The sequence below is a fragment of the Epinephelus lanceolatus genome, chromosome 5 (assembly GCF_041903045.1).
Source record: "Epinephelus lanceolatus isolate andai-2023 chromosome 5, ASM4190304v1, whole genome shotgun sequence".
Taxonomy (NCBI): domain Eukaryota; kingdom Metazoa; phylum Chordata; class Actinopteri; order Perciformes; family Serranidae; genus Epinephelus; species Epinephelus lanceolatus.
The window spans coordinates 39222744-39495081 of NC_135738.1; the positions used below are offsets into that span (position 1 = coordinate 39222744).

The 272338-nt window shown below is 41.5% G+C and overlaps 12 protein-coding genes, 2 long non-coding RNA genes and 3 pseudogenes across 19 annotated transcripts; 8 read left to right on the plus strand and 9 right to left on the minus strand.

Moving 5' to 3' along the window:
• Nucleotides 1-833: 833 nt before the first annotated feature.
• On the minus strand, nt 834-1470 carry LOC117262894 (histone H2B 1/2-like). The gene has a single exon (XM_033636083.2). It carries the CDS (start codon nt 1445-1447, stop codon nt 1073-1075), a length of 375 nt encoding a protein of 124 aa, XP_033491974.2. The 5' UTR covers nt 1448-1470; the 3' UTR covers nt 834-1072.
• Nucleotides 1471-4023: 2553 nt separating this feature from the next.
• On the minus strand, nt 4024-4824 carry LOC144463618 (histone H3-like). Its single transcript, XM_078168388.1, has one exon. The coding sequence runs from the start codon at nt 4737-4739 to the stop codon at nt 4329-4331; it is 411 nt and encodes a 136-aa protein (XP_078024514.1). The 5' UTR covers nt 4740-4824; the 3' UTR covers nt 4024-4328.
• Nucleotides 4825-5085: 261 nt separating this feature from the next.
• Nucleotides 5086-5550, plus strand: LOC144463530 (histone H2A). Its single transcript, XM_078168219.1, has one exon. It carries the CDS (start codon nt 5110-5112, stop codon nt 5494-5496), a length of 387 nt encoding a protein of 128 aa, XP_078024345.1. The 5' UTR covers nt 5086-5109; the 3' UTR covers nt 5497-5550.
• Nucleotides 5551-8531: 2981 nt separating this feature from the next.
• On the plus strand, nt 8532-9943 carry LOC144463619 (histone H1 pseudogene; annotated as a pseudogene).
• Nucleotides 9944-10323: 380 nt separating this feature from the next.
• LOC117262900 (histone H4) lies at nt 10324-10816 on the minus strand. The gene has a single exon (XM_033636088.2). It carries the CDS (start codon nt 10674-10676, stop codon nt 10365-10367), a length of 312 nt encoding a protein of 103 aa, XP_033491979.1. The 5' UTR covers nt 10677-10816; the 3' UTR covers nt 10324-10364.
• Nucleotides 10817-12320: 1504 nt separating this feature from the next.
• Nucleotides 12321-13400, minus strand: LOC117262902 (histone H1 pseudogene; annotated as a pseudogene).
• A 3078-nt stretch (nt 13401-16478) lies between these two features.
• On the minus strand, nt 16479-16913 carry LOC117262888 (histone H2A). Its single transcript, XM_033636076.2, has one exon. The coding sequence runs from the start codon at nt 16890-16892 to the stop codon at nt 16506-16508; it is 387 nt and encodes a 128-aa protein (XP_033491967.2). The 5' UTR covers nt 16893-16913; the 3' UTR covers nt 16479-16505.
• Nucleotides 16914-17517: 604 nt separating this feature from the next.
• LOC117262896 (histone H2B 1/2-like) lies at nt 17518-18069 on the plus strand. Its single transcript, XM_033636085.2, has one exon. It carries the CDS (start codon nt 17533-17535, stop codon nt 17905-17907), a length of 375 nt encoding a protein of 124 aa, XP_033491976.1. The 5' UTR covers nt 17518-17532; the 3' UTR covers nt 17908-18069.
• Nucleotides 18070-33309: 15240 nt separating this feature from the next.
• Nucleotides 33310-33774, minus strand: LOC144463621 (histone H3-like). The gene has a single exon (XM_078168390.1). The coding sequence runs from the start codon at nt 33765-33767 to the stop codon at nt 33357-33359; it is 411 nt and encodes a 136-aa protein (XP_078024516.1). The 5' UTR covers nt 33768-33774; the 3' UTR covers nt 33310-33356.
• Nucleotides 33775-34121: 347 nt separating this feature from the next.
• Nucleotides 34122-34676, plus strand: LOC144463532 (histone H2A-like). The gene has a single exon (XM_078168221.1). The coding sequence runs from the start codon at nt 34139-34141 to the stop codon at nt 34523-34525; it is 387 nt and encodes a 128-aa protein (XP_078024347.1). The 5' UTR covers nt 34122-34138; the 3' UTR covers nt 34526-34676.
• A 3981-nt stretch (nt 34677-38657) lies between these two features.
• On the plus strand, nt 38658-112689 carry cpne2 (copine II). The gene is made up of 16 exons (XM_033636047.2): nt 38658-38893; nt 45641-45841; nt 62721-62900; nt 63231-63305; nt 63645-63716; nt 64332-64415; nt 64645-64734; nt 65152-65250; nt 67655-67741; nt 70505-70564; nt 85666-85799; nt 86903-86957; nt 87377-87428; nt 91296-91429; nt 109085-109321; nt 112476-112689. The coding sequence occupies exons 2-16, from the start codon at nt 45665-45667 to the stop codon at nt 112581-112583; spliced, it is 1644 nt and encodes a 547-aa protein (XP_033491938.1). The 5' UTR covers nt 38658-38893; nt 45641-45664; the 3' UTR covers nt 112584-112689.
• A 9965-nt stretch (nt 112690-122654) lies between these two features.
• psme3ip1 (proteasome activator subunit 3 interacting protein 1) lies at nt 122655-138725 on the minus strand. 4 transcript variants are annotated; one of them, XM_078168232.1, is made up of 8 exons: nt 138617-138722; nt 135836-135972; nt 135637-135735; nt 133263-133385; nt 127607-127745; nt 126770-126855; nt 123710-123916; nt 122655-123101 (listed from the first exon to the last, which is right to left on the minus strand). In XM_078168232.1, exons 1-8 carry the CDS (start codon nt 138667-138669, stop codon nt 123097-123099), a joined length of 849 nt encoding a protein of 282 aa, XP_078024358.1. In that variant the 5' UTR covers nt 138670-138722; the 3' UTR covers nt 122655-123096. The 4 variants fall into 4 exon arrangements, with proteins under 4 accessions (XP_078024358.1, XP_078024357.1, XP_078024359.1 ...); XM_078168231.1 differs by having other exon boundaries at nt 122655-123916; nt 138617-138725; XM_078168233.1 differs by lacking the exon at nt 138617-138722 and adding an exon at nt 138247-138378 and having other exon boundaries at nt 122655-123916.
• On the plus strand, nt 138580-175055 carry LOC144463543 (uncharacterized). The gene is made up of 4 exons (XR_013491649.1): nt 138580-138697; nt 172219-172286; nt 172998-173064; nt 174684-175055. It is a non-coding gene; the product is annotated as an uncharacterized LOC144463543 (long non-coding RNA).
• Nucleotides 146439-151232, minus strand: LOC117262879 (uncharacterized). Its single transcript, XM_033636065.2, has 4 exons — nt 150696-151232; nt 149660-149806; nt 149307-149408; nt 146439-147629 (listed from the first exon to the last, which is right to left on the minus strand). Exons 1-4 carry the CDS (start codon nt 150855-150857, stop codon nt 147321-147323), a joined length of 720 nt encoding a protein of 239 aa, XP_033491956.2. The 5' UTR covers nt 150858-151232; the 3' UTR covers nt 146439-147320.
• A 6680-nt stretch (nt 175056-181735) lies between the features above and the next one.
• On the minus strand, nt 181736-185422 carry LOC144463542 (uncharacterized). 2 transcript variants are annotated; one of them, XR_013491647.1, is made up of 3 exons: nt 184951-185422; nt 184228-184290; nt 181736-182998 (listed from the first exon to the last, which is right to left on the minus strand). It is a non-coding gene; the product is annotated as an uncharacterized LOC144463542 (long non-coding RNA). The 2 variants fall into 2 exon arrangements; XR_013491648.1 differs by having other exon boundaries at nt 181736-183012.
• A 6636-nt stretch (nt 185423-192058) lies between these two features.
• Nucleotides 192059-217295, plus strand: LOC117262877 (cytochrome P450 2B4-like). The gene is made up of 12 exons (XM_033636059.2): nt 192059-192358; nt 193411-193588; nt 200777-200939; nt 202726-202878; nt 203117-203277; nt 208771-208839; nt 209041-209145; nt 209305-209443; nt 210026-210111; nt 210421-210522; nt 215611-215752; nt 215882-217295. Exons 2-12 carry the CDS (start codon nt 193427-193429, stop codon nt 216067-216069), a joined length of 1470 nt encoding a protein of 489 aa, XP_033491950.1. The 5' UTR covers nt 192059-192358; nt 193411-193426; the 3' UTR covers nt 216070-217295.
• A 37129-nt stretch (nt 217296-254424) lies between these two features.
• On the plus strand, nt 254425-269749 carry LOC117262525 (cytochrome P450 2B5-like; annotated as a pseudogene). The gene is made up of 3 exons (XR_013491650.1): nt 254425-254732; nt 263376-263538; nt 266720-269749. The product of XR_013491650.1 is annotated as a cytochrome P450 2B5-like (transcript).
• Nucleotides 269750-272338: the final 2589 nt, after the last annotated feature.

The following is a 272338-nucleotide window of genomic DNA, read 5'->3' on the forward strand; positions in this document are numbered from 1 at the left end:
TCCATCACTTATTAAATCTTCTATCAACTAAGTTATAGTAGACTAAATAGATGCTAAATTTAACAGAGTCGTCTGTATATCTCATACCTGACAATCACCAACAGTTTCTGATGTACAAATGTAAACTATAGTGTTATTCACCAACTCTAAAACTGAGCCTTTAATTGTGGCAAAATTCTCCAGAAACAGTAGCTATGTTTCCATCCAAAAGTGATTCGAATCACTGGGAAATTCGCATTAAAAGAAATACGAATCCTGTGTGTTTCCATTAAATGTACCGACTTTGGTGAAAACTACAAACTCACGTGAGTTTTCTGCTTAACCGGAAACAAAACAAGCAACCAGCTTGTAAATGCATTACTGCCTCCCCGACCCGGAGTGCGGATAACACCATGGAGAGAGGTGCGCTATGTAAGACTTAATTCGAACTTAACTGTTTCCATCCCCGTTTTACGAATCAGCATTTTTTCGAATCAACCAAAACCCGGTTAAAGCGAGCGTATTTTAGTATGTGCAAATCAGGGGATTTTAATTCGAATTTTGGCGTTTCCATCATAATTTTCCGATGCAATAGTTCTAAATGCGCCTCTAAACAGGCTGATGGAAACATGGCTAGTGAGATGTTAACAGTTGGTAAATTAAAGTATAATCAGGAGGAAAACAAATTGTGTTGTATGATTTGGGAGAGGTGGATAATGAGGACTGAACTCTCCATTAGATGATTCAACGAAACCCTGAAATATTCTGATGTTGACATAATGAGAAACTAGAATGGGTGTTCTATTTTTATGTGTTTAAGTTTGTAGATTTCTCTTTATATGAAAAGACACAATATGGAACATTATAGTTTTAATTTTATTAATGCTGCATTGATCACAGGCAATATTGGATCAGTAACAATTCACAGAATAGTTACAATGGATATACATAGAAAATGCTGCTTATTGTAGTCCCTTAATTATATGGTGTTCAATGATCTTCAGCAAATGCATATTACTCATCTTTGGAAAGTCTTCAGATAAAGTGGGTGGCTCTTAAAAGAGCCGTTGTTTTGGATTAAGAGCAGGACTGTCTACTTGGAGCTGGTGTACTTGGTGACGGCCTTGGTGCCCTCAGACACAGCGTGCTTTGCCAGCTCACCGGGCAGCAGCAGGCGGACGGCGGTCTGGATCTCCCTGGAAGTGATGGTGGAGCGCTTGTTGTAGTGAGCCAGACGAGAGGCCTCACCGGCGATGCGCTCAAAGATGTCGCTCACAAACGAATTCATGATGCCCATGGCCTTGGACGAGATGCCGGTGTTGGGGTGGACCTGCTTCAGCACCTTGTACACGTAGATGGCGTAGCTCTCCTTCCTGGTCCTCCTCTTTTTCTTGCCGCTCTTGCTAACGCTCTTAGACACGGCTTTCTTTGAGCCCTTCTTGGGCGCTTTGACGGTGGTTTCAGGCATGATCAAGACGGTATGTTTCTTCCAAAACCAATGAAATTTACTCCCGCAGAGTGGTGCATTTGTATCCACCTGATGCAAATAATACTGTGCTGTTGCTCGCACTGGATTGGTCAGCTTCTGAAGCTGGGGAACAATACAGTGGGTGGGTGAGGGGAGAAAGAAGAAAGAAAATCAAGTTATTTAAAAAGTAAAAAGAAATAGTCGGCGTTGGGTTAAATACAAAATTATTCAGGTATTTAAATAATAAATGATATACCTGGTATAAATGATATAGTTAATGCCACTCCTTTTCAAATAAAACACAAAGGAATACATTAGTTAAAATCTGTTCAAAAGCTTCTCTTTCTGTACAGGATTTTAAATCCTCACATAATCCACCTAAGCTGTTTGGACTCTAGAACAAAAACTAGAATAAACATATCTTCTCACCTTTGATAGCTTGAATATGTTACAGTAGTGACTGATTATTCTGATCATTTAGTAGTAAAAAGCCTCTGTCCTGTGTGGGGGTAATAATAAAAAAGAGACTTTTGGAAACTTAATGTTAAATATCTAAATAAGGTTTAGGCACAAATGCCACTTGTTACACTGAGGTTCAGGTCAGCCTAGCCTGAGGTTTGATGGTGGGAAATGCTGTGATGTGTCAGTAAAACAACTATGACTGCTCCCACAAACACTGGTGGATGTCGCTACGTGTCACCAAAAAAGACAACTGGTGTTGTTTTTTAGGTTTGTTGGTGGACAGTGGTCTGTAGCTGAAGTGTCATGCCATCCACCATCCCCTACACCTCCGGATAACAACATCTGCTTATAGTCAAGCGGCTTAGAGACATATGTGAAAAGAATGGGGACGTGCCGGACAAAAGCACCACATTTTTTTATGTGTTCTCCATAGCTTTCAATTTAGAAGGGGAGCCGCTTCATCACAATGGTGAGTGGCAGCCATCTTGAATTTCCAAGATGGCCGCCATGTAAAATCTGTGTGCCCATATCTCAGCTTCCAAGCTACTTAGAAGGTCAATTCTGGTGACAAAATATACATTTTCTGGGTCAAGGAATGCATTAAAGCTATTAGGAATATCACTAAATGATTATTCATTAAGATCAAATAAAAATATTAATTCTGGGAATGTATTCACATGATTTTCAACAAAAGCGGCTGGAATGGATGACATGAATGATTTGAATTCAATTGAACTTTATTAGCTTCCCTTTTAAACAGTATAATCCAATTATCTATCACATTTGTAACTGCAAAGCTCTGTGCATTCCCATTGTGCCTTCTTGCATGAGCCCTTTGTACCAAGCTGCAACCTGTTAGCAAACACATGATTCCACTGACTATTAGCATGCAAGTGATTATCATTATCATGTAATATAAGTTAACCACCTACCGTAGCTACCTAGTACCTTAGTAACAACCTAACTAGTAAGTTATTATTTGATTAGATATTATTCATTTGAAACAAGCACTGGCTAATAACTAGACTACCTAGCTAGGCTGACTAGCTATTTTGTGATTTCAGCCGCTGAAACTAGCTAGCTAGGTAGCCTAGTTATTAACCTGTACTTGCTAGCTAAAAGCATTGCATGGCTGCATGCTTTTGTGAATACATGAAGATTAAATGTGTGACGTGTTAACACCATGAAACAGTTTTTAACATACTATGAAAACCCATTTCCACCACTGTGATTTCTTTATAGAAGTTATGAAAATTTCCTTTTTTTATTTATTAATATGTTTTAGTATCTTAAAATAATAAGCTGGTATCTTTAAACAAAAAAAAAAAAAAAAAAAATCTGAAACATTCAATGAATGACTGTCTACCAGGGTGGACACTTATTACGGCTCACCAAATATAATAAACCTGAAAAGCTGAAAAAGCTCATAATAACCCCCCAAAAAACAGACCTCAATGTCTGTCTGTGATTCAAAGATGAATCTGTTAATTTACACAAATCACAAAAACGAAAGAAATAGCACATAACTGATTTCACCACACTCTTTAAATACACTCACTAACAGTATATAATCAAATATAATCATAGCTGACAGGAGAAGAAACAATTGGAATATCCACAATTATCGTGAACTATATAAATATTTCCCTTCTCCTGATCCAGTAAATGTTCTGTCTTCTATAATGTAATGAAGATATTTCAACTTTATCTACACAATCCCATATTCTATTTTATAAAGGTGAGTCATGTCAGTGCCTTCTGCACATGTATTTCCTTACATACAATATTATTTCCTAATAATACAGGACTTACAATAAGTACATTCAAGCATGTAGTTACACAATAATAAATACACAAATTATTGAGTACATTAGACTTAGCAAAGATACTGAAGTGTTACATCATGTTTTGACAGTCTGGATATTTCCTAAATTTAAAAAAAAACAAAAGTTGACTGAAATTCTGACCATGTCATCAAGAATTATTGTGTCACAAATACTAAATCGAATGTGTGAAGTGCTGATATCAGCGAGAAGTGGGGTCAATATACACTGATTAACTCTATCACTATACTTAGGTGGTGTCTTACTTCAATTTATTTTAAGAGGATGATGACGATTAAGTAAATCAGTGATGTTTCCCTCCTGGTCTCAATTGATTATAGGGACAGAAAATTATGCATGAAATAAAAACATTTAATAAAAGTAAATATGTTGGATTACATTAACTGATTAATGGAAGAGACTTGCAAAATGTTATCATTTAGGCTGTAGAGGAAGATCCACTATATAGTTGATTATTATTGATGTGTTGTGATTGATATTAAACGTGTGTTGTGAGTAGAGGAGTGAGCTCCTGAGTGAGGAGTGAGGTGGCTCTTAAAAGAGCCGTTGTGGTTTGTGGAGCAGCAGCAGAGAGTTTAAGCTCTCTCTCCGCGGATGCGACGGGCCAGCTGGATGTCTTTGGGCATGATGGTGACTCTCTTGGCGTGGATGGCGCACAGGTTGGTGTCCTCAAACAGGCCCACCAGGTAAGCCTCACTGGACTCCTGCAGAGCCATGACAGCGGAGCTCTGGAAGCGCAGGTCGGTCTTGAAATCCTGAGCGATTTCTCGGACCAGGCGCTGGAAGGGCAGCTTGCGGATCAGCAACTCCGTGGATTTCTGGTAGCGACGGATCTCTCTGAGAGCCACGGTACCGGGCCTGTAACGGTGAGGCTTCTTCACGCCGCCGGTGGCCGGGGCGCTCTTACGGGCAGCCTTGGTGGCCAGCTGCTTCCTCGGGGCTTTGCCTCCGGTGGATTTACGCGCGGTCTGCTTAGTTCTTGCCATGACTTCTTCTTTCTCTGTGAGGATAATAACAGAGTGTTATGGGAAGACCCGCTGCTCTTAAACTTTGAGAGCGGCTGTGAGATGGTGACGCTGCTTCAAACCTCCGGCTCCTGATTGGTGAGGGGCTCCTACGGAGCTCAGCACCGCCTGAAGGAGCGACCCACCGCCCACATCTCCGCTGCTTATTGGCTGGAAATCCTTTCAAAAGGTCCGCCAAAATACAGGCTGGGCCGCCCTCTGCTGCTCTGCTGAAGCCTCTTTTCTGGTTGGTCTGGCAGGAACCGTCCCGCGCTCCGTGGATATATAGAGGAGGGTTTCAGCTGCTGAGAGAACACTTCTCTTTGTCCCGACTTTAGAGAGCATCTGAAAAATGAGTGGCCGCGGAAAAACCGGTGGAAAAGCCAGAGCCAAGGCAAAGACCCGCTCCTCCCGTGCTGGGCTCCAGTTCCCAGTCGGCCGTGTCCACAGGCTGCTGCGCAAAGGAAACTATGCGGAGCGTGTCGGTGCCGGCGCCCCCGTCTACCTGGCGGCTGTGCTGGAGTACCTGACCGCTGAGATCCTGGAGTTGGCTGGAAACGCTGCCCGCGACAACAAGAAGACCCGTATCATCCCTCGTCACCTGCAGCTGGCTGTCCGCAACGACGAGGAGCTCAACAAGCTGCTGGGCGGAGTGACCATCGCTCAGGGCGGCGTGCTGCCCAACATCCAGGCTGTTCTGCTGCCCAAGAAGACCGAGAAGGCCGTCAAGTCCAAGTAAACCTGGACACTCTTTGACCGCTGGAAACTGGCCCCCAAAAAGGCTCTTTTAAGAGCCACACACTCCCCTCATAAAGAGCTCTGATTCTCATATCGCAAATGTAAGTAATCAGTTACGATTAGGATTTTTTTAAATCTAATTTTCTGCTATAATCTTTAACAATAGAAAAACACAATTATCCTAAATATACATGTGATGAAAAAGCAGTCCCGTGGTAACAGTGTTAAAGTAAGAATAAACTAACTAAAAGAGATCATAAAGGGGCATAAAATGCTTCAAAAGTAATTAACCTTTCTGAAATAATCCCCAGAGGATCTGAACAATATAAGTAATTCAAAGTGACTAGAAAGACAGGAGGCAAAGGTACAGAGTCAGAGAGAGATGCTACCAGATACAAGATGGAGGCAGCTAATGACCAAATAGCCTACTGAAGGAACCTCAAAGAACATAAAGCACAACAGTGTACAAACAGTAAGCTGTGGGTGGCCTGGCAAAAACTATGCACAGGGCATATTAATTTTAATTGATAATATTAAGCTGAACCCATCAGCAGAGGCTGAGCCACTGTTTGTTCTTTGTTCAGTGTAGTCCTATTTCTCAAACGTGGACAGACTTGGCCTAACCTGTCATTTTCACAGGTATCCTCTCAGATGAAAGTTCTCATGGATTGTTTAGTGATAAGGTGACTCATCCAGCTGAAGATTGGGTCTCATTTGGTTTTTTTTCCCACTTTTTTTTCCAATAATCATCACTTGGATTTGTTTGTTTATATCTTCATTGACACATGAGGTTGACCAATTATCGGGCCAGCTGATGAGTGGATGTTCTAAGCTTGCAGGGAAGGTTACATGTTTTGCGCATGCTCAGTCTCGCTCAGAAGAAACCGAGGTGAGCAGGCTAAGCAAGTAATTTGGTTACTAAGATAAAGGAGATAAACGCTTGCTTCAGGGACTTCTACACGGAATTGTATTCCAGTAGAGTAAATGCCTCTGAAGCTGATTTTTCAAACGTTTTGCCAATCTAAAGCTTCCTCAATTAGACAGTGCATCACGAGATGATGGATGCTCCAATTTCTAAAAGTGACGTCTTGAATGCCATTCAGGCCTTCCCCTCTGGAAAAGCAGCTGGCCCAGAAGGCTTTGGCTGTGAATTTTACAAAGCATTTCATGAAAAACTTGTCCCTTTCATGCTTAGGATGGTGAATGACTCCATGAGAAATAAGAGGCACTCAGCTCATTGTGTGGCTAAAAGATTGGTTAATCATATTTCAACAATTGGTGAAATACTTCACAGTGTGAAGTTTGGTGATCTTGAATATATACACGGATGATTTACTGATCTGTTTATCAGACCCAGTAGTCTCTGTTCCCGACCTCCTGACCTACATTAAATCATTAAGCAGACTGTCAGGATTACAATCAACTGGGAAACATGTGAGTTTATGCCTTTGAAGAATAATTTGTCCTGTAGTCTTGAAATCTTTGCCATTTAAATTACTCACTACCCACATTAACTATCTTGGACTTAAGGTTCCTACAAACCCCAAATTTTAATTCAAATTAAAAATTGATTTTTTGGATATGATGGACAAGCTAACAGCTAATATGAGGAACTGGAGGTTGCTTCCCCTTTCATTAAAGTACCAAAGAGCAGCTCAGTCGCTGTCCAAGGTCCTGTTTCATGACATCATCACTGAGTGTTTGTTTCTCATCATGGTTGTTTGAGTTGACAGTGAGCTGTGATGCTGCCACCAGGCTGCAGTCTTTGTATTGGACCACAGACACTGACACATAACATGTGGAGCAAAGGGAAATAAGAAACAGAGATGTCTTCACCTCAGGATGATCAGTAACATGCGCACAACATGTGCTCTGGATTTAATCTTTTTCCAGAAAAGAGCAAACGCTGTGACAGGCTGTGACAAATTCAGGGTAGAAACAGTCAGACTGAAGGACAGGGAGTCAGAAATGAGAGGACAGGTGAGTGTATAAAGGTTTCTTGTGCTTGTGCACACTGACTGACAGCATTCCTGCTACCACTAATGTATTTATTATTTATATGAAATATAAACGTTTATGTTTCTGTTACGTAACATAGGTAAATAATGTAAAGTATACCTTTCCACATCAGAGCCTCTTATGAATCCACTCAACATGTGTGTCCTTCTTGAATTTTGGGTCAAACTGGTTTCTATTCAGAACAATGACATAAAGTTTATCTGAGCTGCTGTTACTTTGAAAGTTTTGAAGGAAGTCCAAATCTAAATTTCAGTCAGTCCTCACCTTGAACCTCAGCAGAAAACACCGAATAGGCTAACTGTTGTGTGACACTTGATTAAGTCTTTTAATAATATTTAGGAATGTATCAGTGAAACTGTGTGTAACATTTAAAGTCACGTACTACTTCCACAGACAGCTGACATGTATTTGTTCGTGTGTTTGATCATTAATAGTAGGCTACAACTACTAACTATTTAAATCTAAAGGAGTCACAGCAGCAGCTCTGATGGTCAGTCTGGCTGAACTGCACCATGAGCCTCGGCCATCATCAGTGTGTTTGCTGACACCAGAATAACTTCAGTTTATTCCAAAGTCATCATCAGCTGGTGGTTGTTTTTACACCGAGTCCCTGAACAAACATGTGGGCTGCTGGAAAACGGCTTTGGTGGAGCTGTGGTGCATTTGAAGTCATTTTAGGAGAGAAATGAGTGGGAAATGCCGCTGAGCAGTGCTGGCCACGGCGGTGAATAGGTGAGGTTTGGAGGCTCCACAGACAAAATGCAGAGAGCATCAGAGCTCTACATGACTTGAATATGAAGAGACACAAGTCCGCTATCGGCTCCCTTCACTGTCAGCCTTCAGCACTTGTCCCACATTTAGTTTTTCACCTTTTCTCAGTCAAGAGAAAACACAAGTGCTCCAGTTTTCACACTGCACAGAGGAGCCACGGGCTGGGTTGAGTCTCCACGGTTCTCACGGTGTGTTTAAGGACAGCCTCCTGCTCGGAGCTTTCAACAGTCCAGTCAGACACTCTCGTGTGTTACTAGGCAAGAATAACGTTAGTGCAGAGTATGGCAGAAGTAGCTCCGGCTCCAGCCGCCGCGCCGGCCAAAGCCGCCAAGAAGAAGGCGCCTAGACCGAAGAAGGCCGGTCCCAGCGTCAGCGAGCTCATCCTGAAAACTGTGGCCGCATCCAAGGAGCGGAGCGGCGTGTCTGCGGCCGCCCTCAAGAAGGCTCTGGCTGCCGGAGGCTACGATGTGGACAAAAACAAGTCCCGCGTCAAGACCGCCATCAAGGCCCTGGTGGCTAAGGGCTCTCTGGTCCAGACCAAAGGGACCGGGGCCTCCGGCTCCTTCAAGATGAGCAAGAAGGCTGCCGAACCTAAGAAGGTCAAGAAGCCGGCCAAGAAAGCCGCTCCTAAAGCCAAGAAGCCTGCAGCGCCCAAAAAGCCCAAGACAGCGGCAGCTAAGAAGCCAACAGCCGCTAAGAAGTCTCCCAAGAAGGCCAAGAAACCCGCAGCGGCCAAGAAAGCAGCCAAGAGCCCCAAGAAGGCTGCAAAGAGCCCGAAAAAGGCCACCAAGAGCCCCAAGAAGGTGGCCAAAAAGGCCCCTGCAGCCAAGAAAGCCCCTGCAAAGAAGGCAGCCAAGCCCAAAGTCAAGAAAGCAGCAGCCAAGAAGAAGTGAGCTGTCATCAGTCTCATCAACAAACTACTCACTAAATGGCTCTTTTAAGAGCCACCCACACTATTCTTAAAGAGCAGCCTGTCATTAATTAAAAGGGTTGTTTTCTTATGATTTTAAACTTAGCCCTTACAATAAATCATCATGGGAAAGTTTGATTTAAAAAAGCATAATTGATCACTCATTGTCACTTGCTTCTGATTGGCTAACGTGCTGAAGCAAGGGAGCGCTGAGAGCCCGCCCACCAATGAAACGAAATATGGAGTGGTAAATTTGTTTTTTGAAGTAGGATCAGAACACAAGAAATTGAGTTGAGTTTTTTTTGCCAAAAACAAAAAAAAAAACAAAAAAAAAAAAACAACAAAACGAAAAAACGACTTGTTTCTGGTTTCTGATTGTGTCAGTTATTCCAGGAAAACAAACGGTTAAAAGGTACCTTGGTCGATATGCTCTCTTTAATCCATTGCTCATTATGATCCACTTATGATTATTATTTTTATCAATTGCTGTTTCTTATTCGTATTTTTGTACTTTCTTTTGCATGTCTTGTTGCCAAAGTTTTTAATGTTTGACATTTTCTTTCTGACTCTTTCTCCTTGACCGCTGTTACACTGGAATTTCTCAGTTGTGGCATCAGTAAAGGTCTATCTTATCTTATTGTTACCTACAGCAGATAAAATGATTAACATTAATGCAATGATAATTACAAGCTAATAGAATTTTAGAATTGGTCATTCTGCAACATGAGAGGGGTAACTTTACTTTTTGTTCTGTAATTAGTGACGCTAATAAATGAAAAAGAAAATATGAATGTAGGACTTTGACTTGAAACTATTTTCACAATGTTGTTACGTTTCAATAAAAAAAAAAACAAAAAGATCTGAGTGTTACTTCTTCCACCTCTGTAGTTCATTGTAACATTAAATGGTTTTACTGTAAGTTATACTTTTCCGTCTGTGACAGTGAATGTTTCAGATATACCCGACGGCCAGTCCAGGCCTGCTCTCAGATAATCTGTTAATCTGTAACTAAGCATTCGCAATGTTGTCATGATTGCGTCACATAGATGGTACTCTATACACTTCAAATGGGAACATACAGCTGTATTAAATCAACAGAAAGCAGCTCTTGAGATGTTGTGGGTGGCTCTTAAAAGAGCCGTTGTGTTGCAGTGAGATGAGACGGTGATTTAACCTCCGAAGCCGTACAGAGTGCGACCCTGCCTCTTCAGAGCATACACCACATCCATGGCGGTCACAGTCTTCCTCTTGGCGTGCTCGGTGTAGGTGACGGCATCACGGATCACATTCTCCAGAAACACCTTCAACACACCGCGGGTCTCCTCGTAGATCAGACCGGAAATACGCTTCACTCCACCACGGCGAGCCAGACGGCGGATAGCGGGTTTGGTGATTCCCTGGATGTTATCACGGAGAACTTTGCGATGACGCTTGGCGCCTCCTTTACCGAGTCCTTTTCCTCCTTTGCCGCGACCACTCATTTCGTCAGAGTCTCGTTTGAACCGAAGCAAAAACTGAAGGTGGGACGTTGTGAACGTGGGTAAATAAATCCTTGCTGCGGACGTAGTTGAGCTCAGCTGGGCGGAGACGTTTGTTCTAACAATAGAAACTAGGACACTGATGAACCCTTCACCTTCACAGTAGAGGCGGGAAATTACTATTCTACTGTGAATCACTCATCTTTAAACCGCCTTTTTTTGTCTCGCTTTTTTTCTGAGAATAAGAACAAAACATCAGGTAGTTCATGAAAACCATATGAAACAAAAAAGTGTTACATAAGTATATTTAAAATATATGAACAAAAGTATTTCAAGACAATTGCACAAAATAAACAAAACAAACAGAAGAGACAAAAAAAAGATACAAGGATGTTTTTTAGGAACTAAAAAGAATAACTGGGTGACTTGAGAAGAGGCTTGAATTTATAAGAAAAGGTAAAAATTCACGAAAATTCATTGACTTACATAATGTGTGCTTGAAAGTAAAAAGTTGAGCATTTAGAAAAAGAAAATTAATGAGCTTCAAGAACAATTTGATATCTGAGGTTAAAGGAGAAATATTTTTTATATTATTTTTTACAAAAAGAGCAGGAGGCATTATAGCCTGTAAATTTAGCAATATGATAACACTATATATCCGAGACAAAGAAATTGATTCTCTGAAAGGAACTGAAATTAATGTACGAGCATGAACTGCTCACAGGAAAGCATATTGCCAGATATATCAACAAGGTAACAATTTTTGTCTTATCCTACTGCCTGATGTAAGAATTGTGTCACAGCAGACAGACAGCGGTCTGGATCTCCCTGGAAGTGATGGTGGAGCGCTTGTTGTAGTGAGCCAGACGGGAGGCCTCACCAGCGATGCGCTCAAAGATGTTGATCACAAACGAGTTCATGATGCCCTTCAGCACCTTGTACACATAGATGGCGTAACTTGCTGACACTCTTAGACACGGCTTTCTTTGAGCCCTTCTTGGACGCTTTCACGGTGGCTTCGGGCATGGCTTCAGCCAGATGTTTCTCTCAAGTCCAGTGACGTGTTCAAGAGCAGAGGGGTATATTTATAGCCAGTTCATGTAAATATTAGCATCCACTTCTTGATGGATGGGGGAAAATGAGGTTTAAAACTAGTAAAATGAAAGAAGTTTAAAAATGAGCGAAGAAAGATACGTGGCACTCCTAAATTATTATTTTTTATCGGTTTATACCTCCCAAAACAATCATGACTTTTGGAAAAGTATGCATTAAACTTATTTGCTGATTGTAAGGTCACAAACAGATTTTTAATGTGAGAAAGCAAACATCATCAATTATTAGTTTAAGATGAAGCAGCTGTCAGATAAATGTAGTGCAGGAAAGAGTTGCAGAAATAACCTATAAACCAACATAAAATGAAAATATTATTGGACACTTCAAAACAGTGCTCAAGCCTACTTAGATACATTCCACCACTGTTAATACAACTGTAAGAAAAAACATGTTTATTTATATCAGTTGTGATAAGATGTGAAAAGAACATTTAGCTCTTGGAGGTTTGTTTTTACTTTTGTAATTAGGCCATATAAAAATTAATATTCAGTAGCTATACATAATAAATATTAAATCTAACACTAGTTTTTTTTTCTTCTTCTTTTATTGTATTGAAATAATAAATGGGAAAATGCTCTTTAAGAATAGTGTGGGTGGCTCTTAAAAGAGCCTTTTAGTGAGTAGTTTGTTGATGAGACTGATGACAGCTCACTTCTTCTTGGCTGCTGCTTTCTTGACTTTGGGCTTGGCTGCCTTCTTTGCAGGGGCTTTCTTGGCTGCAGGGGCCTTTTTGGCCACCTTCTTGGGGCTCTTGGCGGCCTTTTTCGGGCTCTTTGCAGCCTTCTTGGGGCTCTTGGCTGCTTTCTTGGCCGCTGCGGGTTTCTTGGCCTTCTTGGGAGACTTCTTAGCGGCTGTTGGCTTCTTAGCTGCCGCTGTCTTGGGCTTTTTGGGCGCTGCGGGCTTCTTGACTTTAGGAGCGGCTTTCTTGGCCGGCTTCTTGACCTTCTTAGGTTCGGCAGCCTTCTTGCTCATCTTGAAGGAGCCGGAGGCCCCGGTCCCTTTGGTCTGGACCAGAGAGCCCTTAGCCACCAGGGCCTTGATGGCGGTCCTGACGCGGGACTTGTTCTTGTCCACATCGTAGCCTCCGGCAGCCAGAGCCTTCTTGAGGGCGGCCGCAGACACGCCGCTCCGCTCCTTGGATGCGGCCACAGTTTTCAGGATGAGCTCGCTGACGCTGGGACCGGTCTTCTTCGGTCTAGGCGCCTTCTTCTTGGCGGCTTTGGCCGGCGCGGCGGCTGGAGCCGGAGCTACTTCTGCCATACTCTGCACTAACGTTATTCTTGCCTAGTAACACACGAGAGTGTCTGACTGGACTGTTGAAAGCTCCGAGCAGGAGGCTGTCCTTAAACACACCGTGAGAACCGTGGAGACTCAACCCAGCCCGTGGCTCCTCTGTGCAGTGTGAAAGCTGGAGCACTTGTGTTTTCTCTTGACTGAGAAAAGGTGAAAAACTAAATGTGGGACAAGTGCTGAAGGCTGACAGTGAAGGGAGCCGATAGCGGACTTGTGTCTCTTCATATTCAAGTCATGTAGAGCTCTGATGCTCTCTGCATTTTGTCTGTGGAGCCTCCAAACCTCACCTATTCACCGCCGTGGCCAGCACTGCTCAGCGGCTTTTCCCACTCATTTCTCTCCTAAAATGACTTCAAATGCACCACAGCTCCACCAAAGCCGTTTTCCAGCAGCCCACATGTTTGTTCAGGGACTCGGTGTAAAAACAACCACCAGCTGATGATGACTTTGGAATAAACTGAAGTTATTCTGGTGTCAGCAAACACACTGATGATGGCCGAGGCTCATGGTGCAGTTCAGCCAGACTGACCATCAGAGCTGCTGCTGTGACTCCTTTAGATTTAAATAGTTAGTAGTTGTAGCCTACTATTAATGATCAAACACACGAACAAATACATGTCAGCTGTCTGTGGAAGTAGTACGTGACTTTAAATGTTACACACAGTTTCACTGATACATTCCTAAATATTATTAAAAGACTTAATCAAGTGTCACACAACAGTTAGCCTATTCGGTGTTTTCTGCTGAGGTTCAAGGTGAGGACTGACTGAAATTTAGATTTGGACTTCCTTCAAAACTTTCAAAGTAACAGCAGCTCAGATAAACTTTATGTCATTGTTCTGAATAGAAACCAGTTTGACCCAAAATTCAAGAAGGACACACATGTTGAGTGGATTCATAAGAGGCTCTGATGTGGAAAGGTATACTTTACATTATTTACCTATGTTACGTAACAGAAACATAAACGTTTATATTTCATATAAATAATAAATACATTAGTGGTAGCAGGAATGCTGTCAGTCAGTGTGCACAAGCACAAGAAACCTTTATACACTCACCTGTCCTCTCATTTCTGACTCCCTGTCCTTCAGTCTGACTGTTTCTACCCTGAATTTGTCACAGCCTGTCACAGCGTTTGCTCTTTTCTGGAAAAAGATTAAATCCAGAGCACATGTTGTGCGCATGTTACTGATCATCCTGAGGTGAAGACATCTCTGTTTCTTATTTCCCTTTGCTCCACATGTTATGTGTCAGTGTCTGTGGTCCAATACAAAGACTGCAGCCTGGTGGCAGCATCACAGCTCACTGTCAACTCAAACAACCATGATGAGAAACAAACACTCAGTGATGATGTCATGAAACAGGACCTTGGACAGCGACTGAGCTGCTCTTTGGTGCTTTAAAAACAGATCTGTGCTTCACACTCTAAAGCTCTGTGTGGGATGTCCCACATATACAGCCCATTTTTTAATAGCAGCATAATTCGTGCATCATAGCTTCATCACAGAACTCTACTGTATTTGTACAAATGACCCGATGAGGCACTGACGTATCTTTAGTGCCCAAATGTGTTTCCCTGATCTCTTCCTGAATTACAATACTGTGCTGGTATTCCTCTGAGGTGACTCAGAAAAGCAGGTCTTATTATAAACAGCCTGTCGTGAATTAACCAAACAGACTGAATCAGAATCTGTGTCACAAAGCTGCTTGGAGTTACTGCGAGCGAACAACATCAAGTCTGGTTGATTTCATGACTTTGAAATAGACCTGGGTCATCAATCAATGATCACATGGATTTACAGGGAAGAAAATGGATTGAGACAAAGTCACCATGTTCACACCCACAGACAAAACACATATTAATCAATCAGTGTATTTATTTATTTGCATTCTTCTATAACTGGGCTTTATTTAATGTGGGTAATGAGTAATTTAAATGGCAAAGATTTCAAGACTACAGGACACAAATTATTCTTCAAAGGCATAAACTCACATGTTTCCCAGTTGATTGTAATCCTGACAGTCTGCTTAATGATTTAATGTAGGTCAGGAGGTCGGGAACAGAGACTACTGGGTCCGATAAACAGATCAGTAAATCATCCGTGTATATATTCAAGATCACCAAACTTCACACCGTGAAGTATTTCACCAATTGTTGAAATATGATTAACCAATCTTTTAGCCACACAATGAGCTGAGTGCCTCTTATTTCTCATGGAGTCATTCACCATCCTAAGCATGAAAGGGACAAGTTTTTCATGAAATGCTTTGTAAAATTCACAGCCAAAGCCTTCTGGGCCAGCTGCTTTTCCAGAGGGGAAGGCCTGAATAGCATTCAAGACGTCACTTTTAGAAAATGGAGCATCCATCATCTCGTGATGCATTTTCTAATTGAGGAAGCTTTAGATTGGCAAAACGTTTGAAAAATCAGCTTCAGAGGCATTTACTCTACTGGAATACAATTTCTTGTAGAAGTCCCTGAAGCAAGCGTTTATCTCCTTTATCTTAGTAACCAAATTACTTGCTTAGCCTGCTCACCTCGGTTTCTTCTGAGCGAGACTGAGCATGCGCAAAACATGTAACCTTCCCTGCAAGCTTAGAACATCCACTCATCAGCTGGCCCGATAATTGGTCAACCTCATGTGTCAATGAAGATATAAACAAACAAATCCAAGTGATGATTATTGGAAAAAAAAGTGGGAAAAAAAACCAAATGAGACCCAATCTTCAGCTGGATGAGTCACCTTATCACTAAACAATCCATGAGAACTTTCATCTGAGAGGATACCTGTGAAAATGACAGGTTAGGCCAAGTCTGTCCACGTTTGAGAAATAGGACTACACTGAACAAAGAACAAACAGTGGCTCAGCCTCTGCTGATGGGTTCAGCTTAATATTATCAATTAAAATTAATATGCCCTGTGCATAGTTTTTGCCAGGCCACCCACAGCTTACTGTTTGTACACTGTTGTGCTTTATGTTCTTTGAGGTTCCTTCAGTAGGCTATTTGGTCATTAGCTGCCTCCATCTTGTATCTGGTAGCATCTCTCTCTGACTCTGTACCTTTGCCTCCTGTCTTTCTAGTCACTTTGAATTACTTATATTGTTCAGATCCTCTGGGGATTATTTCAGAAAGGTTAATTACTTTTGAAGCATTTTATGCCCCTTTATGATCTCTTTTAGTTAGTTTATTCTTACTTTAACACTGTTACCACGGGACTGCTTTTTCAACACATGTATATTTAGGATAATTGTGTTTTTCTATTGTTAAAGATTATAGCAGAAAATTAGATTTAAAAAAATCCTAATCGTAACTGATTACTTACATTTGCGACATGAGAATCAGAGCTCTTTATGAGGGGAGTGTGTGGCTCTTAAAAGAGCCTTTTTGGGGGCCAGTTTCCAGCGGTCAAAGAGTGTCCAGGTTTACTTGGACTTGACGGCCTTCTCGGTCTTCTTGGGCAGCAGAACAGCCTGGATGTTGGGCAGCACACCGCCCTGAGCGATGGTCACTCCGCCCAGCAGCTTGTTGAGCTCCTCGTCGTTGCGGACAGCCAGCTGCAGGTGACGAGGGATGATACGGGTCTTCTTGTTGTCGCGGGCAGCGTTTCCAGCCAACTCCAGGATCTCAGCGGTCAGGTACTCCAGCACAGCCGCCAGGTAGACGGGGGCGCCGGCACCGACACGCTCCGCATAGTTTCCTTTGCGCAGCAGCCTGTGGACACGGCCGACTGGGAACTGGAGCCCAGCACGGGAGGAGCGGGTCTTTGCCTTGGCTCTGGCTTTTCCACCGGTTTTTCCGCGGCCACTCATTTTTCAGATGCTCTCTAAAGTCGGGACAAAGAGAAGTGTTCTCTCAGCAGCTGAAACCCTCCTCTATATATCCACGGAGCGCGGGACGGTTCCTGCCAGACCAACCAGAAAAGAGGCTGCAGCAGCGCAGCAGAGGGCGGCCCAGCCTGAATTTTGGCGGACCTTTTGAAAGGATTTTCAGCCAATAAGCAGCGGAGTCTCGGGCGGTGCGTCGCTCCTTCAGGCGGTGCTGAGCTCCGTAGGAGCCCCTCACCAATCAGGAGCCGGAGTTCTGTAAAATCCTGTATAGATCAGAGAGAGAAGCTTTTGAACAGATTTGATTTAATAATTTCTTTTGTATATAATTTGAAAAGGAATGGCATCAATTATATCATTTATAACAGGGTATGTATCATTTACTATCTAAATAGCTTAATAATTGTATTTAACTCAACGCCGACTATTTCTTTTAACTTTTTAAATAACCTGATTTTCTTTCTTCTTTCTCCCCTCACCCACCCACTGTATTGTTCCCCAGCTTCAGAAGCCGACCAATCCAGTGCGAGCAACAGCACAGTGTTTTTTGCATCAGGTGGATACAAATAGACTCCTCTGCGGACGATGACGCCATTCCTTAAAGGAGAAATCGGCTGTTCATATCATGCCTGAAACCACTGTAAAAGCGCCCAAGAAGGGCTCAAAGAAAGCCGTGTCAAAGAGCGTTAGTAAGACCGGCAAAAAGAAGAGAAAAACCAGAAGGGAGAGCTACGCCATCTACGTGTACAAGGTGCTGAAGCAGGTCCATCCCGACACCGGCATTTCGTCCAAAGCTATGGGCATCATGAACTCGTTTGTGAGCGATATCTTTGAGCGCATCGCCGGTGAGGCCTCTCGTCTGGCTCACTACAACAAGCGCTCCACCATCACTTCCAGGGAGATCCAGACCGCCGTCCGCCTGCTGCTGCCCGGTGAGCTGGCCAAGCACGCTGTGTCTGAGGGCACCAAGGCCGTCACCAAGTACACCAGCTCCAAATAAACCTGTTGACAAAAAACCATCAATACAAAGGCTCTTTTAAGAGCCACCCACTTTCTCTGAAGATAATTCCTGATGTCGCTTCGGTCTGAATTGTTCCGTCACTGTTTAATTAAGCATTCCGAAAGACGTGATTTCTCACAAAGCAGAATAAATGAAATTTTAATGTGCGCCTGTCTCATGTGACTGTATTATAAAGTGAAGACACCCTGCCTTTTACATCTGTAGAGCAATACGTTGTTAATCGCAGGGGTTAAAGTTCTCCGGCACAGCGCCGAATTTCCGGCGTGGCGAAGTTTCTGTCCGGCACGGGCAGTACTCTGCAGTGCGAGCATTTCACTCGCATTGGCCACTATATGTGCGAACTGGGAAAATGATTTAGGCGCACAGTGTGCCAGTAAACACAATCTACTGTTTACCGTAATCAGCATCGGACTTTTTTTCATCGATAACTGATCAAATAAATGTATTTTAAAACTTGCTCCTTCGGCTCTGATACAGCCGTCTCGCTCCCTGCACTGGGCTTTGTAACAATGTCCCGCCTACAATCCCTTCTGGTTACACAGCACAAGTGATAGCCAATCAACACTGACGCCTGTGCATGCTTTCACATCATGTCATAACAGAATATCATAACAGAAACCAGACAGAAACGAAAGTTGCAATAAAAGTCCTCTATGCTGAAGTTTTAAAGTCACCACCACAACATTATATGATCCATTTCAATGATGACATGCTTGCCCAGAGGCAATTTCGACGTAACTGCCTGTTTAATTCACATCAAGCGCATTTTGCAAACAGCCTAAATGATTTAGCTTCTAAAAATAAATAGCACCAAGGCAAAAAAGAGATGTAGGAGTTATAAGTCAATAAGTCTGGTAACCACTGAAAGTTTAATCTTTATTTATAAACTCATTATGCTATAAAAGTTTAATCTGAAAAGTAACTACTAAAGCTATCATCTTTTTGTTCGTTTTGATAATAAACACGTTCCTTTGCAATACATACATTTCTATTTCTTCATTTTGTGACCGCAACACCAAGCCCCCCCGCCCCCCGCTCCGGAAAAGATTTCAGATTTCAGGCACACAAATCTTCCGTGCTCGACACATCAGGCACAAATTTTTTTCTTGCTTTAACCCCTGTAGTCGTTTTTGATGGGTGAGATACAGATAAAATTAAGTTAACCGTAACTGGCCAAATAAACATCTAATCTCTTTTTTTTTCGCTTTGTATATAAGTTAACTATTTAAAGAGATATAATTAATAATAGAATTTACATAGAGTTGTCTCTATATTTAGCTTCTTCTTGGCTGCTGCTTTAATACCTCATACCTTGTTGATATGTTGTAGAAGTCAAGTAACTAAAGCTGTCAGATGCACCTAAGTTTACATTCTACCACTGTATGTCAATACATATTTAATGATAGCAGTTGTGAAAAGACCCTGTTTATTATCATTATTTCTTCTAAAACTCAATCATCACTCTTTCCAAAAACATGAGCACACCTTTGTCTTAGTATACAGATAAGATGACTATTCATTTTACAATATGCAATGAATTCAGAATTAATAGATCAGAGATGTGTCTCTATTTTGTATTACCCACTATAGCTCGAACAAAGCACGAGTGATACAGTCAAAAAAACAAAAAAAAACTTATTAATTAATTAACGAATTAATGACAGAGTGCTCTTTAAGAATAGTGTGGGTGGTTCTTAAAAGAGCCTTTTAGTGAGTAGTTTGTTGATGAGACTGATGACAGCTCACTTCTTCTTGGCTGCTGCTTTCTTGACTTTGGGCTTGGCTGCCTTCTTTGCGGGGGCTTTCTTGGCTGCAGGGGCCTTTTTGGCCACCTTCTTGGGGCTCTTGGTGGCCTTTTTCGGGCTCTTTGCAGCCTTCTTGGGGCTCTTGGCTGCTTTCTTGGCCGCTGCCGGTTTCTTAGCCTTCTTGGGAGATTTCTTAGCAGCTGCTGGCTTCTAGCATCTTCTCTCATCCTGGTAGGAATCCATTTCTGTTGTTTACCTTATTTAGTATTTCACAGATTATACCGTTTTTAACATTGTAATTCATATTTTTTCTCATCTTATTCAGACAAAATCAACTGTCAACACACCAAGGAGAGGGTGGCATCTTTAGGCGCCCTGTATCACCAGTGACATCCATGACAGTAACACCACAGAGACCTGTGACTGCTCCAAAGAGGTCATGTGTACCACCAGTGGATGTGCCTTAGGACATGATTGCACATTTCCCAGTGAAGACAAAGAGAGGACGCTGCAATAAAGGCTACTCCAAGACGCTCTGCAGGAATTGTAGTGTCCGTCTCTGCTTTTCAGAGGAAAGGAACTGCTTTTTGGAGTACCACTGTACATGAACACCGGGCACTGGTTTTTAAACAAAGTTGTCATCACTGTCTTCTCCCACTAATTTAAGTTCCGCCAGCATGTTCTGGGTCTGCCCCGAAGTTTTCATCCTGTATTTTTTTCTTTTTAGCCCAATAAATTATGATTCATAAAACTGTGACTGTTGTGTGGTTATTATTCATGATGTTTACCGTTACAGAGCTTTGTAAGAAATCCACACTGCAAATGAACCCTTAGTTGTTCAGTAGATTTGTTGTGACAGTGTGAGTGCAAATACACAAATTCTGCTCCCATCCAGGCCCAATGTTGCAATATTACAATTTTTCTGTAAAAACTTACTAAACCGTAAGTGCAGACTGACTGAAATTTAGATTTCCTTCAAAAACCTCAAAATAACACACCAGTTCTACAGAGAAAGGGTAAACTATTTGGCAGCTTAATGAAACTAGTTTGATCCAAAATGACAAACAATATTATAATAACAATAATAATAATAATAATAATAATAACAGTGGTGGTCCAGTATTTTACCTTTATCTGTTTTTCTGTATATTCGAAGACTGCGACAGATTTTTACTTATAGCAATAACTTAATACTATGCATAAGCACCTTGGACAGCTCCTTAATCTGAAACCAATTTTGCAAAAAAAAAGCTCAACACTTCTCCTTAGGTAGTGAAAATCTGAGTTATATCATCTGACAAATAGTATAGCAATGGGAAGAAAAAAAAAAATCCAATTTTAATTTCATTCCTGTACCTTGTGTTAGCTGATTATGTTGGTACAGCCTCTATGTAGCCTGCACTTTCCTGTAGGGATATGTACACGGTTATGATATATAAAAGCACACGGAACTCATCCCTGCCATGAAAGCTGCCAGAGAATGCGGCGACATAGCCTACATCCGATATGATAGGCCTATTGGCCATCCCCCCTCCCAAAAGTAAGGGATGGGAGCTAGAGCCTAGCTCTCTGGTCTTCTTCAACTTCAGCTCCTATTCAGCATCACCATGGACTGAACTGAACTACTGACAAGGAATCAACTCACTATGAACTTACCCAAGGGCTTAATTTTCGCACACTTAAATATCTGTAGTTTGAGGAACAAAATACATGAACTTGAAACACTTTTAAAAAACAATGATATTATGGTTATAACTGAAACACATTTAGATGGTTCATTTGATGACTCATTAATATCTATTAATGGTTTTTTTATATATCGTAGGGACAGAAACAATTTTGGTGGTGGCATAGCAATTTACATACAAGATCACATGCCAGTAAAACTACGATCTGATTTAATGAAGGATAATATTGAAGCTCTGTGGATACAAGTGCATTTACCTTTTACTAAGCCGATAGTTGTTGGCTGCTGCTATAAACCTCCTAACACTAATAAGATAAGATAAGATAAGATAAGATAAGATACACCTTTATTGATCCCACAGTTGAGAAATTCCAGTGTTACAGCAGTCAAGGGGAAAGAGTCAGATTAAAGATTTCAAAATTTAAAAACGTAAAACAAACTAGGCATGCAAAAAGAGTACAAAAAATACAAGAAACAGCAATAAATAATAATAATAATAATAATAATAATAATGAGCAGTGAATAAAAAGTGAGCAATGGATTAAAGTGAACATATTTAGTGCAAAGTGAATATTGTATGTGCAAATAAACAACAACAACATGGGGGACAGTTATGCTTATTATGGTGTCCATAAAGTGTCCATAGTGTCCCTAAAGTGTCCATGGTGCAGTTTACTGTGAGCAGTGCTGGTTAGTAGTCTGACAGCAGCAGGCAGGAAGGACCTGTGATAACGTTCCTTCACACACTTTGGGTGAATCAGTCTATCGCTGAAGGAACTCTCCAGAGCTTTTATCTCCTCCTGCAGAGGATGGGAGTCGTTAGTCCTCAGAGATGACAGCTTGGCTGTCGTCCTCCTTTCTCCCACCACCTGCACAGAGTCCAGAGAGCATCCCAGGACAGAGCTGGCCTTTTTGATCAGCTTGTGCAGTCTCTTCCTATCTGCAGCCGAGATGCTGCTGCCCCAGCAGACTACTCCGTAAAAGATGGCTGATGCCACCACAGTGTCAAAGAAGGTCTTCAGGAGCGCCCCCTGCACTCCAAAAGACCTGAGCCGCTTCAGCAGGTAGTCTGCTTTGGCCTTTCCTGTATAGTGCTGTTATGTGATCAGTCCAGTCCAGTTTATTGTTAAGATGAACACCCAGGTACTTATAAGATGTCACCATCTCAATGTCCTTTCCCTGGATGTTCACCGTTGTTGGGGGGAGGAGTCTGCGCCTGCGGAAATCCACCACCAACTCTTTGGTTTTCCCTGCGTTGATCTGAAGGTGGTTCCTCAGGCACCAGTCCACAAAGTCCTGGTTCAGTTCTCTGTACTCCCTGTCGTCCCCATCTGTGATGAGGCCGACGATGGCAGCGCTGAAAGCACTGGAGAAATCAAAGAACATGATTCTCACAGAGCTTCCAGGCTTCTCCAGGTGGGAAAGAGCTCTATGCAGGAGGAAGATGACGGCGTCATCCACCCCAATGCCAGGCTGGTAGGCAAACTGCAGCGGGTCCATTGAAGGGCCTACTGCAGGGCGGAGACGAGACAGGACCAGGCGCTCCAGAGTCTTCATGAGGTGCGATGTTAATGCCACCAGTCTGAAGCTGCTGAAGTCCTTGGGATGCAGAGTCTTGGGCACAGGTACCACGCAGGATGTCTTCCACAGCTGTGGTACTCTCCCCAGCCTCAGGCTCAGGTTGAAGATGGTTTCAACTATCCCGCACAGTTGGTCTGCGCAGGACTTCAGGAGCCTGGAGCTGATGCCGTCTGGACCCACAGCCTTCCTCATCTTTATCCTCAGCTGATCTCTCACCTGACCGGCAGTGAAGGACAAGCTGGAGCAGGGGGGCTGTGTGCTGGGGGGTGGAGGTGATGAGGTGAGGGGAGGTGTGGGGGGTGATGAGATGTCCGGGGGAGCGGGGGTGGGGGAGGTGTCGAAGCAGCGTGCCAGGAGTGTAGGTGGGGGGCGAAGGTGAAGGTGAGGATGAGGGGGGTTGCAGCCATGATCTCTGGGCCAGGGGAGGGGCAGACTGATCAAATCTATTGAAGAACAGATTCAGATCATTCACCCACTGCTGGTCACCTCTGGCCTGGGAGTCTGGTTGTTTGTGTCCTGAGATGGTTTTCAGACCTCTCCAGACTCCGCTGACATCACTCTGCTGCAGCTGTTCCTCCATCTTATTTTTATATTCTCCCTTTCCCCGCCTGATGTTTCTCCTTAGCTCCTTCTGCACGGCCTTCAGCTCCTCCTTGTTTCCAGAGTTAAAAGCTCTCCACTTCTCCTTCAGGAGAGCTTTTAACTCTGGAGTAATCCAGGGTTTGGTGTTGGAGAAGCAGCGTACAGTCCTGGTGGGTACGGTGCTTTCCACACAGAAGTTAATATAATCCGTAATGCATGATGTCATACTGTCAATGTCCTCCCCATGGGAATAGCTGAGTACCTCCCACACAGTGGCCTCGAAGCAGTCTTTCAGGGCCTCCTTGGCCTCCTCAGACCATCTTTTCACAGTGCGGGTGGTTGCTGGTTCTCTCTGCACCAGAGGTTTGTAGACAGGCAGAAGATGAACCAGGTTGTGATCAGCTCTTCCCAGGGGGGGCAGGGGGGATGAGTGGTATGCCTCCTTGGTGTTAGCATAAAATAAATCCAGTGTTTTATTGTCTCTGATGTGGCAGGAAACATACTGGGTGAAGGTGGGCAGGGTGGTGGATGGACAGGCGTGGTTGAAGTCCCCAGAGATCAGAAGGAGGGCCTGAGGGTGCTGTGTTTGCAGCGTACACGTAACAGAGTGGAGAATGTCACAAGCAGACTCAGCCTTTGCAGACGGGGGGACATACACTGCTACCATAATGACATGAGAAAACTCCCTGGGTAGATAATATGGTCTCATGCCAACAGCCAGCAGCTCAATGTCCCTGCAGCAATGTTGTTCCTTGATAGTGATGTGCCCAGAGTTACACCATCTATCATTCACAAACACAGCCAGCCCCCCCTCCTTTCCTCTTACCGCTGTCCTGTCGTGCCTGATGAGCTGGAATCCGTCCAGCGCGGCGATCGTGTCCGGTACTTCCGCGTTCAGCTATGTCTCGGTAAATCGCGAGTCAGCGCCGACAGCTCGTCCATCTTGTTGGGGAGCATTACGTTCCCCATGACGACGGACGGGAGGACGGGTTTGTACCGTCTCCTCCGGTGTCGGCGCTGCACTCCGGCGCGACATCCCCGTTTCCTTCTTCGCAGCTCGCTGGGAATATCGTGCCTCTCCTCGGGCCGCACCGCGGTGTGTTGTAGAGCTAACAGCTGGTCCCGGGTGTAAACAATGGAGGCATGGCTGGGCACCGGATCCCCGCACACGATCATATCCAATGAAAAATGGGAGAAAGACCGCTATAAAGAGAGCGGTCTTCGCCTCTATACCAAAGCAAAACATAAGTGCTAGCTATAGCTAAACTGAAAAAACTCAAAGTAAGAAAGTTAAAAAGAAAAAATAGAGAAAAAGCTTGGCGGTGAGCAGGAGCTGCTGTAACAGGCGTCCGCACTGGGGGCGCCATCTTGCCTGCGATATGGAGTATCTGAATGATATTTGACAGAGTGACTGATGAAAATAGAGAAATGTATCTGCTTGGTGATTTTAATGTGAATTGGCTTGCAGACAACTACCACATGAAGAATAGATTATTGTTAATTTCTGGTACCTGCAATTTAACTCAGATAGGGCCGGGTCTACTAAAGGTTTGCATGTATAAAAACATGTGCAAACTCATTACACATGCAAAAAAATGTACAAACTGATTTACTAACAGTGCGCATTAAGGGTTGCGTCTTTCAAAGGTGCAAAATAGCATGTCTGCATCCAGTTAGTATGTTTGCTGCAATGAATATGCAATATGGGGCGTTTACACGCAATTGTGTGTGTGCTGGGAGGAGAAAATGTAAATATAGGCTATTAATTTAGCATACACAAAGTGATTTATCAAACCTGAAAGCAATTTTGCAAATAGAAACTGCGTCTATATTTAACACGTGTCAAAGGGAGGTGCAAACGGCTTGTATGCGTAATTGCGCACACATGGCTGCAGTTATTGTTGCAAGAAGGAAACATCAAAACGATGAAAGAAGACACCGAGAATGTATTTTTCACTCTCGTGTGAACATTTTTGGAATGAATGAGGAAAAAATCGCCTATCCAGGCACAAAATTTTTTCTTGCTTTAACCCCTGCAACAGTACAGTCAACATTTTGAGTTCCACAGTAATCTTGTTTTATTGTGTTATGTATATGTGTTAGGCGATTCATTGTTTTTAAAATAGGCTAGTTATCCTTTTCCTTAAAAAGACACATATACAGCTTAATTTAAAGGTGTACATTTATTGTAATCAAATGTGATGGAAGGTCAAGAGCGGCTTCCTGGGCCTGGCTGGCTGGCTGTGCATTTGGGATGAAACGCATAACTGACGATAGAATCTAGGTGACTGGCGAGGGGTGCGTGGTGCCGACCACCCAATGGTTGGACTACCCATTAGTCCAACTACCCAAAGGTCCGACCTAGTATTTGAATCCCATTAGTCTGACCTCCCAAAAATCCGACCGCAGTAAAGTTACATTTCAGGGAGGACCAGGCAACTTTCCCCTTTCAGTTAACACAGAGCAGCTGTACCACTAAACAGCTGTAATGTCTCTATGCGCGGACTGTGAGGACAGTTGTGTTTATCTCATCGACGGGAAATCACATCATCTGCTATATGTGACGTATATGCCCTTATTTGGATAACACATCCTGGTATTCCCCACACACAGGAAGATGTTTAAAGTAGGGGGGACTGCCAACTGAATGAATGAATGAATGAGTGACATCATTGTATTTGTTTTCCTGCTGTATAGCGCGTCGCACATCGCCACTCACTAGACTGCTGACTGGCTGCCATAAGCTACGCACAAATAAAACATTAAGAAGTTCTAACAAATGCAAATTTTATTACATTTTTTCCATAAGGAGGCCAACAGTAGAATTCACCACATGACAAAAGCAGACAAGAACTACCGTAGTTTGAGCGCTGTCCTTGGTGCTGAAGATGCAAAAACAAACAAATGTCTATACTCAAAAACTCACTACCAAGACAGTGTACATAGATAAAAAAAACAACATCAGCAGAAAAACACAAGTCCTGCAAATCAACAGCAAGCAGCGATCACCATGGCCAAATAACGTTGCATATCTGTAATAAAGAAATAAAAACAAGACAGCTGTTGGCAACTAACGCTGTTGCTGCTGCAAAACATGACTGGAATTAATAAACAAGCAGTAAATGCACGGTGGGGGTTATTTGTTTTCTGTATCGGCGTGACGCGCTGTGTTAATTGAGTGAATCGTCCGAGCCGGACACGTGTTAATTTGAGTTTTATTTAATTTAATTACACTAAAGTTGTTGAGTTAAACTAACCATACGAGTCCTTTTCGTTTTTATACAATTTATTGCTGCATTTTGAAAGCAAAAAGAGTTAAGTTTTTTGGGGTTTCATGTTAAATCAGGGGTTTCAGCTTGGCACCGTGAACCTGTGCCTCCTGTGACCTGTAAAAGGAGCGTTGTGACATAAGCCTCAGTTTCTGTTGTTGGCAAATTGTTACAAGTTGATGAATTTGCTGGTCAAGGCTAGGCAAAACATTAGTACAGGTGAGATGACAGACAGATGGATGGTTTGTCTCTAACAAAATACTTTCTGTAGATGTGCTGCAAGAACGGATTCATGCTTAATATACATCTGCAGCCAGAGCGCATTACGCTGTCAATAGGCTTTATGTGTGCGGAATACCAGGGTGTGTTATCCAAATAAGGCCATGTACATCACATATAGCAGATGGATGTGATTTCCCGTCAATGAGATAAACGCAACTGTCCTCACAGTCCGTGCCGGCACAGTGAGGGAGAAATGCACAGACTGCTTCATGTTGGAAGTGCTGTGGTTGGACTAACAGGCGGTCAGTCAACTGGGTATGAAATCCAACGGTCGGAATAATGGCATTGAAATGGTCGGATTAATGGGCGGTCGATATTATGGGACTAAAACGATAAAACTCATCGTAGACCTGCATGGTCGGATTAGCGGGTAGTCAGAGTTATGGGTAGTCGGACCTATGGGAGGTCGCACTAACGCCTGGTCCCCACTGGCGAGTGGGGTGGTCAGCAAATTTATAGGGGGGGCCATGGCCACCCCTGGCCACCCCCTGGTGCCATTGGTTGTATCGGAATATAGGCTACAGTTTCATTTACCTCTGCCGAATCGTCATTTTATTGAGCTGGCCTTGAACACACCATAATGTATCTCTGTGGCACCTCGTGTATTTAGCCTATTCTGCCAATTTTACCATGGCTTTCAATTTAATAATAATCAAATTTAATTTGAAGACAATTGCGCACGAAAACATTGGAAACAGATTTGAAGACAGGCCAACATTGTTGATCAATGGCTGTGCTATTGGATAAATGGATAGATAGCACACACTGTAAAAGTAACGCGTGGTCTGAATCTGACCACTCCCTACTCCCGGCAACATGCTCAAAGAGGGAGAAAAAGGTGTCTGGATCCCCAAACAGGAGAAATCCACACAGCTCTACACAGCTTCTCAGCAGACAGACTGATCAGACTTCACACTGTGGATATGTTATGAACTAAACTCTAGGGGCTTTCCTACACCGCTCACAAAACTGAGGAACTAGGCGCAGATTACTGGCAACATCAAAAGAACCAGACGATCTACTAGAAGAAGCAACAGAAGCATGGCCCGCACCAGAGCCATCTGAGCTCAGCCTACATTCCTCCACCTCCACTTCAAGCCTTTTAAGTTCTGCCTCACGCCTCACTTTCTCCACAGCCAACTTCCCCATCTCAGTCTGCAGCAGAAGCAGTTCCCGCCTCTGTTCAAAAGTTAATCCAGCATCAACAGACACATCAACAGTCTCCAGCACAGGACCGACAGCATGCAGTTTACCAGGTTTGACAACACCCAGCTCAGTCAGATTAGCTTTAACAATAGCTTTAATGCTATCTTTACGCTTATCACCAACATCCAATTTGAAATGCTCAGTGATTTTAAGCAACTGATCACGCGTACACCACTCCAAAACCTCCTCGGACGGTGCTCTCAAAAAATCCTCTGAAGCCTTACATGGACAGAACAACAGCGACTTACTACGGCCGTGCACAGGACCAAACAAACTCAGCGCACAAAAAAAAACAAAACCAAAAAAAACCAACACAGCCTGGCGACAAAACACTCTCCTCAGAACAAACAGACATCTTAAGGCTGCTTAAAGAAGCAACAGACAGCATTTTTGCCTATATATATCATTATGAAAATAATGTGGGTTGCACAGGGTAGTATATACAGTAAAATCAGACTATCAGCGTTTACATAGGTTACTTAGTGACTTTGCAATAAGCTTCTGCCACCGGGGACGAATTTTTGCGGAAAAAATCTGCTTTATGGCAGGAAATGCGTCATGTATTGCCAAACTGGTCGGTCAGCCAATCAGGGACTGGAGCTGGTCCTTATGAGGAACTGGCAGTGGCATGAGGTAGCTGAGTCAGGAGCACAATGGCAGACGGACAAAGTTTGGAGATAAGTGAAAAACGGCCTCCCAAAAGAAAACAAGCTCCTCTGTCTGAGGAGGCGAGGATGCACAAAAAGGAGAGTGATAAAAGAAGAGGAAAAACAAGAGTAAACCTCAGTCAGGCGTTCAAGAGATGGAGGGAGCTCCGTGACCAAAGAGGCTCCAAAACCGGTGTCCAGCTAGCTTTCTTTCTAATGGATCAGTAAGTAACACGGCTAAATGTTAGCTGAGAGAGGACTGTACTGTACTGGCTGCTAGTTAATTCCTAGCTGGCCAGCATCGCAAATTGCCGCAACCAGGGACCGGGTAGTGAGTGTTGGTCGGCTGACATCCTCATTGCCATTCTACGGCAGACCTCGGACAGTGATTACCCCCACCCCCCCGCCGCTGCCGCAGCTACTGGGCACCCAGTATCTCCGACCGGGAGAAGTGGAGTAAAATCCTCTCCTCCGCTCCCGTTTGTCTGGTGAACGCCTCTCCTCTGTCAATACACTCTGCCAGCAGTTTAATAATATTGATGTCAGTTGTAACATTTGAATGTTTTAGTAGTGAGTGTGTGTGTGTGAGAATCCCCTGTTGGGAGTTATTTTTCAACAGTCACCGGCTCACTATACATTATCCCTTACGTGTCTACTGTTGTTTCAGCTGATACTGTGTATATTGGTATAATTTACTGTGAGCTGTTTGTACTGGTACTGTGCATTCTGCTATAATTATTTGCATTACTTTTTTTTTTTTTTTCCTTCAGATAAATCTGATAATTGTTGCTTGGTCTCTTGACTCATTTATTTAGTAGAGTGTCCACACACTTTCTCATTCTACATACACATAGAGGTATACTGGTGGCTTTACAGCCTAGATTTTATTGATTATCTCTGATTCCCACGGTCAATTTGGTCTTTGCGACAGTGCGAGCAACGCTGCTGACGCTAGGTGGCGCCAAGCTAAAAAAAAAACTCCTATCTGTTGCCTCTTTAACCAAAATGACAAACAGACTTACCACGCTCGTCAAACGTCTGCCAAACAAAACACAGACTGCGCAACTCATTCACAAAAACGAGGCGCATCACTTACTACAGCTACAGCTGATCTCTGATGTCACCGAGTTTGGACGAGCCCCCATTTGTCACAGCCCGGCTCTGAGGCAGCGACAAAGATGGGAGACAAGACGAGTTTTACCGTGCAAAAAAATAATGTATTTATTTACAAAAGATAATCAAACTAAGGTAAACGTGAAAGTCAGTAATCAGTAGTGCCAGCATGTGTGGATGTGTGGAAATGTATGGAGAGAGCAACAAAACAAACAACAGCAGCAGCAACAGCAGCAGCAGCACCAGCAGCAGCACCAGCAGCAGCACCAGCAGCAGCAGCAGCAGCAGCACCAGCAGCAGCACCAGCAGCAGCAGCAGCAGCAGCAGCAGCCCGCTCCTCCGACCAGACCAGTGAGAGAGAGATGACAGGCAGGAGGGGAGCTTTTAAGAGCCCACACAGGTGTGGCTCATCAGGCTGATGAGCCCATCAGCTGATCAAGCTGGCGACACCCTCCACCCTGCTTCCTGCAAGAGAAAAAACACAGCAGAAAAGGGCAGGGACAACTAGTGGAGCGGAGGGGTTGTCACACAGCTAACAGCAGCAGCAAAGCTAACATCAGGACGTCATCTGTTAAAAGCCTCCCGTTGTTGGATATGACATGAAACTACTCCAGTTAGCTCAATCATGTTGTAACTAAGACATCCACTGGAAAAAAATATTTTTTTCACGGACCGTTTATTTATTTAGCTTACAGCCAGTAAGGGTACACACATGTTGACATAAGCGAGGGTGGGGATACTCGTCTTTGATTGGCGGTACTCCATCATCTTTGATTGGGGTATGGGGGACAACGCCTACTTAGGAGACCGGAAATGTATACCATTTCATACAATGGGAGTATACTGTAGGTGGGCCATCTTGTAGTAATCCAGTATCTTTGATGATAGGTAGACTTTAATAACTGTTGAGGGTGATGCGCCGTGTTTTCCACAGAGGGCTTTGAGATGATTGAGTCTATTGTTTGCTTTTTGTTCCAGGTTATTGATGTGTTTGGTCCAGGTCATGTTGTTTTGGAAGGTGACTTCGAGGAAGGTTGCTTCTTTACTGAGGTGGATTGGTTGGTTGTTTAGTGACAGGTTGATGTTGGGCTGTAGGTGTTGGTTTTTGGTAAAGAGGATGCATTGAGTTTTGGCGGGGTTTAGTTTGATTCTTGAGATTTGACCAGTTTTCTATTTCAGCAGTGCGTGTGTTGAGTTTTTTGGCTGCTAGTTGTGGGTTTTTTGAGCTTGACCAGTAACAGAGATCGTCAGCGAACTGTGAGACTTTGGCTATGGTGGCTGGGGGGTAGTAGATATCGGAAATGTATAGAAGGAATAGGAGGGGACTTAAAACTGCACCTTGTGGAACTCCTGCTTGGGGGGTGAAAGGTGATGAGAGGGTGGAGGCAAATTTGACTTTGATTTGTCTGTTAAATTGACTCGCACTGTGGGATTCATGTGTACTTAAATCCTGTCTGAAGACGTAATAGAAGACAGAGTCTGGCCTGTTGTCACATAAGCGCCACCTACTGAACAACAGCAACAGCACACACAAGTCTTCTCTCTCATCTTTTCTCTCTTTCTTTTCTTCTGTCTTCCTCCACTTCCTCGTGCCTTGGTCCACACGTGTCCTCTAACGTCTAAGGTCCTTTTGTCTCTGCCATTAACCATTTCTCTAAGAACTATCGCTAGTGGTTTTTCCCATGTGCTCAAAGGCCTCACTGCTGTTTGCTCTTAAAGTGTGACTTGGACGGTTCGTGTCTGAAACTTGCAGCCTCACTGTTGATGGAATTCCCTCCTCTTTTCTCTCTGTTATCCACTCACATGCTTTTCCTACTATAGCTATGGGAATGAATCAACTGATCCTGTCTTTTCTCAGTCTAAAACCCAGATGAAAACACATCTCTCAGCAGATGTCTGCACAGCACCTAAAGCTAAACCTTGACAAGACTGAGCTGCTCTTCCTTCGAGGGAAATCATCTCTTGTCTGTGACCTCTCTATCATCCTTCAGAACTCTATGGTATCCCTGACTGGGTGTGACACTGGATAAACAGCTGTCTTTCAGCAACAATCTGATGTAAGCCGCGAAGCTGTGAACTGATTCGCTCAATACCTCCATTCCTCACAGTAGGTTCTGGTTCAGGCTTCTGTCATCTCATACCCAGACTACTGCAACTCCTTCCTGACTGCATGTGCCAACCTACCCATGTTCTCCTGCACCACCCCACTCCTCTGTACTCTGCAGTAGCTACAGGTGGCTGCTCCCGTCTGATTCAAGACACCGGCACTTGCCTGTCTGCTAATGCTATACATGGATTTCCAGTTTCTCTAAATAGTTACATATTATATTTTGTAAACACAAGTGATGTAATTGATGCTTTTTGCACATGTATTTCCTGCACTGTACATGCATGGTGCTGGTTTTAATGTTATGAGTTGGGCAGACTCTGGAATTAGACTTCTGCAGTAACATTAAGATGCCTGTTATGGCTGCATATAGGTTGCAGAGGCTCACAGGATGATATGTTACAACTGGCTAAGTCAAATTTAACACCATAAGCCAATGAATATGACATGACATATAATATAAAAATGTCAGTCAGATGGGATTCTGCATGAGAAATAAAGAGAAAGAAAATAATGGTTATCATGATCATTAGAATATTGATTTCAGTTTTGTTTGTTTTGCCGTACATAATCATGAATCAAAATACTCTAAATGAACACTGAATAGACTGCGAGATTACTGTAAGCAAAAAATGTAAACAGCATTTGTATCGCAGTAATTATCTCCCAAGCGTTTTGATACATAAAAGGGTTTTATCACTGTAACCGTGATCATGACAAGCAATTTCTGCTAAATACAAAGTACTGTGCAGCTGAGACTGATGGAAATGTCCTAATTGTTTGATTAAATTGTTGCAAATTGTTTAAATGTATTTAGTTACAAACTAAAATACTGGACAGGCTGAAATTTTGGCCATGATGATAGCACTGGAGTTTTGTTGAAGTTAAGACAATGGATTTATGCACCAATTTTTAAATTGATCCATTTCATAGTTTCGAAGATGTTTAGCACAAGTTAGTGGGGTTCACCCTCTGAGTCTGAACTAGACAGTGTGTCCACATTTACACATACACTATTCTCATAACCCAAAATGAGGAATTAAAATTATCATCAACCAGTTTAGTTACAGATGATTAACATGTTGTCAGTGCTATTCTATAGCCTAGTTAATTATTGATGTGTTATTGAGTAGAGGAGTGAGCTCCTGAGTGAGGAGTGAGGTGGCTCTTAAAAGAGCCGTTGTGGTTTGTGGAGCAGCAGCAGAGAGTTTAAGCTCTCTCTCCGCGGATGCGACGGGCCAGCTGGATGTCTTTGGGCATGATGGTGACTCTCTTGGCGTGGATGGCGCACAGGTTGGTGTCCTCAAACAGGCCCACCAGGTAAGCCTCACTGGACTCCTGCAGAGCCATGACAGCGGAGCTCTGGAAGCGCAGGTCGGTCTTGAAGTCCTGAGCAATTTCCCTGACCAGACGCTGGAAGGGCAGCTTGCGGATCAGCAGCTCCGTGGATTTCTGGTAGCGACGGATCTCTCTGAGAGCCACGGTACCGGGCCTGTAACGGTGAGGCTTCTTCACGCCGCCGGTGGCCGGGGCGCTCTTACGGGCAGCCTTGGTGGCCAGCTGCTTCCTCGGGGCTTTGCCTCCGGTGGATTTACGAGCGGTCTGCTTAGTTCTTGCCATGACTTCTTCTTTCTCTGTGAGGGAGAATAATAACGTGTTGATGGGAGACACGCTGCTTTTCAACTCTGAGAGCGGCTGTGAGATGGTGACGTTGCTTCAAACCTCCGGCTCCTGATTGGTGAGGGGCTCCTACGGAGCTCAGCACCGCCTGAAGGAGCGACCCACCGCCCACATCTCCGCTGCTTATTGGCTGGAAATCCTTTCAAAAGGTCCGCCAAAATTCAGGCTGGGCCGCCCTCTGCTGCGCTGCTGAAGCCTCTTTTCTGGTTGGTCTGGCAGGAACCGTCCCGCGCTCCGTGGATATATAGAGGAGGGTTTCAGCTGCTGAGAGAACACTTCTCTTTGCCCCGACTTTAGAGAGCATCTGAAAAATGAGTGGCCGCGGAAAAACCGGTGGAAAAGCCAGAGCCAAGGCGAAGACCCGCTCCTCCCGTGCTGGGCTCCAGTTCCCAGTCGGCCGTGTTCACAGGCTGCTGCGCAAAGGAAACTATGCGGAGCGTGTCGGTGCCGGCGCCCCCGTCTACCTGGCGGCTGTGCTGGAGTACCTGACCGCTGAGATCCTGGAGTTGGCTGGAAACGCTGCCCGCGACAACAAGAAGACCCGTATCATCCCTCGTCACCTGCAGCTGGCTGTCCGCAACGACGAGGAGCTCAACAAGCTGCTGGGCGGAGTGACCATCGCTCAGGGCGGCGTGCTGCCCAACATCCAGGCTGTTCTGCTGCCCAAGAAGACCGAGAAGGCCGCCAAGTCCAAGTAAACCTGGACACTCTTTGACTGCTGGAAACTGGCCCCCAAAAAGGCTCTTTTAAGAGCCACACACTCCCCTCATAAAGAGCTCTGATTCTCATGTCGTAAATGCATTCAAAGGGGGGAAAAATCCTAACTGCAAAGAGAAGAGGTGTCACCTGTAAATTATCTACACATGTGAGGGTTGTGGGTGTTGTTTGTTTTTGTTTTGTTTTTTTTTAAAAAAACAAAATGAATTGTGTCAAAAGCTTCAACTATCTGCATTAGACCATATCACGGATTTAAGTGACACATCAAGGAGATTTACTGCTTAAGAAACAAATACGAAGAAAGCCAAGATAGCCCAACCTCAGAGTCCCAATATGTTAGTAGTTTTAATTGCTCTGTGTCCTATCTTTAACAGTGAAAGAACACAAATAACCATCATTATCAGGCTCTGTGTTGAACTTTTGCAGAGGTGTGTCTGTGTCACCCTGCAGTCACACTTCCAAAACACTAGTCAGCTGTGGCAGTTTCTGTGAAGTGCTGTAAAGTTTAGTTGATTCAAAACACACATTAAACACGCATTAAATATGGCTTAATAATAGAGACAGTTTCAAACACAAGTACACAAATCAGCTTTACTATAACTCGCAGCATTGACAGACAAACACTTGTCTTTATCTGGACACATTTTCCCCACAAATACAACAAACAGACAGGAGGTCTGCATCACCATGACGCATAGTTACAATTCTGGGGAGGTGCACGACGTACAGTAGCTGCGGCGTAGGCTCTATGTCAACGTGGAGCCTGCGCTGTAGCTACGGCGTTGATTCAACGCAGAAGAACAGGGTTAGGGGCTTAGGACTTTAGAATCTTATGGAACATGAACACCGCTCTCTTGGGTGAAAGTCGATGTTTGTTGGACCCATCCACCACCCCTACTGCCTGCCCCCACTCGGACTTTCGCCAAATTAACTTTTGTCCCTGTCCTGCCATGTTTTCCCCTGACGAAGCCAGGCACTGTTATAGTTTAAGGGTGCCTGGCAGTGGGGATGGTGGATGGGTCCAACAAACATCGACTTTCACCTGAGAGAGTGGTGTTTGTGTCCTGTAAGATTCTAAAGCCAAACCCTGTTCTTTTTTCCTTAACCCAACCATGTGTCTTTGTTGTTGAAGGAAAAAAAAACGTCTATTTGTGGTGTTGTACCAATGTAGTGCATTTATTTTGAAAGAGATTGTATGTAAACGTTAAATTTCTTGTGAAAACAGGAGTGTATCTTGAAAGATGACAACTGGACATGGTTTTTTATTTCATTTATTTATTCCTTTTGACTCCTCCCCGGGGTATAAGGGGCAGACAACAAAAAATAACATTAACAAATCAGGACAGGCGGCAGCCAATGCACAGCAAAATAAATAAAACAGAATTTGTGTACATACATACAAGTCAAAGCAAATCAAGAGAAACTATTCAAGATTTTCTTTAAAAGTTTCAACAAATTTGACAAGACCTTTACTTTTCGAGATGACATTAACTTTTGAAACTTATAAATATTTGGATTTGCTCTATAGAACTGTCCGACCAACTCTCTTCTCTCTTTATCAAAAAAAGAGCACACAAGTACATAATGGTATTCGTCTCCTGGATTGCCAGTCAAACAAAGAGCACATTTCCGGGGGACATTTTCACGATCATACCTGCGCTCAGAGATAGGTAACTTATGATTTCCACACTGAAACTTAGACAAACAAACTCTTTCGGCAGGTCTTAACATAATCAGATAAGGTTCAAAAGTGAAATCAGTTTTAAACAATTTATAACTATCACATAAAGGGTTACTTTGCAATTTCTCATGCCATCTCTGTAGTTCCATATCAGATAATCTACGTTCAGTCATTAATTTTAAATATTTAGGGTTCATCCGTCCAGCGTCATGCCATAAGTACAATAAACCACAATCATCAAGAATATTTTTAACTTTGGAAGTCCATTTACACTGAAAAATATTGTCATCATACAAAGTCTTGAAAACAATAAACACAGTCAAAGAGATTTTTGCTGTATTATGTCTAATTAAATGTACCCAAAAGTTAATCATTCTCATGTTTACCTTTAAATCTAAACTATTTCGACCAAACTCTCCATAAATAATACAATTTGATGTGTGTTTATTAATATTAAGTAAACATTTCAAGAAAGATCTGTGAAGCATTTCAATTTGGTCAAGTTTATGAAATCCCCAGACTTCACTTCCATATAAAAGAATAGGCACTATAAGCTGGTCAAATAACTCACATTGTATATCAACAGGTAACTGTAATCTAGTAACTCTGTTTTCCAAGGAGAATAAAGCTCTTTTAGCTAGTTTAACTTGCTTAGCTATTGCTTTATCAAATCGTCCATTAAAATTAAATAACGTTCCAAGATAGTCATACTCAAAAGTAACTTCTAATTTATCTGAACCAAACTTAAATTCTGGGAGTATCCGTAATTTCCCCCTAGAGAAAATAACAACCTTTGTTTTGTCTGTGTTGATGGTGTTCCAGAACGTCAACAACCAACCCAGGGTACCTTGCATGTCGTATGTGGACCTGGAAAGTCTATGACCAAAACGTCAATATGTGACAAGGTTGGAGTGAGAATGTGTTAACATCAAACATAAACAGTAATCCATCAGTAATAATAATGCTATATGCATACACATAAACATGTACATAGCCTCATACATATCTTTTATACTCCTGTGAAATTTCCCACTGTGCAATATTTTGCCATTTATCGTACAATAATTTTTATGTATTTCTAGATTTTTTCCAATAAAAACACTACATGTGCAACTATTAATAATGGGCATACATCTAGCCTAATCTGGCCTAATTGATATTTTTGTCATATTTTTTATCCTTATTCGTCACTCAATAACTTTATTTTTTTCTCCTTGCTTCTGACTCATGAGGTGCTGTAAGGGACTGTTCTTTACTTTTAAAAGGAGGGGGTAGGCTGGGATGTCTTTTTCTTTCTTCTTGTTCTTTAAATTTAGACCCTTGCTGAAGCTACAAATGTTTTCCCTTGAGTCTCTCTGGGTGATTGGTGGAAAATGCACAACTTGAAAGTTGGAGGTTAATGACAAAATCCTTGAGTTGAAAAAAAAGCCTCGGTTTTGAACTTCTGTTGTGCATACTGGTTAGTTAGAGCAGATAGTTTATTTCTGGCCAAATTTTAAATGAGTCTTAGAATAAAGTGATTTTGATGAAATATCACTGTTTAAATCTCAGATTTTCTTTTTTTTTTTTTTTCTCCTGACAGAAGTATTTGTCATGCATGACGTGTCCAAGGGCCATCAGAAATTTGAAAATCCAATGATTATTTCTTCATTTTACAGTTTCTGGCTATGATAAATGGTGTAATTTGGGCGATTTTTAGAGAGAGCAGGGTCGGAAGGTGTGTTTCCTTTAAAAATCCATGGTAAAATAAATACAAAATACAACTGTTTAAATGTGTATGCCCCTCTCATAAGCCAAAAAACCTGTGCGCCACCCCCCTCACAAGTAATGAACAGTCCCTAAAGTGTGAATTCCCCCTGTGTGGGACTAATAAGCTCTTCTCATCTCATTTTATCTTATCTTATCTTATGTCATATAATATGTATAATATAACACTGTACACTATGATAATATAACACTAAGAGGGATCAAGCTGCTGCATACTGTTTTGAATCTGTTTGTGTACTTTTTGATGTTACTATTACTACTTTTACAAATACAGAAGATCTTTACATTCCTTCCACCGCTGGTAAAGAAACTGCAATCTTTTGAAAAGTCATAAACAACCTTGGGTTGTAGTACCTGTATTAACCACAATAGGGAGCCAGGGGAATAACAGATTTTCCATGTTACATTTTAGAATACTATATTAGCTACTATTACAGAAACTGCTGGTCAATAAGGCACGACAGTCACGCAAAGCATATGAATGTTAAGTCTACCGATGAAAACGTTATCTGATTGTAAACAACATAAATAACAACAACAACAACATGAAAACACTTCAGGCGGAAACGCTTTGCATGAACTTGACAGCGACGCTTTTATTTTGTGAGGAGAACTCGCAGTACTTCCGGTCGTTAGCCAGTGCCGTTAACTTGACGCAGCTCGGTCCATCAGCAGCGCTGGGCTGAGAGAACAGAGTTCAGGTGGCTACGAGGATGATTTACGTTCACACACTGTTGCGCCTTGCAGGATACTCGGGATAACAATGGCCACAGCAACTTCAGTCACCACTCTTTAGTAGAAATAAAAGGCTTTTGGGGGGTTTATTTCTCCTCACTGAGCGCAGTCATTAAAGAAATTGTCAACTGAAAAGCGGTTAGGAAGTTGGACGTCGTTTACTGAGGTGAGTGTGACGCCAGGTTTCATATTTTGTTCCTGTGTGATATTCATGTGTAGAGATTTAACAGCTGGTGTGTGGTGTTTGAAGTATAAGACGCTCAGTTGTGAAAATGACTCCAGTGTCTACATGTGCAGTCATTTTGCTGGTTAGAGAGGTTAAATACGGAAGGACGTGACATTCTGCTCAACACCTTGCGTGCACGGCGAATATCAAAGGAAACATACTGAAGTGCGTTTGTGTGCGTATGACCGATAGAGTTGCAGCTTTATTGTTTGGCCTATTTCATGTTCAGTTTAACTGACACATTATTACTGTTTACAGTCTTAGTTTCTGTTGGTCACTTTGGCACCAATGTGGCAGACAGGACATGTAATTAGACGTAATGACTGTGTGCAGAGCTCACTGCTATTAACAAGTATGAAAGAGTTTCCTTGCTGTTCAGCTCGTCAGTCAGTCACACTCAGCCTGCCCTCTGTCTTCCTGCTGAGAGGTGACTGCTGTGGATGTGCAGTGTGACTGGGTGTGAACGTCTTCATCAGGGTCAGTACAACCTGAGACTTGAGCAAGGCTGCCAGGTTTCTGTCTGCCTGCAGTTTGGGTTTAAGATAAGATAAAACTTAGTCTTAATGTAATTCTTGCTATAGACGTTGTAAAGCTTGTAATGCTCTCAAACACACAGTATATAGCTGCTCCACTCAAAGTGCAAATGGTGTTTGTATAATGGCACACTGAAAGGGAGATGATAGGATGTCAATAGCATGCTCAGGTTGTTTGCAGTTGCAGTAAATAATTCCAAGTGGAGATGGTTCAGCAGGTTATATCATCAGCCGCTTTTGGATTAACATTAGAAGACAGTAAGGTGATGCTTTTCCTGCCTGCAGGCTTGAAAGTTAGGTAACATCCTTTGCTTGTTTCTCCCGGATCAAACTAAAACACAGAAAACATATATTTTGCCAGGAAAATAAAAGACCGCTTGAGCAGTAGACATATTTTTCTCTCCCCTGACAACAGCTCTGATAATCATTCTTGGCAATTATAGTGAGAATAACGTGATGTAACACCTGCCCTGGTGCACTGTGACATCATGTATGAATTGTGCTTTTAATATAACAGATATTTTGTGTCTTTAATTTTTACAAGCTCATCTTGGAAAAAAGGCCACATAAGCTTTGATAAATTCATCCATTCATCCTTCAACACACTGAATGAATGGGTAAAAGTATTTCAGCCAGTCAAAACAAGCTTTTCACCGCCTATGAATGACTGAGTAAATGAATGAAAACATTACACTGGTATTTCCAGTACATCACCACTACCAGTGTGACATCACAGGAGCAGACCGGGAGGAGCACGCTGGTTATGACACATTAGTATCTTAGCAACAGACAGCATCCTTTTAGCTTGCCGCTCCGAGAACAAAACCAGCTTTATGGGCACAAGGTGCTGTGCTGTTTATCTCTCCTTAGAGCCTCTGGGAAATAATTTCAAATATGACACAAGTTATCATTGAGAACAACATGTTCGGACACAGAGTTTCTATAACACTAAAACAGTGTTCACGATATATGTGTTTTCTCTTTGTGCCTTTTTCCCCCTGCCTGAGGCTTTTCTCCATGTTGGAGGTTTTGTGATGGCTTTAATCTGTGTGTGTGTGTGTGTGTATGTGTATCTTCGTAATGTTTAATAATGGGTATTGTGGGGTTTTCAGAGGGCAGTCATGACCCACATGACGGTCAACCTTCATGCCCAAGGCCTCACATTCTGCTTGTGTGTGTATGCCTGTGTTTAATTCTTCCTCAATGGGTATTTCTAGCTAAATGGTATCGTTAGTCTAATTAAACATAATTATTTTGGGTTGTGAAACCACAGGACGCATATTGTAATCGTGATTTTATTATTTGCAAAGCACTTACTGGTGTACATTGACTATTCTGAAAGAAGCACACATTGAAGTGTTACCTAAATTTAACAAATTCAGTGTCTTTTGTATCATTTTGAGATCGTCTACCTCTGTAAACTACTGATTACTGTATGGAAATGCACACTCTGCCTGGCAACAAATATGTACACCCCGTGTGTTGCTAGCATCTTATTTTCTTTCTGCAGTGGTGTTCTCAGTAATTTATGTTTTTGTCGGCTGTCTGTGTAAGACACACATAACACACAATTGCTTCTGTTAAGTGTTACATAAGACCCGTAACAAGTAGCTAACTGCATGTTATCTTGAACACAGGCCATCACCGTATATGTAACAACAACCTACTGTAAAGTTCATTTCACAGGAATCATGTCAGGTGGACCTTTCATCTTTAAATTATATTATAGAAATATGTTTGTTTATTCATTATGTCGAGGAGAGATCGCTCCCTGACCACAGTTTACCCAATTTTTTGTCATGTGTTTGTGCAGTTGATAATATCAAGTTGTTTTTCTTTTTGTAAATTACAGTTTAATTACCATCAGAAAAAAAATCTATACAAACCTGATAGTACATTTTATGAAAAAAATGTTTGAGCATTTTATATCTTAATTATAGAAAGTACAGAGATAACAGAAAATGAGGTAGACAGAGATACCACTAAATGCCTGGGCTAATCTCGAACAGAGGAAGTTACCCCCCAGCCTTTCAAAAGCCTAGATTGGTTGAACATCAGTAAACAAATCCGCTCCTGTATGTTGGTAAATATGCAGATGGTATGTTGGTAATAAAATGCTTTTAAAAGGAAATTTCAGTTTATTTCAACCCGTCTCCTATCGTCCTAAATTTGTTTCAAGTCACTAGTGACATAGAAATAATAGTTAGCATGTTAGCCGTTAGCCTAGATACAGCCGTAGCATCAGACCTGTTAAAACTTAATTGAACGGGGATCCTTTCCAGTGCAAAGTTAGTCCACTAAACAAGCTTTTTCTCCACAAAGACGGCCTCATATCGTTAGGATAAATGTCAGAGAACATATAGAAAACGACATGTAAACGTGTTGTCTTACCTTACCGGTGTGGTGCCATGTTTGTTGTTTACCATTTAGCTAAGGCTGCAACCGGTCCCATTCCTTGCAACAGAGGTATTCCTCTTCTGTGGGCATTGGGGTACAGCATTCACATGTAACGTTACACCACCGAGTTCCAGAGCTAAATCCTTCCAGCAGCCATTCCTCCTCTGTCGTCCTCTAACGTTACCTGTTGTGCCTCTCTCTCTCTCCTCCTCCATTCTTCAATTTCACAAAGCTCTTCGTCAGTGTATTCTGGCTCAAATAAATAAGGGTGGCCATCGCCTCTCGATGTGGAAAGCCTATATACTAACATTCCACATTTAGGTGGTCTTCAGAGTTGTTGTCTTACCTTACTGTGTGTTTACTGTTTACCTCTGCTTCCCAAATCTCACAAGAACACGCCGCAGCAGCTGCAAGGCAGAACCGGACAGTAGCCTGAAAGGTTCATTCATTTATTTTATGAAAGATTTATAGAATAATGGCTGACTTTTTGCCAGACTTCGACTTTGTGGAGGAGGAATTTGATTTTGCAGAGTTTTATGGCCGCCCTTATTTATTTGAGCCAGAATACACTGGCGAAGAGCTTCGTGAAATTGAAAAACGGAGGAGGAGGAGAGAGAGAGAGGCGCAACAGGTAGAGGACGACAGAGGAGGAATGGCTGCTGCAAGGCTTTAGCTCTGGAGATTGGTGGTGTAACCCCCAGAACAGGAATACCTCTGTTTCAAGGAATGAGACCGGTTGCAGCCTTAGCTAAATGGTAAATAACAAACATGGCACCACACCGGTAAGGTAAGACAACACGTTTACATGTCGTTTTCTATGTTCTCTGACATTTATCCTAACGATATGAGGTGGTCTTTGTGGAGAAAAAGCTTGTTTAGTGGACTAACTTTGCACTTGAAAGGATGCCCGTTCACTTACGTTTTAACAGGTCTGACGCTACGGCTGTATCTAGGCTAACGGCTAACATGCTAACTATTATTTCTATGTCACTAGTGACTTGAAACAAATTTAGGACGATAGGAAACGGGTTGAAATAAACCGAAATTTCCCTTTAAAGCTAAAGTTGGTAACTTTTATAAAAAATAACTTTTTGTCATGGCGGCACGGTGGTGTGGTGGTTAGCACTGTCGCTTCACAGCAAGAGGGTTCCCGGTTCGATCCCGGGTGTGGGAGCCCTTCTGGCAGTTTGCATGTTCTCCCCGTGTCAGCGTGGGTTCTCTCCGGGCACTCCGGCTTCCTCCCACAGTCCAAAGACATGCAGACTGGGGACTAGGTTAATTGGTGACTCCAAATTGTCCGTAGGTGTGAGCGTGAATGGTTGTTTGTCTTTATGTGTCAGCCCTGTGATAGTCTGGCGACCTGTCCAGGGTGTACCCTGCCTCTCGCCCAATGTCATCTGGGATAGGCTCCAGCCCCCCCGCGACCCTCAAGAGGATGAAGTGGTTAGAAGATGAATGAATGAACTTTTTGTCATATTTACTGAAAGTGCCAGTACATCCACACTACAGTACATGAGACAGATAATCTGTGAAAAAAATCATGTTGCTTGTAAACTGCGGTTAAACTAGGCAGCGCTGATCAAAAGTGAATTAAGATTGTGTCACTGCATTGCCTATTTCTCACCTCAACTGTGTTCAGAAACATATTTAGTGCATTGTTAAGCTGTACAATGAAAACGTTTGCTCCAGCTGGTGGGCAGTGCTTTGTTTTGCTTTTGACTGACTTCACCATGGCAGCTGTATTTTACAGCTAAACAGTACACTAAAATATTTTTCTGAAAACATTTCAGGCAAGAAATAGGCAATGCTGATACAGAATCTTGATTATTTGATCAACACTGCCAAGTTTAACAGTTTGACCATAGTTCAAAGCAGTGAGTGACATGATTGACAGCTGAGTTAGAGACTCCTCGACTCTGATTGGTTGTTTTCTTCTCGCAAATGCCATTTGAATCAGAAGAGACAGATGAATGAAGTTAAGATAATGTTTGATACAGAATATGGGTGTTTAGATTAACAGATGATTTGTGCTGATTAAGATTTAACAGAAGTCTTTGGCACTTTGACACCAGAGGGAGATATTTTGTGATCGAGGGACATCTGAGTGGCAGCAGGATAAATCCCCCCATGGAGTCCAGACACTGGTGGAGGTGGTGGCTGCTGACTCTGAGGATGATGGCTGATGAGGATGATGGCTGATGAGGCGGATGTGGCCGATGAATCTGAGAAGACTGGCAGTGATAGAGAGGTGGAGGGTGTCCACAGCTGCAGCGTGAAAGAACTAAAGACAGAAAAAGAACTATTTGAAATAGGAAGCAGTAAGATGACAGGGAAGGTGTGTCGCTGTGCTACTGGTTAATTGTGAATCAACTGTAGAAGAGCTGATGACTCAATTGACAGCCCTGGACAATGACAGCTGGCGATAATGAGTGAGCATGGGTACAAGGAGTGAATGGCAGGGTGAGAAAGAAAAATTACAGTCTAACCATGAAAAGCATTGTCTTCTTGTGTTCGCTAGAGCTTCATTTGAAGTTGTACAAAGAGCCAGAGGAATGTGTCTCATACTACTGTCAGGATGTAGTGACAATTTCAGCAAATATGACAAAAGTTATTTTTCTTTAGCTTTAATGTTTGTTTGTCTCTGTGCCACCACGTTTCTGTGTTTGTACTGTGTTTTAGTTTTATCGGTTTTAGCCACAATAGTGGCATGGCTGTATGGGTGGCAAAGCTTGTTGGTCAGTCTGCCACTTTGATTCAGACAATATCTCAAAAGACTCGTGACGGATGGACATGGGATTTAGTACAGACATTAAGGCATCTCAGAGGATGATGTCCACTGATTTTGGACATCCTGTGACTTTTTGTGCAGTGCCATCAGCAGGTCAAAGTTCTCAGTTATACAGTGCCAAATTTCAATATCTACTAAATGGAATGGAACCTAATTTTGATCAGATATTCATGTTCCACAGAGGATGTATCCTACTGACTTTGGGGACCCCCAAATTTTTCTTCTAGCACTATCAGATAGACATTGTGAGTGAAATATCTCAACAAGTTTGGTTTGGTACAGACATTTCCCCTTAGGATGATTTGTCATAACTTTATATGTTTTTTTTGTCTAGAACCATCATGTCCAACATAGTGCTTGAACTAATAATCGATTAATTTATTAGTTGATCAAAATAAATTTAATTGCAGGCTATTTTGTCATTATTTTGTCAACTATGCAGTAATGTCAAAACTGATTGTTCCAGGGTTTAACATAATAGTAAAGAGAATATTTTTAAATTTTGTACTGTGTTGTGAAACAAAACAAGACATTATATGGCATCACCTTTTGCTCTAGGACATTGCAATGGGCATTTTCAGTATTGTACTATTTTGATATTTTATAGGGGAAAAAATATCATTTGATTGAGAAAATGTCAAAATAATTGCTCTTTTTTTTAAAAGGTAGCTGTAGCCCCATAGTCTATACTTTAATTTTTGACCACATACTTGCAAAACTAATGACACTCCTACCAGCCTCTGCTTTGCATTTAGTGCTAATAATTAGAAAATGTTAGCATGCTAACACACTAAACTAAGAAGGAGAACATATTGAAACATTCTACCTTCTAAACTTAAGAATGTATGCATACTTATGCACACTGCTCAAAGCACCACTGGGCCAAAAACAGCTGGTGTGGGATGGTGTGTGGGCATGTATGAAGCTAAAGTATATCCTACTTATTTCTCTGTGTTTTCGTTCCTCCAGGTTAATTTATTGTGACCTCAGACCATGGCCTACACTTTAGGCTCGACCACTGAGGGCCAGACACGCAGCGTCGGACCTCAGCACTGTATCACCCGGGTGGAGCTGTCCGTCACTGCAACCAGCCTGCTGGACCGAGATGTAGCCTCCAAGTCAGACCCATTCTGTGTTCTCTTTCATGAAGTGGATGGAAACTGGGTGGAGGTAAGAATGGAGGGACAGCGGGATAAGAGAAAAACTGACAGATGGAGAGAAAAATGGAGGAGGAGATACTAGAGAAAGGGACAGGAGGGATGAAGAGGCATGTTTTGTCTTTATAAAACAGGTGGAAAGATGGAGAGAAATCAGCAGAGGATGGAAATGGCAGATTGAGGAGAAAAGGCTGAACACAGAGAAAATATATTAGTGTTCGGATCATACAGAGTCAAACCCATTTCCGGTGCTTCTTCATGCTGTGTTTTTTTCAACTCCAGGGAGGTGGAGAGAAGAGGATAAAAGATAGGCAGAAGTAAAAAGAAGACTGAAGGGAGGAAGGAAAATCTGAAAAGTGTTAGAAGTGCTTTCAAGGTGACGTCCACCATGCTGGCTGTTCCAAGAAAGAAAGACAAGAGGATTTTCTTTGTTGTCTATGTTGCTTTGCTCAGTATATGTTGTGAGCCAGATCCAAACTCATGATGCCTTGACCATCTGGCATGAGCCCCGGCGTGCTGAGCCCAGTAGGATGCTGCAACATTTGTGTTGTTCAGCGTTGTACTGACACTGTCGTCTTGGTTAAAGGCGCTATTAGGGCTGCCAAGTTAATGATATAAGGTTCCACAAGTAAGGTCCTTAATGGACCAATATTACCTCATTACAGATATATCTGTAATAGTGTCAAATGACAAGTAACAAGACACTTGAAGATCTGAAACTTTACAATCTTTGCCATGTACAAACTAGTACAATCAATACCACACACTGCTTGAATATTTTCAGTTCCAATATCTCTGCATGAGTTTGAATGTCCTCTCTGTGTCTGCCTGCGCTTCTTTGAAGTGTTTGCTGCCTCAGTCCAAAGACACGCAGGTTAAGGGCTTGGTCACACCAGGACTTAAGAGCAGTGAAATTTCATGGCAAAAATCAGTTCATTCCAATGAAATTGCTACAATTAGTGGATTTGCTTAAGGAGCTGAAATTAAGTGAGACAATGTTCCGTGTAGAGCTGAACTTTGGTGAACTTTGACAAGCAGATTTATGCCGTTGATCAATAGCAAGCCATCTAAACACAAGACAGAGAGCTGGAGAGTCCAAAGTGGAGGAAGCGATTGTAGCTTCAGCTGTGTTGTATCATTCACTTCTACTTTACTTCCTCTGTCAGTGTAAAAAGTGTTCCACAGATGGAATAGTTTGCAGTCGGTTATGAGACAGGAGTTGATGATACAAATACATCTTTTGAATTAAGTATGTGAGCTTATCGTTCCATTAGCAATTGAGCTAAGCTTACAAGAGATATTTTGTGTGAGTAGCGCTAGCCTGGCTGGCCTGGCTTTTAAGCTAATGGCTCACCAGCTATAAGATCACCAACTAACCTTGTGAGTAGCCACTATGTCGCCAAACTTCAGGACCCACCTATTCTGCATGGGCAAGCAAATGTTACTTTGTGGCATTACTATTGCTTGAGCCCTGTGATAGTCTAACAGCCTATTAAGGGTGTAGCCCTTCATTTGCCCCAGTGTATACAGGGACCGGCTCCAGTTCCTGACAATCAAGCACATACATAAACTGTAATAGAAGAAGATCAAGACCAGTCTCAGTTAGATGCTGGTTCTAGTTGTCATTGACCCTGCAAAGCCATGTAGTCTATAGAAGTTCCTTGGATGTATAAAACCTCTTAAAGCCCAGCAAGTCGTCGGCTACCCACTTGGGCTAGCTCTAAGCTTCTTAGATCAAGCATACAAATATAAATGTTTAAACTTTTGTCTATATGGACATGCTACACATTGTAAGCTTGGTTAGATTCTCCACAGTTCAATTGTTCAGTTCGTTTTACAGAAACCATGAGCATCAGAGTATAATTTATTCAGATTTACTAGCATGGTAAACAAGAGAGATGAAAAATGTGCTGACTCCCTACCTGTGAAGTGGTCATTAAGTCCAAACGTGTCTTTGTTTCAATAACTTATATTCTTTTTGTATGCAAGGGTCCACAAATCAAAAGAATCTAAAAGATTTTTCATAAAAATTGATCTTAGTAAAAATTGTCATGTAAAGTCAGATGTCAAACTCTCAGTTTAGTTTTTACCCCTTTCTTGCTCCTTTTCTCTAGTTGTCATAAACCTTTTTGGGTTTTCATCCTTTCTAAGGAAGGTTACCAGTATCTTGATACGTGGCTCTCTCTCAGTGCATGAGGCTGGCCTAGATGTCTCGTGGAGCTAGACCAAATGTATGATTTGTAATTGATATGTTATTTTATTGCCTAATTTTGTTTTTATACAAGTAATTGTTGGTTTAAATAAACAATTTGATAGTATTTGCTAGGGCTGGGCTGTATGACAAAATTTTCATATCACATGTTTTTAAAAAAAATCATATCGATTTCACGGTATTTGACCGTAAGACCGTAATAATTGCTCGGGTTCGGCCCACTTGACATGCTGCTGTGTTGTGCTATGGCCTATTCAAGTGCTGGAATGTATTATTTACATGACAATGCCTGAATGCAACACAGGCTCCGCTCCATTACACCGGGTGCACAACCTATTTTTCCTGTTTTAACGAAATGTTTCCCCAACGCATTCCCAACCCCCAGAACAACGCCGCGAGTTGACGGACCTGGCCAGATGCGGGCGGCTAGATAGCATGCTGTCGGCGAGAGCTGTTAGCGAAGTCATCTAGCAGAAGAGCTAGCAATATCTTCTTGCGAAGTCACTGTACCAACTGAATTGAGACGAGTTAAGTAGTGTGCTATTGAAAGAGCTGATATATATAGAAATGAATGCGAAATTAAAAAATATAGAGTAATTATCAACTGCATAGAAATCAACCTATGATCAACAATCACTTTTAATAGTGGAAAACAATCTTATGCTTATTTTTCTTTTGCATAAATAAATGAGATATTGTTTGTTTACAACTGTGATTGCAATATATTTCCTACTTCCGGCACCATTATGCTCTGTTTCTCCCATCTTGTCAACGCCCGAGTAGGAAAAATCCAATGCCTCCACGGTCCGAGGGTCAACGGAACCACTGCCGTGCTGCATGCTAGTCCGTTACTAGCTGTCATTGTCACCTCCATTGCAGTGAATGATTTCTGGTCAGCGTCAATCCGTCAATGCGTTAGGTGTGCTCGGTTATAATTATCTCGGACTCCGGTCAGCTTCGGTCAGGAAAATGCGGCCCGTGCTCTAGTGTGCTTACCTGTGTGTGTGTGTGTGTGTGTGTGTGTGCGCGCGCGCACATCGGGGCGAAACTCCGCCGTGTGCGATACAGAGAGCAGAGGAGAATTGTAAACGTGCGACCATGTAGAGACAGAAATGACATGCCGTCATGTAAGTAAGATAAATAACATAAGGCTATTTAGTTTGTTTGATTAAAGGACAAGGTATAGGCCTGTTCTATAGGCCTGGATATGAAGCGTACGTAGCGCCAAATTATATAACGGTAGTTTCTAAAGACCTAAGACAAAAGAAAAAACGGTAAATGTGTGTGTGTGTGTGTGTGTGTGTGTGTGTGTGCGTGTGCATGCGTGTGTATGCCTGTGTGTGTGTGTGTGTGTGTGTGTGTGTGTGTGCACGTGTCTAAGTTTAGGTGTTTAGGTGAAACACTTTCCCGCCGCGCACGTTCTGGACGTTGTTTGGGCTATTCACTGGTATTTCGGTATATGAAAAATTCATATCATAACAAAAATAAATACTGATTTTCAGTACGAACTGGTATACCGCACAGCCCTAGTATTTGCTATCTTTGCTGAGCAAGAGATTCGTGTGAAAGGAGTTAAAGACACGTCTCGTGCAGATGCCTATCCCAGACACAGGCTGGTTTAGTTCAGTGACTGAAGCAAATAAAAGCCTGGGCTGTGATCTTCAGTTTTACAGTAGGGTTACTGTAAATGGCACTTGACTATAGATTTGATACGTAGAGCCTTTCAGCTGTGCTGCATCAAGTAGCAGAAAAGTTGAGTTCAGGCACTTTGTGTTCTGTTCCTTGTTCAGGGTGCCATCTTCATTTCTGTGACAATATGTGATGTGAATGTGTGATATACAGTGTTTTCATGGTGTAGAAAAATGAAAACATGAGTGCTAAGTTGAAGATGCTGAAGAGGAACATGGTGATGAAGTTTTGGTGTGTGTAGGCTGCTGCCTCAAGGCTTTTCTGTAGCGAACAGCTGGTCAACAGGGCAAACTGGCTTTTTTGTATGTGTGTGCGTGTGTGTGTGTGTGTGTGTGTGTAGGCGAGTGCCTCGGGTTGTAGCTAGCTGTCGGTCAGCAGGGCATGTGGCTCCAATGTGGAATTGCCAACTGTTACTATGGCAACGGGAAGGGAAACAAAAGCTTAGTGCTCCTGGAGTGAGGGAACGATGGAGGAGGCGAAATGAGGCCCGAACCTTTTCTCGGATATTATCCACAGCTTGCTCTTTCTCTCACACCCCGGCTTTCTCACTTTCTCTGATCCCCCTCCTGTTAGCTTTGTGTTCTCTCTCTCCTCGTTTCTCCGATTGTCTTCCTCATTTCTGTCACCAGTCTTCCCCTCTCTGTCTCTCTCTGTCTCACTTTCTGTCTATCTTTGTCTGTCTTGTGAGATCAAGGTGTGAGAAGCAGCTGGGTCCATCGGGGGAAAAGAGAGAGAGAGAAAGAGAGGGGGAAAGAGTGAGAGTGAGGAGGTGTGAGAGAGGAAGATGAGAAATGGGTGGAGGGAAAGAGAGGGTGAAGGGAAAATAAGCGAGAGAAGGAGAGAATCGAGAAGGAGAGGAGACAGAGATGAGAACGTGAATGAGCGACAGATAGAACAAGGAGTGTGACTGAACAAGCGGAGGATGAAGGAAAGTGGTGAATGAAGGAAACCATGATGGAAGATTACGATAGCAGCCAAAGCTGGTGTTAGTGAGACAGAAATATGGATCTCAGCTATGTAAATGACGTGGCACCCAGTTTGCAGACTGCTTTGGCTATTTTCTAAATTCCTTTGACTTTTCTTTTTTTTTTTTTTTTCATTTTTTTCTCTCCAAACTGTAAATCCTCATACTAATCTCAACACGTGTTATGGACACAGATAATGCGCCTGTAACACTGCAAGTGAGAACTCACATCCAAAGTGATGATTTACCACGTACAGTAGGGATGCTAAAATCAGTGGAGTTTATAATGGCATCTTTAGTGCAGCCTTATGTAGCCTTGTAATGTCATTGCTGGATCATTTTTTATACTAAACCTCGTTTTCAGTGACTTTCCTGCTTAATTCTACACATTTAAATGAAACAGAGATAGTTAAAATAAAAAGGTCCTTCACCAAAATCATTGCCAGAACACACTGCTAGTGTCCTTTGTTAGGTCTCTTTCGGTGTTAAAAGAATCAATTCAGATGTCCACATAAAGGTGAACTCTGGGTTATTAAAGGTTCTCTAATCAAAATTTTTGTGTTAAAAGAATACATCACCCACAAAATGACCATTTGTATATCAATTAGTGATGCTATCTTACCTTAAATTTGTGAAGAAAATCTATATATAACTACATCAAAACATCGGTTTACAAACTCTCACACAACTCATAATCCAAATGTCATTTATCCAGATGTATGCTCAGTACTTGAACACGTGCATTTTCACTGAAACCTTTCTATTTAAAACTGAACTGAGGGTGAAACCTATCTGTGGGGGTGGGTTGAATTATAGTGCACCAGTTGGGTGACAGTTTGTAAAAGGTTATATAGTTTTGCTGTTGTTGAACATGGTGCCTTATCAATCAATAAATCAGTATGTTCGCTGTTTTCTGTGGAGGCATGTGAGAAAAACAAAGTATGCTTCACAAATTCAAAGTTCACCTGCTTTCGTGACTGGTGAACTCGTAGCCTATTTGTGCATTTGTTACAAAAATGTTGAGTGGGACAAACCTGGACTCACAACGAAGTGAGATGCCTTCTGAATATATGGGCTGAAGATAACACTTCTTCATTGCTTGAGAAGGTGCAGTAGAACACAGAGGTATTCAAAAATATTCAGCTATAAAATGAAAGAGAGCAGTGGACTGATGAAACAGAGCAGTACCACCTGAGATCATGAAGGCAGTGTAGCGTAGTTCAAGCAACATGTGACTATAGATTGTAGACCATTGCCATCTACAACACTGCCTCCGTTTAAGGTGGAACATTATGACCCCCTTCATCGTTGCCTTGTTTGTTGTTGTGTGAATCTTTAGACTCTGACCTCTAGTGCCATCTATTGGCTATATCTATGTTGGGTCGGTATGAGAAAAAAAAATGGTCCGGTTTTTGTGAAAAAAAAACAAACGCATCAAGTCGGTAATACCGGGTTTTCGCCACTTGGGGGCGCAATTGACTCATTTAAAATAAAAAATGACCTTAGGACAACAGAGTGACAGTAACACTTTGTTTCTTTTATTCCTTACAAATAAATTTGCAGGTTTAGTTTAGTCAGTGCAAACAAGGGTTGCCTCCTTCGTCTGGATCAAAGCCAAAGTGTTGCCATAGTGGTGCATTCTTTGATTTCTTCGAGACTAAATTGTCCGCCATTATTGACTCCCCGTCACTGTTAAACAAACTCCAGGCTAGGGCTGAATGATATATCGTTATCGTATCTATACCGAGATATGAACATGCAAGATATTAATATCCCAAAAGGCAACGATATTGACGATATAATTTCCCCATGAGTTTCCCCAGCTTGACCTGCATGTACAGCTCAGCCAGTCACAAACATCCTTTTTACGCTTGCCCTAAATGTACAGCTACGGCCAGCCAATCACAAACCTCATTTCCTGCTTGCCTTGGATCGACAACAAAGCCAGCCAATCACAAACATCCCCTTGAGCGAGGGAGACGTGCTGCTGCTAGCAACTTGCTAGTACACACAACACATTTGCGACTAAAAATAATTTTGTTCAAGCAAATTAAATCATTCAGCACGCTGTGTGAGTACAGATTTCAACCAGCAGCAGAAATGAAAGGCGAAACTTACTGGTTGTGGGTTGAATGGGGATCACAGACGGGAATACCGTGGTTTACCGGCGTTTCGCCGTACGTGAAGAGCCTGGTGACGCGAGGCTACCGGCGACCGAGAAGCCCGGCTCCAGGTGAATAAGTTGGTGTCATGACTGTGCAGAAGTACCGGAACAGCCGAGCCGTAGCGGCACACAGGTATGTGACGTGTCAGAGGAGAAACGAGCCGTTAACATTTCCACAAACCTCACCGCACTTTAGGGACTGTTCTTTACTTATGAAGGGACTGTTCTTTACTTGTCAGGGGAGGAGGGTGGCTGGTTGATTTTTATTTTATTTTTTTATTTTATTTTGATCCCCCCTATGTTAATCACTGATTGATGCTGTTTTTGAAGTATGAATAAGTCAATAAGTAATTTATTCCATTGAAATATCATTGATGTATTATAGAAAAGTGATTTATCTTTTTATAAATGACAAAAGGCACATCTGCCTCATTTTGGCTGTGGTATCCTGATACTACTCAGAACAGTGATATTTTCACTGGTATCGTACCGTGGGTCCCAATTTTGGTACCGTGACAACACTACCGAGGACTGTATGAACAGTGCCTTGCATTAAAAGACACGGCAGGGACATCTGGGTCCTCCTGTGTCAAGCCCAAGCAAGGTCGGATTGCAGATGCATTCAGTAGCATAATGCCATACCAATCGACGTCCAGCAGGCACAAAGACATTACAAATGTTATAACGTACCATATTGCTACACATGATTCCCGTGTATTCAGTCACTAAAGAGGGCTTCCAGAAAATGGTTCGGACTCGGTTTTTTTTTTTTTAATTTTTTATAAAGAATGCTTAGTTTTCACTGAACCCATAATCATATCGTATCGTATCAGTATCGAGATATCTGGCATAAATATCGAGATATGAAATTTTCTCCATATCGTTCAGCCCTACTCCAGGCTACAGTAGAGGCCTTGGCGCATGCGCATGCGCCAAGGCCTCTACTGTAGCCTGGAGTAGGCTACAGTAGAGGCTACAGTAGAGGCTTTGGCGCATGCGCACTCGCAACCCCTAGCTCAGTCCCCGCCCCATCCCCATCCCCCTCTCTCTCCCCTGCTCGCTGTGCGCTTGGCGAAGAGGCAGACACAGGTGCTCACAAACTCGGGTGTACGATAAGCGGAGCGGACTCGAGGAATATCCGCAGTCATTCGGGCTTCCATAGTCGAGTGCACTTCCCCGTTGTAGTTTCCTGTAAAAATGTCCGTGAAAAATCCCCGTAATGTGAAAAATACATGCCGAGCAGTTTTTTGTGTGACACTGGTGCGCGGAGCGGAGTCCACGCGGTCGTAAAATCTGAGCTTTGCGCGCACAGGGCTTGCGGATGTCCGGGGACTTCCGCGGAGTCCGCTCTGCGTACGTTCCGCTGTAAAATGACCAAAACGGAGTACCGAACCGAACTGGTATTACCGAGAACCAAACCGACCCAACCCTAATCTATGCCATCATAAAGGATGCATTGAAGTATGTGGGCTATGACATTTACAATGTTTGAAACGGATGTGTCTATTTTCAGGGGAGTAAAGCGAGTTAAAGGGAGTATAAATGAGCCTTTGAGGTGTTTTAAGTACCTGCTATTGAAACACTGTAACTGCCATTTTTTATGCAAGTCTGTGTTTTGGTGCTGCAAGTTTGTCCAGGTGTTTCCTTTATAAAAGCAACTTCTCTGATGTCTGAGTCTTTGAAACCATTTGGGCTCATCTCATTGATTGTCTCTTTTCTGTCTATTGAACACCAGAACGAAAAAAAACAGATGTGTGCGTGCACGCGCATGCGCACACACACACACACACACACACACACACACACACATTTACTGTTATCACAAAAGTCCTTGTAAATTAGGCTGTAGAACTGTAAAATCCATGCTGGACCTTACTTTAAAAAGTTTAAAATATTTTTAAGCAGCTGTAGTCCATCAGGTCCTTGTGTATTCAGGCAACTTTCCAGTCAAACCAGGCAACCCAGAAGAATTGCCAATCAACAAACACCTATAACAAGTGGGAAATTGTGCACTTATAAAAGAGACGGCAGAACATACACCAGCAAGTCAAGCAGCCAACTGGCAGATTATATGATTTTCCTGAAGCATGCATTATATTTATTCTTCGAATTTGACGACAGTCTTAAGAAATTCTTGTTATCATAACCCTGTACTATTCTATTGTTGCCCCGAGCTGTTAATATTGTTATTATTACACCCTTTGTATCTCAGAGGGAAAGGCTGGTTTCAGTTGTCATTTTTGTGGTCTTGTTTTTCTTTTGGTCTCATACATCTGATAGTAAACATGGACTGATAAGAAACAGGGTAGAAAATGGATGAAGTGCCACAAGGGTCTGATTCATTTCCAAAGCCCGGTGAGCCAGGTTTAAATCCACAGCAGCACAAATATGAGACATGTACTTGAGCCTGCTAGGCTGCCATGATGCCCCAGCAATATCAGTTTTTAAGCCACAAAGTGCAGCCGTACTCCTCTGCTCTCCTCCCATGCGTCAGACAGATGGATAAGTGCTGTAAGCACTGTTAGCAGGCTGAAGTTAAAACCCTTTTCCCTTTAAAGTAGGTCTGCAGTCTGTCTCTTCTCAGTTCTTTAGTAATAACAATTTCTACAGTCAGAGACATGTAAGATGTTTTCGATAAAGCATCTATAATGACACGTACATTTTATAGAGATACCTCATATCTATACTGTTATTTGATACTACTGGATTATCAAAGTGAAGTAGTATCAGTTCAAACAACACTGGAGATTTTCAGCTGCTTCTGGACAGATTAATCAGGACCGAGTGATACAGACAGTGTGTCTCAAATTGCATACTTCTGTACTTACACGTAATGTTCTGAGTGCACAAATGCGCTAAGTGTGTTCACACTGCAAAGTATGGGAAAATTCAGTGTACTACTGGCACATTCAAAATGGTCCAAAAGTTGAGTGTGGAATGATGGATACTTCTCACCTTTAACAGTCGCCATCTGTGTGACGTAGCAAACTTCTCAATTTTTGACATGGCGGCGGGCGACAACAAGGAGCCTGTTAGATATACATATTTTTTGGACTAAGTACCAATACTGCTGTCGCATACAAGCCTTTGGTAATGTTTATTGGGTCCGTAATAATTTGGTACTGCGGACAATACTGCAAGCGAACCAAAGCAAGGTTTAGACACAATAATGCTGAAAACTACTGTAATTGCTGATCTCAGTAAGGGAGAGTCACCATAATTGTAACAAAGATGTATTTACCTACATAAGTAATATTTTCAGGGAAAACAACCTGCATGTGTCTGCCATCAAAAACCACTCAAAGCTTTTCGATTGAGAAAACAAGTCACAAGGAATTAAACCGAAATTGGACGCTGTCCGATGTCACAAATGAAGCACGTGTGAGTCTTAATTGTAAAAGTGTGAACTGTAGCACAGCTAAAAGACAGCATTGAAAAAATAGTTTTCATGGCATTTCAACAATAATCAAGTCAAGCAACTGTTTTGTTTTCATGCCAAGCACGTGATCAGGTAATCTATAAAACATAATAATATTATTAAAACCCTACCAGATGCAGTAGTTGGCACATTCGCGTCCTTTCTCATTGGCAAATACATTGATGACACATACATAGTTTGTGAGTTTGATTGATAGAAGTTGTAAAAACATTATACAGCCCTTATCTAATTTGGGATATACAGTATTTGAAAGACATGTCTCCAAGTATGTATGTATGTATGTACAGTACAGGCCAAAAGTTTAGACACACCTTCTCATTCAATGCGTTTTCTTTATTTTCATGACTATTTACATTGTAGATTCTCACTGAAGGCATCAAAACTATGAATGAACACATGTGGAGTTATGTACTTAACAAAAAAAGGTGAAATAACTGAAAACATGTTTTATATTCTAGTTTCTTCAAAATAGCCACCCTTTGCTCTGATTACTGCTTTGCACACTCTTGGCATTCTCTCCATGAGCTTCAAGAGGTAGTCACCTGAAATGGTTTCCACTTCACAGGTGTGCCTTATCAGGGTTAATTAGTGGAATTTCTTGCTTTATCAATAGGGTTGGGACCATCAGTTGTGTTGTGCAGAAGTCAGGTTAATACACAGCCGACAGCCCTATTGGACAACTGTAAAAATTCATATTATGGCAAGAACCAATCAGCTAACTAAAGAAAAACGAGTGGCCATCATTACTTTAAGAAATGAAGGTCAGTCAGTCCGGAAAATTGCAAAAACTTTAAATGTGTCCCCAAGTGGAGTCGCAAAAACCATCAAGCACTACAACGAAACTGGCACACATGAGGACCGACCCAGGAAAGGAAGACCAAGAGTCACCTCTGCTTCTGAGGATAAGTTCATCCGAGTCACCAGCCTCAGAAATGGCAAGTTAACAGCAGCTCAGATCAGAGACCAGATGAATGCCACACAGAGTTCTAGCAGCAGACCCATCTCTAGAACAACTGTTAAGAGGAGACTGCGCCAATCAGGCCTTCATGGTCAAATAGCTGCTAGGAAACCACTGCTAAGGAGAGGCAACAAGCAGAAGAGATTTGTTTGGGCCAAGAAACACAAGGAATGGACATTAGACCAGTGGAAATCTGTGCTTTGGTCTGATGAGTCCAAATTTGAGATCTTTGGTTCCAACCGCCGTGTCTTTGTGAGACGCAGAAAAGGTGAACGGATGGATTCCACATGCCTGGTTCCCACTGTGAAGCATGGAGGAGGAGGTGTGATGGTTTGGGGGTGTTTTGCTGGTGACACTGTTGGGGATTTATTCAAAATTGAAGGCACACTGAACCAGCATGGCTACCACAGCATCCTGCAGCGACATGCCATCCCATCCGGTTTGCGTTTAGTTGGACCATCATTTATTTTTCAACAGGACAATGACCCCAAACACACCTCCAGGCTGTGTAAGGGCTATTTGACCAAGAAGGAGAGTGATGGAGTGCTGCGGCAGATGACCTGGCCTCCACAGTCACCGGACCTGAACCCAATCGAGATGGTTTGGGGTGAGCTGGACCGCAGAGTGAAGGCAAAGGGGCCAACAAGTGCTAAACACCTCTGGGAACTCCTTCAAGACTGTTGGAAAACCATTTCAGGTGACTACCTTTTGAAGCTCATGGAGAGAATGCCAAGAGTGTGCAAAGCAGTAATCAGAGCAAAGGGTGGCTATTTTGAAGAAACTAGAATATAAAACATGTTTTCAGTTATTTCACCTTTTTTTGTTAAGTACATAACTCCACATGTGTTCATTCATAGTTTTGATGCCTTCAGTGAGAATCTACAATTTAAATAGTCATGAAAATAAAGAAAACGCATTGAATGAGAAGGTGTGTCCAAACTTTTGGCCTGTACTGTATGTGTGTATATATATATATAGATATATATATATATATACACACACACACACACACACACACACACATACACATACACATGCACATATACAAGTTAAGTAATTAAGCTGTGCAAATCTGGGCAATAACAAATGTAATGCATGTTTAAAATGAGCAATTGGAAACTATGCTAATAAAACAAAGTATTGGACTCATTAAAAAGCCAAATGGGTGTTTATTGACCAATATACGAATGCAGATATAGATAAGAAAAATCCATTTCTCATCTCTCCAAATAAATAATATAAAACAAGAATAATCCTTTTTATTGTAAAATGTTTTTTTCTTTACAAAGAGCTTTTCCAAGTACTCAAAGACACTTAACATAACACACTAAGTAAGGAAACAAGAATCTACATGCTAGCAGTTCTGTAAGGCTGTACTTAGCCAAAGTGGTGCTCTCAGATTGTTTATTGTCAGCGTAGTTACATGTTTATGATAACTAATTTGTTGATGTTGAACATTGTTGACATTGTCATTAGCATGGTATAATTACTTTATTAACCATCTCAGATTAGTATATTAAGATGCTTAACTAAACACTAACTAAACACAATGTACAGCTGAGGATGATGGGAATGTCATTAGTTTTGCAGGTATTAGGTCATAAACCAATGTTTTGGACAAAGTGAAATTTTGAGCAGATAGTAGCACCAAATAAAAGGTCAGGGGATCACCACAGTAATTACAGTCCATCCTGTGTATACGTCTGTGTCAAATTTCTTGGTAAACCATCCAGTAATTTTAAAATTTTTAACTTTAAAACCACAAATGTTCATCAACATAGTCATGGAGCTTAAGAATAAGTCAGAGGGACACCAAAATCTGTAGGATTCATCCACTTGGTACCATGGATGTCTGCACCAAACTTCACAGCAATCCATCCAGATATTTTGGTCCGAATCAAAGTGTTGGACCAACTGACCAATTTACTGACCAACATTACTATCATTAGTGCCATGTTTCTAGAAAGGACCATCACAAAACCCAGGTAGTGGCACTTTTTTCTGTGTGAACTGGTTCAAATCAGCCTACTTATATTTAGCAACACATACCTACAAACACTGAAACCCCTCATCACCAAACACTGTAATAGAATATGACAACAAACAAAGTAAAGTGCTTTGTGTAGTGCCTGTTAATCAACGGAAGGACTGATGTAATTCAGTCCCAGATTGGTGACATTTCATGGCTGACATCTCCAGTTTATCAGTCCAATGACCATTCAAAAATGGCTTTTATATTCACCTAAATTCAGAAGTGGTGACAGGCTAGACGTATACTGACCTCGTCTAATGGTGGATAAACACACAATGCAGTGTGTTCAGTGTGAGTCAGACTGGAGAGTAGCACGGCCAGTGAGTATTAGTCATCCAACCACCTGGTTTGGAGGACCAAGAGCAAATAGCATGACTCTCACAATGCTCTTACAGACACCCACACACTCTGATCTGTCTGTGTGCCGTCCATCCAGGCTTTTTTTGGGGGGCATCAGAACTCATCACATGTAATACCTCGGAGCTGGATCCACCTGGGAAAAGTAGTTGAAAACAAAGAACATTAACTTTAGGGTTAAAATGTTTAAAGTCCATAATAATCTTTTTTCAATTATTTTAACATTGAATCAAATGGCTCTGTAACGTGAAGGTGCCACTTACAGTCTCATGGCCTGTTTTATTTAATTTAATTTATTATTTTATTTTATTTTTTTATAACCGTACCATTTGGGTCAGTGTTACTATAGTTTACTTTCATCAAACCCTGTTTTCATTACCTGCCCCGCATCAATGGCAGACAGAAAAAGTTGGCAATTAACTTGGGAAGAGAGCAGCTAAAGACCAACATACGTTGTGTTTTGTGGTAATGTTAGCATGCTAATCCAAGGCGGTCAACATGGCAAACATTATCAGCATATAATTGTTGTTGTGAACATGAACATGTTAGCATTAAAACTAACTGATGTGTACAAGTGACTGAAAAAACAGCTTCTAATTAGAGATACCCCTGACTAAGAATATTCCTGGTGGACCAATAGACGTCATTTAGAGGCCATTAGCCAACTAGTCGCCCACATGTTTACAATATTAAATTAATTATTAAATTATATATTTTGGATGGGGAAACACAGTGGTTTGAGTTCAAGGTCTGAGAAAGAATAGTATTAGTAACATTGTTAATACTGTGCTACACAGAGACAGAGATTACAGAGAAATACAAAACCGTACTAATGAACCGTCATTAATATAGGCCTACATTTTACAAGTGCACGACACACACCGAGTAAGCCGCCTGTGAATTACGCTGTCGGCAAAGCAGTAATGACTGTGCTAATTGGCTAATGGGCATGTAGCTACTTACATTTTACAACGTTATTAGCGCCAGTCTATGGCATTTTACAGTGTATAAATTATAAGATTTCCTTTGCTCATATGAAGCCAAGATAAATCCCTAAGTATAAATCCCTGAAGGATAAGTAACACACAAGACTTAAAATGCTGTTTTAGTGGAGACTTTACTGTCTTCACAATTTATTGTTTCTTATCTGTGAAATAAAAGTAAATAAAAGCTTCGTTTCCACTGAGGGATATGGTGTCAGTATACAAAAACAGACAGGAGGTCTGCGTCACCGCAACGCATAGTTACAATTCTGGGGAGGTGCACGTCAGGCTACGGCGTAGGCTCTATGTCGACGTGGAGCCTAGGCCATAGCTACGGCGTCGAATCAACGCAGAAGTATAAATCAGCTTTTAGGTTACTACACAACCTTAATAAGCAACGTATAGCCTTTTTACCTGAAATCCTGATTGCAGAGCTGATCTTCTTCCAGGCACTGTTTATGTGTTGGCCCATCATCCATGGGAGCGGTGTTAAGATCTGTGTAGTCTCCTGCACTAAAATCATCAACTTTTCCGTATTTATCAGACTGAATATTTATGGAAAAAGGGAAAGTTATCTGTCAGCTGTGATTGGTTTGTAACATGACTTCTGTCTGCTGAGTGTGGCCTTTCCCTGTGTCTGTCCTTTCAAATTAAATTCCCACATGGTACGGTCATGTAGGTTTTGATTTATATTGACAAGGCGCAGCTCCTAATAGAGTATCGTGTTGTTGTTTTTTCTGTGACTAAGTGACCAATGAAATCTTGCCGACTAACAACCTTTTTGGTCAACTAATGTTTGGTCGACAATTAGCCCTACTGCTAATAATGACAAGCCTACCAGTGCTGAAATCATTTTTTTTATGTGTTAATATCATTAGGGTGTTGCATTTATTTGACATCAACCTCTTGACACTTATAAATATACATCTATGATGCTACACTTGATGTTGTTTCGGCAGCACTGGCCAGCTTTTGCATTACATTACCCCACTGAGTAATGTAATGCAGTTATGTAAACATTTTATCACTTGTTGCTCTCAACTCAGTACAGAAATAACAGAGAGGTGCTGGATGTAAAGGAGTCAGAGACAAGCCTGCACTAATGTTAGAATAATGGGGTGATATAACCAGGTAACTCTGTTTTCCATGTAATCATGACACACTTGAGTATGATCACAATCAGGACAAGACTTATGGTTTACTAGTGTTCAACATAAACGAATTTGATATAAACTTGTTAGATTTTGTGAAATGGATAATGGATGGTGCCTTTTCGGTGAACCTTACAATTCCACTGGATGCACAGGTGCTTCCACAGTCCACTCGAATTGCATGTGTTTAAAGTTATTGTGGTTAGGTTTAGGAAAAGAAATATGGCAAGGACTTACTTTGAAATGACTCAAAGTTCACACAGCTACAAACACGTGACTCCAGGGAAACGTTTTTGTGACCCATCCACCATCCATCCTGCCTCCTTACACGATGGGACTTCTTCCTTGATTACTCCCATCAGTGCACTGGTCACGATTGCAGCTTATCAAAATACATGGGATATACAGTATATGATTTTGGATGCATTACTTTTCGTAGGAAAACATACAAACAGTTTGGAACAGCCTCAATTATGACAAAATTTCACACAAATGTTTGATAAGATAAAATGATGAAGTAATGACATTTTATATCAGAATGGTTGAAGTTAAACTTCACTGTGACATCATAATGTTCTGCAAAACACTTTTCTGGCCATTACTCAACATCATATCTCAGGAACAGAAGGGGAAACATTTGGATACTGAATTGGTGACACTAATCTTGGGTGCTCACATTGAAACTGTGCTGATTGTAAAGATCTTCTGTGCTGTCAGGTTAAAGATGTGTGTGAAGCATCCGTATTTTAGAATATATTCTTTGCTGCAAAATCCATAGCCTATTTTAAGCATTGTCAACTGTCATGGCTACATATCACTTTGGACAGACACTGATCAAAACTGTAACTATGACTTGACTGGTTCTCAGAGGCAGACAAATATGAGGTGTTGATTCTAGTTTGATTTTAAAAGTCTTTCTCTTTCCTTGTTTCTCGTCCTGTAGCTCAGCCGCACTGAAACAGCTGTGAACAACTTGAACCCAGTGTTTGGAGTGAAGTTTCAAGTGGACTACCACTTTGAGGAGATCCAGAAGCTTCGCTTTGCCATGTTTGATGAAGACAAGTGTGCCACACAGCTCTATGAACACGACTTCCTGGGAGAATTTGTCTGTACACTGGGAGTGGTATGGAATTATATCTCCTTTTAAGTTGGTTCTTGAATAGGATGACAAAATGTAAGTTGTCTTTAAATGTAGTGACCTAAAAAAAATTGTTTATTCTATATGCTGTTTTATCTTTAAACTTACGGTCGCTATTCCCGGCCGTATTAAACTCAAGCCAAAAGTCTTGGTCCTGATCCGCTCACACATCCTGCTATTGATTTCTCATAGTTGGGAACACACATCCGCATTAAGTATAATAGGCTAGAATAGAGATGTTCATAGGTTTAAACCCATTTTTTTTTTTAGTTTTGTGTTTTGTCTTAATTGTCTTCTGTCCTGTGTGTCCTCTAGATTGTGTCCAATAAGAAACTTCACAGACCATTGATCTTAGCCAATGGGAAGCCAGCTGGCAAAGGATCCATTACGGTATGACTCAGTAGTGGCTCTTTCTGTATCTTAAACTTTTTTTCTGTCTCTCATATTGATACACACACACACACACACACACACACACACACACAAACACACACTGTACTGTATTATCAAAGGTAGTCGTCTATGTGGATTCAGTCACTGTTGTTTACTATAATTGCATGTTTGCTTTTGTTGATGATGATGACAGTGGTGATGAAGAAGTTGTCAAGGCTACTGCTTTTACTGTTATTGACGACTGTTGCTGCTGTCGTTCCCGCTGATGTTGATGTGAATGTTAATAGTTGCCAGTTCTTTTGCAGCAGCTAATGTTGTGCTGTAATGTTATTTTAGATAACAGCTCAGGAGCTGTCTGACAACAGAATCATCACTTTGACCCTGAGTGGGCGTAAACTGGATAAGAAGGTAGGCAGTTAGACCCACACACACACACACACACACACACACACACACACACTGTACTTTAGAGAAACACATACTACTTCAGGACACACAAGCAAAGCCCACACAGAAAACATTTACAGTAAATGTTTTCATACCCTTCACCTTTGTCCGCCAACTAATGGGCTATCAGGTGCAAAGATAGCTGGAAATGAAAACCATGCAGGATTTTCATTTCTTTTTATAACAGGTTATTTTCAGTGTTGGACCTATGGAGTAGCTGCTGGTGTATGCAGAAGTAAAGAATGACAGCGGGTCAGAAGCAGCACAGCTTGAATTGTGATTTGAACTAATGCTGCTATGTGCCTGCTGTGCACCCTCTGGTTAAACCACCAGGATAAACACAAAGCAGTCATTGCAGGGGATCAGAGTATCTTTTAATAAATACATTAATTAAACAGAAAGAAAAGACTCCTCAGTGCAACATGATGTTTGTTTATTTCTAACCACTGCAATTTAATCTACTAAAAGCATTAGTGAAATCATGTGTTGCAGTTTGCCTGAGAACAAGAGGCATTAGGATAAAACAGGAATCATCTTCAAAGAGACTTTATAACAAACTGTCTCTGTTCTGTGCAGGACTTCTTTGGGAAGTCAGACCCCTACCTGGAGTTTCACAAACAGGGAGAAGACGGCAAATGGATGCTGGTGCACAGGACGGAGGTGAGTCATCAGTGGGGATTAAAAGCACCTTTGCCTTACTGTCATTATTGTCACCCATGAGCTGTCATTGTCAGCTAAACCAGGTCTTACAGAAGGTTGTACACTGTAACTTTAACAATAGGTGTACAGCCCCGGGTGGAGGTAATTCCACTGTGGCTACAACTGCATTATATATCTGCTGCTGTGTAATTCAATGATTATGTGCCTCTTTTTGTGTCTGTGGCTTCAGGTCATAAAGAACACTTTAGATCCAGCGTGGAAATCTTTTACGGTGCCGCTTATTTCTCTCTGCAATGGAGATGTGGACAGAAACATCAAGGTTAGTCATTAGAGGTTTATCTGTGTAGAATTTCTGTTTTATTGAATGTTAGCAGCACAGCTTAACAATGGAAAGACGGATAGGAAGTTGCATGGTTATGGACTGGTAATAGCATAAAAGTCATTTGATCACGTTTCGTCATCAGATACTGTTTTATAATTAAAGTTTGGACTATGATATGATTTAAAAATGTGATATCACGTCCAAAAATGTCCATATAAAATGTAATCAATTATTTATCTTGATAAAAGTTAACATTCAAGAATAGAGAGCTTTTAGGATGAGCAGCATGGAAAAGGAGAAGAAAATCCAGGGAAATAACAACTTGAGTCTCAAAAATGAAGCTAACCAAACTAACCACTTGGATGAAAACTGAAAATGTGATGACATGATGTGTTGTGTTCTACACAATGGCAGGTCCTGTGTTACGACTATGATAATGATGGAGGCCACGACTTTATAGGAGAGTTTCAAACCACAGTTGCCAAGATGAGTGAAGCCCAGAACTCAGTGGAGGTAAAAGATAATTTATTTTACATCAGTGTCATTAAGTGTGTGTTTGTCAGTCCAAGTTACTGTTGTTTGTCACAGGGTGACAAGGATTGGACCCAGTTGCAGAATAAGGCTGGAGATATAGTTAGTTTAGAGCACTGGTTGTGCACATCCTCAGAAAAAAATGCAACACATCCACAACATGCAATACGCACATGGGTAGGGGCAGTGGTTGCAGAACAAGAGTAAGGCCAGGCAGAGCAGCAGAACAGATGGGAAAAGTGGGAATAGGTGTGTAGATGGGTGGGACAGAAAGGTGAATGGAGGGGAAACGGCAATGAAGGAGCCTGGGATATGTGGTTTGAGAGGAGGATCACAGAGACAGACCATGACAGATATGTAACTGTGTCATTGCAGTAAATCCTGGATAACCTGAATGTTAGCTGTTACTTCATATGTCTTTATCTACCTCTTACCAATTATGTAGAATTAGCCTAAAACGCCTGTCCCAGGCATTCCTTCAGTAAGCTGAAATCTGTTTGCGAACCATTTGGAATACATGGAGTCTAATGTGAAATGATGCTTTAGCAGTCCCTTAATTCTGTAACTGTTTATTTGTGTGAGAGGTCAATTGCACCTGCTGTGGTGGTTGTATCTTGAAATGGTTTGCATCAATTGAATCATGTGTATCTCAGTTTTTCAAAGATATGTTGAATGAGTAACCACCTAACTTAAACACAGTAAGTTAGGAACTGTGGGATCTGAGGAGGTCAGTATGTGTTTTTTTTATTCAGTATTATTTTTATTTTTTTTTAATTTGATATACTTTATCAATTTTTTCACTCTGTTGTCATTAACACACAGGCCCGAAATACACACACATGCACAAACAGGACCTATACATGCACAGAGTGGATAGATGTCAGAGTGAGGGGGCTGCCCATGACAGGCGCCCCAAGCGGTTAGGGGGTTCAGTGCCTTGCTCAAGGGCACCTCAGCAGTGCCCAGAAGGTGAACTGGCACCTCTCCAGCCACCAGTCCACGCTCCATATTTGGTTTGGACGGGGACTCGAACCAAGTCCCTATGGACTGGGCTACTGCCACCATTTTTGTTATGCAATGAAAATACACTGAAAAAAGATGAATTTGAAACGGAGAGGGAATGTGAATAGCGTGACTACAGTGCAAAAGCATGACCTGAGCACGACCTGGATTTAAACCACTGCATCATTCAGTTTGCACCTTAGCTGCTGAGTCATTTTGGAATAGAAGGTTAATGCTTTGATTTTGAAACATAAACCATTTCATCTCTAAATCCAAACAGCATTTATCTGATCTCGCACAAAATAAATGAGAATCATGCTCTGTCATCAGCCAATGGATGGCGGTTTTATTTTATGTTTTAACTGCACTGAACTGGCCAGAACTCTTTCCCGTGCTGGCTAATTTACAGTTTAAATGCATTCAGGAATAATCATGCACAGATTTGAATTGCTGCATTCACACATTGTGGCCACTGAGGACTGGCTGGGTCTTAAGCTCTGAGCTGCTAATGAATAAATACTATGGAGATTTATTCTTTTCACTTTTGCATTTCTGGTCTGCTAAAGATGTAAAGATGCAGGGATCAGAAAAGCATTCATTCATTAGTAGCTCTGTGCGTGTGTAACTGCGTGTGTGCATGTGCCAAAGCAGCCTCATGACTTGTTCTCCCACTGAGTCTCTTCATGTGTGGTAATGATGTGGGGACACACACACATACTCAGAAAATAACAAGATGGGGGATGGAGAGAGAGAGAGAGAGAGAGAGAGAGTGTGAAAAGAAGGATGAGAAAATGAGAGGTGCTTTTGAGATGTAAAACAGCCTTTAGCTGAGCCCTAGTAACACGACAAGGCATTTAGAGCTACCTGTCATATGAATCACCAGCTGACTCAAGGCATGTGAGTCTGTAGTGTGAGTGTGTGTGCATGTCTCAAATGTCTCTTTTCATCAAACACATCACTATCTAATGTGTGTTTGTGTGACTTACAGTGTTAAAGGGAGTCCTAAGCTCTTTTTTTCATCTTTATGTTCAACCCATAAGTGAATTCATAAACAGTAGGCTATATTTATGTTTTCTAAACACATGTAGGTTCCAATATGAGCTGTATACCACACCACTATAGTTTGATTTGCTTGAAATACATCTCCAAGTTTGACTGTCAAGTTGAAGTAACTGCGAGTGGAATACATGCAGATCCAAGTCACAGCCTCTGAGTCGTCTGTTCATTTCTTCCATCTCACTGCTACTCTTTACACCTGTGCTGTCATCTCGACTTTTACCATCATTTCCCCCCACTTATAAACTTTAATTTCTCAATTTCCTCTTTCCTGTTACTGACAATTGTCATCTTTCTTTTTTCTGCAATCGTATTTCTATATCATCAGGTGGAGTTTGACTGCATCAACCCCAAGAAACAGAAGAAGAAGAAGCATTATAAAAACTCGGGCATCATCATTGTCAAGTCATGTAAGGTGAGGATGGATGGATGGATGGATGGATGGATGGAGGGGCAGATAGCGTATGTGATAGGACTCTCACTGTTGGGCTATAATTAGTGTGGCGCAAAGACCTGTGGAATTACATGTAAATCACATTTTCCACATCATCTCCTTGCATCTCTCACTGTGGAGTTTTTGCATCAGCTGTAGGACAGCTTTACCCTTATACTGCTGCAGAATCAACAGTTGCGGTATTACAATAATTAACGTGTAATTTATGATCAATAAAACAAATAGATCCACTGATAATGTCAATATTTAAAAGCAGAGTCATAGTTTGAAGCTTTCAGTTTTAGTTGTCGAACCTTTTTTTGTTGATCGACATACTGACTAAATGTTTCGGCTCTAGATTCAGTGTTAATATTAAAATTGCTTAATGTTGTTTTAAGCTACTTAAAAATGATTCTTGTCTGTTCAAGGTGAATTCCCATATAGAATATCAGTAGGATAAGTTATATCCATCAAAATTCAGAGCTGGAGAAACAAGTATAACTTAGTTGACATTTAAAAACATCTCCGCAGGTCTTGTCACCTCATGATGACCCATCTTACCCTAGAATCAATGATTATAAAACTAGCTCAAACCAAGCAGTCTCGTTGTTCTTAGCCATGGTATAATAACAGTGACAATGACATCTCATTCCCTTGCACAATTCAGTATAATGTGAGAGGGGGGAAAGTTAGCGTAACAATCTATTTAGTTAGCTAACAAACTGCTACAAAATGGAAACATTTCAGGTCAGTTTTGACCGCTGTGGTGGCCTAGATATAGAGGGATGGATTAGGTAGTGCATATCTGCGGGTGACAAATCCCCTGCTGAAACCTAAAAGATGACATGCAGAGATATCTAAGCTCTTAACATTACGTTGCATAGCAACTATCTTACACTGCACTGTGTGCAGGCAGCCAGGGACTCTCTAAAAACTTGGTCTCTCACCCAGATGGGCGTGGTTTTGCAGGATGTAGCAGTGCACGTTCTTGAGTTCTCCACTTTATTCGATAAGCTACGTGCCTTTGTAAGATGGCAGAACAAACATCCTAAGTAATTTTTGTTTGATGAAAATGAAAAGTTGGACTATGTTGTAAAGTATGGGCTAGTTTTATTTCTAGTGCTCAGAAAAAAAGCAAACTAGACTGAATAATACAGCGCACAATATGAGATCAGTTTTTAAATGCATGTGAAGAATGAAGGTATAAAGAATATAATAGTCATGTTTTCCTATATTTTGCATATTTAGTCTCACACCTTTGTACGTGGAAATTGATGTCTGCCTTGTACTGTAAGCCCTTGCTTGGCACCTATTGAAGAAGGACATATTTATATCTGAACACAGCCCCCACCTCTGTTCATATTGGGGTTGAGGCAAAGATTAGGCTATTAAACTTAAATAAAAAAGATATGTTAAGGTTTTGCAAGGCAGTGGTTCTCAATTTTTTTCATCCCAAAGGCCCCTAAATGAATTTGATTAAAACCAAAATTCTCTAGTGGGGAACTGCAGTTGAGGAGATAACTGTGGAAGAAGTGAAACAGAAGATCAGAACATTTACTCTTATGACTCTTACCCACATTGGTCTCACAAGTGAATAAAATAGTGAAAAATATGACGATTCCCCTTTTTTCTAGGAGAACCCTAGAACTCCCCCTGAGGACCCCTGGGGGTTCCCGGACCCCTGGTTGAGAACCACACAACACTCTGTGTGATCCAGGATGTAAAAGCTCTGGGTGAAACACCAAGTTTTCCAAGTGCCACTAGGAGGGCCTATTTATTTACATGAATTGGAAACCGTCACACTTACTGTTAAAAGCAATGGCTCACTCCATGCTGTGATATATTGTGATTATATCACAGGTAGGGGGGTTGTCAGCCCTCCACGATCACAATATAGCACAGCCTGTCGTGAGCTATTCCTTAATTAAACCACCATGGTTTTGATCAGCTGACACACTTCTTGCCGGGTGTCCATAACTCCCTCTGAATAACTAATTAGTGCGGCAGCTTTGAGTCCCACAGAAGACACATTAAGCTGGAACAGTGAGTCTTTAGAGGGCTATTGGAATGACATTAAAGCTGTGTGCATATGATGACAAGCTTTCATAATTGATTCTTTTCCTTCTTCCTCTTTTCATGCGCACAGTCATGAACAAGCCTTCGTACAGACACATACAGACATTTACACATACACATCCAGCACATGCACAAAACAGCTAATACAGTAATTATATTTGTTGGCTGCCGGCTGGGATTGGACTAATGACAGGAAAATCCATGCTAAATATTCATTGTAATTGGAGTAGAAATTTTGTTCAAACAAGATAATAATTGGTGCTCCACTGGTGGTACCTTAAACCAGAAAAACATGGGCTGTTTTGTCATTTTAAAACAATTATGCTTATGAAAAGAGGTAACAATGTGTTTTTACAATGTGCTGTGTTTAGTTGGGTTGTTTATTACCTAGTCTGTGGTGTTAGAATAAGTAGACAGTCAATTAGTCAGACGCTGTACCCGGAGAAGAAGAATAGCAACAGTCTGTGTTATTTGTAGCAGAGTTAACCGAGTATGTGGCTGGTGAGATTTACAACGGTTACCATTTTACTGATTTGATCACATGCAGTGCTTAACATCCCTACTCTCCTTCTCTCAGAAATAACTAAAATCTTAATACTCTCCTCATATCTCGCTGGTTACAGTTAAAGGTTTTCTTTCTTTGCCCTGTTATTACTCTCCTCTCTTTAGATTACAAGAGACTACACTTTTCTGGATTACATACTGGGAGGATGCCAGCTCATGTTTACGGTGAGTATAACATTTGCATGGCTGGGGTTTTTTTTGTACTTCTGCACTGATGTGGTAATGAGATACATGTTTCCGCATGCCTGGCTCTCAAAAACAGATGGAAAACATTCATATTTTTCTATTTTCATCTGCTGGGGTTACTGTGGGATCACGATCATTTACATACAGAAAGGAAAAGTGCAAGGGACAGAAGAAATGAGCAGAGCAGAGCAGGGTAATGGGGTATTGTGAAAAACTGAAATGCAGATACTTTTGTTGAATTGTGAAAGCAGGAGGGCAGAAAGGCAACGGGAAACAGGTAAATACCAGAAATTGATATTTTGAACAGTGAATAGAAAGTTTGTGTGAGAGGAGGATATGTGGATAGAAAGAAAAAGAGGGAAAGAAAGTGAGTTGTTTACCAGAGGGAGGGAGAGGGACAGAGAATCATCACAGTGTATTTTGGTCTCTTGTTAGGAGAAATTCTTGTGTGTCCTTGGTGATGATGTCACACCTTAGAGTGTAACTGAGTGAGTGAGAAAGAGTCTGGTTTTGTAATAGCTATTCACACACACACACACACACACACACACACACACACCGAGTTGTCATATTATTATCTGCCCTGACATTCCAACTCCTTCAGTGTTGCTGTAATTCACACACACTCACACACTTTGAGTGTCTTTATTGTTATCTGGGGTATATTTGCCCAACAAATACAACTGCCCTGCTGATAAATCACCGGATCATTCAGACTGGCTCACTGTAACACACTCTCTCTCACTCACACACACACACACACACACACACACACACACACACAAACTACTGTACACAAATTGTGAAACCACAATTAACAAAAATACACACTTAGAGCACATATACAATGACAGAACACACACATGCTCTGCACCAGGTATACATATGCACATAGTCAGTTTCCATTTTTTTTTCTCTTCTCTATCTCAACAACAATTTCTCAGCTTTGTGAGCTAGAACCAGACTCCAGATGCAGCAGGGTACAGATAATGCAGATTCTTACATGCTTGATTTTGTGTCATTTCCCTTAAAGTGTGCCCCTCCGTGTATTCTAGTATTTGTTAAGAATCATTGCATACTTAGAGATCACACATGAGCACAGCTTAGATGTAGTCCTGCATATAGCCTTCCTTGGTATTGGTACTTTGGAAGAATATGCTGTGATGTGACTGTGCAGGTGAAGCAATGCCTCTGATGTTGGAGCACTTACATCATATTCCAAGGCATCATTTAAATCAACTTGACTGTACAAAATGTTGTGCATACTGTAGCCTGTTAATTGAATTGAATTTTGAGATGGTTAGTTTTATAAATTCAGACATGCATTTTGTGTATTAAGGAGAACATAAAATGGCAAATGGCTGTGTGGACCCTTGCAGCTATGTAGTATAATTTGAGTTTTACTCTGTTGCATTATGGCAAATAGCACTGAAACCAGACCATCATTTTACTTGATCCAACGTAACAATGAATCAACGTAACAATGTGACATTATATTTGAACTTTTACTCCCACTGTAAATGACCATATATATATATATATATATATATATGTACATATACATATATATATATATATATATATATATATATATATTATTCAGCACAGACACTACTGTGTAGCTTCATGTTAACACCATTCCACAGCTGCTGAATTGACTCATAGCTGATTTTAATTCCAAAGAAAATAATATTCTGTACTTCCTAAATTTATTCAGTGTATCCTAATGAGTTTAATCTTTGATTTTTTTTTTGTTGTTGTTGTTGAAAAAAACAAGGACTACTTCTTGTATCCTTTTGGTCTTGTAGAAGGTAATGGTGTGATTGTGAGGAGTATTTTTCTGGCTCACAGTCTTGGTCAAGAACAAGGGAGTTGTTGTGTGGAGGTGACTACGCTTGTGTTGTTGTGCAGACATGCTGTCAGTGTCGGAGGATGTGTTCTGTGTGTCTCTGGGGGGCAGAAAGCTGCTAGATCTTCTGTGAAGTTCAGGGTATTGTTGAGGAGCACACACAGGCACACATAAACAAACACAGACAATAATGAGCCTCACTGTCAGCCTGTTATTTTCACCTTATTTTATTGTTGGAAATGAGACTTTAAAGCAGAGAGCGTAGTGGTTAGTAGTGTTGCCATAGTGATGCTTTGTGCTGTTGATGACAATGTTTGCACCATGATGAATAAGTGATTGAGGGAAATATGAACAAGAGCATAAAAAAGAGCATTAAAGCAGAACGGTGTAATGTATGTTTCTCTGTATGTGTGTAGTTTATTTGTCATTTCTTTATTTGTTTATTTATTTGAAATTATTTACAAAGTGACAGTTGTTTTTGGTTATTCAAATTAGCGACCAAACTAAATTCATTTGACCAATTAACAGCGACTTTCCATTTACAACTTAACAGCTGGCAGGTCAGTCAAATTTTGAATTTCTCCACATGTTGATGCGGTGTACATGGTGGTGCAGTAAGAATGATGGAAAACATTTTTCTAAAACCAAAAACATCAGAGCAAAAATGTAAGGAATGGATTAAGTTCTGTGTCCATCTGCTTTAATGCATGCTGCACACCGAGGCAGGCCTGCAGGGGCTGGGGAGCAAGACTTTAACTAACTGGCTACATTAATTTGCAGGGCTACAGGTTAAACTAATGAAGAATTTAAAGAACAGTTCACGATTAACACATCCACTGTGTAGTATTCCCACTGTATGAAGCCACTTGTGGATGCCTTTACATTCTAGTATCCCAAGCCAATGTTACCTGGTTAGCAATACATTCACCAAAGTCATCAGATAGTCTTCATTCTTCATGTTAAATCTGCTTAACATTTCAGAGGAAAACATTACTGTATATAACTACATTTACCTGTCAGAGACATGTTACTGGTTATGCTGCATATTGAAACACCAGTACTCTTAGATACTAAATTACTAAGGTTCTTTGCCGGCTGTAACGTTATTAGTGTTGGTTAGTTAATATGGATAACAAAAACACACCCAAGAAACACCAGTGAAATACATTTGCAGAGACTTGCTTCACTTTGTGCAGAGCCTTAAAGCCCCTCCCCCACTGCTGCACAGAACATTGTTTGCTTGTTTTTTCAAAGTTAATTCATACTGAAAGTTTCTCATGCTAAAAAGGCAAACATCCAATATACTGTGTTAAAATAGAAATACCACAATTTGTAGAACTTGCAAATGGGTGCTAGTTGTTTTTGACAGACAGATTGATGTGAGTATTTTAATAATTTCCTCAGTGAAGACCATGCTTGTTTGTAATGAGGATAATTTCAGTGCAGTGGAAACATTTGCCTGATCTAGTGGTGGTGAGATGAGCAAATTTATGGCGGAATGGGAACTCTTAAATCCTCGCTGCTCCCTCCTAATCTTTTGCCTTTTGTCACAGACCTGCAGCTCTTTCACTGATGTGTGGTACACACACACACACACACACACACACCTAATTCTGTCTTAACACATATTTCCTCTCTCCTGCTTACAAAATCATTTACATACACATACATACACACATGTGAGCATAAACATATAATATCCTCGTCACACTCCTGCTTTCTCACTTACACACTACGAGCAATTTACATGCAAACTCCCAAACCATGACTTTGGCACACATACACACGCACAAATCCTAACACATTATCTTCTTCATACAGACATTTTATCATACGTACCTCTGCAATCTGCACAAGATTTATACTGTAGGTGCGCCCAAACACACACACAAACACACACACACACACACACACACACACACACACACACACACACACGCAATATCTTCAAATGTGCACCTTCGCTGCTTACGCACACTGACTGATTTAGACATGCACAAGCACACATAATCTCACGCAGACGCTCAGTCACTGATGACATCTCCTCGTGCACACACTGCCACTTAAATGCACATATTTTACATACACACACATACAGTGAGGAGCAGCACACTTGCAGAAACACACACAGCTACACACACACACATACACACACACACACACGCAGAAAGAGCTGTTTTGCGGTGTTCAATCAGACTTAGTATGGCTCTAATCCTAATCTCCAGGAAGGGAAAGTCTCTCCTCAGGGCTATGGGAGCTGGAGGAGAGAGCAACGTTTCTCTGTTACACACTCCAACACAAAGAGACAGCCTGCTACTGCTGATGGGCTGTTTGTGAAAGACTCATTTCAACTGAATTACGCTATTATTCATATCTTATGTTTGATATCATTCAAAGCTGCGTAGAGCGCAGTGCCCCCGTCCCTGTGGATTCATGGAGAAAACGAAGTTTTCATGAATGCATCTTCACAGCTCCAGACTTTGACAGGCGATATCAGTTCAGACACTTTTTTTTTCAATTTCCCCCTGCTCTGTAGTGTATAACACTGTTTAGATAGTATGTGTCATTTTCACAACAAATCTCAGGGCCTTATCATTTTACCCAGTGAAGTGGGGCCATGCGACATCTGTAAAATATTAGACCGTGACATGTTTCTCAACGGAAAACTTCGCTCCCGAAATTACTATTTGTATGTAAGTTTCACTTTCAGTCCCTGTTGGAAAGGGCTGAGGGTATGGTAATGCAATATGTTTGGGAAATACCAAGCATACAACTGGACAAATGAGATTTAGATTATGCAGAACAAGTTGTGTAAGAGTTTGAAAACGGATGTTTTGATATAATCTTGCTGTTAAATTTGCTCCTTAATGACTCCAATTTATCAACAATGTTTGCTGTTATGAATACTTTCTTTGCCAGAGGCATGCAGAAAAAAAAAATCTTAACAAATTCAAATTCAATGTAACACATGGTGAGTAACTGATATATAAATGGTCATTTGGGGTGAAGTATTTCTTGAATTCCCAAAGCCTGAAGGTATCTGATGGTACTTGGAATTTCTGTTAAAACTACAAAATTACATTACAAATTGGAGGTTTGAAAACTGCTATTGGGCTGCATAACGTATCCTCATACAACAGTTCGTATGATATCCTACGAATTTGTGCCTCACAAATGATGCTTTGTACTTAATATAAAGCTATGCAATTAACGTTAAGTTAGGGAGGTTAGTTTAGGCAAATAAAGATACTGTGGTTAGGTTTTGGAAAAAACACATGGTGGTGATGTACCTCAAAATGACTCAAAGGTCCTTGGTTCCGAATACTGGTCTTCTGGGAGAAAGTCCCATGTCTTGTGACCAATCCAACCTGCCTCTTTAGGAGATTGCTTCCCTCTTTATTCGTTCTCCCTTCAGTGCACTGGTTACAATCACAGCCTTGCCATATATGTGGGTTGTGCATGCATTACTGGCTCATAGTTAAATAGGATATGTATGACTTTTGGTGTATAACTTTTTGTAGAAAAACATAGAAACAGTGCATGACAACAGCTCAAGCTGCAAGATAGGAATTGTAGGATCCAGTGTTTGTGGAACTTAACCCATAGTAGGAAATAATAGTAAGGATATCTCAGTCTCAGCTAAATGATTGTGATTATTTTGTTTTTAATCTGTTTCTTGTGAATAACTGATTTTTACTCATTAATTGGTTGCAATTAATTCTACTTTATGTGTTTGATCAGTGCTAAGACACTGTCATTGAGAAAATTTTCTACAGATGTTTAACCTTAAAAGCCTACCATGTGTATGTGTAATTGCTAAATTTCATTAACAGTAGCTTAACATCAATAAAAAACTGCACAGTAGAATCAACTGCAGTTAATTAATGAATAAGAAGAACATTATTTATGTTATGGCATGATGATGTTGTTGTACTGACTAAAGTAGCGCTGTGGAAATGTTCAATGAATAGCTCGAACCACACTGGACTTTTGATCCTGGTACGGGTGTCAGTACATTGAGTCATAGAGTTTTAAAAACCAATAAATACTTTGTTATATAAGCTCAGCACAAAGATTTTGATTTTGTAGCTGTTTGATTGTTTTGATCTGTTGAATTTGTATCAACACCACAGTAAAACAGCAGCAGATCAAAAAAAAATAGGAAGGCATTTTACTCAGTTAAAATCCAATATACTTCAGTTACTGAAAATACTTGACTAATCCAGCCTTTTCCCCTAGAAAGTCAAAAGAATGTTGATACTGGATGTATCAGAAAGATGTTCACTGACAATATATTTCAGTTTGTTTTCTGTCAAAATATGTGATGTTGCAACACAGTATCCAGGCAAAGTGACTACCAAAATACTTCTTTTTTTAATTAGCATTTAACCAAAATCGCGATCTTTCCATAACCTTAATCAGAGTGCTTTTGTTGCCCTAATTATCCTAAAACCTAAGAATCTGGAAGCAAATTTGCAACCCATTCTCATTCTGAAGTCATTAACTACTGTCACTTGGTCGGTGATTTCCACGTCAGACACAGATGAAAAAAGGCATCCTATTGTGGCGGTATAATGCACCGTGGGCAGCATCAGTTTGAAACACTGCCAGACAACAACGTCAGAAGTTAGAAAGTTCCTATACAGTGGGTGGGAAGGGTGGCAGATGGGTCAAACAACCTTCAGCTTTCACCCAGGAGACTGCTGTTCATGTCCAGTATGAATGTAGAGCCAAACCATGATGTTTTTTTCTAAATCTAACTGTCAAGTGTATTTAAAATGCCATGGCTTCCCACACTTGGAAAAAGGAAGGTCTTGACCAGATACAGGATTTCACTCATTCTTCGGTTTATTTAACCAGTAACAAGGAAGGTGAAAAACCTTTAAACACAAAAGAATAAAACCAATTACATTTAATTAGGTAAAGGTAAGTATATTTTAAACATACATTAACTATTATTTCACTAAATCAACCAAGGTAAGTAATGTGGAAAATTAGGCATTGAATAAACAGAAATCTAGTTCAACTTTTAGAACTATTTACTTTTAAATTAACCCATTTTACCTACATTTTATACAGATTTATATTTCTTTTTTAAAGATTATTTTTATTGGCTTTTTGCCTTTATTGACAGGACAGAGGGTGAAATGGGGAGACAGAGAGAGAGTGGGGACTGACATGCAGCAAAGGGCCGCAAGCCGGATTTGAACCTGCAGCCGCTGCAGCGAGACAATGCCTCTATACATGGGGCGCTGGCACTATCCACTATGCTACCGACACCCCACAGATTTATATTTCATATAGACTTTAGATATGACATGTATTTCTATCACAATTTTAAACTAAACACTCATTTTTTAACTTAAATGAAATCAAGTATCTTAAACTGATTTTATTGTAGATTTTGACATAACCATTTTTGAACACAAATGAAATATTTTTACTTTGAATCTTAATAAAGCAAAATTCGCTATATTTTAAATAATACTAACCTATTTGTACACTTCAATTTATCTATTTGTAAACAAGGTTTTAAGCAAACTAATTGGGCTACAAATTAAACAAATATGTTATGATAAAAAGGTAGGTAACCCAAAGAGCTGAAATAAACACAAGTTAAATATCTAATTAATATTTTAGCCAATTACAATGACAACTGCTAACTTTCAACTCTACCCATTTAAACAATGTTAAACTCAATCAATAACAGACAGTACAATTCATTTGCCCAAATACAAATACTACAACGCAGCCAGAGATCACATTTCAACAGAGTCCAGTCAATGTGAGCTTACCGGTAGCCATTTTGGTTTGAGTCCTTTTCCCATGTGTTTGATTTGTGAAGTGCTTCTTTGGTGAACGTTTGTGCTGTCCTCAGCTCCGTTGTACCCAGCCGAAACTGGTGCGTCGCTTATTGTCCTGAGTTTATGGCGTGTGCTGCTAATTAGTCTGATTGCTCTCACCTGTTGAGGCGCACCGTGGAGCAGCACGCGCGCCTGCCGTTTCGTGCACGGAGCAGCACGGCCGCCGTCACACCTCTAGGCAGATCGCCGCAACACTAACCATGTGCTTTTGTTGCCTAAACCTAACTGCATGTGTTTGTTGCACAAGGAAATAAACGCAAATACAAGGTGTTTTACCGATGTTAGTTTATTTTGAAAAAGACTGTATGCATCTAACGAGCAGACACTGTACATTTCCTGTGAAAACTGAAGTGTATTTTGAAAAGACACAATGCACGTAACAGGCATAAATTGGCATGGCATCCTAGAACATCAACAACAGATGCACCGAGGATACTGAAGTGCATCATATGTAGACATGAAAATTCACTGACCAAATGGCGATATGTGACGAATTGGGAGTGAGAACATGTTGGAAGTCAGGGTACTGGTGTCTCGCTCCCACAACCTGTACACCCACCATCCTGTACACCCACCATCCTCCCCAACCACCTCAGCATGAAGCCCTGGTCATTTGTTACATACAAACCTAATTTCTTGGAGACAGGGTTGAATAATCAAATATGTTTTAATCAGGAATAAAGGCCTGCCTCAATATAATCCTGTTTCACATAAAGGCCTGATTTTATCTGCAGCTGAGGTAACTTAGTGTTTTGTTGTTGTTTTTTTGTTGTTGTTTTTTTTTTTACATTTTTTTGATAGCCAAAATTGTCTTTGTCGTATCGCTCATTATTTTGTATGACACATCGTTACATCTACTATGAGCCATTCGCCAACTTGGAACTCCTGAAGTTTTTATTGTTTTGTTTTAAAACATACATTGACTGTTATGATTTGCATAAAACTTGTCATGAGGGACACAATACACAAAAACAAATATCAATAGACTATAAATAGACTTTGGCAGTGGTGTAACTTTGGTCTGCCGGTGGACATCAGCTCTTCGTTGGCCCTGAAAACACCTGAGAGTGTGACATAGAGTAACCACAGAAGATGTTCACACAGGCTCCAACACACTCATCCATCTGATACTCGACAAGGCACAGCTGAGAAAACTCCAATGTGAATGTCAGTATGTCAATTATTTGACAGTAATTTGGCAGCAGCGGAATCCCTCTAATTTATTTCAGTCACAGACGTTTTCTGCCACATTGCTGCTCTGAAATATACAGTAATGAGATGCTCCTCTGTCGCCCCCTGTTCATTTTAATTCTGTGTGCTTGCTTGTTGAAAGTGTGCGTTTGTCATGTTGTGTTTAGTCTACTTGTGTGTCAGCAATTACTAATAGCTCGGGGCAAGGAATAAGTTTGAAAACAGAATGGTGTCATCTCCCACCGCCATCAAATTCACAGCCATCAAACTAATAATATCTGTCAGCAGAGAGGGCACTGGAGGAATAATGCCTTAATAGTTTGGGGATGATCTTGTGCCAGTGACTGTCAGTTTGGGCATACATATTTTCAGGTCCATAGTTAGACTAAATGAATGGATACCAGGGCTGAAAAATGAACATCGCTGATATAAACAAGAGAAACAAATGAAAAAATTTTTTTTTTCCTTCCTAGCAGTGTACTTATGCATGCACATGTACTAGCACATACACAGGCATGAACACAGCTCATTGTTATGGATCAAGGGGTTAGGGACAAAATGTATTTGACAATAAAAAATTGTTTTGTGATGGGTTTAGTAATTTTAATAGTCCAATGAAGACTTTATATATAGCCATTATAGAACCAAAATTGACTTAAATTTTTGATGGGTTGAAATGACACTTTATTGCCTTTCACAGACATGGCCTATGCCAAGTGATTTCCATCATGCTTGCCACCAGTTTGCATTTATCAGAAAACAGAAAGAATTCTGTAATTCCAGCTGTGTTAAATAACCTCTATGATACCCCAGTATGAGAGATACCAGAATGCGGTTCAAGAAGACTTACAGAATTCTCACCTGGAGCAGGAATGCCTCGGCTTAATTTTTGAATCCAGGCCTGGGAGTGCTGTTGGAGGCACAAAGCCTGTTGGCAGGGTGATTAAAGTTACTCTGGAAGTGCATTCTGGGTCTCATTCAACACGACCAGCCGCTATTTAAAGGAAGCCATGGTTGGTGCAAGAACCTCAGAACCTTCAGGAATGTGTTTTGATTGGGAGAGTTTTAATTGTTCTTTCAGGTCAGCTAGTATTGGCTATCTTTCATGCTGTGCGGAGATCAGACAAATTATTGCAATGATTCTAATGCAAAGAAAGCCACTGACCGTGTTCACTACATCAGAACTTATTCAGCAAAGACATTTTCAAAATCCAAGGCAAAAACCACTTCAAGTGAATGTGAAATTGAGGAAGTTTTAACAAATCTTGCTGTTGCCATTAAGTTTTTCTATCGCAGTACTTTAAAATGTGCTTAAATATATATTAATGAAGACAGGGTTCTTGTAGCAGTTTGGAGTATTCCAGGAGAAGGTGGGTGGGGTGCTGCTGAACAAGGCTTTGCCTCTTACTGGGAGACTTCTGGGGTCATACTGGGGTTGACTGCCAGGTCACACACAGAGACTAGCACAGTTAGAGTCATTTGCACACTGTCAGGAAAGAGCTGGTGTTGAAAGTTTAGAGACATATTGATTCCTTTTGTTTTGTGAGGTGGCCACCATTGTTTGTGGCAAAATGGTTTTGAAGACAAAGCGCTATTGGTGGTGCTTTTCATTCTACAAAAGCAGGCTTGTATGAAATTGGATGGTGCGACACAGCTGATATGATAGCTCCCTTTTGTTGGATCCTGAAGTTCTTTGCATTCTCTCAGAGATGAGCACTGCCAAGACAGTTTGCAGTTAAGCTGTGCAGGCACTCTGCATATTTATTAATCTTGCACAGCATGTTAATTCACACTACACGTTTTAATCAGCGACATGGTGCTCAGGCTGAACGTAAGCACAGAAACAACTGGTCGGTTTTGTCTAGTGACAGTTCCAATAAACTTTAATCAAACAAGAAGACTGTGTCCTCAAGAGTGTTGATAAAAAGAGAAAAGGCGGCATTACTTTGTGCAATTCTAATATGAACAGAAAGTAAGAAGAAGAAAAGAAAAATTCAAAAGTGGCAAAGTATCCTTTTAAGGATTCATTTTTATACATCGCACTAAGGTCCCTTGGCACAAGGATAGAATCGCTGTTTAAATGGACGTCATTTATATTGCTCTTTTCTATCTTACCGGACAAAGTGTTTTACGATTTGCCTCTCATTCACCCATCTACACCCATATTTATACACCAGTGGTAGTGGAGCTGCCATGCAAGGCGCTGCCCTGCCCCTTGGGAGCTACACTGGGTTCAGTGCACCCTCAAGGACACTTTGACATGCAGACAGGATGAGCCAGGGATTGAACTGCCATCTTTGTGATTAAAGGACAACCCACTCTACATCCTGAACAGTCATCCCATAAGATGAAGGAAGGAACCATAAGTGAGCAACCAGGCAAACAGCAATTAAGTACTCTTCAGTACATTTGTATTGTGATAAATTGCCCGGTATTAGAACAAACTACAGTCTTTCTCCATTTTCACTGCAAAAGTTTTATGAGAGACTGCTAACAATTACTGTCATTATTAATTTTCTTGGTTCATCAATTAATCATTTGGTCAATAAAACCTTAGAAAGTAACAAGAAATGCCCATTACAGTATCTTATATATCCTATTAATTTTCTTTCAATTAACTAGCTATATCGTCAGTGTATTATTGTAATTCCTTGGTTTGCTATAGAGTTTGATAAACTGACAAAATACTCAGCACCCCTTTAAGCTATTATGCTGTTTCATTTTCAGAAACTAGCTGTGATCACAGGGAAAATGACTTGTTCACTTGCGACCTGAACCGAGAGTAGTATGCTAAATGGATATTTTTTCACACATAAGTCGTTTCAGGACTAACACACATGCTCACACTTATACAAAATACACAACAGCACCCTAATTCTGTCACCCCGCATCTCTGTGTCCGTCACTCCTGCTGCTCTCTATGCTCTCCCTTCTTCCTCTCTTTTTCCATTTTTTTTACCTCATTTGCCCAATTTCCTCTCTTGCACTCACACATCTACCACCTTTGCTCTCTGTTCCTGCTCCTCTATTTTCTCTTTCCTCACTCGTTGTCCCCATTGAACCAGAACATTGCTGTTTTATAACACTCCAAACAAACAGAGAAAGAAGGAGATGGTTTGGACTGTCTTGAAGCTGATAGGAGGGGAGGTGGAGTTTCTGGGTCGGGTTCTTGTCAGCACACAAACTGTTATTCACCGCCTGAGGAAAAGCTTGTCACTCTTAATCTCATATTATGTTAGGCTGCGTGTGTGTGTGTGTGTGTGTGTGTGTGTGTGTGTGTGTGTGTTTATGTGTGTGTGCTTTGGTACTTTGGGCACATGTGTTCAAAGCGTCTGGGTCCATATTTATGTATACTGTATGTCATCACAGTGTCACCCTGTGGTCATCCGTGTTAAAAATATGCCTCTGTGTGGTTTCAGGGACATTCTGTCTTTTTTAGACACAGCTGTGCTACAGTATTTTTTTTAAATCTGTCCTCAGATAAAAATATATGAGAAGAACACAGTCATTTCTTGCTTGATGACCTTGAGGTTTTGAAATACAGTGTTTTTAATATGTTTGATGGATTTGGAAAATGGCCCAGTAGAAAAAGGACTGTTTTAAGTCAAGTTAAATGTCATATTTGCCGTCATAAGATTTGACAGTCATACACTGTTCAGCCAAAACATTAAAACCATTGGTGGGTGAAGTGAATAACATTGATCATCTTGTTACAGTGCAATGTTCTGCTGGGAAACCTTGGGACCTGGCATTCATATGGATGCTACTTGACGTGCTCCACCCACCACCCATCATTGCAGACCAAGTAAACCCCCTCATGGAGACGGCACTTGTCGATGGCAGTGGCCTCCCAGCAAGACAATGCACCATGCCACACCGCAAAAACTGCTCAGGAATGACCCAAGAAATGGGCCAAAGAGCTCAAGGCATCAACCTGACCACCAAATACTCCAGATCTCAACCTGATCGAACATTTGAGGGACGTGCTGGTACCCAGGAGGTACCTGCGATCCACGGTGGGTGCTCCTTGGACTGGACTTGGCCATGACCTGTTAAGGCATGGACACAGGACCTCTGGAGGGTGTCCCTTGGTGTCTTGGCACCAGGACGTTAGCTTCAGATCTTTTGAGTCCTGTGGGTTGTGAGGTGGGGTACCAGTATGTCCCACAGATGATTGATCAGATGGGGATCTTGGGAATTTGGAGGCCAGATTGATGCCTTGAGCTCCTTGTCACATTCCTTGGACCATTCCTGAGCAGTTTTTGTGGTGTGGCATGGCGCATTGTCCTGCTGGGGGGCCACAGTTACTGGGGAGTGCCACTGCCATAATGGGGGCTGCCTGGTCTGCACTGGTGTTTAGGTAGGTGGAGCATGTCTGGTGGCAACCACATGAATGTCAGAACCCAAGGTTTCCCAACAGAACATTGCATTGTAACAAGATAATCAGTGTTGTTCACGTCACCTGTCAGTGGTTTTAATGTTTTGGCTGATCGGTGTAAAGCTTTAATTACACATTATGGCAATAATACAAAAAAGTAACAACATGCATTGTAGAGTTAAAAAAAATTAATCACAATATTAACTAAATCATACCATATGGCTCTCAAACATGGCTTGTGAGTGGTGCATTTTTCTCAAAATTGGACTGTCAGTGTTCTCTTACTCGAAGATAAAGAGATGTTCCAACTCAGACACTGTTTTCAAAGCTTACCAGCAATTCCAGTTTCTCTTTTCTTCCTTGAGACCTTCACTTCACATTGTATAATGCCAATGAATGGCAGGAATAAATACTGTCATTGTTTTGTTAAAAATAGCCAACCAGGAAAAATGTTGGCATTGTACATTTCTACAAATCTCGCCTTTCAACAATGCTGATGTTAATGTGTGGTTAGATTTAGGCAAAAAAAACCACTTGATTATGGCTAGGAAATGATTGTGTTTTGGCTTTAAAATATCTGGTTTGGGGTCAGAATCCCCGTTGAAAAGCAGCATTGTCTCGGTAAAAAAAACAAAACAAATGCTTTTCATGCCACTATCCCAGCAGAAAAAGCAGTAATGTCTCAGTCAAAAAAACAACCACTTTTCGATCCACTATCTAAGTAGGAAATGCAGCGATGTCTTTGTACAAGACAACAGTTTTTCCTAGCTGGAAATACAGAGACAGGTTGCTACAAAACACCCACATTTGGTGCTTAACAAGCTGCTGGTCTCGAACAGTGGTCTGCATTGGTCTACAGCTTGACAAGTGTCTCACCTAAGTGACATGCCGTCCATGATCCCCTCCACTTCTCGACGACAAAGTCAGCTCATACATCACTTTAGAAACGCTTTTCTGATACGCATGGAACGTGCAAATGTTTTGTATTCGTGGCTTGCAGAAACATACAACGTCAATGTTTTCTTTTGACTGAGCTGAAATAGCATAAATATTGCATCGTGTGTAATGCATAACCCTTAAAAGAAATGTTTATGTTTTCATTAACATCTGAGCTATCATGGTGTTCTTTTTCAAATTGTGAACATAGACCATGTAACTATTGTCAAAACCACATGGCCTAACGTGTAAAAATCATCCTCTAAGGTGATGCCAGTAAACCTTACACAACAGGTAAAAACAACATGTTTTGGGGCAAAGAGGGCAAATCTGCAGTGTTTGGATCTGGAGACATTTAGGTATAGTTAGGTAGTTTTACATTATCCTGGTTACTGCACTTTAAACAGAGAAATGAACCTAAGCCATCAGTGGCTCCAGCTAAGTGATTGAGAGCAGCATGTGTCACATTGAAATCTAACGTGAGCCCACATTTAGCAGATATACAGTCGAGTTAAACTGAGTAACATATTAAAACTCACAGCTTGTGTAGTTGTCAGATGAATCCTTTCGCCGTCTGGATTTCTGTCAGGAGGAAAACCAAAAAGGACACCTCCTGTAAATTTTTATTTTATGTCAAAAGAGATTCAACCATTTCTGTTTGTTTGCTGCTGCAGTTTATATTCACCTGTCATTCCACCATTGTTGGTGATTATGTTTTGTTATACTTAGTGTAGACAGAAATAAAGGAAACCGATTACAACCTATAAGAGTTGCAGTATCTTGAGCTCGTTAAAATATCACTAACGTACCCTGCAGGTTTTTAAAATGAACACTAATCTGTCGCTTCTCTGCATTCCCATAGGTCGGTATTGACTTCACAGCATCTAATGGGAACCCCCGTGAGCCGTCCTCCCTCCACTACATTAACCCACTGGGCAGCAATGAGTATCTTGCTGCCATTTTAGCTGTGGGACAAATCATACAGGACTATGATACGTGAGTATCTTCTAGGCTGTTGCACTAGTATTTAACCAGTTAAGACTACAGTTATCTACAAAAGCCCTGAGAGGCAAGGGGAAAAACATTTTTAGGCAGTGTTGACTAAAGTTTATCTCATATGTATGAGATTTTATCTCTTACATATGAGATATTATCGCTTACGTCTCCTACACAGGAGATAACATCCAGTAGGTGAGCTGGTGTATCAGTTTCCTAACATCCTGTATGTGGGGGATAACATCTCGCATGTAAGAGGGGTTTTTTTTGTTTTGTTTTGGGGTTTTTTCACCTTGCCTCAACTTTCATAGTTATTTTAAGATAGTTGACTTTACTTCAGTGATGAAAGGATATAAATAGGTAAATGTTTTAATTTTGGGGGGAAGGGGCAGATTAAATACAAGCATCTGACAACTTAAAGATTGATAGTATGAGAAAAGATGGACCTGGAACTATCTAAGAGAGACAGTTATGATGTACAGTGTCTCTGCAAACACCAGAGTGACAGGATTCTGCAGTTAACACTGACAAAGAAATGGTTTCCTTTCTGTCATTTGCATGTACGTCACTGTGAGCTTTGCAGAAAGAATTAAACTGGTTTATCATTTCCCTAATATCCATTTTAATCCCATCATACCCAAGAACCACTGTACAAAGCCTTGTACAAATGACTTTCAGTGGTGCACACCAGCACACATCTAGTTTTACAGTTTTTAAGATTTTCAGAGTAAGGGTCTACGTTTATGTCACTGAAAACATGCTGAGGACCAATGATATATAGATTAATATGACATTTGTAAGGTAATGTTCATAATTCTTTAAAGTGTTATTAAAGTGTGATGAAAATCATTGTAGGTCAAAAAGACATTATGTCAAAATTTCTGGGTGGTCCTTCTCTTGGTGAGAAGCCATTTTACAGTATTGCTTCATTTTTCTGTCAGCGCTCTGCTAGTTTCTCTGTAAATGTCTGTTAATGTGTTTCTTTGTGAAAAAAGTAACAGGATTTCCTCTGCTGCCTAAATCCAGCTTGTTGAATTTGGATGAAAAAAAAAAATATACGGTTTAACTAACATTCCAATCTGTTGTCATGGTTTGCTCCATAGTGACAAAATGTTTCCTGCTCTGGGATTTGGAGCCCAGCTCCCACCAGACTGGAAGGTATGTGTGTGCTTGTTGGGGTTGTTGTTGTTATTGTTGTTGGTGTGTGTATGCGAGTGTGTGTGTGTGTGTGTGTGTGTGTGTTACAAGGAGAGAAGGGGGGTTGTCACATGCAAACTTACACTTGAAGCAAGCCCATATCACACATGCATTTTATGTACGCAAACACACTCGCACAGATAAAACTGTAAGCATTATACATGCATATTCACATGATTACGCAACTGTCAACCCATCTGTGTTGCCATGGCACTGAGCTGATGAAAAGGACAAAGGAGAGAGAGCGGTACAGAGAGGGTGGGAGCGAGGGAGGGAGGGAGAGAGAAAGTGTGGGAGATATGGACAGTATTTCTCAACAGTATTTTACATTGTAATGCAGGAAGAATATCAGGTTTGTTCTCTTTTGCTTGTCTCCTCAGGTGTCACACGAATTTGCCATCAACTTTAACCCCACCAACCCCTTCTGTTCGGGTGAGTTACTGTGCAGTAGTCCCAATCACCATAGATGACTCTGCTGCTACCTTTGGGAATATTAATATTTTTACATTTTTACACCAATTTAATTTTTTATTTATTTCTTTGCAAATATAAAGGTTGATATTTTAGTAAAATCATCTAAACTTCCAAATATTGAATCAAACACATTTGAATAAAATATGCAGTGAGCAGGACATTTTCAAGTTGAAACAAACTGTAGTTTGTGGTGTCTATATATGTGGTACATTTACTGTATGCAATACACTCACTGTTCTTAAATACGTGAAACATATCCTTGGCATTTCTAGACTGCAACATTTGTTTACTAATTGACAGATATATATATATATATATATATATATATATATATATATACAGATACCAGACTGGTTATATCGTTCAGTATCTGTCTTGGAAGAAACTTGGATTGGGACAGAAACTCTTGCTTATATGAGCCTGTAAAGCCCATGGCAAAATTGTATGTGATATTGTTACAAACAAACTTGACTTTAACGTTACCATAAACAAGAACCATCTGAACCTTTGCCTGCTTTCAATGCCTCAATAACATACTGACTTGTTTTCTGTTTACAACTCTATTCCATTTATGATAACATCAGCTGAAAACACTGTCGCTTATCTATGCTTATAGGTCGTTGGCCTCTCTGTGGCCTGGACCCACTTTGCCTGCCAGCAAGCTGCATTAGCAGATAGGATTTTCTACCCTCCTTGTTTCCCAATGAAGATGCAAAACATTGTCTTACTTGTCTACAAATATCCTGTCAGGCCATATTAAAAATGTGACTACACTAGTGTTGCAACAGCAGAAAGGTTGCCACCACTGCTTGAGAGACTGAAACAGAATTAAAGTGTAATTAAAAGGACAGTTGAATATGGTCCCATTTTCCCTATGAACATTCAGACATAAGGCTGTTATGCCATTGTGGCCTTGTGGAAATAAATAGAACAGGGAAAGAGCTAAAACATTACTTGCAACAGAATCTGGGATATTCTTCAGTTTAACAAGAATGCAGGACACCCAGTAAAAAACAAGACATGCCATCTCCAGATCATGTGACAGCAGCAGGTGCTGTACTCCTCTGTGAGTGTCTTGCTGAGTCTGAGTAAATAACACCTTCACACTTCACCTACACTCTCTGCTCAGGACGTTTGTCTAAATTGGCAGTATGAATGTCAGTGCACACTATGACACCAAACAGTTGCTCCTGACAATTCAGACCAGTGAAAGATCCAGATAAGCACATTCATTGATTGTGTACAGGAGGTTAAATGTCTGCAACTCCCCACCAGTCAGTCATAACTGAAGAAGCTTTTGAATTGGAGCTCCAAGAACCTACAGCAAGTCAAACTGCCTTTGACTTGAAGTTGAGATAGCATATGATCCGGCTGGCTGAGTATCTTTACAAACATTTCTTGCTATTTCCCCCTCATAGGGCATTTAGCACACATTAGCTGTTCACTCAACTACTAATCAAATTGCAATGCAATTTGGTACAGAAAGTCATGGTCCCCGGAGGATGAATCCTTATGATTTTGGTGGTTCCCTGAAACTTCTCTAGCACCATCATGAGGTTTGCATGTGGTTTTAAGTGTAATGTCAATGTCACAATAACTTGGATGGATTGCTAAGAAATTTGGTGCACACATTCATGCTTTCCTTAGGATGAATTGTAATATATATAGTTAGAGAGTCACTGCAGGGGGCCACCAAATAATTTTTGATAATTTTGTGAAGGTTTTTTTTTCCTCCAAAAATTAAAATGTATTCTTAAAATATGTTTGAAAATACACGATAACACGAATCCAACATCTTATTTGCAAAAAGAAAATAAGCCTATTCATAAAAAAACAAATTAATAAAGAAAGAAAAGAAAAAGGGAAGAAAACAGCATTAATGATAGGCTGTAACCATGAGTCCTTGTAAAATGGATCCATGATGTATAAATATATGAATCTCTCAACAGTTACTATTTTAATAGCTTAGTATTGAATGCACCATGTAAAAGCATGTTTATACACGGCACTTTAGGCCACCCTAAATGTCAGTGAAGGTCCAGTTCATTATACAGCTCAGTTTTTTATACATAGTAGGGGATCCCTGCTCCTTCTCTTCCTTGGCCTGAAAAATGCTGAAGACCCCTGTGTACTTGCTAAACATCCATTGGCAGCCTTAGCTGTCTTTCACCCATTTCAATTGAAACAGCCCCCACCCTGCAACTGACATGCAAAAATTTTCTGCGCAGCCTCCTCTTGTCACACACGACGACTGCTGATGGATTATTTCCCCATACATATGTGTGTAGGGTTGCCAACTTCCATTAACAAACACACAGAAGGGCCTCAGATGGATAGTGTTGGATCATTTTGTTAAAGCAGGTTTTGTTTTATAATAGTAACTTGTATTTAATTGTGTGAGGGATAGATTAAATCTGGCTAAACCCAACTATTCACAGGTTATTACAAGTGTTTTCTTATTGTCTGCAGCTACCAACCTCTCTGAAACTCGTCATTCTGCAGACAAACGTGCAAATTCTAAATCAGTCATTCATACAAGTGCAGTGGTCCCCATTAGCTCTTAAAACAGGCCCCCGGATGCTTAAGGCTGTGACTGTAAATATCAGCATGTCACCTTTGTCATGATGACCAGTTACAGCCTCACAGAGCTGCCAGGATGGCTGTAGACATTTAGTCTTGTTTAAACATGAGTGCTAGTCAAAGGGTCAGAAGCAAATACATGCTGTAACTAACATTTCCTCACCTTCATTATATCTAATTAAATGTAAATGAAATTGTAAATCATTAGTATCTTACACTTTGTTTTAAAGAGCCACAAAATAAGCACCTTTTTTAACATGGTGCATTTGGATCTGTTAATGCACCATTGGCATTTGTAGCGTGTAGGATGCGAATGTGTTTATTGACAAATGCAAACGAATTGAGTACCAACTGCTGAGAGCACCACTGTAAGACCCAGGAGGAAATTGTGTAACACATATTTTAGCCTGACAGAGGCAGGAGGTTATGCTAAATAAGAACATGTCAAACCTTTAAGTTCTGTGTGCTTCTTTGAAACAGATGTTGTTATTAAAACCTGTGCCTCCACAAACACCCTTTCTTTTTAAAGTTAGCTGATGAACTGCTGCTCTACAGACTACGTAAGAAAGCATTACAGCTCATCTTTTCTTGGAAAGGCTAATTCAGCCTCCAGTGCACTCTAAAATGAAAAGTTCCAGGCCAAACAATAAAACCTGATTTGGAGGACTGCAGTCACAGAGTGCTGCTATAACTGCCATATAAAACCTTTTTTATATAAGCTGCAACACGCTACCATCCTAACAAGGGAGTAGCATTATATTTTAACACTGAATACATTTTTATTCTCATGTGTTGATATAGCATCTTCTTGAAATATCTTATACTGTATACCATTTCCAGCAGTTTTTACACTGAAGAGAACAACTTTTATATCAAGAAATAAACATGAACCTGGAACCCGTGATTAAGCTTCAGTGTTGACTTCCCAGTTCCATTTAAAAAAACAAAAAGACATGCAGGTGATGGGGACAGGAGGTTAGTGTTCAGCAAATGAACTCATTCACACATTCAATTGTGTGGTTGTTTAAGCTTATTGGAGTCTACAATAGCACTGCTGATGAGAAACTATAATATGTTTTTATGAGCATGCATAAGACTTTTTTTCCATCTTTTTGTCCCCCTCTATCACAAACCTCTCCTCCTCTGCTCACTGTTTCTCTCCTGCCTTACCCATTTCCCACTCATCTTTAAATTTAAGTTTTGTTGGGATTCATGTTCTTTCTCTCTGTCTCTCTCTCCCTCTAGGTGTGGAGGGTATTGCCCAGGCCTACTCCGCCTGTCTCCCTCACATTCGTTTCTACGGCCCAACAAACTTTGCTCCAATCATCAGCCATGTAGCACGTTTTGCTGCCCAGGCACTTCAACAAGAGAAAGCAGCGGTAAGTGACAACAACTTACTTATCTGCTTTTTCATGTTTTAAAGGTTCAGTATGTAGGATTTACTGGCATCTAGTGTTGAGGCTGCAGATAGAAACCAAGTGAAACTTCTCCCATTTGCCAAGCGTGGAGGAGAACTACAGTAACAAAGAGCTGAACCTGCATAATGCAGACAACAATTATGAGACACTGGGAAAAATATAGTATGTAAAATGTGCAAATGTGCAGGCTGTATTCCAGTTTCCACAACCTGTAACCACTACAATTCCACGCCTAAACACAGGCAGCCATTTATTGCAATGGTTTCGTTCAGGGTTACTGTTTTTAGCCACACTAGCGTCTAGGGGTGGTGATGTTGGGACTGCCTTTTGATTGGTCTGTCTGAAATATCAGATCTGATCCATCTTAATGGATTACTGTGAAATTTTATGCACATGTGCATGTTCACCCCTTGTTTATGGCCATCTACGGTGGCCTTCAGGTAACATAAATACGTGAAATGGCATTTCTAGAGCCAGTGTTTAGTTTGTGCATTCTGGACTATAGTGGAAACATGCTGGTGCATCATGGTGGACTCTGTGGAAGAGTGCCCGCTCACAATGTACATATGAAGGGCTCATTTTAAGCTAGCGAAAACACAACAATCCTTAGCTCTGGGTGATTATACACTAATATTATACACTAAACATAGTTATGAAGATTATATTCCATTTCTGCCAATAGATTCCCTAAATCCTCCACACTGAACCTTAAAGCCACAGGGCTCTAGTTTCGCAGACCTGGCGCGGTGGGGGCGCAGCGCACCTGCGCTTTGCCAACTGGGTGTGGCCAGGCGGATTTTGTAAGTTTGGCACACCGTGCGCCCTGGCGCAGCTACTCCTCTTTCCCACCTCCGTCCCTCCTACCGGCACAAGTCAGAAAGAGGGAGGAGAGAAGGCGTGGAGTGGGTTTTACACACATCACACCAATCAAATGAGCCCCTCTCCTCGCCCTTAAATGTGCCGCGCGAAGGTGTAATGAGAGTTTACTCAATTCGCCATGGCAGAAGAGAGCAGCAGCGTCAGACGGCCAAACTTCTCCCAGGAGGAAACTTATGTTTTGGTCCGGGAGGTCCAACCTCTCAGTGTCTGAATATACGGAACTGCGAGCAGACCTCCACGGGCTGATGATGCAAAGGTAGCCTGGGAGGAGGTCACCACAATCGTAAATCAATGTTGTGTTTCTCTGGTGCGCGCGCTCTCTCTTTCTCTCTCGCAGTCTCACTCGGTTTCTTTTCTTTTGTCTTTTCTAAGATGACAGATGCTGAATATATACTTATTATCTGATGCTGTGGCTGTTTGTGGTTGGCTGAGAGGGACGTGAACTCATTAGTTTGCCGCTGTGTTAATCAAATCAGGTTGGGTTTCCATTACGCATGCCAAACGTGCCAAACGGTGCCAATCCCCTTTGATCTGACATCAGATGTGACGGGACAGTCGGTATAGAGATACATTTATGTGCTGATTGCAGATAGTTGCATTGAATAGTGTTTTTTTGGGTATTTATTGTATCGTTAATGTGCCTGATATTCTGGAAACCTGCCTGTGAGGTTTTGGTGACGTGTGCGCACTGTCCGCCGGTCAGCCAAACTTCGGCTTACACTAGCTGCGCTCCCCCTGCGCTGACAGTAGACCTGGTTTCAGTTGGCGAGCTTTTAGCGCACCTTCAGCAAAGCCTTTTGGCACGAAACTGTCACTGTGCCAAGCTGGATCTCTCGACACCTCCCCCTGCTGCGCCGCCACACCCATCTCAGTGCACCTCGGTCTGCCAAACTACCAAACTGAGCGCGCCTCGGGTTGTGCTGCTCGAAACTAGCTCTGCGCGGGGTTCGCCACCCTGCGTCACCTGTGCTGCGCCGGGAAACTAGAGCCCACAGTGTGTAGTGTGTCTAACACTGAAATCATATTGCATTCAAACGGATAGTGCACTCTAGTGCCTCACTGTTTCAAACGCGTATTGCAACAATAGCCACTGTGTGCCAAAAAGCTATGATAACATTGATGAAACCATGTCATCCGATACTTAATGGAGTATTCATTCAGGCTCCTACACAGACACACGCCACGCGAGTTGAGAAACCCCCTCCTCATCATGCTGGCTGTGTTTACAATCTAGGACTGTTGGGGCAGGTGTAAATCGAAACAAACCAATCACGTCTTGTCTTTTGACAACTGACAAGTGGCTCATCCTCACACACCTCATCCCTCTCCTCTAGGGTGACCATATTTTGATTTCCAAAAAAGAGGACATTCGGCCGGCCATGACATAGCCTATTTAAATGATACTCGCAGTTTACTCAAAGATGCCTTATAATTTTAATATATTTAAAATTTATATGTATGCATAGAAAATTCAGTTATATTACAAAATAATATCTCTCAAAGACAGAAATTCAGATAGGCCCCAATAGGGGACACATACACACACTAGAGAGTGGCGATCCGAGCCCAACGGTACCCGACGGGTCGGCAGGGTTTGGTCAAAAATGTAGCTATAAATTGTATTCGGGCTCGGGTCGGATTCAGTCAGCTTTCTGTGAAAATGTAGTGTAAAAATAAATACAATCCTATTGTCTGTCCTGTTTATTGCTTGGGCACAGTTATTTACGTGACAACACCTGAATATAACACACACAGACACACATTGGCTGTTTGTTTCTACCTCTCTCCTCGCTGGAAGTCTCGGACCTCCAGCCGCCCACCTCCGCCTTGATTAAACGCTGAAAATAAAATAAAAGAGGGAGACGGGTTTTTCCTATTTTATCTTATTTTGTTTTATTTCTCCCTCTCCCCTCGCTGGAAGCGTCGGACCTCCTGCCTCCCGCTCCCGTTTCAAACACGGAGGTCTCCCTCTCCGCTGAGCAGGCCCAGCCTGTTAAATAGCCTGTAACCATAACAACTGTGTGACACAAACTCAGTGCTTTGGTCATTAAATAATGTCGGGCTCGGTTCGGGTTTGGACAGAAACGGACGGGACGTTAAAAGTGGACATGTCCGGGCAAAAGAGGATGTTTGGTCAGCCTACTCTCCTCGCATCACTGCGCGGCTAACAGCAGCTAACAGCTGCTAATGGCTAACAGCTAACAGCGCAGTTAACAGCTAACAGCTGTTAGCAGCCAGCGCCACTGTTAGCTGTTAGCGCTGTTAGCTGTGATTGCATTACCTTTCTCCTTCAGCAGCTCTTTCCACCTGGGAAAGGCTACCCCGATGTTGACCCTCGTTTTTTGAATTTGCTGGTCTTGTTGCCTTTTTGATTCCCTTTTGCGTTTTCTTGGTGACGAGGATTCTGTCTCCCATGATGCTGCATATGCATGATCCTGCATTATGCTCAAAGAGTGGGACTTTGTTATGCTGCAGTAGTGCAGGCTTTCAAATTTGCCAGGGTAGTAGCGGAGCACCTCTTGCTCCTCTTCTTCTTCTTCTTCTTCTCAGTCACGCAGCACGCTGGCCTGGCTCTCAACGAAAACGCCGAAGGCAGGGCTGTATGTCCCTTGCTGGCGGATATATTCTCAAGATGGCGAAACGTTATGGAACCCCCCAGACAACTTACCCGCACAATGTACAGACAAATCCAAAATTCTCCTTTTATGCGAATAAGTCAGATTATTGATGAAGGTAATAATACACCAATGATGACATATTTATGAATGCAGACATCGATTTTTGCCAATAAACAACTGAAAATGTTACACAATGTCCCTTTAAAGTGCTACTTTGCATTGTTAGCATGCAAACACTCTTAACCACAATGGTGAACATGCTCAGCATCAAGATGTTAATATTGTCACTGTGAGCTTCTTAGCATACCGAGGTTAGCATTTAGCTGAAGAACATGCATGACTCAAGTCATGGATTTGTGTGGGTTCAGAAGCACTACTTCACTATCTTAGCATTAACACATACAAAAATCTAGGAATTACACATGCTCATATTACAAAATGCACATATTGTTACGTCTTTACTGTGACAGCGCACTTTGGCTGTGTGTGTCTATAAACTTAACCGAATTTGACACCTTGACACCTTGTAGCCTAACTGTTTTTAATCATTAATCACCAAGTTTGGAGCTTTTGAATGAAATTAAAGGTCAATTTGCCTACTTTTGAGAGTAGCAGCTACCTGACCTCAATGAAGCCCATAAATTAGTTATTGCACCTTTTAACTGCATGCACATATACAGATATACAACAAATAACATCTACAGGTGTATCTGACTGTGGATAAGTGGTAAAATAGTGTGATTCTCTAAAATTCTTTACACATTTCATGACAGTATCTCAAACTCTTGGTTTTTGTTTCTTTTCAAAGTGATATCATATTCCCTTCCTGCTCTTGTTGCTCAAAGACTACTGCTTTTCTCCTTGGTGAACAATGACTTGACAACTAAAGGATTGTATAATGCTTCACTACACTCTTTCATTTCATCTTTTCACAAGATTGTCTGCACTTGTCAGTGCTATCAACAGCTCTTTAGGTTTACTTGGTCCCTTCACTGATATCTTCTCTTTCATCTTCTGACATCTTACTCACTTTGTTTTCAGCTGTTCCTTTAGCCTGTCTGGTGCCATATTCAGATCAATATTTGGAGATTTCCACTGTGTACTCTCACTGGCATCTAAACATTTCCCCCTGAGGATTCTGCCCAGTGAAATTTTGTTCTTTCATCCCTGCTATCTATGGTGCTTTGCTATCCAGACTTCTGTGTCTCCAAGTTATGAGCCGTTATGATCTAACATTAATTCTTTCACCTCTGAGGCCCTAGGACACCACCCTCTCTTCTTCTTTACCTTTGAAGACATCCTGCATCTCTAGCACTTTTTCAGAGATTGCACTATAGGGCCACTACTAAGTCCCTTCTTTACGCCGCCTTGGCATTTTTACACAGAACAAAACAACAGAGGCATCATGCTGTATCCAGTCATATCCAGTGTGTGATTTAAGATAGCATGCTGACATTGCAGAAGCAAAAGAGGCATAATGGGCATAGATGGTAAATGCACCTGCACTTGTTCAGTGCCTTTCTAGTCCTGTGCTTTTACACTACATTCACACACGTTCACACACTGGTGGCCGAAGCCACCATACAAGATGCCACCTGCCACTCACTTTATATGCACTCATGAAACAGCCACTGGGAGCAAGTTGGAATTCAGTACCTTGCCCAAGGATACTTCAACATGCCGACTGAAAGAGCCAAGGATTGAAACGCCAATCTTCTGATTAGTGGACGACCCACTCTGCCTCCTGAGCCACAGTGTGTCTCCCTGGTGGGAGTGACATGTAACACAACAGGGCAGCCTCTAGTGTGACACATACGCATTAGCAGCACTTTATTAACCATAACAGTGGCATTAACATGGCAATAATAATCATTTACCGTCCCTGTTATAGTGCAGCTGATCTTATCCGCTGCTTGGACAATAAGAAGCTCCCAGACCAATTTTTGGCCGCTGGTCTTCCTCTTTAAATTAGCTGTTAACTGCTATCAGCTGCTTTTTAAATCCCCTGTGGCGGGATGCACTTAAACCACATCATGTCCCTTTTATGCACATTGTTTCAGCACTCTTACTACCTCTATTGCAGGTTTAAAGGCAAGACAACCCTGTCCCCCATTCCATGATTGTATCCTTTATACAGAACAGGTAGTCGGCATAATGTTGTGAAATTCCCACCTTGAAGAGACACTGTAAAAGAGGCTTCTGTGATCATTCAAAGTCACACCCAGATGAATGTTTCATCATATTGGTTATCACTATGATTCTACAGGGCAAAGTCCACCAAGAAAGCACAATAAATAATATCACTTACTCACCGGTAGTAGAGGAGCAGTCAGTTGTGAGTGCCTGTCAGGGCAGTTTGTACTCAGAATGCATTTACTCTGATGGCTGACTGGACAAACAAGTGTTTGCATCTGTTGGCTCTGAGTCCTGTCATGTTGACCAGAGTGTCAGGGAGGAAGGTGACAGACTGGAGTGACAACTTCTGTCCTCTCTTCTTCCACCTCACATCTCTTTTCAGCTGAGACACTGACCAGGCATTTCACACGTTTTTGGGCAAAACAGCAATGATAGGGAAGCACTCTTCATCTTTTTTGTTCTTTATTTGTATCACTGTAGTTTTTTACCTCTTTACAACCTGTAGCTACTTTTCATGTATACGTTCACTTTTGTAGCCATTGCACTATACAGTGGTCGTTGGTGAGATTCAAAAAACTTGTATTGATACATCACAAATTAGATTAGTGGCGCACCTGTAGTCATCTCTTCTCCTCAGAAGGACTTTTAAAGAGCAAATCACAGCTTGTTTGATCTGAGTTTTAGTCAAAACCAGTGAATATCAGCATAATGTATTTCCATCTGGTGGACCAATGGATTATGCATCTGAGGCAGTAACACATAAAATCCAAATTAAGAACAGGCTTAAGGCTCTGTCTCACGCCCAAGAGGGCTTTCTATTTCGGTAGCATTTCTTGGTAGGAGTTTATACAGTATTCCTTGAGCTGTGGCGGTCTCATTCAGGTAGAACTCAAGAGAACTTCCTTTAAGGCTATGTTGAGGTCAACAATAACACAGCATCAAAAAGAAAAAAAAACCTCTTGTGGTCGTCTGGCCACACATACTGTGAAAAAATCAATCAGGAAAGCTGGAATTCGATTTGGAAGCTTTTAAGATTCCAAAACAGTTTGTTTTCCTCAGATGATGGATTTTACACTAAAAGTGAAAGCAGTAATTTACTTCTCTGTCTCAATGACCAAATTAATACAAAGCTGCGTGTTACATACTGCCATGTATTTTATCTAGAATGTGCACTCTCACAAAGAGACTTTATTGCCTGATAGCCCCACTTTTTTTCGAATTTTTGTTTCTTTATTTTTCACCAGAGCCCTCTGCACAGCACCCTCACTGTGTCTATGCAGTGGTCTCATTGAAATGAAGTCCCAAATGAGCAATATTTGGCTCGGCTGCAGACCATTCAAACCACAACTAAATGTGTAATCACTGCTGCTGCTCTAAACAGCTTCTAAATCTGTCACTTGGGGACCCAAATACGATAAGTATTTGCCTCTGAGCCACAGACTTGTTCACTGTGTGGCAGCAGTGGTTAGTGCTGTCAAAGGTCCTGCAGCCTGTTGCACTAGCTATACATAAGTTCTTATGGTAGGAAGCAAAGTCCACCCTGAGCTATGTGTTGAAAGTAGTCAGTTTGATCCTAAAGCTGTGTCAATGTTGATTGCACCCATCGACTATACAATAAAGATGGAGGACAAGACAGCTCCTCTACAGTGAAGCCTAAATATCTTCACTGCCCCCTGGTGTCTGGCTGCAGTATAGGTCATAAATCCACCCACTCCATGTTAGCAGATGGGAAACGGGCCATAATAAAAAATCAAAGTACGCAACAAATGATTTTTTTTCCCCAAAGATGGTCTCTGTCATTTTAGGTAGTTGTCATCACATTGTCCTATGTTCAAAAGTTTGGTTTAATTAGTTATTTGATGCTATAAATGGGGATTTGCTTTTGTGATTGACAACTGTGTGAGCCAGTCTGTGTGCTTGCAATCAATGGGGCTGCTTGCGATTGGTCAGATGGGTGTATGAATGGGAACTCGATACCACAGAGATCACTACTGCGCGGATTCTGGCTCCAAATGACATCACCAGCACAAGATGGTGGTGCATGCATCAGAGATATTTTGGCCTATTTTTGTACAGAGGGGTTAAGTAGAGGCCTGTTGTCCATCTGTATGTTCAGCCTATGGTTGCACCACAGAGACGTAAAGTTCATCTAAGTTACTCTGGTGTAAAGTCAGCACTAACTAAAATATTGTCTCAGAAAATTATGTTTTCACTTCCTGTGACCATTTAATTAAAAGCGCCATTCTTGATGCAGTGTTTATTATCATGTTGTCTCTTGTGCCCAGTTATGCAACAGCAAAGAGACTAACAGGTAATAATATCTAATGGTAACCACCAAATAGCAACTAAAATATATGTAAACTGGGACAAAGCACTCTGATATGGTGGACTTTACATCTACCAAGGGCTAGGTGTAAGATTTAAGTTGTAACTTATGCCTTAGAGCTATTTCAGCTGATGCAAACCTTGACATGTTAGAAGTGCGTAAATGCTAACATATGTTAGATATTACATTTGAACTAGATTAAGATAAGATAAGATAGTACTTTAATGATCCCAAACTGGGAAATTATTGATTACGTTTAAACTATCACATAGCCGGTGCAACCCAGTGCTGGGTTCCAACTCCAGTAAGGCCCACTGCAGCAGCAGCAGAATCATGTCAAGCCATTTCATCTATTTTAGTGGCATTTTGCATGTTTCTTATTCAGAGCTACCAACGCAATATAAATACAAGTAGTCCCTCTATAACACAAAGAAACAATGCATATATGCAAATAGCTGGCTGTGCAGCTGGAGGAAGCCTGTCCCCTTCCATGCTTCAGTCTATTTCAATTTATTTTCATTTTTCGGACTGCGTGACTTCACTGCAGCTTAAATAAGATGAGTTTGGGCACAAACAGAAGACTCGCACATGTTTCTGACATCTGTTGGGCAACAAGACTCGGGTTACATTACCTGTGAAGCACAACATGATTTTCTCACAAGGATCTTTCATACAGAAAAATACAGGTACAGATGTGTCACATTCACAGGAGCTCTGAATCTACCCTCTTGTATGTATCCAGTGCCATGTCTCCTGCCTAAATGTGAAGAGAGTGCAGTAGCTGGGTATCATTATGCTCCCACGGTGCTTTTTGTCCCTAATTGTATCCTGTCACCCTGTGGAGAACAAATACATGAGCAAAATACACAAAGGGTTGTACTCATCGGTGTGTTTTGTGCCAAAATCCTTTTGTTTCCATAAGGAAATGATTGTAGGCCCTTTTCTTGTTTTATATTACAGTGAGTTCAAACAGGAGTGAAAGGAAGGAGTGATAGACAATGAGATGTGACAGCCACAGCAGAAGTGTGTGTGTGTGTGTGTGTGTGTGTGTTGGGGTAAGTGGGTGGGTAGGTTGTAGGCTGCACAAACCGGCTGCTGCTCAGTGTTTCTGTTCCTCAGATAATGAGAGAACCTGCGACTGCAGACTGTGTCACTGTGTATGAACACACTCCTGTTACTAACACACTCACATACACACACACACACACACACACACAGGCTGCAGGCCAGTGTAGTTTGTGTGTGTCCCAGTGTGTGAGCGACCCTGTCTGTCTGTGTGATAATGATTCTCTAATGAGCGCTGCTGTTAGCACATTAAAGAGACAGGCTTCAGAGCCCTCCCTGTGGGTGTGTGTGTGTGTGTAATGTAAAAGTGTGATTTTGTTCCGAGTAAAGTCAGCATGTGTCTTCACGTTGTCTGTTCTTATCATAGGACAACCATTCACTTTCTAATATGCAGAACTGATGCGTGTGTGTGTGTGTGTCTGGCTTTTATGAAATCATGGACACAAAGCACATTCACTGGCATCTACTTTTTGAGAGCTCCTTGGACACAGGGACTCTAACTAGGGACTCTAACTAACTATTCCAACAAACCCAACTGTATAACCATCTATCCATTTTCATAACCGCTTATCCTCTTGAGGGTCACGGGGGGGGCTGGAGCCTATCCCAGCTGACATTGGGCGAGAGGCAGGGTACACCCTGGACAGGTCGCCGGCCTATCACAGGCTAACACATAGAGACAGACAATCATTCACACTCACACTACGGCCAATTTAGAGTCACCAATTAACCTATCCCCAACCTGCATGTCTTTGGACTGTGGGAGGAAGCCAGAGTACCCGAAGAAAACCCACCCTGGCACGGGTAGAACATGCAAACTCCACACAGAAGGGCTTACTGGCTAACTGTATAACCATTTTTGGTAATTCCTTGGTGTAAGAGCCCCAATATACCAAGCGGACAGTCTGCCATTGATGGGCATCTGTCACCATAGTTTTTGCAGTGTGTCCAGCACTGTGGGCACTAGTCAGCTTTTGTTGACTGTGTCTTGGCATATGGAAATGGGGTTGGATTCGGTGGAGCCCGTTAGTTAGAGAAATCACTGTGATTGGCAGCTCAGCTCAGTGCACAAGAAGAGAAACAGAAGTGAGAAAAGTCAACAACAGCTATAGTCAAGAGGACGTAAGAATAAGATTAAAACTTTTAATCTTACGTCCTCTTGACTATAGCTGTGTTATAACATAACACATATTATGTGTTATGTTATTATATCTAGGGATGTCCCGATCCAGCTTTTTCACTTCCGATCCGATACCGATATTACAGCCTTGAGTTTTGGCCGATACCGATACCAATCCGATCCAAGCGCGTGTTATACATATTCACTTATTTTGTTGTCAGTCATGTTAGAAAAGGTTTGATCAAGCGATATTACTCTAACAAGAACAACTACTTAATCAGGTTAGTTAGAATGGTCCACAACAGTTGGTATGAGAAACTGACCTGTTTATTGTTAACAGGGTTAAATAAACAAACTTTAAACTTGAACATTAACATTAAATAAAAAAATATAGCTGGTTTGCTTTGGCTGCTTTGGCCCCTTAATAAATAGAAAGTAAATCAACACAAGAAATCTTTAAAATGTCTAACACTGAAATTAAAATAGCAGCAAGACTCCACACACTTGTGCTTTGGCCCCCTAATAAAAAAAAAAAAATAGATTAACACCACAAGACATTGTTGACATTTAACAAACAATGCAGCCTTTCCTTTTCAGTTATTTTTGTAGTGTCAGTGCCAGCCTGGTACTGCTGTTTCTTGTGTGTCTGCATGCTGGCCTGGTGGATTGATAGTAAGTGCTGGAATGGATCACTGGAATGGACTGCTTGAATCGCGGAGCGCTGGGCTGGCTGGAAAACCTGGATCGGATTCCATGATCGGAGTTCTGGATCGGCATTTTTCCATGCAGTCCGATCCGATACCGATGCACGTTTTTTGCTAATATCGGCAGTAGGGCTGGACGATATGGCCTAAAAAAAAAATCTCCTATTTTTTCACAAAAAATCCGATTCACGATTTAAATCGATTTTTTCCCCTCCTAGTTTAAAAAAAAATATTTGTGGTCTGGTAGCACATACCTGGGGTCCAAAACTTTCAGCATGTGAATAAACCCCAGCTTTTCCACAGTAGCCTATATATGGGCACCATATCTCTTGCAGTATACATGGCGACTGCATCTGTGATCGCTTTCCACCGGACCCCTTTCTTATCATACGGCAGTGTTTCCCCTACCATTATATTGGATCACAACAGAAGTCATTTAAGGTTACCTTTCCTATAGAACAGGTCTATACCTTGTCCTTTTATTAAACAAACTAAATAGCCTTATGTTACAGGCTGAGCCTGATGTGTGTGGCTTGTGTGTGTGTGTGTGTGTGTGTGTGTGTGTGTGTATGTGGAGCTGTGTACGTGTGTAGTTGATGTTGGAGGTATGAGACGTTAGTGCGCCGGGTGTGGTGTGTGACATCACAGACGGATGCGCCCCAGGAAGAAAGTGAGTTAGAAAGAAGAAGAAGAAAGTTTACTCTGGTTATCCTGCTCATGCCTGTATCACTAGCTGATTTTTTTTTTTTTTAAATTTGTGTGTTGAGTGGGTATTTGTCTAGGTGAACTATGAAATACTGTGAAAAACCCAGTACTAAGTCTGTGATTCTAAACTCACATAGTATATACAAGCTCTTCTCCCCCTGTGGTGTGACTGTGGCAAAAGAGGTTTAAAAAAACCCTCTTACATCCACAGTAAAAACCTGACAGACAATAGTCTGTCCCTACATTTTCTATTTTTATTCATGTCAATGCATTGGGTTAATAAATGAATATAGCAGTAATATAGTAGAGATGTGATTTTGTTAGGGGCAGTGCTATTTACTGCAAAGATACGTCTGCACCAGTTAAAAATGTTTTAACTCCAGCAAAACATGGGCTACTTCATAAAGGTACAGAGTGGAGGAAAAAGAGAGACTAGAGGGAAATAACAGAAAGAATCAGAGTTTCTGGTGAATTCTGAGTTCAGTCAAAGGCTGAGCCAAACACAAACACACGTGCACACTCCCACACACACTGTTTGTTGGTGGCTTACAGCCAGATTTTGTACAGCTGGTACATTGGCTGTTTAGAGTGAAGACAAACAAATGCTCCAGCGGTCAAAAATGTGAAAATAACGTGAGGCGAAAATTTGCTTTGCTTTCACTCTAAATACACTCTACACATATAAATACATTTGGGAATTATGACATAAAACTTTTAGAATGCTGTCGACATTTTCAACATGTTTAAAAGGGTAGACAGAGCATATAGAATCATGTAATCTTTCACATTATCACATGACACACATGAAAAAAAGAAAAACAGTAATAGAAAATGTTAGGTTGTTTTTGCTTCCAAAGTAGGAAGGAAACTACAGACAGTCAGGCAAAAAAAGTTGCATTTCAAATTCAGTCAATCGTTTTAGTTACCCTGAACTGAAATAACAGATTAAAAGTCTACTTCAGTGGATGCCTGTTGGTAATAAAAGAAATTGGGCACAATTATAGTCACCATTAGTAATTTCTTAAGTAAGTGCATTTCCAACCATTTGTTTTTATGTGTATTTAAATCTGAGCTGAAAAATCCAAAGTGGAATTGCCAGAAAGTAAAAAAGAAAAAAAAAAAAAGTCAAAATGATGTAAAAAGTTTCACAGTCTGCTGATGTGGAAAAGTTGTTGTACTAATAAAAGCAAAATGCCACAAAGTGCAAAGGAATCAGACAAATAAATCATAACATACATAAAGTTCGTGACTAAACGTCCACTTAAGCTTTTGCTCCACTTAAGAGATCAAAGTAGCAGCAAATTAAAATATTACGTTTGTTTGGAGCAATGCTTAGACTGCAATCTTCCTCAAATGAATACATGAAACAAACATAAATGCATCAAACAACAAATCATTTTGTCTGCAATGGTTTAACAGCAACCAGATGAAAAGTTAACACCAACAACTGTTTATCTTATCTCACCAGGACCTGGAAATGTGCATTAATCTGCATTTTATTTTGCTGATTTTCTGGAAATTGTTTAGTATTTGCACTAAATTTGGATGGAAACCTGCTTAGTGGGATGAACTATTCTTCGGTTATTAACCTTGATTTAAACTCAGATTCAACACTTGTCTGTAAAAACATGTTTGACTCTGCTAAATTATCATAGAAATGAATTGAAAATGTATTTTACTGGTATATTAGAAATGTCGCTTTGTTCATCTTACTTGTCACTTTATTTTGAACTTAAGATTTTTGTGCATGCCAGAATCCTGTCTGGTGAGTAATGACTATTTTGAGATCTGACTGGTCAGTAGACAAACTTTTGCTGCCATCATTGATCAATATCCACTGGGCACACTGCTGTTTTTGTTTTTTGTTGTTTGTTTGTTTGTTTGTTTGTTTGTATGGTTGGTTTGTTTTGTTTTGTTTTCAATTCACTGATAACTGATATAAATATTGTTGGTTTCGGCGGTGGCCTAAAAGGTGATAAAGCAGTGTTCCAAGTAAGTTATTAAAACTAAGGCCTACAGAAACCTGCATGCAATAGGCCACCTTACACCTTCTCTTCCCCTCCATCTGTCTTTCTCTCTCTTTGTCAAACACACACAGAGTTAATTGTTGAAGTCGTCAGTCCAGTCCTTTATGCTGTAAAGCATAAAGTTGGCAGATTGTGGGTCGGGGATGTTTCACTGTGGGTATCGTCATATACCATTCCGGTAGACATCACCAAACACCAGTTTTGATAGGAGGTTTTGTGATGACAGAGAGTGTGAGCAAAGCCCAAAGATAGCTGGCTAACCCACTAATCTCACCACTGTTGATTTGCCATGTTTGTTTCCACTGCTGTTGCATTAAATGGAACCTGATTATGATTATGTGTGTGTGTGTGTGTGTGTGAGAGAGAGAGAGAGAAGAGAGAGAGAGAGAGAAATTGATATATTCTGCATGTTTGATCCCGTTGATAAAGGACAGGCGTGAAATGATGTTATGTCTCCTATTGTCTGTCTGATGTCTCTGTGCAACTTGTATCCTTGTGCTGTCCTGTGCATGTTGTTTTTGTTGTTGTTGATTTGTTATTTGTTGTTATATGTGCAGTAAGATGATAAATAAAACTGTATTATTGGCATTTTGACTGTATTTCACAGACTTTCACCTCTGATTAGTTGATGGGTTTATTATCAATATTAGATGTTTTGCCTAAATATGTGAACTCACTAAAATCTTTTATACCCAGTGATTTCAGTTGTCTGCCACAGCAGCTGCAGTTTGAGAAGTTTCTATCGATGTTCAGAACGTTTGCCATAAAGTATCACTTGAATGCTGTTGTTGTGGTTTACATCGTCTCCTCTCATGCTGCATTAATACCCTTTGCAACAGTATTTCAGCAATGGGTTTACTTCACCCTCTTACAACTCCAGAGCTTATTTGCTGTACACCTCTTGAATCCATAGGTCACATTTTGAAATGCGTGATATTATACTGTAGCATTGCATTTGAGAACACTGCCTGACCTTTCCTTGGCTCCTTGTTTTAATTTTACAGCCTGCAACTTTTCAGTTTGGTCTACTCTCATCAACTCTGTGCACAGCAGGCAGCTGTTTTCAGAGAAAAAGCTCTGATAAACCCAAACCACAGGGCACATTCACACAGTTATAGACAAGCTGGTGAACATAATCGAGCATTTAGGAGCATTCAGGATTTGTTAGAGACCAAAACAGAGCTACATAGAGACTGAATATATTTTTCAGGTGGCCAGAAACACAATACCACACTAAGGGCTTATATATACTCCCTTCACATATGAAAATAGATACGTCTGTTTCAACATTATAAACGTCACTGCTCTCATACGTCCGTGTCCTTTATGATGGCATAGATACAGTCAATGGGTGGCACTACAGGTCAGAGTCAAAAGTTTCACACAACAACAAATGAAGCGACAGTGGAGGTCGTAATAAGGCCCCTTTTAATGGAGACAGCATTGTCTTCTATGGTGATCTCGCTTCAATATGCTACACTGCCCCCATGATCTCCGGTGTTGCTGCTCCGTTTGTCCATATCCATAAGCTTTAAAAAAACGTGCACAAATACAGAGGAAATAAACACACAGTACAGACAGAAGGCTTCATCCATCTTTGTATCTAGTGTTGAGCATGAATGAGCCCTAATAATGCCTCTGTGTTAAAGTTAAAGGATAACTTTGGTATTTTTCAACCTGGGCCCTATTTCCCCATGTGTATGTGTGCGTATGATTCATAGGTACAACTCGTTTTAAAATTGGTTCAGTATTGAGGGAGGCGGATGCAGCCATTAAAAGTGCTTTTTTTCGCCACTGACCGGTTCACATCGCCAGTGCTATCTCTGTAAATAGCATACTAAGCGTTTCCCTTACCCTTCACTTCCTCCCGGCTGTGTGTGACGTCATCTCACAAGAGCTTTGCTTGTTGCCGGAAGAAAACAACAATTCTAGGTATCAGTATTACATGCATAAAGACATATTAGTTGTACTGACTTGATGGATAGTTGACCATTTGGCCCCTGTGGTTTTGGCCACCTCCTCCAATTTATTTTGGGCACATGAAAAAAGGTATCCAGCACTGCCCTGTTGATCAGAGGGGGGAAATCCTCTAACGTAGTTACACAGCGTTTGGTAGTTTCTGTATCATCCCAGGACACATTGAGACCATGAATATTTGGCAACAGGTCCCACTTGTTGCAACACAGACATTCTTCCTCTGTGGGCATGGAGTCACAGCAACCACAGGAGCACCACCAGTCCTCAGAGATTCGCGTTTGTGCAGCCACTGCTTCACCCTCGTCTGCTCATTGGCCCTCTCTCTCTCTGTCCTCGTCTGCTCTTCAGTTTGTAGGAGCTCCTCGTCCATATACTCGGGCTCAAATAAGTACGGGTGGCCATCGTAATAAAAGGGCTCATCTTCTTTCTCAAAACTGGGTAAATATGCAGCCATGATACCGATGCAGTAAAACTCTCAACTGTACTCCGGGACAACCAGCGCCACTCTGAGCGGCGCTCAGCACGGCTCCTCTGTTTTCTTCCGGCAACAAGCAAAGCTCTCGCGAGATGACATCACACACAGCCCACAGGAAGTGAAGGATAAGGGAAACGCATAGTATGCTATTTACAGAGTTGCACTGGCAATCTGAACCGGTCAGTGGCGAAAGAAGCACCTTTAGTGCGCAAACTTATACGGGACGCATTTGCCCCCATATCTACCTCACGGCTGCTGGCTGCATCTGCCTCCCTCAATACTGAACCAATTTTAAAACGAGTTGTACCTATGAATCATACGCACACATACACATGGGGAAATAGGGCCCAGGTTGAAAAATACCAAAGTTATCCTTTAAGTTGACATCATTAAAGTTAATCAATTACTGAAATCCAGAAACACTCACCAATGCAGCATTGCTAATTCCCCACTTCTCAAAGGTTTTTGACAGAGGCCAGAGAATATTTTCAGCATTTGTCTATTTTTTATGGCATTAGTGTGATGCTACCTTTCTTAGAGAAGTTATTTTCTCCGTTCATTTATTCATGTCAGAATGCAATAAAATAATGATAGTAGCTCCCCAGAATAGCACTCTCTCTGTTGTGTTAGCATTTAGGTATATTGATTTTATCGACAGAACATGGCCTCCTGAAAGAGCTTTATTTTTCCTTTGTGTATATTTGTTTCGTGTAAATAAGAATAAGAAGAGATGGGATGGGTGCCATCTGCCTGCCCAGTTCTTCTCCAGACTGGGCCTCATTTTTTCCAGTTCATACAGACAGACCTTTTTGTGTGCCATTCAGTATGTTCTTCTCATGTATTCAGGTTTGTCCTTAATTTGTGGTTAAATCTCCAGAAAAAAATAATAATAATAATCTTAAAAAAAAAACAAAAACGTCAGCACCAATGGATTACGATACACTTAAGTCTATTTCAGTCTTATGCCGGAGCCTGATCTCTTTCCCTCCTGATTCATTGCAAATTGTTCCCTGTTTGTTCTTCCTGTCTTTTTTTTCATCTCTTCTGCTTATTCATCTGTGGATTCACTTTTTCCTTTTTCTTCTTACATCATTTTTTTTTTCTCAAAGAACAGATGGTGTGCTCTGTTATATGAATGGAGCCCAACTTGCTGTTATGCCTAAACACTTTCATTCTTGTTTCTTTTTTCTTTTTTTTTTCTCTCTCACGCAGTGTCGTCCAGCTCTGTCTCCTTCTTGAATCATTTCCTGTCTCCCCCCCCTCGTTGTCACTCCTGACACTGTCTGAAATGTCCTTTATTGCTTTTGTTTTTCATTTCTCCCTTGTCTTTGTCCTAGCCCCTCCTTCTCCACCTCCACAACACCATGTCTCTCTGTTTATTATTGACAGCATAATCATCATGATTGTAACTAAATGTGCCCATCTTTTTTTTTTCTTGATGCTGATTTTTCTTCAAGTGACTTCAGAAGAAATTCAAGATTTAACCGTGACATCACATGTAAATTTCTCATGTCTCTTTGTGTCTTTTTTCTTTCATCTCTTTCTCCATATCACTCTATCCACAATCCCTCTTCCCCTCTGCAGCAATACTTCACTCTCCTCATCATAACAGATGGTGTCATCAGCGATATGGATGAGACACGTCACGCCATCGTACAGGCGTCTAAGCTACCCATGTCCATCATCATCATTGGCGTGGGCAACGCAGACTTCGCTGCCATGGAGTTCTTAGATGGAGATGCAAGCGTGTTACGGTCCAACACAGGAGAAGAAGCTGTTCGGGACATCGTGCAGTTCGTCCCTTTCAGAGATTTCCGAAATGTGAGTATTGGTTTCTTTCTGTTAGAAAAGGGGGTAATTGGAATTGCTTCATTGCTTGTTGTGGTTGACGTTTATGAAACAGGACAATTACCAATTTAAAGCGGCATCAAGTAGGTTAAGTCTTTGAATTTCCAATGCTGTATTTAAATTTAAATGTTTTACCATCCATTGTCTCTTTTGCAGTTTGATAGGTGATCTGCACTATATTGCTTTGAAAGTTTCAATAGCACTGCCACACTCTAATTACTCACTTACTGAAATGATCGGGGTTAAAGTCCCTGAAAACTTGGTTTCAAAGCTAAAGTATTTCTTTGTAACTTTAAATATGATGGAGAAAAAAAAGCATCAATCAAAGACTGTTTTGGTGTGGTTTGATCAGATGTGATTGACAGTGGCCTTGTAACTTCAGGAAACATCCCCACAAGAGTTACCAAATTCTGATTTAAATTATCCTAAATAGTGACTGGTACATGCAAGTATATGACATGACCTATTTTCTAATCCTGTTCACTTCAAACCAGTGAGAGAAGCTCAAATAAATCAGCAAGGACAGATATCTATGATGTGAAATAAGCAAAACTCACATAACTTTGGCAGACAAGTTTGAGTTTAAGTAGGATGCCATCACTAATAGCAAGAAAACTGGTTTCCATGTACAATGTTGTTGTTTTTTCTATACTGTGGTGTTGCTCAGTGATAGTCCCGGTATTGCTATATCTTATAAGTAAATATTATTAGTAGTAGTATAATATATAAAGTACAATGTGCTTACAAGCATAGACGGAGACAAGCTCTTCAGCAAACAATCTGTAAAAGCCCTCTGTAAGCTACCTGCTGAACAGCACACCACACACAGACAAAGTTAGCAGCTAGCTGGTGAACATAGAAGATCATGTAGCAGCTAAAGAGACATATATTTCCCTTGGCAGTTAGAAGAGACCAAAAACAGCGGTAGAAGTCAGTGAATACTGGACTTACATGTAGTTGCGACCCCAAGAGAAGTCCAAGGTCCACCCGATACAATTACTGGCCCTCTCCACTGGCCTCCCAGGCAAAAATAATTGGAGACTGACATTACTGTCTTTAACAGGCTGTGGCATACTAATAGCTTGTAGAGAAGGGGGCTAAATAACACTCCAAAGTAAGGCTTAATTTTGGTATGGACATTTTTTAAGGAGTCCCTTAAACTCTCACTTCAAAATATCTGAATAATACTGGGTTGCACATCAGATAATTGGTAACATAAAGTGTAAAATGAGTATGCAGTTCCTTAACTCTCATATTTACATAGTTTTCAACTCGTCTGTATACTTCAACAGCATAAGCGACCACTTGATATTCAGTCCTGGCTTTTGGTTTTGGTGTGCCACGATTTTCAGTGGCTCCATCTGGCCACCCAGTGAAAAATGTCTGGGGACACCAGTTCCTAAATTCATTAGGTGACCAGAAACATGACTCCAAATAAATGCTAATGCTGCTACATATCTGCTGGATGTGCAAATAGGCAACTGTTAGCTGACAAGTTTGTTATTTCAACTGAAAATCTTTAAATATGTTAATGTTGTGTCTCCCGCATGTTTCTGCTGCCCCCAAGTGGCCAAAAAATCTGTAGTTTTTGGTTTATGTTTGAAGATGTTCTCATTGGACAGTTATGTTCTTAATACAGTTTTGTACATAAAAACTAGCAGCTACAACAATCAAATAAAATACTCAAGTATAAGTACTTCAGGTTTTTACTCCAGTTAAATACTTGACTAAATGGACTTTAATTTTACAGCTTTAAACACAGCTGTAAATGGACTTTAACTTACCAACTGTGTTGAAACATTTAGAATAAATACACAATTGTCTCCTTACGTAAACAAAGAGTTTCTGGTGAATCACCCACAAAGTTTAACAACCAAACAGCTCTCAGCGAAGTTTGACATCTTTCAGTCGCCATTAGCCGAGATGCCACTTCAGCTAATGTTTCAGCTTGCTGATGTGATTTACAGTGTCACTTTGACTCTATCTTAGTTATGGGGTAGAGGCTTTACCTAATGACATGATGTCATGCTGTCTGAGTGTGAATATGTTACCAAATGGCAGCCTGTTGCTCCTCAGACTGTAGCTGCACACACACACACACACATCCAGGGTCTGCCAGCTGAGGAAAGCTGCCTGGTTATCTCAGACTTGACAGAGACAGTGTGGGTGTGTGTGTGTTGATGAGCATATATACAGTACATGTCAAAAGCTTTCATGTGTGTGTTCATACATGTGTGCTTTAGGTGAGCACATGGGTTATTAGTGTGTGCGCATTTGTAGGCTTCACATGGGAAAATTCACTTAGTGCTTTTTTTGTATATTGTGTGTGTGTGTGTGTGTGCGTGCGTGCGTGCGTGCGTGCGTTCATGCCTGCGTGCGTGTGTGTGCGTGGGCTGGTGGTGGGCGAGTTGACTTCCTCTGTTGTGGGGGGAACAGTGTTTGCTGGCTTCGTTCCAGTTTGTCAGTGGGAGGGTGAGAGACAGCAACAGAAATAATAGAGAGGAGGAGGGAGAAATGAAGCTGAGACAGAGAGGAAACAATAATGAGAGTAACCTGACATAATGAGCCGTGTTGGCAGGCTGGCTTTTACGATAAATTGTCTTCAGAAAGTTGGTGATGATTAGATAATCTGAAAGTCAGCTGCTATTATTGTAATATAGTTTATTAGCTTTAAAAAAATCATAAAAGAATGAGAACATAATCAAAACCATGTGGGATCAGTAAACTAACTCAGTTATTTAATAACACAGGTTTAAATCACATTTCATTGAAAAATGAAAAATGAAATGTCATCCAAATATGGTGACTTCTAGGCTTCAAAACGGGAGTCTACAAACCAATGGGTTACGTCAGAGTGGCTATGTCCATTATTTTATACAGTCTATGACAGAGACACAGACGCGCCATGTCCATTTCAAAACAAAGGTGCATCTTAAAGATGATGATATGGATCGATTCTTTCACTTTGCATGGATGATATTGGATCATTGATCATAAAATTGATACATCGGCTCAAATCAATGGATTTTTACACCCCTATAAAACACCAGTATTCTTACTTTTCAGCCTTTATATTGTTCTGTTTTTGAAGACATTAACACACTCTCTTGCTCTTTTTCTCTCTCAGGCACCCAAGGAGACTCTCGCTAAGTCGGTCCTGGCCGAGCTGCCTCAGCAGGTCACCCAGTACTTTAAACAGCGGAATCTACCGCCCGCCAACACAGCGCCGGAGTGAGACGCCCCAAAGCCAAGAGTCCACACGCTGTACTATAGCTCAACAAAACCTCCCTTCTCGGCAAACGATACAAAATGAAAGTGTGTATGTCAGCTATGAACAAAAATGAGTTGTGGACAAAAAAAAATAAATCAAACATTGAAGACATCCCTGCCATCATATTAGCAAAGTTGTTATTGGTTAAAGAATGTTTGGTCAGTATCCAGTGTGAATCCATCAGAAGTGACGTTCTCTGTTTCCTAAAGCTTCCAGCACACAGAACCATGACGATAATAATGTGTAAAGGACCTTGCATGTCTATAGTGATGACAGGTGTCTCCAAATGATGTGAATATAAATATGCAGGTAAATCACTGGCCTTTTCTTAGAGAAATGGAAAAATATCTTGATTTATCAGGATGTAGGTTTTTTTTGTTTTCTTTTCTTTTTTTTTCCTTTTTTTGGGCTTTTTGCATGTGTGTGTCTTGTGATTGATACCATGTGATACATACAACTCTTGGTGTAAAGTCCCTTCAAAGCTGAACTATATCAGTGATTGAACCCCCTCCCGTTGTTGTATGGATCCTTTTCAGGTAGCGGATCAGATGAAGGCTGTTTGCTTTGTGCTCATGTGTGACGGACTCACAGACTGAGCCTGAACAGAACACTATCTCTTCAGGGAGAGGTTTTAATTTTGAAGGTTTGATCACCAGTCGTCTGAGAGGCGGGTTTTAAAGCTCCACTATGCTTATTTGATTCAAGAGAACAGAATTGGAGGAGGATGAGGCCGTGGAGGCAGCTGTAGCACTAACACAGGATAGATGTGGGATACTGTGTGAATTCATTAGGCAGTTAAATATAGGGCCATTTTGCTAGCTTTTGCAAAATCCTTGTATTTCTTATGACTTCAGTTCATCCTGCATGTTGCCAATATCTACTCACTGTTTACAGACTGATGCCGATGATCACAAATGCATGTTTGTTTGTTTTACAAATTGTGTATTTATCAGATTTTGTAAATATTTTAATGAGATTCTGTTGAAAGGAAGGAAGTGTCACATGGCATAGAAACATGTGTCAGAGAAGGCTGTTGCTGTCAGAGTTTTAATGACTGGAAGCAGAAGAGAATTTCTGATATGCATATATATATATATATATATATATCGAATGTATATTTATATGACACTGTTCATGTTCTGATAAGCCAATGTCTCTGACATGTTTTTAATGTACTTTTTATGCAGTGCTGAATTGTGTACTTAACTACTATGTGAATTGCTGTGTATCTTTGTACTAAATGTGTTGCTATTCATTTTATAAAGCTGTGTCTTTGTCCACACTCAGGATAATAAACTGAAGGAAATGTCACATGTCCTCTTTGTCTCTGTGGATTTAAGACCAGCACACCACAAAGATGCAACGCAACCACAAATAGACACAAAATGACCACATAGACACAAAACAGCCACAAAGAGTCATGAAACAGCTCCAAATACATAAAACAACACAAAGAAATACAAAGCAGCCAAAAAAAGACAGAAAATAACCATTGAATGCCCTGAAATATCTATGAACAGATACAAAATGATGACAGGAGAATTAAATAATAAAAAAAATAATAAAACACCCACCAAGAGACATGAAACAACCATAAAGACCCTCAAAACAGCTACACAGTCACAAAATGACCACAAAGACAATCAGGACTCCAAAAGCTTTAGTGTCCATTGCAAGGTGATGTAAATTTGTCTTTGACATGGCTCACACAGGCACACACTCAACAAAAAAGTGCAAGTGTTGAAGTACTTATTCCATCCCAGCTTGTTCATAAAGGAGCAATAAGAGAAATGCATCATTTCTACATTGAAGGAATTAAAAAATTGCTATGTGAAGAACTAGAGGTGTAATTTCATCTGGAGTATAGCATGACCTCACACACCCTCTCTCTGTGTTGATCTCCAGCCCATTGTTTACAAGCCGGTCTGGCTGCGTGTTCATGTACGTTCATGTGAATTCCCCCCCCCCCCTCTCGGAGCCCCTAGCCCTCCCTCCCTATAAAAGGCTACAGCCAGTGAGCAATGGCAGAGAGCAGAACAAAACCGGGGCTAACCGGTGCTTCCTCCTCAGGCTCCACTTCACTCAGATGCCCCACAGATTCGCTGCCTCTCCCAGTTTAACCTCAATAACAATCCGGAGCTAGCTGGGAGCGGCTGGCGAGGCGTTAGCCGCAGCATGACCGGAGAGAAGCACAGCCGGTTAGCCTCCGCTAGCTTCCTAACTAGCCCCGGCTCTCTGTTTGGATCCAACCGGAGCACCGAGCCCTGGTTAATGTGGGAAGAAGCAGCGGGTTTATCGGGCAGCTGAGTGAAGCTGGGTGAAGTGGAGGCTGCGGAGGAAACACCAGGATGGGTTAATGTCTGGAGCTTGTGTTATTAGTGGCTCAGTCCCAGCAATGGGTCAGGCGTTACGGTTGTGTTAAGTGAGTAAGTTAGCCCAGCCAACATTTTCAATTAGCACTGTAAAATGTAGCCTCCCCGCGAGGCTACATTTTTGTAATATATTTGCTGAGATGGAGGCGAGGCTCAGTGACTAGAGGAGCTGATAGAAGCGCTCCATAGCTGTTAAGTTACTCCAGTAGCCGGTGGCAGCCGACTTGGCTAGTGCTAACACCGGGAGCTAACGCTAACGTTCCTCCTCTTCTCCATGAGTGAGAGCAATGTTTTAGCCTAGCGGGCAGCTGGCTCGCGGGCTGCCCACTAGGCTAAAACATCGCTTCAGGTTAAAGTGGGAAGAAGCAGCGGGTTTATCGGGCAGCTGAGTGAAGCTGGGTGAAGTGGAGGCTGCGGAGGGGATGGGTTAATGTCCGGAGCTTGAGCAGCCCGCGAGCCAGGCAGGCAGCCTGGCGGGCTCTAGCCGACCCGGATCCTGGCTAGTGCTAACACTGGGAGCTAACGCTAATGTTCCTCCTCTTCTCCGTGAGTGAGAGCGATGTTTTAGCCTAGCAGGCAGGGCTGCTCAAGCTCCGGACATTAACCCGCGAGCCAGCTGCCTGCTAGGCTAAAACATCGCTCTCACTCACGGAGAAGAGGAGGAACGTTAGCGTTAGCTCCCGGTGTTAGCACTAGCCGAGTCGGCTGCCACCGGCTACTGGAGTAACTTAACAGTTGGGTGGAGAGCAGAGGTAGAGGGAGGAGTGGCTCATGACACACTTTGTTTTGGTCTACAGGCAGTGCACAGCAGCAAACCTAGCGGTGAAACGATTTCGCTTTTTGCTCCTTTAAGTTAATGGCAGTTGGGGTTGGGGTTAATGATCCTGAAGTGCCTGAGCCAATCAGAATGCAGATGATGCTGTAAGGAGAGGTCCTGAATGGTAAAAGACTATATTTGATAAAACAAAAGTAAAAATACGATATCACACTGTCAAATATGAATTGTAACAGCAAATACTTTGTTAGAAGCCCATAGACGTGTGTTAGAGAGGCCCTGCTCACTGACTCCTGTCAAGTCAAAGAGCGGAGTGTGGAGTCACAGTAGAAATAAATTAGCTAATTCCCAATATAAGCAGGCAATGCTAAGCCAGTGAGTTAAAAACCCTATGGGCCCGAACGACGCATAGTGCGTCCAAATTCACACCTGTTCTTCTCTATTGATTTTCTCCGCGACCGTGCGTCATAGCGAGAAGCCACGCACATCAGCGGAAACAGCGGAATTGTAGCTTTCCGACTAGGCCAAGCACTTGTCAGTAATCCGATGTTTTCACAGCGAAAAACAATGATAAATTTACATTAAAATGATGCATAACAGAGCTTTCATACAGCTTTGCACACACATTACTCTTGGATGGATTACTCACGATTGCAGGCTCGCACAGAAATGCCACGCATATCACATGAAAGCGCAGGAGCAGAGCTTTCCAGTGATACCACACACATCATTGTGCTGCCATCCCATCATGCTATAAATCCAGATTAATTGTCTACAAAATAAAAACCTGACGAATTTCTTTACAATCCATTGTACAGATTTTGTTATCAGTCACTTCATATAGTGAGGAATATCGTATCTTACTACGTCTTAGGCTTGCGTGTGTTTCTCCCTGTCTATCCACATTTGTAGTCTGGCTTTCAAGATGCAAATATCTCCATATTGTCTAGTTGACACTCAAACTTTGTATGACAAGACCAGCCACTTCACCTTTGCGCACCCAGACAACTGCAGCCTAATTATGCATGCATGACAGGGCCGTAGTCACCATATACATTGAGGGGGACATGTCCCCCCCAATGCGCAAAATGCCCCCCAATATATAACTGAAACTGAAAAACAACAACAAACTTTGTTTACTGCAAACAAAGTGGCAAATATTATCTTCATTGCACTTGGTTGACTATTTTTCTATGATCTTAGATGTAAATATTGCATGTTTCTTTCAGATAAAACACATTTTTGACTTGTGAATGAGTCAATGGAATTTTTGCAATAATGAAAAAATACTGGCAATCATGTCTGCATGGCACAAACCACATGTTTTGGACAGCTGTGAAGTGACAGAATGTCCCAGCATCATGGTTCTCATATTGCCAGATTCCAGAGAGTCTCCCCTCTTCATATATGGCAGAATATGTCAACTTCCAACTTGCTATGGTGAGATACATGTAAAAATGTAAGAATTTAGTCACATGGATTTGTTTTTTTCATTGATCTAAAAATTAATATAAAATACAGGCACATAGAAGGACATTTAATGATGGCAAATCTGGATAGCCAAACAAGATATAACATGTGTATGTAGCCTTTATAATGACTGTGATATGAGCTTAAAAGTAAAAGCAGTAAAAATACCCCAAAAACGCCTAGGGCCCATAGGGTTAAAGTGAAGAGACCTGAAGCTAACAAGGTGTGGATTCAGTGATGTGGGCCCTCTTCATATGCAGGCCCTATACTTGCTTTTACAGCTGCTTTTGTGCCACCGAACCTGGGTGTTTTAAGCCAGAATATGACCTATTCTTAACCATGTGGGGGTTTTTTTTGCCTAAACCTAACCCCACCTTCACCACAGCATTGATGAGAAATGTAAAATTTCAACATATCAGCTAATGTACAAATCTAATATATCCATGGTTTGTGGAAATGTACAATGCTAACAATTTTCTGGCATCTGGGTTGCGTGCAAATGAACAAATGGCCATTTATTTTTATTTTGTTTATTGTTTTTCTAAAATACAAAGGTATCAGTCAACAGGTTTTTATCCGTAGGTTGATATTTAAATATTGCAAATAGCCTTTTCTACGTCTTGTTCAAGTCTGGTATCTTCTGAATCGGGTCCACTGCAGTATTATAAGAAGCAACTCTTAAAGTAATTTACTGTATTACTGTACATCCACTGCCAGCAAATATTAGGAGTCGTGTGCTACAGTGGGAATTTTTTTTTTTGGAATGTATTTATGCCAGCCCGAGGGATTTTATGACAGCAGCCTGATGGGAGGAATTGGAGTGGGTTATGGAGGGGGTGTGAAGGGTCCTGGGGGATGATGAGGGTTGTTTTACATCTAACTGCCTGGATGTAGAAATCTGATAGTGAGGACTGGATGGAAAATGCCTGCAAAGAAATGCAAAGTCCATCACTATTTACTAATATTCATATTAGAAAATAAATATTGTTTCATTTACTACTCTGAATAAGTGATGTAACTATTAAGTGAAAGTTCAGTCACTGTGCTCTGTCTTTGGTTCCCAGAGACTTGGAATTCAAGTCAAGGAAAATTGCAGTAAGCGCGTTATTGGGAATGGTGACCGTGAGAAACAGGATGATCCAACTGACAAAACAACTGATAACTTGACAACGACCATAGGAAGATCGATGATGAAGATGATGATTTCAGGTAATCTAAATTTTGGTCAACCTGATGAAGTGAATATTACAACAGATTAATACTGGATGAATGCTTGGAATATAGCTGTTACAACTTTTGGAACAGACATCTTTAAATTAAACAAATACAAATTGAATCTAGTGAGAAATGAAAGCAGCTTTACGCATACTGAAAAAATAAACAATAAAATTTTAGTTAGGGACTGTTTGTTATTCATGGGGGGGGGGGGTGTGAATATTTTTTTAAGCATTGGGGTGTTTTATATTTTGGCTTAGGGGAGGGGCTTACATATGTAAATTGTATATTTAAAGAAAACATGCCTTTCAAAATTCGGCAAAATGTATCATGGTCAAAAACTGTAAAAACAGTTTTACATCTTGGACATGTCAATGAACACTTCCGTCAGAGAAAAAAAAAAAAAGACCAAAAAAAAAAAAAAAACCCCAAAACATCTGCACTAACTAAGCAGCATGCACGACAAGAGTGAAAAAGCACTTTTTTTTTTAACTCCTAGATTTTGTCTTTAATTTTTAATTTCCAAACATCACAGGATCTGCTTTGTAAATCTATTAACTTTATGGTGGAGGGAGGGTCATGCATTTTCCACCAGTCACTTAGAGAGGCTCCAGGGGGAAAAAATTGTAACTTCAGAAAAGAACAAAGAAAAAGTCACACCCCAGCCAGTCCCTTTCTCTGGTAAGTAAAGAACAGCCCCTTACCGCACTCTGCATTACCTGTACAGCTGTTCAAGGCAATACAGAGACAGAGTGTAGTAACTACAATTTAAGTGAATGTCTGAGGTCCTATGTTAAATAATTGATGATAGCTTTTAGGCGTAAAAATTGTTTTATGAATAGCTTTTTAATACATACATTACCACTGTTCAACATATAACACATTTGTGCTAAGAGTCAGGAAACTTTGAAGGCATTTTTCTCAGTTTCAGTTCACACAGTTACTGTGGTTAGTCTTTATAGGGCAGAGTTTACCACTGCTGAGAACCTGGCCTTTAAACCACACACAAACATCCTGTTTTATTGGAGAAAAAATGGAAGAAGATAAACAGAGGGCTGGGTGCTGACAAGAAAAAAACACTTGCATCACATCTGTGTTTTTAATTTCACACTGTTGTTTTTTCTCGGACTTCAGAGAAAATGAATTGCAGCCTGCCGTTACCCGCTGAACAGACTAAACAGGGTGAATTCAGCTTACATAAAATGTGCAATCAAACAAATTCTTAAAGGTGCCAGAAAGAAAAAAAACATCTGAAATTCAGGCCAGACTTCCATTCTTCAGCCTTTTTGGGCAGCATGTGGATTTCCTGGTGCTCTGGCTTTGACACAAACTACCTTGATCACACTAATAATTACCAGATTGAAAAAAGAAAAAAATGGTGTTGCTGGGGGCAGATTTCCATCTCAAAACTGAGGTGTACCAATCCTGAGCTCACATTTTCTTTGTGTATGTTGGTTATATTATTTGTTGTCATAGCAACTCCTTTCACAGCTATATCAGTGACACCCAGCTTCATCTGTTGGTTAAACCAAGAAACCCACGGCTGTCATAATGATGTCAGTGAACTGTCCTCAGACAAACTGAAACGCTTGTTACTGGCCATGAACACAAGATAAAATTATCTTCCAGTCTCATCGTCACTGTGTTTACAAAGGCTTTGAGTCACTCTCATACCTTGAGCAACACACTCCCACACACACATTTTCTCCCCTAAAGAGAATCACAGACATCGCACTGCTTGGGCTGTTTAATGACACTGAGAGACTTCAGTATATTTTGATATCATCACACCTTGACTGCCACCCTGGTTTTTTCATCCCAATCAGCTGACTGAGCTCAGCTTCAGAGGCAAAATTCTCCTGCCAAGGTTTTAATGAGGACTGAATACACATCCCAGAATCCAATTACCCAAATTAGTTTTGATTTAGTCCAATTTTCCGCGTTAATTTTATGGCCCATGTAGGTCTCACTCTGAAACTCTCTCAGATCTTTTAACCCCTAACAACCTGGCAAAGCCATCCATGTCTTTATTAAGAGTTAAAACACAAGCCGGTTTTAACAGTGCCAGGCATTCATCTTTCATTTTTCATCTTTCATACCTGTTAAAACAACTTTGTTAGGTATGGTGCCTTCCTCACTTCTTGCCTAGCGTCCTAGATCTCCCTCGAGATGCACATGGAGTAAATTGACACACAAGGATCTATTAGATTATTAGGTTGGGACTAATTTGATAATTCAGCTCTGAGAATCCAGTTGTCATTGTTTTGAATTATAATAACCTTGGTGATCCTTTGACATTTCATTTAGCGTCGTCAGGTTGGTTTTGTGACCAAATACTTTGACAATCTTACGGACAAAAGTGAAGCCTCTAGAACAGCACCAGACTTTAAAGCCAATTTGACATCGTGGCAAAACGTGGAATTACAATTTCCGGGTCCTTCATGTGATGCTTCAGGGCCCAATCAGACTTCCTCCCATAGAGACGCACAATTAAATAATTTTATCCCTATTCAGGTTAGCAGAGGGCTAAACCAGAAGTTAGCCACTCAGCAACCGAAAGTCTCTAGTGTGCCTGCTCTATGGGCCCCACAATACTGAAGATCTGGGTAATTTCATATTATGGAAACAAGACTTTTTGGCTTCATGCACCACTGAGCAATCTGAACGACCAGGCCACCTCCAACACTGTATCCACTTCTCTTACACATTTCACGATCAAAATCTGTTTACAGGACTTTGGGAGTACTACAGCATTTGTAAAAAAAAAATAATAATAATAATAAAAAAATAAATAAAAGTTGCCATTTGTGGTTCCAGTGGCAGCTACGTCAAGTCTGAAAAATTGCTTCAGATGTCACTGAAAACTACAAAATTGAAAATAGAAAATTTAATAAAATAAAATCTGGGGTGTGAAGTTACAAAAGAAGAGTTTACCAAACCTCTGTAGCCCACTCCTCATTTACGCTAAAGGTTAGCAGCAAGCTACATTAGCCACCAGTAGCAAAATGTACCTGAATCTCTAAGCATACTGTCGTCTGTTTAGTTGAATTGTGGGTAATATATGTGCCTGGTTTTAAAAGAAGAATGCATGGAATAGAAGAGATGTCTCTGGTTCTGCTGCATTGATTTTGATTAGTTTTTTTGCCATCCATCATAAATCTGACAGTTACAGGAATGTAATGCCAGATGAGTCAAATAGTCTTCACACCAAAAACACACCAAGCAGCGGCAAAGTGAAGCTCGCCACATTAAGCACATCTTTCTGCAGGTGGGAAGTGTGTACATGTGTTTTAGGTGTGAAGAATTCTTTTGTAACATAGGTCCCAGGACTCTGCTCACTGATTGGCTGCATGTATTCTCTGGTCACAATTTCCTGTTAAAAGTTAAACTATCTGCAAGTTTTAGTTTGTCTGCCTTTGTCGCAGAATATAATGCCTGTAGCTCACCAGCGCCACACTTCAGCACTGCTTGGTGTGTTTTCAGCAGTTAACTCTCTCTTAAAAACTTAAACTTCACCACATGTATGATACACCACTTGTGGTTTAGTTATATATATATTTTTTTAATCTATTCAATACACCAACATTACACATATTTCAAATCTGAAGGGTTGAAACATGATTGGAATAATTTGTAAAACTTTCCTTGAGCAATTTGTTCCATTGGACTGAATCAGCGGCATCTTGGGATACAATATCTAGTTATTATCATACAGCCAAGGCATGTTTAGAGGCTTCTGTTGATGATATTCCACAGTAAAGTGATGCTATTCTCAGTTACAGTCATTGGTCGGCTGCAATGATGATGCATTGATGCTGAGATGTGGAAAACCTGGAAATGCTGACCAATTAGAGCGTCTCAGACAGAGGGTGAATACAGGTCCAGCACTGATGGTGTTTTGGACCATATAAGCATGTAAAGATGTTCTAGTAGAAACCAAAATTACAAGTATGAACTTAGAAATGAGCGTAATAGGTCTTCTTTCACACAAGCCAAAACTGCTGAGAACCAGTGACCCAGGGAAGCAGTGCATAGTGAGCGCTAGACAAAAAAAAGGCTTCATTAATGCAGTAGGACTACATACTATTTCCCATCTATAATTGGTGCCTGATATTTTAAAAAAAAAAGTTTCTAGTTTATTCTAGCTCTCTGTTTGTCTGTTGTGCACACACACACACACACACACACACAGTAAACACACAGTACAAGGGAAAGCTCTTTATTTCTCTCTGCTCAGACTTTGACCAACAAAACAAAACTCAAACGTCTGAGACAGCAGCAAACAGTCCAGCATCTTTCAGCGCAATGCCAGTTAAAACCACTGATGAGAAAATGTATTACATCATACAAATAAAAACAGGATTTTTTTTTCAAACTATTCCAACTCTGCATTTAACCCAAACAGAGAGCGAAGCGTGTCCTGCCCCGGTTCTCTCTCTGTCTCTCCTCTGCTGCTGAAAGCTAAAAGGTGTGAGTCATTTGACACAGTCTAAAGAAGTCTCTTGCTTGCTCCACAGCTGTCAATCACTGTTCCCTCAGCCAACAACACAGCTTGCAGTCGCTGTGGCTTGGGTTGGGAGTAGGGTTGGGTGGTAGGGGGGGCAGGATGTCGTCGGGGCAGGCAGTGCGGGATTGGTTGCTCGGCTTAAACTGCGTGAGATGTGATTGAGGGAAGGAAGGGTGGAGGTATCATGTTTGAGTGCCACAAAAGCAAAACCACAAATAAATAAACAGATTTAGTTCAGAGTAGAGTTTATATTGGTTTTAGTGTTACTTTTTATTAGGATTATATCACTTGGCTGAACTTTGTCTGATGACAAAGAGCAACAGTTCAACTCACAGCTGTGAAAACAACAGGAATACTGAAATGTTTGCTAGGAGTGTGTGCTGCCAGTGAATGACTCTAACATGATATGAACTTGTGTGGCCTGCAGGTACACTTCTGTACGTGCCGTCTGTGTGTGTGTGTGTGTGTGTGTGTGTGTGTGTGTGTGTGTGTGTGTGTGTGTGTGTGTGTGCGTGTGTGTGTGTGTGTTGGCGTGTGTGTGTGTGTATTTTGACCTTTAAATCTGTCTCTGTGTGTGCATGTCCTGTGTGAGGTTAGCTTTTCTGACTGTTTGCTAGCCACTGTGAAGGCATGCAAACTTACATCAGTCGTGTGTGTGTGTGTTAGTATGTGTGTGTGTGGATGCTGGTGTGTGTCTATCTGTAGGCCCTGCTGTGCCGTGGGTACGGCAACATGATTGCGTCCACGCTACCTTCGCTGTCCGAGCTGCTGTCAGAGTCGCTGCTGCCGGAATAAACCCAGAGTCCTGGTAAAACGCCAACGCACACAGCTGCCGACGGCAGGTGTAACATGCCTTGACCGGAGCTCAGGGGAGCCGAGGGAGTCTTCGCCGTCAGGCCGGGGACTGTTTGTTGATCTTCAGCTCCCCCTGCTCCTCCTCCTGCTCCATCCTCCTGTTCTGAACAGCACAACATACTGTCAGATTCAGAGCGTGTACATGCAGACATCCTCGTCTACAGCTCTTTTTGAAAAGGTCAGAGATTAAAATTTGGAGAGAAACTGTGAATTACATAACCAAGGACCTTAAAAATGAAATACACTGCAAACATTTTGTTTACTAACTGTGTTAATAGGCTATTTTCAGTGCTTGCGCCTGTATAATTTATTCTGATGAATTCCAAATTTCTGTGAAAGCATTTGCATGCAGGTAATAAGCACTAAGAAGTGGCTGTACTCTGGAAATAAGACTGTCTAAAAAGCTATCTTGTGGAAAGTTTAAACCTAGAATACAAGATGAATGGCATTAATAAGTTGCGAGGAGAGAAAATCAGCTGTTAGTGAGCAATTCCACCGACTTCAAAAGCCTAATTGGAGACATGCACATGAACTTGTAGACCTGGGGCCAGATGCATAAACGTGTATGTACAAAAACAACGTGTATGCCTTTTCCTACCCATAAACTGGTATTTATAAAGGAAGAATGTGCAGTGGGAATGTGTGCGCCCCACACAATCACAGGGTTTCAGCTCAGATAACTGTGGGTGATATGACAACAAGGTTAAATAGTTCAGAGGCAGAAAGCAATGTTTTTGAGGTTGTTTGCAAACTTCACTAATAGTTTTATTATGTTTGCAGCTTACACGACATTCTGTAAAATGTCAATCAAAGGCACATTTACAAAGTTAATCTTAAATTATTTATGAGTGACATATTCCAGCATTATTTTTACGTGCATTCATCTCCCTGTTAATAACTGTTTTTGGTCCTATGGAACATTTTGTAAATTTCCATATGAGCACTATAAACGAATCTCTGATTATTCCTCTGATATTTCATGACAATGATGATCAAGATTTTACCACAATGATGGGTTGCAGAAATGTGATAAATTAGTGTTCACGACACTACAAATATCCACAGCTGTGCTTAATTACAGCCGTATCGCTGGAGAACCTTGCCGATGCAACATAGTCAGTAAAATTGCTCTTTCTTTACTGTTTCTCATTGAGAGGTCTAATGAGCAGTGGAAGGGTACAAGTAAAGATATGCAAATAGTTATTTAGGGGCATTTCTACATCCATTTATGGTGAAGTGTGGCTGCGTAAAAGAGGCTCGTCCCTGTGCACCCAGTGCCACAATGATCGACAATAATAGAACAGAATCAGGCATATGCACAGCTTTGTAAATCTGATGAAAAGAATGTGTATGCATATTTCTGCCTCTGTGGGTACAGACAGTTTTAATCGTGGATCTACACAAAGTTTTATGCATCTGGCCTCTGGTAGTTTAAAGCTTAAATTTTCAATATTCTTTTTGCTGCCAATGATTGAAATTATTTTTGTTATGCAAAAGGGGTTGCTTGTAGTGACAAACCCACAGAGAATTTTCATGCTACTCTGCAGTTCCCTTCAGCTCTGGGGACCACTTTAATGTCTTTCATCCCACTGTTTTGGTTTTACGACACACAACTTTAGTGGGTTTTCATTGAAAAAAACTATTTAGAGCCTTACGTTACACCACATCAGTGGCAGTCACAATCTTTCTATTAGCATGCTCAGTGCAGGTGACGGCATCACAGATCATATTTTCAGTAAGACCTTCAACACACTGCGGGTCTCCTCATAAATCTGCCCGGAGATGCACTTCACTCTGCCACAGCAGACAGAGGGCCTGGTTATTCCCTGGATGTTATCACAGAGAACTTTTTGTGACACTTGATCTGTTTAATAGACCACTTCTTCATTTAGGCTCATCTTATTTTGAAATAATTTAATATTATGTGTTTGGAATGCAAAGAGGGTCACAGTGTTTATGTGTTTTGTCGCTGTTTAAATGTAGGCAAATATATGGCTATTTAAAACATATGTCCGGCAGCTGTATATAGCTGGAATTCTGAAATATTAACCTTCATGATGGCCATCAAAAAAAAAAAAAAAAGATATGTGCCATGGAAACAGGAAGACTGCTTGCTAACATGCTTACAATTAGCTAAAATAATTATTTTGTTGTTTGAAATTGCTCTGTTGCTCCCGAGTGGCAAAAACAAAATCAGTTAATGAAGCTTTAAATACTTGCCTTTTTACTGCAAATTGAAAATAAGTACAGAATTGGTGTTACAACAATTGTTGTTACTTAGTTATCAGTGAAATATAAAATGTGTCACACAGAAGAAACATTTTTGAAACAAAAGAGGAAACAGCTCTAGATAGTCCTCATTTGCTTATAAGCAAACAGACACATCACCTTCGCCGACACGTAGCTGCACCATGTAATAACTACCATTCCTCATTACAACAGCCCTGTGGGATCTACTGTATGCTGTTAAGACCACACACATGGATCAAGGTTTGAACCAAAGCGATCAGCATTTAAATTCATGAAAATGGGCTCTGAGGTTTGACGATGAATCCTTAACACAGCCTTAGTGGTAGTACTGAGTAATGAGCTCAAGTGAGAAACAAGGTCAAGCCAGCCCCAGGCTTCCTGTAGACTCAGGTTTAGGTTGGCCTTTGTGCCAGTTTCTCAGGTTTCCATTAAGAGGCAGACCACTTCTACTATACAAAGAAGGTCAGTCATCCTTTCCAATAATAAAAGTGATTCCAGCTCTGCATGTAAAAGAAAAATGAACACTCCATGTATGTAATCTATGCATCATTCAATCACGAGCAGTGAGCTGTATAAGAGACTGTGTTTCACTGGTCTGATAGTTCTATCACTCAGCTATTCCAGGAATTGCCAAAGAAGTGAACAACTCAATTTCTGTCCACTTCAGACAGACATTCCTCCTTCTAGGCCTCAGGCTGCAGCCCACCTGTGTGTGTGTCTCCATTTCCTGTCGTTGCTGTTGTTGTGATATCCACCTTCTGTTTCTTACTGCTGTCTGACGACTGGGAGGAGCTGGGTAAGAAAAAGAGATTTTGAAGATTTAAAGCTGCTAAAATTACATGTCCATACCAACATGGGTCAAATGCGTGCAACATGAACACGGTCATTCGCAGAGACAAACCCACAGAGAAGTATCACCCCACTCTGCAGTTCCCCTCAGCTCTATTAGGCATTTTTACAGCTTTCAGCTCATTGTTTTGGTTTTGTGACACACAGCTTTACTTAAGCATTGAGGTTCAGTCTTGACCCATAGACTGACAGCTCAAGGTTCACTTACTTTGCTATTCTTCAAGCTTTCAGCAGGTGGATCTGCGTGTCATCTACTGCTGAAAGGTCCAGGAATATCTGAGTAAGTCAACCTTGAGTTTACAATTTTTATTACTCAATTTACTCTCATCAGTTACATTTTTGGCCACAACAGGAGATGATATGTGCTACAAAAAACTCAGAGCCACACAACCTGCCTGACCTCAACTTAGTGATGAGCTGGTGACGATAGTATGCTCTTCTCCTGGCAAAGTAACTGTTGTGTCACTCATGGTCTCATAAAAAGTACATTTATCAAATTCAGTGCCCAGAGGTTCATCAGATGGACATCAGTGATAATGTTGCTCTGTGTCTGCTGAATGTATAAATAGGCAACTGCTTGCTAACAAGTTCCATATTACCCTTATAAACTAAGTGTTGTATTTACAGCTTGTTCTGATGCCCCCAAGCCAAAACAAAATCTGCTAATGCTGGCTTTAATTATCTGTGTTCTTACCTGCGCCTCTTCACAGCTCCAGCCAATAAATGGGCCTGAGACAGGTGGCTGGTCCTTTGCTCCGCCCCCGAATGTTTGGGTGCCACCTTCTTTTCGGGCTCTCTGCGGCTTTCAGTGGACGCTTGCTTCACTAGAGCGCTGTGACCGTACAGAGTTAAGGTGAATAAACCATAATGGAGCCTTGGAGAGGGAACAAAGAGTGCTGCTCAGGGGCAGGCAGAAAGACACAACCTATTCACAGCAGTCCATTCAACAAGTTACATCCATCGTGCCCTCAGGGGGACCCATTACATCTCTCCATCAGCGTGCTGGAAAAAGTGACACAGTTCCTAGAGGCTAAAAAAGCACTCATGCAGAGAAGCAGAGAGCGGTGACACAGATATAGAGCCTAAAACAAGATCAGGAGATGGACAGAGCTCAAGAGACATAAAACCGGGTCGAGATGCAGAGACAGAGGAAAATGAACTGAGAAACACAAAGACAAAGCACACAAGGTGCAAGACAAAAGAGACAGATGGATGGGACACAGCAGACACAAAGTGTAGCATCATGTATAAATGAGGTACATACAGTCAGTCGGGTTTTCACTGCATTAACTAAGGTCTGCTCCTGTGTGTGTGTGCGTGTACTTTGTGTTCACAGCAACTGCTTTAAAACGGTCACCGTAGTTACCAGCCTATGATACAGTTTCCACGACAACCCATTCTCTTCTTCATCTGCAGACAAACCTGTCTGTCAGAAACCAGTCTGTCTGCAAAGACAAAGAGAGAATGACGGAGAGGAACAGATGAAAAAGCACAGAGAGCAACCACCAACGAGCAAAACTACTGGACGTGTATTCAAATGTGCGTTAATGTCATGCAGTGAAATATTTACACTGTGACGTAACAAACAGAACCTATGGATTACAGGAGCTCTGTTTATGAATGAAGCGGTCTGTCATAAATACATACATACAATATTCTGATGCTTCTCTCATGGGCTAAAAGTTGAGGTTATGTAATCCAGCATTATGATGCACATGGAATTTAGCAAACAAAAAAGGCTGGTTCTGGACCTCTGACCTGCTGCCCACATCTAAGATTTGTTCAGTGACTGCACCCACTCATAGCTGCTTTCTCCAGTTGGAGAAACTGTCAGCCAATCAGATCTTAGTAGGCAAGATTAAGAATGGAAATACCATCTTCCTACAAACCAAGTTAGGAAAGGTGGACCGATAAATGAGCCAGGCCGATACACTGGCTGATATTAGCTTATTGCAGATATATCCAATTGTTGCCAGGATTGATGTTAGCTATTATATAACGTGTAGTTGTCTGGCAAGTGAAAATATTAACGATCAAAACGCCTGGTAGGAAATATTCCAAATAAATTAATAAATTCATTAACAGCATATTAAATAACCTAACATTGTGTGACCTACAAGATATGCTCCCTAGACAATTTAAATATAACCTTATATTATGCAGAGTGGATTTTGGGATATTAATTACCCACTGATATATTTATCCACCAAAGCCATATCCACAGTGCTCACAGTCCTCCTTGTGCACCCGGGCCACACTGCCAGCGTAAGCAGCATTGCTCAGGTGCAGCTGCAGCTGAGCTAGAGAGTCTCAGCTATTTTTACCATGTGACACACGACTTTAAGCAAAAATAGACCATGAAAATAATCTTTTGATCATCATATTGACATTGCACCATCTTTCATTACACTTTCAATTACTATATCTGTCACATGCATTAAAAAATATATGTATTTTTAACTCAACAATACCTGTTTCCATTACACAATAAACGTTTTCTGACGTTTTCCTTAATTTGTTAACAGAAGGCTTTTTATTGTGAAATTCTTTCATGACTGTGTTGTTCATAATGCAGTGGTGTGCATGGCTCCATAAATGAGTGGAGGCCTCGCTTTTACTTGCAGAAATACAGTATTTAAACTTGCAGGCAGCTCTGCAGCGGCCGTGCTACAGCAACGCTGTCTTTGTGAATACTGCACACGTGTGAGCCGTAGCAGCTCAGAAAGGGCAGCCGTCAAGCACTGCTCAAGCAGGTAGTGGAACCTGGGCCTTGCATACATGGTGTAGTTAGGTGATGGCATTACCCATCCTTTTCTCCAAGGAGACCTTTAAACATACCACAGCTCTTCTCATAAAACAGACCGGAGTTACGCTTCAGTACGCCATGGCAAGCTAGACGGTGAATAGCAGGCTTTGTTATTTACGGTGATGCTTAGCACACCAAGTCCTTTTTCTCCTTTGCCTCTGCTACTAAACCTGTGATTAGTCACCCTCTTCAACAGACCACTTCTTCATTTAGCTTTTTTTCAAGTTATTTCATTTGAAGTGTTTTATTGCCATTTAAATGTAGGCCATTAGATGGCTATATAAAGCAGATGTCCGGTACTTGTTCTTTATGGCCAGAATTTTGGAATATTAACGGTCATACTGAACATCGGAAAAAAAAAACAAAAAAGGCTAGCGTAAACCCTGACCACTGTATGTGTCAGCTGCCAAGTACTAAGTGCCAAATTAAATGTGAAGTCATATTTCTTCGATCAATGTGAGAAATGCATAGTTAGCTGCTCATAGCAAGTGTTAAAGATGTCTGCAAGATGGATATGTCACTGATTGACTGGAGTAAAACCAAACAAAATAATGCCCCTCCCAACACAAAATCAGTGCAACATGAACACAACGTCAGGCTGAATGCATGAAGTGAAACTAGAAGAAATTTCAGCCTAATTATTAAGCTAGAAGAAGAAGAAGAAGAAAATCTCTTGTAAATCATAAAGTCTGCTTGTAATAAGTTTGTCCTTCAGATAAAGCTGAAGGACAAACGTGTTGACAGACCAATTTGTGTACAGCACACTGCTGGTACCTCACATGAGGATGAACACGTGTAGAAGGTGTGTGTGTAATGCAGTCCCAGCAGAAGCTCGAGCTGTGCCTGCCTCTGCCAACACACACAAAGCTGCTTATCATTTATGCAGCGAGAGACTTCCATATTAGCAGCATGGATGTCCTTCAACTGTTGAAAACAGCATGAGGTGCACAAAACTACCTGAAAACAGCTTCACTGCTTAGCTAAGGGTGATATAGGAACACTTACTGAGAAACTCTACACAACATAGAACACTAAATGGAGAAAACTATTGCTCTGCTGAAACATCACAGTGACACTCATCACTATGGGCAGTTAGTTTAGAGGCAGTGTGCAGGACACCTGGCACTCATCGTGTTCCTTTTCCTACCGATACATTCAACAAACATTCACACTGGCAGATTCAAGAGGCAGCTCACACTGTGTTGCTACACAAGTGCTAAAATGACGCATTGATTCTTCAATTATCTGACTGATATTCACCAATTAAAGCTGTAGGTGGTAACTTTTATAAAAATAACTTTTTGTCATATTTGCTGAAACTGCCACTGTATCCACACAGTATTGCATGAGAAAAAATAGTCCTCTGCCCATCCTATTGCCTTGTAGCATTTCTAAATAATTCTCATTGCCACACTTGGAACAAAAACAGCCGATCTGAGCCAAGGATTCTCCAACACAGCTGTCAATCATGTCAATCGCTGCTCGTAAACGAAATGTCGAGAGCAGTTGAGCCAAAATTTCACCGGCCAGAGCAAACTCTCAATTTACAGCTAAACAGTACACTAAAATATGTTTCTGAAAACATTTGAGGTGAGAAACAGGCAATGCAGTAACAGAATATATTTAATCAGTGCTGCATAGTTTCACAGTTTGACCGCAGTTCATGAGCAGTGACTGACAGCTGCGTTAGATACCCCTCAGCTCTGAGTGGATGTTTTCTGTGAGCCCAGATGAATTCTAGCAAATGTCATTCGAAGCACTATAAGTGGGAGGAGGAACACAATTTCTTTTATAGACTGTTTTATGTCCTTTTGTGTGGCTGACTTGACAGTTTCAGTAAATGTGACAAAAGGGTTTTTGTAAACGTAAACAACTGTATCTTTAACAGTTTATGTTGTTTAGTGTGTACGATACTAAAGATTAGTTTGTTATACAGTAACTTTACAAATCTTAAAATAAGATTCGTTTGCCTTTGGTTCATTTTTCAACAAAATGAGTACTATAGGTCTTTCTGCAGGGCGATGGTAACTTCGTCTTTGTTTCCATCTTAATACTTATAATAAATAAAACTGGTCATGGCAAGTCCACAGGAACAGAGCTGGGCTTTAAAGTCAAACTGGCACCTTGGTCAAACCATGCAGTTACAACTCCCAAGTCAGTGAAATGATGCCAAGGGGGACCAAAACGACTCTTTCCCCATATACTTAGATTGGGAGGGGGACGTCTGTAAATCAGTGGATACATTTTATTGAGCGTCACAATCCCCACAACATTACTCATTTCATTATCATGATTTGATCCATCCGATAACATTTGGACAGTCTAAAATGGCCGCACGATTAAATAATTCTATTCCCATTAAAGTTAGCAGAGCGCTCAACCGCAAGTCAGTTGCTTAGCCTGCAGAAGTCTCTATTGGTCTTGCTCTACGGGCCCAACGATGCGAGAGTCAAACTACTTTGGTTACACGTGCCACTGATCAAAGTCCATAGAAAAGAATGTGGCCCTGCTTCCAGTGTTGTATCCAGGTCTCTTTACACATCAATGAGAGAAAACACAAAAGAGGAGAGTAGTTCACTGCATCTCATCTGTTCTTTGATTCATTATATTGTGTCTTAGCAGGCCCAGGTGTAAAACAAAGGCCAACATCTATCTTAGTGTATGAGGACAGTTTGGCACATTCCAAGTGCAATCATACTCTATGACTTCTATCAACCTCTGTTAACAGGAAGTAGTAACTGTATCAACACCAACGCATCCTGGCACAGCTGATCACTCCCACTCTTACATGTGACTGACACAAACAAAGTCACATTTTCACAACAGATATGAGTGAGCCGGCCAAATAAAGCAAACAGGAGAGTCTAAAGACAACTGTGCCACAATACAAACACTAATAATAACACTGCTTTTTTAGCTTAAGTATAAAAGACTGTGGATGTTTCAGTGGGCAGACAGAATTTCTGTTTCAATAAAGTGTACAGGCTGGAAAGTGTGATTTGAACCCAAAAATCTCTGCACCCAGAAAAGTAATATTATGGTTATTTTTTGCTACTGGGCAGTGTGAATGATGCCTTTGCATTAAGCGGTTGACTTTAGCATCAGATATAAGGTGTGCACTAGGTTTAGGAAAGCTTTGCATTATGTATTTAATGAATGTCATTGAAGGCATGCATCTTGTTTAGAAACTTACTCTTTGTTTGTGTTGGTCTGGAGGCCGTTTGAGTGTTTTCAGGTTGAACTAACACTAGTTAAAATAGTGATAAATGCAAACATTCAAAAACCGAACAGATTGTGATTGTCTGCATGCATCTGAGTGAAGTACAACAATACTAGTCTCCAATTCTCATTGCATAAACAACAAAATAAACTGGACTGCTGTGACTTCAACTACGTGTCAGTGCTTATTTTAAACCTGCAAAATCTGTTATTGACCTCTTAAATGGGGGATAACAGACTAATATATTAAGGCAAATAATCACAGTTTGATACTGGCTTATTAAATGTTTCTTATGTAAACCAAGGTGCGATAAAAAAAAGGATATTCTGTATTCCAGTAGTTCCTGCTTCTCTTCATCTCTGCGTTGCTTCTCCACCAGGCACTGTTGCCGGGAGACCTCGTCCAGGAAGCTGGTCTCATCCTCGTCCAATCCCCTTACCATATTCCCTGTCACCATGGAAACAAACATGCTCTCAACACATGGCAGTAGAGTGACTGCATTTTTCAGTAAACAAACCTTAAGAGTCAGAATCCACACACAGATGACCTTCATGTGAAAAGAGAAGCCTGATATCTAACTGACCTTCACGGAAAAAGACAATAAGGCGTGTGTACTTCTAAGACATGTTTGGAATTTACTGTTGATTTTAAACACTGACAATCTTTTTTAAACATACTAAAAACTGTTATTGTACTGTGAATGCTTGAATTGATTTTTTTCCCAATCTGATCTCTTTATTAAAATCTGTAAAATAATGAGCATAATCATCATCATTGCAGAAAAATGCACCTGTGTCATTATACATAACAATAATGGGTTCTTAACACTGATGCATCCATGTGTAAATAATATTTCAGTATTTTAGCTGGCAGCAGTGAAGCTAATTAAACTATTCAAAAAGTGCACTGTAGAGTTTTCCTTTACATACACAAAAGTTGGACTTGGTAAATGGACGTTCATTTGTATAGTGTCTTTCTAGTCTTCTGACCACTCAAAGCATTTTAACACTACATATTCACCTATCCATACACACATTCATGCACTGGTGGCCGAGGCTACCATACAAAGTGCCACCTGCCACTAGGGGTGGGCGATATGTCCCCAAAATGATATCACAATATTTCAGGGTACTTTTGTGATAATGATATTCTTATGACAAATTAGTCACAAAAAGTCAATAAAAGACTAAAATAATCTCTCATGTCTTAAGCTGGTAAACAACAACAGTAACTCAGAGTTAGATCCAGATTCTGTATACAATATTTATAGCACAACAAAATAAAATCTACCACAAATTACACATTTAAACAGCTCCTAAATACAAAAAATGTCCCCTGGGATCTACATATATAAATCTACAGAGGATTTCCTTCTCTTTTAGCAAAATCCTAAATGATTGAATTGTTTTGTTTTTTTCCACCTAGACCTTTATGATCCGCCATTTCTCCTCTAACTGTTTTGCCCTCTTTTGTCGAGTATGATAAAATCACCAGACAACACCGACTTACATGTGACGGGAGAGACGCTGTGCTGCTGCCAGAGGAGTCGCTGAATAAGTTCCCTCCGCAGGGAGGGTAACTCACGGTAATTTGTTAAAAGAGTCTGAGAACACCAATGCTGTTCATAAAACATTCAGGATGCCCATAATTTCACTTTCAGCCATACTTGTTGTTGCCATGGGTAACAGTATGACGTCAATATGTCAGCAAGTCAACATATCGCAAGTATCACGATAAGAATTTTTCATATCATATTAAAAATTATACCAGTATTATCGTGAACGAGATGATATGGCTCACCCCTACCCGCTACTCAGTTAAATATTAACACACACTCACACAGTGTGGGGTTCAGTATCGTGCCCAAGAATACTTTAACATATGGACTGGAGGGGCTGGGGATTAAATCACTGATCTTCCAATCAGTGAACAACCCGCTCTACCTCCTGAGCCACAGCCATTATGTTTACATTCAGTGTTGCTGTATACATTTGTTGACCTTTTGCTTTTTTGTAATAGCTCATCTAACCTTTTTGGTCTTGAAATTATTTAGATAAAACCATTTTAGAAGTTCAGAGGGGAAATATCTTTTCGGTGGAAATGCTACATCTGACAGACATCTAAAATGTGACAGGGGGCCCAACCGCACACTGCTTTACTCAGGTGTCACAAGCCAAAAGGCTGGGAACCACTAGTTTAATCTTTACCACTGTGTTGTATTTTAAAGGCTTTACGTGATTTTTTTTTTATAAAATTCTAACAAAGGTACTTAGTTACTTTCCACTACAGACCTCTTTCTTTGGACGCTCCCAGCCTGATAAATGGCTTCATCTGTCAATCACCACATCCCCAGTTGTAATGCAGGTTTTCTGTCAAAAGTCTCAAGCCTCATCTGTTGATGTCATCATGGTACTTTTTGCCAGACTTCAGAGAGCTACCTCAAGGGCCACAGAAGACATTTTACAGCTGTTTTTGCAGCTTAGGAACCATCATGAATAAACTGATCTTGATGTACGACATTGGTGGAGTGCCCGTTTAACTGTGATAAACTATGCCTTTTGTACATAGTTGCACATAATTACTGACTCATTGTCTTGGTGGAGTAGCAGTGGAAAAGTGTTGATTTAAACCTAGATAACAAATTGAGGTAAAAGTCCTTCTAACAGATACAGCAAAGAAAACAGAGACAAAGACTCACTGAATTTAAATTGCTCCTCATATTCCTCTTGTTTTTTGTCTTTCTGCTCCTGCAATCGCTCAAAGAGAGAACGTGGATCATACTCCTCCTCTGGGGCCTCTGAGGAGTACACAGACAAATATGTGGATGTAAGCATAGCTGTATGTGATGTAGAAGTTTGATGTGTTTTGAATCTGTGTGTAGGTGCATGTGTCCTTACGCTCTGGGTCTTCAGGTTTCCTGACTTTCTCCCATTCCTCCTGTCTCTTCTTCCTCTTCTCATCAAGCTCAGCTTCCGACACAAACTTCCTGCTGAGGTCGACGCCTGCTGTCTCGCCCCCTGCCATTTCAACTGACCTACACAGTGCACACAAACACTTTATAAGCGCATCACTCCAACAAAATTATGTTTTTAACTCAAGACTTGACACAGTCTATTTCTGTAGGGCCATAATGGACTACAAGTTGAAGAAGTCAATGACAGTGGCTTTCAGTGGTTTTTCCTCTGGGGACCCATGCTGAGAACTCATGGATTTATTGATTTATTATTTTCCTATGTACAAATAGGAGAAATCAATCTAATTAGAGATGCACTCAGCGATTTGGGAGAAAGCTTGATGACATCCGAATTTAACACTCACAAACACAAACACACAAACAAATACACATCTCCCATCATTGTTCCTTCAACAGCTTTGGTATTATCTCTATATAGAGATATGATATGATATTATTCATGCTTCATTGTAGTCTAGTCCCACGAGGCTTCATTGTAGTCTCATGGGTGAGGACGTGGAAGAGAAAGAATAGCCGGTGTTGCGCTGCTCATTCCAAACACTGATTGCTTGGCCTGTGGCACAGCCGCTTCCATTTTTTTTTGAGAACTGCTCATACAAACATGACTTTTGAGTTCTTCTTCTACCACTGCCAATACCAACATTTCCAGTAACAGAAAGGGGAAAGCAGATCCACTCCTGAAACACACACTCATGTTCAGAAACACTGGTGAAGTACACTTAACAGAATTATTCATTTCCAAACAGAGTTGGAAATTAACTTTTTTGTTCAACTGCCACTGTGGCTGGTGGGCTCTAAAATATACCAGCTACTCAATAGATTTAAATAGCAGAGGTATTTTGTCCAAACTGTACAAAAAGTAACATTAAACAGTCTGGAATCTCCAGCAATACACCCAGCAAGTGTTTGTTTGTTTACTGAGATCCTCATTAGCTTTAGCATTGCAGCAACGATTCTTTCTGGGGTCCATAGTGTGTGGGGAATAGACTGAATGAACGGTTCTCAAGATATGCAAAGGACACACAGACAGGCAGAGATTTCTTGCTTTATAGTTGAAAGTGTATTAGATTCAAATCACTATCTTCACCTTTCATACTCTGCTAAAGTCCCCTCAGCAAACCCTTTAAAACCACTGCTACTGACTGCTGCTCAAAACCACCTGAAGCTACAATTCAGTGATGCATCTGTTTAATAAATGCAACTCATAAAGTTTTAAAAATGCATGTGCAAAGCCCCTACAGAGAGGGCATTAATATGCTGCTACTGTATTTACCAAGGCATTATTTATTTCTCTGTGTGCCATAGAGGCTCTATAATGAATCAATTCATTAATAACATATAGTACTTCTAATAATAGTACAATTAGAGTACCAAACTAAGTTTATAAACTAGACTTGTCCTAACTGTTGGACTTTTCCACTGCAGTCTTTGTATTATTTTGTGTTGGATTTCTGTCACCTGAGTGTAAATACATTAGTTGAACAAAAGTCCCAAGTCCCTGAGATAAACACTCACAGATATATCACCATGTGTTGATATGCATGGTAATGTGTGGCGACATTTTCAACCTACATGCAAGTGAGTTGTGTGATGCTATTTTTTGTTTTATGACGTATGTGGTGTCACGCTGCCTGCATCAGTGAGGTCACCAGAAAGACAACATATGTAAACCCCAACATGGACAACAAGATGACAGCATCATGTGTAAGAGTTAGGACTGAAGTGAACTAAACCTGTACGGTTTTGGCTCTCCCTTGTGGCCATCTTTAATCATCACAAGGAATTTGAATTACAGTAATTTAAAGAACATTATTTTCAACGAAGACAGCTGAAGAAAATCATAAAGATCGCACACCTGATTTGCAACGAGGAGACGATCAAGTAACACACGATGTTTGCTTCGTGGACCAAAGCTTTTCGTTTGTATCGGCCCTGTTACTTCACTCAGCATAAAGGCGACGAATACAACGTTAGCCGCTAATGGCTAGCCCTTTAAAACAAAAGAAGCACCCAGCTTCTGATACCATAATCTCTTGTCAATACATCAATAAACCTGCAGTACAACAGTCTGACTCACTGGCCCTCTGTCGTTGTAGTTTAACGTTAGATGCTCGAGCGGTAAAGCTGTGGACACGCAGATGCCTTGTGTGCTGCAACCCCGGCTAGCATTAGCTTTATTAGCTATATATTACGTTGTTGTCACCGCTATCAGAGGCCGAACATCATGTCATGCTGGAGAAGCAACGCTATCAGCTGCACAGCCGAGCATACTTTAGTTTCAGCTCACTGCTGAGTCATGTCCTGTTGAATAATGTCTGTGCCAGTTAAACTTACCGAGCTCCGCTAGTTGGTATGATATTACCAGCTCCAAATCAATGACGTTTTGTGTCACAGTAAAAATACCCCGTCACAAATTTTGACGCGCGACTGTAGTTCCGAACTGCTCTTCGGCAGCAGGGCTGAGAGTCTTTCCTGAAATAAACTTAATGGCTGAAATTAAATGCAAATTTACAAACAAGGCAACAGTGCCTTCGAGTGGCAACATTAGAAACAGCTATAACCTACATGGGAAATCTAGATTCAAAACGCCTGAAATGTCCTACAAACAGAGTCGCCGTACGCTCACGATGAGTTACGCAAGGCCAAACGGCCAAGGCCTCCACTTCTCCCTCGTTAAAGGGGGTGATAGAGTTTGCAACCTCACGTGAGAGGATGAGACGAGCTATCCGTGTGGTCATGGAAAGTGAAAAACACCATGAGAGTGAACTGCAGAATCAGCGGTCAGGTAAACTCTGTTCCCCCATCTCCAACTTTGATGTCAGCACGTAACAGTGACGTTAAGTCGCTGTGTTAGCTTAAAGTAACGTTACATCTCTAACCTGTCTGTGAGTGTTGCTAACCGAGCTCACTGAATGAGTCTGTCTGTATCTTGCTTGTTTGTCAGTCACTTTCAGGCTGTCTTCTGTGATTTTGTGACTGGCAAATGTTACAGTGAAATACAGCTATTTATTACGTGTGATAAACGCTAACTGTTAATGGACAATCATGTTTATAACCGGCAGTTCTGAAAAATAACTGCGTTTTACTCGTTTTGTCTTTCTTTATCATATACTAACTCTATTAGTCCCATAGGGGGAATTCAACGTTGATTCAATTTGATCACTGTACCAGACTGTTAACAATATTATTAGTTATTTTAAATGCATGCTCTTTACTTTATGGTTGCCTTGTGCATCATATATTTTGCTCAGCCAGGGGCGGATCTAGAGTAGCCTAATATTCATGGGGTGGCAACAGGGTGTCACTGAGAGCTTAAAGGGGTGGCAGGAATAGCATATGCAAATTTAATCACGTTTATGTATATTTAGTTGTTGACTTAAAAATAATGAAATGATATTTTAACTCAAAAACATGACATTATTGTGGCACACCAGTAAAGCATTGAATAGAAATACCAAAAGGTGTCTTTAGACATAAATTAATTATTGACACCTTAAAAATGAATGTCCTCCCACGACTAACCTACATTATTAGTGCTCTCCCACTCCCCTTTGACAAAACCTACTTTAAAAGAATCAATTCATTGTTTTCTTCCTTTATCTGGAATGGAAAGAGAGCAAGAGTTAGTACTTCAAAATTGTTTCTTGACCGAGACAAAGGTGGACTGGGTCTTCCAAATTTGGAAAAATATTACTTTGCTATAAATTCAAGATATCCTTTAAAATGGGCATATAATTATAATACAGAATTAACAACTTGGGAGGACATAGAAATAAGAATTATGTCCGCAAACAAATCCAAAATATCTCTTGAATCAATGTGGTTCAACCCAAAACATCTGAAAAACATCGACAATCCTGTCATTAGATTTTCTTGTGAAATTGCAAAATATTTGCATAACTCATTAGATTTTGAGGGACACAACTCACCTAATAATCCATTGTGGCATAGTAGTCTTTTTACAGTGCAAGGTAAATCATTAGAAAATAAGGAATGGGAAAGAAGGGGAATTTCCTCATTGATAGATCCGTTTTCAGATGGTAACATGATGTCCTTTGAGCAATTGAAATTTAAGTTTGATCTGACAAGTAAAGATTTTTGGTTATACCTGAAAATCAGATCACAACTTACAAAATTTCTTGGGGAACGTACACAACTTCCTGAAATAACTAACTGTGAAAATAAATTAATAGCAATAATGAAAAAAAAAGTCATATAGGTAGCAAAATTTGTAAGATCATAAATGGTCTGAAAAATACTATGAACATCTCCCTAGAGAAAACCTGGGAGAAAGATCTAGATGAGAAAATAGATCCTGAAACATGGGCATCAATTTGGCAGAAATTACATAAAATATTGAACTCAGCACGAAATAAAACAATAAATTATAAGTTTAATAACAGGACGTATTATACTCCAAGAAAACTTAAACTTGAATGAATAAATTTATATAATAATGAAATGTGCTGGCACTGTAATAAAGAAAAAGGTTTATTTGTTCATATGATATGGCAATGCCCTAAACTGCAAATATTTTGGAAGAAAGTTATATCTGTCAACAATCATCAAGGAGAACATCCCATTAGATCCCAAACTATGCATTTTGAACTATATGGATGACAAAAACTGGCCACATTTTAAGAAAAAAAATTGTGTCTGTTGGCCTTATGAGTGCAAAACGAGTTATTGCTACTAACTGGAAGACTACTGATAATATTAATGCAAAATCTTGGATACAAACCTTTGAAACACTTCTAAGTTTAGAGCAAGCATCCAATTCTATATACACTTCCTCCTACAAAACTTGGAATCAAATTAACGTGGAAATTCACAACAATATCACCTGCCCCGACTAAAAAACATTATTTATGATGCGTGCTGGCATAATGGTACTTATATATGAAAAGTATGTGTAGGTGTGAGGTCTGTGTTATAATTATATGTATGTTTATGTCAAGGATTGTATCAAAGATCTGAATCTGGCGTCCACTCCAGGATACAAGCACAGCTGTATATGAACTCTTTTCATCATCTCAAAATGTTATCAGTTTTCTTTGTAATTGATCTGACTGTTGATCTACTATTGTGACTTATTTACTCCCTGAGCATCAAAAAGCAAATAAAATATTAAAAAAGAAAGAAATCAATTGTTCTTTTTCCAAATTCTAAGATTTCTTTCTTTCTTTCTTTCTTTTCTTTTTTTTCGAATGACACACAACATGGATGTCTGAACATTAGCCCATTACTTAGCCTAAAATGTTGCCAGACCATTACTGGTTAATAAGATTTTTTTTAACATGCTCTTTTTTAAATTAATCAAATTTCACAGTCCTGATAGATGGATAGCCAGATAGATAAGATAAACTTTATTGTCCCAAACAGGAAATTTGTTTTGGGCACATAGCACATAGTGCGACATAGCTGGATAGCAGATACAACCATCATGTACAGTCAAGACACACAGGCAAGACAAGCAAAAGGCCCAGAGAAAGACCACTCATAGTGTTAGGGGGTAATAGACAAATACTGTATTTACTACTTTTACATTTGAGAATATGAATTAAAAAAAATGTTAAATTAATAAGGAATAAGCTAAACTGTTGTTTTTTAATCATGGAGAACAAAAAGGGAACATTTTGCATTGCATCATTGACTATAATGATTTAATGAGTTTATGAGTGAATCTACAGACCCAGAATAAGTTAGAAAGATGCGTCAGGTTGTGATTCACATCACATTAATATCATTTTTGAACTTCCAAAGGGAGAAAATCATATATGTTACATATCAATTCCAATATGATACTGTGCAGGGGACAGCAACAATGTTGTTCTTACTTTGTGGTTATCTATTTTCGTGCCAAAAAAACAAATCTTGCCAACTAGAAAGCCCCAAGGATCAAGGAGAGATGCTACTCCACTCCTAAATGATATATGACTTCTGGATGGAACACCATCAAAAACTACAGAAAATTCTCTTGGAGTTATAGGAACATTATACCTGGAGAGATGTGGTTAGAAGAAGGCCATTACAATCAATAACCAAGACACTAATACTTACCACCTTGGAGCTAGTTTTCAAGGAATAGGGATTTGTTCATAATACAATACCGCAATTGTTCCAAATGTAAAAATTGTGAGGTAAGAAGTAGCCTAATGTTTGTAGATTAATGCCAAAGCTAACAAAACCTGTTTGAGGAAATGAGAGAGTCTGATAAGGAGTGTATAACATAATAATTATTTAGACTACATAATAAGATAGACTACACAAGGTGGATGTAGGGTTTTTAATGTAATCTTCAGTAATCAAATGTATCTATGGAGTTTAAACCGCTACTACAATGAATTAAGAACTGTAGTGAGTTTGTGAGCAAAGCTGTCTTCCTAAACAAGGTTAGAGTAGTCAAGTATCTCCAGAGGAGACATGCAGAGGCTGCAGCAGCACAATAACAGAAAAATATACAGATAAATACAGAAAAGTAGAAAATAAATCATTTGAAGTAGGCTATATAAAATAAAAAGAACACAATAGAAATACAAATAGAAACCATGCAAGAGCAATTAAACTCAAGCATACATGGCAAGTAGTAAATCATTTTATAATTATTATTTAATAAGGAGATTGGCCACTTGCATAATAAAAGGCTGGTTTGGATTTTGGAATTAAGGCAATTATTGGCACAAGTAGTGGGAAGAGGATTTAAGAAGACTTTGGGTAAATACTTCTTTCAAATGTTGTGCCAATTTAGAACAGAACAATTTATAAAAATCTGCTGCACAGCCATCAGTTCCCAGAGATTTATTGTTTCCAATTGCTTTATTCAAATGAATTATTCTAATTTCATTGGAGAAAAGGACACAGCCGATTTGGTTCATTTCTTAACATTGGGAAGAGTTTCGGGGGAAAAAAACCTCAAATGCAGATTACTGACAGAATTTCCTCTTTTGGAAATTGCTGTAAAAGTTGGCACAGTATGCTGCTAATATGGGTAATCAATATTGCCACAATTTGTTTTTCGAATTATTGTATGGAGTTAGTTTTGGCTTGTTGCTTTTCTGCTCACATTCTTCCAGCCAAAGCTGCAGATCAGTGAAATTAACTTTGATTTGGACTCTCTGTGGGTTTAGGGGAAAAAATAAGTTTTTAATCTTCATAATCTCCCAATTATGACAGCACTCCCTTAAAGGTAAAGCTTAACATTAAACTAATGTATTAATATTTTCAGTGACTTCTGTATGCTGAAGAATTGAGCTATTGAATCACACACCCCATGTGACCTCCGATTTCTGATATCAATGGCAGTTAAAGGTGTGATTTCTAAATCTTAAACCCATATTTTCATGTACCCTAGGGGCCTTTTGTTATTTTGGGGTACTATGAATAATAGAATAATAAAAAAAATGGTAATCTCCGCCCCTGTCTTTTTTTTTTTTTGCATAACCACTGGTGTTTGTGTCCATGAACAGCTGCAGCTTGGGTGTGTTTATTCTCCTGATGTATGAGTTGAATACTGAAAAAAATTTGACCAATGGTTACTTAAAAAAATTGTGGCAACAAAGTGACACGTGATATAATTGAATAGATTTTAAGTTATACAATTTTGATTAAAAAGTATTGAATGCATTAACTAAACAAAAAAGTACCCTGGGTTGCGGGGCTTGGCGTGGGGGCTGGGTGCTGCCCGCGGGGGGTGTTCTGGTGCTGCACAGTGTGGGCCTGCCCGTTGGTGTGCGACCGCCGGTAGGGGGCGGGTCGGATGGGCTGGGGGTCCGGCTTGGGGTCTGTGGCGGTCTGGGGGGGTACTGGTGGGGTTGCGGGTTGGTCTGTGCTCCTGCGCGTCGGGGTTCGGGGGGGCTGGGTGGGGCCCGTCGTCCGTGCACCCTGGTGGCGCGCCTTGTCCTTCTGCTGGGGGCCAATTTGCTGCGGGCGGTGTGGCCCAGGTTGGGACCACTGCGGGGGCCCGACGCTGCAGTTGCCAGGGGGGCGGGGTTAGGTGGGGGCCCGTTGGGTTTCCTTGGGGCCTGCCTGGCCCGCTGTCCATGGGCGCTGGGGGCCTCGCGGCGCCGGGGTCTGGTTGGCGCCACCTCCTAGCCCCTCCCATCCATCCCTCCAGCCCTCGGGCCAGGCCTACACTGGCCTGGCCTCCTAAACCACATTTAGTTCACTCACCACACATTGCACAGTTTTAATGCACCACATACACTCACTCTTCGAGGTGCAGACCACGGATGGATTGGGGGGCTTCATAATGGGGCAGGCTATGGGACAGTGGTGTCCGGTAGCCCTCCATGCTGCCCCCCAGCCCATCCTTATCTGTTCTCCAATTTTAAAGCACCACATACACCTACATCTCGGGGGACAGATGGGAACAGGTTCCAGGTGCCTTATGGCTGCACGGGCTGCAGGACAGCAGTGTGCTGTAGCCATCAGCCTTGCCCCCACCTGTCTCCTATGTCCCTCAGTTTTAATGCACCACATCACACTTATGGGCACTCACATTCACATTCACGGTGTAGGGTTAATGTTTCTCCGTCAGGGATCGGAGAATCATAGTAAGGGGGGGGTGGTGGGTTTACACACACTGTAGATACGCATGGCGTGGCTAGTGGGGCCCGGCCCTCCTGGGCTGAGGGTTGGAGCCAGGGAGCCCATTTACATCATGGTGGTTTGGCTGGGTTCCCGGTGTCTGGGGGGTCCCGTGGCCCTGTGGCGGGTGGGCCGGGTGGCGCCCTGGGGGCTCTGTGGGTTCCTGCTGGGGTTCTGCCTCCTGACCGGCTGTGGTTTATGGGCCCTCTGCTATGGGGTCCCGATGGGGGATTGACTGCTCGTGGCGGTCCGCTCTCTCCTGTGTGTTGGTGGGGGCCCATCCTGGGGGGTTTGGGCGGGTGGCCCTTCGCGGTCCCCTGGTTCCCGATGCGCCGGGGACATATGCCTTGCAGTATCACCTGGGTGGGCTCTCATTACTGTCCGGTCCGGCGTCTGCTGGTGGCCGGCGCCTGGTGCGGGCCCGTCCGGTGCGGTGCTGGTTCTCTCCCTGGGGGCGGTGCCGGGCCCCCGCGCCTGGCTCCTTGGGTCGGGGGCGGTCCCTGGGTGCGTCCGTGGGTGGGGGCGGGGGGGTGGTCGGGGGCGGGTGGTGGTTGGGGGGGGGGGGGGGGGGGGGGGGGGGGGGGGGGAGTGGGGGCTCTCTGGGGGTGCCGGCCTTCGCCGCCCTGGGTATTGGGCCTGCGTGGTGTCCTGCAGCCTCTGCGGCTCCCTGGTCTTGGGGTCTGGGCGCTCCTGCGGTCTTGGGGTGCCATACCACCCCCCTTCCCCCGCAGGGCTGGCCCTGGACCCTGGTGATGGTTTTCATAAACACACTGGGAGGGTTCAAATACACACATGCATGTTCGATACTTCAGCTCCGTGACGCATCGCAAAGAACCGATGGGATCACTCCAAAGGGGCCCACTTGCTTCTCAAACCTACCACACCGCGCTGGCAACTCTTCTCTGCAATTGGGCTTTCCCCCTCCACCAAGACTCTCACATTTTTGGTGTTCAGTGTAGACTTCTCTTTTGTTTTTGTTTTTCAGTACAGTATAGTAGACATGTATATGTTTATTTTCGATAATCTGCATGGAGCACAACCACCTCAAGGCCACAATACATCAGCTACACTGCCTGTTTCTCCCCTGTTTTTTTTTTCGTTTGTTTGTTTGTTTGTTTTTCCTCCTTCTTCTCCGCATGCACTATCACTATATAACTCAGGACTTAAGCACCTGCCCCCTCCCCCTTGCTTGTTTCCTTACTTTCCCCCTGACACACTTTGGTGTATCACGGCCCTCTCTGACTCATATTAGGAAGTTTTTCCAATAAAGGCTGATAGGCTAGTCTCCAGGGAGGGTGGGTGACGGTCACAACCACGCATTATGGGTATAAAATACTTGACTGCAAGATTAACAGTGCATCAATCTTCACAAGAAGCTTACACCCTTTAGTGGCGCTAAGCTATGAAGACCAATGCAGCCAAGTAAAAAAAAAAAAAAAAAAAAAGTACATGTTAATAAAAGCAACAGTTGAAATGTGTTGGATTTAGTAATAGCATGCCAAATGATGAGTTATATTGCCAAACTGATTCATATTTACTGATAATCTAGGTGAAATTGATTTACATTTACTAAATATCTGAATAAAAATGATTTGGATTCACTAAATAAAATAAATTATATCAACTCATATTCTAGCACATTGTTGCTTAATTCAACCCATTTACACTGTTGTTCTTATTTACCTGTACCTAAAATAATTGTTAAATTTTAAGTTTTAATTTGTATCACAGGACTTTAAATCTATTCAGTAATATTGAATGTCACTTTGTTGCCATAATTTGTCTGTCTAATTTACCCAATATCCTGACCAAAATTAAGTAAATTGTGGCATAAAGAAATCAACAGATTACAATGCATAAAACAGCAGCAGATAAACATTTATTTCTGCAACTTTTTAAAACATGTTTATCCAGCACTCAACAAGTGCAAAATGCCAAAATACAACAATAAAACAGAGGAGGAGCTATATATATATCAGTATCAAGTCAAAAACATGATGCCACTCCGCTCAAAGTATGGTTAATATGATTTTTTAGAACCATCACATGAACAACAATTAACTGGGACTCAGTTAAGCCTGCTTCAACAATTTTCTATCAATCATATAAAAGTACACTTTATGTTTAAAGGGCATAAAGAGGACAGAACAGGTATGAATGTAAAGGTTAACTGGGGAAAACACCTCAGCCATTCTACATGACAAAATGTGAGAGATGGGTGAGACCCATGTGGCATGAACACTTCTATTTTCTTTTGTTGTGTTTTTATGCTACATCATGTCACTGTATTGGGGACCTTGACTCTGTGACACTTATTTTCCTATTCTAACAGTAAGTTGAAAGACAGAACTCAACAAAAAACAGATTATATATATAGTGCAAATGATATATTACAACACACCAAAGTTGTGCAGCCTGGAGATCATCACCCTTCAGTGGTGAAGCCTGCATGGACCGTCCACAAAATGTCACAGCTACACAAGGGTCATGTGACAGACAGGTATGTACCTCAACCTGAACAGATGCAAAGCAATGTAACAAATGGGTCTGTCCTTAGAAAGGGTGGTTCTTGAATGGGTGGTTCCATCCAATGGCATGGAAGCATTTAACAACATTGTAGTGCAATAACAGAAAAATTCAACATATTAACACTTGTAATGTACTGCAAGAAAAAAAAAAATACACATGCAGAAATCCAAATTTGACTGATATTGCCTTAATGTTAACTAACTTCACTGAAACGCAAGCATTTCACAAAGTCTTGTGTGTCAGTTTTGACAGTGACTTGTCAATTCCCTTTTGATTAGCAAGGGTCCCCTTTCTTAAGCCAGTAGCTTAGTCCTGAGGCTGTTCACTTTTGGGGAGAGTTTTGAACTATCCAGCTCGAGGAGAAGTTTCTGAAACACTTCAAACGTGTACCTGAGCTCCTTTGGATAGGCAAGATTCACAGCATACGTCAACCCAATGAGCAGGGAGCAAGCCCTTGGAAAGTTACCCAGAGCAGTCAGAACTTTCACGCCCTCCACCACGATACTGATGTCGTCTGGATCCTCTGACGTATTAGCTTTGATGTTGTAGATCTTCAAGCTTTGAACAGCAAGGTCCTGCGACACACTGTCTTCATCAGCATCCTGTAATAGCAATAACATTGTGCATATCAGACAGTACAGCCAAAGGAGAGGGTCCTATTTCACAAATTGCTTCCAACTGTTTGGACAAGAAAATCTGGGTTTGTCATAGCCGTTGCCTGTAATGCACTCTATTTATGTCAGTGTTTTAGAAAAATCTGAGATAACACATAAAAAACGTACATAAAAGCATATTTTCACACCAAGTAAGTTGAAAATGATCCAATCAGCTCACCAACAAATCAAAATAATTCAATCACACGATGATGGGCTGAAGTGAGTTACAGTTGTAAATATTTGTCAATGAAATTTCTGAAATGAAATCATTCCATTACTACATCATTTCTTCCTGGCACTGTATTGATGAATATCTTAATCTACATTCGCTAACACAGGCTGGTCACCTGTCAACCAATCTCTATAACCATGTTTCCACTATGCGCTACGGTGCGGTACAAGACGACACGGTACGCTTATTTTTGCGTTTCCATTACCATGGAAGGGTTATGATTTTTGTAACCCTTTGGTCCGGGTACTTGCCGTTTGTATCTGCTGTTTGTATTTTCTTAAGAGGAAAATGTCGGAACCTGCTAACAACAGAGTGTGGACTACTGAAGAGGTACAGGCACTGCTCTGTATCATCGTGCAGCAGGAGCTCAATGGGGCAGTGCCTGTACCTTTTCAGTAGTCCACACTCTGCCTACTACTATAAGGGTCCCCTATACAGTGGAATCGCAAAGCTATCCGTTACCGATCCGAACCATTACCATACCAATTTGTACTGTAATGCACCGTACTGATAGTGGAAACAAGACTTATGTGGCACTGTAAGTTCATTCCTGAAGCTTGAAGTCTTCCACAGCAACTGGTTCAACTCCGCTCTCCTTCGCTTATTTAAGAAGTTGCCTCAGTCTCTCTGTAAAAATGTCTTTGTATTCACAAAGCAGCTCTTTTGCCAGCATTTCTTAGCTAGCTTTTAGGGACAAATTATAAAGATATAAAAAAAATAAGACAGAAAAATACAGTTGTTAGGTAAAGCATTCTTAGGAAAAAGATTACATAAACTACTGACAAGTTTTAAATTCTGCCAGTTGGTGAAATCAAATTGAGATAGTAAGCGTTTATTATTACACGGCCCTATTAAATGCTGTATTCTGATTGGTCAGTCGTGGCATTCAGAGGTCTGATATTACTGTGTAATGACCACTGCTATGTAGCCCAGCGTTGCTAGGGACGCTGCCCTGACAAGGAGATTCAGCCGTTGCCGGCAGTCTTTTTTTCTCTCCTCCCGATTTAATTTCTAAATCAATAAAAATCGTATAATTAATCAATATTCTGTCTCAAATTATTTATTTAACTGATGATTAGCCGTGTAATAAGCAGGAAATGCGCGTCAGGGTTCTATTCCCGTCGGGAGTTATTTTCCCAGTATTCACCGGCTCATTATACATTATCCCTTACATAACACCTCCTATTTCTGCAGTAGCACTTAAAAATTCCTTAATGGAAAACAAAAACTTTTAAGCACACACTTAAACAGAGGACAATGATGTAGCTTGCCAAGAAGACTGGGAGAAATATAGTTATGACTATTTTGTGATTTGACCTTCCCAAGACATACCAGGTACAAGAGATGAGAGAGACCACCTTCTTTATATTTTAACATGTACTTCAACTTACATCATACTCTTTTAAGAGTTGATCTGTAGATTCCCCAAGGTACACCATCAAACATCGAATGACAACATCTCTGGTCATGTTGATGTTAGGATTGCTTGGAGTCTGAAATGACAAAAATAAACACCAGGTGGTTTATATTACTGTTAATAAGCCCCTAACAAGGATCCGTCCTGTGCCGTCTCAGGGACCAGTATAATGAAACACAAATTCTTATGCAGTTATTTCATACTCCATTTATAGAGAATCACAGGCTAACATTACCTCCTGTAAATTTAAGTAATGATATTCCAGCAGTTTGATCACAAAATTCCTAAGATAAAATATTAGCAAACATAATACTCAATGAAGGATACCTTGAGTAGGATAGCCTGCAACCTCAACCCCATGCTTCTGCCCTTGGAGTGGAAGAGGTTCAGAAGCCGAGGAGTATATTCATCCAACTTGGACATGAACTTCGATTCAAGATGCACCATTGTGATTCTGTGAAAGTCATCCTGGATCTGAAAGACAAATCATGAAACCAGCTTTAAAGCCTCAAATATTACAAACATATATACTGTTCTTACAACATTTTTCAAAAGCAAGAAGCAACCTATTTCTGATCATCGTTTTCACATCATTTTATGGCCTCCATGTTTGTCGATTGTTTACCTTCTGGGTTAGACTCTACAGCATGTTAAATGGGTCATATTATGAAAAAAAATCACTTTTTTTATTTGGGTCTCTGATATGCCTACTAACACAGAAACTGAAATAACAACTCAGTCAGTTTAATGTGGGCTGCTTGCTCTGTACTCATGTGATTAACAGCCATTCAGATTTGTGGCTCCACTTAATGTCACGAGGGGCATAGAATTTGTAACTGCCGCTGCATCTTTCTTCACCCCATGGCTCGCTAGGTAGCTGAACTCTGGTTATGGTAAGAGGTGTGACACTTCCGACATGCTCTAAGGAGCTGGCCAATCACAGCAGAGTGGGCTTTTCGGAAGGGGAGGCTTCAGGCTCAGTGAGACAAAGGGTCTGTATCCATGGCTTGTACAGCTGTAACTAGGAGCTTTTTGATAATAAAAACATGCCGTTTGTAAATACATCACAGATATGACAATATCAAACTAGGAAAGGGGCATAATATGACCCTTTTAATAAAATATTTTGGTTAACATACTACAATCTTCAATGTTGGTAGTTCCTCTATTATTTAAAATGATTCCTTAGAAACTGTATAACCATGTAATGCAACAAAAACTTATCTTTCCAAAATCTGATCTAGAAAATAGATGACAGTAACGTAACACACATTTTGTATCTAAGAGCTAAATGCAGAACCACAAGTGCAATCCTTCACAATGGACTAGGGATATTTCTAATTAGCATGCACTTGTAACTCACGTGAGGTGTCTCAAATAGAGCGGGCCATCTGGCTTTGATGTCCTCCATGCTGGGTGACTGGTTGATGATTTTGTTTTGTCTGTGTACAAATGTTTTGGCCATTTTTTCTTTTATCAATGCGTTGTTGTCCTTTTTCTTTACTTCAGTAAGCAACTGAATCATCTCTTGTTCTTGACTTTTTTCATCCTCTCCGGCCGGGTAAGGAGGAAGGAAGTTTACCTCTGCCTTTCGAGGCTATTTTACATTCTTTGCAGACTTCTGGTCCGCAGGGGTCTTGCCTTTCAGTACATTGCATAACACCTCAGGAACACCGTAGCCTCGGAGTTTGGGGCGATAATTTGACATCTTGTATTTCAGGCTTTGCTGCCAGCCATAGTAACCTGCAAAGGAGCCGGGTTCCTTGAGACAAGGGTATTTATTGACAAGTGCCTCAGCAACATCACTTATCTGTGAACCTGATGGATAGGCTGTATATGTATATACAGTTTCAGCCAGTTTTTCAAGTATGTCTGCCTTGATCTTAGAGGTAGTCAGAAGTGTTCCATTCTTCTTGTAGTCCTCAGTGGCTCTTTCAAGGCACATCTCAGTTTCATATGCAAACTGTGGAATGGGGAACTGCTTTGGCCATGGCTGACAACGTTCTGTGGTACTTCGCCTAGACAGGATAATGGTGTCCCGTGAAGAAGATGTTCCAGCAGATGACTCTGCATTTGATGCAGTTGACTCTGCATTTGATGCAGTTGACTCTGCAAATGATGCAGAGTCACAGTCAGTTGACTGTTGAACAAAGGAACTGTCCAAACTTTCATCAACTGGATACAAGTTTAGAAGAATCGGGGCAGTGTGAACAACCTTTATGGTGTCTTTGTGTTTAATAAGGTCAGTGTTGTGAAGAGTAAAGTAATCTTCAAATTCCAAGTCCAAATGCTGAAGACTGAACTCATCAGAAATCCCATAGGTCTCCTTCACAATAGTTTGCAGCTCCTCCACAGTGGGTGGGATTCCTGATGGAAGGACCAACTTCTCAATTCGGTCATCAATTATTACTCGGAGCTTTGCCTCCATCTCTGCCATCCTGACAAGAATAGACAAAAGTTCAATGGCATCACAAGCAGAAGCTTATACAGTAGGGTAAGTTCAGGGTGAGTGGGACAGTTTTCGGTTTTCTGCATTGTGTGAGATTTCTGGCTATGGATTTCAAAAAATAACCCAACATATGATACATTTCTGTAATGCTGAAGATGTTACCTATCCATTTGAGGAGGAAAGAAGATCTGATTATGTTCCATGGATGCATGGCATACCCTTTTTTGTGAACTGACTAAAATTCGTTTTTGTGTGTGAGATTTGGGTGAGTGGGACAGGACATTTGGGTGAGTGGGACAACACATTTGTTTAACTTTTTGTTCTCTCCCTGTACTTTTCTTCTTGCCTTCTCATTCCCCCTCTGCCTCTCTGGTGCCATTCTTTCTGCAGTGGATTAATCAGGATTAGTTTGGAAAGAAATCAAGTCTAAACTTTGTATAGGTTGACACATGAACAAATGTTCCCTACTGTTGTTACTTTGAAAAGACTTTACGTCTGCATCTAGTACACATATTATCTGATTACTGTGTTGCATTGTATTGGCAGAGGTGTGTGTGTGTGTGTGTGTGTGTGTGTGTGTGTGTGAGTGTGTGTGTCTGTATGTGCATGCGTGCAGTTTGTATTGGCTGGTGTGTGTGTGTGTGTTCCTCTATATATCCTATCATCAACAATAGGCTTGAAGAGTTGGGGACAATTTGCAAATTAGATCCTGGGAAATATTCTGTTATCATGCATCCCTAGTAGGCTGGGTACACTTGCTGTTTATGCTAGCTGTTTTGCTAGCTAGGTAGTCGGGCTAGCAGTAAAACTGAGGTGCTCCATCAACAATTGTGTGGTAGATTTTGGGTCTGCACACACAAGAAGGTTAGGAACTATTAATCTGGAACATACAGTACAGGCCAAAAGTTTGGACACACCTTCTCATTCAATGCGTTTTCTTTATTTTCATGACTGTTTACATTGTAGATTCTCACTGAAGGCATCAAAACTATGAATGAACACATGTGGAGTTATGTACTTAACAAAAAAAGGTGAAATAACTGAAAACATGTTTTATATTCTAGTTTCTTCAAAATAGCCACCCTTTGCACACTCTTGGCATTCTCTCGATGAGCTTCAAGAGGTAGTCACCTGAAATGGTTTCCACTTCACAGGTGTGCCTTATCAGGGTTAATTAGTGGAATTTCTTGCTTTACCAATGGGGTTGGGACCATCAGTTGTGTTGTGCACAAGTCAGGTTAATACATAGCCGACAGCCCTATTGGACAACTGTTAAAATTCATATTATGGCAAGAACCAATCAGCTAACTAAAGAAAAACGAGTGGCCATCATTACTTTAAGAAATGAAGGTCAGTCAGTCCAGAAAATTGCAAAAACTTTAAATGTGTCCCCAAGTGGAGTCGCAAAAACCATCAAGCGCTACAACGAAACTGGCACACATGAGGACCGACCCAGGAAAGGAAGACCAAGAGTCACCTCTGCTTCTGAGGATAAGTTCATCCGAGTCACCAGCCTCAGAAATCGCAAGTTAACAGCAGCTCAGATCAGAGACCAGACGAATGCCACACAGACTTCTAGCAGCAGACCCATCTCTAGAACAACTGTTAAGAGGAGACTGCGCGAATCAGGCCTTCATGGTCAAATAGCTGCTAGGAAACCACTGCTAAGGAGAGGCAACAAGCAGAAGAGATTTGTTTGGGCCAAGAAACACAAGGAATGGATATTAGACCAGTGGAAATCTGTGCTTTGGTCTGATGAGTCCAAATTTGAGATCTTTGGTTCCAACCGCCGTGTCTTTGTGAGACGCAGAAAAGGTGAACGGATGGATTCCACATGACTGGTTCCCACTGTGAAGCATGGAGGAGGAGGTGTGATGGTGTGGGGGTGTTTTGCTGGTGACACTGTTGGGGATTTATTCAAAACTGAAGGCACACTGAACCAGCATGGCTACCACAGCATCCTGCAGCGACATGCCATCCCATCCGGTTTGCGTTTAGTTGGACGATCATTTAATTTTCAACAGGACAATGACCCCAAACACACCTCCAGGCTATGTAAGGGCTATTTGACCAAGAAGGAGAGTGATGGAGTGCTGCGGCAGATGACCTGGCCTCCACAGTCACCGGACCTGAACCCAATCGAGATGGTTTTGGGTGAGCTGGACCGCAGAGTGAAGGCAAAGGGGCCAACAAGTGCTAAACACCTCTGGGAACTCCTTCAAGACTGTTGGAAAACCATTTCAGGTGACTACCTCTTGAAGCTCATGGAGAGAATGCCAAGAGTGTGCAAAGCAGTAATCAGAGCAAAGGGTGGCTATTTTGAATAAACTAGAATATCAAACATGTTTTCAGTTATTTCACCTTTTTTTGTTAAGTACATAACTCCACGTGTTCATTCATAGTTTTGATGCTTTCAGTGAGAATCTACAATGTAAATAGTCATGAAAATAAAGAAAACGCATTGAATGAGAAGGTGTGTCCAAACTTTTGGCCTGTACTGTATATAATGATTCCCTATGGCAGGATTGATCATTTTTATTCATTAAGAGTGCCTTTTGGTGCTGTCCCACTCACCCAAACACAGTTTGGGTGGGTGGGACAAAATAAAAATAGCCTAATTCCATAAATGTAAACATAATCTTAACATTTTTTTCTGATTTTATTGTAGAAGTGCATCAAATTCATGTTTCCAGCAAATATTTCTGCAATATCATGGTAAAAACATTTTTATAACCTTATGATCATAACAATCAAAATCTTATGCCATTTTCCTCACCTTGGGTTATGCAGGGTCACCTTCCTCATTGATGTTGGCCCCACCCCCACGTGTGACATCACACCAATGAGTGTAAGCAACTCTGATAATGTGGTTTCACAGCAAGGCTCAGCAAAAAAAAGTTTTTATTTTCGATGACCAGGGGAGAAAATACAGCCAATTTACTTATACTGTCCCACCCAACCTGATGTCCCACTCACCCTGAATTAACCTACATGAGACCAAACATAGTGTATACAATGTAATAATGTAATGAAGATCCTGGAGTGTGCCACCAGAATAAATAGAGTTATTAACATTTAAATAATTAATAAATGCCAAGAGAATGTTAAGGGTAATTAAATTATAATTAAAATATTTACTTATTCTGTTTTGAAATTATACATTTAAAATATAATTACACATTACTGTAATCTTACAAATTGTAATAAAAACTATAATTTTATTTTATAAAATCATTTTAAATGTATCTTTTTATCATTAATTTTAATAATTTCTGCCTATCATATTCAATTTCACAATACATTTATTTCCTGCAATACATCTGTTTTCCATTATGATCACTTAGGTCAGCAGGATGCCAAAATGACCACCAACAAGGCAACACTGATGACCTTTTGTGTTGCCGTAAATGTTGTGAGTTGTGTGTCCAATCAGAATTCATACTGCTGAGGTGTGTGTTGGACTGATTCAGGTTTTATGTGGCACCCTGCTTACACATCATGAAATTTAAGAGCTGTGTTTAAATGTACATTTTTAAGCAGGAAACAAAATGTGAGAATGTATACAATAAGCAGAAACATGGAAATGAATTAATGTTAAATTGAAAAATAAAAGTGAAAGCTATTTTTAAAATGTTTTTCCACTCCGTTGAAACATTCAAATATTAATCCATCATTCAAGACAAAGTAAGGAAATAAAATTTTTAATTGTCATATTTAATGTCCCTCAATTATTTGACTTAAGATGCAAATTCAGTTCATCATTTTATCATGGCTTTTTAAAATTAATCAGTTTGTAGAAATAAACTACAGCTGCAATAATCAATTAATATTAGTAACTATTTTGATAATCAATTAATCATTTTGAGTCATTTCAAAAAATAAATCAAAATTCTCTGATTCCAGCTTCTCAAATGTAGTGATGGTGAAATCGAAGCTTCATGAAGCATTGAACCACTTTGACACACCTGCTTCAAGAATGACACACTGCTTCGAAGCATTTCATACAGTCAGAAGAGTGACATCTGCTGGCTGTGTGTCAGAACTGCATCTAAGTGGAGGACCTGGAAAAGCCTCAAGACTGCCTGTAAGGAGGCCTCGCTCCCGGTAGTCACATGATTGTGGGCGTGCCGAAGCAGGGATCGAAACACTGCCTCAGAACACTTGCACTTCAAAAGATCGACACTGTGTCGCGCAAACTGGCTCGAGCGTAACATCACTACTCAAATGTGAATATTTTGTTGAGAACAAGACATTTGAGGACGTCACTTTCGACTTTTGGGAAACCAACATTTTTTGTTATTTTATGACATTTGCTGGACTAAACAATTAATCGAGAAAATAATTGACAGATTCATCGATAATGAAAATAAACATCATAAAAATCTGTGCTTATTCAAGTGAAACACTACACTGGTTTATAATCATAACATTAAATGTGTATGCCATAATTATGATTGTCATTAAATTGCTAAAATGTCAACAAAAAAGGACACTGTATTGTTATATTTCCAAAACAATGGGCTACAATACAGATAAGACGTAAAGGTTAACATATTTTAAAATTACCTAAAACGAACAACAGATGTGACGTCTGAGTGTGACCAAGCGTCTTCCTCCCACACTGTATGCAGCCAAGGGGTACACATCACCAAGTTTCTGCTGCTCGACGAGACATTTTACCAGTGTTCTCTAGTTGAAAAGACCTTAGATGCTCTTCATACCAGGCATCAAGTAACTTTACAATAAAATGTACACAGTTGTTCAAAATGGCTATCTGAATAATCTCAGCAAAGTCAGGAAGTCCCCAGTAGAGCCATAAGACAAGATCATCCCAACAGTGTACCTTGTTCCATAGCAGGTGACAGTGTTAGCTAACTGCACAGTAGACAGAAGCGGTGACGTTTCTCTTAAAGCTTCCCGTATGTCTGAATGCAGCACATCTAAAGGCACTACAGATATTTTTGTGGCACACAATAGCTGTTTTCCAACATCTGTATGCAAGTGGCATACCATCATCATCATCTGATGTCTTGTAGAAAGGGTCAACAACACATTTCTGAAATTCTTTGTGTGCCTCACAACTAGGGATGGGTCACGATTTTCGAATTTTCGAATAGTCGTTTCATTTTGAAAAATCGATTTTTTTAATTAGACTACTACTATTCGCCGTCTTATTTCCCCCCTTTATTTGACATGCAATTCAGCTCTTAACCGCACGAGGGCAGTATAGGATTGCTACAGCGGTGTGAGATGGGCTGCCAGCTAGTTTGATGCTCTTCTACAAACAGGAGAAACATGCAGAGACTACTACAGTCATCAAAAAGTTCCGTGTGGAACAACTTCGACAAAATAAATGAAAATGAGGTGCAGTGCAAAGTTTGCGTATCACAAGTCTACAACAAGTATGCACAGTCATTTGAGAGCGAGGCACGGAGGAGGCGGCGAGGGACCGTACGACCGGGCTCAGCGGCGTGACACGTCTGCAGCGCGAGTCCCGTAGCAGCTCGCCCCCCTGTTAATCAATTACAGCAGCTCCACCGGCAACGGGAGCAGCACGACAACCCCCATCTGTCGCGCAACAACTCTCTATTTTACGTGGCTCTTCTATTTTTGTCGCGCTACGCTCCCCTAAGCGACCCTCCAGCAGATAAAAACTACATGAAATAGTGTGCTAAAGGTGCACAATGTGTTTTTAAATGAATAAACCATTATCAGAGGTGATATGTGATTTTTTTTTCATGCATTTACCCATGTTTATCCGTGACATTGTGTAAATTATTCGAAATTATTCGAAAAATCGTCGAATAGTTGCCATGATTTTCAAATAGTGTTTTTGCTTGTGCTGCCCATCCCTACTCACAACTTGCTTAAAAAAGCTGAGTTTTGCTTCAAAGCGCATTGTCCATACACCAACCAGAGGCCCATACTCTTCAATAAATGCAGGATAATGTTCTAAAAAATGGTGTCTGGGTGTCAGTGTCTCTTCAGGAAAAACTGCTAAGAATCTGTCACGATGCTCAGATATTTTCAAGTCAAGGTATGCAATAGTTTCAACTGCATGAACAGGGGCAACCACCAATTCAACTACGCCTTTTAAAGTCAGAAGAACCTGCCAGGCAGAATCATCCTCAGGTACCCATGAATCAACAATGAGGGGCAACAACCGTATTAGGGCCCAATTTTCATGGCCATTTCCACCTATAGTTCTGCGATGAACGTAGTTTTAAGGGACTGCTTGAGGGCTGTTGGCTTTGTCTGAGCCCTTATAGGAAAAACATGTGATTAACTCGTTGAGTTCAGTCAAATTAAAGTACTTTTTCTTGGTGAAAGTCTGAAAACACAATGCTAGTTCTCTTGGGACTATGCCTTCAAAAAGGTCATGTAGTACATCTGGTGGGTACCCAGATACACAGTGAAAGTGAGTCAATTTATCAGTCAATGGACATGACCGCTTAACGCCAAAGCAATGGGTTAAATTTGAATTTTCTCTCACAGTTTGCACATGCAAACTATGGTCCTCCTTTGTCCGAGGTGGAAACACTCCAGTCCGCACTTCGTGTGTCTGGTACTCTGAAGAATGTCCAAGACAAAATCTACAGATGTACGGCCCAGTGAAACTTTCAACTAGTCCACTGATCGAATGTGCACAGAGATTATTGGCTACAACACAGTGTACTGTCCCTTTAATATTTTTTCCAACACTGGAAATGAAAATCCCGTCCTGTTCTAGAGTGGCAAGATCTTTCAAGAGGGGTTCCAAAACTGATTTGTATTCAAACTGTTTGACATCAACAGCTTTGCAAAGTAAAGCTAGGTGTATTGACGTTAATGCAGATTGCAGCTGGAAGGGTACATTTGCCAAAATCCAATAAACGGCTGTTATTTCGTATTTTTTTCTTGAAGTTCCTAGTGGGTTGCACACCTCAAAGTCATAAAGGATTATAGAGAGTCTTGTTTCTTCTCCAGCATAGAAGGTATTTTGCTTGAAAAATTTGCCATCAAAAGTTGACCTAATATATCCAGTACTGTTTGAATGTCTGGATAAGATTCCCTCTGCAATGTCTTTATTCTTCAAGACTTTCTCCAAAGTCTCAAGAATAGGCACATATTGAAAGCTCTTGTTCTTTTGGGAATCAAGAATATATTTAACAGGATCAACACACTGGAAATGCTCCTTAAAATACCTTCTTCTCTTAAAAGCCCAACCAAGTGGACCACCAGCAGCAAGTGCTGTACTAATGGGATGGAAGTTGCACAACTGTTCTGCTAAGTCTGTTATGATGGCCTGGTCAACAATGCACTTATTTAACTTCAATGTTGAATCAAGTATATTTCTAACAACTTCAACAGATGCTGAAGATGAAATGAACTGAAGGTCTTCAACCAAGGCATCAATGCACTTCACTGAGGCATTATAGACGCATTCTAGCTTCAGCAGAAGTAAGCCGATTCTTTGAAGAACTAAGTATGATGCACTTTCCTTATCACAATCTAAACTAGTGCCCTCACCATCACTGGCCTCTAATAAATCAGAATGGTCGACAGTCTGATTGTGGTGACTCTCATACACGCCTTGCTTCGCTCAAAGAATAGTATTTGTGTCTTCTACTTTTGTGTTTCAGAAATGTATTGTATATATTTGTCCGAAAGCTGCATCCTTCAAATACCGTAAAACTCGGAATATAAGTCACACTGGCATATAAGTCGCAGTCTATTTTTTAAGGTCTCAAACAGGGAAAACAAGGTTTTATATTACTATTTGTTAATAAAAACGTTATACAAGTTATTCCTACACTGTTTCCCTTTATTTTTAAACATTTGAAACACATTCAAAACACAATAACCTCTTAAGCAGCTTTGGTTACTTTTCAGATTGCAATTTTCCAAACAACCTCTTCAGGAAATAAAATTACAGCATAACAACATCTGAGCCATAAAAATGAGTTTAAATTAACGTTAAACTTCTTTTTTCTGTTTTAAGAAGACAGCATTACAGTACCTCATTACAGTGTGGGCTGTAACTATACATGCTTACTCAAATCCCAAAAACGAATGAGTTTAAATTACTACGTAGCGTAGGGTGACCATATTTTGATTTCCAAAAAAGAGGACACTAGCCTACTTAAATGATACTCGCAGTTTACTCAAAGATGCCTTATAATTTTAATATATTTAAAATTTATATGTATGGATAGAAAATTCAGTTATATTACAAAATAATATCTCTCAAAGACAGAAATTCAGATAGGCCCCAATAGGGGACACATACACACACTAGAGTGTGGCGATCTGAGCCCAATGGTACCCGACGGGTCGGCCGGGTGTAGCTATAAATTGTATTCGGGCTCGGGTCGGATTCGGTCAGCTTTCAGTGAAAATGTAGTGTAAAAATAAATAAAATCCTATTGTCTGTCCTGTTTATTGCTTGGGCACTGTTACGTGACAACACCTGAACATAACACACACAGACACACTATTGGCTATTTGTTTCTACCTCTCTCCTCGCTGGAAGTCTCGGACCTCCAGCCGCCCACCCCCGCCTTGATTAAACGCTGAAAATAAAATAAAAGAGGGAGACAGGTTTTTCCTATTTTATCTTATTTTGTTTTATTTCTTCCTCTCCTCTCACTAGAAGCGTCGGACCTCCCGCTCCTGTCTCAAACACGGAGGTCTCCCTCTCCACAGCTGAGCACCCACGGCGCATGCCTGGCCTGTTAAATAGCCTGTAACCACTGTGTGACACAAACTCAGTGCTTTGGTCATTAAATAATGGTTCGGGTTCGGACAGAAATATGCTGCCCGTGCCACACTCTAACACACACACACACAAACACACGGAAAACCGGACATTATCATCAGTTTATAAAATACCCCCAGATGCCCCGGACGGGATGTGAAAAGTGGAGATGTCCGGGCAAAAGAGGACGTTTGATCAGCCTAACGTAGCGTCATCTTGTGGGTCAAATTACCTATGTCAGCATTTACCTTGGTTTATAGGTCGCACCGGTCTATAACCCGCACCCAACTTTTTAGATTAAAACAAAGGGAAAAAAGTGCGACTTATACACCAAGTTTCACGGTACACAAAAGACAGTTTCATGGCTCTTCAGATGATTTCCAATATGCTGAAAGTAGTCCTTCTCTGTAGAACAACTAGCACCGCAAACTAAACACTTAAAAACAGAGATGATTCCTGGCTGTAGACTGTCTTCAGCTGCATGATACCTGGACAAATGTGTGCGGAGGGCACTCTGTGTTTTAAATGTGCAAGGGCAACTGTCATATAGACATGGCTGGGATTGCCCACGACCAAATGTTGCGTGTTGTAGTCTGTAATGTTTTAGTAGATTCCCCTTTGTAGCAGACAAAGACTTGCAGATTTTAAGGTAATAAGAAAAAAAAAGGTCTTATTTACTTAGTGTATAACTAGTAGCCTACATCACTAATAGATCTAGTAATTAAATAATGTACTAGGGCTGAACAATTAATCAATCAATTTTATCAAAATCGCAATACAGCCTACTGCAATTTTCAAATCACAGGAGGCACAATATTTCTTAAAGGCAAAATGTGTGTCAAAATATCATTTTAACTGAAATGTTATGCTGCAGAGATGTTCTGGCCTACACATCATATTCTACAGACTTCAAAAAAACGTCTGTTACAGATCCCCACAAAAATCACACCATAATTATTTTAATGTTTTTCAAAAAAAAAAATGAGAACAATGATACAAAATTATAATTCCCTCTGATATTGCAAATCATATCACAATTGCAATATCACCGAAAACATAATCACAATTAGATATTTTTTCAAAATCGTTCAGCCCTATAATATACCATTACATGTAAGAGATTGGGCACCTTTGCTTTAAATATTTATTGTTTGGCATTTGTTGATGTACATCTTACCTTAAAAAATGATTTCATAGAGTTTTTGTCTGACATCTTAAAGGGATAGTTCATTTTTTGAAGTGGGATTGTATGAGGTATTTATTCATAGTTAGCGTCTTACCTGCAGTAGACTGCAATCCACGTGTCCCCAATGTGGAGAAACAGTTATACTGGCACAGATGCTGAGCAATGTACTGCTCTAAAAAAACTGAACTATCCCTTTAAGAATGTTCACAATAAACTTTTTTGCTGTTACATTATTACAAGACGAAAACATGATTAATTAGTGTTACAGGTGTGGAAAAGTATGTACAAACCATTTACAGCTTAACTGTATGACTATGAGAAATCTGTAATCAGTATTTCTATATTTTCTGCTGCTTTAATTTCAAATTCAGGTTGGAACTACAGGTTTTGAACATCACCAACAATTTAAACTCTAGCTAATCTGCTTTTTATGCACCAAAAGTTGATACAAAAAATAGTTATCAATTTCTACTGCAATGCAAACGGTATACAAACCTTTACACAACATGTACTGTATGAGAAATATGGTATCACAGCATATGGTGTATTACGCATAACGTAAGTGTGATACATACCTGTTAATAACTTTTAGTCACAGATTCTTCATGCATCTGGAAGTAAATTCATATCAGCATTTAATTAAATTGAATAAATTCATATTTTACACACACACACACACACACACATACACACACACAAAACAGGGAACATATTAGTAGTAACTTAATCGAAATTTACACTTGCTTGTCCACATACTGCATGATGGAAATCTGAGTGTTAAGAAATTTACAAACATTGTCACTCAGCTACCAGAAAATATCAGTTTATCATCCAAAGAGGGTTGAATCAAGGCAACTGGACTTGTTTTTAGATCTTTAAGACGTTTCGCCTCTCATCCAAAAGGCTTCTTGTTCTTAAAGGAACATCTTCAATATCTAAAAACAAGTCCAGATGTCTTGACTTAACTTTCTTTGGATAACTATCCATGTATCAGATATAAGTCCACTACATTCAGGTCTCTAATAAGAGAACATCTGTTTATGGGTACAAAGAAGAAAGAGGTCTACGATCTTAGTTAAGTAAAGAACTGCATTTAAATAACCCAGTAGCATTTGAAAGACTAGTTAGACACACTTACAATAGATTTACTTCCATAACAAAAAAAAAAAACATAGCAAATCATAAAAACAGTGGCATGAAATAATAACTGTTGAAGCTTAATAACCTTTGTAGATCCTTTACCTTAAGGGTATGCTAATAGCAGGAACACTGAAACATGTCATATGCAAATAAGAATGAGGCTAGGAATAACCCTGACAAAGAAAATTTATAATATCAAAAGATGTGACGTTTCATCGTAAGTTGTCTTTTAAGCCTACAAGTGTGTGTTCCCTTCTTCACTTTCACATGAGGAAGACTATCAGTGATTGAAACATTATAGGGCAAATTATTTATAAAAAGGAAATGTATTCTGGTCGTTTTTCCATGTGGATATGGTCTCTTTTTCTGGTATTTATTTTGGTCTCATCATTCTATAAGAATGTCCAACGCCTAACTGAGTGATTTACTCTGTGGACACACACTGTTGGCAGTATGACTTCTATAACTTTAGTGGGAAAAAGGAGACATCGCGTAGCATTTGGATATATTGAGCGTGACATGTTAACATAATATTTACAGTGTTAAATGTGGTTCATTCTCGCTGCCGTGATGCGGAAATGCGGGACGGATTTGCGGAATATTCGCGCAGCGCCTTTCCGCGCTCAAACCATACACACAGGCACGGAACGGAAGCGGTGCGGAATTTCGCGTTGTTGTGTTCCAAGTCCGCGCTGCGTGAATGGGTGTGGGTGAACATGGACGAGAGTAGTAGCAGCAGCAGCAGCGTATGGCGGGTGGATAGTGCCAATGCAAGGATTACCAGGAGAAGGAGGAGGGGCAACCTCCCCTTCCGTCACCGCCTGACCGTGTGGATTTTTGAATGGGAGTGAATGGGACAGCAGATGAGAGACCAGCGGCGACTTCACGGCGAGTGCACTGAAAGAACGTGTATCGACGGCGACATGACAATGGCGTATGTTAGAATTACTAACAAAATAAACGTCTGAAACACACGTCGTCACCAAAGTACGTCGTCACCAAAGCACGTCGTCACCAAAGTACGTCCCCTTGTCTGAAGTTAATTACAAATACGGCCTATACACTCAGAAATTTTCAACCAATAATCTGTCACAACAATTCTAATTACAATTCTCATGGGATTACGAGGTCTGTCACCAAAAAATTTATTTATTTTTTATTGTTAATTCGATTGTTCTCTCTTTTGTTTAACTCTTGTTATGCTGTCATATATGTGTAACTCTATTGTACGGAAACGTGAGCTGGAATGACTGAATTGTTTGTTGTTGTTCCAACTTTCAATAAAGTTGGAAGAAAAAAAAAAGTACGTCGATCCCCTTGTACGCCGTCGTCAGTGTGACTTTCCCCAACTTAATTGAGTGAATTCAAGTCTTTCAATAGCTTACATGTTTTATATGTTAACATGTCTTTATTTTCGTGTATATTGGGAACTACACAGTACAGTGCATAGCCTGTACTATGCTCATCCTTTGGATTCACTTTTTGTTTTTCTTTTGAGCAGTTGCAGCATTGAAATTGCGCTGAACTAGGCCTAAGCTGTGTAAAAAGAACAAGAAGCCAGCAACACTCCTTCTGATATCTTTAATGCCTCACTGGTACAGGCTACTCACACAAACCGGTTTCGACGGTCAGTCTTCGACAGTGTGTCTAAGCTGTGCCCTGCTTTCAAAATTGCAAAATTTAAAATTCCATGTCCAAATTTAACAATGTTTCCGTGGGAACGTCTATTGCGGATCTTATCCACTAGATGGTGCCATTGTTCAATGATTGTTGTAGTTACAGTGTTGAGTGTTGGAAGAAGTAGGCTACTCAGATCAAAAGTATCAATACCACAATGCAAAAATACTTAATACTTAATATATATATATAAGTATTTTATTTAAGATGACCAAGGGTACTTGCACACCTCCATTTTTAGAAAGAAAACTGACCGCAACACTGTATTGCATGCAGACAGTTTTCACCCCCCGTTGCTCATTAAGAATATCCCTTATGGACAAATGCAAAGATTAAGACGTATATGTGATTCTGATCAGGATTTTTTAAATCAGTCCATGGACATGCAGCAGCGTTTTAGACAGAGAGGGCATAAATCTGAGCTTCTTACTCAGGCTCATAATAGAGCTTTATCACTGGAGAGGAGGGATTTGCTCAGTTCTAAACCTAAACAGGAACAAGTTCAGAAACCCTATTTTGTCACTCGCTACAGCAAAGAAGCTGTCCAGATCAAACACATTATAAAGAAAAACTGGGATATCATTGAGAGTGACCCTTCTTTACAAGAGGTATTCCCTGAACCGCCGGGTATCAGTTTTAGAAGGGCCCCCACCATCAAGGATAAATTAGTAAGGAGTTATCTTCCTGCTCACAAACCAGACACCTGGCTGTGTCGACCAAAGATGGAGGACAATTGTTGAATAAAAGGCAACAGAATTAAATTTTGTTATTTTGTGTGTTTTCATTTCCTATTTAATCAACACCTGATACCCACCTAATACTTTATTTTCATTATACCATGAAGAACACAGGTGGGTTAGTGCATTTTAAAATCCAGTTTTAACTTAGGGTGACCAAGACTTCTCTTTTGGCCGGACATGTCCACTTTTCACGTCCTGTCTGGGTCCGGTTATGAATCGTTTTTCATCGTTTTTCATGGGACCATTAAGCACATAAAGACTTGTCTATGCGCTGACGGTGCTTTGTGCAGCTTACTACTGTATGGTACTTTTTACAAACTGCAAAATTGCAAGTTACTTCAATAGCTCACTTGGTAGGAGTTCTGCAACAAATACCCATTGCAATTTTTACTGGAGCGGCACAGGTTCGAGTCCTGCTGTGTTTCTTTTTTTTTTTTTTTTCAGTCCGGTATATTTTATTTTATTTTATTTTATTTTATTTGTGCACCATTAATAAGTATATCATATAAAAGAATCAGGTGAAAACGTGCAATAGACAAAATAATGTAGACCTATTTAATAAATGTTATAGGCTACATGAAATGCTGAGGCAATAAAAACAATCTTAGATTAATTATGTTAATATGTTGGTTGATGGTTCCAAATAACTACTCTTGCCCTCTATGTGTGCTGAGATTAGCCTACTGTAAAGTTTACATAGGCTATGTATAAGCCTTTGAGCAGGTGCATCAGCTTTCTTGTGTTCAATTGTTCAAAAATATCTTATTTAGGTACATTAGGCCTATTGTTAAACTATTCAATGGTAAATATGAGAGGTGTTTTTTTTTTGTTTTTTTTTTGACAAAGACTGGAAGAAAGGCTCCAACTGTCCAGTCAACAAGTTAAATATTTTCCTATGAACTTGTCGCTAAATATGGACAGAGTTTAGGCCTATACCCCATTTTGACAGTTAATGTAATGCAATAAAGTTGCTGACAGACTCGCGTTACATTGTTGTTTAATTAAATATAAATCAGCGACAAAGCTGTTTAATGTGAAGGTAAAAGCAAAAATATTGCCGTTATTGCAACTGTGGAAGATTGTTATGTAAAAAATCATGTTTGAATGCCCATGCAAACAGAACAGATTTATGGAGACCAGAACTGATGTGAATTAGAAAGTTGACATTGTGCGTGTGTGGGACGGGGGGGGGGGGGGGGGGGGGGGGCATGATGGCGTAGGTGTGGCGACGTACTTATCAACGACAATTTGCACTGGCGACGGAGTAAGTCAGCCAGTTCAGACGTTGATGTCACACGAGAGTCTCCTGCGGTCGGATTACCGTGGCACTATCCACCCGCCATAGCAACGAGCTAGCAAGCTAACATTTAACAAGCGTCAACATCAACTTTCTTTCGCACTTACACTCTCACCGCAGCCACCAAGCTGGACAATGGACTGCCAGACGTTGTCCTTTAATTCATTGTTCATAAAATCATCCCGTCTGTTTTCAAAAAGGACGGGGTGCGTGAAACGAGGTTTATCAACTTTTCTCTCATACTGTCCTGCCTGACTGGATTTCGGACTCTCTCGGTCTGCGCGACTATAAACAAACAATTTCATTGGCCCAGCTATGTAGTTCCGCCGGCGAATTCCGCGGGGGTCAAAGTCTGGGCGGAAACTTTTTTCACCGCCCGAAAGTTCCGCCCCGGTGTGCAAACTTCCGTAAGAACCCATGAAATCAACTTTTATATTTTTCCGCGAGAATAATCCGCGCGGATATTCGCCCTCAGTGAGAATGGACTTTAACGAAGCCTCTCTCTGGCAGCTCAGAGTCCGCATCAAGCTCTAATGTTCTCAACCCAGCATTCACAAACGCAGCTCGGTGTGACTGTTTATCTGTCAGTGTGACCTGCAACCACAGCTTGAAAGCATAACGTTACTCCGAGAAAACTGAAGAAGGCCGTTCAAGCCTTCTGAATGTAACTAACGTAACGTTAACGGAGAGAGCCTCGGTGAGAGCCGGTGAATTTGGGATTAGCAAAACACCAGCCAGTGTGCTCAAAACACATTAACAGACGTTGGATAAAAATAACACCAAATTAAAATAAGAAAGAGGAAACAGCGCACTTTGTTTCAAAATGTAACTACACAAAACCGACTGATTTTTCTTCCGAAATGTGTAACGTTACAAAAGCTGATAAGTATACTGCTTTTAACATGTTACTTGAGTAAAAATGTTACTCGAGTACAATTTCGTTGTGAAAAATAAATGCAGTAACTTTAAATGAAACTCGTGAGTTAATTACTCACCTCTGAGAGCAATGTTTGTTCCTCCATTTGCGCATCACGGTCTCGGCTAACGTTATGCTTGCTAGCTAGCTTATTAGGGTGGGGGAGGGGGGGCTTGGGCTGAGGCCAGTAAACTAAATTAAATAAAAGATTAGCTTGTATTTTACGGCCATTATATAACGGTATTGCATTATACTTGGGATAGTCATATTAAATTGTGACAGACTACTTTTTCAGTCATTGCAATGCTTTTAGTCGAATCAAAGACGATGCAGACTGAGGCTGACTTCGACTCACTAACATTATAACTTAATTTTGACTTACAGTGCAGTAAAGTTGGCATGTTTGGTAACTTGCAGTAACGCAAAACAATGTTTAACTGCTACAGAAACTTGAATTGTTTGTTAAATAAGAACAATTAAAAAACTTACCTTTAAGCAAACGATAGTCCATGAAATGTGTGGCAGACGTCCATGTGGCGCAAAATGCTTTGGGCGGAAGTGAGGTGGTTAAAATCAAAGACCTCCCAATGAGTAAAATTCATCAATTTTCTGCACTTTTGACTTTCCTGATAAACATAATTAAATTCTACTCAGTGGTTCTCGGCTGATTTTATTAAAAAAAACTGAGTAAAATGCAATTAATAAATTATTCAAATTTGATGAATTCAGTTCAGTGTGATTCCAAACTGCACACAGTCTTTTTTATTATGTATAGTTTACACTTATTTATTTAGTAAAGTAGTTTTTACAGTGAATCACTTACTCATAAATTCACTCCTCCCAGTCATAATAATACCCACATTCCTCGAGGCAGCGGCAGAGGAGGGGGAGTTGCAGCCATTTTTAACTCTAGTCTGTTAATCAGCCCTAAACCTAAACTAGATTATAATTCATTTGAAAGCCTCGTTCTTAGTCTTTTACATCCGACCTGGAAAACCTCGCAGCCACTTTTATTTGTTATAGTGTACCGTGCTCCTGGCCCGTATTCTGAATTTGTATCTGAATTCTCAGAGTTTTTATCCAGTTTAGTTCTTAAATCAGATAAAATTATTATTGTAGGCGATTTTAACATTCATGTCGACGTTGATAATGACTCCCTGGCTACCGCGTTTATCTCATTATTAGACTCCATTGGCTTCAGTCAGGGTGTACACGAACCCACTCATTGTTTTAACCATACCCTCGATCTAGTTCTGACGTATGGAATTGAAATTGATAACCTAAAAGTCTTTCCACAGAATCCCTCGCTATCGGATCATTATCTGATTACTTTTGATTTCTTTTTACCCGATTACACGCCACTCAGCAACAGTTACTATACTAGATGTTTATCAGATAGTGCTGTCGCAAAATTTAAGGAAAAGATTACTCCGTCGTTAAATTCAATACCAAGTCCCTCAGTAACAGAGGTTTCCTGTACCGACTTTGATCATTTTGTCGATAGCGCCGTAGGCTCGTTGCGAACAACACTTGACTCTGTAGCTCCTCTTAAAAAGAAGTTAAAAAAGCAAAGAAAGTTCGCTCCTTGGTATAACTCTCAAACCCGTAAGTTAAAACAAATATCGCGAAAATTTGAAAGGAATTGGCGATTGACCAAACTGGAAGAATCTCGTTTAATCTGGACAGACAGTCTCAAAACTTATAAGAGGGGCCTCCGCAATGCCAGAGCAAACTATTACTCAGCATTAATAGAAGAAAACAAGAACAACCCCAGGTTTCTTTTCAGCACTGTAGCCAGGCTGACTGAGAGTCAAAGCTCTATTGAGCCTTGTATTCCTTTAGCCCTTAGCAGTAATGATTTTTTGAGCTTTTTTAATGACAAAATTCTAACTATTAGAGGCAAAATTCATGACCTCCTGTCCTCAGATAGTACCTATCTAACCTCAAACACAGCTGTAAGACCTAATATATATTTAGATTGCTTCTCCCCAATTTCTCTTCAAGAACTGACAGCAGTGATTTCTTCATCTAAATCATCAACGTGTCTCTTAGACCCCATCCCAACTAGGCTACTTAAGGAGGTCTTTCCTTTAGTTAACACTCATATATTAGATATGATCAATATATCCTTATTAACAGGCTATGTACCACAATCTTTTAAGGTAGCTGTAATTAAACCTCTCCTAAAAAAGCCCACCCTGGATCCAGAGGTGTTAGCCAACTATAGACCAATATCTAATCTTCCCTTTATGTCAAAGATCCTTGAGAAAGTAGTCGCAGACCAGCTGTGTGATTTTCTCCATGATAATAATTTATTTGAGGAATTTCAGTCAGGATTTAGAGTGCATCATAGCACTGAGACAGCACTAGTTAAAATTACAAATGACCTTCTGATTGCTTCAGACAAAGGACTTGTCTCTGTACTTGTTTTATTAGATCTTAGTGCGGCGTTTGACACAGTTGACCATCAAATTCTACTGCAGAGACTGGATCACTTAATTGGCCTAAAAGGTTCAGCACTAAGCTGGTTTAAATCTTATTTATCTGATCGTTTTCAGTTTGTTGACGTTCATAATGAATCATCCTTACGTACCAAAGTTTGTTTTGGAGTTCCGCAAGGTTCTGTGCTCGGACCAATCCTATTTACTCTATATATGCTTCCTTTAGGTAACATCATTAGAAATCACTCTATAAATTTCCATTGTTATGCGGATGATACTCAGTTGTATTTATCGATGAAGCCAGAAGAAAGTAATCAATTAACTAAACTCCATAACTGCCTTAAAGACATAAAAAACTGGATGAGCACCAATTTCCTGATGTTAAATTCAGACAAAACTGAAGTTATTGTTCTTGGCCCCAAACAACTCAAAGACTCTTTATCTGATGGCATAGTTTCTCTAGATGGCATTGCTCTGGCCTCTAGCACTACCGTAAGAAACCTCGGAGTAATATCGATCAAGATTTGTCTTTTAATTCTCATTTAAAACAAACTTCACGGACTGCATTTTTTCATCTGCGTAATATTGCGAAAATTAGACCTATCCTGACCCGAAAAGATGCAGAAAAATTGGTCCACGCTTTTGTTACCTCTAGGCTGGATTACTGTAACTCTTTATTATCAGGTAGCTCTAGTAAGTCCTTAAAAACTCTCCAGCTAATTCAGAATGCAGCAGCACGTGTACTAACAGGAACTAAGAAACGAGATCATATTTCTCCTGTTTTAGCTTCTCTGCACTGGCTCCCTGTAAAATCCAGAATTGAATTTAAAATCCTACTGTTAACTTATAAAGCTCTAAATGGTCAAGCTCCATCATATCTTAGTGAGCTCATAGTGCCATATTATCCCACCAGAACACTGTGCTCTGAGAACGCAGGGTTACTCGTGGTCCCTAAAGTCTCCAGAAGTAGATCAGGAGCTAGAGCCTTCAGCTATCAGGCTCCTCTCCTGTGGAATCATCTTCCTGTTACGGTCCGGGAGGCAGACACCGTCTCCACATTTAAGACTAGACTTAAGACTTTCCTCTTTGATAAAGCTTATAGTTAGGGCTGGCTCAGGCTTGCCCTGTACCAGCCCCTAGTTAGGCTGACTTAGGCCTAGTCTGCCGGAGGACCCCCCCCCCCATAATACACCGGGCACCTTCTCTCCTTCTCTCTCTCTCTCTCGTATTCTATTACTGCATCTTGCTAACTCGGCCATTCTGGATGTCACTAACTCGGCTTCTTCTCCGGAGCCTTTGTGCTCCACTGTCTCTCAGATTAACTCATATCGCAGCGGTGCCTGGACAGTGTGACGTGTGTGGTTGTGCTGCTGCCGTGGTCCTGCCAGATGCCTCCTGCTGCTGCTGCCATCATTAGTCATTAGTCATACTTCTACTGTTATTATACACATATGACTATTGTCACACATGTATACTGCCAGATATTAATACATACTTTCAACATATTGTACCACAGTAGCCAGAACTATAACTATAATATTATTACTTTCAATAATGTTGTTGTAAGCTACTGTCATTACCTGCATCTCTCTCTCTGTCTCTCTCTCTCTCTGTCTCGCTCTCTGTCTCATTGTGTCATGCGGATTACTGTTAATTTATTATGCTGATCTGTTCTGTACGACATCTATTGCACGTCTGTCCGTCCTGGAAGAGGGATCCCTCCTCAGTTGCTCTTCCTGAGGTTTCTACCGTTTTTTTTCCCCGTTAAAGGGGTTTTTTTGGGGAGTTTTTCCTTATCCGCTGCGAGGGTCATAAGGACAGAGGGATGTCGTATGCTGTAAAGCCCTGTGAGGCAAATTGTGATTTGTGATATTGGGCTTTATAAATAAAATTGATTGAATTGATTGATTGATGATTATCTAATACAATTTTGAACAAATTCATGATACATTATTATACATACATCATATCTATGCATTGTTGTATTTTTCTTTTACAAAGTAATGCAATGTTTAAGTCAGGCCTGATGTTGCCTTACACATAAAAATGATTCCAATCTCTTTAACAGAGTGAGGTATACAGCTTATAAATCAAACACTGATATCGTATTGGTACTGGGTATCAGCAAATACCCAAAGGCCAGGCTGTGGTATCAGGACTGAAAGGGTGTGATCAGTTCATCTCCAATATTCACTGACAGTTTCTGCTTCCATTGTGGAAAAAAAAGACAGTAGTGTGGATTAGACATCAGACTTTAACCACTGATTGTGACTCACCTTTGTATTGTCTCATCTTTGCTGCAGACCACCTTTGCTGATGCCGGAGGGCACTGTATCAAGTTGAAATTCGGAATAATTTGTACGGCTATCTGGTGAGTGTTAACACATGAAATTTTGGGCTTGCCGCATGCAAACAATTTAAAGTGTGATTTTAATGGCAGTTTGATCTTACGTTGTGGAACGTAAATGGTAATGTGCATGACATCAGAGTTAAACCACTGACTGCGACAGTAATTTTTGCTGCAGACCACCTTTGCTGATGTCAACATGCCTAAAAGTAGCTGTGCAAGCATAAGTGGATGCGTGAGGCAAAGCGGCATGCACGGCACGTGCAGCCAATTCAGGGCAAGCTGCGCTGCAGATGTGCATGAGGCGCCTGGCAAGCAATGTTGCACACATGGCTAACATGAGGGCAGAGGAAGCACAGCAGATGCGCATTAAGTGCCTGGCAAGCAACGTGCACACATTGCTACCTACCTGTAGACACCATGTTACATAGAGCCTTTTAAGGTCACGTGTCAATAAAAACTTCATTATATCCGATAAGTGAAAACCTCACCATATACATAACTAATTTCCTTATGTTCTTAAAAAAACAATAAACACCCCCTCTTGTATTGTAATAGTAACATCCGTCTTGGCAAGAGTGTGTTGGTTGTTTCCTAGATCACAAATATAATGTAATTGGTCAGTGCGGTTAAAACAGTAATTGGCAAACTTAACATGATGTTGGGTTGGTTTTTCCTTTGTGTACTAACTTGATGTTTGATTTGTCTTCTCCTTTACATGGTTTGTGTTTTTAGATGTTTTGCCGATGGAGTTGTGAACATTCCATGGCCACACCTGGAGGAGCTACAACAGAGTTAAGGGGTATTTATACTTGTGTGGCAAACCCTATGCCATAGCCTACTCACGTGACCTGTGCCGTTATGAGCATTTATACTTGTGTGGTGGTGTGTCTGTGTTGCTCTGCAGTTACACCTCCAAAACACTGGTCGGCGGTGAGGTTTCTGTTAAGTGTCGTTAAGTTTAGTTGATTCAAGACACACCCAAAACACACTTTAAATATGGTTGTCCCTATTCTCCGGACGACATGGGGAACTGAAATTTCAGTGAAAATTGGCTATTAAATAAAGATTTTGTGGGATGGCTGAAACTGCTACAAGGTTATGTATGCAAGGCTTGGTGTATTTTATGCAAAAAGGTTTTTTAACTTGGCACGATGTGAATCAAGGCAGAAGAATCTCCCGTCTAACTTGCCTTAAGCTGTAGGAACCCTGTGTATGTAAGTGAATTAACGATGGCTCATTTCCATGTAGCTGCTTTGATTTCAGGATCCTTTTATCCTGCATACTTGCTCCATGTCACCCTCACTAGAGCGCTTGAATAGCACAGAGCCATCTTTAGAGTTATTAGTGACACCTGTGTTTTTCCAACCCTGACAAATTAAAATATTTGCTGTGGTGCAACTATCCAATATTTTAACGGTGCTGAGTTCGTCAATGGTGATAGATTCTCTATAGTAGGCCTATCTTCTATTTACAAAGACTGAATGATGGGTTTTTTTTTAAAAAGACTGTGTTACCTTGATTAGTCTGTCCCACAGCGGTATCTTTGCCTCACTGCAGTGCAGGAAACCATAATACATTAAGGTAACAGGCTTGTTACTGCCCCCTGGAGCCTAGGGCTGAGAACACCCATTGGTGCTTGATGGTCCCATTTGCAGTTGCAGTGGGTGATTTCCCCCTACTAAATGCCCTGTTTTTTTGTTTTTTTTTGTATGTGTTTTAGGCGCAGAGCTGCTCACCCTCACACACTGGCTGAGAAAACTGACATTTGTCACGTTTCACATCCATTTTCTCACGCAGACAAAAACAGTTTTACTCATGTTATTAATGTGATGCTTCCTCTCCACTCACTTTATTTGCACCTTCTTGCTCTCTTAGTTTTATACCTGTTTTTTATATTTGCACTCTTCCCAAATTGTATTGCAATTGCTGCACAGCATTTCCCTGAGGATAAAGTTCATCTTATCACAGCATGTGTATCTTTTTTGTGCCTATCATTAAAGTGACACACAACAGCCATATTAATATATATTAATACTTTAAACAAAGTTCTGAAATATATGAACATCTTAACCCTCAGATAATCTTTGAAACTACCAAACATACCACCTGATATGATAGCCTAAACGTGTTCATGTGCTGCTGGAAGATATTTGTGCAACCACTTGGCTGCATTACTTAAGCAGACAGCTCATTTGAGTACACCGGCAACTAAAAATGTTCTAGCTGTTCTTCCTAAGCAAACAGCACGTCTGGTACAAACCCTGCACCCAGGTAAAACACACAAAAACAAAAGAAATCAACTGTCTTTACTACTTTTATTTTGATAATTGTTACCAACAAGTATAATTTCCACTCTCAATTTCTCAACATTTGGAAAACATAACAATCTTGTGCAAAATATGCAACATGTTTTGTCAGGGCATCGCTCCAGAACCAGTGGACGAGCTTGTCGTGCAAAAGCCTTGGACCTGTGGGAGGAAATGTGTACAGACTATGCACTACAAAGCACATAAAAGGTAATTTTATTATCCAAATACTAATAAAAATACAGATTTATATAAGGTGACAACAAGTCTACTAAGACATGAACATGGTGTTTTTGGAACAGTGATGTAAGCAGCATCCCTCCTCTGCAAAGACTGTTGATAGAGTGTCTGCTCTCACTATGGTGGCATCAAAATGTTTTCCCCAAAATTTCCCTTACTACCTGTCTCATATTACACACTTCCACACTGCATTTTGTTCCCGGTAAGTGGGCTGAACAAACGCATGTGCAGAGTCTACAGGTGTCACCTGTAGACTCTGCACATGCGTTTGCAGAGTCTACAGGTGTCACCTGAAATGCCACGGATAATTGAAGAGGGAACACCAGCGCTGGGTTAGCATGCTTCGCCCTAGGCTTACTGCAAGTAGGTTTTATGAGGCAGGTCATGTTAGGTTAGAGTCCACTGCAAAAACTCTCTGAATAATTACACTCTGAAGAAGTATGACAGGTGCCTGACTGACCACAGCCACGAGAACAAGAGGTTCTTTGGCACTTCACAGAGACGTTGTATGTAAATATTTTTCCATGTGGTCTTACCATTCACCCCGATGCTCCACACCTTGGAGCCAGTCCAGATGGCAAAGTGGTAGACCCAAGATAGGACCCTCCCATGGCCTGGTTGTGGTCATGTGCCAAGAGGCATCACACATCAAGTTTGTAGAGAAAAAAAACTGAACTCAAGAAAAAGCACACCTACCACCTGCATTTCCACCACTACAAACTAATGAATCAAAATTTACTGTTTGGATCTATTGGAATATGAAATCTGTTAATTTACTTTGTTTTTGTTTTTCTATAAATCTAGTTGTGTAAGTCAAGTGTTGTATTTGATTGTAAATAAAATTCATTGTGCACTGTGATTCAGTATAGGATTTTTGAAATTTGTTACAATTCTTTTTAGGCCGTTAAGTTTAACATCCGTATTTTGAGTCAATGAAAACATGTAGCATGGGTTGAAGGACTTCACGTGTTCAGAACCCTGGAGCGGATATTACAGGCCATAAAACAAAGCCAATGGTTATGTTCAAGAAAACATGGTTTCATTCCCAGCATTAAATTCTGCACAACATGGTGTGACACACAAAAGTAGGTGTAACAAAGAAGAAAATAATGCAGTAATGTCACATAATTTAGGCCTTTTCAGTCTTTGAACACTGAAAATGATTTATTAAGCCAAAGTTTCAGGGCAAATTTAAATTCTGTAACTCATCAATCCGACGCTCAGGAATGATCAGGCTCAGTGTGGCTGAATGAAAATGACATTCAGTGATGTAAAAAGTGTTTCTCACTTACAGATAGACGCCCTAACTTTGATAGTATCCATAATAAAAGTTGATGAGGGAAATAACAGATTGTGAAGAGAGCCATCTTTCTCATAAATGAATAAGGTTGTTTGTTTCTTTTTCTTGTTCAGATTTTTAATTCAATTGTTAATTAGAAAACAAATCAAATATCAAACTTGGGAGTGATACACTTGAGTTTAATCTCTTATCTGTCTTCCCTCCAGAATGACATTCCACTGACGTGATGTATCAGACCAGTCCGATCGGCTGCAGCACTGCACTGTCCAATCAATAACTGATACCCAATCGGGGTGTGTCAGTAAAAGACTTCTGCAAAGGCTGCACTCATGTATCCTCGCTTCTTTCCCCTCTGAAAACCCACTCTCTCCTCGACTCCTCTGAGTGCATTTAATGAGTTGAGACGTTCTTCATGATGACAAGTCTCGATCGATTTCTGGGTCAAATGATTGAGGATAGAGGAGTCGAGGAGGGACATTGGGATGAACCAAGGGTCACAGAAGCAGCAATGGTTCTCCCTGTTGTTCTCCATGTTGACTTCCTGGAGACACTTTCCCGCGGTAGCTTGAAAGAAGAGATGATTCTCTGCAGTCTCTCTGCAGTCACCTCTCACCACAGAATATAAACTAGGGACTTGAGTTTCACCTGACGATTCATCTGCAGCACTGATTCCCTTTCTTGGAGCCAAGATCCTCTGAGCAATGTCAAAGAGCTCCTTCTGCTCCAGAGAGAGTATGGAGCTACATTAGGGTCAAATGTTTTGTACTTGAAAAAATAAAATTTGAAACTGAAAATTCATGTGTTGATCTTGAATTTTAAAAATACAACAATGTATTCAAAATAAAAATAAGTATATGAAACGTTTTTTCAGGTTAAATATAATTTTGATTCACTTTGGTAATTCTTTTGAATGAATAATTTATTTTCACTTTTCACTTCCATATATATTTTAACATTTGAGGTCTTTTTTTTCAGTTGCATGTTTTATCTTTTCAGATTCAGATCTTATTTTTTACAGTTTCAAATCTTATTTTTTCACTTTCAAATTTTTTTTTTCAGTTTCCAATCTGTTTTTTGAGTTTCAGACTTTTGACCCTGATGTGGTGGGGGGGGGGGGGGGGGGGTGAATGATAAGACCACATGGGAAAATATTTACATACAATGTCTCTGCGAAGTGCCAAAGAACCTCTTGTTCTTGTGGCTGTGGTCAGTCAGGCACCCGTCATACTTCTTCAGAGTGTAATTATTCAGAGAGTTTTTGCAGTGGACTCTAACCTAACATGACCTGCCTCATAAAATCTACTTGCAGTAAGCCTAGGGCGAAGCATGCTAACCCAGCGCTGGTGTTCCCTCTTCAATTATCCGTGGCATTTCAGGTGATACCTGACACCTGCACATGCGTTTGTTCAGCCCACTTACCAGGAACAAAATGCAGTGTGGAAGTGTGTAATGTGAGACAGGTAGTAAGGGAAATTTTGGGGAAAACATTTTGATGCCACCATAGTGAGAGTAGACACTCTATCAACAGTCTTTGCAGAGGAGGGATGCTGCTTACATCACTGTTCCAAAAACACCATGTTCATGTCTTAGTAGACTTGTTGTCACCTTATATAAATCTGTATTTTTATTAGTATTTGGATAATAAAATTACCTTTTATGTGCTTTGTACTGCGTAGTCTGTACACATTTCCTCCCACAGGTCCAAGGCTTTTGCACGACAAGCTCGTCCACTGGTTCTGGAGCGATGCCCTGACAAAACATGTTGCATATTTTGCACAAGATTGTTATGTTTTCCAAATGTTGAGAAATTGAGAGTGGAAATTATACTTGTTGGTAACAATTATCAAAATAAAAGTAGTAAAGACAGTTGATTTCTTTTGTTTTTGTGTGTTTTACCTGGGTGCAGGGTTTGTACCAGACTTGCTGTTTGCTTAGGAAGAACAGCTAGAACATTTTTAGTTGCCAGTGTACTCAAATGAGCTGTCTGCTTAAGTAATGCAGCCAAGTGGTTGCACAAATATCTTCCAGCAGCACATGAACACGGGCCCACACAGGTGGTATGTTTGTAGTTTCAAAGATTATCTGAGGGTTAAGATGTTCATATATTTCAGAACTTTGTTTAAAGTATTAATATATATTGATATGGCTGTTGTGTGTCACTTTAATGATAGGCACAAAAAAGATACACATGCTGTGATAAGATGAACTTTATCCTCAGGGAAATGCTGTGCAGCAATTGCAATACAATTTGGGAAGAGTGCAAATATAAAAAACAGGTATAAAACTAAGAGAGCAAGAAGGTGCAAATAAAGTGAGTGGAGAGGAAGCATCACATTAATAACATGAGTAAAACTGTTTTCGTCTGCGTGAGAAAATGGATGTGAAACGTGACAAATGTCAGTTTTCTCAGCCAGTGTGTGAGGGTGAGCAGCTCTGCGCCTAAAACATACAAAAAAAAAACAACAGGGCATTTAGTAGGGGGAAATCACCCACTGCAACTGCAAATGGGACCATCAAGCACCAATGGGTGTTCTCAGCCCTAGGCTCCAGGGGGCAGTAACAAGCCTGTTACCTTAATGTATTATGGTTTCCTGCACTGCAGTGAGGCAAAGATACCGCTGAGGGACAGACCAGTGCCGTAGAATGTAACAGAGTCGCGACAACGGAAGTCCAAAATGCTTGTGCGTCACGTGACTCATGTAGACCTCGGATAGTTCCCGGAAGTTACTGGCGGGCCGTTTAAATACATAATCATAGACATATATACATAGACGCCGCATCGAGTGCCTGAGCATAGACATATATACATAGACGCCAAATTGACTGCCGCTGCCTATTGGAGCCGACGTCCTCGCCGGCCGCCATCTTGGATGGGTCTCGCTTCGCCTCCACAGTGCATTCACTTCTATTGAGGAAGGAGCTGTATGCACAAGTAAAATAGAATAACTCACTGAATTTTCAACTGATTTTCACGCAGTGTGGTTTGTTACAAACGGCACACATGTAGTTATGATACAGGATGCTTTCGTACATTAAAAATGCGGGATTTCATGCTTTAATACTTTCTGCAGATAGCAACAGCATGTTATTTAGATCACAACACAGTTCTTTTATTCACCTCAACCCCAGAGTGGGATATATATATATATATATATATATATATATATATATATATATACATATATATACATATACATATATATAGGCTATATATATATATATATATATATATATATACAGTATTTATATACTGTATAAACATACTGTATAAACACCATATACACAATACAAAACACAATATAGCATATTATGTATAGCATAATATGTAGATCTGAGGTTTGCTCAAACTGTCAGCTCCTTTAAATCAGGGCTAAAAACACTATTGTTTACTGAAGCGTACTCTTAGATTAAATACTTACCTGCTGTATTCTGCTGCCCGTACTTTTTAACTACACACTGCTGATTTATCCTTTTTATTATTTTACTTCTTTTCTTATCCTGACGGTTCAATGTATTGAGCCTGTTTTTATTTTATGTTACTGTATTTTATTATTATCACTATGATTCTCAATTTCTATTTCCCTTTTCAATCGACTGTTTTTATTGTTTTAAATTGTGTCTTGTTGCTTTTAATGTCTCTGTAAAGCACTTTGAATTACCTTGTGTTGAATTGTGCTATACAAATAAACTTGCCTTGCCTTGCCTTGCCTTGCCTAGCACACCTTTGTGCACATATTCACTTTTCCACCAGCTGTGCTGCAAATATCCCCTGCTGCTCATCCTTCTGTATCTTTTTTCAAATTATCTTGACCACAGTCCAATTTTCATAGTTATAATATCAAAATTAATTTCAGTGTTTATGTAAATACTGAAAATGTTTTTTACTACTTTTGAGGGATCACAGCAGTCAGTGTAATAAGAATAACTTTACTAATCCCCGAAAAGAAAATTTCAAAGAAGTCTGTAAGATCATCTATTTAACAAAGAATTATTAAGTCTGATGGCTGTGGGTATAAAAGAGAGTGGGTGTGTGTGAGAAATAAACTCAATCAACAATAGAGCTTTTTCTTTATTAAAATATATTAATAAATTTATTAATATGCTATACTATGTTTTGTATTGTGTATATTGTGTTTATACAGTGTATATATATGTGTGTGTATATATCTATATCTATCTATAGCCTATAGGCTATATATCTATATATCTATCTATATATATATATATATATATATATATATATATATATGTATATATATATATATCCATGCCACTCTGGGGTTGAGGTGAATAAAATAACTGTGTTGTGACCTAAATAACATGCTGTTGCTATCTGCAGAAAGTATTAAAGCATGAAATCCCGCATTTTTAATGTACGAAAGCATCCTGTATCATAACTATATACTATATACTATACTCACTGAATTTTCAACTGATTTTCACGCGGTTTGGTTTGTTACAAACAGCACACATGTAGTTATGATACAGGATGCTTTTGTACATTAAAAATGCATGTAACATGCTGCTGCTATCTGCAGAAAGTATTAAAGCATGAAAAGGCCTTCATGGTCAAATAGCTGCTAGGAAACCACTGCTAAGGAGAGGCAACAAGCAGAAGAGATTTGTTTGGGCCAAGAAACACAAGGAATGGACATTAGACCAGTGGAAATCTGTGCTTTGGTCTGATGAGTCCAAATTTGAGATCTTTGGTTCCAACAGCCGTGTCTTTGTGAGACGCAGAAAAGGTGAACGGATGGATTCCACATGCCTGGTTCCCACTGTGAAGCATGGAGGAGGAGGTGTGATGGTGTGGGGGTGTTTTGCTGGTGACACTGTTGGGGATTTATTCAAAATTGAAGGCACACTGAACCAGCATGGCTACCACAGCATCCTGCAGCGACATGTCATCCCATCCGGTTTGCGTTTAGTTGGACCATCATTTATTTTTCAACAGGACAATGACCCCAAACACACCTCCAGGCTGTGTAAGGGCTATTTGACCAAGTATATAACAGTATATAAATACTGTGTAGGTATATATATATATATGTATATACATACATACATATATATATACATTATATACATCATGTTGCTTTTATTGCATATACATATATATATATATATATATATATATATATCCATGCCACTCTGGGGTTGAGGTGAAAAAAATAACTGTGTTGTGACCTAAATAACATGCTGCTGCTATCTGCAGAAAGTATTAAAGCATGAAATCCCGCATTTTTAATGTACGAAAGCATCCTGTATCATAACTACATGTGTGCCGTTTGTAACAAACCAAACCGCGTGAAAATCAGTTGAAAATTCAGTGAGTTATTCTATTTTACTTGTGCATACAGCTCCTTCCTCAATAGAAGTGAATGCACTGTGGAGGCGAAGCGAGACCCATCCAAGATGGCGGCCGGCGAGGACGTCGGCTCTGATAGGCAGCGGCAGTCAATGCGGCGTCTATGTATATATGTCTATGATACATAATACTGAAAGACAGAACTCCGATTTTTGGTAAGTAGCTGTCAACAACTACATTTATTTATAATATACGTGTAGCACGCCATAAACAGTCACATCTTTATGTTGTTTTTTTAAAGTAAAATGTACTAATATTTGAGGATTAGTGTTAGTTTACTACAGTTAGGTAAGACTCTATTAATCCCAACCTTGGAAATTCACGTTACAGCAGCTCAGAGCTCAGAGCAGAGGCAATAGAAAAAGGATAAAATATTTTTTAAATACAAATTAGACATAATGAAAATAATAGAAAATCCATATATACCTTTCACTGAAACAGATACTGTATGCTCATGATTAATAGCTGCACAGGATGAGTGTAATACACATGATGTGTAGTATTTTTACTGTAAAAATATAGGAATGTATAGATATTCCACAGGAAGTGGCAAAATATTGCACACAGGAATATTACACAGTATGTACACAGTGCACAGTTTAAATATAAGGGATGTGGATAAGGATATGTATTTATATATGGGCCAGTATAAGTATATTAATGACATAGCATAATTATATGATAGAAATGTATTATTACACAGTATAACTATATGTAATGTGTATTTAACATATATTGTTGTATGCCTTGTTTAAATATGTTAGTCTTTCCTTACCTTGGTGAAACAGCATGTTGCTTTTATTGCTTTAAATGATGTTTTCAATTCTGTCCTTAGTCTTGTATGGTTGTCAAGAGCAATCACATCCTAACATTTATTGATAATGTAATGGTTGTAATGATTTATAACTAATGTTATCTTAATTACTTTCAGTGGGACAGAAGGAGACCGACAGGTGACTACCAATGACTGTCAAGTGACAGCACAGTGGGTCACTGGGCTAGCAGCAGCAGCAGCAGCAGCAGCAGCAGCAGTTTATAGACATATATATTTTATGTACTTTGTCTTTTTACTATGTACTTATTTACTATAACAAATTAATTTTTAATAAACTCAGAAACATGACTTGGATGTCAAGCAGTTTGTCTGTGCCCTTCCTTCTGTGTTGTCCTCTCGTACAGTGTCCACCATGGTGCTGTGTGGGGATATTCCAATCGTTTAGAGAGAGAGGTACACATGCACAATTTCTTCATTGACACAGAGATGAGAATTTTTTTTTTTTGGCCTAAGTCAGCAGGAGTAACCTGAGACTCACTACAGACTACAACAACAAAAATATGTAAGGTTATTATTCTCAAATACTGCATTAGCACATTTCCACAAACAAAGACCACACTATTGGGAAGCTCAGTGTTTGGTTTATTAAAAATAAGGAACAGGGAAAGGCTTGCAAAACCCACGGAGACTCAGGGTAAGGGGGTTGTTTCATTGCGGGGTGAGTTCAGGCTCCATTGCATCCCCCTGTTGTTTTTGTGCTGAAAGAGAAAAAAAAGAAAGAGGAAAAATGGTTAGGCACACCTATATATGCCTGGGTCTGAAGTTGCTTTGTGAGATGAGGCACAAGTATGGCAAGTGGCATCAGCTTTAATTGCATTTGTTTGAAGTTGTCTCATGTATAAAGTGTTCCCAAATACTGTATGCATTCAACCACTATGGGATACGTCTGTGGGTAGACAAAAGTGAGTTGTGTGTGGGAAGTCACTGCAGGCACAATTTGGTGCAGACCAGTTTGCCAAAACCAAAAAGGGCAAGACTAGGCTTAGAGCAGATTTAATTCTCACCATCTTTGTGCATCATGCTGTGAGTGCCCCTGCACCACAATTCACCCCTGGACCTGTAACATCATTGTTATTGCCACTCCTGAACTGTAACATGAATGGTCCTCATCCTGCAGCACTCCTGACACGAGGCACGCAGCATCACTGCAGTATAATTCCTTAAAATGTTTACTTATATTTCAGTGTTGGGTGCTGCTGTAACTGATCAGCACACTGGAAACCAGCAGGTGGGTCTACCAGCTCTGCTGTATTAATTTGCACTTGTCATAGTGACTGACTGGCACGCCAATTTGCTTTTGTTGTGCTAACCTCAGCATTTGCCTACTGTGTTTCATATGACTGGCTCTCAAATATTCATCCCTATCTCATAAGTTATTAGACTTTGATCCTGTGTCTGGTCGTCCCTGTGTCCACAGTTATCTCTTTATTTGAAAAGGTCTAGGCTATTTAATTGTTTAATATCATCACAGTTATTTATATAAGCAGGGGATTTTAATACAAAGTTGTAACCACTGTATGTGAATGTGTGAATCGGTCAGATCTGCACTCCAGAGGAGAGCCTTCATCAGACTATATAATATCGCCCACTACTGGATTTGTAAGTTAATGAACTGTAATTAAAACTCTGTGCTTTAATTAGCTGCTATGAAACAACATAACCCTCTTCTATTTTATAATGCCTACTAATATTATAATATTATAATGACGGTAACTGGTAATATGCAATGTATTACATTTTCAAAGTAACTTGCCCAACACTGTATATCATATATTATATATTCAATATAATTACTTATATAATTAATATAAAATGCAGTATAATACATATTAAGTATGATTCCTGATGTCTGGAACTACTTGAAAGACACCTTGTTAAGTTTTAAGTCTCACCAAGGTCGACTCAGCACTTACCTGCAGCGTCCTCTCTCACACAGTGGTCCTGCAGCATCACTGCTCCGCCACCACCCAGTGCTCCTACAGCAGGTTACAAATATACAAGATTACATATCTAATACTGTGATAGAATATGTGTTTAGCATGATCATATGTATAACACAGTAATATATACATACATTTGGTATTTAGAATAATTCCCCCATTTAGCCTGGTATGTTTCATTTATCAAAATTACTTAATCTTGTGTTTTAAAACTCATTCCGGTCCTCAAACTTCCCTCTCACTTCGCTATCAATGTAATATAAGCTCAGCTGTAACATATTATAGACAGGTATATTCAACAGAATCACAAAGCCTAAAAAACAGACCATAAGTTAAGTTTTTGTTTAATTTCACCTCCTCCACTCAACAATCACGCAGCAATGTCATATTTGACTGAGCTAATATTCAATAATCGCAAAAAATCAGGACTGGAAGCACTCTAACTTGCCAGTGTTAGATAAAATGGTTTAGGAGAAGACAATTTAAAACTAACAGGCTGTTCATGGTTAGCATTACCTGTATGGTGTGTACAGTAGGCCTATGTACAGTGTCCTAGCCTAATCTGTTATCTTATCTTTTAAGATTACATAAATCTACTAATTTAATGGGGGATAATCCACTAACAAGCTTTAATGCACATGTTAATTTAGATAAGTTGTGCTGATAATGTAAAATTTGAGTCTTTGGACATCTTACCCGTTAAAAGTACATCACAGCCGGTCTTTTCTGCTGTAACTCCATTGCGCTGCTAGCATGTGCCGCTTACTTCCAGGAACTATTGAGAGGCTCCGCGAACCGCCATTGCTGTGAAAAAAATGGCCCATTACAGTGAATGGAGATGACGCGACTCTCTATTCAAGGGCTCTGGGACAGACTAATCAAAGTAACACAGTCTTTAAAAAAAAGAAACATCATTCAGTCTTTGTAAATAGAAGATAGGCCTACTATAGAGAATCTATCACCATTGATGAACTCAGCACCGTTAAAATATTGGATAGTTGCACCACAGCAAATATTTTAATTTGTCAGGGTTGGAAAAACACAGGTGTCACTAATAACTCTAAAGATGGCTCTGTGCTATTCAAGCGCTCTAGTGAGGGTGACATGGAGCAAGTATGCAGGATAAAAGGATCCTGAAATCAAAGCAGCTACATGGAAATGAGCCATCGTTAATTCACTTACATACACAGGGTTCCTACAGCTTAAGGCAAGTTAGACGGGAGATTCTTCTGCCTTGATTCACATCGTGCCAAGTTAAAAAACCTTTTTGCATAAAATACACCAAGCCTTGCATACATAACCTTGTAGCAGTTTCAGCCATCCCACAAAATCTTTATTTAATAGCCAATTTTCACTGAAATTTCAGTTCCCCATGTCGTCCGGAGAATAGGGACAACCATATTTAAAGTGTGTTTTGGGTGTGTCTTGAATCAACTAAACTTAACGACACTTAACAGAAACCTCACCGCCGACCAGTGTTTTGGAGGTGTAACTGCAGAGCAACACAGACACACCACCACACAAGTATAAATGCTCATAACGGCACAGGTCACGTGAGTAGGCTATGGCATAGGGTTTGCCACACAAGTATAAATACCCCTTAACTCTGTTATAGCTCCTCCAGGTGTGGCCATGGAATGTTCACAACTCCATCGGCAAAACATCTAAAAACACAAACCATGTAAAGGAGAAGACAAATCAAACATCAAGTTAGTACACAAAGGAAAAACCAACCCAACATCATGTTAAGTTTGCCAATTACTGTTTTAACCACACTGACCAATTACATTATATTTGTGATCTAGGAAACAACCAACACACTCTTGCCAAGACGGATGTTACTATTACAATACAAGAGGGGGTGTTTGTTTTTTTAAGAACATAAATACAGGAAATTAGTTATGTATATGGTGAGGTTTTCACTTATCGCATATAATGAAGTTTTTATTGACACGTGACCTGAATCTGAAAAGATAAATCATGCAACTGAAAAAAATAAGACCTCAAATGTTAAAATATATATGGAAATGAAAAATGAAAATAAATTATTCATTCAAAAGAATTACCAAAGTGAATCAAAATTATATTTAACCTGAAAAAACGTTTCATATACTTATTTTTATTTTGAATACATTGTTGTATTTTTCAAAATTCAAGATCAACACATGAATTTTCAGTTTCAAATTTTATTTTTTCAAGTACAAAACATTTGACCCTAATGTAGCTCCATAAGAGAGGGGCAGGAAGTGAGGAGGTATTCTAGAGGAGAGAAACAATATATTTAACAGAGACTCTTCCAGACTATGAGAATGAATTATTATTTTTTTTCCACTGAACAACAATGAACCTCTGATTCCTGCCTCTGTTGCACCACCTCTGTAAATATTTGTCTTGCAAAGTTGAACTCTGACCTTCAAGAAGATAAGTTATGCCTTTAGGTGTGCAACATAAGTCCATAGTTCACTCAGAGCTGCTGGCTACATGAACTTTTTCAACACTTTCTGCAGAAGAAAGCCTCACTTAAAAAGACAGCAGAATTTAAGCATTTGCAGATGTACAATAAATGATCATAAATGACCAGTTAAACATGGATGCATTTCCTTACAAGTATTTGAACAAAGCCATCAAAGAAGCAAAGGCGACGAGCAGTCCTCAGTCAATAACACATGTTGACTTTAATATACAACCTTTTCAAAGTAAACACCTCCAATGTATACCAAAAAAGAGGTTAGAAAACTCTTAATGTAACTCCAGCGTATACTTGGCAGCTTGTTAATCTGGTTCTACAAATTGTTAAGGATTGAAAATGTGCATCTTAAATATACAACTGCAAAATACAGTATAAGATAATGCATTTTATCACAGTTGTATGGAGGTGAAATTAAGAGAGGAAATATTTACCTGGCAGGGGAAGAAGGGGATCCTTTTTTTTTTTTTTAATCACCTGGAACAATAGTACTACTTGTTTCTGTTAAGGAAAAGAAGAACAGTTGTTACCACTCAGTTACACAAAATCAAAAGTAATCATTTAGAGAGGAGCTGTGTGTTACTATCTGATGAGGAGCAGAGTTGTCTGTTAATGACTTATCACAAGAGGAAGTGTCTTATGAGAGGAAAGGAGGCTTTTGATGAGAGGAGAGAAGGCACCTAATTTTGGCTTCATGAAAAGAGAATAGACGTCAGGCAACATACTCACTCTACCCAGTAGCTGACCTCACCTTCAAGATTTAGAGGACCCTGATAATTCGCCATCATGCAACAGCAGGACCATATCTGGTTTACAGTGCCTGCCAAGGTGAGGGGAACTGGTGAATCCCAAATGTGGTACTCTTTTATCCGCCTAATTGCCTGTTCAATGAGAATACGGAGTCTGGCTGTGGCCTGGGTCCTCGTAGTTTCCTCTCTGCTTAACTGGCTTTTGTGTTTGATAGGTGGAGTGATCAATTTGGCCCCAACAGCCACCAACGCCTTCTCAAAGAAGAAGTCCTTGTCTGCCATGATCTCATCCCCTGGCTCCAGTAACTCCAAAATTCCTGACTGCCTTGCCAACTCCTTCACAGAGATCGGGCCAGTGAAAACTTTGGATGCAAAAGTGACTGCACCAGAGGGTGCAACTCCAATTAATGCCTTGAAGGTGGTGTAGCTCTTGTGCGTGGAGAATGTCTCACAGTGGAGGGTGAGCGCCTTTGGGTTCTTGCGTCTGAACTCCGTGCAGTCAACAATGACCCTCAGATTTGGGGTGACCTGCTGGAATTTCACAGGCATTGTTCTTCTCACCTGCTCCCGCGTCATCCAGATTTGAACCGATCCCAGTACAAGGTACAAGTAATTTGACCAAGTGATCAAAACACAACTCACTGTATCAGTGCTCACCCCAAACTTCCCAGCCAAAACTCTCTCTTTAAGGCCAGCAGCAACACACAGACAAAACATGTAGAACTCATCAATAAGCTGCAGTTTCTGTCTTGGGCTTGGCCTGATGACCTCATTCTCCACAGTGGCATCTCCAATCCTGCTTGCTTCGGACCAGTACCCAATCCTGGATGCAGATGGCTCAACAGATCTCCAGAAAGACCAAAAAAACGTGTTTAGATGGGAACCCTGTAAAGTACCTGAAGTCTTCATCAGACACACACCATCTATCCAGTAATGTTCCAGAGAGAGTAAGGCTCGACACCCGATCATCCAACTCCTTTATTTTTTCCAGTGCACCTGAATAAATAAAAGCAAGCAGTAAAACAAGCATTAATATTTTCTATAAGAAATTACACTTACACAAAATGTGAGGACAACTGAACTTCACTCTCCCTTCTCATTGATCCTCTGCTGACAAACATAACCAAGCTAACATTAGGACTGGAGGGATGCTATCAAACTTTTCTTACAATTATTTCATATATTAAATACTGTCACATGCCATTATTTTATCCTGGTGAGATAATGTTACGACAGTCACCTTACTAACATATATAATGACAAAACCACAGTCATTAACGCTGTGTGCTAATGTTTGTAGCTAAGCTAATGTTAAGACTGGAGCGCTGCTATAATACTTTTCTTATATCTATTTCAGGAGTTACACGCCTTCACATTATTATCATTACTCAATACTGGAAATATGATGTTTTAACAGTCACCTTACTAGGACGTAACGTTTTGCACTGACAAAAAACTACAGTCATAACAGTAACGTGTAGCACAAGATTTATATATACATATATATATATATATATATATATATATATCCTTCCACTGAATTCCTTAGAATGGAAGCATGTGCCGGCTACACTCAGTCCACATGAGGATGTTATGCATGGAGTAGTTATGAAAGAAAGAACATCTGTTGACTAACACAGTGATCATGATGGCCAAATATTACATGCACAAAGTAAAATGTATAAAAACACCACCCATCGTGGGAAGCCCTCTATGTTAAATTGTTGTTGTAAATCCCTCAAATGTATGAAATCTAAATATGCAAACAGACTGCCCAACTCTATTGAATATACACATTAAGAGACACTGAAAATAATATGGTTCACTTTTAAATGTAGACCAAATCTCATTGTTTTGTATTATGTTGTATTATTTATAATTTGTATCTGTATTTATATTCTACAAAAGCATATTGCTGCCACACCAGGCAAAAAAATAATGGATCAGTATTACATTATAACGTTAAAAGTTTATTTTTCTAACAAGAAGTTTTTCATGTTATAACAATATAGTTTTGTGTTAAAGGGCCAGTGTGTAAAATGGGTTGAAAACAGTGACATCAGTGGTCAAATTCTAGATTGCAGGGCTCACTCGCTCACCCCTCCCGTCGGGTAAATGACGGTGGCCTCGTAGGGACAAAAAGCCTTGTGCACAAGTTCTTCAGGAGTAGGTCTATCTAGCCACGAGGTGAATGTTTATTTAGAAATCTAAACCATGTTATGATATTGTAATGAATCCCTCACGAGCAGGAGACCAGAGGAGCGTTCGGGGAAAAGGCCCGTTTATTTGAGCACTCCAAAAACTCTGGTAACACTCCAGGGGGTAAAAGACTCCGTCCCAAACTCTGACTCTTCTAGCGTAACACACACACTTCATACACATATACTCGTTTACCATACCAAGTGGGGACCCCCCCTCCCACCTCTGCTCCACCACTCTTCAGCCCGCACACTGACTGACAGCGTAGCTGGTAAACAGTGCTCAGCTGTTTATTTAGCCTAGCAATATCTCTGGACTATAGTAGCTGCAATGAACGACTTTGAACGCGATTTTGAAGAGTTTCTTGTAGCGGACACAGACCCAGAGCCATACCTGTTTGAGCCAGAGCACACAGATGAGGAACTCTATGTGTTTGATGCTGAGCGGGCGAGAAGAGAGGCTGAATGCACAGAATGGGATTCGGTGCTACTGCTACCATTGTTGGGGAGATATATCATCAGGAGGAAAAGCGCCGCAGAGAGTGCATCACAAGGAGTGAAGTTGCATCTTCTTTTCCTCGCAGATGACGGTTTGGGTTCATTCTCTCCTGTTGCGTGGTAAGTGTGGTCCATTCGCAAACTTTATAACTAAAAAAACTTTTCACTACTCTCTATTGACAAACTACTAACACTCTCTGCTGTTTCCTCCTCCTTCTTCCTTCCTTCCGCTGTCTTCGTTGGTTCATATATACACACGAAACGCGTTCTCTGGCTGGCTGGATTGTCCGCCCGGTCTGCCATACATACATGGCGGCGCAAGATGGCGACCTCTCTAAAGCAAGGCCCTTGCTATATATATATATATATATATATAAATCATAATTATAAGGCTACGAAAACCAAACGAATTTTATTTTATAGCGATTATACACTTAAATTAAACATATTAATGGGTAGAATATTCAGATTCAGATTCAGATTGACAATAAACCATGCCAAATATTACACACTGGCCCTTTAAATGTGATAAATTATATAGTAAAAACGTGAAAAGTTTCATGTTATAACAATATAGTTCATCATGTCATCCATGTTTTGGGCATGTTGATGCCTGTTCTTTGCAAATAGCCTGACAATATAAATTATCACATTGTAATGTGAAAATACGTTGTTATAATGTGAAAAACATCTTGTTAGAACAATAAACTTTTCACGTTATAACGTAATACTGACATTATTTTTTTCCTGGTGTGGCAGCAATACGCTTCCGTACTTTACTGTTAAGTGTTTTATTTGTTCCTTTATTTTGACTGAAACTCTTTTCCCCTCTTTAATTCCTCTTTTTTTTTACTCAGTTCCATAACCATTTGCTTTAATGTCATGGATTTGCCTTAATGTTGTAATCATAAATTGTTCAATAAAGTTAAAAAAAAAAAAAAAAAAAAACTTGTAGCACAAGACATTATGCTAGGAGTCAAGCTAACCTTCAGACTGGGGAACTGAGCGGAGCAGAGTTACATTCCACAACATTAGGCTGTTATTGTCTTAGATAATAATCTATTTACAGTTTTATTAATGCAGTTGAACTCGACTGGTTGCGGCTGCGCGTGGTTACTGTATTTATCCAGGTCGTTAGCAACATGCTACGCTCACCAGGAGGAGGACGGCAGGCATAGTTGTGCTCCTGAGCCAGAGCCTGTCTAGTCTGCCTTAAAGCCACAAAGTGCTCATTTTGCTAGTCTGATGCTGGTTGCACAAAATGTAACCAGCTGGTCTGTTATGCTTAATTATGGCTCAACACTGAGCAACAACATGGAGCAGATACCTGCTGCCTTCAGATGGCTGTAAAGAGTCTCCAGTTTAAAAGAGAAGCCTTCAGCATTGTCATGACAGAAAGAGGTTTGTTATGCCAAGCTGGCATTATTGCCATAAGCACTGGTTAAAAAAGCATGTTGTAAAATAAAGTAATTGTTGCTGTCACAGCAATTTACTTAACTTAAGGATGTTTCAAATTTTTAAGTCTGCTCGTGGTGATTAATCAGCATTGTTTATGTATTTATTTATTTATGATGTCTCAAGATTGGCAAGTATGCTGAGCAAGGATTCAAGGCTTTATTGTCATTATACAATACAAGATTGCACAATGTAGTAAACTCCTCCACACTACTCACAGAGAAAATGTCTGAAAAGATTTAGAATATGTAAATTCTAATAGAGCATAAATAACAAAATAGTTAATAAAATATGCCAAACTATATAAAAGTAGCACTATAAGAACAAATAAAACAGAAAACTAAATTATATTTACAAATAACACAGTTACACTGATAAGATAGGGAATACATAGTGATGTCTTGAGAGGTTGGAGGCTTTTCTCTTAAAGCTTTGGAGGTGTTGATGCAGAAAATGACAAACAAAAGGAAAACAAAACAAAAACAGGGATTTAAATAGAATCAAATCTAAATCACTGTCTTCTAATAGTATAACTAAAGCTCTGTTCTTCTCTGTACAGCTCAATCATGTCTCCTCCCCACATGCACTCTGTCCCCCACCCTTTGAGCTCCCTCACAAAGTGCATCCATTTCAGCTTTGCAGCAGCCATTGTCCGGACTGCCCTGTTTGCTTGCTTACTGTGGGTCTTGTGGGGCCTATACCACAGTTACAAACCAACGTCGACAAGCAACACAAAGGTAACATTTATCCGTAAACAGAAGGCTTTAAAACTGTATTTTTTGGTTGTACAAGAAAAGAATTCAAGGATGACGAGTAACTGGTTTGTCTGGCAAATGTATGTCTTGCTGACTTCACCTCCATTAAAATGCAGTGCACAGCCGCTGCCACCTCAGGTTTTTCTATGGAACTGTACAGTGTTTGTCCCTCAGGCAGCCAGTGAGACTCTAAAGTGGTGCTAGTGATGAACAGACAGTAGCTATGAGAATTAGTAACTCTGAAAAGGCACGATGCCTCAGCTTTACAGAAACTACTGACTATAACTGTACACACTGAAATGTTAAACAATTGTGAAAGAAGCTGTGTCTCAATCACTCATCACTTCAGCTAATAGACCTTTTTCACAGCAGACATTTTGAGATGTCAGTAAGAAAAGCTCAGGTGTAGGCTAAACAACAACATGACTGCATTCCACTTAGGGGAGGGCCTGGTATTGTGCATGCTGGCTTACTTGAATAGCTCATAGGGACACTAAATGGAACTGAGCCATCATTCACGTTATCAGTTTCACCTTTGCTTCCCTATGACAAGTGAAAATGTCTGCTGTGATTGGTCCATTGTTTCAGCTGTATTGCTGTTGGTAATGTTAGTTTAATTTGTAAGAAAACATATTTCTTAAGCTCTTTATATGTTTTGTATGCACAAATTAATTTGTGAAGTAACTAGTTACTAAGGCTGACAAATAATTATAGTGGAGTAAAATGTACAACTTTTCCCTCATAAATGTAGTGGAGAAGAAGAAGAAAGGGGCATGAAAAGAAAAGACTCAAGTAAAGTATAAGAACCTCAATTTTGTATTTAAGTAAAGAACTTGAGTAAATGAAGGCAACATTGTTATATTCCATCACTGGCTGTAACTCATTAGCTTTCTTCCACTCTACCAACAAGCCTTGATATTAGCAAAATTAATTTTAAACTGATAAAGTGAACGATTCAAGCCAGAGTCCATCAGAGATTGTGTTTGTGTTTGATGTTCTCATTCACCAACTGGTCAATCATCTCGTCTCTTCAGTCCAGTTCGGTCCACCATGTTTGCTTCAATCATCCTGCTATGGCTCTGCATTGGCTTCCTCATCCTTCAACTCAAACCCCGGAGGCCCAAAAACTTTCCACCAGGACCCCCTATTCTGCCCATACTGGGGAACATTTTGCACATGAGCCTGGAGAACCCCCTGGAGGACTTTGAGAGAGTAAGATAAACACTGAAATGAATAATGCTGCTTCTACAATGCCCTAAATTTTCGTCAATGATGTAACTATTGTTAATAGTACTTATAATGTGTCTATAATGGCTCAGTACTCACACTTGTGGTCACCTGGCTGCTTTTTCTGATAATTATTAGGTTAAAGAGTTGCTCCACTGCACTTTTAGACTATGAATCCAAAAAAGTGTAAACCAAAAACACACATAAAAGCCATTAAAATCTTTGCCGTGTATAACATGCTTCAAAGGGTCAAGGATGCTCTCATCAGACCGCTACTTGTTTCATGTGATTACACAACATTGTTGCTGTTTGTACTGAGTTGACTCTGTGCATGTGGACTATAGCCAACCAGTGATAAGGCCCGTTTCCACTGAAGAAGTTCCTGGTACTATTTGGGGGGCAGGAACTACTACAGGAACGTCCTCTCGCTCGGCACTCTCAACCGCCGTGTTTCCACTGAGAGATCAGAGTACGAGGAAGGTTCCTGTAAAGTTATGGGCTCTGGATGTGACGTAATCGTTGCACGACCATTTACCGGGGCGACGTAGGGACGCCGTTAGCTGATAGCCCTTAGCTCTGTCTGTAATAACTCACTAAATGGCCTGTGAAAAAAAAAATTCCAGCGGATGTCTTAGTTACAACATGATTGAGCTAACTGGAGTAGTTTCATGTCGTATCCGACAACGGGAGGCTTTTAACGGATGACGATCCTGATGTTAGCTTTGCTGCTAGTGTTAACGTTAGCTGTCCCTGTCAGCTGCAGCCACTGATGCTTTCTAGACATCGTGATTTCCCAAAACTGAATAAATATCACACATAGCAACACAAAACTGCTTTGCTAGCTCAATCATGTTGTAACTAAGATATCCGCTGGAAAGAATATTTTTTTCACGGGCCATTTAGTGAGTTTTTTTTACATGGCGGAGGAAGCTATATGAACGAGCTAATCCTCGTCTGCTGAGTTTTAAAAATGCCGGCTATTTTGTTGCTTTCTGTTGACATCACATCCCTTGAGTATATCCAATCAGCACCAAGTAGCCGGGAGTCTTTCGGGCCCGTTCTGAGTACCTACCCCGAGGCAGGGACTTGTTTAGCCCCCATAAAAGTTGCGGAACTCTGTCCTTCGGGGGTGGTTCCTGCGGTGGAGACACGCACCAACGGCCCCGGCCCCGTAAAATTACCCCGAAGTTCCTGCGGTGGAAACAGGCCTATACAGATCATAAACATTGGGTGCTGTCAATCTATAGACACAATACATACTTTTAAGCAAATTTTTTGGGGAGATTTTGGGATCTCCACTGCTGAGATTTCAGTACGATGTAGGTGAAAGGGGTTTGTTTGTGGTGCTTAGTCATTGGAAAAATCTCTTAAAATCAGCAGCCTCCCTTTAAAGAGGCAATGTCCTGGTACAAAGAATTAGAATTAGAATTATGACTTTTTCAAAGAATTTCCCCTTTAAGTTAAAGGTAGGGTCTGGAGGATTTTCCAGTTGCTGATTGTAAACACACATTCAAATTCTGCCCCTCCTATCAGGCTCAACTCTCCCGGGTGTACGGAGCCTGGAGGTATAAAAGAAGGCTTCACAGAAGAGGTTCAGGCAAGGCTCGTGCTGGTGCACGTTCGGACATGCTCGGACACGCTCGGGCACGGCACCTGCGCTCTCTCATTGGCTGGGGAAATCTCCGCCCAGAAGCGGTCCAAACTCACAAAAACATCAAAATACAGTTAAAGGGCAGGAGCTCTGCAAACAGAGTCACCACCACACATGAGTAGAAGCCCATAGGTAATGATTAAGCAGGATTTCATTTGTATATGTCTATATTTTGTTTTGTTTGAAAATCCTCCAGATCCTACCTTTAAGTCTAGGACCTGTTAAAGGTAATAGTTATTCACAGAGCACCTTAGCCCATATGAGAGCTTCTGTTAGGAGCAGGGAGGAAAACGTTTAAGGTGCATAAGTGCTTCTTAAGCGGAAGAGAAACTGGTGGAAACACGAAGAGGTCAGAGAAATACTCTCTCTACTGGATGACAGTGAGTTGCTCTAAGAACTTTCCTAAATCACTCCTTAGCTAGGACTCCTTACAGAAATAATTTAGGCTAAGCTTAAAAGCTTTAGGAGCTCTCTGAGAGTATAATGTTAGTGAATACAGCCCCTGGAGAAAAATGTAGAGATCTTGCCGTTTCAAGAAATTGTGGAATCATTTCTGGTATGGTTATGGTATGGTATCTTGCTATAGATGATTTACATTCTTTAATCCTTTAAGCACTACAAACAAAATTCCACCCCAAAGTCCAGGGGCTGTATTCACAAACATTCTTTGAAAACTCTCAGAGAGCTCCTAACTTAAATTCCTAAAATTCCTTTAGTAAGGAGTCCTAGCTTAGCAGTGAGTGAAGGAGGAAACCTCTCAGAGCAACTCTGAGCAGGGATGGGTCAGAAACTTTTACCTTAGTAAAGAGGTGTGGTTGACCCTGTTGCTCGGTATGAGCAGGGGCGGACTGGGACCAAAAGCAGCCCTGTACTTTGACTCGGCCCAGCCCACAACAACCGGTGCGCGGAAACTCATCAGCCCCAGATACGGGTGTCAAAATAGTCCTACTTAAATCTCCGTTTTTTTGGATTAATACCAGTATCCATATTGTTCTCTTTCACGCTATCTCTCCCATCTGCACCTGCTGCACATGGCTGCTCGATTTGCGTGACGTATGCGCTTCCTTCTTCTACAATTTGATTGGCGGCCAGCCGGCTCATAGATATCTATGGGCTGGCTGGCATCCAATTTAAAGGCTGCCACCTAGCGGACTGGACGTGGAACAGTAGATTATCAGGGAGGAAAAAAAAAACAAAAAACGGTGATGACTGCGTGGCGACCGCCGGCCATCCTGGAGTACTTTTGTGAGCCTGCACGATGTGGACACCCAGTGGAAATTAAATGAACTGCTGACTGTGAACGTGTTTTCATTAATAGTGTGATCACTCTGCTGATGGAAGGTTAGACAGACCCAAGTCATCACTGCTGCACTGTTGCATTTTCCAGTTTTCTAAATATCTTAGTATTGTGATCATTATATTACTCACATTATAGTTTTAGGTGGGAAATGTGTGTGTGTCCCTAATGACATCGACAACAGATATTATCACCGCATGATCTAATGTGTAGTATTTCATTTACTCACTGACATCCAGCGTTTGGAGAATATTTCTCTGAACTTTTTGTCTCTCCACCATTTTCTCCTCTGCTTAAGAAACTCTTAAGCCCCTTAAAAGTCCTTGTCCTTATTCCTGACAGTTTTTCACCTTAGGAGCTCTTTAAAAGGAAATGATCACTTTAGAATGAAAATACAGACAGTACTTACTCACCCTCATGCCAACAAGAAGTCCAGTGTAGTTTTTTAATCCACAAAACTGATGACCATGTTGGGGGGAGGGCAAGGTACATCCCAGACGTGGTTGGATGTGTCCGTTCTCTTTTGGGTTCTGGACTTGTTAGCACCAGCTGAATTCTTGGGTGTGGCTGCTCAGGTTGATCACTGGATACCTTAGGCTTTACTGGCGTGGATTGTAGCACACCAGCAAAAAAAGCCTCAGCGTCACCTGTGGTCTCTGCTGCAGCAGGATGTAGTGACGTGTCCTGGAAACAGGCACGAGGTTAAGTTGATATAATCAGACACTGATTATGTAATCACGGATGTGACTGGCAAAAGAAAAAAAATGAGTATAAAGGAAAAAGAAGAAAATATAGGCCTACACCATATCATAGTGACAGCTCTCTGTAGTACTTGGTGACTCATGCCCGTAAAGTATACCCCTGCACCCCCTGCGATGCGGAGGAGCCTTGGAGTCCAAGGGGCCCCTCCTAGCCTGGTTCCAGACCATAGACCCTGCCCACTCAACTGAGTAGGTTTGAAGGTTCTGGGAGCTTCAGTCTGACACTCAGGCTAGGCCCCTCACTTACTTGGTCAAAAAATTACTTTTTTTTTTTTTTTTTTGCTATATAATTTCTTAGATCTAATGACAGCAACATAGCACTGTTCCACAACCAGTGAGGTAGACTACCACAAATGGACGCTATAAAGAATGACCATTGAGTAGCCTATTGCCTACAGGTGTAAAAAGTTTATAAAGGACATACCTCTGTCCTCAGTGGCGACACAGTCAGCAAAGCTGAAGACTTCAAGAAAAACTCAACTTGCTCCACCACTTCTTTCGACTGAAGCACCCAGGAAATGCACACACTAAAACCATCTTTTGAGAAAAGGGCTAAAACATGTCAGGCAGCAAGTCAGCACATCTAATGTCAGTCCTCAGAGTCTGACATTATCCTGACTTTCAAAGTTAGCTCAAACAGAGATCGTGTGTGTGTCGCTATCTGTAGAATGTAGCTAGCTAAACACTGTAGCATGTAAACACTGGCCTGCAGATACCATGAGTTCTCGTTCTCGAGTCTCGCAAGAGTTGCCATGTAAACACAGCACGCCTGCAGGCTAACAGACTACGGTGAGAAATTATGTGGAGTAAATTATGTCTTTTCAGGACAATTTTGCACTTGGATTATGACGGACTAGCCGTTCTGACGATTTTGAAATGCATTAGCGTTATAGTAGTAGTTTTATTACATTTTCAAAAATGATTTTGAACACGGGTTCCATGTACTTCAAGTGTATGGAAAAATCCGGCTGGCTGTTATCCTCCGATACATCGAATGAGTTACTGCAGTCAAGCCAGCTGACGCTCATTTTTGCTTGGTTAAGTCAGCTGCTCCTAAATTTTAAGTACGCCCATATTGCGACCTTTACGGTAAATGCACAGAGAAGAAAGATAGAAAGAAAGTTAGCTAGCTATAATGAATATTTTTATGAAAAAATATAGCATTTTAGCTCAGTAGCTCCCAGGTCATGTGACCTGATGACCCCAAATCAGTGCTGGATCATGTCAGTACACAGGCCGGTTAAGACACACCTCTTTGTATTAGATTTTAATAGTCTTTGTAATTTATTGCTCTTTGCCTTTCTTTTTTGTTGTTGTTGTTGTTGCTCAATAGCTCCCAGGTCACGTGACACAATTTTAATGCTCTTCTTTTTATTTTTAAATACGGAAGTTGGTCCCCACTGTAGTATCTTATCTAACTTTCTTTCTATCTTTCTTGTCTGTGCATTTACCGTAAAGGTCGCAATATGGGTGTAATTAAAATTTAGGAGCAGCTGACTTAACCAAGCCAAAACGAGCGTCAGCTGGCTTGTCCGCAGTAACTCATTTGACGTATCGGAGGATAACAGCCAGCTGGATTTTTCCATACACTTGAAGTACATGGAACCCATGTCCAAAATCATTTTTGAAAATGTAATAAAACTCTGCTAATGCATTTCAAAATCGTCAGAACGGCTAGTCCGTCGTAATCCAAGTGCATCCAAGCTGGCTTGATCGCAGTAACAAGTTTTGTGAATTAAAAAACTACACTGGACTTCTTGTCGGCATGGGTGAGTAAGTACTGTCTGTATTTTCATTCTAAAGTGGTCATTTCCTTTAAGGTCTAAGATGCTCTGTGATTAATTTTTATCTATAGGAGGACCTTGGACTCTAGTTTGGCAGACCGGGCGAGGCGGGGGCGCAGCGCACCTGCGCTTCACCAACTGGGTGTGGCCAGGCAGATTTTGCAAGTTTGGCACACCGTGTGTGCTGACGCAGCTATTCCTCTTTCCCACCTCCGTCCCTCCTACCTGCGCAAGTCGGAAAGAGGGAGGAGAGAAGGCATGGAGTGGGTTTTACACACATCACACCAATCAAATGAGCCCCTCTCCTCGCCATTAAATGCGCCCCGCGAAGGCGTAATGAGAGTTTACTCAATTCGCCATGGCAGAAGAGAGCAGCAGCGTCAGATGGCCAGATTTCTCCCAGGAGGAAACTGATGTTTTGGTCCGGGAGGTCCAAGCTCGCAGTGTCCGAATATACGGAACTGCGAGCAGACCTCCACGGGCTGATGATGCAAAGGTAGGAGGTCACCACAATTGTAAATCAATGTTGCGTTTCTCTCGTGCGTGCGCGCTCTCTCTTTCTCTCTCGGAGTCTCACTCGGTTTCTTTTCTTTTGACTTTTCTAAGATGACAGATGCTGAATATATACTCCTTATCTGATGCTGTGGCTGTTTGTGGTTGGCTGAGAGGGATGTGAACTCATAAGTTTGCAGCTGTGTTAATCAAATCAGGTTGGGTTTCCATTACGCATGCCAAACGGTGCCAAACGGTGCCAATCCCCTTTGATCTGACATCAGATGTGACGGGACAGTCGGTATAGAGATACATTTATGTGCTGATTGCAGATAGTTGCATTGAATAGTGTTTTTTTGGCTATTTATTGCATCGTTAATGTGCCTGACATTCTGGAAACCTGCCTGTGAGGTTTTGGTGACGTGTGCGCACTGTCCGCCGGTCAGCCAAACTTTGGCTTACACCGGCTGCGCTCTGCCTGCGCTGACAGTAGACCTGGTTTCAGATGGCGAGCTTTTAGCACACCTTTAGCGAAGCCTTTTGGCACGAAACTGTCACTGCGCCAAGCTGGATCTGTCAACACCTCCCCCTGCTGCGCCGCCACACCCATCTCAGCGCACCTCGGTCTGCCAAACTACCAAACTGAGCGCACCTTGGGTTGCGCTGCTTGAAACTAGCTCTGCGCGGGGTTCGCCACCCTGCGCTGCGCTGGGAAACTAGAGCCCCTAGTCTTAAATTAAAAGGGACATTCCAAAAAAACGTTACAATTCTGAGAATTTTCGTAATATTTTGTCACTAGGAGCAACACTTTGCAATATGAAGCTTTGTGAATACAGCCCAGGTGCTATAGATTCAAACATCCATTTTTAGTGTGTGCAGTGAAATGACTTAATTTACACTAAGCAACTAACATGCACGCTTCGTAGTTACCAAAAATTGTTTTTTTTTATTTGTTGCTTGCTTTACCTGATGTAAAGTGCTTCTTAATGTTTTTATTATGTTGTATTACTCTTTCTAAATATTTCTGTTTCTTAATTGGTTTTTCTTACAGATGAGACCATTAAGACTGAACTAAGAGGGCAGATATGTTTTATAATTTAAGTGAATTGCACCTGTAAAAAGTAATATTCATTTGAAGTCATATGATATGTATTTCAAACACTGACATGTTATTTTGTTCTCTACTAGCTGAGGAAGTCTTATGGAAATATTTACAGTCTGTACCTGGGTCCAAGACCAGCTGTAATCATCCACGGGATGAAGGCCATGAAGGAGGCTTTAGTGACCAAGGGCATTGATTTTGCTGGAAGACCCCAAGACCTGTTTGTCAATGACACTACCGATAGGAAAGGTAAAAGAGACATGAGGTTTCACAGGGCAGAGAATGAATTATCAAACTTAGCTAATTTAAAAAAAAAAAAAAAAAAGCAATCAGACATACAAAGTACATACAGTAATATGTCAATAACGTATCTCTTCCTATTCATGTACCGTCTGTTTACAAGCATTGAAATACTATATGTGAAAGTATACCGACCTCCTTCACGGTAATCTACCCACCTACGTAGTACACCCACCTCATCCACTACCACTACACAACTGCAAAGCGTCAGTATATGATGATCTGGGAATGAGAACGGGTTGGTATGTACGGATGGGACAGCTACCAGTATAATGTATAAACAGTTTATTTTGGATGGTAACACATTACATGACATTGTGAATGTAATAATAAATTACTTATTACGCTACTTTTGCGTTACTTTTGCCAAATTACCTCAGAGGAATGAATGAGCATTTTAAATGGATGAAGGTCATGTTGTTTCACAGCAGGTAATCAAAGCACAGAAGCTCCAGGTCTGACCCATTCATGCATTCACATAGAGTGGTTACCACTTTGTATTAAAATGCCATGAAATAAACAAATAGCCTTGGACACAGGAAGGGTCAGGTAGAGGATCAAAGTCTGGGATTGTGAGACACAGATGAATAATCGTGGGCCTATGATATATAACACAATAAACAATTGCTGAGGTTGAATTAATACACCGGAGCTGGAAGACCCACCTGCCAGTTCCCAGTGTGATGGTCAGCTACAACAACACCAGTCAGAGAGTTATGCATAAGAACAGGACTGTGTGGTGGTGATGTCTGCAGTTGTAAGGGATGTGAATGGAAACATACACAAAATATACCCAGATGTGCCGATCACCAGGACAAGGGAAAAACAAACCAGAGGCCAGCTCCTTATCTCCACTACTGTCTAGTGGCTTTGAGACGCAAAAGTAGAACAGGATATTTGGTTGACGTTGCAGGTAAATTAAGAAACACTCTGAACATGATAATATATATATATATATATATGTATAGTATGGTGAGCCAGATGTACCGATCACAGACACCCTTCTGTGATGTTGTCTGTCATGACATGACAAGACACAGTAACCTTCCAGGATTATTTTTTCTGTTGGCGCACTGGCGGAAGTGGGGCAGTCAGGATCAGTGTGAATACATGAAAAATGAAAACAATAAAGAATTTATTTCGGATGTTAACACATTACATGACATGGTAAATGTTCAAATAAACACAATAGTATCATTACCCAAAATTATGTTGGTAACATGTTATATTACTTTGTTACTGCTTCAGTTAATATAGTATCGTATAATGTTACTATTGTGACGCATTACCTCCCACACTGGTCTTTGTAGAAGGTATCTCTTCACCATTCAAAGAAAAAAAACTGTGCACTGAATGGTGTAGTTCTCTCTTTTGATATTGTGTGAAGATCACTGATTATCAAGAATAGTGTATTGTTTGATAAATTTGGCCAAAATAAAGTGTTTTTAGGTCAATTTTGTTAGTTTATCACAAAACACATTACAGACTAATAACACCACACAAATCAAAAGAACGGAAAACAAGCATTATGTAACATGTATAGGTTTGTACATTACACTATTCCGTTTTTTAAAGAAAATACATTTTAAAGTACTTTGGAGAATAAGAAAGTACTAGAAAGTAGATGAACTCTGGAAGAGAAAAGCAATGATCACATTGGACAGTGAGAAAAGTTTACATTAGATGACCTGTAAGATCACACTGTATGCTCTTTGTGTCACTACACGTGTTGTAGGAGTGATTCTGGCAGATTATGGCCCAAGTTGGAGGGACCATCGCCGCTTTGCTCTCATGACCTTGAGGAACTTTGGTCTGGGGAAGAATTCCATGGAGGAAAGGATTCATGGAGAGATAAAATACATCATTGATACACTGGAGAAGAGCATTGGTATGTCATCTGTGGGTCCACACAATCATCACATGAATGGCCGTTAAGTTTTATCAGTGACACTGACATCTGAGCATCACAAATACTCTGTTATTTGATAATATGACAAGTTGGATTTCAATCATACAGTTCCATTAATGTCAGGTAGAGTTTTGTATTATGCTGGTGTTAGCTTTTGTTCTTTTGTACTGTTCTACAATACAGTGGTGTGGGTTAGTCAACAGTATTTCTTTTACAGGCAAATCCATGAGTCCCCAAGTTATGTTTCATAATGCAGCGTCCAACATCATCTGCCAGGTTCTGTTTGGTACACGCTACGAGTATGATGACAAATTCATCAAAGTGATTGTTCAGTGCTTTACTGAGAATGCCAAGTTGGCCAATGGACCGTGGGCTATGGTGAGTCAAACATGTTTCTGCCTTAAAACCTGGCTCAGAAATATCAACAAAACTAAAGGTCCTATTATGCAATCTACTGCATGGTCTAAAGTGCATGATACAAGTGCATTTAGGGCATGTCCACTTTGGGCCCTATTTAGATGGTCTAAAACGCAAAGCGCCAGGCGTGTGGCGCATGGGCGTGTACCAGTCACTTGCTAGTTAGACAGCGCGTTTTTAGACTGTGCGCCATGGCGGAGAGTCTAAAAGGGTTGGACTTACTCTGTGAATTAGCATGGGCGTATCATTCAATAAGCCAATCAGAGTGTCACCTCTCATTCCCTTTAAAAGAGGCGCGATTGGAGCGCATGGCGGAGAGCTAGTTAGATGGCGAACCTACCAACTGGAAAGAGTGAGCGTTTTACAGCTGAGGAGACGGATCTCCTCGTGCGGGAGGTGAAGGCCCGATCTACGGGGACAGCAGACAGGCACCCAAGCTCCCCGAGGTAAAGCAGGTGTGGGATCACTAATACAAGAAAGATCTTACGAAATATCTGTGGAATATTATTCAAACCTGTTTTCATCATATAACAGAGCACAGCTGTCAGGACTACCGCGGAGCTCCCCAAGGTGCTGATCCTGCAGCTAGGACCTGTTCAGCGTTTTCTCCCCCACCCACGTTTGTTAATTGTTTTCACGTTTCCTAGAGCTGTGTTCTGCCTCTTATTTGCATCTGTGTCCTCTCTACGCTCAGATAACAATATAATAATATAATATAATGTAGCCTAGTATAACATGTTAAAATAAATGCAATGTGTGGGCTTTGGTTTTCAATCAAAAAAATGATTGATTGGTCAGATAATTTCACAATTTCATTTGTCATTATTACAAATTATCCATCCATCTTCTAACCGCTTCATCCTCTTGAGTATTGCGGGGGGAGGGGGGGGGGGAGGGGGTCGTGGCTGGAGCCTATCCCAGCTGACATTGAACGAGAGGCAGGGTACACCCTGGACAGGTCACCAGACTATCACAGGGCTGACACATAGAGACAAACAACCATTCACGTTCACATTCACACCTACGGAGAATTTAGAGTTATCAATTTATTACAAATTATGATGATCATTATTACTGTGATTAGATCATTCTGATTAATGACTGAGCATTAAGACGTGTTTCTGATAAATATTTTAATGTGCACTTTAATAACCTTTCACATTGTAATCATATTTTTATTTGTTATCTTTTGCATATGTGTGGCTGCTCCATGTGTGTCTGAGCAGAGTGCACGCGCGTTGTAGCCTGGTTCCAGACCATAGACCCCGCCCACTCAACTGAGTAGGCTTGCATCTCTGGTCTGGCATACTTCAGTGAATTTGCGATTTATCTCGTCCAAACGCTGGACGGACCAATGAACGCCGGGGGTCTAGCGATTAGCCAATCAGCGCCACGCTGATGTCAAGCTGTACGCCGGTGGGTAACTGGTGAGGATAGCAACAATGGTGACCGCTACAGATCCTACAGACCACATTAACGATGCTATCGAGGTATTTCGCCACTACTTGCGTTAATGGAGGACCAAATTAAGGAAGCTGCTAAACTGGATTTAACGGCGATGCAGCTGGGCGTGCACGATGACGGAGACATTTTAAACGGGCAATGCTCACTTGTTTTCGGCACCCCCGAGGCATGGATACTAATGACGTCAGATTCTGGGTGAGTTGTTGATCTCTACTGATTGGTTAGGGAAAAAATCAAATTCCCTCCCCCTAGTAAATCGCCTTCAATGGAAGCCATGTCAGACTGAAGGTTCTGGGAGCTTCAGTCTGACACTCAGGCTATGCGCGTTGTGCACCCGCCTAGAGACGCATATTACTAACTTGTTTAGCAGCGAAATGCTGCGCCATTGACGTTAGATCAGGTTTTTGTTGGTCACTGGCGCATTTGCTTTTTACGTCATCTAACTAGCAATGCGCCATGACTGCGCCTGACCACTCCTCATTTTTAGACCAACACACCCAGAGAAGCGCAAGTTCATTTGCTAGTTAGATGACGAGGGCGCAGGGCGTGAAAATGACAACTGCGCCTGCATCTAAATAGCAATGACACTTGTGACATGGATTATGCACCCTCCCCCATCTGCTTTAGACCATCTAAATAGGGCCCTTAGTGTCTCTCTTAAAAGGGAGTCTGTCATCAGCTCTGCTCTCTGCTATTTTTACATCTTAGCGAATGTAATTAATATTTTCCCCATTAATGATGTATTATTTTGCGTACCCACAACTTATCCAAGCCTCTGTGTGTAACAAGCGCATTGTGAACCTGCCAATGTATTTTACTATCTGAATAATGCGCTCTTATAACAGCAGGACAATACTGCATCAATTTTATGATGTTTTTGTTTGTCAATGAAACAATTGCTTTTTGCTGACAATAATGATAATAATACACCAATAATGCACCCGAAGACACTTAATTTTAAGACCTACATACGCAGGTGCACAAATGGGCCCAAGTACATTTGCGACCTACACAACATGGGCTCTGGCTATGAAAATGATCACTGAGTCAGTCTGAAACATGCAATGACAGTTGGATTGTGCATCACTTTGCACCAGGTGTAAAATAGGTTCTAAGGGCTCTACAGTGAGTGTAATCGAAGAGAAATGTAATCCCGCCAGCCCCTTCAGATTGTGCATCAAAAGCCCAATAAATAACATTAATCAATAATAAACAAATTAGCAACAATATATGCATGGTCGAAGGGGGCAGTGACCCTATCCAGGACCCCAGCGGCCGGAAAGTAATAGCTACTCCTGAGCCCCTCAGCACCAGTCTGGTACACCCTGCACCTCCATGTGGCCAGTCTTCAGTCTCTCCACATAGTGGTTACTAAGCACTGCAACATTACTTGAGTATTACCTGACCATTAGTTACCCTTTTTGTGTTCCCGTAAGTAAAGGGAAGCATCATACTGAGTAGTTGATGACCGCTGAATCTTTACTTTATCATTACCTGACCAGTAATCATAAGAGCTACAGTATATTGTAGATAACTGGACCTGCATGATGTTTCATCTCTCAACCAAGAGGCTTCTTCATTCTAACTGACTGGTACTGAGTTACAGGCTTTGTGAACCCTTACAGAGTCCATCTTGTGTGTTGGTAGGGTTAGATGGGACTAGGTGAGAATCGGTGATAAATTGTCTGGGAAGGGATCCCAAGACTGCATTGTAAGTGGGTGATAAATGGTGTCATAGGCCACCTCCTCTGTTTAACGATGGTCGTTCCAGTTTGATGTAGATGGCTTCTTTCACGCACCTTTCAAACGATCTTTCTTCTCTGGCCAAAATGTGAACATTGCTGTCCTCGAAGGAGTGTCCTTTCTCCTTTACATGTAAATGGACAGCTGAGTATTGACCTGACGAGCTGGCTCTCCTGTGCTGTGCCGTGCACTTGTGGAGTGGTTGTTTTGTCTCCCCAATGTATAAATCTGTGCATTCCTGGCTGCATTGAACTGCATACACTACATTACTCTGCTTATGTCTGGATGTTTAGTCCTTGGGGTGGACAAGTTTCTTTCTCAGGGTGTTACTGGGTTTGAAGTGCACAGGGATGTGGTGTTCGTTGAAGACCCTCCTGAGTTTCTCAGACACTCCTGCGACATAAGGAATGGAGATGTTGTTTCGTTTTTGTGTCTCTGCCTCTCTGTTCATTCTGGGTCTTTTTGAGGTTTTTGCAAAGGCCCAGTTGGGGGACCTCAACAACTCTGTAAGGGTTCACAAAGCCTGCAACTCAGTACCAGTCAGTTGGAACTGAAGAAGCCTCTTGGATGAGAGGCAAAACATCTTCAAGAAACTCAGGCAAGTCCAGTTACCTACGATAGCACTTAAGATTACCATGACCTTGATGACTGAGAATCTCCACGGACATATCTGACCAGTAGCCACCCTTTTTGTGTCCCCAAAAGTATAGCATCAAACAAATTAGTTAATGAGTACTGAATCATTATTTATTTATTACCTTTGTTATCCTTTTTGTCTGTCTTAAGAGGTGCTACAAGCTTATTGACAAATAACTAATATCCTTCCTCCTTAAATCATGATTGATCCTTCCAGTAATTGCAATTTCAATGTAGCAAATGGGATTAGCTAAATGTAAAGAAAGGCACAGAAGACAGTAGATTTGGTTGGGAGCCTGATGTGTGAGGACAACACAGACTTGAGACAATAGTAAGTTTTAAATAATTTGTATTGTAATACATTTTCTTCAAAAATAAATCAAACAAATACAAAACACACATATAGGCCTTTCAGTTTAAAATGTTTCCAAAATTCAGTCACTTCACTGTGGCTCAAAAGTTCATTCAGTTTATCTTATGTTCAGTTCATCCTACCACAGACTTGAGGGAGGCGAATCCAGGTGTTGTGGGACGCGCGCCATCAAAGCAAGATTACAGAATCATCCATAAAGTCGATTAAAACAACCTGACTTATAAAACAGTATAATTAACGTTAAATGACTCACAGCTGTTGTAATGTTCAATCCTTAAATTGTTCATTGCTGTGAATGGCAGCATTGTGGCCTACCGCTTAGCTAGCAACTTCTGTTCATTTACACATAGAAACACAAAGCATTGCTGACAATGCTAACCCCTACGCTAGTGGGAGCTAATTGACACATACATACAAATACACCAGGCCGCTAACCACTAAGCTAGAGCGGGCTGATTAGTAACACATTATACAACCAATACACTATTGACATTTGTAACCGTTACGATAGCAGGAGCTTTTTAGTCACAAAACATGCAGACACAACTCACCGCTGAATGCAGAGGATTAGGGAGCATAATGTGTTGTGGAATGCTGTGTGTTAGAATGAGTTCAACTCACCAAGCAGCGGGATTGAAGAAATGAGAACAGGAAGTGACCTGCTCATTAGTTCATCATTAGTTCCCTTAGTAACTAGGCTACTTGCTTTTTTGTACCTTATGGTAAAGTGTTACCCATCTGTTAATTGGCTCAAAACAAAAAAGTATTATGGGTATTATTTGGTCGTAAACGACAAATTAACATTTTGACCTCCTGAGACAGGTTGACATTGACATCCATGCATTAGATTTGAAAATGCATTGCAATTTTTCTTGAACCTAATACACACCTTAAATTGCCCAGAGCCACACAAAAAATACTGCTATACTGTTACAGAGGTCAAACTTTGCATCTGCATCCTCACTATGGATTTTCCATCCATTCATCTTTTCCACTCATCTTTGTTCAGCTTGACAAACTTCCTCACCTTGCCTTACTAACATTTAAGTGCTGTTTTCCAACTTGACAAAGCATCTTAGCTTGCAAATTAACTTGTTTAAAAGTAACCTCCAGCAGTTACTTTATGTTGTACCACCTATTTTCCATCACTTAATGCAAGGACACTGACACACAATCTGCACATTTGGATTCAAATAAACTAATAATTTATCTTTTTTTCTTTTCTTTTTTTTTCACAGCTATATGACTCTCTTCCTATGATTCGTAGCCTGCCGCTGCCCTTTATGAAGGCCTTTAAGAATGTTGAGGTACGTTGATTGGACCAAGAGATTTGATTTAAATATTGAAATGAGGATTATGAAAAAAAAAAAATTATGTTACAATGTATTTTAATTGTCTGACCTCACACACATTTACAGTGCCAATCAAATTATATGTATTTTGTCAGTGATAAGGGAAAAAAAATGAAATGAATACAAACTATGAATGTTGACTTGAATGTTTTTCAGACTTGTCAGAGAATTGCAAAACGATTGTTGAATGAGCACAAGAGTACCAGGGTCCCCGGACAGCCTCGAGACTTTGTTGACTGCTACCTGGATGAGATGGATAAGGTGTGTAAAGAGTCAGCTAACTACCAAACGCACATGTTTGTGCATGCATGTGTGGTAGTTATCATGTCCCATGGTGTGTATGTGTTGGGATCAGCAAGGTATAATTGCATTTGATGCTTGTCTGTCTTAAAACAATCATTCTCTTGTTTTTTTTTTTAGAGAAGTGGTGATAGTTCTTCATTTACAGAACAACAACTGTCTATGTACGCTCTCGATATTCACTTTGCTGGGACAGACACTACCTCCAACACCCTGCTCACTGGTTTCCTCTACCTTATGACCTACCCACACGTACAAGGTATGCCTGCATGTGTTAATTATTGTTCTGCAATCGGCTCTATAGTTCAGTCATTGTATTTCTGTCTAAAATATGTCTCCATTCATCCATCAATTTTTTTATGCACAGGAATTCTTTTCATAAAAGTCACAAAAGCATGCCTCAAGGAACACATCTAAAAATATATGTTATGGGAAAAGGCCTACTAGTCCCAAGACATAAGTCATAGTCAAGTTTTTTTCTCTCTCTCTCTCTCTCTCTAAAGAAACCATCTTTTGTCAATTGTAAATATTACAGGCAAAAGCCTGACCGATGAATCGGTCATCGGAGATGTTATATCGGTATGGCTGTGCACAAATACCAAATATATGTGTTCAAACAACAATCAGCTTTTTCTTTGCTGCAGCTGCTGATTTGGATTGATTTCTCAGGACTTTGTATGTTATGTATTGTCATTAATTTTACCTTTACTTAAGTTTTTTTCCAATCTTATGTATTGTTTTTTGTTACATTTCAAAACACTCTCTGTAACAGAAATAAATTGAAATATAGCAAAGAACAATAATAATAATATTATTATTACATCTCTGCTGTACCTCTCAGAGCGTTGTCAGCAGGAGATAGACAAGGTGTTGGAGGGGAAGGATCGAGCCAGTTTTGATGACAGACACAACATGCCCTACATGCAGGTACATCATCAGACAGATTTCTCATAATATTTAAATTATTATTTTAAGCTCACATTAAAATCAAACAATAAATCTTGTGAGAGAACATCTTTATGTTGGGGCCTTGGAGTGGATCAATTGTAATAACTTCTTTTGAACAACATTTATTATTATGATCTTATTTTGCCTAGTTGTTAACATATTGCTTGTGGGTGCCCATATTGCAAGTTTATTGGTCTGCTCTTTCTGGCTGAGCTTCTGAGAGCCTGCATTGTTTTCATAGTCCAAGTCAGATGAAGCATAAGAACATGTTAAAATCTCTCCATCCAGGCTGTGACCCATGAAGTGCAGAGGGTAGCCAACACTGTTCCACTCAGCGTCTTCCACTGTACAACTAAAGACACAGAACTCATGGGATATTACATTCCTAAGGTAAGAAGCAAAGATTAACAGGTTACCATACTATTTGTACCATACAGAAATAATGGTAGCTAGGCTGACCAAACGTCCTCTTTTGTCCGGACATGTCCACTTTTCACGTCCCGTCCAGGACATCCAGGGTTTTTTTTTATTAACTCATGATAGTGTCCGGTTTTCCGTGTGTTTGTGTGTGTGTGTTAGAGTGCGGCACGGGCCGCATATTTCTGTCCGAACCCGGACCAAGCCCGACATTATTTAATGACCAAAGCACTGAGTTTGTGTCACACAGTTGTTACGGTTACAGGCTATTTAACAGGCTGGGCGTGCGCTGTGGGTGCTCCGCGAGAGGGAGACCTCCGTGTTTGAAACAGGAGCGGGAGGTCCAACGCTTCTAGCGAGAGGAGAGGGAGAAATAAAACAAAATAAGATAAAATAGGAAAAACCTGTCTCCCTCTTTTATTTAATTTTCAGCGTTTAATCAAGGCGGAGGCGGGCCGCTGGAGGTCCGACACTTCCAGAGAGAGGAGAGGTAGAAACAAACAGCCAATGTGTGTCTGTCAGACCTGCCAACCTTGTCAAAATATTTTGAGTACCACTTGTGTTGTGCGGCTTTTTTTCGCAGACTTTTGCAACTCCATTGCTTTGCATGCAGTAATTTCCCCATTCACTGGCTGGAAATCGGTTATAAAAAAACAATAAAACCTATATTTTTGATTACAATACCTTTAATAAAGAAAATATAGACATTTTGCACTCTGTAATTACATTCTTTAAGTATTTCTTAACATAAATATCCAAACCCATCAACAGAAAACCAAAAAATGCTATGTCCTTCTAAGCCATGTATATACTGTATCATGATAGCCTTTCAGTGGAACACAGAAACACTTTCAAAACATGAAAATGCTGTTAACAAACCAGGGTAACTATATTATTTATCTATATTATTTTACATTCTTTTTATTTTGTTGACCTTGACCCTGATGCCCTTTTAACTACAGTTTTTGCATCAGTCATCACTCCTTCCTGGAGTGGAACTTGCTCTGGACTTTGCCTCATAGGCTGCTGACTTTGCCTTCTTTAATAGAGCATCACTGAAACCCTCCATGTGACAGATGGTCCCTTTTGCAGCCATGCTCACCTTTCTTGTCACCAAAGCACTGATCATGTCAGTGCTCAGGCTAGCCCTGTATTGTGTCTTGTTTTTGGTGACAAGGCTGAAAATCCTCTCACAATCAGCATTGCTGTGGAAGATAACCAGTATCCCTAGCATGACTGCTGAAAGGTTGGAGAAGATCTCCTGTCCTCCTCTCTTCAAATGACCAATATCAACCCAGGCTTCATCGGCGCGCTTGCTGAGGATGCTGTCCTCAAAGCTGCTGGTTTGATACATTCGAAACTCGTCTTCCATTTGATCCACAGTGACCTCTTCAGGCAGAATAGAAGGAAAGTGGCTGATAAAGAACCGGAGAATTTCACTGACTACCTCTTGGTAATATCTGCCACAACAGCATGCATCAGCAGCTCATCCCCAAATGGAAATTTGGAAACCATGTAGTCAGCTGCAGATGAAAAGAACTTCCTCACATCTCTGAAGAATGGCTTAAGCTCTAGTTTACCCTGACTTTGGATAAAGGTCTGAGTGTCATGGCCAACTGTGAGTTCCTCATCAGGTAGCTGGTTTTCCCTTGCACTGTACAGTGTTGGCTTGATACCTCTACCAATTTCATCCATCATGGTGATCACATGCTCAGGCTTACAGAATGAAAGCAATACCTTTTGCAGTTGCAGCTCCAAAGTTGGAAGCAGTATATGTATGCATGGCTCCTCTTTTTGGAGTATTTGGTTGCTAATGTCAAAAATAGGTATTGTTCTCTTCAAAAAGAGTGAATACACCTTTGACATTGGGTTGGTGAGGAACTGATATACTTTCTCAGATTTTGTCAGATCTGTTCTCTCGTCTTTCTTGGTTCTTTCTGGTTTTTGTTTTTTTTCATTTTCAGCTCTCTTTCCAATTTCATTTTGTTTGAAGATGAATTTGGTTAAATCAAATTCTGCAGCAAGGTGTGCAGGAGCTTTTGATGCACTGGTAAGTGTAGCTTCAGGCTTCTGTGCAGGACCAGAAGGAGGTGTGGGCAGCTTTGGTGGGACAGAGGAGGAGGTGGAGACCTTGGGCTGCATTGTAAGCATGCTGGTGGCAGATTTAGCTACAGGCTTCTGTGCAGGACCAGATGGAGGTGTGGGCAGCTTTGGTGGGACAGAGGAGGAGACCTTGGGCTGCATTGTAGGCATGCTGGTGGCAGGTTTAGCTACAGGCTTCTGTGCAGGACCAGATGGAGGTGTGGGCAGCTTTGGTGGGACAGAGGAGGAGGTGGAGACCTTGGGCTGCATTGTAAGCATGCTGGTGGCAGATTTAGCTACAGGCTTCTGTGCAGGACCAGATGGAGGTGTGGGCAGCTTTGGTGGGACAGAGGAGGAGACACTGGGCTGCATTGTAGGCATGTTGGTGGAGGAGAGTGTTGCTTTAGGCTTATGAGTAAGACCAGATTGAGCCTTGAGCAACTTGGAGGAAGATGAGGGTCCTGTCTTCTTTTTCTTGCCTGCCTCCATCTCATTGTCAAAGAAAAGAGTGAGATTGTCCCACTGTTGCAGTAGGCAGTTCACACACTGCCCCAGAGACAGCCATCTTGTGGAGGACATTTTGAGAATTTTCCTCACATCTGCATCACACATGATCTGTATGTCATGCAGACTTGACTTCCTCTTGCTGCTTTTGTCCAGATAATAATAAATTGTAACAAGGAAGTCTTCAATGTTCACACTGAGTTGCCTGGATGCCCTCTCTGCAGCGAGGTGTATCAGGTGGCAGGCACATCCAACTAGGTAGATGTGTGGACTCTGAGCCTTCAAAAAAGCTGCTACACCTTTCCCCAAGCCTTGCATGACTGCAGCATTGTCAGCTGCAAAGCTGACACAGTTTGACCATGGTATGTCTCTCTTCTTTAGTTCACTGTCAAGCAATTCAAATATTGCTCTCGCAGTAGACTCCCTTGATTCACAAATCTTGAGCAACATCACAGTGACCCTCCCAAGACTGGGATCAAAACTCACCACAATGGGGTACATTTTTATGTCCTCCATATCTGTGCTCCCATCTGTAGCAAGGCTGTATGGGGACCACTTCATTATTTCTGTGATGTAGTCAGTATCATTCCTAGCCAATGTTTTTACAATGGCGGCTGTCTTTGTTCTGGCGCAGCCATATTGTTTGGCTATCTCACTGTCCGAAAACATCTTCCTGAATAGTGGTCTGGCATGGTCTGCAGCAGATAATGGCAAGTTATGTTCTACAATGAATGTGGTGAACATAGTTTCTGCCCGAATTGGTCTCAAATCACTCGCTTGATGGAAAAACGATTGAATTTTAGGGACAGCATCTGTACTGGCCACAATCTTTAAATGTTTTTTGCCCTCCACATGGCGTCGACAGTCTGCAAAACACACACACACACACACACACTTGTTCATAGTTCTTATTTTGACTAGTTAAGTGATAGACATTTTTTACAATTTGACCTGACTCCAAAATATCATGTGCACTGCACTGGACATTTTAATATTGAACAGTAAAACTAAAAAGTTGCACTTGCTTTCATTATATGATATGTGTGCTTATACAAGCTGATAGCCACAAGTTAACTGCATTGAATTATTTCAATACTTATTTAATTAAAATTAATTAAAAATTATTTTAATATGTATTTAATTAAAATGGTAATAATTTATTTTGTATATTGCAATAGGTGTTTTTGTTTTCAAGAATGTAATAATTAAATTGGCTTACAGCACATATGCACACATCACCGGGGCTAATTTACATATTACCTGCAGCTCCCTGGTGGCTTATGTCCACATCATAATTGCACACTGTGCAAAATGCATGATGAGGAACTTCAGAGGGTCGGAAGCATGGCCACTGTTCTTGATATTTACTCAAAAACTTCTGGGGGACATGGACCCTCTTCTTTTTGGCAGGTCTGCTGCCCTGTCCCTCCCTGTCTTTGTCTTCCTCATCTGCCACGATAGTGGCTGCAAAAGTTGCTGCAAAAGATTTGTTGGCTACATGTTTAAACTGTATAAATAATCGCATTCCTCCTTATATACAGGCCTACACTATCTGCAATGGATATATATAAAGGCTAAAATACACACACACACACACACACACAGTTTACCTTTTTATGCGCCAACTGCAGCGAGTGGGGAACGGAGGACGGAGAGGGAGGCAGAGGGCAGGAGGAGGCAGGGAGGAGGGGGGCGGGGATGTTACGCTATACGTTCGGCAGACTCGTTATTCTCCGCTTTTCTACAATGATTGGCTGAAACTGCTTCACCACGCTGCTGCATGGTGTTGTCAGACATGAGTACCGCACGTGCACATTTGCCACAGAACTCACATGTCCGCAGCTTTTTGCGTAGTTTAGAGGGGCGAGCCGTACCAGCGTATTTAGATGTCAAATTGCGTACTTGCTACACAAAATGCGTACAGGTTGGCAGGTCTGGTCTGTGTGTGTTATGTTCAGGTGTTGTCACGTAAATAACAGCCCCAAAGGAATAAACAGGACAGACAATAGGATTTTATTTATTTTTACACTACATTTTCACAGAAAGCTGACCGAATCCGACCGGAGCCCGAATACAATTTATAGCTACATTTTTGACAAAACCTGGCCCGACCCATCGGGTACTGTCGGGCTCAGATTGCCACACTCTAGTGTGTGTATGTGTCCCCTATTGGGGCCTATCTGAATTTCTGTCTTTGAGAGATATTATTTTGTAATATAACTGAATTTTCTATCCATACATATAAATTTTAAATATATTAAAATTATAAGGCATCTTTGAGTAAACTGCGAGTATCATTTAAGTAGGCTATGTCATGGCCGGCCGAATGTCCTCTTTTTTGGAAATCAAAATATGGTCACCCTACTGGTAGCAACATCATTACTATTACTTGGGTAGCTAAAATAAATCAAACCTCTTACAAACATTTTCTGCTTTCCACTATCCCCTGTCTTCTTTTACTCATTTTCTCCTCAGGGTACACTGATCATCCCCAACTTGACCTCAGTGCTGAGCGAGGAGGGACAATGGAAATACCCCAATGAATTCAACCCTGAAAACTTCCTCAATGACCAGGGAGAGTTTGTGAAACCAGAGGCCTTCATGCCTTTCTCTGCAGGTATGAGAGCATAAAAACAATCAGCACTGGTCTCACTGTGTTACATCTGCAGTGGCATGCACAGACATGACGGGTTTAATCAAACTGTTGTAGATGACTTTGAGGTTGGTTTTTTTTTTGGTGTCTCAGGTCCTCGCATGTGTCTCGGAGAGGGTCTGGCTCGTATGGAGCTCTTCCTCATCTTGGTGACGCTGCTGAGGAAGTTTAAGTTCATCTGGCCTGAGGATGCGGGAGAGCCAGACTACACCCCAGTCTATGGGGTCACTCTGACTCCCAAACCTTATCGCATGAAGGTCCAACTCAGGGAAATGCAGTGAGCCCAGAATTTATCCAAAATGATGTTTTGACCATCATCAGGAAACAGACAACGACCAGCCAACAACATGTTGAGTAGGAACAACAAATTTGGAAAATTTTTGTATGGCCTATAGGGCACACTGTTTGGCTCAGGGGCTAACTTTGCTTGCCGAACTTCTATTTCCAGCTCTTTTGATAAATCAACCAATGAATTTGTAACATGAAATCATAAGTATAAAGTATAACTTCAGTGACATGCCAGTCAGTTTCCTCAATCTGTGAATTGCAATATAGTCCCTTTCCATTTCCTTTACTGCACTTCTTACATTGTAGGCACAGTGTGTGTGTTTATGATATTCCAGATGATTCTGGTTGTGAAATGATTTAACTGTAGTTTTGGGTTCAGTTGTGTCGTTGTTTTACAAATTAAATCCACCACAGACTCGGTAATGTTGACGGTGGTGTCCTGGAACATGCTCCAGACTGCGTCAGTAGTGCAGACTTTAGGATGGCTACTGACCTCTTGTGTAGTATGTCCGATATTTTGACCTCAGCAAGATGGCCGCATGGACAGGAAAGGGTGGATGCAGCTAAGGGTCAGAATCAAACTTGCACCTCTGCTAAGGACTCAGAATTTGTAGTACGTGGACTACTTGCTCTGCCAGGTGAGCTACCAGTTTTTTATTTGCATATAGCAGTGATCCTGAGTGTTTATTTCACTTGATTATTGCTGTAACCATATAACAAAGGTCCTCTTACCTTAACAAAGTACTTTTTCTAACCCAAACCATGGAGTTTTTATAAACCAAGTTGTTATTGCCTTAATCTAACCAAACCTTAATCGCAGTATTGCAACATCATACAACAGACTTATTTTTCAACAATGTTTTTATAACTTTTTTGGAAGTAATGGAGAATCTACATTGTCATGCTTATAGGAACGTCAGATCAGAAAACCACATTGAGTTTTTTCTTTAGTGGACAAACAACGTATTTTGTCGTTTCATTTGGAGAACTTGTTGCTTCCATGACATGCCTTGATATGTACTCCTAATGTTCATTTGTTTGTTAAAAAAAAAAAAACATGCTTTAATATGCAGTTGGTTTACATGGGGTTGATATGATGGAGGCCTTTCTGGCGTATTTGTCGTGTTTTTACTTTGGTGTGTAACATTTCTGAATATTGCATTTTAATGATATGCATCTTTGTGTTAAATAAAATAATCTTTAATATTAACAAAATCCAGTCTTCCCATTGTGTTTCTGTTTTGTTGGTAGACTAAAATATGGCCAAAAATTGCTTCCACACCTGACCTAATTTTTTTGTTTGTTTGCTTGTTGCCATTCAAAAATATCAAACATAGGGGATGTAGAGAGCATTAGAAAAGTGACTTCATCACTCACTCACAGACTTTAGCATTTTTAGGGTATGGGTACAATGAATCACAGCCCTTTGTTACAGTGTCAAAGAAAACCATACCAATTGCTATATATGTATATATATATATATATATATATATATATATATATATATATATATATACAGTACAGGCCAAAAGTTTGGACACACCTTCTCATTCAATGCGTTTTCTTTATTTTCATGACTATTTACATTGTAGATTCTCACTGAAGGCATCAGAACTATGAATGAACACATGTGGAGTTATGTACTTAACAAAAAAAGGTGAAATAACTGAAAACATGTTTTATATTCTAGTTTCTTCAAAATAGCCACCCTTTGCTCTGATTACTGCTTTGCACACTCTTGGCATTCTCTCCATGAGCTTCAAGAGGTAGTCACCTGAAATGGTTTCCACTTCACAGGTGTGCCTTATCACGGTTAATTAGTGGAATTTCTTGCTTTATCAATGGGGTTGGGACCATCAGTTGTGTTGTGCAGAAGTCAGGTTAATACACAGCCGACAACCCTATTGGACAACTGTTAAAATTCATATTATGGCAAGAACCAATCAGCTAACTAAAGAAAAACGAGTGGCCATCATTACTTTAAGAAATGAAGGTCAGTCAGTCCGGAAAATTGCAAAAACTTTAAATGTGTCCCCAAGTGGAGTCGCAAAAACCATCAAGCGCTACAATGAAACTGGCACACAGGAGGACTGACCCAGGAAAGGAAGACCAAGAGTCACCTCTGCTTCTGAGGATAAGTTCATCCGAGTCACCAGCCTCAGAAATGGCAAGTTAACAGCAGCTCAGATCAGAGACCAGATGAATGCCACACAGAGTTCTAGCAGCAGACCCATCTCTAGAACAACCGTTAAAAGGAGACTGCGTGAATCAGGCCTTCATGGTCAAATAGCTGCTAGGAAACCACTGCTAAGGAGAGGCAACAAGCAGAAGAGATTTGTTTGGGCCAAGAAACACAAGGAATGGACATTAGACCAGTGGAAATCTGTGCTTTGGTCTGATGAGTCCAAATTTGAGATCTTTGGTTCCAACCGCCGTGTCTTTGTGAGACGCAGAAAAGGTGAACGGATAGATTCCACATGTCTGGTTCCCACTGTGAAGCATGGAGGAGGAGGTGTGATGGTGTGGGGGTGTTTTGCTGGTGACACTGTTGGGGATTTATTCAAAATTGAAGGCACACTGAACCAGCATGGCTACCACAGCATCCTGCAGCGACATGCCATCCCATCCGGTTTGCGTTTAGTTGGACCATCATTTATTTTTCAACAGGACAATGACCCCAAACACACCTCCAGGCTGTGTAAGGGTTATTTGACCAAGAAGGAGAGTGATGGAGTGCTGCGGCAGATGACCTGGCCTCCACAGTCACCGGACCTGAACCCAATCGAGATGGTTTGGGGTGAGCTGGACCGCAGAGTGAAGGCAAAGGGGCCAACAAGTGCTAAACACCTCTGGGAACTCCTTCAAGACTGTTGGAAAACCATTTCAGGTGACTACCTCTTGAAGCTCATGGAGAGAATGCCAAGAGTGTGCAAAGCAGTAATCAGAGCAAAGGGTGGCTATTTTGAAGAAACTAGAATATAAAACATGTTTTCAGTTATTTCACCTTTTTTTGTTAAGTACATAACTCCACATGTGTTCATTCATAGTTTTGATGCCTTCAGTGAGAATCTACAATGTAAATAGTCATGAAAATAAAGAAAACGCATTGAATGAGAAGGTGTGTCCAAACTTTTGGCCTGTACTGTATGTGTACATATTTTATTTTTATTTTTTTTGCATACATTTCTTCTCATTAACGATAATATAAAGATACAGACTTGAAGGTACTGTAGTTTTACTATGGGCTGTTCTATCTGATTAGATTACGTAACACAGGTGTATCTGAATAAAGTAATTCAGTACATGTGTGTAGCTGGGAAAAAAAACATCTACAGTATGTATTGTATTTTTAGAGCAAACCACTAAGGTCAGCATGTATTTTTTTCTTCCTTTTTTTGTATTTTCACATTCTTATCAAGTTAATACAGAAAAATAAAAGAGTAAAACTATCTTGGTTTAAGCGTAGACTGTACAAAGTAAGCAGTATCCATAGTAAAATAAATGATAAGTGTAACGTTAGTCACAAAATGTTAAGAGTTACAGAAGTGTTAATGGGAAGCTGCTCTAACAACCATATCTCAAGGTGAACAGCTTTAACCCATTAATTAATACAGTGACATCACCCTGCATTAAAAAACTGTAGCACCTTTTGATGTTGACAAATAGTGCTTGTTATCTCACTTGTGCCTTGTGTCATTCATCTTTATGGTATGGGCATTTAGAATTGTTTGTCTGAGCACAATATAATGTTAACACAGTTTGGCCACTGCAGTGTTTTTAATATGAGATCTTAATCTTAATATGTATCTCCAGAAACATACATACTGTTTATGTGTATGTTGAGGAACTGCTGTATCAAAATGAGTTGTCTTCCCCCAGAAATTAGGGTTACGATATGTTTCTTTTATGATTCCAATCCATTCCTCTTTTGCTGTGGCTCAGCATTTAAATAACCTTTATCAGATTTGATGGTTTAGTCACAGACTTTCCCAAAAAGTGTTGTACTTTTCTTTCACAAATGTGGGAATGAAATTGCGTTAAAATGTACAAAACAGTAAAATTTATCTTGCCTGGCCGTGCAGCTCTCTGGGTGCTCAGCACCCCTAAACCTCTGATCCTAGAATCGCCCCTGATGCACATCAGTCAAAAAACAACATTTCAATCACATAGACTGTCCATCTGAAGGCACCACACTGAAACAGTGTACCTTTTATAATGCATCAAGTGAGGCTTTGTGTTGTCCAATCACATCACCCAGGTAATATTTCGTAGCGACATATGTCATAGCATTGTGAGTAAAACTGTAGTATGGAGTGAAATCTACAAGGTTATCAGCAGATATCAGTTCTGTTGCTTGTGCCGTGTTTGGAATCTCTATTTTATATGCCATAATCTCTATCATAGCAAATAGTATTGTGCTGCTGAAATTCAAAACAGAGCAATGAATTTATTACACAGATATTTCTCACAAGTCCAAATTCAGATAAATCATTAGAATTGACAGCACTTAGAATTAATGACTTCTCCCGCATGTATTTATTGCCATTTAGATTTATCCATTTAGCAGATATTGCATGGTTAACTTCATCATTTCCAAGGAAGGCCCTCATTTTTTCTTTTAAGTAAGGCATGTTGCTTATTTCTGATGTTGGTCCTAAAGTAAACTCATTTGAAAAAATGGGATGTTCAAAACTACTCACATTCTGACAACATTCATACATTTGATTATGCCTTATTAATGACTTGCAGACATTTTTAAAATTTATTTTTGAGGCCCATTGTTTGAAAGCAGTGTTTTGATTCAAATCTCATGCACATGTGACGGACCACTGGTCCCAGTAGTCTAATCTGGGATGGAGTATGAATCAAATAATGTTGTTTTGGTGTTAAATTGTTATCTGGGAAAACCTTCTTCACATGCTTTAAGTGCTGTTCAATAAGTGTTTTCAACTTGTTAACTGTTTGTAGACCAATAACAGGAGCAAACAAAATTTGAACAATCTCTATAAGTTCAAGAATTATTGCATAGTACTCTGTACCTTTAACTGTATCATTCAGAAATGGCAGAATCTTTAGTAGAACAATCATTTGTCCTGAGGACTGCTTTAACTTATTATCACTGGAAGCTAATGTACTGTAAGATACAGGGCTTGGTTTATCGCTAATATCAAGTAGAGAGTAGGGGAATCCAGTTAATGCAGTGTTGAAGACATCCAAGACAAGTCTAGTTGTCCCAAACGAATTAACTGTTTCGTCACACACTTTATTTCTAATGGAGCAATCCCTTCAAGAATTACATGCATCACATCTTGTGGTGTTTGTTTTATCAAGTTAAGGCTGGGAAATCTATCAGTTTGCTAGCCTGGTTCCAGACCATAGACCCCACCCACTCAACTGAGTAGGCTTGCATCTCTGGTCTGGCATACTTCAGTGAATTTGCGATTTATCTCGTCCAAACGCTGGACGGACCAATGAACGCCGGGGGTCTAGCGATTAGCCAATCAGCGCCACGCTGATGTCAAGCTGTACGCCGGTGGGTAACTGGTGAGGATAGCAACAATGGTGACCGCTACAGAACCTACAGACCACATTAACGATGCTATCGAGGTATTTCGCCACTACTTGCGTTAATGGAGGACCAAATTAAGGAAGCTGCTAAACTGGATTTAACGGCGATGCAGCTGGGCGTGCACGATGACGGAGACATTTTAAACAGGCAATGCTCACTTGTTTTCGGCACCCCCGAGGCATGGATACTAATGACGTCAGATTCTGGGTGAGTCGTTGATCTCTACTGATTGGTTAGGGAAAAAATCAAATTCCCTCCCCCTTGTAAATCGCCTTCAATGGAGGCCATGTCAGACTGAAGGTTCTGGGAGCTTCAGTCTGACACTCAGGCTACGCGCGTTGTGCACCCGCCTAGAGACGCATATTACTAACTTGTTTAGCAGCGAAATGCTGCGCTGTTGACGTTAGATCAGGTTTTTGTTGGTCACTGGCGCATTTGCTTTTTACGTCATCTAACTAGCAACGCGCCATGACTGCGCCTGACCACTCCTCATTTTTAGACCAACACACCCAGAGAAGCGCAAGTTCATTTGCTAGTTAGATGACGAGGGCGCAGGGCGTGAAAATGACAACTGCGCCTGCATCTAAATAGCAATGACACTTGTGACATTGATTATGCGCCCTTCCCCATCTGCTTGGCACACCCGAGGCATGGATACTAATGACGTCAGATTCTGGGTGAGTCGTTGATCTCTACTGATTGGTTAGGGAAAAAATCAAATTCCCTCCCCCTAGTAAATCGCATTCAATGGAGGCCATGTCAGACTGAAGGTTCTGGGAGCTTCAGTCTGATACTCAGGCTATCAGTTTGCTTCTTCTATTGACACCATATGTTGTCTTTAAGCTGTTTCTGAGATACTCTGTGCTGGCCTTCTCAATGTCATTACACTGCCGGACATGTCTCTCTATTGTCCTGCCCTCAAAGTTAACCTCATCAAAATAGATTTGCATGTCCTCAAATTAACATTCACACTGCCGGCATTTACTAAAAGCAAAACCAACACCCTCTTTAAATCCACAAAGTTCGTGCTGAGCCAAGGTGTTTCCACATATTGAAACTAATGCTCCAAATATTTCAAGATCACTATTCCCAGTATTAATTTTAACCCCGTCATATAGCCTTACTAAGTCCTCATGCAACCTTGCTAAGATTCCATCAACACCACATTCAGAGAGCTCACTCTTCTTCGCAATGGCAAGTATGCGAATGGCAGCTAGTTTTGATCGATATTTAGGATTAATGTTTCCCAGTGTATAATAAACCATTAGCAACTTATTTTTGGAGGCATGGGACCCAAGTGGATTGGAAATTTCAATTTCATCAGAGTAAAGGATTATTTGTAAAGCAGACGGTCGGACAGAAAACAAAGGGTGTGACTTCATGAATTCTCCATCTCTGATGTCATACAAATACGCACTACTGTATTTCTGTGGCTCATCTATCATTGCCAGAACTTTTGGATGAGACAATAACTGTTCCAAACTTCTGATGAGTGGTATATAGTGAAAACATTTTGGCACTGTGGCAAGGACTCTTTTTCTCCCTTTTTTCACCATACATGCTTTATACCCTACAGAAACCTCTTCTGACTCCACAAAATTAAATTTCTCCTTGATCACACTGTCCTGCCTGTATGTTGTTGAAACAGATGTAAATGGATCCTCAATTTGGTCAAATACTGCCATAGCTTCCTTTTCAAGTTCACTTCCTTGATGTTGCTGAAAGACTTTTTGAAGTTGACTTTTCAGATTTGTCACCAACAGAGCCTGGTACTGCGGCATTGCTGCCAAGACATCATTCACACCACTCTGAAAAACAGACCAGAAATGGCAACAAATTACATCATGGTAGTTAATAACAATAATAAAAATTATTATTGTGTAGTGTGGTCCCTATAGGGCCAGAGACTAGGTCCACCATTCTATTAGGATTAATAATAATATGATAAAGTCAATAATAAACAAGTGAGGAACCCTATTTAACATCTGAATGTTGGGTGGGGTGGGGGAGGGGGATTTAAAAATCTAATTAAGAAACCAAGGGTGTACAAATAGTAAAAAAAAAAAAAAAAAAAAAAAAAAAAACAAGGGATATGAGCAATAAATGTTGCCCTTATGTCCATGCAGGCTCCCCACCAAGGAAAAACGTTCAAAAAGAGCAATGAAGGCTGCAACACTTTATGAAATAATGCAAATGTTAAATCATTTCTATGATTAGATCTAAGAAATCAAATAAACATGTCAAAATAATATAATAAGAACAATCTTGTATGCAAAGACAAACCTGTGAAAGATGGTGTTTTTCTCTTGCAGTCAACATAATGGCACTTGCTTGTCTGGCCAGATCATGATGGCAGGAGTCATCCTTTGAAAATAAAATAAAAAACAAATGTAGGAATATCAGTGTAAATTAAACTAATTGCATGTTCCTGTATGTTGAAGAACGCTATTAATAGACTTACCTTAGATTGGTAAGATGTGGAGCAATCTGCAACTTCATTCATGCAAGCCACTGGGATGTTCGGAGTATCATCACTAATCTGGGACAATGAAGGGTGCCTCGGTGATGTATGAAGGCCACCGTCAAAGCCAGAGTACAGTGACACATCACCAAAAGCACCAAAATGTTCTGGACCAACACCTTCCTGACAGGGTTGCACTGTGTTATCCTCCATCATTGCACCACCCACTGACTGCACTCTGATGTCCACTGCTGCATCATTCAGTGGTTGATCTCTGTTCTCCATCATTGAAGCAGCTGGCCTGTATGCTCACAGGTTGCTGGTGTTTCTGTCCGCAGCTGGCATGGGTTCGCTTCTTGTAGAACTGCAATAAGGATTATATAATGATACAATTTTATTTTCAAGCAATAATGGCAAACATCCTTTTGATTATTGTTCTTGTTAGACCAACATTTGCAAAATTAAAAAAAAAATTACTTAACACAACGCAACATCCTTGACAAAAACCTTGCAGAACAAACGAGTTGCTGGTCTACTGCTGCCTCAATCGGTTCGTTTGTGTGACTTTGGTAAATCCGAACTAACCCCGAAGTCACAAAATAACACAATTAAACTTACTGATTGAGGCAGGAGTAGACCAGCACCTTCCGTGTGCTGTGAGGTAAAATTGCTGTTTTTGTCAATGGATTCTGGTGTGCGAGAGCGAATGAATTAACTAGAAATATGAAGAAAGAAAAAAATTAAGTTTCCTCATGGTAAAAGGCTGCCTGACAGCAAGTTAAATCAGTAAACAAATTCTTAATATGGCGTTACAATTAAATTTACATCAGTTTTATAAGTTTGCGTCTTTTTAGGTGGCTAAAATATGGTTTATCCACCACCATACATATTTTTTTCAGGTCATCTACAATAATTGTACGCAGACCGGGAGGTGACATCCCAGTCTCCATACAATTCAAACCTTATATGTATTTTTCACTTACTTATTATTACTTATTATATATTTATATATTATTATATTATTACTTTTTTTCTCCTATTTTTAATGGTGAGATTATTAAACCGACTCATAAAAAATAATCATTAGTTGCAGCCTTACCCTCTTGATGTTGATATCCTCGCTCCCGCCTCGCGATCTGCTGCTGCTTCCATTGTCAAGGTGTTCAGAGCATAGACTGTATAAAATAATGGACGTAGTCACCGTGACGTCATCCATCCGTTTCTGAAGAGTGGATTTGCAGCTCAAAATACTCCGCTCTGGACGTCGCCATCTTGGCAGTGCCTGACTCCGCCCAACTCCCAGACAATCAAATATGGGCAAAGAGGCGGGCCAAAGGAAGCCCAGTTGCTTAAACACGCCCACCTCACTCGGCGCTGCTAAGTTAGCTAAGGCTAACAAGCTAGGATAAGAAGCTACGAGGCTAAGAAGCTACGCTACTTTGGCTAGCCCTGCCAGCTCCCTCACGAAACTTGAGGTAAGTTGAGTTTAGCTGAAACTAACGTTATACAACAAACCTTGAAACAATGATTCAGCTGTTGTCTTAAAAAAAAACGCTTCAACTTTTTTTTTAAATATATAACGCTAATTTTTTATTACACTCATTTTACTTTCATATGCACAGTGTGGATCATTGGTGACAGCTATGTCTGGCGTGGTGTCCAGAGAGCTGCAGAGACCTTGGGAATCACCCTCAGCATGCCGGGCGTCCGTGTCTGCTGGTTTGGCTAGGGTGGACTGCAGTGGAGAGGCCTTTTCTCCTTCTTTTCCCACTCCCTGCAAGGAAGAGCAGCACCAGATGTCCTCATCATCCACTGTGGCGGCAGTGACATGAGGAAGGTCAGCAGTGTCAAGCTGGTCAGCATGATGAAGGAGAACCTGCACCAGCTTCACCTCCAGCATCCGGGCATTAAGATAATATTTTCTTCACTGGCCCAAAGGTGCAGGTGGGAGGCTGGTGGCAATCCAGCAAAGATTGATAAATGTGTTTACAGTTAGAAATTATATGTTTTTAAGTAAATTAGTTAATTGTCTTAAAGACCACTTCCAAACGCAGTGAACTGCTTACTGTTGGCAGTGTCACTGCTTTTGAATTTGGCCTTTAGGACACATTTTGTTAGGCCTGATCATAGCCCAGGCTGTCAAGGCTAATGTTGAGTTTTTGATATTCATCTATAACTTGTTTAAAATTTCAATAAATTCTATTTATATTTGCACTCCTTTTGTCTTTGTTACTGACTGAATGTTGTATTTCACAATCAAATCTGACTGTCAATTGAAAGGGCAAACAAATCATACACTACAGATAAAACATTAAGCATTAATGTTTAACATTGTCACTGACAAAAAATTAAGCAGTCCATTTCTGTGTGGGGCTGATTATTTTAACTTTGTACCTTAAGATAACTAAGCACCTTACACCCAACAGCAGAGCCTGAGAAGATTTTGGAGAGTAACCTTTGTTTGCTGCTCTGTTAGAAGTCTAGTTTTAACACAGAAGAATGTGACTGGATAAAAGGGTTCAAAGTGAAAAACAAAGAATTCGCTGGACACAATAGTTTTGAAGCCCCCAAGGAGGTATCACTTGTTCGCTATGTTGCCATCTCTGAGAGGGTCTTCCTCAGGCAAAGGTATTGTGACTTTTTTGTAGTGAGGCAAACAGAAAGATAATCAGCCAATTATGTGTTGTTTTTTCTAGCCTCACTATATAAGCCTCAATACCGAGCAATACCCACAGAACCTTCTCATATGTCACAACGTCACAAATAAATAATACCTCCTAAGGGACTTAAAACTATTCAGTGTGCAGATATTTCCTTGTTTTTCACAAAAGGAGAAGAGTTTCTCAGTGAATTTTCTTCATTTGCCTTAAAGAAACATTCAAACAAAACCAGCACATAACATCAGCTTTTCATTTTTTTTTTACATTCTGCTAAGACAAATGCAAACTTGGGTAAATGTTAAGACATAAATGAAAACATTAAGATGCCATTAATAACGATTATATTTTGTTAATGGTTTAAATCACCACTGTATTTCCAGTCCTCACAGGAAACTGACGAAAGACAGCTTTCAGAAAATTTGCTTTTACTCTAAAGTAAATTTTGTCTGATCCATTTTATATAGCAAAAGTTATAACCATTACACAAACAGTTTAACAAAATTAAGTCAAAGCTTGCATTCATGAAATCATCACTATTAAAAGGTTACAAAAAGTACACATGAAATAAATGAAAAGATTTATAACAGTAATTATAAAACCTATGAATTAGGACCCAGTGTCATAATTTGCAAAATCTTAATTTCTTGTGAAACAACCTCTTTACTGTGGGGTAAATATCACATTGGTCGAGGCGTTGTAACTTTCCTCAAGTGTCCTACATGAGAGAAAGATGGTTAAAAACACAGGTAGAAAACACTGACAACAGCCTGTCTTGATTAAAAGTCCACTCACCACCAAAATGATCTTATTGCTGACTAAGTGGCTGTCATTCATAAAATAGTTTTGTGTTTAAGTTCTGTAGATATTCGACTTTATATTTGAATGTGTTTTTAAATTTAACTGTACTATCAAGACAACTGGAATATGAATGTACAGTATGCAATTCATCCACATTAAAATAATTGTTGCTATCAAAAGGAAACTGAACTGTTCTCAAAGCTCACTGCCACTGTGGAATCATGCTATGTTCAGCTGTCTCATTATGAGAATATTTTTTCCATTGGTTCTTCACAGACTGTATGTGGGGAAAAAGGTAGTAATTCTCACTTTGATAAAGGGTCTTTGCAGAAAAGGCACTAAAATGTTAAAGTTGGTAAATACATGTCATGTTCCTTGATTGATAAAATCTTCATTTGGCCTTTTGCATCATGGGAACACTAAACTGCACTGGTGTGTCAGTAATTTCACCTTATCAGGAATAGTACGGAGCAAGCTGTGCTCTAATCGAGTACTTAGTAATGTATGACAATTAGTAATTTATGTAATGCATTTAAATGTATTATGGACAATAATTCATCATTTTAAACTAATAAGTTTCTTGACTCTTTGTGAGGTACTGTATAAAAAAAGGTGTCTTTATCCTGGAGTCAGTGCTGAAGTGATGACTCTCAAAGTGTTCACTGCACAGATGGGAAGTCTTGTTTGAAGTCCAGTTCTGTCTTCTCGTGTTGAGTGTCCACTGGTCCAGTCTGTCTGGGTCACCTAGAGGAAAACTTTACACAGACAAATAGATATTAAAAGTAATATGTGTTAACTACCTATTTCACAGACACCTTTACATGCCAACAATACAACTTAAATTACTTCAATGTTCAACAGATCATAATCAATTTATTTTAGCAAAACAAAAAGGTGGTGGCCATCAAAGTCCTCATATTCTGTCTGTGCATTATCTATTGTTGTGTAATTACATGCCTACAGGCCTATATCATACACTAATCTTCTTAATATTTTATATGTGACAGTCAAATGTCACATTAGTTTTTTTAATCACGTTACACACCTTATTGTAATTTCACACAGTTCGCCACTTTTTAATTTACATAACGTTACACAAGTATAGCCTTAATGTTACGTTAACGTTACACTGCTCATATGACAATGTTAACATTGCAACACGTTAGCTAACTAACGTGGTGGACCTTTATTTTCAAACCTCACACAGCCTCAGCCTTTCGTTCAAAATATTCTCTCCCTAAATGCCTAAATCCTAACACTTCTCTGTCAGGCTCTGACTTCGACTGACTTCGGACTGGCGTCTTGCTCGAAGGCTAACCGTTAGCTGGCTGGTTAGCTAGTTAACGAGCTAAGCTTGTGTTGTATCGTGTTGTCTGTGGTTCTGTAACTTGATGTGGATGTTGCTGCTGTGATACAGGTCGCACTTGAAAATGAGACCTCCGGTATCAATGTGATTTTACATGTATTAAATAAAGGCTTAATAATATAATAATACTCCTCCGAGAACCGTCACCTTATCGTGGTGGAGGAGTTTGAGTGCCCTAATGACCCTGGGAGCTATGCTGTCGGGGGCATTTTTGCCCCTGGTAGGGTTTCCCATGGCAGATTGGTTCTGGGCGAAGGGTCAGACGAAGAACGGTTCAAAAGACCCTTCATGATGGATACAAACAAAGACACGTGTACCCGGCCCAGAGGGTTACCGGGGCCCCGCCCTGGAGCCAGGCCTGGGGTTGGGGCCCGTGGGCGAGCGCCTGGTGGTCGGGCCTTCGCCCATGGGGTCCGGCCGGGCCCAGCCCGAACCGGCTACATGGGCTCGTCCCCCTGCAGGCCCACCACCCGCAGAGGGATCCAGAAGGGTTCAGTGCAATGTGGATTGGGCAGCAGACCAAGGCGGGAGCCTTGGCGGTCCGATCCTCGGTTACAGAAGTTGGCTCTTGGGACATGGAATGTCACCTCTCTGGCGGGGAAGGAGCCGGAGCTTGTGGAAGAGGTTGAGCGCTACCGGCTAGATATAGTCAGCCTCACCTCGACACATAGTTCCGGCTCTGGAACCCTAGTCCTTGAGAGGGGTTGGACTCTCTCCTTCGCTGGAGTTGCTCCGGGTGAGAGGCGGAGGGCCAGGGTGGGCTTTCTGATAGCCCCCAGACTCTCTGCCTGTATGTTGGGGTTTATCCCGGTAGACAAAAGGGTTGCTTCCCTGCGCCTTCGGGTCGGGGAACGGGTCCTGACTGTTGTCTGTGCTTATGCACCGAACAACAGTTCAGAGTACCCACCCTTTTTGGAGTCCCTGGGACGGGTGCTGGACAGTGCCCCGACCGGGGACTCCATTGTTCTGCTGGGGGACTTCAACGCTCACGTGGGCAATGACAGCGGGACCTGGAGGGGCGTGACTGGGAGGAACGGCCTGCCCGATCTGAACCCGAGTGGTGTTCAGTTATTGGACTTCTGTGCGGGTCGCAGTTTGGCCATAACTAACACCATGTTCAAACATAAGGATGTCCATCGGTGCACGTGGCACCAGGACAGCCTAGGTCGCAGGTCAATGATCGACTTTGTAGTCGTATCATTTGACCTGCGGCCATATGTTCTGGACACTCGGGTGAAAAGAGGAGCAGAGCTGTCAACTGATCACCACCTGGTGGTGAGTTGGATCAGATGGTGGGGGAAGACGCCGCGCAGACCTGGCAGGCCCAAACGAACAGCGAGCTTCGACCGCGTCCCGAGGGCAGAGGGGGACATTGAGTCCGAATGGGCCTTGTTCCGCTCTGCCATTGTCGAAGCGGCAGTTGTGAGCTGTGGCCGCAAGGCCGCTGGGGCCAGTTGTGGCGGTAAGGCTGAAGAAGGAGGCCTACAGGGCATGGTTGGTCTGTGGGTCTCCGGAAGCTGCTGACAGGTACCGGCGGGCCAAGCGGAGCGCAGCGGCGGCAGTCGTTGAGGCAAAAACTCGGGCATGGGAGGAGTTCGGTGAGGCCATGGAGGAAGATTATCGATCGGCTCCAAAGAGGTTCTGGCAAACCGTCCGGCGCCTCAGGGGGGGAAGGCGGCAACTTGCTCACACTGTTTACAGTGGGGGCGGGGAGCTGCTGACGTCAACTGGGGACATTGTCAGGCGGTAGAAGGAATACTTTGAGGAGCTCCTCAATCCCACCAACACGTATTCCAGTGAGGAAGCAGAGACGGGGGTCTCGGGGGCGGGTCGTCCAATTTCTGGGGCAGAAGTTGCTGAGGTAGTGAAACAACTCCGAGGCGGCGGAGCCCCGGGGGTGGATGAGATTCATCCTGGATATCTCAAGGCTCTGGATGTTGTAGGGCTGTCCTGGCTGACACGCCTCTGCAACATTGCGTGGACATCGGGGGCAGTGCCTCTGGAGTGGCAGACCGGGGTGGTGGTCCCCATTTTCAAGAAAGGGGACCAGAGGGTGTGTTCCAACTACAGGGGGATCACACTCCTCAGCCTACCCAGTAAGGTCTACTCCAGGGTGCTGGAGAGGAGGGTCCGGTCGATAGTTGAACCTCAGATCGAGGAGGAGTAATGTGGTTTTCGTCCCGGACGTGGAACCGTGGACCAGCTCTTTACCCTCGCCAGGGTGCTGGAGGGGGCATGGGAGTTTGCCCAACCAGTCCACATGTGTTTTGTGGATTTGGAGAAGGCCTACAACCGTGTCCCCAGGGGCATCCTGTGGGGGGTGCTCCGGGAGTATGGGGTTGGTGGCCCCCTGCTAAGGGCCATCCAGTCCCTGTACCGAAGGAGCATGAGTCTGGTTCGCGTGGCTGGCAGTAAGTCGGACCTGTTCCCGGTGAGGGTTGGACTCCGCCAGGGCTGCCCTTTGTCACCGGTTCTGTTAATAACTTTTATGGACAGAATTTCTAGGCGCAGCCGAGTGGTGGAGGGTGTCAGGTTCGGTGACGGGGGGATCTCGTCCCTGCTATTTGCGGATGACGTGGTCCTCCTAGCTCCATCGAACAGTGACCTCCAGCTCTCACTGGGGCGGTTCGCAGCTGAGTGTGAAGCGGCTGGGATGAGAATCAGCACCTCCAAGTCTGAGGCCATGGTCCTCAGCCGGAAAAGGGTGGATTGCCCACTCCAGGTCAGGGGGGAGGTCCTTCCTCAGGTGGAGGAGTTTAAGTATCTTGGGATCTTGTTCACGAGTGAGGGTAGGATGGAGCGAGAGATTGATAGGCGGATTGGGGCGGCGTCAGCAGTGATGCAGGCGCTTAACCGGTCCGTTGTGGTGAAGAGGGAACTTAGCCAGAAAGCGAAGCTCTCAATTTACCAGTCAATCTACATTCCAACCCTCACCTATGGTCACGAGCTCTGGGTAGTGACCGAAAGAATGAGATCGTGAGTACAAGCGGCCGAAATGAGTTGGGCTCAGCCTTAGGGATAGGGTGAGGAGCTCAGACATCCGGGAGGGACTCAGAGTAGAGCCGCTGCTCCTCCACATCGAGAGGAGCCAGTTGAGGTGATTCAGGCATCTGGTAAGGATGCCTTCCGGACGCCTCCCTTGGGAGGTGTTTCGGGCATGTCCAACCGGGAGGAGACCTCGGGGCCGCCCCAGAACACGCTGGAGGGACTACATCACCCGGCTGGCCTGGGAACGCCTCGGGGTTCCCGCGGAAGAGCTGACAGAAGTGGCAGGGGAGAGGACTGTCTGGGCTTCTTTGCTGAGGCTGCTGCCATCGCGACCCGGACCCGGATAAGCGGAGGACAACGACGACGACGACGAATATAATAATAAGCTGACAAGCTAGGTGGTGACCACAGACACCGATATACGCTGCTGACAAGCTAGGTGGTGACCGTAGTGACCGCAGACACCGATACCCGCTAATTAGTGCTAACATATAAACATAATTAAAATAATACTAGAATTTCCGAATTTCACTTACCGAAAACCTGGAGCACAGACTTCTTGGACGGTCTGTTGGTATAATTAATCAAACAGCAAGCCATATTACTCCAATATTTGCCTGAAAAAATATCCAAAAGGCACAAACACGGCTGAGAGGACAGGTTCAATGCCTTGAACATGGGCACGAATTGGCTGAGTTGACGCCGAGCAGACGGCTGAGTCTGAGCTCAGCTCCGCCGAGCTCCACACAGCAGAGCCAGCGGCTAGTTAGCATGCTAGTTAGCCACCCGTGATGGTGTGACCTGTCACTCAAAGTGACCACGCCCTTAATTATGCGCAATTTCAAACCTTAATAACATTTAAATGGAAGAGTTAGAAAAAAATCCACCCCCCCCCCACCCCCACAGTTGTCATGAAAGGGGAAATTAACTATAGAGACCAAAACCATTTTTTGTACCAGGCTGTAAACATGTTTATTTCTGCTCTAAAGTTAGGCATTTTAACATAGGGGTCTATGGGAATTGACTCACTTCCGGAGCCAGCCTCAAGTGGACAGTCAGTGAACTGCAGTTTTTGGCACTTCCGCATTGGTCTCACTCGTCTCCCCCGGAGGTTGGGGCTTGGTTCAGAGTGGCTTCTTCGAATGTGATACCAGAGATATTACCAAAGGGAGTTGTAAACGCCATACTCTTTGACACAGCCGTCGATTCCACAGACGACACAAAAATCTGGACTACGGCTGTGTGCAGAATTAATGTGACTGAGCAAAGATTTGAGGGTCAGACCCACAAAAACAAGGCAGACAACACAGCGCCAAATCATTTTTCCCATTTTTCGAGCCTTGGCATTTTTCCCATGCGCTCTGCGCTTTTCCCATGAACCCCAAATGACATGGTTTAGTCCATTAGGTGCTACAAAGGGCTTCTTCTCATAATTATATGCCTTATAACAGCATACATGAATAATAATTTACTACGAAATACATACACGTAGATAAATATTATTTATGTTTTTATTTATTTATCAGTCTTAAGTATTTAAATATGTTATGGGGAAATGCAAAGTTTACCACCCATCCTGTCTATCCCCCCCCCGCCTTCCCAGAGAGATGGTATAATCCAATGTGCTGAGTGCTGAGGGTAGAGGACCGTTGGAAAAAAAAAAGAAAAAAAAAAGAGAGACCTGGCGCTTCTCAAAGTCACGTCAGCTGCTGCTGCTTTCTTGACAGTTAAGCAATTTAAGTTTGTAGCTAGATGTAAGCGAAATCAAACTATGGATAAACTGGACGAAGTTACAGCTGCTACACTCAAAGGTATGTTGCTATGTTTTTACATTCTGCTTTCTTGTCTGTAACGTTAGCTAACACAGCTTCGCACATGTGTAAGGTCTGTAATACTCAGTAATTCAATAAACGGTCCGTGAATTTTTTTTTTTTTCCAGCGGATATCTTAGTTACAACATGATTGAGCTAACTGGAGTAGTTTCATGTCGTATCCGACAACGGGAGACTTTTAACAGATGACGTCCTGATGTTACCTTTGCTGCTGTTGTGAGCTGTCCCTGTCAGATGCAGCCACTGATGCTTTCTAGACATCGTGATTTCGCAAAACTGAATAAATACCACACATAGCAACACAAAACTGCTTTGCTAGCTCAATCATGTTGTAACTAAGATATCTGCCAGAAAAAATATTTTTTTAATTTTTTTTTTTTTTATTGAGTTACTGAAGCTACGAATGAGCTGACCCTCGTCTGATGAGTTTTAAAAATGCCGGCTATTATGCCGCTTTCTGTTGACTTCACATCCCGCCTTGAGTATATCCAATCAGCACCAAGTAATCCCCAAGCCCCAGCCAGGAGTTTTTCAGGGCCGTCCTGAGTACCTACTCCGAGGCAGGGACTTGTTTAGCCCCTGTAAAAGTTCTGGAACTCTGTCCTTCGGGGGTGGTTCCTGCGGTGGAGACACGCACCAACGGCCCCGGCCCCGTTAAATTACCCTGAAGTTCCTGCGGTGGAAACGGGCCTAAAGACCTGTTTCCAGGTCCTGAAAATTTCCTCAGGTGTCGGGCTCTACGGCTTGTGGTGAATCGAGATGAAAAAGTAAACTATTTTCTATTTCAGTGTGACAAAATTGTGTCACTAAAATATAAAGTAGTACAATTTAGTAAAACACCTGTCTTTTTAACAACATTTTTATTTTTAGCAGATGCCTAAGAGGAATGAACCTGATCTTCTTGTGTTTTGGCTTGAAACGAATACAAATATCGCCAAATCTTAAATGTACAGAATTTGTAATTTAAAGGAGCTATATGTAAGAAATCTAAAGCAAATAGTCATAAAATCATCCTAATATGTCACAGAGACTAAGGAATAATGTTCATATAACATACTGATCTCACCGACAACAATAGTACAGCCAGAAAATTCGCATCTAAAAAAAATTTTTACAGTCCGCAAATCATGTTTATGTTTTGAATTTGTGTTTTGGCCTGTTGTGCCACCCACCGCCATCTACCAGTCACGCAGTCAGTAGAGGCTCAGCATCAGTTACCGTTACAACTGAGCTACAGCAGCACGGCAAGCAGCATTAGCAGTGTCCCGGTACATAGCATTAGCAGCCGGCTCCTCCTCAGCTGTATCCCAGCAGCAGCGTTAGCAGCAGAGAAGCCGGACTTGCTGGAACGGTCTGCTGGAAAACCAAAGATCAAGGACGTGGCCCTGCCACGGCAGCCGCCCGTGGGCAAACAAATCAGTCTCCAGCATGCCGCTGTCCAGCAACCTCGAATCTGTAGGGGAGGGGGGGCGGACACGACTCGCGGCAGTATTTTGAATTTGAGTGCAGTAACCGTTTTGGCCTCATTCTTACATACAGCGCCTTTAAGTTAATAGTTTTCAGATTACATTAGAAACAGTTATTTATGGTGACACCTTGTCTGTTCATTTTCTGTCTAACCAGTGGAGCATGCCACAGCTGTGTTCAGACCTCTACCACTGCTCTTCCCATCCAGCACCGCACCTCCTAAGAAGCTGGGTGCCAGCAGAGAGGCTCTTTTCCATGTCCTTATGGTAAGGCTGCAGTATTTTATGCTATATGTTGTAGTTATACATCACGAAGTGGAAAGGTTAGAATGTCAGTGTGTCAGTCTAGAATCTGACCTCAAGATGTTGCATAATATCCACAATTTTAAACATTGCACCTTTTGAGCTCATTTTCACAAATGTGTTGTCTGTCACTGATTGGAACTTGCTGTGATGCATATCGAATTTGCACTTAACAGTTACTTTCATTTCATTTAGATGGGTTCATGTATCTAGGATCTTGATAATTTTCATCTGACTATTTGATGCTCTAGGAAGTTTTTATTTTATTTTAATGAATTACATTTTTTTCAGTCTTTTTCTAATGTTTGTCACTGTCTTTTGTCTTGTAGACTTCTGAAGACCCAGATTGTCTCCTGCGCCAGGGGCCTCTGTCTTGTCCATTTGTGCTCCTCTCTGGAGACAACTGCATGATTGCTGTGGGAAGCACACCAGTGACCACATTCGACAGGGAGGACCTTTATGAGGGACTTTTTATCTCATTATTATGCCTTCCACCTCACCTACCCCAAGTGTATTTCCACACTGCTATCTGTGTTGCAAACTGAAATTCTCCAAGATTCCATCCATGACCAAGATTCAACCCCCTTGTATAAAAAAGCCCTTGCTGAGTGGAAGTCATTCATTGGGTGAGTCTTCCTCTCGGGGTCCATCTGTTGTTTTCTTCTGGTCTCTTATGAAGAAAACTGTTGTCAAATGTTAATGTATCTGTTTGTTCTTGTTTTTCCGGGAAACTGTGAACCAGCAACATGAATGTTGTTGATTTTGCATGCAGCTGGACGCTGGATGTTGTACTATTATTACACTGTTCAGAATAACTGCAATTTTCCCTTTTTGGCAATGTCATTTAGTACTCTGTTAAAATAACTGAAATGTGCAGTGGCAATGTTATACAGCAGGGCTCGACAGTGCGAGCGTTTTACTGGCATTTGCGGCTGAAAATAGGTGTGTGCGAACTGTAAAAAATATTTAGGCACATGTGCGCATAAAAAATCAGCCGAAGCAGCCTATATTTTTGTCAATAAAAAAAATATGATAATCTAACCGCAAATGTTGGAGGAACTCCAGCCGCCTTCCCTCTTCCCATGTGACGCGGTTATGGGCAGTTTTCCAAGCCACTGTCGGCACAATGAATATAAGTCCCACTGTCGGCACGGTGGAAATAAGTCAGAGTGTAGAGGAGGCAGGGACGGTTTTTGCTATGGCACTGGGGCGCCCCTATTATCATGTTATCTGGCGAATCCTGGCGGTTGTGGGTTGAACAGGGGTCACAGACAGAAATACGGCAGAGGCTCATGGTGCTCTGCGGCGCAAGATAACGGCTTACCGGTGAGAGAGAAGTCCGACTCCAGGTCCAGTAATTTCCTCTTTCGTTGGTGTCATGACTGCCCAGTAGTGCCTGGACAACCGAGCTGTGGCGGTACACAGGTATGTGGCGTGTCAGAGGAGAAACGAGCTGTTCACATTTCCCTCTTTGACGCAGGTAACGGCCCACAAACCTCACTGCACTTTAGGGACTGTTCTTTACTTATGGAGAGACTGTTCTTTACTTGTCAGGGGAGGAGGGTGGATGGTTGATTTTAATTTTATTTATTTTATTTTGATCCCCCCTATGTTAATCACTTATTGATGCAGTTAGGGACCGTTCTCCACAGCTAGGCTGTCGGCTGGGTGGAAATGAGTCAAAGTGTGGCAGAGACGAGGGACCGGGAAAAGCGGCGGACCTCCGGGGAAGCCTGCTCCGTTCTCCCCGCAGTTAGAGACCGTTCTCCACGACCAGGCTGTCAGCTGGGTGGGAATAAGTCAAAGTGTGGCGGAGAAGAGGGACCGGGAAAAGTGGCGGACCTCCGGGGAAGCCTGCTCCATTCTCCCTGCAGTTAGGGACCGTTCGCCATGGTACCGCTGCTAGGCAGGGTGGAAATAAGTCCTGCAGAGTTTCAGAGGACCTGGAGAATGTTTTAGGATAGTAATAACATTATATAAGATAATCATATTGCAAAGATAATATATATAAGATAATAACATTAAAGACAAAATTAAATTACAATACTTTTTCAAAACTTGATGATTTTACCTTTCTGTACATTTTGTATACAAATTCATTAAATAATTTTGCTTGTAAATGTCTATTTGCATAACGTTTATTATGGAAAACACATTATTTGATCAATTTACATTGTGCCCCTAAAGTTCTTTGTGCGCTCCTTACTTTTTCAACTTAGGAGCACATGTGCTCCTTGGGAAAAAAGTTAGCGTCAAGCCCTGTTCAGTACTCTGTTACAATAGCACAAACATGCACTTTCTGAGAGTTTGGCAGTGTTGTTTAGTACTCTGTTATAATGTTGGTTACATACTGTAACCCCAGATTCTATGAGTATAGCCCTCTAAGAGCTGTCCCTATTGGGTTTATCCCGCGCGCATGCGCAGTCGTGAAGATTTTCTTTCACGCCACTGTGCCCTGCACAGTTGCCTCTCTCAGGTCCGCATACAGGGTATATAATACCTGCGTGACCAGAGATCTGCTCCCTAATAAGCCAGCTTTTTCTTCAGCTGACGTTGGTGGGGCAGTGGGGCCTGGGTCTTAGAGGGCTGCGCCTATACTCATAGAATCTGGGGTTACAGTACGTAACCAACGTTCTATTTCGTATAGGCTTCGCCCTCTAAGAGCTGTCGCTATTGGGTTAAGGGCGAAGCTGATGTGGTCAATGCCCCACTGTGCCACCACAGTCCACAAGCACTTAAACACACACCAGTTCACAACCCATCAGTGCAGAGCACAATAAAAACACGAAGACATAAAACCATGCTGTGTTTCCCCTCTGTTCTCGCCCTGTGTGAATGGTCAAGTGAAAAGCATCGCACTCATTCACTTGGTACACCTGCTGCTGTGGAGAGTGAGGACGATAATTACGCACTGTAAAAAGTCCCACACGTGAGCAGAGCAGGTGATGAGAGGGCGAAACGGCTCACAAATCCATGATAATGTGAGCGGAGGAAGGTACACATAGCGCGCACAGTTGCGCACGAAGTGCGCATACGTGCGCATGTTACACACAGTAAACTTATGTTGGAAGAGCACGCAGGGACGATCGTTACGCATTGTGGCAGTCCAGAGGCTCGTACAAATGAGTTTAAAGAGAGACTGAACATATTTGCCAGCTTGTAGCACATATAACGGGTCTCTACCAGGTGACTGTGTGTGCGTAACGCGCTCAGAGCTGACAGCGTGTCACTGATCGTTGAGCACGTTCAACACTGAGTGAGTCAGGGAGGACTCAGACATGTCACGTAAGTAGAACCGCATAAAAGGACACGGTGAAGCCCATGATGCTGCCGCACAGATGTCTGCCACTGCAATCCCTCTGAGGAGAGCTGAGGAGGAGGACAAAGCCCTCGTGGAGTGCGCACGAATACCCGGCGGGGGATCCACTCCCGCTGCAGCATAAGCCTGTGTGATAGCGTCACACAGCCAGTGGGCTAAGCGCTGTTTCATGAGGGGTTTCCCCTGTGAATGCTCTGTAATGAACAAACAGCTGTTGTGTCTGTCTGAGGCTCGCTGTGCGCGTCACGTAATGAGACAGAGCGCGCACTGGGCAGAGTCGGTGTGATGTTTCTTCTCTCTCACTCCTGTGGGGAGGAGGGAAGAAACCTTCCAATGAAATAACTCTCGATCTAAAAGAGCTGGTTATGATTTTAGGCATTAATGAGGGGTTCGGTCTCAGAGTAGCTGCGCTCCCGTCATCTCTGATAACGAGACAAGACGGGGAGACTGAGAGCGCACATAAATCACTCACTCTCTTAGCCGAAGTCAGGGCTAAGCGTTGTCTTCAATGACAGTAGTCTGAGAGAGATTTGTGACAGAGGCTCGAAGGGAGGTTCTCCCAAAGCGCGTAACACCAGGGGTAAATCCCACTGCGGGGCCAACGGGCGTGTGACAGGTCTTTGTGCGGGTGCGCAAAAACGGATCTCTCTCCATAGCCTTCATGACAGGATGAAATGGTGACAGCATACATTTTAACTGTAGATAGAGCCAAATTTCTATCTATTAGCAACTGGAGAAAAGTTAACACCTGGGGCAGAGGGCATGCTGTGGGATCAAAGCCCCTCTCCACACACCAGTGTTGAAAAGCGGACCATTTCGCTGCATAACAGGCCGTAGTAGAAGCAGCCCTTGCCCCTGGATAGTGCGTACCACTGCAGGGATAGTCTCTCCAGTCGCTCCCGTTCAGGGGCCAGGCCCATAAATGCTGACCTATCACCGGAAACTGCAGGATTGCGCAATCCAGCTGCGAGAGCGCGTCTCTGCACCACGGGAGTTGCCATGGCTTCCCTGATAGCAGCTGTATCATGGTCGGAAACCATGACGCACTTGTGCGTTCTGGGGCCACCAGAATGGCTGTTAAGCTCTCCTCCTGAATGCGCGCTAAAAGGCGAGGAATCAGGGAGACCGGGGGGAAAGCGTAAAGTAGAGCTTTGGGCCACAGTTGGTGAGAGAAGGCATCCACTCCCAGCGGAGGGTCGTCTCGTGCGCTCATGGAGAACCATAGCACGCACTGTGCGTCTTCTCCTGAGGCGAACAGATCCACCTCTGCTCTCCCGAACCTGTTCCACAGCATCTGAGTGAGCGTGGGATTCAACTCCACACGTTTTGGGAGGGACCTCCGCGTGACATCAAGTCCGCGACTCGGTTCTGTTTGCCTAGAATGTAAACTGCTCTGACAGAGCGCAGGTTCGTGTGACACCACAGCAGGAGGCTTCTGGCTATTTCCAGCAGCTGAGCTGAGCGAACGCCGCCCTGGCGATTTATATACGCCGCTGTTGTCATGTTGTCTGTTCTCACCACTACATGTTTGTCTTTCAACAGTGGAGCAAAGTGTTTCAGCACTTTCAGCACTGTGGACAGCTCCAGGCAGTTTATGTAGAGGGATGGTGGCTCTGGCCATTTCCCTCCTACCACATGAGACTGACACATTCCTCCCCACCCGAAGAGAGATGCGTCTGTGAACACTGAGATGTGTGACGTAGCTCTCCCGAGGGGAACCCCCGCTGACAGAACGCGAGGGGTTTTCCAATATGGGGAGGGAGGAACAGTTATCATGCGTCTTTTGTGACGTATCGGATCGAGGTGGAGACGGCCGAACCACCTCTGAATTTTTCTCATGTGAAGAAGACCCAGAGGGACCACCACATGACTGGCTGACATCATGCCCAGCAGGCGCATCACAGACAGAGCCGTTACCACCTTGCGAGGTGCGATGCGTGACAGGAGAGAGCTGAGTGTTTTTAACCTGGCTGGAGACAGTTTCGCTCTCATGATGGAGGAATCCAGATGCACTCCCAGGTAAATTATCGACTGGGAGGGGAGGGGAGAGCACTTCTGCCAGTTTATGGCAAAACCCAGCAAACACAGATGTTTGACGAGCTCCACTGTGTGGAGCGCTGCGCTCTCCCTGGATGACGTCATCACCATCAGGTCGTCCAGGTAAAATAAAACCCTGATGTCTCTCCTGCGTAATGGCTCCAGGGCTGTTTCCACGCATTTGGAGAAAGTGCGGGGAGCCAGAGAATAACCGAAAGGCGGCTGGTTGTACTGATACTGAACTCCTCTGAAGGAGAAACGCAGGAATTTCCTGTGCCTGGGGATGACGGGCACGTGAAAATAAGAGTCTTTTAGGTCGATGGATGTGAACCAATCGCCGGGACGCACACACACTCCAGCACGTTTTATGGTTAACATCAGAGCAGCTATCTCTGTCTGGAATGACATGACAGTCTCCACCGTAACGCCCTCACCACCGCTGTGTGAAACGAGAGACCGCTCGACACAGCCCATGGGAGGTCCAGAATGAAAAGGCTGCGAGGGGGGACGTGTGACAGTGTGTGGGTCGACATCCACACACTCAGACCCTGAGTCTGTTTCATGCCATGGCGAAAAACCCCCACTAACTCGCACCCATCGGTGCGAGTTAGTGGGGGGGGGGGGGCGTGTGTCTCGGTGTAAACAGACGCTGAATGCTCAGTGGAGACAAAAGCGAACTATTTGAAAAGAAACTGCTCTTCAGTGACAGGTGAGTGACTCTTAGAAGAGCTGTTGTGTCTGGCAGTTTTCGGAGAAAAACACACTTCCCCCGCTTCCCGTCAGTACCGCGGCTGCTTGCGAGGAGGCTCAGCCGGTGGGTTGGACCAGGTGCAGGCAGCGCACCGGCCCCTGGCAGCATGACCTCCTCCAGCCGTGGCTGGAGAGGTTAACCCTAATCCTGGAGGAGCGGCCCAAACAGCCCATCGGAGCTGATGGGGCCGCCCAGCAGCTCCCCTCTGATCTGTGCCGGGAGCTGTGACATGTGGAGCCACATGTTTCGTTGCAGCATCGTCTGCCACGCCATGATTCGAGCCTGTGCCACCGTTGTTGCCGTGGAGAGGGTCAAAATGGCAGACATGGCCTTCCCGATCTCTGTTGCCAACTCCGGAGGGAGCGCGCCGGGCCGCGTAGCCATGGCGGAGACAGCAGAGGAGAGCAGAGCGATGTTATTCGCCGCCGACGACTGTGCAGCACACTGGTGCGCACGGTCGGTGAGGCGGGCGGTAACCTGATCCCTGGGAGAAGGCGGCGTGGGTTTACGCCTGCCGAAGAAAGTTGCCGTCGGCAGCAAAATGGTGGCCAGACTCTCCTCCAGCTGTGGGACAGTAGGGTAATCATGCTCCGTGTCTCCGCTCACCCTGGTGAAGGGATCGTAGCGAGCCATCTGCGCTTTAAGTTTTCCGGGCTCGGAAAAGGCAGCGTCAATGAACGGCCGGAGCTCCGTGACGCGAGGCCACACAGGGAAATGCTTGGGTGCCGGCTCCGGTGCGTAGATGTCTCCTCCCACAACACTGCGAACAGGCGCAGGTGGATCGGCTGGCACAGGAACACTCCTTAGATCAGCCGCCATCTTGATTATGCCTGGAAGATCCTGTAGGAGCGCCTTGGCGGGAAGATGGACGGCAGGCTGTGGAGAGGTAGGAGATAGCAGCGTGAGCGGGGCTCTCCTCTCATCCACATCGTCGTCTAACTCCAGATCTCCCAGCTGGGAGAGGGGAGAGACCCGTGCCCAGCACCGTGGACCCCTCCCGGGCCGGAGCGGTTGAAAAACTCCACTGCCACTTCGACCGTGAAGCTAACACGGTCAGCCCAGCTGTCATCTCCATCACCATCTGGCATCAGCGCTGCGAAGGCATCCGCTCGTCTCTGTAGCTCTTCCACGGGCAAGCGAGTGCAGAAGGCACACGCGGCCCAGGTGGTGAGAGCTATCCCTGCGTGCTCGGGACTGAGACACGTCTCGCAGCGGGGATGGAAGTCAGAGGGCATGATGAAGCCGACCTGGCAGCTGGGACACAGACGGACCGCTCCGGCGGGGCGCTGAGACTTGATTGAAGACATGGTTCTTCCGTACTGCATGCAGACGCTGAAGAAAAATGGGGAGCAGAGCTCTGGTCACGCAGGTATTATATACCCTGTTTGCGGACCTGAGAGAATCAACTGTGCAGGGCACAGTAGCGCGAAAGAAAATCTTCACGACTGCTCATGCGTGCGGGGATAAACCCAATAGCGACAGCTCTTAGAGGGCGAAGCCTATACGAAATAGAACTGAAATATGCCCTTTTTAGCAGTGGCAATGTTATACAGTACTGTATTACAATAACACAAACATGCACTTTCTGAGAGTGGCAGCCAAGATGTTAAAAATTATGCCTTTGGAATAGACTGGAGTTTTGCCTATTTCTGCTGTTCTGATTGCTCTAATAAAAAAGCAAAACAGCAGGAATGCTTCTGGTGCTTTAATATAAGACAAAGTTGCTTGTTTTTTTGTCTGATTATTTTAGAAGGTGTGTCTTATTCTGAGCTTTTTTTGCTAATAATTATTCTTGGAGTTCAGGTATAAATTCTTAAAGCCAGCTGCAACAAGAAAGGAAATATTTTGTTTTAAGAAAATCTGTCACATTGTAAGCTTTTTTTAACTAACGGAAAACCTTAATTAAGGTGTAAATTCTTAAATTAAGCAAAAAAATCTTAAAATCTGTTAAATCAAGAAATCAGATCACTTATTTTAAGTTTACATTTCTTAAATAATATTGTTTCCTTGCTTGTAAGAAGCAAACTTAACTAAATTTTGGACTGTTTTTCTAGTTTCGAGACACATTATTGTCTTAAAGGAGCTAGACTTATGGGCTAGTTTTAAGAATTATAGCTTAGCAAAATTTGCTTACCCCATTGGCAGATTTCTTTGCTCAAAACAAGATAATTTGGTCAAATGTAAGAATATTTGGCTTATTTCTAGTAGGGTTGTTTTGTGTCTCTTTGTCGTAGTTTTGTCTCACTGTGTAGACATTTTGTGCCTCAAAAGCAGGACTGAGCCAGAAATTTCCATCCCATTCATTTCCACATGAAATTGCTTTAATCAGCAGAAGTACTACTGATGCATCTTGTTCAACTTAATATAGTAAGTTGAACAAGATTATTTACACAAACAGAATATATACAGTCAGGGTGAAATGGGGTTATTGCACAAATTACATTGGATTATTGCAGTGTGTGGAAAAAAAGTCTCAGGGCCACTCAGAGGGAGGAGTTGTACAGTTTGGTGGCCACAGGCAGGAATGATTTCCTGTGGCGCTCAGTGGTACATCTTGGTGGTATGAGTCTCCCACTGAAAGTACTCTTGTGCCTGACCAGCACATGGTGGAGTGGGTGTGAGACATTGTCCAAGATAGTTCGTAGCTTAGACAGCATCCTCCTCTCTGACACCACCATCAGAGAGTCACACTCCGTTCCCACAATGTCACTGGCCTTGCGGATCAGTTTGTTGAGTCTGTTGGCATCCGCCACCCTCAGCTTGCTGCCCCAGCACACAACAGCATAGAGGATAGCACTGGCCACCACAGACTCATAGAAAATCCTGAGTATAGTCCGGCAGATGTTGAAGGACCTCAATTGCCTCAGAAAATAGAGACGGCTCTGGCCCTTCCTGTAGAGAGCGTTAGTGTTCTTAGCCCAGTCCAGTTTATTGTCAGTGTGTACCCCCAGGTACTTATAGTCCTCCACAATGTCCACACTGACCCCCTGGATGGAAACAGGGGTCACTGGTGTCTTGGTCCTCCTCAGATACACAGCCAGTTCCTTTGTCTTTGCCACGTTGAGCTGCAGATGGTTCTGCTCACACCATGTGACAAAGTTATCCACAACATGAAGATGGCAGGTCTCAGTGCAATAGCTGAAATCCGTGGTGTAGAGTGTGTAGAGGAAGGGAGAGAGGACAGTCCCCTGCGGGGCCCCGGTATTGCTGACCACTCTGTCTGACACACAGCGTTGTAAGTGCACATACTGTGGTCTGCCAGTCAAGTAGTCTACAATCCAGGACACCAGGGGGGCATCCACCTGCATTGCTGTCAGCTTGTCACCCAGTAGAGCTGGACGGATGGTGTTGAACACACTAGAGAAGTCAAAAAACATGACCCTCACAGTGCTCGCCGGCTTATCCAAATGGGCGTAGACACGGTTGAGCAGGTAGATGATGGCATCCTCAACTCCAAGTTGGGGCTGATAGGCGAACAGGAGGGGATCCAAAAGTGGCTTGACCATGGGCCGGAGCTGCTCCAAAACGAGTCTCTCCAGGGTCTTCATGATGTGGAAGGTCAATGCCACGGGTCTGTAGTCCTTGGAGCCACTGGGACGCGACGTCTTTGGCACAGGAACGAGGCAGGATGTCTTCCACAGCAAGGGGACCCTCTGGAGACTCAGGCTCATGTTGAAGACATGCTGAAGTACTCCACATAGCTGGGGGGCACAGGCTTTGAGCACCCTGGGGCTGACACCATCAGGACCTGCAGCCTTATTTGAGTGGAGTCTCATCAGCTGTCTTCTCACATGGTCAGCAGTGAAGCACATTGTGGAGGTGACAACACGTGGGGGAGGGGTGTAGTCCTCATGATGGAGAGTGCAGTTAGTCTGGCCACGGGGGGGAGGTGTGAGGAGGAGGAGGGGGGGTTCAAGCAGGAGGGTGTTGAGGTGTGAGAGGGAGGAGTGGGGGAGGAGGGCGGAGTGGGAGATAGTTGACCAAGACAGACAGCAGAAGAGTCAGGGGGGATGGGCAGGGCCAGTAATGTCAAATCTGTTAAAAAACAGATTCAGTTCATTGGCCCTGTCCACGCTACCTTCAGCTCCTCTGTGGTTGTTGGTCCTGAAGCCAGTGATGGTCCTCATTCCACTCCAGACCTCTCTCATGTTGTTCTGCTGGAGTTTCCTCTCCAGCTTCCTCCTGTACCTCTCCTTAGCCTCCCTGATCTTCATCTTCAGCTCCCCCTGTATTGTTCTCACCTCCTCCCTGTTACCAGCTCTGAAGGCCCTCTTCTTTGAGTTGAGGATGACTTTGATGTCCTTTGTTACCGACGGTTTGTTATTTGGATAACAATGGACAGTCCTGGCTGGGACAGTGGAGTCCACACAGAAACTGATGTAGTCCGTGATGCATTCTGTGAACCCATCAATGTCCTCCCCATGTGGCTCACAGAGTGCCTGCCAGTCTGTCACACCAAAACAGCCCTGCAGCGTCTCATAAGCCTCCTCCGACCATCTCCTCACTGTCCTCATGGTCGCAGGCTGGCTCTTGACTAGTGGTACATAGCAGGGGTTGAGGTGCACCAGGTTGTGGTCTGACCTACCCAGAGGGGGGAGCAGCTGTATGCATCCTTGGCGTTTGCATACAGCAAGTCCAGTGTTCTCTCCTCTCTGGTAGGACAGCTCACATACTGTGTAAATGTGGGCAATGTTGTTTCCATGGTGACATGGTTGAAGTCACCCAAGATAGCTATGAAGGCACACGGGTGTTTAGTCTGCAGGCGGGCTATGGCGGAGTGAATGACGTCACATGCCGACGTCGGGTTGGCAGAGGGGGGGGATGTAAACAGTTATAATAATGGCATGTGAAAACTCCCTGGGCAAATAATACGGCCTGAGTCCAACAGCAAACAGTTCAATGTCCGGGCAACAGATACATTCCTTCATAGAAATACGGTCAGGACTGCACCAGCGGTTATTTACTAGAACGGCAAGCCCCCCTCCTTTGCGCTTACCGCTCTCGGTGCAGTCCTGGTCAACCCGAACAGTCTGAAAGCCGCTGATGGAGACGTTGTTGTCAGGAATGTCCTGGTGAAGCCATGTCTCAGTGAAGCACGTAAGACTACATTCCCGGTACTTCTTCTGACTCCTGGCGACTGCTGTCAGCTCGTCCATCTTATTTGCCAGCAACGATGAGAGAGGGGAGACACAGCTTATATCTTCTCTTCTCCATAAGCCTCCGTTGTCTCAACCCTGCTTTTTTCCGCCGCTGTTTACTTCCTCCCCTGCATCCTCTGTGTGTTTTCCTCCACAGTTCAGCTGGTATCTCCGATGTTCCGACCGCCAAGCCGGGTCCGAATGAAATAAGTAATTCCAGAGTGAGGGAAAACAAGCACAAGTCTCTCAATCAACATGTTTGGAGAGGGCACAGTTTCAAAATGTCAGTCACAAAAAAGCAAGTGTGAAGCCCACTAATGTGTGTTCACATTTGTGTATATTGGTTTAACATTAGTTGTTTAAAACAAGCCGTACTTATTAATCGTACATGATAAATTCATTTTGTTTTGTTTTGTTTTGTTTTTAAAAAAAATGCTTATTTATACAACAAGTAACAAATTAGGAAAGCCAGATGCAGTATGGATAATTGCCACGTTCCTGCCAGTAGGAGGCACTGTGAGCCTGTGGTTTGCCTGCATCCCGCTGTCTTCCCTCATAACTGAGGAAGATTCAGCAAAGACAAGCCACGTCTCCCATGTCATCCTTTGTTTTCTTTTGTTTCAGTTATTCATACAACTGTATACTGGTGCTGCAACCCGGTACCTGTAACAGTTAATTTGGGGGCTCGTCCGGGATCACTTCCTCTGCCAGGGCGGAAGCTGATCCAGTGATACTGACACCGTGGGCCAGAAGTGACCTGGTGCAACCAGTGGGCGACATCCGATGTGGTCTGCTGATGTCATCGTTTCTGCCTACTGATGAAGAAACATCCTTCAGCCTTACCAGTTGCCACATTCGATAAAGACTAAGGACTGTGCTGTGCAGTAGTTGACACTCTTCGACAACAGAGACTGAGTACAGTTCCTGGACTGTGTGATTAAGTGCGAGGGATAGGGAAGCAGCCATGGCAGACGGTGAGAGGAGAAGCTTGGTGTGGGCCATCAAGAAAGACCTGCTCACTCTCTCTGCAGACAAACTGTTCCAGATTGCCACGTCACTGAGTTCAGTGCCAGAGATGGACCAACCTCGGCCCGAGCCAAGAGATGAGGAGTCTTGTTTTGAGTATATCAACAGTTTTATGCACAGTAAGACCTTACTAGAGTCTGAGGATGCAGGTATGGTATATTTGCTCGAGCTGAAAGATGTGGTTGATGTAACCATCAAGGGGCATGTTTCTGAGTCTCAAATGTATGTAACAGGTGATGACACGTCACATATCGCATTTCCAAACTCACAAGTTGATGATGTTAGGGATGGAGGGAATCAAGCTAAGGTTAACACTAGCCAAGTTGAGAAAATTGATGGTGAGACTATTGAGTTTCAGAATGCTAATGCTCATGCTAATCACTTTTCAGCAGCAAATACAAAAGAGACAGAAATGCAGAAAATGCTTTCCAGTTATGAGGAGCTCAGTAAGAAAATAATGCAGTACGTGCCCACACCCACTCTGCACCCTACTCCTCATTCAACGGCAAAAACACAAAACATGTCACGAAGTAGAGATATTCCATGTGCCAAACATGTAACTGAAAAGCCCACACTCGACAAAGCGGTCTCCTTAAGAGAACTTTCTTACCTCCATCGCCGAGAGTTTAAGATACAGGGAGGTCAAATTGGAGATCAGGGGTCGGACATCAGCTACATGTGTGCCGACAAATTGAAGAGGGGTTAAAGGAGCAGTTCAGTGATGCAGAGATTGTGAGAGCTGTCTTCAGAGCTATCAAACCTGGAAATTTCAAGGACATGTTAATGAATAAGGATGATATAACTGTTGGCGAACTTAAAGCTTTCCTGCACTCCCACCTGGATGAGCAAAGTAACATGGAGCTTTTCCAGGAGCTCATGTGTACCAAACAAAAAGACAATGAGACACCCCAACAATTCCTGTACAGAGTCATAGGTCTTAAGCAAAAGATTTTGCTGGCCTCAAAGCATGCTGACACTGATGTTAAATACAGTGCAAGCACAGTGCAAGATGTTTTTCTCCACACTGTGTATCAGGGCCTTGGACACAAGCATGATGATGTCCGCCGAGAACTCAAACCACTGCTTGCAGATGTTAGTGTAACTGATGAGTCAATCCTGAAACAAATGAAGAGGGTAATGAGTGATGAAAGTGAAAGGTAAAGGTGCTTAGGTCCCACTACCTGTCAAAGACCCACAAGTGTGCACAGTGCTCAGGTTGAGGCTAATGCTGCTCAGTTTCCCAGTGCCAAAGAGGAAAATGGGGGAAGGAAACCCAAGACAGATATGATCCAGCAGCTAACAGAGAAGGTTGAAAAGCTTACTAGTCTTGTTGAACTTATGCAACAGTCAATACAGACTCAAAACCTTGAACAAGTCAACTACTCAAAGAAAGGCAAAACAGACAGCAAAAGAGAGAAACTGTATGGCTGCAACAAGTGTGTTGAACAGCGTTGCCCCGACTGTACACACTGCTTTCACTGTGGTGAAGATGGTCACAGAGCGGTGGGTTGTCTAAAAAAACCAAAACACCAGGGAAACTGGAGCCGGTCCCTGCCAGGGGACAGACAGTGACCGGGTCCCTACAGTCCCAACCAAACGCATGCCATACAAGTCAAACTGACAAGCAAAGTGTGACAACAGTTAACATTCAAACTCAAAACAGTGTAACAGAGAACCAGGAACAGAGGCAACAAAAAAATAAATCCAGTGCACCCTCGCATGCCTTGCCTAACAGCAAAAGTGAACGTCTAGCCAAGCTTATTGGGAGAAAGGCTCTAACCCACTATAACCTAAATGGCTTAGCTGCCACTGCTTTGTTAGATACGGGGTCCCAAGTGAGCATGATTGACAGGACTGGAAGTGTAAATACCTACCCGACACTACTGTTAGACCGCTCAGTGAAATTATGGATGACAGTGAAGAGTTACAAGTCTATGCAGTTAATGGGGACATCATCCCATTTGATGGCTGGGTTGCACTTACAGTAAATCTGATGGGTAATGAAAATCCTGATTTGTCAATCTCTGTGCCTTTTCTCGTTAGTAGTCTTGCTCTGGAGAGACCACTGCTGGGCTTCAACGTGCTGGAGGAAATGATACAAGAACAACCGGAAAAGCTGATCCCCATGCTCATCACCCTGCTCTGTAATGCCCTGTCGATTTCAGCAGAAAAGGCAGAGCTCCTTGTAAACTTCCTCCAGACCGGCAAACCCTCTGTGCAATGTGGGCGCCTACGGTCAGGTAGTCAAGACACTATCCTTCCAGCAGGCCAAGTAACCTGGGTCAAGTGCCATGTCCCACCCAACATGGACTTGTCTGAGGCCTGATGAAAACAATATGCAACTGGCAGAGCTTGATGTTGGTAAAGGTCTGTTGGAGGTACAAAATCCAAAGAAACCATATGTTGCTGTACCTGTCGGGAATAACACAAAGCACACAATCACACTACCAAGAAAGACTGCCCTTGGTAGCATACATAGTGTTGAAAAAGTCATCTCACCGGACCAATCTGATGTGCCTAAAGCCACAGTGACAGTTAACAGTGCTACTTTAACCCCTGCCAGCCCCAGTCCGTCTCCGTGGCAACCTAATGTTGACCTTAGTCATCTCAATGAGGAAAGAAGGGCTGTGGTTGACAACATGCTCCAGGAAGAGTCCGGAGCCTTTGCACGCGACAGCAACGATATCGGATGCATACCAAGTCTACAGATGTCAATCACCCTCCGGGATGAGATTCCTGTGCAGAGAACTTACTCCTCAGTGCCAAAGCCACTCTTTAAAGAGGTGAAGGAGTACATACAAGAACTGTTGATGAGAGGTTGGATAGTCAAATCCCAATCCCCGTATGCTGCTCCGGTGGTCTGCGTCAGAAAAAAAGACGGCAGTCTGAGATTGTGCATTGATTATCGCCTCCTGAATAAAAAGACTGTCCCTGACCGACATCCATTGCCCAGGATACAGGACCTGACAGATACCCTTGGTGGCAACGCCTGGTTTAGTATCCTGGACCAAGGAAAAGCATATCACCAGGGATTCATCTCTGAGAGTTCACGCCAGTTCACCGCCTTTATTACTCCATGGGGTCTCTATGAATGGGTCCGTATCCCATTTGGACTCTCAAATGCCCCTGCAGCGTTCCAGCGGAGCATGGAGGAAATGCTAGGGTCCCTCAGAGATGAATGCTGCATTCCGTATCTGGATGATGTGCTCTGTTATGCAAAAACATTTGATGAACATGTCGAGGCACTCCGCCAAGTTCTCCAGGCTCTTCAGCGCCATGGAGTGAAACTCAGGCCTGAGAAATGCGAGCTATTCAGACAGGAAGTCAGGTATGTGGGTCGCCTTGTGTCAGCTGAAGGAGTCAAAATAGACCCACGTGACCTGGAAGCTGCACGAACCCTGACAGCTAAAAGACCACAAACAGTTGGAGAAGTAAGGAAACTGACTGGGTTCCTGGGCTATTACCGCTCGTACATCCAGGATTTTTCACGGATTGCAAAACCAATATATGAGCTGCTCCAAAATAAGCCAGGGAAAACCCAGACTCCAGCACGAGGCAAGAATGCCAAACGTCCACAGTTGCCCTCCAGAGAGCCCGTTAGCTGGACTACTGAACATCAGGAAGCCCTTGAGCAACTCGTCACCCTCCAAATCCATCCATTCTGGCCTATCTAGACTTCAACTTACCCCTGACTCTACATACTGACACGTCAGACCAGGGCTTGGGAGCTGTCCTATATCAGCGCCAGGGCGGAAAGTTGAGAGTTATTGGATATGGTTCAAGGACGCTCACACCATCTGAACGTAATTACCATCTGCACAGTGGGAAACTGGAGTTTCTTGCATTGAAATGGGCTGTGTGTGAGAAGTTTCGCGATTACCTGTACTACTCGCCACACTTCACCGTCTACACGGACAACAACCCGCTGACTTATGTCATGAGTACAGCGAAGCTCAATGCGGTTGGCCATAGATGGGTGGGTGAACTCTCAGATTTCCGGTTTGACATCAAATACAGGCCTGGAAAGTCCAATGCGGACGCAGACACCTTGTCTCGCCTTCCCCTGGATATGGAGAAATATGAGATGGCTTGCACAGAGGAGCTCTCAGATGAGATAGTACGTGCAACATGGGATGGGAGTCAGGCGGCAGGATGCAAAGATGTGGCCTGGGTCGCAGCACTCAACACCTCCTCATCAGACTTGTACCAACAGCCCCGTTCTAACCTGCCGACTATCAGCCATGATGATCTAGTAAGAGCGCAGAGAGAGGATCAAGCCATAAGCCAAATAATAGAGTTGAAAGCATCAAACATCAAAATGACAGATGAAATCCATAAAACTGTGAGTGGAGCCACTCAAAGATTACTCCATGAGTGGAGCAGGCTATATTTGGAAAATGACCTTCTTTACCGACGGACAAATAAGCAAAAGCAGTTGGTCCTCCCACCTAAATACAGAACACTTGCTCTTAAGTATCTACACAATGAGATGGGTCATGTTGGTACAGAAAGAGTGCTCCATCTTGCTAGAGGGAGATTCTATTGGCCGTATATGGCAAAGGAAATAGAGGACTATGTCACTCAAAAATGTCCATGCATTAAAGCCAAGAAGCCTGTCACACATGACCGTGCTCCTATGGGTAGCATCACATCTAGCTTCCCTTTAGAACTGGTGTGCATCGACTTCTTGCATTTGGAGGCCAGTTGTGGAGGGTATGAATATATTCTAGTGGTGATTGATCACTTCACTAGATTTGCTCAGGCATATCCCACAAAAAACAAGAGAAAGAAAGAGAAAGAGAGAAAGAGAGAAAGAAAACAGCTGCTGAGCTCATGTTCAGTGATTTCATACCCCGGTTTGGGTATCCCTCCAAGTTACATCACGACCAAGGTCGCGAATTTGAGAACAAATTTTTCCAAACATTGCAGCAACTGTCTGGAGTAGGCCATTCGAGAACAACGCCCTACCATCCGCAAAGCAATCCCGCTGAGCGGTTGACTCGCACCATACTCCAGATGTTGAGGACACTGACTGAAAGTGAGAAACTGCGGTGGAAGGATCACCTCCCGCATGTTGTCCACGCATATAATTGTACCAGACATGAATCTACTGGCTACTCACCCTTTTTCCTCCTCTATGGTCGTCATCCACATCTCCCGGTCGACTTGGTGTTTGGGTTTGCTGAAGATAAGAAATCATACTCACCAAGAGGCTATGCAGAAAAATGGGCGGAGAGAATGTCAGAAGCTTACCGGATTGCCAGTGAAAACAGCAAAAAGTCTAGCGCAAGAGGGAAAGTAACTTATGATAGGAAAGCAAAAGGAGTGGTATTGCAGCCAGGAGATCGGGTTCTGGTCAGGAATCTCCGTGAACGTGGAGGACCAGGGAAATTAAGATCATATTGGGAGAAGACTATTCACATAGTCAAAAGTCAAGTTGCTGAGAGCCCAGTGTATATTGTCTGTCCTGAAACTGGAGACCAGAAGAAAACCAGAACACTGCACCGCAATCTTCTATTGCTAGTAAATGACTTGCCTGTTGAAGCTACTCCACCTCGTACCAGGTGTATCCCTGAAAAGAAACCAAAAAACAACCTCTTACTTACCATGAGCAACCTACCTTGCCTCAGAGGAATCTTTGTCAAAACCCTGCAAAAGACTCAGTTGTTTCAGAACCTGTGAGGAAAGAAGGTCATCCTGTACCTGAGTACATACCCAATCCCAGCCTGTTGCCTACAGAAAGTGTAGTGAAACAAAACATGCATGAATACCTGCATGTCCTCACTAGGCCTGAGGAAGAAGATGAGAACAATGTGCACCCACATCCTGACATAGAAAACCGACCCCTTACCCCTCCTATTGACCATAATCAGACAGAGGTTAGAAGGTCTGGGCGGGAGAGAAAACCCCGGCAATTTATCACATATGAGTCATTGGGTGAACCGTCAGTGTAGTCACATGCTAATGTTAACTCAGTTTCTGTTCACACAGTGCCATACTCACCTGTCACAGTTGCACCTCATCACACTTCACCCCTACTGTCACTCTTGCCATACATTTCGCCTATTTGTACACCATACGCACACCCTGCTTGGTACACCCAAACACCATATATGCCACATACACAAGCCACATACATTCCATCCACATTGCGTTGCTATTAGCAAGCAGTTTGAGTATCAGAGATGTTAATAAGTAATATCTAGGTGTAGTAGTTAAAAAGTTGAAGTATTTTGATAAATGTCAAGACATTTTTATTTTGTCAGGGAGCGTGTGAAGCCCACTAATGTGTGTTCACATTTGTGTATATTGGTTTAACATTAGTTGTTTAAAACAAGCCGTACTTATTAATTGTATGTTATAAATTCATTTTGTTTTGTTTTTTTAAAAAAAAAAAAAATGCTTATTTATACCACAAGTAACAAATTAGGAAAGCCAGATGCAGTATAGATAATTGCCACATTCCTGCCAGTAGGAGGCACTGTGAGCCTGTGGTTTGCCTGCATCCCGCTGTCTTCCCTCATAACTGAGGAAGATTCAGCAAAGACAAGCCACGTCTTCGGTGTCATCCTTTGTTTTCTTTTGTTTCAGTTATTCATACTGGTGCTGCAACCCGGTACCTGTAACACAAGCACAAATACCAAACTTAATAAAGCAAAAAAGTAAGAAAACTGAGAAAACAAGCAGGAGCGACTCCAACAGGCTACACGCGCGGGCGCATGCGCACTGGTATGATAAAACTGGTCAATCATCTCATCTCTTCAGTCCAGTTCGGTCCACCATGTTTGCTTCAATCATCCTGCTATGGCTCTGCATTGGCTTCCTCATCCTTCAACTCAAACCCCAGAGGCCCAAAAACTTCCACCAGGACCCCCTATCCTGCCCATACTGGGGATCATTTTGCGCATGAGCTTGGAGAACCCCCTGAAGGACTTTGAGAGAGTAAGAAAAACACTGAAATGAATAGTGCTGCTCCTACAATGCCTTAAATTGTCATCATTGCTGTAATTACTGTCAATAGTACTTAAAGGATAACTTCGGTATTTTTCAACCTGGGCCCTATTTCCCCATGTGTATGTGTGCATATGATTCATGGGTACCACTCGTTCTAAAATTGGTTCAGTATTGAGGGAGGCGGATGCAGCCGGGAGCCGCGAAACGAGCTAAAACGGTAACGGGGCAAATGCGTCCTGTATAAGTTTGCGCATTAAAAGTGCTTTTTTTCGCCACTGACCGGTTCAGATCGCTAGTGCTATCTCTGTAAATAGCATACTAGCCTTTCCCTTACCTCTGGGCTGTGTGATGTCACAAGCTTTGCTCCACTGTGTCTGTAGCTCTCTCTACTCGTGGGACAGCTGTTTTCTTGAGGAAGAGGTGTTTCGGGATTGGATGTCTTCTCTTCTTCGGCTGGCAGTAGTCATCTTAGGAGAAGTAAGCACTGCAGACCCAATGGTCTGCAAGGCGTAGTGTCTGGACAGGAGTGTTAGCATCCATTTGTAGCACGACTAGCCACAACTTCAGCATCTCGCCGTCCGACAAAGGCAGCCTATGAAAGCTGTACGGGGTGTTGCGCAACATCCTGTTCTTGCGTTCGGGAAAAAGGCCCATTTATTTGAGCACTCCAAAAACTCCGGTAACACTCCAGGGGGTAGCACGTAAAAGACTCCGTCCCAAACTCTGACTCTTCTAGCGTAACGCACACACTTCATACATACACACATACTCACTTACAGTACCCAGCGGGGCAGCCCTCCCCCTCTCTGCTCCAACACTGACTGACAGCTGACTCCACTCATAGCACTCATAGCACTGGCGATCTGAACCGGTCAGTGGCGAAAAAAGCACTTTTAATGCGCAAACTTATACGGGACGCATTTGCCCCCGTTACCATTTTAGCTTGTTTCGCGGCTCCCGGCTGCATCCACCTCCCTCAATACTGAAACAATTTCAGAACGAGTTGTACCCATGAATCATACGCACGCATACACATGGGGAAATAGGGCCCAGATTGAAAAATACCAAAGTTATCCCTTAAAGTGTGCCTAGAATGGCTCAGTACTCACACTTTTTCTGATAGCTATTAGGTTTAAGAGTTGCTCCATTGCACTTTTAGACTTTGAATAAAAAATCAGCTGTAAGTGTAAACTAAAAACACACATGAAAGCCATAAAAATCTTTGCAGTATATAATATACTTCCAAGGGTCAAGGTTACTCTCAACAGACTGCTTCATGTTTAACACGATTATATTACATTATTGCTGTCTGTACAGAGTTGACTGCCTGTGCATGTGGACTATAGCCAACCAGTGGTACAGGTCATAGTATTTATATATGTATATGGGGTTAGTTTTGTGGTGCTCCATCCATGGAAAAATATCTTAAAATCAAAAGCAACCTCCCTTTTAAAGAGACAATGTCTTGGAGAATAATCTACAAAACTTACTGTTGCAAGGCATCATGACAAGGTTTCTGGAAAGAGACATTGCTGTTGATGATTAGTTTAGTTTATTTAGTTTATCAAGGGACAGTGTGCAATAGCATTAATCATTTACAAGAGATGAGATGGTTGCACCAGATTTAGCAATAACTGCTAATTTCCATCTGTAGTCCCAACATATAATTTACAATATACACAGGCCACAATCTAAAAAACAAAGAAACCTAAAATACAGATGAACAGAGGACAGCACAGAGACAGTACAGACATACAATTTCCACATTTAAAATAACCAAGTTGTTACAGTGCAGGGAGGAACAACTTACAAAACACTAAAAGGCAGTCCAAGTAGCAGACTCCTGATATAAAGTGCAAGGCAGGAATGTGCATAGATAAAGTGCTGGTGTTGTTGTTGGTAGTCAACAAAGTGCTCGTAGCAGCAAAAAAAGTTACAGAGTTGGTAATAGTTTAGAGTACAGCGATAAGAAACCTAGATACCAATGATGGTAATTCGGGATTACAGGGATGATTAAATACCAGCAATGGTAATATGACAGGAATATCTTTAACAGAGCTCAGATAAACAGCAGAAGAGAGAAACGCAAAACGAGACATAATGACAGAGAATCAGACAGGAAATCTGACAGCAACACCTAATGTTGGCAACATTGTTTACTCAGGAGCCATTTCTTTGTGGCAAGGCAGAAACTGCGATAATTCCTGTTGATTTTCAAATCACTAGGGAGTCTATTCCATTCTCCGATGGCCTTGATGGCGAAAGCAGATTGACCAAAGGATGACTTTCTTTGTGGGATTTTACAGTTTCCTCTCGTCGCAGATCTTAAAGCTCTTGTTCTCTGTTCAGAGCAGGGGACTATGAATTTTTTTAATGGTGGGGGGGCCACATTATTGATTATTTTATGTACTAAGCAAATGTTTGATAATGTACTTACATTGTTGAAGCTTAGTAAATTGTATTTGGAGAGAGTGTTGCAGTGGTGGTACTATCTTGGTTTTCTGTCCAGAACCTTCAATGCTTGCCCGTAGAGAGATCTGATTGGATTTAGAGTGGTCTGGTTAGCTTGTGTCCAACATGGCATGCAGTATCTCATGTAGGGGAGTATCATAGCATTGAAGTACATTTTTGCAGCATCAGTTGTTAAAGAGTTCCTGATATGACGAAAGTTCATGATGTTGAATTTCAAAACATGAGCCATTTTTTTGATGTGTTTTTTAAAGCTCAGATTTGAGTCAAGAGTAACCCCCAGGTATTTAAATTCCTCAACATTTTTTATCATTTGTCCTTTTACAAGTATTTCAGGATATCTACATTTCTTATTCTGTTTCTGAAAATACATAGTCACTGTTTTGTCTGTGTTCAATGTAAGGCATGACTGGTTGAGCCACTCTGATATTCTCTCCATAGCGTTTGATAATGTAGCAGCGACTTCATCATGGTTTTTCCCATGAGCAAATATAACTGTGTCGTCGGCATACATTACTGTTTCAACTTTGTCACAGATCTTTGGAAGGTCATTGATGTATATACAGAACAAAAGGGGACCGAGAATCAATCCTTGGGGGACACCCATACTACAGTTTTGAAAAGATGATATTTAATTTTTGATCTTGACACATTGAGTGCGATCATCCAAGTAGGACTTCAGCCATTTAAGTATGTTAGCTGAAAGTTTAAATTTAGTTAGTTTAGATAGGAGGACTGAGTGACTCACCGTGTCGAATGCCTTACGTAGATCCAGGAAGATGGCTCCTACTACACCCCCTTTGTCAAGCTTCTCTCTGATTACCTCAAGAAAATAACAACAGGCTGTTTCGGTGGAATGGTTTGTACGGAAACCGAATTGCATTGGGTGTAATAATTTTTCATTGTCAATGTGAAGCTTCAACTGTTCTGCAACCTCCTTTTCAAGTACTTTAGCAATGGCAGGGAGTATATTGATGGGCCTGTAGTTTGTCACCTCCTGCCGGTCACCCGATTTAAAAACTGGGGTTATAATGGCAGACTTCAGGGCAGAGGGGAACACACACCTGTCTAATGAGAGGTTGGTGATATGCACTATTGGCGAGGCTAAAGTGTCCTTGTGGTTTTTTAAAAAGGCTGGGTCGAGTCCCCAGGTGTCCTTAGCTTTGGAGTTGGAAAGGGAGGTGAGGATTTTAACAATACGTGATTCATTTACATCAGAAAATTACAGTTGAAAATCTTCAGGTGTGGGTGAGCTGAGTATCACACTTGATAGACCACCTGCATCACATGATTGGCCATCTTTACAGGATTTACCCAATTCAGACACAGAACTGATGAAATAATTATTAAAAGTATTTGCCATCTCAAGGCTATCATTCACAGTAGTATGTGCAGTCACTCGGAGCTCTAGTGGGCTGCTATGATTTTTGTTTTGTTTCCTGCCAGTTAATTTGTCGATGCAGTTCCAGATCACCTCATTGTTTCCTTTGGCTTGTTGTATAATATCTAAGAAGAAGTTTGCTTTAGCCTTTCTAAATTGTCTTGTTACTCTGTTTCTGAGACTTTTAAATATTAATCGAGACTTTTTGAGAGCTGCATCCCTATTTTTTAGCAACAGCCCTAGTTCCGCATTAAACCATGGCAGGACCTGCTTCCATTTGTGCTTAAAAAAATTTGATTTAGTGAATTTAAACAGTAGGTTTGAGAGTATTATTTGAAGCTCCTTACATGCCTGCTCACAACATACATTATCAGTCACTTTGTCCCAGTTTGTTAGTTTCAGTTCAGTTTCCAGTTGATCTAAATCATTCTTGGGTATGAATGATGTTGCTATATCCTTTTTTACTCCCTTTGGAGTTCTATATCTCTGTTTGTTTAACCGTCGTGTTACTAAAGTTAAGTTATGATCAGAAATACCTGTGATGAGGTTATAGCTTTTAGAGACATGATCAAGTTTATTAATAAAAAATTAGGTCCAATAGAGTTTTTGAGGATTTTGCTATTCTCATAGGATTTTTAATTATCTGTGTCAGATGGAATTTGTCAGTCAGGTCCTTAAATTTTTTGCGCCGGGATTTGTCTAACCAATCTAAGTTAAAATCACCCATTAGAATAACTTCCTTGTTACAGGTTTTAAGGATGTCGGCTAGATTGTTAAAAAAAAGTCACATTTTCTTTGGGTGGTCTGTACAAGACAATGACACTAAAGCACATTTCTGGAGACAATGTGATTTTGACTCCAATACACTCTACATCATTTTGAGGGAGATCAAGCTGTGTGCATTGAAAACTATTTCTGATATACAGTACAGGCCAAAAGTTTGGACACACCTTCTCATTCAATGCGTTTTCTTTATTTTCATGACTATTTACATTGTAGATTCTCACTGAAGGCATCAAAACTATGAATGAACACATGTGGAGTTATGTACTTAACAAAAAAAGGTGAAATAACTGAAAACATGTTTTATATTCTAGTTTCTTCAAAATAGCCACCCTTTGCTCTGATTACTGCTTTGCACACTCTTGGCATTCTCTCGATGAGCTTCAAAAGGTAGTCACCTGAAATGGTTTCCACTTCACAGGTGTGCCTTATCAGGGTTAATTAGTGGAATTTCTTGCTTTATCAATGGGGTTGGGACCATCAGTTGTGTTGTGCAGAAGTCAGGTTAATACACAGCCGACAGCCCTATTGGACAACTGTTAAAATTCATATTATGGCAAGAACCAATCAGCTAACTAAAGAAAAACGAGTGGCCATCATTACTTTAAGAAATGAAGGTCAGTCAGTCCGGAAAATTGCAAAAACTTTAAATGTGTCCCCAAGTGGAGTCGCAAAAACCATCAAGCGCTACAACGAAACTGGCACACATGAGGACCGACCCAGGAAAGGAAGACCAAGAGTCACCTCTGCTTCTGAGGATAAGTTCATCCGAGTCACCAGCCTCAGAAATCGCAAGTTAACAGCAGCTCAGATCAGAGACCAGATGAATGCCACACAGAGTTCTAGCAGCAGACCCATCTCTAGAACAGCTGTTAAGAGGAGACTGCGCCAATCAGGCCTTCATGGTCAAACAGCTGCTAGGAAACCACTGCTAAGGAGAGGCAACAAGCAGAAGAGATTTGTTTGGGCCAAGAAACACAAGGAATGGACATTAGACCAGTAGAAATCTGTGCTTTGGTCTGATAAGTCCAAATTTGAGATCTTTGGTTCCAACCGCCGTGTCTTTGTGAGACGCAGAAAAGGTGAACGGATGGATTCCACATGCCTGGTTCCCACTGTGAAGCATGGAGGAGGAGGTGTGATGGTGTGGGGGTGTTTTTCTGGTGACACTGTTGGGGATTTATTCAAAATTGAAGGCACACTGAACCAGCATGGCTACCACAGCATCCTGCAGCGACATGCCATCCCATCCGGTTTGCGTTTAGTTGGACGATCATTTATTTTTCAACAGGACAATGACCCCAAACACACCTCCAGGCTGTGTAAGGGCTATTTGGCCAAGAAGGAGAGTGATGGAGTGCTGCGGCAGATGACCTGGCCTCCACAGTCACCGGACCTGAACCCAATCGAGATGGTTTGGGGTGAGCTGGACCACAGAGTGAAGGCAAAGGGGCCAACAAGTGCTAAACACCTCTGGGAACTCCTTCAAGACTGTTGGAAAACCATTTCAGGTGACTACCTCTTGAAGCTCATGGAGAGAATGCCAAGAGTGTGCAAAGCAGTAATCAGAGCAAAGGGTGGCTATTTTGAAGAAACTAGAATATAAAACATGTTTTCAGTTATTTCACCTTTTTTTGTTAAGTACATAACTCCACATGTGTTCATTCATAGTTTTGATGCCTTCAGTGAGAATCTACAATGTAAATAGTCATGAAAATAAAGAAAACGCATTGAATGAGAAGGTGTGTCCAAACTTTTGGCCTGTACTGTATAACATCACTCCACCGCCTTTGCCATGAGTGTGGTCTCTTCTAAAGATGTTATAACCTGCTATATTAGTAATGCCGGGGGGGCTAGCTGGTGTTAACCAAGTCTCAGATAGACCAAGAAAGTCCAAGTTTGAGTCAGACAGGAGTTTTTCTAGTTGTTCAGTTCTTGATATTATGCTTCTAATGTTCATGTGTCCACAGAACACCCCTTTGGGTTTAGCTTTGGGGTCCCATAGGACCTTTGTGTGATTTACAGTCTGGAAGAATTTTGTATTTCTTTGTTTCACTGTTACCTTTGATGCTGGGCAGTGATCTGGAAGTGCTAGCCTCCTGTTCGATGGTGTTACCTTCCTGACTACTGTTGATGATGGGGGGCGGGTCCCCTCTGCTGCTAGGCTAATAGCCGTCGGCACGACCTCGCTGATGGCCGCTGGTGCTGTTAGCTTCCCGGTTGGAGGTGTTCGTTCCCTGGCAGGCGCTAGTGGTGGCGTGGGCATCTCAGCTGCTGGGCTAGTAGCCGGCGCCGCGGACCCGCTGAGGGCCGCTGGTGGTGTTAGCTCCCCGGCTATCAAAGGCGGTATTAGTCCCCCGGTGAGCGCTGGTGGTAGCGTGGGTCTCTCAGCTGCTAGGTTAATAGCCGTCGGCGCGGACCCGCTGAGGGCCGCTGGTGGTGTTGGCTTCTCGGTTGGTGGTGTTCGTTCCCCGGCAGGCACTGGTGATGGCAGGGGCCTCTCAGCTCTTAGGTTAATAGCCGTCGGCGCGGACCCACTGAGTGCCGCTGGCGGTGTTAGCCCTCCGGCTAGCGCTGGTGATGTTAGCCCCCCGGCTACCGATGGAGGTATTTTCCCCCCAGCGAGCGCTGGTGGTGGCGTGGGCCTCTCAGCTGCTAGGCCGTCAGCACAACCCCGCTGAGGGCCGCTGGTGGTGTTGGCTTCCCGGTTGGTGATGTTCGTTCCCGGGCAGGCGCTAGTGATGGCAGGGGCCTCTCAGTTGCTTGGCTGATGGCCGTTGGCGTGGACCCGTTGAGGGCCGCTGATGGTGTTAGCCCCCTGATGGGCGCTGTTGGTGTTGGCTCCCCGGCTATCGGTAGAGGTTTTGGTCCCCTGGCGAGCGCTGGTAGTCGGGGGTCCCTCTCGGTTGTTCTATTACCTGCCGTGGCATCAGCTTGGGCGACAGGGAGACATAGCCGCCGAAACACCAGGGGAGAGAGATGGAGCAGAGACAGCATGTTGCAGGCCAGACTGGTTGTTAGCTGCCAGGATAGTAGTTGCTGTGCGTTTGTGGTTGTTTTACCAACATGCGTGTGCGGTGAGGTAGTTGTCTTGGCGACTGGCCCTGGACATGGGTGAATGTCACCGGATAGGAGCAGGCTTAGGGAGATAATCGTAAGAAAGTCTTCCTTTCCTTTCTGTGTGAGCGGACGTATTGAGTGTTGCTTCAGTGTCCCGTGAATCACTCCACGTCCATGTCCGAGATGTTTCACTTCTGGGAGATCTGCCTGGATATAAATGTTTGGCAAATTTTCCATACTTTCTCCAACAGAAGCGTTCTGGACATAGATTGATCGCAGACGTGTCAGTGCAGTTATAACTGTTAAAATCACACAAAGTCCACAGACTGTGCCAGCCGTTGCGCTCCTAGTACTCCTCACCGCTGCCATCTTTGCTGGCAGTTCTAGACCTTTACATTCCTATATCCTTAAGCACTACAAACAAAATTCCACCCCAGAAGTCCAGAGGCAGTGGCTTAAGTCTTAACGGTTTTCTCAATGCTGGGTAATTATATCCAAAATTATCTGCATGGCTACGTACCACAAGCCATGTCTAGTTAGAGCTGCTTTCTTCAGAGCTGCACCAAGACCAGGTGCTATAGAATCGAACATCCATTTTTAGTATGTGCAGTGAAGTCACTTAATTTACACTCAAGCAACTAATTTGCATGCTTCGTAGTAACCGACATTTTCCATAAACTTTTATTGTTTTTAATTTGTTGCTTGTTTTGCCTTATGTAATGTGCTTCTTAGTGTTTTTATTATTTTGTGTCACTCTTTAGTAAGTATTTCTTTTCTCAATTGGTTTTGCTGACAGTTGAGACCATTAAGACTGGACCTAAGAGGGCAGATATGTTTTATAATTTCAGTTAATTGCCCCTGTAAAAAGTAATATTCATTTGAAGTCATATGATCTATATATATATCAAACACTGACATGTTATTTTGTTCTCTCCCAGCTCAAGAAGTCTTATGGAAATATTTACAGTCTGTACCTGGGTCCCAGACCAGCTGTAATCATCCACGGGATGAAGGCCATGAAGGAGGCTTTAGTGACCAAGAGCATTGATTTTGCTGGAAGACCCCAAGACCTGTTTGTCAATGACGCCACACAGAGGAGAGGTAAGGCCAAAACACACCGGCGCCATACGATGCACGTCAAACAGCCGCCCCCATTATTTTCTATTTACAAACCCACACCGCGGCTCGACGCGCTCCGACGTGCTGCGCCGCAGCACTTTACGCTATTGTCCTATTTTTTCAGCGTCGCCGCCCTTGAAAAAGCGCTATTTTGTACTTCCCAGCTTCCCGGACCATCTGGCTGACCATCTGAGTGTGCAATAGAAATAGAAATGCCTCAATGACGCCGCCGTCATATGACGCCGCCGGAGTGTTTTGGCCTGTAGAACAGGCATGATGTTGAATAGGGCAGGGAATGAATTATCAAACTTAGCTAATTAAAAAAAAGTAGACATAGTATGTCAATAATGTATTTCCTCTTATTCATGTAATGTATGTACAGCCTGTTCTCAGTTCCAGGTCATCAACTACCAGCGCTTTGTCCCGCCCCTGAGTGTGTGATATCAAGGCCAAAGGCTCCCTCCAGTGTCTTAATGAGGCTTTATTAACTTCAATGTAAACCCATATGAGTCCCTGACAGTAACTGACATAATATAAAGAGAGAGAAAGTCTGCATGGGGTGGAAGGAAGGAGAGGTGGATGGGTCTTCGAACAAACCCTGCCTGTCACCCAGGTGACCACAGTTCATGTCCTGTGTGAAACCAGTAGAAAATGATGTATTTACATCACTTTAAGTTTTGTAAAACATGATCTTTTTTCTAAACCTAACCCATAGTTTTGTTGCCTAAACCTAAACTCAACAGTTTCACAACATTAAAAACATGTTAGTGTTCCATGTATCACATAGAGATGTTAAGGGGTGCCCTATGTGCCACTATCAGACACAGAGGGGCACGATAAAGCACCAGTGGTGTAGTTGACAGTATGTTCAGGTATGTTCTGCTTGTTTACAGTTAACCCACCTGTCAGTAGATAAGCCATTGGAATATCTAGGAGAGTATACCAACTTCCTTCATGGTACCTACCAACCTACATAGTAGCACACCCACCTCATCAACTACCACTACACAACTGCAAAGTGTCAGTATTTGACGACCTGGGAATTAGAACTGCTTGGTATGTAGGGATGGGACTAGCTACCAGTATCACTGTATGTCTTGTTAAAAAGTATAGTCATAGTGCAGTTAAGTTTTTATTGCCATTATTATCAGAGTAAATAAAATTGGGCCCCAGGTGCATGCTGGGAAATGGTGAAAAAAGGAGAAACGAGAACCTAGCTGGGTGAGAAAAAAGGGTCACCTTTTCCCTAGAATGTTTTCATAGAATTCTATGTGTTTTGTTTTTATCACAAAACATATTGCAGACTTGTAACACCACACAACTCAAAAGGAGGGAAAACAAGCAAACGTTATGTAACATGTAGTATATGTTTGTATAGTACACTATTTGGTTTTCCAGAGAAAAGGAGGTTGGGCTGTAACTGCCTATAAGCCTCCCTTTAAAGTAGTGCTGCACGATTTGATAGAAATGTGCGATTGCGATTATGGTGGACAATATTGCGATTTGCGATTGCGATTGCGATTGTGATTACAATATAGTTACAATAAAATATAATAAATAAATAGTATCATGAGTCTTTTTGCGTGATTCAGTGTTTCCCCTACATTATATTAGGGGGGCACTGACCTGACATAGTTATTGTTATGGACAGACAGTGTGTCAATGACCATCAACAGACTGAGCACAGTCAAACACGCTGCTCACACAACAGCGCAGCACGTAACTGTACACACAGCGGAGCGAGCCTGTGTTGCGTTCAGGCGTTGTCACGTAAATGACAAATTCCAGCACGCCATAGCACGACACAACAGCATGTCAAGTGGGCTGAACCCAAGCAAAATTGCTCAATTTTTCATTTGTTATGGAGTCCGTGATTTCCCTGTGACACTTACAAATGTTTGCTCAACTGTGCTTGGATGTTGTTTTATGAGGCTCTGGTGGCTTTCAGTTGTCTCATTGTCTTTAATGTTACACAGCTCGGCTTTCTCTCGCATGCACTCTTCCTACTTTTCCCTGTGCTGTCTCAAGTGTTGATATAGATTGGTCGTGTTGCCGCGGGACATGGCGACTTTAACTTTTAAACCTTTACACAGCACGTTTTTCAGGTACGGCGACGTTGGACAGAAAGACGTGCTGTGTAAAAGTTTAAAAGTTAAAGTCGCCACGTCCCGTCTCAAGTGCTGATATATATTGGTTGTGTTGCAGCGGGACATGGCTACTTTAACTTTAACACTTGCACAGCACGACTTTCTGTTCAACGTCGACTGCTACTCTTTTAAAAGTTTGATTCCAAGACCAAGCCCTTTCTGGCATAAAATTGAAAATCTATCCGTCTGTCTGGATTGCTGCCACAACGTTCCCAAAATTCATTATTTTCTAGTGAATTTCAACAATGTGAGAGAACGTTTGATCCCATAACCAAGCATTATCACTGAAAGTCTATCAAACTGTCTGGATGCCACAGCTTGTCCAACATTCATTATTTTAATACGTTTTAACAATGTGAGAAAAGGATTGCATCTAATGGGACAGGATGAGAAAGAGATGCAGTTCTTAATTTTGAAGTCATATAAGCAACTAAAATATTGAAAGAGATTCAAAAGATGAAGGGGAAGAAGAATCAGCATTGTGTATATAAAATAGAATTTCATCTGCAAATAAGGAAATATAATGACAAGAGTTGTGTAAAGTGGTTGTCTTAAAAGTGAAGCCAGTGTGGAAGTGCAGCCCAACCAGAGCCCATGCTGTATTTAAAAGGGTTCAGAGAAAAGATAATCAGTTTGATGATAGAGGAGCATTGTAAGCTCCTTAATCCAGCTAATGAATTTAAAACTGATCACAAGGTTTTTCTGCCTCGAGTGAACCAGAATCTTATAATCACAGGAAATCATGTTTGTTTGTTAGTATAACTATGGGCAATCACTATAAATAAATCTTACTGATTTTAATCTTGTTGTCTTGAATAGGCTTCCCCGCAAGTCTCAAGTTTAAAATTAGAAAATACACTATACAGTACTTTGGAGAGAAAATAATAAAACAGGGTAGAAAGAAGATGAGCTCTGGAAGAGAAAAGCAATGATCACATTGGACAGTGAGAAAAGTTTACATTAGATGACCTGTAAGATCACACTGTATGCTCTTTGTGTCACTACACGTGTTGTAGGAGTGATTCTGGCAGATTATGGCCCAAGTTGGAGGGACCATCGCCGCTTTGCTCTCATGACCTTGAGGAACTTTGGTCTGGGGAAGAATTCCATGGAGGAAAGGATTCATGGAGAGATAAAATACATCATTGATACACTGGAGAAGAGCATTGGTATGTCAGCACTGTGCATCTACTCGTGGACGAAAGGCTCAGCTCGTGATAGTATGAGATTTAAACATTAATGGCGTCCTCGTTGGCCGAGCTGTAACGTTAGCGAGCTCAGTGTTGGAGAGCTAGCAGTAGATTCACGCTCCCTTCTGCATGATGATACAGCTGACGAGTGTAGCTCTATAGAAAGAAAATAGTTCCTACATGAAACTGCTCACAACAAGATCTGTGGATTATTTTGAGTAATCAGGTCATGATTTCTGGGGAGAGACATTGCTGTTAAGTTTTTCAAATTTTTTTTTTTTTTTTTTTCCACTATATTGGAAAGAGGGCAGGCATCTCTCCAGCACTCAGCAACTCACACGCACTATAGATAAAAGGAAAAATATGTCATTTTGATTTTGGGGTGGCTCAGTGATACAGTGGTTTGCAATGTCACCTCATAGCAAGAGGGTCCCTGATTCAAATGTCAGTGTAGGTTTTCTCCAGGTACTCTGGCTTCCTCCCACAGTCCAAAGACGTGCAGGTTAGGTTAATTAGTAGCTCTAAATTGCCCATAGGTGTGAATGTGAACATGAATGGTTGTCTTTCTCTATGCGTCAGCCCTTTGATAGCCTGGTAACCTGTCAAGGTGTGCCCCACCTCTCGCCCAATGTCAGCTGGGATAGGCTCCAGCCCCACCGTAACCCCCAACAGGATAAGCAATTATGGAAAATGAATGAATGATTACTGATTTTGGGGTGAACTTTTCCTTTAAATAGTTTCTGACAATAATAACGGCATAGTAAAGAAACTTCAATGTACTAAATCAGCACAGTTCCTTACCTTGTGGTTGCAAGGTATACTCAGTGTGGAACAGAGCTGAACTTGACTTTTCTGCAAATTCTAATTCAAACTGGAATTGGCTGGAATTGGCTATGCCCTTTTTTCTTTTACTCATTTTCTCCTCAGGATACACTGATCATCCCTAACATGATCTCTGTGCTGAGTGAGGAGGGACAATGGAAATATCCCAATGAATTCAACCCTGAAAACTTCCTCAATGACCAGGGAGAGTTTGTGAAACCAGAGGCCTTCATGCCTTTCTCTGCAGGTATGAGAGCAACAAACAGCGCTGGTCTCACTGTGCTATATTACATGTTAGATTACTTTGCGGTTTGTTTTTTTTGGTGTCTCAGGTCCTCGCATGTGTCTCTGAGAAGGTCTGGCTCGTAGGAGCTCTTCCTCGTCTTGGTGACGCTGTTGAGGAAGTTTAAGTTATCTGGCCTGAGGATGCAGGAGAGCCAGACTACACCCCAGTCTATGGGGTCACTCTGACTCCCAAACCTTATCGCATGAAGGTCCAACTCAGGGAAATGCAGTGAGCCCAGAATTTATCCAAAATGATGTTTTGACCATCATCAGGAAACAGAAAATGACCAGCCAACAACATGTTGAGCAGCAACAACAAATCTGGAACATTTTTGTATGGCCTATAGGGCACACTGTTTGGCCCAGGGGCTAACTTTGCTTGCCGAACTTCTATTTCCAGCTCTTGTGAAAAACTAATCAGTGAATCAGTCAGTTTCTTTGTAACATGAATAAGTACAGTATAAAGTATAACTTCAACAAAATGCAATCCAGTCAGTTTCCTCAATCCGTGAATTGCAATATATTCCCTTTCCATTTCCTTTACTGCACTTCTTACATTGTAGGCTGTTTCCAGACTGCAGCCCCAAGTTGTGGGACAGCCACACAGAGTGTGTCTTTATGATATTCCAGATGATTCTGGTTGTGAAATGATTTAACTGTAGTTTTGGGTTCAGTTGTGTCGTTGTTTTACAAATTAAATCCACCACAGACTCTGTAATGTTGACAGTGGTGTCCTGGAACGGGCTCCAGACTGCGTCAGTAGTGCAGACTGTAGGATGGCCACTAATTGGCCCGACCTCTTCTGTAATATGTCTGCCTATTTTGACCTCAGCAAGATGGCCACATGGACAGTAAAGTTGTTATTGCCTAAATCTAACCAAATTTTGATTGTAATATTGCAACATCATAAAACAGACTTATTTTTCAACAAAAATTTTAACACTTTTCGAAGTAACGGAAAAAATTACGTTGTCGTGCTGATAGGGACATCAGATCAGAAAACCACTGTGAGTTTCACTGGAGAACTTGTTGCTTTCATGACATGTTTTGATATGCAGTTGGTTTATATGGGGTTGATATGATGGAGGCCCTTCTGGCCAGTTTGTTGTGTTTTACTCTGTCGTTAACATTTCTTAAAATTGCATTTTTATGGTATGCATCTATGTGTTAAATAAAATAATCTGCAATATCAACAAAATCTAATCAGTCTTCCCATTGTGTTTCTGTTTTGTTGATAGACTAAAATAAATTCCAAATGGCAAAAAGTAAAATAAAATTATAGCTGCTGCGCAGCGATGGGTCGGTAGTGATGGGCAGATGAAGCTTCATGAAGCATTGAAGCTTTTCATCAAATTGGTTCACTCAAGGGCAAAGCTTCTTGATGCTTCATTTGCTCTACTAAGCCATCTACTGGACAAAAAAAGCTATTACACTTAGTGGTTTGTATATATGGATCTGAACCACTTCCCGAACCAGTCACATGGTACAGCCGGCCAGAGAGGCTTCGGACGTCACCAATGACGTCACTTGTCTGAAACGACACAAGCCTCGATACGCACATCGCGGAAACACTTCCTGGATTACTCGACACACGCTTCAAAGCCTCGGCACGGCAAGTCACATCACTAGGGTTGGGTCCGGGCATTTTTAGGCAATTCTGAGCAACAAGCAGAAGAATTGGAAGACATTTAGGAATTTAGCAACACAATCTGCCTTTTGCATCAGCTGAGGCTTGAACTCCCAACCTCTGAGACTAAGAATCTATCTCACTGAGCTAGTTAGTCAGTGACAATTCATGTGTGTGTGTTGACTAAGCCAGACGTGCAGGTTTAGCAGCCGTCCATGCATGGAAAAGCAGATTTCAAACCACTGTAAAAAATTCAGTTATCAAAACAAAAATCTGAAAGTACACATATTGCATCTAGACAGCATGGAGATGTTGGTAATTTATTTTAACAATGATTGATTTGCTCCATAAGTGAAAAACTGATGTTTAACTAGTTGAGCTATGTGCAAAGTGAGAAGCCTCAGATGGTTTCACACTGAAGTATTGACACTGGATCTTTGTGCAAAGTTTGGTTTATTTTCAAGCATGAGAAGGCAGATTTTCTAGCAGAAAAAAGACTTGAAGATGCTGCACAGTGATCAGTCACGCTCAGGCAATTTAAAGCAATAAGCTGGAGCACAAGAAGACGTTTACATTACAATGTGGATTCTGCACCAGTTGAGGCTCAAATCCACAACCTCTGGAACCTAAGACGGTCATCTACCGCTCTGAGCTAATTGGCAAGTAGCAACTCAACAGTGGCTTCACAAATTGAGTAAGCCATTCACTGTTGTGTAGGAAAGCAGCCATTCGTGCATGGAAAGGCAGATTTGAAACCACTGTAAAAAATTTCAGTTATTAAGACAAAAATCTGAAAATACACATATTGCATCTAGACAGCATGGAGATGTTGGTAATTTGTTTGTAACAATGACTGATTTGCTCCATAAGTGAAAAACTGATGTTTAAAATTGCAATTTTTACATTGACTTCAATTGTTCACATTAGAGCAAAATTCAAAATGCTGTCAAAAATTCAGTTTTTGAGATAAAATTCTGAAATTTGCCACACATCATCTACCATGACTCTAGAATTTTGTCATTTTTTTTTTTTCATGAACATTGACGATTTATTTAGCAAGAATTTGCATGTATATGTTTATAGTACCCTTTACAGTCAAACATTTTGATGCACTGTAGGCTCAAGTTTTGATAAATCAAAAATCTGAGAAACATAGTTTTTGTAGGACAGTCTGAAGATGCTCTGTAGCAAGTTTGGTGTCAATTGAGCAAAAATTGTGGGAGGAGATAGGTTTAATAAGTTTTACAGTTTGAAAAAAAACAGAGTGATGAACTTCATAATTTTTAATAGGTTTAAGTGTATAAAAGTTTCTTCAGTATTGGGGCTACAGTTTGATGAAAGTTGTGAAGTTGTAGCATGTATGGTTGATTTGTTATGAATTTTCAAAGTTTTGAACTTTAGACACTTGCTGTAGCGCCACCATCAGGACTACTGGCTTGAGTTTACAGCTGAGGATATCTGGCATGGGACTGGACCTTTGTGCAAAGTTTGGTGAGTTTTCACCCATGGGAAGTATGATTTCCTCGGAAGAAGAAGAAGCAGAAGAAGAAGAAGAGGAGGAGGAGGCGGCCTAGGATTATTGTTACATTAGCTGCTGGCTTGTTAGCTGTCCAGTTTGCTAATTCCATCATTCTGCACTAGTTACAGAAAATGAGGAAGAAAGTAATACAGGACCTTCAGTGCACATGACTGTGTCAGGGCCTATTCATTTTGAAAGAGCAATGGCCAATGAGGAAACACCAACACTGATGTCATTACATGCCCTGATCAATGTTGTGACTTCATCACTCACTCACAAACAAACAGACTTTGACATTTATAGGGTATGAGTACAATGAAGCACAGCCCTTTGTTACAGTGTCAATGAAGCCATCCATGAAGGTCAGCAGTAAGTGTACTTTTTCGTCTTTTTTTCTTTTATTTTGGCTTTCTTAACAAGTCATTAAAAAAGAAAAAAAGTCGAGCAAAATTATCTTGGTTTAAACTGTATAAAGTGAGCAGTATACATAGTAAAATAAATTGTAAGTGTTAAAGTTATTCACAAAATGTTAAAAGTTATGTAAGTGTTAATGGAAATCTGCACAAACAACTGTGTGTCAAGGTGAACAGCTTTAACCCATTAATTAATACAGTCGCATCACCCTGCATTTTACACTGACACTCTTTCCTTCAGTGTTCACTGTGTTTCTAGAATGAAGGAGGGTGAACTCTAACACCTTTGATTGTCGACAGACAGTCCTTGACGTCTTACTCCTGCCATGTGTTTATTCATCTTCATAGTATGAACATTTAGAATTGTTTGTCTTTGCATAATATAATCACATTCCTCAGAGATGGTATCAAAGTTTGGTGATTGCAGTGTCTTAAATCTGAGGGAGGAAAGAAAAGACAACAGGGTTAATGGCTCCCTCAGGTGGACAACTTTGGGTAATGGCTTTAACATTCAATGTGAATTTGAACAAGAAAAATACTTAGTGTAGCTATCTATCTAGATGTATATAAAAACAGATTAGTTGGTTTGTTTTCAGAATAAAATCAGGGAGAAGTGATCCATCTCTCTCTGGCTGAAGCTCAGGTCCTACTTGTGGCCATTCAAGAGCAATTCTTACTGTAGTAAACTGTGTTGAGCTGTTTTGTGACTTGTTGTCATTTTGTGTTTCTTTGTGGGGATTTTTTTGCCCCTTTATAGTCTTCTATGTCTCTTTGTGGTC

Bases quoted from the DNA above. Each gene is read 5' to 3' on its own strand.
- LOC117262894 (XM_033636083.2), bottom strand. From the start codon at position 1,447: ATGCCTGAAACCACCGTCAAAGCGCCCAAGAAGGGCTCAAAGAAAGCC.
- LOC144463618 (XM_078168388.1), bottom strand. From the start codon at position 4,739: ATGGCAAGAACTAAGCAGACCGCGCGTAAATCCACCGGAGGCAAAGCC.
- LOC144463530 (XM_078168219.1), top strand. From the start codon at position 5,110: ATGAGTGGCCGCGGAAAAACCGGTGGAAAAGCCAGAGCCAAGGCAAAG.
- LOC117262900 (XM_033636088.2), bottom strand. From the start codon at position 10,676: ATGAGTGGTCGCGGCAAAGGAGGAAAAGGACTCGGTAAAGGAGGCGCC.
- LOC117262888 (XM_033636076.2), bottom strand. From the start codon at position 16,892: ATGAGTGGCCGCGGAAAAACCGGTGGAAAAGCCAGAGCCAAGGCAAAG.
- LOC117262896 (XM_033636085.2), top strand. From the start codon at position 17,533: ATGCCTGAAACCACTGTAAAAGCGCCCAAGAAGGGCTCAAAGAAAGCC.
- LOC144463621 (XM_078168390.1), bottom strand. From the start codon at position 33,767: ATGGCAAGAACTAAGCAGACCGCTCGTAAATCCACCGGAGGCAAAGCC.
- LOC144463532 (XM_078168221.1), top strand. From the start codon at position 34,139: ATGAGTGGCCGCGGAAAAACCGGTGGAAAAGCCAGAGCCAAGGCGAAG.
- cpne2 (XM_033636047.2), top strand. From the start codon at position 45,665: ATGGCCTACACTTTAGGCTCGACCACTGAGGGCCAGACACGCAGCGTC. The intron at 64,735-65,151 runs GTTAGTCATTAG...ACACAATGGCAG, and splicing joins ATGTGGACAGAAACATCAAG to GTCCTGTGTTACGACTATGA. The intron at 67,742-70,504 runs GTGAGGATGGAT...TCCTCTCTTTAG, and splicing joins TCATTGTCAAGTCATGTAAG to ATTACAAGAGACTACACTTT.
- psme3ip1 (XM_078168231.1), bottom strand. From the start codon at position 138,669: ATGGTGTTTTTCACTTTCCATGACCACACGGATAGCTCGTCTCATCCT. The intron at 135,736-135,835 runs GTAAGGACACAT...TGTACTCCTCAG, and splicing joins GAAACCTGAAGACCCAGAGC to AGGCCCCAGAGGAGGAGTAT. The intron at 123,917-126,769 runs GTGGGCTGCAGC...TGTGCTGTTCAG, and splicing joins AAATGGAGACACACACACAG to AACAGGAGGATGGAGCAGGA.
- LOC117262879 (XM_033636065.2), bottom strand. From the start codon at position 150,857: ATGATTCAGTTGCTTACTGAAGTAAAGAAAAAGGACAACAACGCATTG. The intron at 149,409-149,659 runs GTATCCTTCATT...TTGTCATTTCAG, and splicing joins TGCAGGCTATCCTACTCAAG to ACTCCAAGCAATCCTAACAT. The intron at 147,630-149,306 runs GTAAGTTGAAGT...TTGCTATTACAG, and splicing joins AACTCTTAAAAGAGTATGAT to GATGCTGATGAAGACAGTGT.
- LOC117262877 (XM_033636059.2), top strand. From the start codon at position 193,427: ATGTTTGCTTCAATCATCCTGCTATGGCTCTGCATTGGCTTCCTCATC. The intron at 202,879-203,116 runs GTATGTCATCTG...TTTCTTTTACAG, and splicing joins TACACTGGAGAAGAGCATTG to GCAAATCCATGAGTCCCCAA. The intron at 203,278-208,770 runs GTGAGTCAAACA...TTTTTTTCACAG, and splicing joins CCAATGGACCGTGGGCTATG to CTATATGACTCTCTTCCTAT.